Genomic DNA, 250,232 nt, shown 5'->3' with positions numbered 1-250,232 from the left:
TTACAGATAAATATATTAAAGAACTATAAACTTATATCAATCACTCATATAAGTCACATTATCACAGTAAAAACAACATAGGATTGATTTAGGCATTTGAAAGAACCAACACTACCCTGACTCCTCTCTCCCCACAATTTCTCTGCCTGAAAGTGGGCAGCACTCCCCCCCCCATACACACACTGCTTCCCTGCCACTCTAGGCCCCACTCCCAACCCCTGCACTGCCTCCCCCCTCAACTCCCCTCCTTATGCCCTTCACCTCATTCCCCTGAAGCCCCTAAATCTGCCTCCTGATCCCCTCACTTCCTCCATCCCCCTTTCACAGTGTCTCTGGCTGCTCCTCACAGTCCTTGCATTCTGTCCAGCCCCCTGAACCACAGAGTGGCAGCCATTTTGCCTCTGGGCCTGGCTTGAATCTCATTGAAAACTGTGGGAGCTGGCCTTCAGCTTTATGAAGAGCAGCCTCACTTCCACATGCAGACAGACTGTAGGGAAATGGCAGCCATCTTGGTGGCTTCGGCCTCATTGACAGTAAGAGGAAACAGTGGCCATTTGGAATAAAAGGAAATTATTGAGTTGGGAGCCTGTCATGTTTTCATCATGAGCCAGGTTAACCCAAAGCTGCAAGAAAATCACGAGTTGGCAATACGGCACTGGGGACAGAGGGGGAGAGTCTCAAAGCCACAAATAGGAGTCAGGCACCCAATTCCCACTGGCTTTTAAAGGGCACCGTACTACCCTTTCTGCCTTTGAAAGTCAGATTTATTATTTATTTGCATTGCGGTAGAGCCATGGACCAGGACCCCAATGCTCAACAAAGGCACAGCAAGAGAATCCCTTCCCCAAAGAGTTAATAATCTTCACTTCCCAATTTGTGATTTAAATTCCTCTTCCCTTCAATCACCCCACTGCCACAAAGGTGGCAAGTTGATTTTTTTTTAAATGTCATTCCTTCTTTAGGAAAATGGCCACAGACCCATAAATATTTATTTGCAGCCAATGTAATCTCTCTTCCCTTGAAATACTGTCTCCTGGCTCAGACAGTGACACTGAAGTAGGCTTGGTATTACTATGCTATCTAGAAGTGGATGCCTATCTTCAGTGTGTAGCAGTCCTGGCTAGTCTTAGACAGAAGTGGTTGCATTATAATTTAATCTATCCCTCAGTGGTTCTAGCTCTCAAGATTGCTATTATTTTACACTTCAGCGGAAGTTCACAGTGAACAAAATGAGGTTGCAATCCTCTCAGGAAAGCTGGCAAGACTCACAAATCCATCTTTGAGGAAAGAGATTTAAGTTTAGGTCCAAATAATGAGTTCTTTACCCAGGCCTTAAAATAAGCAGACTGTGTATGTGTCTGCACTAGATGCAGAAAAACCTTCCCAGAAAGACATAGTATGCTTAGATTTCTTTTACACATTCTTTTATAAATGCAACCCTTCTGCCCATCAGAGTTGGCAGCAACAGAGGACCGGGATCAGTATCTAGGGGTTTCATTTCAATAACACCATGCAAAACTGGCTCGAGCCCCCACCCAGTGACCTGGGACAATTACATATCATCCCCTAGGTGCCTCTAAGAGGCAATACTTCCCCTCTCGCAAGCACAGAGTTTGAGTGCAGCAAAAGCCTTTTAATAAAGGAGGGAAACAATGTAGCATTATGTTGGGGAAAGACCACAAACATGATTCATAACACCAACTATGAGGAAAAGACCCACCCCCAAATAAGTTTGGCAGTGTCCTTTTCCCTTCAGGGTCTTAGGTCCAGCAACCCAATAGTCACACACACACACACACCCCAGTTTCTGTCCTTGGTCAGTGTAGCCCTCCCAGAGTTCAGAAGTTCATCTGCAGAGTTTACCTCCCAGCCATGGGGTTCTGCTGTAGTCTTCACCACCAACCACGCCTCTACATCAACTGCCCTGCTATCCGCTCCACTCTCCGCACCTCTCCGCCAGCTATCCTCTCTGCTCTCGCCATCCTGCTGTTCACTCACCAACTTGTCTTCAGGCCCCCCACAGACACACTTAACAGAGCTCTCAGCAACTTCAGCTCTTTAGCAATTTCAGTGTTCATTTATTTTTAGCCTGTAATAGGGGGAGCCTCAGTACTCATTCTCCACTAGCTCAAAGTAGGGCTAATGCATAGATCTAGGTGTCAGTGATTGCAGCTCTACAGCATGTAACAAGACTCCTCATGGAGCCAAAATTAGGTCTGTTATTACATAATGGAGTCAAAGCAGCATTTTAAACCCTCAAGCAGGGACCCCATCCATATATATTTATATAGCTATATATCTTCACTGGGTTTTGGAACCCATGTCCCTTGCCTAGCGAGTGCTATTTAGTTGAGGGTGAGTCCCTCCGTCATAAAATGTCAAGTACAGTTCTACTGTCCTTGATTCACATAACCAGGATAACAATGCTTTATTACTCCTGCCCCAATAACAGAGAGTCTGGGGATCCCACAGCAGCCAAAGTGACCATTTGGGCAAGCAGTCCATCACGCTAGGCAGGGTGGGTGTGCCTATGCAAACGAGATCAGCCCCTGAAGTCCTTTTCCACAGCTCACCACCAGATTTCAGGGTAGAGCTCATTCTGACTCTGCTTACATAAACAAGAACTTCAGAAGGGAGATGTCAGCTGGGATCATTCCACTGAGTGAGTTTGGAAATGACTCTTCATTATCTAGCAACCACAACACGATACATAAAGTGTGACCTGCACAAGGCTATGAACTCATTTTAATTTTACTGCCTCCAGTTTTCATGTATGTGCTGGGAAAGCACATGTAGATCATATAACAGTAAAGTAATCAAACTGGTACAAACACCAATTGCTTTTATGTTAGGCATCTGTCTTAACCGCAAAAAGGGAGAGAAAAAACACAAGGTTTATGCACTGGACTCCAGCAGTAGTCATCCACTTGCTCTAAACTGAAGGTCATCTTGGATTAGAAGTACTTCTACTCCACATCTTCTTTATTCTGCCTGCAAATGTGTTGCAATAATATTAATAAGTATCTTGTTGCTTTTGCTACTCTTTTCCTCCTCAGTGGCCTTCAATTTATCAAAAATCCTACATGGAAGGGAGACTACAACCTGAGAATTTACCATGGATGTGCTCTAGCCGATAATCCAACCTGACAGCACAAAGCGATGGCTCATGGGCTTGATCTCTTTACTTCAGTAATAGTAACCAATCTCCATTTTAGAAAAATTGCTAATGAATTAATGATCTCTTGGCACTGCAGTTGTAAACAGAAAGGCAGTTAAGAAAACCACCTTGAGTTCTTCCCCGATAATTTGCTAGAGAATAGGATGAAAACTTCAGGAAATATGACATGGAGTGACTATTTTCCAATTATTTTTGTTCTGTCTTCAAACTTTTTTTGTATAATAGTCTCTGAATGGAAAATTTTATCAGTACTAAATAAGAATACAGCACCATAGTAAAGTGTAGGATTACTGGAAATTGGTAATAGGATGCAAACAGAGCCTTTGACCATTGGGTGATAGGTTCAATTCTGGCCAAAGTCAGCAATGAGTGAAAGATCTGAAGACTCTTTGGTGAATTCACCATAATATACATATAAAGTACTTTGGGGTTTTTTAAATTATTCTTATCCCTGGTGATGGTAGTTAAAGTTTTCTGGTAACATTTCTGAGCACACAGCAACAAAATGCTGCCAGATAAGGAAGGATGAAAGAAAGCATCTGCTAAAGGAAAGAAAAGAAAAGAAAAATGATCAGGAGGGAGAGCAGAAAGTTTAGTAATACAGAATTCAGAAAGTCATGGGGCAGGTTAAAGCTCAACCCCTCCCCCAGAAAAACAGTCCCATAACACCGAGCTATTTATTGCCCTCTGAAAGATACCCAAGTCTTGTCTACCTTCCACAAAATTGCTGTACTGGTGGTATTTAAAAGAATTCTTTTATGGCCTTATTCCATGATCATGTAGTATCAGATTTTGACTTGTGGGGCTTTTCCCCTGATCATGCATAACTCTCTCTCTGATCAGTATGGTGCAAGTATCCCACTTGATGAAGCCTTTGCATGCCCTACAGACAATTTCCAGTATTCAAGAGCTTGTTAGTTTCCCCTTTCCCACCTCCTCCCCCAACCCCAGAATGAGAGAGGCACAGGCAGGAAAAACACCAGCAGAACATTGCAGATTCAAAAAAAAATAAAAGATGTGCTTTCCATGGATACCACTTGCAAACTTTTGCCACTAGTGACTTGCTTTTTTAATGCCAGTTTGGGAAGTGACTATCACATCTGTACCCCAGGAGCAAACCAGGGACCCAGCTGTGGCTCAATCACTATTTTTTCCATAGTCCCCTGTGTTGCTCCGGGGGGTGGGGAAAGTTACCTATTGCTAGTCTATACCAGGAGTAGATTGCTTCTCCCTCTGTGTCAGCTCAGCAGTGCTACTCAGCACATTGTGGGGGAAGGTGGGGTGGAGCCAAAGCTCTGCCCCTACTAGCCCACTCATCCATTAACCCCCACAGAGTGGAAGTAGTGGCTTCTCAAAGGCCGCTCTTCACCCTTGCACTGTGACCTACAATGAAGGATTTGTGCTCCCTGTGGAACACCTGTGCAGCATTACAAGGCCCTCCATCCGTTTGTTAGTCTTTGGTGCACATCTCAAAATCTTGTGATAATTCTTTCCCAGGTAACATTAAAAACAAACATTCAGGTATTGAGAGCAGCATCTCAGCTCCTTCAGAGCAGCGTGAGAGCTGATATGATGAGCAGTTGAATGCCTCCCTTATCCATAAGACAGTTCTCTTATTCGCTGCTTGAATTACTTGTTTCCAAAATACACACGCACTCACATTCACTCATACACACAGTCACCCATGTACGCACACCCTCCCACCCCCCTTGCCCTCGTTCCATTTGTATTTTGTCACTGCTGATGATGTTGATTCGGTCTGTCATGCTTTTTTATGTAGGAACATTTCTTATCAGACGTGGGCCAGCACTTGTCAATGAGGCATCTCTTGAAAGACTCCAAGAATATCCAGTTATATTATCATTTGTGCCTGCATTAACATTTTGATTGTCGGAGCCCTCTTCACTTAGTTTTTCCATGTTGTCAAGGTTGTTGACGGGAGTTCTGGGCTGCTGGCTCATAACAAAATTACTAGTGTCCGCACCATTTCCTTCAGTGTCTACTGAAGCATTGCTGAGTGAAAAGGGTGGGAAATGAAGTTAGACCTGAGAAGAGGAGGCATTAAAGTGTGGGTCAACACTGGCAAGTGACTCGTACAAATGACATTGGGGAGTTCCCTGCCACTTTGCCTCTAGATGATTTCTATATCAAATCCGATGTGCAAGTAAAAATATTGTTTTTCTCATTACCAGCCCTGCAAACTCAGCTGGGGCTCAGAGTCCAGCTGGGTTCTTCCCTTACAATATAGCACCACCCATCAGAAAAATTCCACAGGCTACATTTCTAACTTAGACTGTAAGTTCTTTGGGTCAGGAACCATCTTTTTGTTCTGTGTTTATACTGCACCTAGCAAACTGGAGTCCTGGGGCTTTTGGGGCAGTCCCACAATATAAACAATACATTATAATAAATTAGACTCTTAGTAATGTCTGTGCAAACTCATTGACTGGTTAGATATTGGTAAGCAATCTTGCTGATGATGCACGAGAAAGAATGGAACACACTTTCCTCTCTCTGCAGCATTGGCTACGTGGTCAGATGTTGGTTGCGTGTATGTTCATTCAATGTACTGTCCCAGCTCTGCGCAGATAGCAGACCTCAATTAAACTGCCCAATAAATCCACAGACTTGGTTTTCAGCAAAGGCACCCGACCAGGTTTATTGTCAACGAATCACAGTAATAGCACCTGGCAGACTCTACAAGGATACTAAGATATATTTGCTCGTGAGAATGGATGCCGCTCAGTCAGTAGTGGGACTTTCCACTGCTCCCTAGGCTGGCCAAAGATACTCCTGAGATACATCTTTATACCCCAATACAAACAAGTTAGTAGTGCCCTTTTGCCATAGTTAGTTACTGTCCCCTGACGTCGCTAGTTATCACCCATCATTTTGTACATGTTGGTTCGATTAAAAAATCTCTGTTACGTAAAATCTCACCCTGACCTTATCTTTTAGGAGGCATCAGTGTGTTCCTGTTATCCTTGGGGAATGTTTTTATACCATTCTTGATATCGGGATGTGTTTGCATGAGCACTCTGTGACTAGCCCTGAAAGGTACCAGTACCAAAAACATATTTTTTGGTCACTACAGCAAGATGAGATTCTAAATACACAAGGTGCAAGTCTAAGCTGTCACCATTTTTATATAGTCATTTTTCAGGCTGGAACTGAACCTTATAGACACCATGGGGAAGTTATGGAAGCCCCTTTCTTTGTGCAATTCAAAGTTTGGTTGAAAAAGGTACCGCAAAACATAATGTAGGGCATAATTCTGCATTGTTAAGGGAATGATTACCAAGGCCAGCTTTGCACAAGGCCCTTGACTTGTGCATGCTCACATTATGCAGTGCACCTGTTTATGCCTAAAACCAATTGCCATTTGCATATGCAAATAGTAACTTGTACATATAGATGAGGTAACTTACATGCCCTACAACTCAATATGGGTTTATACACACAGGAGCTGATGAGCATTCAGGGTCTGCCTTCAAATTTTGCAGCAGCATTTGAGAGGGAGCCGCTGAAAATTGCGTCTTTTCAGCCTCTATGATTTCACGACAAGGTCAGCTATCGAAATAATAGACACTCATACTTACGATATAACCAAATATTTCATAGAAACTCAGAGGAGCTAACTAGTCAGTTCCACCAACCCCTCCTGTGATGTCCCAAGTTGAAGCCCTGTCTGAGACATTAGAAAGTCCCTCCAGGCAGGTTCAGAAAATGACAGCTTTGTTCCAAATATAAGTTTAAGGGTGAAATTCATTCCTGAGCAGAGGATCAGCACAGACCTATGCACCACTTAACTTCCATTAAACACTACTGAAGACTTAAGTAGTGCCTGGGGCCTGCATGGAGGGTGAATTTCACCCCTAATCATGCACAGAAACTATGGGCACAAATTTCAGAGTAGCAGCCGTGTTAGTCTGTATTCGCAAAAAGAAAAGGAGTACTTGTGGCACCTTAGAGACTAACAAATTTATTAGAGCATAAGCTTTCGTGAGCTACAGCTCACTTCATCGGATGCATTTGGTGGAAAAAACAGAGGAGAGATTTATATACACACACACAGAGAACATGAAACAATGGGTTTATCATACACACTGTAAGGAGAGTGTTCACTTAAGATAAGCCATCACCAACAGCAGGGGGGGGAAGGAGGAAAACCTTTCATGATGACAAGCAGGTAGGCTAATTCCAGCAGTTAACAAGAATATCAGAGGAACAGTGGGGGGTGGGGTGGGAGGGAGAAATACCATGGGGAAATAGTTTTACTTTGTGTAATGACTCATCCATTCCCAGTCTCTATTCAAGCCTAAATTAATTGTATCCAGTTTGCAAATTAATTCCAATTCAGCAGTCTCTCGTTGGAGTCTGTTTTTGAAGCTTTTTTGTTGAAGTATAGCCACTCTTAGGTCTGTGATCGAGTGACCAGAGAGATTGAAGTGTTCTCCAACTGGTTTTTGAATGTTATAATTCTTGACGTCTGATTTGTGTCCATTCATTCTTTTACGTAGAGACTGTCCAGTTTGGCCAATGTACATGGCAGAGGGGCATTGCTGGCACATGATGGCATATATCACATTGGTAGATGCGCAGGTGAACGAGCCTCTGATAGTGTGGCTGATGTGATTAGGCCCTATGATGGTATCCCCTGAATAGATATGTGGACAGAGTTGGCAACGGGCTTTGTTGCAAGGATAGGTTCCTGGGTTAGTGGTTCTGTTGTGTGGTGTGTGGTTGCTGGTGAGTATTTGCTTCAGATTGGGGGGCTGTCTGTAAGCAAGGACTGGTCTGTCTCCCAAGATCTGAGAGAGTGATGGCTCGTCCTTCAGGATAGGTTGTAGATCCTTGATGATGCGTTCGAGAGGTTTTAGTTGGGGGCTGAAGGTGATGGCTAGTGGCGTTCTGTTGTTTTCTTTGTTGGGCCTGTCCTGTAGTAGGTGACTTCTGGGTACTCTTCTGGCTCTGTCAATCTGTTTCTTCACTTCAGCAGGTGGGTATTGTAGTTGTAGGAATGCATGATAGAGATCTTGTAGGTGTTGGTCTCTGTCTGAGGGGTTGGAGCAAATGCGGTTATATCGTAGCGCTTGGCTGTAGACAATGGATCGAGTGGTATGATCTGGATGAAAGCTAGAGGCATGTAGGTAGGAATAGCGGTCAGTAGGTTTCCGATATAGGGTGGTGTTTATGTGACCATCGCTTATTAGCACCGTAGTGTCCAGGAAGTGGATCTCTTGTGTGGACTGGTCCAGGCTGAGGTTGATGGTGGGATGGAAATTGTTGAAATCATGGTGGAATTCCTCAAGAGCTTCTTTTCCATGGGTCCAGATGATGAAGATGTCATCAATGTAGCGCAAGTAGAGTAGGGGCATTAGGGGACGAGAGCTGAGGAAGCGTTGTTCTAAGTCAGCCATAAAAATGTTGGCATACTGTGGGGCCATGCGGGTACCCATCGCAGTGCCGCTGATTTGAAGGTATACATTGTCACCAAATGTGAAATAGTTATGGGTCAGGACAAAGTCACAAGCACTCATTTGCACATTAACTCATTAGAACAGGCCATCATGCCCATGCATCCCCATTTGGCAAACGACACATTCAATATTCTGAGAACTACACACCATGCAGTAGAGTTTTCTTATGATCTTTCAAACAACACTCACACAGAGTTAAATAATACAATTAAATAGGAAAGTGGGGAACAGGAACGAATGGGGCCAGAGAGAAAAAAAGATATATTTTCAGACGAGATTTGAAAAGCGCTAGGGAATCAATAAGGCAAAGAGAGATGACCCTGCTTTTCAGCGGTAGCCAGCCATCAGAGCTCCACAAGCCGCCTCAAAGGTTACTGTATTTACCACCAACATTTCCATCAGACACTGTCTACATCTACAGCATCGTTCGGTATTCTCCACTTTCCTGGGAATCTGTGTGACCATTTTTGTCTTAAGTGCTTTTTTTGGCATCGTTATTTCCCAAATTAAATTAACACTAAGTAGAGGAGTTCACTTCAGATAACGGACCAGTTATTTTTGCATGTCCTTGATTTCGCTGGAGGGTTCCCTCGGCTCCCACAATGTACCTGTTGCTCCAAAAAAAGAGCATTTGAATAAGCACATAAGATGCATCACGCTCTCATTGCTTCCATAGCTAAGCAATGTGCAAGTCATAAGGCCCTAGCAGTACAAATTATACACAAATTGCTCAATTTTCCTAGCTTTGGCTCTGGTGCAATAGTGTAAGGGACAAGAGCAGCTAGCCCTGCAATTTTTCAATTTGTTCGGAAACAAAAGGTGTATGGCAATAAGTTTTAGGAAGAGTGCATTGTGCCAGGAAACACCAGCCCTGTAACCAGGCACTCTCACTGATATCATATCCCTCACCCTTCTCAAAGAGGAAGGATTTTCCTATCAGAAGAATCAATCAAATCATTTATCCACACAAATTGTACAGTGAAGGTTTGGTGTAATGACATGGGAATGTGATCCCCATGTACCCAAAAACTGAGATGTCCATTGGTCACTGAAGCTAGATTAGTCACATGGTGATGACCACATAAAGCTTTATTCCCATGGGTAGTCATAGTATTGGTCATTATTGCACATTCTGATAGAGCTATTTTCCCCACGCATCCATCAGGCAGCCTGCATATTGCAAGTCTGGCATTGTGTCAGTGGGACACAGTGCTGAAGGAGAAGCCCTTGAAGCAAAGATCCAATCTGAAATCTACACGCATGGTTTCTTACAGATGCAAATGTTGACTCTTGCACAAAGACAATGGCTAGGGTTTTTTAAAAGCACACGACAGGCGGTAACACCTTCACAGTGCACACTCATGAATCCGCACAGACACACATGGAAGGTGATCTTCCCAAAAAAACAAGTGCAATGCCTGGTCAGTGGGGGGTAAATTTTCAAATGCACCTAACTGACTTAGGAGCCTAAGTCTTATTTTCAAAAATGACTGAGAACCTAAGTCTTATTGAATGGCCATTAGTGCCTAAAAGAGGGATCACCGAAGTGGAGTCTTTGGCCAAGGGGGAGTGGAAAGTCCTGCCACTCACTGAGCCACTCCATTGTCATGGGCATACATGTGCTAGTGTAACTGTAGACATTGATCCAGGGAGTCAGTGCCAAGCTTTATCGGCAATAAACCTCGCTCCACGCTTTCGCCGCTGAACTGAGTCTGTGGTCTTCTTAGGCAGTTCGACTGGAGTTGGCTGTATTGGCTACCTGGCCAGAGCCGGTGCAGCACACAGAGAGAACATACACACATGGCCAACAACTGACAGCACTTTATAGGTTAGCCACACTTTCAGCAATGGAGGGAACACAATGAATATTCCTAACTTGTTGGCAACATGTAAAGGCAGTCAAGCCATAAAGCTAACTTTTTTAAAGGTCCTTTAATCAAATTAGGTTATTACGATAGCCCCTGCAGCAAACTGTAAACTTGCCAAGTCTCCTTTATTCAAGTGTAGCCTCTCATTTAATCTTAATCTCCTTCCCAAGTGTATAAGGCTGTCTTCCTTTTTGCTTAAAGCTGATTGAGTTTGAGTTTTCATCAATATCAGTGATGCAAAATTGGCCATGGGCTTACAGAACTGCTTAGGATGCAAGAGAGCTGATAAACAATCAATTGCAAGGGGAAGGCGCTTCAGATTTCATCACTCTCCTGAAGAGGGAGGAGGAGCTGCTGTGCTTGTGTGATACTTCGGTAGGTGTTGAATCTATGCTTTTGAATAGTTTACAATATTGGCAAGTTCTAAACCAGATCTAAGACCTAACCCAATGGCCTAACAATTTGAGTGCTGCACCATCATGTAGGATGATTTTCTGTCCTGGTCTTAGACCCAGTTCCAGTCCCTACTACCTGACCCAGCAAGGATTAGGAGTTTTATAGATGGCATACTTAGCTCCTGAAGAGAGAGAGCCTTATGTCACTCAAAAGCGACTCCTACAGCAGAATGGGATGCATTGATGAGCTCAAGGATAACTGGAAGGATGATGGCCACAGCCCAAGGGCTGTGTGGGTGAGGGGAGATGTATTCCCTGGGAGTAAACAACCAACACCCAGAGGGAAACCACAGAGCTCTAGCGCAGATAAACCTGGCAATGCTGTAGAATGACTCCTCAAGGTTAACAAATCCCAGGATGCCCTCTCATCTCCACACTCCAACTAGCAACGGGTTACTTATTAAAAAATGTGTGAATTTTGTGCTGGTAAAATGTGGCAGATTGGCAGTCTAGCAAACTGAAGCCTATTGTTTGTGCACAGTACAGGTGCAAAATGGAGAGCAGCTGGGCAAGCTTCCCCAACACTGTGCCTTCAGGCTGCCTCCATCCCGCCCCAAACACCCCAGCGGTCCTGCTTCTCTCTGCAGAGGTGCTGTAGTGTTGGATGATTTGCTGACAGGCTCACCTGTTCATTGGGAACTGGACTAAGCCTCCAAATTCTCCTTGTGTTCCTCCTTTCAGCAGTTCCTTGAACCCTATTGAGAATGCCTACTATGTCCTGTCTGGTGAAGTTCAGTAGAAATCCCCTGCACTTTGAGTGCAGCATCTTATCCCACACAAATCTCTCTTTCCCCTCCAGGTTGTGTGTTGCCAGGTAATGAGAAGCAAATGCTGCTGCTCTAACTTTCTTTACAATGCAGATAGGTCCAGGCACGTGTGCCAGCTCCCCAGAATTTCACTGACTTCCTTTACTTTGCTGAGACCCGATTGGGAGGTAGGAGGAAGAATTTATTCATGTCTTTTAAAATGAAATAAAGAAGATCCCAAACCCCCAAGTTTTAAGATTTCCATTTCCAGCCAAGCCATTGAGGCCACAGGGCACCAAACTCCAGCTTCTCAAGTTCATGGTGACATGCTCTCGACTGGGTCGTGCTGGTCTTTTGGGCACCCTCCCGGGCCAGAAAGTACTGTGCCTTTTTAACTGTACTCAGACTGAAACGCTAAGAGCTAGCTAACAGTGGAGGTGCACTGAACATAATTCTCCAATTGCTCTGATGCAGAGCCTGCCAAGAAGGCTATAAGGTAAATGCCCTTCATTTCTGTTTTGTATCACAATAAGTCAGTCACAGACTAGTAAGCAATTGGCTTAGAGATATGGAGATCTAGAGGGGGGGGTCCTTCAGTTATGGCTTTAAAAAAAAATTGCTCCAAAATTACTTCCACTAGTATTCCCCTTTCTCTCTATTCTGTTATTTAAAAAAAAACAGAGAGGACTAATTTCTCCCTATCTTTCCCTTCCTCAGCACACACTCAGAGTCATCCCCTGATGCCCCACCTTTCACCAGACAGCCTTCCTTCCCAGGACTACCACCTACCATGTCCGTCCACATTCGCCTTCCTCTGAGGGAAATGTACCATCACACCAGTCACTTTGAGACCTGTCTGAAAGGTCGGAATGTAAGTATTCCACACAACACACGCTTTAATTTCTACTACACAAGGGTGCTAGGGAATTATTGCTTTTTAAGAGCATCAAACCAGCCTGCCATGTTGAAAACTTCATGATCGCCACAGTTCTGACGCTTGACTGGAGAGGTTAGTAAGGGGAATTAAACCACAATTCTGAAGCTGTCAGAACTACATACCAAGCTACCCTCGCCTCCTCCTATACAGATACTCATGCTCACCCCCTCCCAACGCAGACAGTCCAAGCTCATTCCATATTATTAAGAAACAATAAGAAGTCTCTCTCTCTTTTTTTTTTTTGTCCTAGGCAAGGAATCATCGCAGCAGCTCTGTGTTTCTTGGGCTGCTAGTGTACCATGGGGACGTATTATTCACACGGCTGCTGTTGAGAGGTTAAGTCTGCACATACTACACTGAGGTACAAGTAATTGCTCTCTCACTTTCTTCTGCCCTGCAAAGCCCTTTGTTTTTACTTATTTATTTATTTTCTGCCTGGCACAGCTGTGTGTATCTGGGGGTGGGGGGTTGCTTATGGATTTATTGGCTCATTTTTAATATCTGTGCACAAAGTTCTATAGCCCCTACCACCAGATTTTTCTTGTCACATGACTTATTGCCTTCTCCTCATTCTCTCCTGCCGTCCCACCCCCCAGCCCAACATTTCTCTCTTTGGTCATCTTCCACTTCCCCTGATTTCTTAGCCCTTTCTTAAGGAGGCAATCATGGTCTAGTTGGTACAGCAGGGGAGTAAGGGTCATAGGAGATGGGAATCTATTGACACAGATGCTGACTCACATGGTGACCTTGTACCCGTTGCTTGGCTCAGATTTTTCAGAACCATGTTCGAGTAACTGCATGCACAAAAACATGGGCACTGCACACACAAATGAACAGTTAAGGTCTAGGACTGTATTTTCAGAATGCACCTAATTTCCACATCAATTGCCACTGGAACTGCAAACAAAAAATGTCCTGTTAGTCCTTTAGCGTGTCAGTTATCTATACACTATTTACTTCAGTGCAACTACAGTCAATGAAAGCACAAATTAGGTGCACAAATGCATGTGCACACACCTATTTCTGAAAATCTGGCTCTTAACTGGCTATTTATACATGCAGTCATAATAATCATGCATGCAAGATTAGATATGCATTTCCTCCCACCCACCACTTGTAATTCTGAAAATCTGAGCCCTAATCTCTATGTAGCTGAAAATAAGGATAATGGTACTTACCCACTTTTGTGAAGCAATCTGAGTGCCTCAAAAAAAGGGACTATATTCAGGTAAAGGATTAATACTTGTTAGGTATGATAGCAACATGGTGAGGACTAGGGTAGTTGCCTGCATTGAGGGACTTCTGCCCCAGTGAAAGACTCTATTATACAGAGACCAGCTAATAGTGGTAATGGTAGCAGTGAGATGTACTAGTCTATAAGGCTCAGATTTGTAAGAGGAACTAAGGTGTCATTCCAGTCAGTGCTGCAAGGCCTAAGTGGCTTAGAATGGCCATGTCCCATTTTCAAAAGTGACTTAGGCTTCTTTTGAAAATGGGAGTTAGTAGTCTAAGTCACTTAGGCCCAGATCCTCAAAGCTATTTAGCTGCCTAACTTCTGTTGAAATAAATGAGAGTTAGGTGCGTAAATACCTAGGATCCAGACCTTAGGCCTTGCAATGCAGAGCAACTTTAAAAATCTGGGCCTTAATGCTTAACTGATCAGGAATTCTTCTTGTCATCCCTAGAAGAAAATGACAAATACAAAGTGAAATTCCCTGACCCAGTAAGGTTAGACTCGCTGTAGCTCACTGGTAACCGTACTTGTTCCTCCTAGTTTGACCATTGAAGGTGGAGATATCACAGTTTTATTTTTAGTCGAGAAGAGAGCACCACATGCTGCTCAACAACCTCCTCCACTGAATTTATTTTTGCATCTGCTCATTTCAAGGCAGCACCACTTCATTCTAAAGGCAGTCCTTTGGTCTAACTTCTAAATAACACTTAGCTAAAGAGAAATGGCACGGTTGTGATGTTTACCTTCTTACTAATCTTACAAAGCTCATAAAGGTCCTCACTGCTTCACTTTCTTCCCTAACGCTGCAGGTACAACAGAAAACAAGCTCACAGGAAGCAACTGAGATGTCAGCTAAAGCACTGCAAGTCCAACCAACTCTGCTGTACGATAAAGAGTAGAACTGAACTCCAAAGAGAAACAGCTCAGCAGCAGATGGAGTGGATTATCAATCCCCAAACTAGCACCAAAATGATACTGATCAAGTGTCAGGATAAAAGGGACAGATTCATTTGCACTTGAAAAGCTTCTATCAAGTAGAGAGAGAATGAAAGGTCCCATAACCCAGCAGAGTTGTGAAGAAGCCTATATAAAATCCTGGAATTAGCAAATCTGCTGCTTCAGCTGACTACTATGTTACACTGAAGTTTAATTATGAGGTCCCTGATTTAATTCCCATGACTTGGGACTTTGTTTCCAACACCACTTGGCTTATGGCTGTAATTAAACTTTATGGAGATGTCAGTGCATCAGGCAGGGATTTGGGCCTGTGGGAATGTTAGCCAGTGAAGTCACTGCCCCCAACAGACTGGAAGGGGAATCCCTAGTTTAGTTGAAATGAGGAGCATAACCTGAACATGGGCTTTCAATGCCCCACTGAATGGACTTTAAGTCAACGGGAGTGTTAGGAACACAATCTCTGGGATGAAGTTTTCTCACAATAGACTTGCCATCTGCGGTATCCTTAAGGGCCTGATTCTGCCAAGCTACTATACAGAGCACAGGGGAGCCTCATTCTATACCTCCCCCACCCTCCCCCAGGAACAGTCACAGTGGTGATCCATACACTCAGGGAGCCCAAGGCCTCCATGGGCTAGTGCAGCTGGCCCAGCTTGTCCCTGGCAAAGGGACAGGACCATGATGCTAAACAGATTTTGCACCCTCTTCAAGGATGGTACTGTGGCTGCTGTCCCCGGAGCTACAGCAGGAACTTATTGCATATTCTGGCCCAATGCCTACTGGAGTTCCCAGGGACACAAAACATCTGCAACTCAGACACCAGCTTCATGCCACAATCCAGCCTTAAGGCTCTAAGTACTGGGTGCCCATCTACCGAGAGCACTGCAGGTACTGAGGCCTGAAGCAGCCTATTCAGAAGGGTTAGAATATCTTCAGTCGAGCAGCACAATGCTGATCGCTCCTATTGTGATCTGTGTAGAGCACAGTGCGGGCACCCACAGTGCAGCAGCAGATAGGCCCAGTGTGATAAGGGGGCAGCTGTAGCCACCTTCCCCCCGGGAATCGCTGTGGGCCCTAAGTCAATTAACTTCCGGTGTTAGTTGCTGGAGAAGTCCTACAACAAGCTGCTTTGATTCATCTAGGAGGATAAAAGTACAAACCAATGTTGGGCCCAATGGGGATCTCATTCCCAAGGAGTTACTCCCAAGTTACACCAATGTCAACAAGAGATCGATCAGGTGCAATGGACCCATTGGACATATACATTAAGGTCCTTTACACCACTCTGGCAGCATAAAGCTGCCTTCAAGTGGGAATAGGTTGCACCCACTTTGACCTTTATGCAGTCAAAGCAAAGTAAAGGGCTTCAATGTAAATGAGAACCAGGCCCATCAAGTATGGACCAGGATCGCTCTAAACTCATTTTGTTGTATGAACCTAATTTTGACATTAAACACATATGGAGTGCCGTCTTCGGGCTTCTGGAAAGGCACTAATACCATGCTGGGTGCTACAAAGTGTGGTGCCCTCTGTTTTCTTGCATTTACATTTTATTTCCATGACTAGCTACAGACCGGATTCATTAGAAACAACTGGCATGGTTATGTATAATATGCACTTCTGCACACTGGGAATCTGAGTATGTACTCTTGCCACTTCCCCGTCATTTGTAGTCCCGGTATTCTACAGTGAGATGTCCAGCCTCCTTTGTCAGCAACGCTAATCCCCTGCAGCTGTACATAAAGCATGTAAAAGAAGACAATTTATTCAAACTTCAACAAAGAAAGCACTATTTCCCCCATGGACAACAAGTGAGTTGGCATTCAAATAAATTCTTGAAACCTTTGACTTAGAAGCTGGTTTCCTGCGACAAATGGCAAATTGTACCCCAGAAACCGCCTGTGAATGTTTAAGCTTGTCTGAAACAATATTTTCAAAAGGCAGGAGAGGGAGAGAGAAAATTCCCAGCTAGGAATCCTGTCACTACAAATATTAGCAATTCAGGAATCAGATGAAGGATTATGCACCGGCCATCATGTAGAAGGAAGATGGATTTCAAGATAATAGGAATGGCACACATTGCTTTTTCCCTTTTTTTGCTGACATACAATTTAACAGCCACTACAGAAGTTACTTCCCATTTAAAATTTCCATTTAATAACCATGAAACTCATGCTAATTCAGATTAGATTTTTGGCAAGCCCGTGAAGTTGGTATACTTCTATAGCCTCTCTTAAGCCACTATGTCCCTTTTTGGACTAAGAAAATGAGACGTGTTTAACAAATGTTGGTAAACAGGTGTTACTTATCATGTTTTTAAACACTACTGGGCACCTAGACAGACCCTGATGTGTAAAAACGTGTTCATTTGTTATGCAGTTAATTAGCATGTGCACCACTACCACATTTCCTAAACACACGCAATTTTTCCAGTCTAGGCAGGATGTATGGGATAATGTATATCTACCCGCCTATTATCACCACCTTCCAATGGAAGTCAATGAGGATCCAGGCAAGGCCATCATTTCTTATTTGACAAAGAGAGCTGTTGCCTGCCCCTGACTGCACAGGCTATAATATGACATATAATGTTCTATTTGCTGACCCATCTTACCCACCCTGCCCCACCCAAAAAATTCTGAAATTATGCCCCTGCCTGCATGGCTGCCGTTTCAGGAGTTGAGCCTAAATCCTTTCCTACCTTCCTCTCCTCCTGTCCACTACCCCAGAAATCAAGGGACCTGAGCTCTTGCAACGCTAAATATTCACACCCTCCTGTAGCCCCAGTATATGGCAAAATCATTCTATCCTCTCAGCCTCTCCAAGGTGACTAGCTAAAGGCTGGACAAAGCACACACAATATGTATGTTGAACACACTGAAGTATATATATTAACATGTCCGTATTGCCCGATACTGTGGCATGAGGTTTATTGGCTTGAGGAAACCACGTTCCCATTGGTGATTGGTGACATCCAAAGGAACAGACAAGCATTGCAGCATACCACAAAGAGTAACAAATTCAGACTGTATCAGGCAAAAGGGAGATGTAAGTTCCAGACCCACGTGCCCCCTCAAAGAGAACACCCTGCTGCTATTCCCCTCCCCACTTTTAAAACCAAGGGGGTTGTTTGCTCAAGCACCTCCCCTGATTGTGGGGGTGTCACATGCAAAGAGAGGCAAGTCTCTCAGTAGCTGGCTCTCAAAGCATCTAGCACTTTGCTGGCCAAAAGTCTAAAGCCAGCACCTGGAAACTAATGCTCATCTCAAAAGCACCAGTATAATACACTGTCTGCCTGAAGCAATAAGAGGGCAGGCACATTCAGCACCAGCTCAGGTGTTCAAGTGAATTCAAGGCACAGCCCCATTCTGGTGGGCTAGATGCAAGAGGAGAAAGATGTGTGTAATTGTAACCCAGCTGGCTGCACCTTTCTTGCTGAGTTCAGGGAGAAAGCAGTCTTGGCCATTGCTGCTAGTTAAGCAATTGCAGCTTTTTGTTAACATACACCAATAACTATAATACAATACAGTATGTGGATTTTATCATGGCAGTACACTTACCCACAAAGTTAATTTCATACTCAGTTAAACAAACAGGAAAATTCAGTACAAAATTAACTCCTGCACATTAAAATGTGCACATATCCACATATCCTATAGAACAGAAACCCAGGGCATTGCTTAATTACAGATGGAGGTGTGCAGGCTCCAGGAGTATAAATTTAGTATGCAAATCTCTACGTTTTAAGCATACAGTCAGGATACATAAGGAGCATATTAATGTTTTGTGTATCAAGCCCCGCTGTTTAAACACTCTGGCTAGACTTCCTCTGAAGGAAGGAACATGAGCTCTGATTAGTTTGGAACTCTCTGCAATAGCTGCACTTCAATTGTTTCTTTCAATAAAGTGTCGTAAGAGCAAATCTCTGACCAAATGGGAACGTTATGATACCGATCCTTTGGTTCAGTGGCAGAAAACAAACAAACATTCATGGCTCCCTTTTTACACAATATAATTCAGATGCCAAGAATTACAAATTGTTTATCTATATTCAAAAATTCCAGATCAGACACAGAAGCACAGCCTTCGGTCTTTTAAGGAAGACTGAATTCCTTAATTACTTAACAAAGGCTCAATCACATCCTTACTCTGTTTTTTTTTCAGCTGTTACCTTCAAAAACATTAATCCTGGCTACTTTCCATATTGCATGCTGCTAAAACCCCTCATTAGCAATAATTTTGCCAAAGCAGTTTCCTATCAAATTTAGAAATAGGATAGCTAGTCAATTTCTGCATCTTAACGGTGCCATAGAGGATTAATGGAAAGTGTTGTAATGTGAGCACTAGTGCCTGATAAGTGTTTGGGCTGTATCATGAGCTCCCTTTGAAGCATACATCAAAGATAGAATCTCAGAAGGGTTTTCTGTGGGATGCACATGATATCCAAGCTTCACAGAGCAAACACTTTTAGCAATTACAAGTGGAAAATGAGCGAGCAGAACACTGGAAATTTATGGGATTACTCTCACTATGCAGCATGCTCAACCCTGCAAAATCTGACTTGTTTCCACTAAGGACTGGACAGGGAGAAGGAACGCACCATCCATTATTAAAATTATCTGATAATGTGTACACATCCATGCACAGCTAGTTAGTGGAAAGCAGGACATTGATGGGGTAGTATTTAATAATATTCTTAAGGATTATTTGTTTTTCATCCAGAAAACCAACCACCTTCACTGGGATAAAAAAATCACATTTTTAATAATCATTATTAATAAAAGAAAAAAGTTGCATTCCATTAAGAGAGCAGCAGTTCAGTGTGCAGAATATTTCCCTGTCAATCTTTAAAAGCCTTCTGTCTAGGGTAAATAAACCTAGCACACAGCCGGTTCAGTGTAAGCTGTCATTGTAGCTTATGCATCAGTCGGAAAAAACCCATAACATTGGCAGATCTCTCACTGCATAAATAAAATATGCTTACCACTTGCCATCCGCTAAAAATAAATAAATAAAAATAAAGCTGCCTTTTCTAACTTTTCTTTTTCTGATCTATACTTCTTGTGTTGTAGGATAAATTCAGGTTAGGACTCCATGTTTACAGAAATCAAACTTGGCTCTAAGGGAAGGATAGAAAGTAATCAAAATAAATCCAAAAAGTTTGAGGACATCTTGAAATGTCCTACTTAGTAAAGAGGAGTCCTATTCGAAATCCTGCATCTCAACACCCCCTGTAGTTAAAGGAAATTCACATCCAGGCCCAAATATCATGGCTAGCCTACATCTGGACAGGCCAAGGTTTTTCTAGGTGACTAGTGATTCTGGGTGCCTCCATTCTGGGGTGCCCAACTTGAGACACCTTGATGGGGCCTGATTCTCAGAGCTTGGTTGTTCATCACTTGGTGAAAATCAGGCCCTTTGAGGTAGGCCCCAAGAATCATTAGTCATTTCTGAAAGTCTTCCATTGATGGCCAAACTGGACTTTGATCTCCAAACAAACATGGTGACCCTACAGTGAGTTCCATGTAGCCAGCGCCCTGTGCAAATGTTGACTTCAGTGGGGAATCTAGTAGCTGCCTGCACAAAGTTGATTGCAGAATTGTGGGCAAAGCCTAGATCTGAGCTTGGTCACTCAGACCTATCCTTGCTTACAACCCAAGCCAATTAAAGAGTTACCCGTGTGTTTATGCAGCTGTTTCTATTCTTCATTTCTTTGGCAACAGCTTTCCAGGATTCATTAATGGAGATATGTTCAGCACCAAAGCTGGATGTATTTAAGGTGACCAGATGTCCCAATTTTATAGGAACAGGACCAATATTCGGGGCTTCATCTTAAATAAGTACCTATTACCCCCCACTCCCTGTCCCGATTTTTCATACTTACTATCTGGTCACCTTAGATGCATTCAACAAACCCACACTAGTTCAGAGGCAATGACAGCATTTTAAAAATGTGGTTTTGTCAGTAAATTTAGTGTGTTAGCCTGGCAAGACACCATGGGCTAATATCAGATGTGGGTGCAATGGATGCACTCACAGAAATCAGGTTTCAGAAATGCTGACACAATCCATGTATACCTACACACATACCTCCATCAATTATGCCCCACCAATCTGCATGCGCAGTTACCCATTTTGCATATGCAAATGCCTGTGTGCACAAACAAAAGAAGTGCAAGAGGCAGGTATGGATTTTTTAGCTGCATCCATTGGGCATCTGAACCACCACCCCCCTTTGGAAATGTGGTGCACAGAAATCAGATTCTTGCCTTTGGCAGTCATTCCACTCCCTGCACCCCCATCCCCACCCTAGAGTAAGCATCCATCTAGTCACCTCAGTGCAATGCACACCTCAGTGTATCTATAACAAATCATTCCATCAATTTTCAATGAAATCCCTGGCAACTGAGAGTCTCAGACAAATGCAGTAAATTGGTTTGCCATAAATTACATTTACTATCTAAGCTGTAAATGTGTCAATACCTGCCCTTTTAACTTTAAATAATGCCAGAAACTCCCCTTTTTAGAAGCCTCCACTACTGAACATCCAGGGGAAGAATCAGAACCTCAGTAGTAAAATAAATGCGTGTGTGGAAGTTACATTTACTAAAAAATCTGATTCAGATGACGCTTTGCTGCAGCCTGCAAATCTGACTTACTATCTGCCTCAGAGACATTCTCTCCTGCATTGTGTTTCATTTCATGAAACTGAAGCCAAGCCAAAAACAGAGGCAGCTGGCTGGACTGAGGTACCTGCTGAGTAATGGATAGTGCTCTGGCTTCACAATGGAGGGAGGTGCAGATGAAATTGCTATCCTCCCATGTAAACCTCGAGTCAGATCTCCCCTGAAGGATGAGATTGCTTTCCAGTGAGGTCAAAGAGGATATCACATATTAATTGTATTATATCAGCCTTATTCTCCATTCAGTACACAGGGAACTTACACACACAGCTCCCATCAGGCTACCAGGAGGCACTCTTGTAAACCCCTTATGCAGTGGCAGACCTCCAAATGGGCGAAGTTGAGCTTAAAAATTGTGCAATAACACCGTGTAGTTGCATCATCCAGGAGACATGCTGGTGAATTTGTTTTGGGGAGGGAAGGAGGAGGCAGCAGGCAGGCTACCAACACTTCTCCTTTGTTACTGCACAGCTTGAATATTGTTGCTCATTATTTCCAGGGCTCCCCAGGGGCATGCTACATTCGCTCCTTCACTAACATAGAATTCAGCAGCTCTGTTTCTCACTGGGTCCAGCCCTCCCAGCTCGTTTTGAATCAGTTTGAATATTTGATTACATAGAAAACAACCTTTCTTGGTGTAAGGCAGGATGGGTCAATGATTACTGCACTAGCCTCGGACTTCAGAGAAGTGGGTCCTGCCACCAACTTCCCATGTGACCCTGGGAAAATCAGGGAACTGAGTCACAGATAGGCGATCTGTAAAATGGGGATAATAGCACTACCCCCCACACAGGGGTGTTGTAAGATAAATGCATTAAAGATTATGGGGTGCTCCTACACAGTGATGCGGGCCATATAAGTACCTAAAATAGAAGAGAGAATGATGTACTCCTGGAGGCATTCTGCAGCAAAAAACTAAAAATTCTGCACCAAAAAATTAAAAATTCTGCAAAATTCTCCAGATTTTAATTGTCAAAGTAACACTACATAATCACGTCAGTTTCAATTATTTTGGTAATTTATTTCAAAATACCTGTCAGCAAGTATGTTTGCAACAATACAGACACACATAAAAATTCCCCCAGGAGTAGAGAGTTAAAAAAAGCCCTATGATAAACCAGTTCCTGTTTCTCTGCCCCCTTCCCCCACCCCCAGAGCCCAGCCATGGGGCCAGACACCTGACAACCCCTTCCCTCCATAGCCCAGCTACGGTGCACCCCCCAGCCAGTACACCCAAACCCTCTCCCCCTAGAGCCCAGATGTATGGCCTCCCTGAGCCAGATATTAACACCCCCTCCCCCTCCAGAGCCCAGGGATCCAGAGGAGGAACAGTCTGATGCTTGCTCCCAGGCTTGCATGGAGTTTCCTGCATGCTGCCCTCTCCTTCCCTCAGGGCATGCTGGGAACTGCAGCTGCCAGAAACCCTCTAACTCCCCTCCTCTCCCCGGCAGTGTCTTCTATATGCGAGCTGGGCTCTGACGGGTCCAGTGGCCCTGAGTGGCGGCCCACAGCACTGCATCCCTTTCTGTGGAGGAAAGGAAATTCTGCATGCACAACGTTAATTTCCACAAAATTCTGCATTGTGCAGTGGCGCAGAATTCCCCCAGAAGTAATGAGGGTGCTAGTTCAGAAAGAAGAATCAGAGGATTGTGGATAAGCACGCACATAGCCAGCCATGAAAGTCAGCATTACCAAGGATGACCACACATCATTAACCCAGCCCCTGCACGTTGAGCCTATTCCAAAGCCCATGGAATTCAAACCAAAAAACTCCCTTTGATGTCAGGTCTTTATTTCCTATTCTAATTACAGGGAATGGTATAATAACTGTCTCCCATATACCATACACATTGTGAAGTTATTTTAATGCAATCAGGGGGCAACTGCATGCCTCGTTTGCTCATTTACTCACAATTGTGCGTGAAAAATGGTGTAGCTGAGCAATGAAGACAGACAGTGCTAGTGGTTAATTCCAGAGAATAGCCCAAATAATTATTCCTCAGGATTGCTGCTGGTCAAAAGTTTTATGGCAATGTTTTTTTCTGCCAAAAACAGGGTTTTCCACCAAAATGGACATTTTTATTTTAAAAAAATCTGTTTTCTTTGAGAGGTCAGGGTTTTGTTAAAGTAGGCATACAGGCAGAATAGGTAGCTTTCCCTCTCATGTGGTAAGAGAGTCATTAAACCCACCTTGCATGCGCTTTTCTGGCATAACATCTGGCAAGTCCAGCATATATTTCTCTAAAATGTGGGCTGCTGTGAACGCAAGGAAAAAACAGAACTACAGTAATTGATGTCAAAATTCCCTTTCTGTGACTGACCTGACGATATCAAATGAAATCACAGCATATGTCTAAGAGCAAGTCCTCACTGAGTAGCAGTCTAAAATCCTCCCTTATTTGAGCAACTGCAGGGAACAGTTTTCATTCTTTTTTGCCACACTTATTAGTTCCTTCTAATGTGTCAGTTAGGGTCTAGACATTTATCTTGCTTTCTCTCTTTATTTTCCTCTTTCTATCTCATTCTTTTTTTTTTCTCTCTCTCCCTCCCTCTCCTTTTTAGCTCTGCCTGGATCAAAGCTATCCATCAAACTCCATCTAGTTAATAATATACAATCATTTTGATTTTATGGAATTATATAAGCAAATCAGGCAGTGCAGCAAAGAGAACATCAGTTCTCCATTAGAGAGAGTGCTGCCTGTCATTAGCAATCTCCACTCCAGAAGTGACAAGCACATGCCTGTGCTGATAGCACTGTCCCAGGCCCTTGGTGACTTGAGTGGTCCCCTGTGAGCCTGGCATTGAAAGTTAGCCATACCCAGAGATGTCTTTTCCCCTGTAATTATCATCACAGGCTTGGCTACATATTCAACCTACCAAAGAAAGAGCGATGTGAGAATAACTTCAGGAGTTTGACTTGGAACAACAAAATCAAGCCCATTCAGTGTTCAGATAAAACAATCTAGGCTGAAGCCAGCTGTCAGAGGCATTCCTGGTCTGCAGCTGGATCGTTTTATCATTCTGGGTTTTTGTTTTCTCTTTCTTTCTTGTTTATCTTAACCCGCAATCAAAGCCCCCACGGATGGACACATCCTTGATAATGGAGCCCATGTTAGCATGTCTGATATTAATGATTCAGAAGTTTGAATAAGGGGTTTTAGAGGTAGAAAGATCCAGAGAGCTGAGCTCAGAGGAGGGAGCTTTAACGTCCCAAGTTCTAATCACAGCCCTGCCACTGACAGAACAATTCCGGCCTACAACTCATAGTGGAAAGAACTGGGGCTTCAACCAGCTTCCAGACTGAGAAAATGGATGCTACATAGAGGAGTGTCCTTGGGATCAGGCAAACCCTTACATGGGGTTACTTTCTATCCATTGACTATGCCAAAGACCCTCTCCTAAGAGCTCAGCTACATGCTACTTTAGATGGAGCTCCAGTGGAGCACATCTTCTCCACGGTCCCCAGGGTATACAGCTCCCCCATCCCATGTATCAGCCTTCTAGACCTGGTTCCCTTCTCCCGCTCTTACTGGAACATGTAAACCAATCCTGCTGGGGAGGGCAGGATTTGTGCTACAAGCATAGCACAGAGAATACCACTCCATTTGTTCCCAGAGATGTTCTAGGACATAAAGGAGAACTCTTGACGAGCAGACAAGCAAGGTCCGCAAACAGACTTGTGAGTAAAGATGCCTTTGCGGACATTTTATAAGGCAGATTGTATAATTTAAACAGTCTTCATTGTTCAGTTGATTCCTTGGAGCAAAAGGCGTCAATACGGACATTTAAAAGCCTGTATTTTTAACTAAATGTTTTGAATGTCCATCTCAGAACAGTTCATTCTCGTCCATGCACCAAGAACAATCCCATACTTTGAGTCCAAAATGGCTTCCGTTTCAGAGTCAGGGAAATAGCATATGTGAAGTCTCCATGAGAAAGCACAGAGGGGGTCCCTGCAGCATATTGCATCAGCTTTGCCTCATCACCCAGTGGCAGCTGCCTCTGTGGACAACTTAGATATTTTGAGGTGCAAGTCAGTGAACAATAAGTTACAACCTGTCACAGAGCAAGCTACACACACCATAGTTACATGCTTATTCCTGCACAAAAGTATAATCGCCTTAGCTCCACTTCAGTGAGCTCACCATGAGCTATCCAGTTCCAAAGGAATGGTTGGAAGATACCTAGCCACTACTGAGTTACTTACCTCTAGTTTATCCCCATGGAATTTCATCAATTCTCTCAGAGGACAAAATCTCTGGGAATCAAGACCTGGCTCCAAAGTTCTCAGCTTCAGAAATGAAACGCCAACACCCAGAGTGGAAATTGCTTTGGTTTGCAAAACTGTATATCATAGAAGTTAATGAATCTCCTCAAAGACTCAAAGCCATCTTCAATATCTCATCTGCAGAGCTTCCTGCAAGAGTGCTCCTTAGAGTCTAAGTCCAAGGAATCATCTCCAGTCTTCAAGAGGTTTCTGTATCAAAAAACACCTGCTTGACTTCACCCATTCAATAGTTCCTCCTTTTGACTCATTGTTATGAGTGCTGAGCTCTCATTATCCCTGACGATTACATTTTCCATTTTGTCAATAACCCACCCACCCCAATGCTGTGGATGAGTCAATAATTCAAGCTGGGTCTAAGTAGAAACTTCTTAGCCTGTTTTACATGACTGATCCTTCTCTGAGTTTTACCAACTTGGTCTGTTAAGGATCTTGCCTTTGCTATCTTAGTCTAGTTAGTTACTGCTTTCCTCAGAAAATTCCAAAGTATGCATATATACTTTCACAGCCTCAAGCTGTACTTCTACCTTGCACAAGCTAAATTTAATTTGAGATAATGTCCATGAAATAGAGCATTATCACAGGGTCATGATTTTTTTCTGCTGTTACATAAATGCTGAAGCAAAGCCAAGCCTTTATTTTAAGAGCAGGAGACACTGATCTTCCGACATTGCTCCATTCCAAAGACATTATTTGTGATACAGCAAATTATTGCTATAGACACAGTCATATCAGTGGCTGAATGTTGATCACAAAAGAATGGTACTTGCTCATACTTCCCTGGTGACTAACTCATTATTTTCCAGAATTCTGATTAGAATAGATGAACTGGCACTTAGAAACTAGGAAATGGCAACACTTAATATAGTGCCTTAGCCAGGATGAAATTGACTTTATTGCAGAGTGTCTACATGAGGCTCTGGACATCGTTTAGGTGTCACCCCACCCCCCACCCAGTGCAAGACTAACTTACCTAAAAGTCTTTGTTTCATGAACAAACTGGCTAGAATTTTATTTCTATAGCTTGCTAGTGACTTAATAATAAGCCATCTTGCAATCTAATTGCTTGGCTTTGTATTCCAACTTGTCAGTAGGTTGGAAGCGCTACAGAAGAGAGCAGTTTACAACTTTCAATAGAGGTAAGAGCCCTGCTTTCAGAACCTACAACTGACAAAAGAAGTTTTGTTTGATCATTAAGGGCCTGCAACCACTCAAGCTAAAGAAAAAATCTCCTATTAACTTCAGTGGGAGCAGAGACAAGCAAGATTCAAAGAGGGACTGGACATGTATATGGAGAGCAAAAATACCCAGAAAAATCAGAAGTAGTGATGAACCTCATGCTTCATGATTTAAGCCAATTTCTATTAGAAATCAGGATAAAACCTGTGTAGGGGGGTCCAATTATTCCACACTTGCTACTGGGGGATTCTTACCCCTTGCTCTGAAGCATCTGGTCCTGGCCTCTATCAAAGGCATGATACTGGACGTGCTGAACCTCAGTCTGGTCCAATGCGGCAATTCCTATGTTAATACATATCTATACAAGGCTCAGTGCTCCTGTCGTATTCATCCAATAGTTTCTTTAGCCACCTTAGAAAAAACAGTAACCCCCCCCAACTGAGCTGATCCAACCCATCAACAAACAGAGCAAGCCAGGACCTGCCTCCGCTTTTGTCTGGAGCAGATCTGCAAAATTGCTCACCACCTGACAGCAATGGGAGCTGCTGGGTGTGGATCAAAATTGAAAATCTGTCCCTGAGGGAATATAATTCTATGGGCGTGCAAATCCAGAGTGATTTGACTTTACAAATTTGACGCCATGTATACAGCAGCAGTAATTTGTTTCCAGATCTTTAATCTATTCAGTGTCTCTAAGGGATCCTAAATGGATTTAGAGATTTTTAATAAATGGGGCATTAATACTCTCTTTTTACATTTAGCAAAGTCACCATATTTCTCACTATTAATATAAATATTAATATATATTATATAATATAATATAAAATATAATATAATAAAATATATTATATAATATAATATAAAATATAATATATAAAATATAAAATATTTAACACTGTCTCCTCATGAACCAGGTTTCAAGACTCTTCTCTGAGTCAGTTCAATTCCAAAACCTGGATTAAACTTCTTGTTTTACCTGGTGCTTCAGATATAAAACAATGCTTAAGAGTTGACAGACTATCATGGGAATGTTTTTGAAACCCTAGCTAAACTTATGCATTCAATTCTTCCAGCAACAAACGCTTTCTTTAAATCAAATCAAGATAGTAGCCCTTTCCTTCCACTCTAACAAATTTTTACTTGTGACATACACACAAACATACAAGAATCAAACCATATGAACCTGGAAATAGGGTTAGTGCATGTAACCTGTAGTGATGAGTAATTTGGTAGCCAGGTGCTTACTTCAACTTCTTCCACACTAACCAGACATTGTAGTTCAAGAGTGGGTTAGATATCATGCAAGAACAGGCTTTCATGAGATTTCCCGTAGATCCCACTTCCAACCGATCTGGAAATATTATTCAAAAACCAGCTTTTCTCATTGACTGTAAATCAGGAGTTCTGGGCCTTATTCCCAGCTCTAGACTTGTGGGAGCAAGTGTTTATGTGATCACTTATTTGATAGTGTAATTGAAGACTTTACCACAATGTGTATGCACAAGGGGCCTGAATTAAGGTTGCACAGACAACTTTCATCCTGGCATTTCATAGAATCATAGAATATCAGGGTTGGAAGGGACCCCAGAAGGTCATCTAGTCCAACCCCCTGCTCAAAGCAGGACCAAGTCCCAGTTAAATCATCCTAGCCAGGGCTTTGTCAAGCCTGACCTTGAAAACCTCTAAGGAAGGAGATTCTACCACCTCCCTAGGTAACGCATTCCAGTGTTTCACCACCCTCTTAGTGAAAAAGTTTTTCCTAATATCCAATCTAAACCTCCCCCATTGCAACTTGAGACCATTACTCCTCGTTCTGTCATCTGCTAGCTTGTAATTCTTTTTGCATAGTTTTTTTTCCCATGTAATATATACACAGAGTGACAGCATGTCATAATTATGTTAGATATGCTACACATGTAAGGGGACTAATATATCAAAGAAGCCACTTTCACATTAGTTTGTATGTGCATCAATATATGATCACACATAAATTCAGTATGTAAAACAGATGCTACATAAAAAGCATTTGACATTCCATATAGTTTTGTTCCACATGAGCAGCACTGATCTCTCAAATCAAGAGCATTTCAAGGTGCAAAATGAAGCTTTTTTTTTTTGCAAATTTGCAAATTTACGAGTCTTTCGTGTCTCTTCGAGGCTTTTCTAGTGCTTTGACTTAACAAGACTGAGGTTAAGATAGGTGAGAAAGGCATTTAATTAAAAGCACACTTTATTCCTCTGACAAGTTCATGTAAGAGTGTGCCTAAACAAGAGTAATTTCAGTCCCAGATCAGTACCAAGGCATTTGCTGAAGCAAAAACACACAAGTGAGGACAGAACAATATAAATAATAGTCAGAGAGAACAAACCTATGATTGCAAGTTCAAATGTGGAGGGGAGTTTTTGTGCACAAAACTAATGCACTTGCAAACTTCACAGATTCAATTAGGGAGGAGCAGAAAGAAATTACCCAGTGCTTAAATGAATACTGCAGTCACGGACTTTGAATTTTTAAATGAACTCATTTCATCTATGCTTGCACGCCTTTCCACATTCACTATTTGTGACTATTCTAGCAGGGAATTTGCTGGCAGAAATGTTACCAAAAGCAGTGCATTTTAAGCCAATATTAGAGAATAGTCATAAAAAAGTAAATTTTAGATTCATAACTGCAAATAATCACTCTGAGTCAGCAAAAGTATTTAACCATCATGATTTGAATGGGATTACTCACGTGCTTAAAGTTAGGAAAACACTTAAGAATCTTGCAGAATATGGGGCAATAATATTAGTTACAGTAGCCCAGCAGCTCCACTGAGCTAAGCACTGTACAAACACTAACTAATGGATACTCCTTGACCGAAAGGCAATCTAATTTGAGGCAAGATGCAACAAGTATGTTTGACAAACAAAAGAGGGAATGGAGAGGAGACCATTAAAATAAGATTGAATGATTCCACAGGTTGCTATTGCACAGCTCGATGATTCTTTAAGGACATTTTTTGTTAATAAATAAAATCTGTTGTCTCCCATTGATGCACAACCAAACTGTCCCTGGAGGCAACACAGCAGAGGTGGGTCTTGAGGACAGAGCTGAAGTATTCACCCATGAAAACTGATTGTAAGAGTAACAAATGATCCAATCGGGGAGCAGAAGCATGGCATGTGACCTACATGTGTCCAAACAAAACAGCTAGAATGTAAAATACTTGCCACAAACTATTTGTCGACAATCTACAGGCCCAGATTTGCAATCTGGACTCCTTCAGCAAATTACTTCCAACAACCAATACATTTGAGAAAATCGCAGTCTGCTCACTGACCATTCATGAGCAGAGAAAAGGGCAAAACTCATCAAATGAATTATCCATGTGCCCTAGTGACTGAGCTCTAGAATTGTCTGCAGGCCATCCGCGCTATGGCTGCCATCTACTCTGGTTACAACCCAACTCTTCATCCTCAGGGGACACAGAGGATTTCCATTGCCAGAGTAAGACCTTTGCAGCTATTGAGGGAGCTTGCAGAAGTCACTGTCCTCAAGAATCCAGGGGGTGCACAGGCAGCACCCAAAATGAACACCAGCCTGCCATTGTTAATATAACAGTACAATGACTAGGGCACAAGCACTTCAGGAGAGGCAGCCTGATCCAGAAGATTGAGCAGTGGACCAGGGCTCTGGAGACCTGGGTTCTGTTCTGGTTTTGCCTCTGACCTTGTTCAGTTTGTTTCCTCCTACCCTCTCTATTTGGATTGTAAACTCTTTGGTGCTGGGACCCACTCTTATAGTATATTTGTACAGTGTCTAGCACAATAATGCCCTGAACTTAGTGGGGAGTCTCAGGTGCTACCATAGCGCAAAGAAATAGAATGGCTAACCTCCATTTTCAAATGTCATCCCAGCTTCGAAAGGGTTTGTGCAGCTCACCTCTCTCAATCGGTTCCTCTGTCTGTCAGCAGCACTCTGTGCTGACGAGGCAGTGGAACAATGTGAGTGCCCAAGTAAAGGGAGAGAGGAGACGTACCCAACATGGCTGCATTTGAACTGCCAGACACAAGTATAAGTTAAGCACCATCCCCAGATCCGCAGGAGAGACTCATTAATATTAATGAAGGTGTGATGCAGTGAGTCTTTAGCAGATTCCATTAGCACTCAAAGAGGAAGGAAACATATTCATCCCCCATGACAGGCAGTAACATATTTATGCCCTTTCTGCATTTAGCCTTACACGTTCCAGTTTCTTTAGCCACCCCAGTGTTACATTGAAATGCACATTGAAAACCATTTAAAAAAATGTTTTTTCCCCAATCCAAACAATTCACAAAACATTTTGTTCAACTTGACTCCACACATTTAGGCCAAAAAAATAAAAATCAGCAGAAAAAAATTTCTCAGCTTTATGTAGAACCCAGCTGTGGTGTCCTTTCTGGATATTACAGGACAGAGGTGGAAAGTTGCCCACTTGTTGAGAAGGGGTTTGTTAGGTGGCAAAGATACAGAAGCTACCTGTAGGATTCTAACTGCTCCCATGATTTTTAAATCAAGGACAAAAGTGAACAGATGTGTAAATTATAAAAATAGAGACAAATGAGCAGCCTTGCCTAATAATTATGGTCTTAACTTGAAAAACTTTGATTAATATTCTGATTACCAAGTGTCTGATCCAATATCCATTGACGTCAATGGAAAGACTTCCACTGACTTCAATGGGCTTTGGGTCACCCGCTTACATCCAGATTTTGAAAGTGTGCCCAGCATCCACAAGTGAATCCTGATTTTCAGAAATCCACTTAGGCTCTTAAGCAAAGTGGAGAGACTTTCAGAGTTCTCAATGGAAGCTGCTGAATGCTGAGCATTTTTGCAAGTCTGTCTGCTTCATCAAGGTACCTAAAAGGGGGCTGGACCACTTTTGAAAGTCCAGCCAGTTATTTAGGCAAAATGGGAACAGCTGGTTTTGAAAATCTGGCCCTACATGTTCAGAAAGATGGCTTTCCTTCTGTAGCTGTGAATTAATAATAGTATCTGGACAGCGAACAGCCTGATCTGTGGCTATCCAAATACTAATATCTGTGCCCGCAATTCATTTGCAGGCATCCAAAAATTGTCTGCATGGGATTTTTTTAAAGCAGACTATGCATGCCAATAGGAAGGTTGAACCTTACCGCACCTGAAAACTCACCTTTATGTCTATAATGACACACCAGGAGAATTTTTTCTCAATTGAGCATGAAATCCTGGTACTAATCATTCTAGCTGGGTTTGTCAGTTCTTGGAATGCAATAGTTTCCCTCCCCGTCCCAGACAGCCAATTCTTCCCATAAACCCAGAGACTCCTGCTGTGAAGATAGCTAAAGTCAGAAGGGCACCATGTGGCTCCTTGTTGTTGAATGAGAAGGGAGTTTATGGAGGCTTGAGTTATTGAACTCCAAGGAAACCTGCAGGGATCTGTTCCCATGAGAAGATTTTAGTGAACCGAGTATTGCAGGGCTGCCCCAACTCTCCTCTTAGCATCTCTCCAGTGACAGCCTGACTCTCACCCTTACTTTACAAGGTGGTTCATGCTTTACAGACATTTCAGTGCAGGTTCCCACTGCCCTGGAGCCCGGGAAATCTCACAGTACTAAATTAAACCCAGTAATAATTTGTAAATTGGAGACAAAAGTACAGATGTGCTGTAAAGAAAGATTCCTGCAGACAGATATTCCTGTTGGGAGACCGTAGAGATTAACATGGCTGTTGTTTTTTTACACCCTCCAGAATCCTCCTGAAACCATCCTGGCCTTTCACAGAAGGAAATTGTGGGGGCGGAGGGGAGGGAAACTAATGCACCTGAAAAGAACAGGGTTTGTATTACACAGGCTCCTCCAGCATGTGCATATGCAAGTGAAGCACAGACGTGACCAAGGGAAGCTTGGCAAATGGTCCAAAGCAAGCCAGGGGACACGTCCCAAGCTGAAGAGAAACGTGAAAGCGGAAGTCTGTACATCAGCACACAACACAGTTGCATCTGAATCTTGGCTTCTTTTTGGAGGCCTCTGCCTTTTGATTTTGTGCAGTGGCAGAGCAAGCCCCTTTTACATACACAAACTTCAGCCCATGCTGTTAGAAAGTCCCTAAGGAATGAGGAACATGGGACATTAAAAGCTTTTTTTTTTTTAACGTGCATCTCTTTGCAGAATATCCATTATCTTTGCAGTTTTTGGTGCGGAGAAGGGAGGATATGTACCACTCACTCTTGATTTAACTCCTTCTCTTCCCTTACTTTCCCTTGAAAAGAAAAATCCCAAGACTAATTTTTATTTCTTATCTATTTTATTCTTAAGTGGTTACTATAGAAACCACACACACACACAATGTAGCAGTGGCTAATGTCAGGGTAGGTGTCATTCCCTGCGTTGTATAACCCAGCTGTAATCCTGGCAAGGTTTATAAAAAGGGGTGAATTGACCAAACCCTTAGGATGGAAGGAACACCGCTATGCCTTAATGAATGATATTTGATAGAAATCATCTCCCCAACCCTACAAGAGTGACACTTACACCAGTGACTCAATCAACCCATCTGAATATCAATTTCTCACTGCAGCCTGACAAGATCCAGAGAGTCCATTGTTGGTTTTTTGGGCAACAACCATATATCTCAGAGAGCTTATATATAATGAAATACAAGCTATACAGAAGAAAGTGGCACTGAACAAATGGCTCTGCAGTGTAATATATTCAAAGAAGTTTGATTTAAATCTAGGTGAGAGGTAGGTGGAGGTCCTACAATCTGTTCAGCAGGCGTCTTGCCCTGCCAAGGGTTTAAAAGTTATTCACAACTAAATCAGATATGACACGAACCTGTGCTAAACTGCATTGGGGAAAAAAAACAACGGAGGAAGACTGCGAGATGCATCTTGTTTTATCCTCTCTGGATCTGAGAGAAGCAATTCAGGCTGCAGGAGTGAATCAAAGCTGAGCATCTTTCAGTGGGTTTTCTTGAGCTCACATTTCTCAAGCTGGCAGGAGCACATTACTAGGGCACATCTGTAATTTCCTTTATTTGGCTCTGTATTTGCTGGCATATGTACAGTCTCCCCCTGCAGTAGGAGGAAGCATATGTTTGGACTCTTTTCTGGGTCAGAGTACGCTGCTGTAGTGGGAAGATCTAACACAGGATATTTGGTGTGTCTCTTGCAAAGTTATTAGTTGGGCAAGTAAAAAAAAATCTGTCTCTAAGTAGCCTTATGCTGATTGGGTGACCTTAATTAGGCTTTAAAATGGAAAAGGCTAATAGGAAAGAATGACATGCCTGTCGGGGTGAATAAAATATATCGATCTCTAAGTAGCAAGCTGGCAACCATTCACTAGGAGGAAAATCTATGATTAAAAAGTAGCTTGGTGATAAACATAGCATAGCTCCTAATTCATTCATTTAGATCTACTTTAGTCAAACACATGTGATGTACTCAATGCAGGAGCAACTGGAGGATATTCTACAGGCATGTGTTATACAGGAGGTCAGAGGAGATGATTAATGGTCCCTAAAAGTCTGTGAGTTCACTAAGCTACCATCAGGCTGATGGAAGATCCCATGTTATCTCAAAGAGATGCCGCCATTAATCTCACAAAGATTTAGATACAGAAAAAGACTGAGGCAGCTACTGTCCCGCACATAAGGGCTGTATATATTGTTACCCAGACCCTCATCAGCCTCCAGAAATGGGACTTTATTCCTCACAAGTGCTGTCAATCCCAGAAATGCAAGACTCATTCTATAACCCCTGGTCAGGACTGAGCACCTGTCTCCAAATGAGCCGGAGGACTAGCCAGCCCATCCTGCAATGATCAATGAGCTCAGCTGGGTTGCAGCAGGAGTGCCTGACTGGCCAGCCCATCTGATCTCCTGGCCCCCCTCAGCCAACCTGCCTTTAAGCTCAGAACATCAGTAGCAGCAGCAGCAGCAGGCTGCTCAATGCTTTGGCCCCCAGTTGCTCTTGTGCTTGTCCTGCCTCAGCTCCAGCCTTCTTCCTGGTTTCTGACTCTAGCTCCCACCCTTGGCTTTGGTTTCCAGCCCGCTCAGCTCAATTCTAACCACGTAGCAGGACTGCTCGCACCCAGGCTGGACACTCATAACTATAATGTCATTGACAAGAATGCCACTGTCTGGATTCTGTGTAGTACTTATGGGGAATGGCTTTGAGACAAGATGGGTCAGCACAAGGGACAAGCATGTTCTGGGGGTGCCTGACAGTAAATAGAACAAGGTATTTAATACCTTCTCATCACTCATTCCTTTAAAAACTGATTCTCTGCACAAGAAGGAGAGGATTTATTACTCGCCTTGTTTGTTGCGGTAGCAATTGAATTCTCAGGGGCACACGTGAAAAAACAAAGGTCAGTCTGAGGAGGAGAAAATAGAAGAAGGCTGTTGTAGCATCCCTGAAGAAGGACAGCGTCTCAGATTTGAGTGAGTTAAACTATTACCAGTAACATTATGAATGGAACTGGATTTGGTTTCTCACTCAGAGATTCCCCAGACTGTCCCCATATAGCTTTCTAGCCTACTTCCTCCACCTCTGCACTTCCTGGTAGATCCTTGCCGTATCCACAAGTTAGTGGATCAACTGACACATCCATCATCTGAAAACAATTATTTCCATTTGCCTAACATTGCCATCCCCAATCATTCAAAATTCATTCAGAAGTCATGATATTGACTATAACACCATTAAAGTGGTGTTAACATAATTAAAAATAATACATTTGGAGTTCTGATTATTTACATTAGTGGAACCTTTAGCTTTCATGTTTTCAAGCCTACTTCTACAAGGGCTAGACATTTTCATTTAAAATAAAAGCTGAGGTTCTAGTGTATTCACATAACTCCAGGAGTTGGGGCTTTAAGATAAACACCAAATGTGACAAAGGTTGGCAACAGTGAACACGAGTGCCAAAAGCTAGATGTACAGACACAGGTGTTATCACTCATGTCTCCTTCAGTCATGTGAGAAATGTTGTCTCTCTCCTTTAGCAGTGAAAGCAAAACAACATTCACATACTGATGTTCATTGGGGGGGGGGCAGGGAGAGTATCATAGAATGTCCTGAACACACAAAGGGGGATTTCCATGATGACAGACTGAACAAAGGGTTATCATTGTGTATAAAAGAGATTACAAGGCCCATTTGCCAGTTCAGGGAGTACACTCAACAAGAGACTCACTAGGACATTCCCCCAGGTATCATGTAACCCACATACTATATTCTGCCAGATTTGATTCCAAAGAAAGGGCAAGAAGTCATGAACCTTAGTGACTCATTGGTGTCTCTGCATTTATGCAGAAAGCAGCAGCATTTGTGAAATATATCAAATACTGTTTAAAACAGGGGTTGCTGTATGTAGTACTGTAAATGTTTATTTACTAACCCGTTGTGCGGTACGCGCTTTGAAATCGACTGGAAGATGTTCAAACCTACATTCAGGATTTTGAATATTACAGCCCTGGGGTTTGACTTCAAGTAAAGCTCTCTGAAAAGTCCTGAAAAGACAGAACCTCTGCTCTGTGCTTCAAAAAGAGCTACGCTGAGGCACAGGAAAGAGAAGTGTATGTGATTTACCCCAGCACCCGGCACACTCACTTACTAGCAGAAATGTCACAATTAACTTTGTTTTCTGAACCTAGGATCCATCCTGTAAGATTTAATTATTTTGTTCCGTTTACCCTGAATAGCCCAGGGATTGCTATTAGGATTGCTGCTAATATAATAACACGACAGTCCCCTTTCCAGTCGGTGATAAATCCATGGCCCACAAGTGCATGCATTTGCAGAGAGTGGGGATGAAGGACTAGGGAATTTATTCTTTTGTTTTCCCATTTGAAGAAAACCTTTTTACATAGTCACAACGGAGGAGGAGACAGGCGCACTTGGCAAAGAAACCAGTAGCAAGCTGCACTTTGCTGTTTAATATTTACACTTTGCTATACAGTCAGTATTCTCGGGGTGTTTTGCAGGATCACAGTGTTCTACTGCTGTGTTCTGGAGAGAGCTCTGAGGGATGAACACCATTCAGGGAGCTGTGAGCATCCATTTCCAGGAGGTGTGGGCTTTTTAAAAAAAATCATTTGGTGCAATGTGATCCATTGCCCAGACAAACAATTTGCTCTTTGGAGGGATTTTGTGAGCCAAGGAATAACTCAGTGTGATAGGAGGTACGGACCCCACACTGGGCCTAATGAGAACGTATGGGTGCAATCAACCATACCCAGCTACACCTGCAATAGGTGTCAAGCCCCAAGGGAGGAGTTAGGCCCTGGCCAGGAAGAGCAGATCTCTGGCTCTCACACCGCTGAGAGAAGCGTGGTTAGAGCCAGGGAGCTGAGTGGGACTGGGACAGCTAGCAGATAGGGCCTCCCTGGAAGAAGGTACGTCTGCAACAAGCAGCCCAAGGCAGTTGGGAAGGAGCGGCAGGATGTGACTCCGCCCAGGATTCTGCGTGCTGATGAACAGGATTGCATGGGGGAAGATGCCTGCTGACTACCCTCCCAGGGGAAAGGAGAAATCTCTCCTGGGAAAGAAGCAGTTGGGTGGCAGAAAGTGCTACAAAGCTCTGCAGGGAGCTGATGGCCAAGGCTTAGGGTGAGTGGAGGTGATACACTGGGAGCCAGCCTGGGAAAAGGTTGAGGCAAAGGCCCAAGAGAGTGCAAGGTAGAAGGTGGTTCAGGGAGGTAGGAAGGGGTCTGTGTAGTCCTGCCTTCACTGCCTATTCAAAAGGATCCTAACCCAGAATGCAGTGGAGAGAGCCTGGGTTCCCCTACTGGCCCACCTAGGAAGATAGAGAAGAACCCGCTGTTCTCTGAAAAGGGGGAAGGACTACTGAAGCCCCTCTGATAACAGGGGTAAGGGCTAGTGAGTCTGGACTTGGACCAAAGTGACATGGACAAACTTTTGTTGGACTACAGATTTACCCCAGAATGGGCAGTACTCTCTGTGACCCAGCTGGAGCAGCTGTCAGCAGGGGGTGCAAAAGGAGAAGTGGCCAGACCCAGGCACTTGGGGGGCACACCAGGTGGGGATTCTCATGCTTACGGGCACCTCTAGCAAATACCTCCCAAGCTTCAGAGATCCACCACAGCTCAAAATGTAGGCTAGGTCCCTGCTTGCAACATGACACCCTGCACAGGTCATCAGTTGAACCCAGGACCTCTGGATGTAAAACCACCAGCCACTGCTGTGAAAGCTAAAGATCCCTGTTTCCATAGAGTCAAACCCCTACATGTGGAGTAGCCACTAGAGGAGGGCAGAAACTCCTGGTAAGAGTTACACTTCCCTTCCCCTCATTTTCAAGGCAGGGGCTCCCAGAAGTCCCCACCGATTTGCTAGCCAGCGGTCTGATCAGAGCCCTGTATTCATTCAGCTTCGTAGCCATTAAGCACCTGCCTAGAGGAAGGACCGCATATTACAGGTCTAGCGCATTGCCCTCCCAGTCACGGTGACACACCAACCCCTGACCAAAGTAGTGCAGTGGAGCTGCAGAAACAGTTTCTTTCTTAACTACTTTAATTTATTGAAATCAACTGGAAGTAAAGAGTGGAGAAGGGATGGAGCTTAAGGGGATGTGTCAAATATTACTGCATTTGTGCAAACAGCCAAGAAACAGACAATAAGGCACATTCACACTTTGAGCTGAGGGTGAAATTCCCAGCTCAAGGAGACATATGTGTGCTAGCTCTCATTGACCTATACACTAAAAATATGGGATAGCCACAGCGGCACAACAGGAACGACTGGCTAACCCGAGTTCATGAGCCTAACCCTCTGATCCTTCAGTCCCATTGACAAGACTGCTCACATGACTAATGGTACCAGACATGCTTAAATCTTTGCAGGATTGAGGCCTAAACGCCCAGTCCTATCAGCTGAGAATCTTGACGAACATTTCTAGTTGCTTTATATTTTAGCACCTGTAATGTTCATGTTTATTACACAAAACACTTTAAGTTTTATTTCTTTGATTTCAACACTAGGCAGTGGCTAATCTCTGAGGGTTTAAAGATGTTCAGACATTCCATAAACAATATTCTCGACAAGCATATCTGTCCGAATTGTTTTTAATATATTCTCTGGCTTAATCAGATTTCAGTGTCAGAATCTTACTACAATATGGAGTAAATACAGCCAAAAAACTGCATGCATTTTAGAATACATATAATCTACATATGATAAATATATGTAATAATTAAGATCCTTAAAAGCTTTTTTTAATTAAGTGAAAATATGTAATGCACAATGCAAACTGCAAATATTTTTAAATGTTTAACCCCCACTATGTTATTTTCTGCTTCCTATTCTTCTACAAGTTTCTTCCAGGCATGTTGCAGCGAGCAATGTTAGCATTAAAATGAATCTTTTTTAAACAAATACAGCCTCATATTACTTACTGTAGTTGTGAATTAATATCACTTACTCAAGATCTTGATTACATTCAATCATAATGTAATCATTTTATTTCCCAGTGGTTTAAATACATAAATAGCTGCAGCATATTTATTACATGTTTGCATTTTAATATTTTCTTTAATTAGGTGCCAGTGTATTACAGACTATAACATAATTACACAGAGGGAGGGCATGTTTTTTATAGTTAACTACACATACTTGGGATTCTTTTTTTTGCTTTAATCTTTTAAGGTGCCCCCAAATACTATGTACCTTGAAGTCTATAAATAATAGGTCTTAATAGACTTCATTAATACTCAATATTCAAACTCCGGATGAGGGTGCGGAGTCTCATTTAGGCCACATCTACGCTACAGATTTCTGCCAGCATAGCACTGCCAGTCAGTGGCGTGAATTGGTGTGATCCCTGACTGAGAGCTGTGCTAGGAAGACCCCCTACCATAGACACAATTATACTGGCAACACTGCACTTTTGCTGGTGTCAGCCCCAGCTGCTCACTATACCGGTAGGAAGTTATTCAAGATGGGGTAAATCTGTCTCGTGGCTTTTTACACTGGTCTAACTAGTTTTGCTCAAGACGGGTCTGGAATAATCTATACTGGTGAAATGCTGCTTGGTTATAGCAGGATAGCTGTAGCAGCAAAGCACCCCAGACCCTACCCACGCTATGAGGACACTAGTGGTATAGCTATGGGGCTGTAGCTAAGCTGGCATAGCCCCGTAGTGTAGACACAACCTAAGAGGAGAAAAACAGGCCAAAGGACAGAGCCCACACAGAGCTCAGGAATGTCAAGAGTGTTCTCCCTACCTTACAGCCAGGCTATAAAGGGAACAAGGAAGCAGCAACCTCTCTGATAAGCCAGTTATTTAAAATAGATATACTCGCACTGGCAGATAGACCAGCCCTGCGGCAGCACTCTACAGTCTCAGATAGGAGTCTTGCTATAATTTATTTTATACAGAGTGATTTTTCAAGGATGCAGATCTTGAATACTGTGCAGTTCTCTAGATCCTTTCCTCTCAGCTCCTCCTCCACATACAGAAGTGACATATGCGCTGTGGGTGGTACTGTTTGGTTATCCCCATTTTACAGAGTGGAAAATCAAGGCAAGAAAGCCACCAGGTCCCAGTGAGAATCTGTGTCCGATCCAGGAGGAGAACCCAGGCAGCCTCGTCCTGCGGTTCAACCACAAGTTTAGTTTCCCTCTCAGAAACACATTAATGCCAATAACGTCAGTGCGTCCAATAACAGAGAAACGTGGGTTCTAATAAAATATCAGAAAGGACAAGAGGTGCCATGCAGGGAGAACAAAACACTTGAACTTCAAGTGGTTGACAAGTATGAAGTTGGCTTGGAGCCAGCTAAGACAACCAAATCTAAACACACACACACGTAGTGAACCAGAGTGCTGTCAATCATCTAGGGCTCTTTAAAACTAACAACAAAAACTCAGCTGTAATTTACACAGTCACTCTGTTTTCTGTCTGCTGTCATGTGCCCTAACCCACAGGGATCCTGTAGAATAAAGCAGATAGAGCTGATTGTGTGGGTGATTCAGGCCCTGATCCACAAAGGTACCTCGGCACCTAAACCTGAGACTTGGGTGTTTAAAACGTGGGTTTTAGGCTTCACTCTGATCCATCAAAATTCCGTCATAGCCCGTAGGCACCTAAACTCACTCAGTGCCTACACTGTCTGCGTGAAAGTTCCCTTGGTGCCTATGTGTCGGCCCCTGGGCATGAACATTGCTGCCTCATTCTAGGCATCTGGTTGCCTATATCCTGCCTAAGCCCCAGGGTGATTCACGGATCAGGGGGAAACAGGCATTCAGCCGCATAAATCGTGTACTCAGAGTGCCTACCTGATCAGATCTCCAGCAGCCAGATTTTAAATGGGAAGATGGTGCCACCCACCTGATAACTTTTAGCCCAGTGGTTAGAGCCCTTGCCTGGAGTGTGGGAGACGCACCCTCACCACTTTCTCCAGCCATTTCTCTGTGGAGCAAGGCATGCACCTAACTCATTCCTGCAAGGAACAACTCAGGTGCCTAAGCCACCTGACTCCAGAACAGAGGTATGCGTTCATGAATTGCTAAGCAGAGAGAGGCATCTCTCTCTGGCCTGGACCTAGGTGCCTATCTCTGAGGAGACAGGACTTAGGACACACACCTCTTGCTGGCCTCTCCATTGGTTAGCTTGGCTCTCTGCTTAGCACGCTTGCTTTTGTGAATCACTTTGTACGGTATCTCTCCCCCCACCCCCATTCATTATACAGGGAGTCTAAGCACCTAACTCAACTTTGTGAATCACAGTGTTGTTCCTGTGATTTTCTAGGTGCTTGAAGGTAAGGCACCATGCCACTGAGAGTTGCAACACTGCAGTCCCTTTACAAATCCAGGCCTCAGTGCTTATCCCAGATAAAGAAAGCTGTAAGTCTGGAGGCTTCTGGCCAGTGAGAATGGTATTGTTCTAAGGTCACATATACAGTTATATTTACTCCCCAAATCCAAACAACGGGCGCAGACTTGTATCAAACAGGAGAGTGCTAATTACAGGAAAGGTACAATAAGCTTAGCAGAGCTGGTCAGCTGCAGCTCCAGTTGTAGGCATTGTCAAGCAACCTAGCCAGCATTCAAGCTCTTGGGGACTAACACCTGCTTGGATAAAAGCCCAAACCAAACCATCCCTTTCAGCCTTTAGTACACAGAGGCCTGCCTTTATACCTGGGTAATTGACACAGATGTTATCACTCATTAAATTGAGCATAGCTGGGATCTGAGTTATCAACCAGCTGATGCCCATTCTTTCTGGTGCTTCCCTATGTTATGCTAACCCAGGCAGCAAGCTGAGAGCCAAACCCACTGTCTTCCCTGGCACGAAAGGACTTAAGAAAGGTGACTAAGGTCCATAGCTCCCCATCCCAAGGAGGAATGAGGAAAGGGATGTGACATTTCTTCCATGTTATCTCCTCAGATGAGGAGGGGTTTGAACCCCACAGCTGCAACAGGTGGCCAAGCCCTGGACTCAGTAGATCCCCCAGGGGATCTATGGTCTCTTCTACAGCTGCAGCAGGTGGTCTGGCCTTCAGACTCAGTATATTGCCCATGATTTATGCAGACCTGTGGATCTGCTAGAGGCACTAGGCCAATTCCTCTGCATTGGCTGTGCGATGCTTTGCCTCTCCCTGGCCGTACAACTGCAGTTGAGCCTTTCTGTGCCTGTAGAACTGTCATAACAACAATAGAGGGAACAATTGACAATGAGTGACATATCCGATTGACTTAGCCTCTTTCCCTGCTCTCGGAATGTTGACTAGCAGCAAGTGGCTGCCTCACATTTATTTGTGGTTTTAAATAATTCAAATAGTTCTTTGTGCCAATTTTTTTCAACTCTGTGGGTTGATTGCAAATAGTTCTTCATGAGTATTCGCTGTTCCAGCTGCGCTGCTTGTTTGTGATAGGTTATGTAGCCTTGTTTCTGCTCCCTGATTAGATGAGTGCACAAACACGTCCAGTGATAGGGCCCAACATGCAGTAATTTAAAATTTTGGCTTCTGCAAAACCTCAGGCTTATAACTTGGATGTTCGCTGCGGGTGGAATTCACCCAGGTGTCTTGGGCCTGCTGCTGAATCTCTGCACAGAGATGAGTTCTGCCCATGCTGCCAACATTTGTGCTAGTAAAACTCAATGGCAGAAATGCTAAAACATATTAATCTTCCTCATGGGAGTGTTTGTCTTTGAGATGCCTGGGTAAATGGGGCTATGTAAGTGCAAACTAAGGCCCCCCGTCCTAGTAGCTGCTCAGAGTGGGCAGACCCCTGTGCAGTTCCCCACCAAAGCCATGGGGTTCTGTGTTGGCACAGGAGAAAAGAAGGGCTAAAGTAGTTAAGATAATGACTTACTTAAATGAGATATAGGGGAAAAACCTTGTCTGCTTGTCGAATGGATTTCAAGGTTATTTCTGATGCTGTAGAATGTGTAACTCTCAGATCGTCTAGAAAAAGTTCTTAACTCCAATCCCCCAAATTTAAAACAATGCAAACATTCTAAATAGTATTTGGACTTGGACATATTTTGAATTGGAGATATTGCAATGTCCAGGTTATGAGAATGAAAGTTACTCCTTGCTCACTGGGAAAGCTGCTCTTGGACTCTGGGTTTAGAGCACGTCAGCAAGCCCCCGGGGTGAAATCCTGGCACCAGTGAAGTTGATATCAAAATTCCCATTTCTGAGGATGGAGGTCAGGATTTCATTCATGGAATATTCTGCATACTCATGCTTACACAGACAGAAATGCTGCTTTTTTCTCTGCAGGCTGTTCAGGTTATGCAAAGTATTTGAAAGACTATGGGCTATGTTTGCAATGTTTCTAAAGGCTTAAGAACTCAGCACCTACATGTGGCACTAAGTTCTCAGAAGGGCTCAGCTCCCTTTTAGGCACCAAAATAAAGGCCAAGGGTGCAATCCTGGCCCCACTGAAGTCAGGGTTTCACTCCTGATTTTTCAGAAGAGCTCAGCTCTGAAAATCTTGCCCCTTAGGCCTATGTAGGAATGGGACCTCTTGTTTCTCTGTTGTGCATGTACTTCATACTACCTTCTCCCAAGAACTTCTCTCTGCTTCCACAGTAACTTCAGTGAGAGTAGCAATGGCTCAATTGGAGCTGTGCACCTGTCTATCAGGGTGAAATTTAGCCCTGTCACTTTACTTGTGCATCCTTAACTGGAAAGGATTTGCATGTGCAAAACAGTTGTAATTAGCGCCCTTGGACCTGATCACAAAGGCCTCTTTACTCCAATCTGGCAGTTCACCTACTATGCACCTACTTTAAGGCAGACTTTACACTGATACAGTGATGGAAAGAGCACTTTAAGGATGGTGTGCACTTTAAAGTTATACCAGTATAACCATATTGGTCAAGGGAGTGATTATTTTTTATTTAAAATGATATAGTTATACTAGTACAAGCCCTAGTGTGGACACAGTTATAATGATGCCAATAGCTATTCTAACAAACCCTCAGCGTAGATGCATGTTATATTGGTATAAAAGCTTCTGCTGGAAAGCTTACACCTTGAGACACATAAGTAGACTTGGCAGAGTTCAATTTTTACTTTGTTTAATTGACGGATAATATTGAATCTAAAGGTTTTTTTTATTTAAATTTTCATAGTTGCACAAAATTATGGATTTTAAGCTATTTTATCAATTTAAATTTTCACAGCTGCAGGAAATTATGGGGGAATCAGACCATGGGGGGGGAAGGGGGTCAGACAATTATTTAATGACAGGAGACATCGAGATTCGAAAAATTAAAGCTTTATAAAACAGTAACGCACAAATTGTCAGCATCATATGTCAAAATATACAAAGTAAATAGCAATAAATCAGATTAATTAGTTCTCAAGCCACATTTTTCTTACTTTTCCTCTGTGTATGTTTCAATTATTATTGATGGAAATATTTTTTCATCAGTTGGTGCATGTATGGTGAAATCAACGTTTACAGATAAAAATCTAATCTTTCCAAGCCTAGACATAAGCTACGCCAGGAAAAACACTCTTCAGCTGAGACACACTCTAGGGCTTATACAACACAAAAAACAGTTTGTACCAGCAGCTCTCAAACTTTAGCAACCCAAGGACCCCCATTTTGATTTAAAATTTTTCTCGGACCCCAAGTCTCCCACTCAGCCCCAGGCTCCAGCCACACTCCACCCTTTCCCCCAAGGCCCCACCTCTTCCTGCCCCCGCTCCATCCCTGCCCCCCCCTTTCCTGCCCCCTCCCCTAGGTGGGCCCTGTCCCTGCTCCTCCCCCTCCCTCCCAGCATCTCCCGCACACCATAGAATAGCTGTTCCATGCTGTGCAGGAGGCACTGGGAGGGAGGGGGAGGAGTTGAACAGCAGGGCTAGCTCCAGACATGACCCCCTTCCCCGCTGGAGTACCCTGGGACCCCAATTTGAGTAACGCTGGTCTATACCAAAAAGCCTTTGCTGATATAGCTATGCTGACAGTGCCCGCTAGTGGAGATGCAACTTATACTATAGAAGGCATTCTTTTGGCAGTATAGTTAAACGACCTCTGAATAACAAACTGAGTTGGCCAAAAGAGTCTTTTGTCAATATGTTGTGTCTACACTGTGGAGTTTGCAGACTCTTTGCTGACAGAGGTCTGCAAACAGAGTTTTCTAATGTAGACTTGGCCTTAGAAGGTAGTGGCATGTTCCCAAAGCAGGTCAATCAGGAGAGTTCGCTCCCCTACAAACAAGGCATGGTCAATTCCTGTCCGTGCAGGGTTGAATGAGACACAGTCAGGGTTTCCCAGACCCAACTGAAAGCAGCATCCCCGTGTCAGGCATTTAAGCTGAGGGTTCGAAAGGCACTTCCCCCACCTCTCTAAGGAAGTCTGATTCCGAATGCAACAGTTGTTCAGAACACATCCCGACCCTCTTGCAGCACCTGTAAAGCTGGCTTCAGCCTGCCATCCTTTGCAGACAGAGGGTCTGCAGCTGTGATCATTCCTGTCATCCGCCCCACACCTTACTCTCTTCTGTGATTTACTGGTCTTGGGAAAGCTGCTGCATTGCTCTCTCATGTTCATTCTCCAGAGGAGCAATAAAGCAGAGCAGAGCATTGTCATTGATATTGTAATGACCATATCCAGACAATAGGGGTGCTTCCAAGCTCCCTCTACCCATTCACCGCACCAAACATGCAAACCCAGCTGGGGACGACACTGTTCTCAGAATAAATCAGTGGTGATGAACCGGGACGAGTAATCCTGCAGTGGCACAGACATTGCCTGAAGGAGATCTATGCCACGCAATCCCACACCAAACACAGATTTAATTTGACATGCTGTGTATTGAAAGAGCAAGCTCTCATTTCTCACATATTTCCACTGTCTGCTGTAACTGTCCATAAATCACCCAGTGAATGCTATACTTAGCAGGAGAGTTGGGAACCACCCTGGCTGCATTACACAACATCCTAATAAGCAGAGTGTCACATGAAGACATCCCTGCATCAGCCCTCAGACAGAGCTAGGAGTTCATCTCCAACACCAGGGACTAGAAATTCTGCCTGGTTTTTTTGTTTTGGTTTTTTTCTCCATAAGTTGGCATGAGAGAGTGGCTTTGCAGCCCAGTTTGCATGCTGGGCACTTGATCTGCCACCTCTATTTTGAGCAGCTTTCTCTATTGCCTGGGAAGATCGGGTTTGCTGAAACAATGGAGTTTAAAATTGCTTTGCAACCCACAATAAGTGGGTTTTATTTTTATTCCTCTGTGTTTTTCTAAACACACATACGCATCAAAAGCAGATATTTCAAGAGCATGCAAATGGATATAGAGCTATCTATCTTGGGTATTTACCCTGGTATCAGAGCCATTCACAGTCTGTTCCGTATTTCTCTTCACAATACCCCCAGGTGGTAGGTAAGGGCTACTTTATAGATTAGAAACTGAGGCAGAGAGACTAAGAGACTTACCCAAAGTCACACAGGCAGCCTGTGGCAAAATAGGAAATGGAGTCCCTAAGCACTGGGCCATCCTTCCTCTCTATGGAATGGCTCCTAAACACCTCCACACTTTGAGCTCCTAAGCACAATCACATCCTTCCTTAACATCATGCTCACTTTGCTCCTTCGTCCACAATTAGCAAGATGGAGCTGCAGAGCAGGGGAAAAGACCTCAACAAGGGTCACGATACAGCAGCCTTTCCTAGAAACCACTCCCCAGGCTCCAGAGGCAACTGCTGTGTTTGGCTTCGGAACGTCACAGAGTCTGCCCTAGAAAACATGAGCCATTTGGCCCCGGCCTCCATTTCGGCAGCAATGCTGGAAATTGAATGGGGAAAAAAAGATGAGATGGGAGGAATTTATTTTCAGTTTCTGTTCATTATAGTGAGAGAGTAGGATGCTACAGAGAAGGTCTTTTTTCCTGCAAATACTTAAGCGTGTGTTTAACTTTACTGACATGACTAATCCAACAGACTTTAATGGGACTAGTCACCTGGGTAAAGTCAAACATCTGTCTATGTGTTTGCAAAATTGGGCCTACATGGTCAAACCCATCTGTTCGTTTTTATTTCTCATTTCCTTTTATTGAGGAGACATTACACCATCTCCAGTCTCCATTACAAGAACATGGCAAGAGAGTTACTGCTGGGCACTCTTCTCACTGTCCTAATGAGCCCAGTTTTACTCACAAAAGCTAAAGTTTTGCAGCAGAGAGCCCTTTGGAAAAGATGTAGCCTACACTAGCAGACGGTTGACATCGTGACCTTCAATATGGAAATGAACTAAATGAAGCATTCTAGTGTTTACTTCAACCTGCTAACATATGTTAAAGCTAAAACCGCCTTTCTACCCCACCTTAACCAACATATGATTTAAAACCCTTCCTTTCTCCACAGTGAAGACAAGGCTACACATTGAACTTTAGCCCCCATCACAGCCACATGGCTACAGTGCAACTTGGGAGAGTAATGAGAGTGTTTAACACAGCTGGACACCACAGTTCATACTGTACTGGTGTGCATGGTTAGCTAGAGAAGTGTTAAGGTGATGGCTCTCCTAGCCACACGCTTATACCTGATGGTGTTCTGACCTGAGTGCAAGAAAAACATTCAGCCAGAACCCACAATACTGAAGTTGAGCAGAAAGGACAGGGGTACGCTTTGTATTGGTTTAATGGGCCAGATTCACCCCAGTGGAATTCCACTGGGATTAATGGAATCCTACCAGGGCCAACTGAGTCCCTTTGTCCATACAACACCAACAACCACGCTGCACCGTCCTTAGGTCTTTGCCATTCAGACTGACATGAGGAAATGACCTTCCCTCAGCCCATTTTCCATTTTACAGCTCCTATGTTTGATGTTTGCATTCCAAGCAAATCAGCTGAGCTCGCTACTCCATATTCAGCCCAAAGGGTAAGCAGTGAGTGACCTCCCTTTAACTCCATGGAGTTGCACTTCATTTATAATTCGGCCCTTTGCCACATTTTATACCCCTTCTCTCAAGTTCAATTAAAAACACAACACAGAGTATCCAGGCCTAAGGCTCAGTGATTAACTGGGATAATACGTGCAGAGGGGCTGAAGCACAGCTGAAAAGCTGGTGGATTGCACGTTTATAACCACTCTTTCTCAACTGGCTTTTAAACCACCATATGCCACATAAAGAACTTCTTTGCATGTAGGGTATTAAGGAGAATGTTCCTTTGCTTTTCATATTCACAGACCAATAAAGACCTCACCCATTCACCACTCCTCTTTATTTGATAAAGTGGAAGGCAAAACCAGAAGGGGTTTTTTTCTGTTTAATCGTTTGTATTACAAGAGCACCTAGAGCCTCAACCAAGATCAAGGCCTCATTGTGCTAGGCGCTGTACACACACATAGTAAGAGACAGTCTCTTCAGCAATCCATTCTTCTGCACCCACAGAAGGTTTTAAAAAAAGGATGAAAACCACAAATCATAGGATGACGTTTTTCAAACACTTTCAGAATTGCTATATTCTACTCCCAGTAAAATTCCCATTACCGCTGACTTCAGTGGGGCAAGCGCTAGGCCGACACTGACTTGCCTTTGCAAATCCCACCTAAAAATGTCTCCCTGCTACTTCTGCATAGAAACACTGGTGGTAACCATTAGCATGCAGGGTCATGACTCACAATCATGTGTGTGACCTCCCTCTCCCTTGTGCATGACAGTGCTGGAGGATTTTATTATACTGGATTTTTTGTGATTGTATTTTCCTCCCTCATCTTACATAGCTAGAGAAGCCTGCAGTTACTGCATTAGTGTCATCTCCATGAGATCTCCCTGTTTCGGCTGGCAAGCTGCTCTCGTCCCACAGACTCCATGAACTGCTAATTAACTCTCCATTATGATTTTTAGCAAAAGTAAAGCAATGTGACACAATTCAATTAAAATGACAAAAGGAGGGTTGAGCTGACATATGTTTCCCACAGTGGGTTTTTTTTCTAGTCAAGGAGAGGATGAACCAATCTCATTAGTGTTGGTGTCAGGGATGACTAGAAACCTCTGGCTGCCCCAAATCAGGCCATTGGTATATTTTATTTCCCTGGGAGAGACTTTGTCTCTCTGGTGGAGCCTGGAGAGCCCTCTCCTTTGCTTTACAGACCCTGTCCTTGAGCCCTCTGTGTCACAGCCACAATCTTTCAGAGCCCTATCAGTGATGCTCCTTTCAAAGGCCTCAAAGATGGCTCGAGCACCATGGCCGGCTTCACCTGGAGTCTCCGTGAGGAGATGCTGCTGATTCACTCCCACCAGCTGAGCTTGCATCTGCCTTTTTTCCTGGGGGTTTCTCTGCTCTCTCAGGAAAGCCCATTTTCTCCATCATGTCACCTCCTTCCCTAGGCCCCAAACCACAATCTTTCCATTGCCCCTAAACTCTCTATTGCTGCCAGACCTCTCCCAGCATTTCATCCCTCTTCTTCCACTGCCTCCTTTCTACTGCCCCATCCACCTCCAGGTGTCCCTCTCTTCGTTCCTTCCTCTGATCCTTCCTTCTCCTCACTTCTTCCAAGAATCCTTCCCAGCACCAGCTGCCCACCAAGGGCCCAATCCAGTAACGCACTTAAGAATGTGCTTACCTTTAAATGTGTGAGTAGTTCCATTGATTTTAATGTCAGGAATGGTGAAGGGATTTTAGGGCTTGTCTACATAAGGAAGTTATACCAGAATAACTACTCCTGATTAGAATAATAGATTTTAAGGTCAGAAGGGACCATTATGATCGTCTCATCTGACCTCCTGCACAACGCAGGCCACAGAATCTCACCCACCCACTCCTGTAACAAACCTCTCACCTATGTCTGAGCTATTGAAGTCCTCAAATCGCGATTTAAAGACTTGCAGATGGAAGCAGGACCGAAGAACGCTGAGGGGATAGTGCTGGGTAAGGAAAGTAGACAGTGGAAGCATGTGACTAAGAGAACCATCTTCGGTTCTGCTTCCATCTCCCTGTGTGGATGCTTTTACTCCAGAGTAAGAGTGTGGCAGGCACACAGATGTGGGTAAGAGTTCCTCTGATGAATCCCATCTCTATTCCTGTAGCCTGAGTCAATATGGACAACTAAGAAGGCTCTGGGATTCTGATTGTGGGAATATGGGAAGATATTTCTTTTGATGGGTTATTCTGGGCTATTATGTAACAGGGTTAGCCCCAGAGGACTAGGGTTCAAAACCCACCATGTCCAGACTCAGTGGCCCAGGAGGAGAGCTCACTATCTTCCTACCTGGAGAAATTAAGACAGTGTTGACTGAAGTAGATTAAGCTAGTTGGAATTAGGCATTCTTATTCCAAAATAAGAGCATCCACACAGGCTCTTCCACTTTAAATTCACACCACAACCTTAATCCTAATTAATTTCTCAGCGTAGACAACAAGCCTTTATTTGTGCTCCCTTTCCCTCCTTCCTACGGGAGGCCTATATCTATTGATGGAGACATCCCTATCTAGAAGGGCACTATAGAAGTGCAGTATTCTCATCCCCACATATAGTGGTTCAGGTGTGTATCAGCTTCTGTTGCAGTCCAAGCACCATCCCCTAACAGGCTCAGCTGCCAGTGAATCATAGAAATAAATATATATAAAAAAAACAAATCTCCTTGCACTTGCAAAAGTCTCAGATTAAATTACCACTGTACAACATGCCAATGAGACAGGAGGTAGCTGTAGCTATAAAGAGAGGGAGCTCTGCCTTGCTAGAGACAGAGCAAGAAACACCCTACGGCGCTGTTGCTACTAGTTGTGCATCGCGTGTTGTGCAGGAAGGAATGCTGATACCATTATTTCTGGGAGCAGTGTATGATTCCCCCCGCAGCACCTGTTTAATTAAACATGTTAAGAAACTGCAGTAGGAAGTTTATTGGCTTTTTCCTTTCGATGCACTGCAGCTCATTAAAAAGTAAAGAGGGAGTGTTTGCTGGAAACACATCTTTCAAATAAGTCTTAATTTAAATAATTAAACGAGTGCCATTTATTTTTTGTGTTGTTTTTATTTTCCTACCAGCTTTCTTGTCAGTTTAGCTCAGGTTTAAGTTGATTTATGCAGGCTGTGTGCAGCGGGGTGGTAGTAGGAGGCTCTGCACAGACACAGACAAAACCAGATTTTGATTGTTCATTCTGCGCTCTCAGGCCCAGTGCCAGTGTTGCCCTATAGATGCTTTAGGTCTGTCTGTGCTGCAACAGAACACTCAGGGCAGCTGACTCAGGCTCGCAGGGCTATAAAATTGCAATGTAGATGTTCAGGCTCAGGTTGGAGCCCAGGTTCCAAGACCCTCTCGTCTCACAGGCCTGAGCCTGAACATCTACACGGCAGTTTTAAGCCCCGTAGCCTGAATTCTGCAAGCTTCAGGCAGCTGACCCAGGCCAGCTGTGGGTGTTTTATTGCAGCACAGACACACCCTTAACACCAAAGTAGCTGGTGCAATGGGATCATAGAGCAGGAATACAGCCCTGCCTCTGCTCATGAATAGCACTGGCTACTGCTGCAGGGGCATTCTGGGGTGACTCCAGCGGCCATCCGCATGGGTAAGTGACAGGTGCTCAATACCTCAGCATGGGGGTAGGGAGTTCTGTGCTACTGGACATGCTGTGCTCCAGCTGAGATGTGAACACAAGGTCCTCTTGACCAGGAAAGATCCTAGAGCACTTTCTCCATGAGCCAGAGTGTTACCCCCATTTTCCTGGTTAAATTCCACCTGCCCAGTTACGTCCAGCCTCTCTCACTCACTTCATGTTCAGCTGGATACAGGATCTCGCATCTTGTCCTGAGCTATACAGTTGGCCTGGTTCACCACAGAGGTAACCCACTGGACTGAACCTTACAAAGTTTGTATTTCAGTTTTTAAAGAGCTTTGGGATCCATTAGATAAGATAAAAAAAATTATAAGGGATATGAACTCTCATGCTTCAGGATACAAGCCAACTACTAACTCCCTGGGGTCAGGAAGAAACTTCCTCCATGGGCATACTTGTCCATTATGGAAGCTTTACACCTTCCTCTGAAGCAGCTGCTACTGTTAGAGACAAGATACTAATAGAAAGATCACTAGTCTGATGCAGAAGCTTTCCAGATGCAAGAGTAATCACTATTACTCAGGCAGAAAAATGGCAATTGAAACTTGAGAAAGGAAAAGAAGTTGGGCCAGACCTTCACAGCTCAAATGGAAACACAGTCTGGAACCCAAACATACTCCAGCAGAGTTAGGACATATTGAATGTCTATAAAACAAATAGCACCACAAGGTGATTCGAAGGAGATAGCACTGGCAAGTTAGGTTCAAAACAGCCTCCTCCTTTTCCTCAGCCCTGTTGCACCCTCCAAACCTGTAGGCAAGAAAAACCATCATATCCAGACTGACATTTCGACACAGATGCCATTATCAATTGTGCCAGTGTCAGTATGTCAAACCTGCCAGACTGTACCTTCATGATCAGAACAAATGAATCCTGCTGTCAGTATGATGGAAAATGGTGGGGTGAACTTGCATCGTTTCTTTTGGGCTTACATCATTGTTTATTCTTATTACATGGCTCTTATGTAGCATCAGAACATAAGAATGGCCATACTGGGTCAGACCAATAGTCCATCTAGCCCAGTAATTGGTCTTTTGACAGTGGCAGAGGCTTCATAGAGATGAACAGAACTGGGCAATTACTGAATGATTCAACCTGTGACATCCAGTCCCAGCTTCTAGCAGGTGGAGGTTTAGAGACAAGAGCCTGGGGGTGTGTCCCTGATCATCTTGTCTAATTGCCTTTGATGGACTTATCCTCCATGATTTATCTAAGTCTTTTTTGAGCTCAGTTACACTTTGGGCCTCCCCAAATCACACCCCTGGCAATGAGTTCCACAGTTTGACGGTGCATTGTCTGAGAAATACTTCCTTAGGCAGCAGGTTTAAAATATGTTAATTAATTAGGTCTTGTGTTATGTGACGGAGTAAATATCACTTCCCTATTCACTTTCTCCACACCACTCACGATTGTATAGACCTCTATCATATCACCCCTTAGTTGTCTCTTTTCTAAAATTAACAGTTTTAGCCTGTTAGCAGTTACTTGAACAAGGTTACTTGTAGTTTCAGGTATTTTTGTGACATACTGTATAAATATAGTCTTTTTATAAAGAGGCATTTTAGTCTTTCCAAAATAACTGTCCTTGCCCTGTGCTAAGCCGGTGGAAGTTAGATTTCCCAGAGAACCTATAGTTTTCCAAACTCAATTCCCATTTAGGAACCTAAATAAGGGCCAGATTTTCAGAAGAGCTCAACACCCAGGAGTTCCCATTGTGACACTTATTGTGGACACTGAGCCCTTCTGAAAATTCTGGTCCTGCTGTCCAGCAAATTAACACCCACTGCTGTTTAACTCACACAGAAGCACTAGGAAAGTTCACTTTAAAATACTACTGGAATTTCTCCTCTCTAATGACTTAAGTCCATAGGGACTTTCTAGGGATTTTTTCCACATTCAAAAGCACTTCTTCCTCTCAGTGGTATGAAGAATTCTACTTCTTCAAAAGAGAAAGTTATTTAAACTTAGTTACTCTCATGTAGGTGACCCACCTCTTCCATACAACCCTGGTCATGCACTTTCTTTGGCTTCCAGCGAAGATTTTGTCCATCACGCCAGATGCCCACTCATTTCTCCCCACCACGTCATATGATATCTACCTCCTCTTCACTTTGCCTTTGGTCTTCCGCCTAACGAGCTTGCTCTTCCAAGTGCCCTGGAAATCGTAGTCCTCTTTGCTCAACAGACCTCAATAAAAATGGCTGGCTGGTGTGAATTTCTCAGTTCAAAATCTTTTGCTCTTACATGAGTCAAATGATTCTTCCCAGGCAAGCTGTAGACAAAGCACTAGAGACCATTACACTGGTCTCTTCACCCATTGGCTGAGGATGTGAGCCAGGGGACTATGAGGACGTACCTAAATCCTACGACGACCTAAGCACATGAGTTTCTTTCACTCACATGAGCAGTCCCATTGACTTCAATCAGACAAGACACATAAGCAAAGCTAAGCACACACATAAGTGTTTCCAGGATCGTATTGAAGCCAATTATCCAATCGGGATCCAGACCTGAAGTCAAGATCTCCTTGGTTAAAAGATAACAAGTTTCACAAATTAGTTCCCAGCTCCAGGCATAATGGACTGTATCCTCAGCTGATGTAAATCAGTGTCTCTCCATTGAAGTCCAAGGAGGAATGGCAATTTACAGCTCATGATCTGCCTCTACAGCCACTCAGCCACATGTTGCTCTGCTTATACAGGATTCAAGCTGTTGCAGGGGAACGCCAGGCTCCAGGCCTGCTGAAAATGATTTATGGATGCAGATGACAATGCTCTTTCACTTACTGTCAATGATGTTCCTTCTCCCTCTACTACCCTCTTCTCTAAAACAGGCTATGTGATCAGCGGGCTTAATAAATCTCTCTTCCTCTGTCAGTCTTGATAAAACTGTAGCTGGTTTTTTCTATTAGCAAATTCAGTCAGGCTAATACCTTTACATTTCAAGTTGTGGGTTCCTCTTTGGATTGTGTCACATCTCCTAAGTATCTTAAAAGTAATACTTGATGATATTCTCCCCTTCAGTAAACATATTGATTACATTACAAATAAGATTACTGCTGAACATGGCCCTTTACAGAGAGCCAGACAGTGCCTTTGCCTCCTCACCGCCAGAGATGCTGGAGTTTATTTGTTAGAGAACATCTTGATTACTGTGATTTATGCTGATTCTGTTCTTCCCACCTGCAAGGGACCAGGACATAATAGACCTTGCATTTTGGGGTGATTATAAACACACCTTGGGGATATGTATATGGTAAGGAATTAAAGAGTGAGGGACCTTAATCTGGGGAATGAAATAATTCCCTAACAATGTTCTGACCCTGGGGCTATTATGAACTGGAATTCATGCATCTGTAGAGCATTAGGGCTGTAGGCATAGCAGCATTTGCAGCCAGTCAGAAAGCTCCAGTTGGATCAGAGTCCTAAAGCTCTTGTGTAATATCACAGTATTTTCTCATCTTTTTGACCTGCGTTAACACTCGTGCAGCAGGAGCTGTGCGTACTCAGAAGGTTGGCAGCCGTGTTGGAAGGGCAGGAATCCCAAGAGCAGAAGGAAGATGGAGCATTCGGGCCGCAATTCCTCTCCAGCTGTGTGTGGGGATGGGATCCTTCAGCCATGGAAGGAGGAGAGGAGTCATCTCTGCTGCATGCTCCGTTCCCCCTTGCTCTCACACGAGGGTCCCAACTCAGCAGTTGGAAGAGGGATTCCAGGGTAATTAGCTAGTCAGGCTCCTCCTGATTCTCCCCTTTACCAGCCACCTGGGTAGCAACAACGCTGTGGTAATTTGCTGTTTCATCCATGTGCTGAGGAAGCTTTGGGAGATGATTTTGGAGACAGCCATTCTAGAGGGAGCCCCTGAATGCATGACTCCTACAGGAACTGTAGGACTGGGAGGGTCTGGGAGGAATGGGCAGCAAAGCAGAGGCAACAGGAGTACATATGAATACCCTGGGTTTTCTGCAGTTCTTGGGGATCCTTGGGTAAGGAGCAGAGAGAACCCCTGATTTCATCTGTGGACCACGTTGTCCACAGACAACATTTTGATGGAATAAGTGGGCCGAAAGCATCAAGAGCATACAGCTACAGGGTCATGTTAATAACACAGCTTTCAATTAAGGAGATCTCAGCCTGCTTAGCCTCATGGCAAAGACCCTGGACAACTCATGCCAAAGTAGAATTTACTGATTAGGATACACACGAGAAAATGAATTAAAACCAAGATAAAAAAGGCATTTAAAACAGAGACCAATCGGTTTTGCAGAACATAAATCAACACAACTGTGGAGGAGATTCCAGTGAGTTGCCTCTTTCCTACATGGGTTTATTCCCACAGAGCGGAGAACAGATCTTTGTTTTCACATGAACAAGACATACAGCAAAGCCTTCAGAAAGCTGTGTGACACTCTCTCTCTCTCTCTCTCTCTCACACACACACACACACACACACACACACACAAAGTACAAACAGAAGCATTTAAACTAATTCAAAATAAACAGAGGCTGGCTGGTACTTCCCCATTAATCTAAACCTGCAAAGGAATTTGAAAACAGTCAACCAAAAGAAAAATGCAGCTTTGCTCCAAGAAGACCAAACTCCCCAAAAGTCCCCAGAGCTGCACTCAATAGCGCTGAGTCTGGAGCACGTTTGTCTTTCCTGGGTGTCTGGGTTTTGTCTGCTTTTACATTTAAAAGCCTTTATTAAAGATAGTCCAGAGATATTTGGAAGAGAAATTACATTCCATCTCTGATGGCCACAAAAGCTCCATTTGGCTCAAACCCAACCTCTGAAAAACAGTTGTAGGGGAAATTTGCATTTTCTTCTCTCCAACTCGACAGATTCAAAACTTGAAGAAATTAGATTAGTTTAAAGAAAATGGAATCAAGTGTTAAAAGGTGGAGGTTAAAATGTTGATCTTGTAAGTACCGTGCATTTTGACATTGATTTCCTTACATCTCTACATCACCAAGGGTCCCCTTTCGGTGTTTGCATCCTGTTTTGTAGATGCTTGTACTCTTGTAGTACTCTTTTATTCAGCACCCTTATCAATTTTCCTAGCTTTTAAATGGGGTTTCACTTGTAAACTCACAGACATCTGCTAAACTCAGCTACTCTAACCTGCATAAAGATTTAAATGCATAAATAAATAGTCTTTTGATCCAAGCATTCTGAAATACTTAGGGACATTCTACTTTTTATTTATTTGAAGATTTTTGCCAACTAAACTAATTCCTCCCCCCCTTCCCCTTCCTATTTTCTACTATTTAGAGCAAGGTAGATGAATAATTTACATTAGATCTTGCATAAAATAGAAAAGCTTTTTCCTTGCATGCAAATTCAAAAGGACTTTTTTTTTTTTGCCAAAAACCGATCTAGAGGGATTGTAAAATCCCAGTTTATTTCTTCATTCCCCGATACTGAATTTCATTATTTTACATTGGCTGACAGCACCATCTGCTGTCCAAAGAGGGACATGCGCTATTCTTGTCTATATAGGTGCTTATAATGCGCTCATCATTCTAATCTGAGCTGTCAGATTGACAGGAAATGCTGGTGTTTAAATTCACAGGTCTCTGTTCTGTCCTCTGATCACATCCAATCAGCACGTCTGCCAATATTGGATTCCTAAGCCATTTGGATACCAGATGTGGGTAAAACAAGCAGAGATTGAATAGGTGCCGTGTACCTCTGTTTTTCCACCTGGGAGAGAAAAGGATAATAAATAATAAAAGGTTGTATAGCACTTTTCTTCGCAGGTTCTCTAAGTGCTTCCTCAGCATTAAGTAAGCTCGCACCCGGGAGACAGGAGTGGCAAGTATTATTGTCCCCATTGCGACTGGACCGTGAGTCTGAGTGTGCTGATCTGGGCTCTGAGACTTGCTGCCAGGTTTTTCTTGTTTTTTGGTGCTGCATAGACTCCCTCAGATGTATAAAATCTGTATAAAAGGTGGTCAGTGTCACTATTCCCATTTTAAAGTGCTTTGAGAACTGCAGAGGAAACACACTATATCAGAGCTAGGTAGTATTACTGGTAAGTGACTTTGGTGTCTGTGAAAGACAATCAGTAGCCATACCTGGAGCAGGCAGCCTTTTATTTATTCAAAGAGTGGGGAGAGCAGGGGCAGTAGCATTACAGCTCATACTATCCTGCCCCTCTGCCTCATCCTTGCCCCAGAGGTGTTACCTGTGGGTGTGACTGTCAATCACTCCTTGCTGGTTCTACTGAGACTGTTCCTACATGTGCAAAATAGGATAGTATTCCCACTGGGGCTTTCTATGCTATGAACTCATGCCCTAGGGTAAATGAATAGAGGCCACAGCCAGCTCATTTCACATAGGCCACCAAACAGCTTGCATATCACTCTCATCATTCACCACCAGCCTTGGGCTAGATTTGAACCAGAGAGCTAGAGGTGAAAGTCAATATACCTATATTGAATTTCACTCCTATCCCTTTAACAGAACTTCCTGACTTTGTAAAATTTGTTTAAGGAATTACCACTCTTGATCTACACACTTTCTTGGTTAGTGAGAGATTTGAACTTATGTTACAGCCAATATTTTGCCCAGGGGGCGGGACTCTTTTTTTTTTTTTAAGCTGGTACTAAACTCTATGTATGATCTGCTATTTCAGCAATAGCTTCCTTCATGAAATGGTATTTTCCCTTTGCTTTTTCTGCAGTAGCATATTTGCTACTGCTTCCTGTTTATCACAAAGCAGCTAGGGTCAAATCTTGTTTGGCTTATCCCTGGGTGCTTTCCTGTTTACAAATCAGTAGGACTACTTGTATGAATTAATGAGTAGCATTTGATCCTTTGGAACGGAGTACATACTCCATATGGGTAATGAAAGAAGTTAATGGGAGAGAGAGCAATTAGTGCAGCTGGTTGCACCTAGTGTGTAGGCTAGACTCAATTGAAGATGAAGCCCAGTTGCGGGGAGGAGCTGGGTGTTGGGTATAAAGGGAGGAAGCCCAAATGAGAAGGCAGATACAGGGAGAAGGGAAGGATTTAGTAGTACTTTGCTGGTTGACAGAGTAGAGGAAAGGCCTAGAGCTGCTGTATTGGTTGCTATAGAGCAAGGGGGGCTGTTTTGCCCCTGCCATGTCTTAGGTCTGTATGCTCCACTGTCTTCCATTCCTCCCCTCCCACAAATGAGACAGCAGACATCAGCTACTAGCCACAGAATCATAGAAGATTAGGGTTAGAAGAGACCTCAAAAAGTCATCTAGTCTAAGCCCCTGCTCAAAGTAGGGCCAAACCCAACTAAATAATCCCAGCCTGGACTTTGTCAAACTGGGCCTTAAAAACCCCCAAGGATAGAGATTCCACTACTTCCCTAGTTAACTATTTCACTAAGAGGGTGGGTAATTCCAATGCTTCACCACCCTCCTAGTGAAATAGTTTTTTCTAATATCTAACCTAGATCTCCCCCACTGCAAGTTGAGACCATTGCTCCTTGTTCGGTCATCTGCTACCACTGAGAACAGCCAAGCTCCATCGTCTTTGGAACCCCCTTCAGGTAGTTGGAAGCTGCTATCAAATCCCCCCTCATTCTTCTCTTCTGCAGACTAAATAAGCCCAGTTCCCTCAACCTCTCCTCATAAGTCATGTGTTCCAGCCCCCTAATAATTTTCATTGCCCTCCACTGGACTATCCAATTTGTCCACATCCTTTCTGTAGTGGAGGGGGCCCCCAAAACTGGATGCAATACTCCAGATATGGCCTCACCCGTGCCGAATAGAGGGGAATAATCACTTCCCTTCATCTGCTGGCAATGCTCTTACTAATGCAGCCCAATATGCCATTAGCCTTCTTGGCAACAAGGGCACTGTTGACTCACATCTAGCTTCTTATCCACTGTAATCCCCAGGTCCTTTTCTGCAGAACTTTCATTTAGCCAGCCAGTCCCCAGCCTGCAGCAGTGCATAGGATTCTTCTATCCTAACTTGTCCTTGTTGAACCTCATCAGATTTCTTTTGGCCCAATCCTCCAAATTGTCTAGGTCACTCTGGACCCTAGCCCTACCCTCTAGCCTATCTACCTCTCCCTTCAGCTTAGTGTCATCCACGAACTTGCTGAGGGTGCAATCCATCCTAGCATCCAGATCATTAATGAAGATGTTGAATAAAACTGGCCCCAGGATCGATCCCTGGGGCACTCTTCTTGATATTGGCTGCCAACTAGACATTGAGCCGCTGATATCTACCAATTGAGCCTGACACTCTAGCCAACTTCCTATCCACTTTATAGTCCATTCATCCAATCCATAATACTTTGCTGACAAGAATACCGTGGGAGACCATATCAAAAGCTTTCCTAAAGTCAAGGTCCACTACTTTCCCCATATTCACAGAGCCAGTTATATCATAGAAGACAATCAGGTTAGTCAGGCATGACTTGTCCTTGGTGAATCTAATTTTTTTTTTTTTGGCACAGAATGCCCTCAGGAGTATTATATGCACATTACAGCCTCTTTGCCATGCCAAGGTGGTGTAAAACATCCTTAGAGTAAAAAAGAATCAGGTTGTGTGTGTGGATGACAACATGTTATTTTGAAAACCATGTTCTCCCATAAAGATAGGGGCCAAACTTCTAACCATTGTGGAGTGTTGGTCTCCTTGAAATATTGAAGGTATTTGTTCTCAGCAGCTTAGCCTACAAGCCCAGGGCAATGTTTCGGTTTGTCCTAGAAATCACACTGCTCCATGCATGCTGAAATAAATTAGAGAAAATTTACTTAAAACTAAGATTGCTCTCAGGACCTTAATTTTGCAACTGGATTGAATAGCACATAGACCAAATGCTGTGAAAATAAGTTTTACTGTCTAATTGCTCACTTCCTCCTACAGAGTACAGTGCATATAGGGGTGTCAATGAGCAGACTCAGCGCTGGAGCATCCCCTTGTCACTAGGCATGGTGTTGCAGGCACTTCTCCTCTAGCAACAAGTGCCAACAGCTGCTCCGACCCTGCAGTGGTCCACCTCTTCTTTTGACTCAGCCTCCAGCCAGGTCACATTTAGTGCCACCCCTTCCGGGGTAAATAAGAGTCCAATAAACTGAACACAAACATAACTTGACCCCATACCTGGGCTCACTCACTGCTCCACAGACTCTTTCCCCCCCCCCCATCCCAGGCTCTACAGAGTCATCCTGCCATTTTTGGGTAGAGCTATGACCCCCAGGGCTTTCTCCCTAGAGGCCTAGCTCCAAACTCAATAGTCTTTCTCCCTCTTGCATGAAAGGGTTTCTGCCTTCCCTTTTCCAGTTGACCAGAGAGTCCAGGCTCTCCCTCTCCTAGGTTCCAGAGCAGCGTTCTACCAATGCAACCACACTGCCTCCCTTAACTGAAAAACAAGATACTTACAAAAATATAGGTCTGTGCTATATTTTCAAAAGTCAGAGGGATTAGGTTGAACTCTTCCATTTAAAAGTAGTTCTGCACGTTATAACCAACTTTAATATTGAAGCTTGGCACATAGTTTCAGGAGGACCTCAGGAGCAGTTGCCTCCATCTTCACAAAAACCCATGCTTGATTGTGCTGAACATTGGGCCTTTATATATACTGGAACTTGAATAGCAAATAACCAAGTCATAGTACCTTGTACCACTCACCCCATAAAAGTAGGGCTTTACTCTCTGGGCAGATGTTTGAATATGGAAACAGTCATATTACAATCATTGTATTACTCAGTAGCTCAGCCAAGTGTTTAACTTAGGGTACGTATACACTACCCGCCGGATCAGCGGGCAGCGATCGATCCAGCAGGGATCAATTATCATGTCTAGTCTAGACGCAATAAATCAACCCCCAAGCGCTCTCCCCTCGACTCCTGTACTCCACCACCATGAGAGGTGCAGGTGGAGTTAATGGGGGAACAGCAGCAGTCGACTCACCACGGTGAAGACATCACAGAAGTCGATCTAAGTATGTTGACTTCAGCTATGTTATTCATGTAGCTGAAGTTGCGTAACTTGGATCAATCCCCTCCACCCCCCAGCGTAGAGCAGGGCTTAAACACAAACTTTCTGGATCATATTAAAAAGCCTAATAAAATGATTACTGCAAATTTTATGGACATTATCAAAGTTTCACACATCTCGTTTGAGAGGTTTGTTCATGGGACCCTTATTTTATTATACAGGTGCAAAATAAAAAAAACAGGTTGAACTCAGAGCACCTTATTATAGTCTAATTGTTTTGCTGAATTTTCATGCCAGATGAATATCAATAGTTCAGGTCCATTACAGCTACATACTGCCTTCTGTACTGCTTGGGCTAACAAAATAAAGTCAAAGTCATTTCTTTATTGCATTACAGATCTCTCTATAGCAGTTACTTGAACTCAAACTTCCCTGGTTTATTTTTTCCTACATCTCCATCACATGACACCTAGGAGACCTAAGGAGGAATTGCAAAGTATTTATTTGCATCATTCCTTTGTTAAGATTGTAGATGCCAACCATAGGGGCAAAGATGACTTCTTTATTTAGATTGTGTCTGGAATCCCTACACAGGAGGAGAAAACCTTCTAAAAAGAACTTCAACCACTTATGATCCCCAAAATATGCATATGCACTCACACATGTGCCACATACATGGGGCGATAGCTATATGCTGAATCGTGGGTCCCTGAGCTAAAGTCACATTCATTAGGCAACTCAGACAACTTTGTCTGCTTGCTTCTCCATTAATCCCTCTCAAGCAGGACTTTTCCCCTAATATTCCAAATTTCTGAGCAACTTCATACAGTTACTACTTATTTAAATAAAGTAAACATATTAAAAAACACTTCCTCACAATTCTGGAAACCCCTGCAACCCCTCTTCTTCCTACCCCACACCCCTCCCAAAAAAAAAAAAAGACTAATAACCCAACATCCTAATTAGGTAGTGTTCAGTTCTGCACTCGTGATAGGCTTAAGGTCCGATACCTTAGTTACAAGAGTTCACAGATCCCAGGGGTAGCTTTGCACTACTGGAAAGGGGAGATTGTGATGTTTATCCTGCTGGCACTTACTAGCCCTGAGAAGCCCTAAAATATTTACATTGGATGTATAGAAAAAGGATTTTTGTTATTTCAAAAGATGGTTTTAAAATTTCTTTTCAGAAGTCTGTATAAGTGGACTTATGCTACTAAGGGAGCAAAATGGATGGAGAGAGATAAAGTAACTTCTTTTCCCTCCTCAATACAATTTACATCTCTCCAGAATATTTCTACAACACTTTCTTTGCTAAATATGGCATATACAAATAAGCTACAGCATTGGTAGAGGTACATTTGTGATGACTTTCATTACTCAGATATGGATTTGCCACTTGCCACGTTGCCATGTCAAACCCCTACCAGTAAAACTTCTGGGCCAAGCCTTACTATCCCATACTGTGCTTTAAGAATTAAACATGAAAGCTGAGGTGATATCTAAAAGTTAGTTTCTTCTCCACTTACCTGCCAAGACCTGAATTCCAGCTTTTACGTTTTTCCTTGCAACTCTGAACGGCATCTAACATTTAGAAGAGGTGTTTTTATGTTTAAAGGAATGTTACAGTAATGCTTTGGCTCTAAAACCAAGTTTCAAAGCTTTTAAAAACTAATTTAAAACAAAATCGCAATGAAAACAGATGTCTGGATTTGTTTGATTTCCCACCAGTATTTGTGAAATCAGCATTCCAACACAGCACAAGAACCAAGAGGTACTGCGTTAGACAAATCCAGACACTTGCTCAGGAGAGTAAATTTACTCCTGGGAGTCATCCCATCAAGTTCAATGGCACTACACTCATGTGCAAATAGTTTCTCACAGGCTTAAGTTACTGCAGGGTTGTGTCCTAATTTGATATTAGTCAACAGTGAGTTTGGGACAAAAGCCTGCAATCCTATCTGCACTGGCAGTTCCATCCACCTGCAAGGATACCTGCTGAAATGAACAGGACTCTGCATGGGTTTGATGGCAGAACTTGGGCCTCACTAATGGAAACAAAAGGGAATGTGTGAGCAATCTTTTTGCAGTCCAATCTGAATAAAATCCAAAAAGTGAATGGACAGTATTAATAGTGAAAAATACAATAGATTTTAATGACCTACAGCATAGAAACACACAAAGAAACTGAGCTATTTAAAAAAAATTCCCTGACACTGTCCCTTTACAATTTAGCACCACATTCTCTTTTGAGATACACACATGCCTCTTATTGATGTCAAAGACAGTAGCATATGTGCATTTGAGGGCAGAGTCTGGCCCTCAGTGTGAACATAGTATTTTATGAAGAATTTTATTAAGTCAAAATAAAATGTCACTCTCTATACGAGACTTCCCTGCTACAGATATTCCACCCTTGATCTTTATACAGAATGCCTTAGGTGGACAGTGAAATTTCTGGATTCATAGCAAGGGTAGCTATATGCCTTCAAAATATTGGTTAAAGCAAGCAAGCTTAAAAGAAATAAAGTGCATCATTGGAAGGTAGCATCCCCTCACAGAGAAGGATCTTATTACTGTGCTAAGAAAAATAAATCCAGGAGGAGGAAAGATGTAAAGAGTGAAAATGCATTAGCAAATACAGATAAATTTGTTTTTAATAAAGGAGTTAATTTTCTTTCAATCCTATATAAAACAATAGCAATTAAAAACTTCATTTCTGAAAGTAAAATATTTACATATGAACAAGTAACTGTGCAAAATTTACATGAAAAAAATGGAAAGACAGGATTTCCTAAAAGACAAAATAAAAGGTGTAACAGTTGTCAGGTGTTGATAAAAAATACTGATCAGCATTCAGTTTACACGCAAGAGAGTTAAGTTCTAACATGAGAGTTCACACGAAGAAAGCCAAAGTATTTACAGTCATAAAAGTACTATCAATAGACAATTTAATACAATAACCTCTGAAAATATAAAGAACCAATTAGTATATTTGTAATAAAAAAATAGGTACAAAGAAGGGACTTTGCTCTGGACATCTTTAAAGTAGGCCCACAGCTTGCATACAGTCTTTTAGCAAAATAATTATAGTTTACATAGCCATTTTTTATGTTATGTGCCAAAAATTATGTACAATTACTGACAAAATACACCAACCATTTTTCAACACTTGATTCACACTGAGAAAAAGTCTTTTTGATGATTCCTCTCAACTTTGATTTTATTTAATCTAAGCTTTCACTTTAGCTAAAAACACAGTGCAAGTAAAATATATTTATGCTGAAAAGGTTTCTCTTTTTTTTTTCTTTTTTTTTTTTCAAACTTTACAGCTTTACAAACTATAGCAAATAAAATGCATTTTTACAGATGCTGATAAAAACATTCAGAAGTAACCCTCCTTTATGGGATTTCAGGGCCTCTAATAAGCAATAATGTGATTAAAAATTGAGGTTATGTTTCAATTAATTGTATATCCCTCTAGAATTTGAACGTTTTGGGAAAAGATAAATATTCTTAAAAATCAGTTAGCTTTGCTAACTGACTGTTTAAAAAAAAGCTAAAATGAAATGAGGTCATCTGCTGTAGACATATACCTATATAATCAATTTAGTTAAGTAAAACTGAACTAAAATGCACAATTAATGTTGAAACTGCTACAGGTATGACAAAGGGTAGCTAGTTATTTGCTAAACGATTCCATCAGTCTTTATATATGGCTTGTTTGGCAAGAAGGCCACTCAATCAAGAGATGAGTTAAGTTTAATTGTCCATTTATAGTATCCACAGGCCTTGTAAGTATCCTCACTGTTACAGAAATGTATTTCTCTTATACTGAAGAGTTTGTTTTTTTTTATAAACAAGAATAAAAAACTGTTCCATGTAAAGAGGTGGTTGTTTTTGAAACAATATCCCATTTGCTTGTTACAAAAAGGCGTAATCTGCAAATCTATAAAAATGTCCTCAGGCGTCTCTCTGTCAAAAATACCTTGATCTTTTCCATTTTACTTAAGGAATGCTTTGTATAGCAATAGTGAATGGCTTGTCTCTCGCTCATTTTCTAAACAAAATATGAGGTCCCTGAGGTTCACCCGCGTTATCCTTTGTCGCGTAAATGGTCTGGTTGTTCCAACTCCAGAGCTGCCTGGGACTGGTGTATTTGTACTGGATCCCTGGAGGTGAGAAGAAAAGCTAGAGTCAGAATGTTTAAACATCCACAGAGAATATTTGTGACAAGAACTTGTGACAGTTCTACAAACAGGTGTGATATAAAACGAGGGACTTCTCATAGGAAGTACTGTATGCTATGTCACCCAAGGTTTTCAGAACCTAAAGCAGTGGTAACTTTACTGTTTCTCTCCAGGCATCATCAGGAATAAATTAACAGGGGCACAGCTCATCCGTCTGATAGATAATTGATACAAGCCAGAGTGTTTTTACCTAAAATTGCTTTATTAGATATTGCGCACATGTGCGCACACACACACATAGTTGCAGTAGGTAAAGAGAATTTCAAAACATCTGTATTTATCTAAAGTTAGATGATTTTGAGGGATCAGCAGCCTGGCTTTAGGGGGTTCTCCTTCCATTTAACTGCTGGGGAACTTAGTTGTCAGATCCTTGACCAAAGAAAGCTTCTTCAGACTGCTCCAAAGCAAATTCTTTCATAGCTAACTTCAAACAAAGCACATAGGAGAATTTGGTGACTCCATAGGAGTCACTATAGGTTAATTCCAGCAAAACTATTCATCACTTATCAAAAATAATAAAAAAACCTTATGTATCAGACATGTCAGAGGCACCTAAGACCAACGTTGGCGACCCAAACATTCCTTCTATTCTCACAATACATTCACTTTTTATCCCATGCACCCATTCTGATAACAAAACTGCAAACATGCAGCTATTTGGCCTTGCCTCTCAGGTCCTAAGATTTTCCCAATTATGTGATGTTTGGTTTTCAGCTGGTAGCTGGCTAAACATACAAAGTTGCTGACTGCAGTACTTTCAAATTTTGGGGTACATGCAGGAATGTCAAATTTGGGGTAACAATTAGACAGGGGAGATATTTTGTTTTCAAACAGCACCATCGCTCAGTTAGCAGGCTGAAGCACCCCCATTGTTCTAGTATACAACCTGCAAAAATCTAGTTCTTTTATTGTCCACATCATCTGTTGGGAAAAGCTATTCAAATCTTGTCCCTAAACACTCTTTAGTGGATACTGGTACTGCACAGATGTAGCTCTAAAGTAGAGTTTTCAGAAGTGCCTGAGTGACTTAGGCTCCTCAGTCCCATTTTAAAAATTGACTTAGGATGAGATTCTGACCCTCACTCCAACACCTTTACACAGGGTAAAAGGACTTTTGTGGTAAAGGGTCCCTAAAGACTTGTGTCTGGCAGGGGGAGAATTCCCCCAATGCAGGGACTGTGGAAGTCTGCTGTAAAAGCTGCCTTCTGAGGTCCCCTTCACAAGCCTTGGTGAAGGCAGGGTGTGTCGGGGCAGGCCCTGGGCCCACAACTGCCATAACTTAGAAAGGCCCCTAGGGACAAGAGAACAGCCCATGATCAGGAAGGCACAAAGGTGCTTTAAAACCACCTTAGCCCACTGCTGCTGCCACCCTCCTCCCCTGAGGTGCAGCACAGAATCTCACCCATAGGACATTAATTCCTATTGACTTTCAATGGGATTTAGGCTAGAATCACCCAGGTTCTTTTGGTTTTTAGATCAACTTTTGTTGAAAGTGCACTGTCAGGTTAGCTTCAACTCTTCCCACCAAATAGCACAACCTGCTTGGTCTCCTGTGTGCAGATTAGTCAGGTGGAATTTACTTAAAACACAAAAGTGGGGAACAGAAGACAGATTTAACTCAAGAACAGTTAGTTACTTAACTTATAGCACCTGTGGTTCATCAAGATGCTGTAGTCAGTATGGCTCCCCCTGCTGGAGTGCATGCATCACAGATGCACGAGATTGGATTTTTTTATTTATTTATTTTTTTAAACACGATCCAGCAGGGCACCCATGCATCCGGTGCTAACCCTGCTCCCATGTGAGGACATAAAGAACAAAGTGACCATGACCCTCCCCCAGTTCCCTTTCAATTAGAAGCCCATGGTAGCCAAGGACTCCAAGAAGTGGGGATGGAGGGCAGGTTGTGGGATCCACACTGACTACAACATCTCAAAGAACCACAGTTACTGTAGGGTAACAGTTCGAGTATGTGTCAGTGTGGATCCCACTGAAAGTGGGTTATGAATGAGCATTATGTATGCCCTCAGGATGGTGGAAGTGAGGAGCTCCAGCTGCATCAGTTGAACTATGACTGTAGTACTGTTCTCCCAAGGTTGGCATCTGACCTACAAGCCCAAGGCATAGTATTTGACAAAAACAAACAATCAGTGGATTACTCCATGTTGCTGTCTTACAGATCTCCAATACTGGCACATTCCAGAAGCAAGGAGACAATGTTGCTGGTGCTTCCGCGGAGTGGTCTTGTACCTTTCCTACTAATCACCACCAGCCAGCTGGTAACAGTGAGATACATTGTGTTAGCCATTTTGATATCCCCAGTGAACAGATGGCTTGACCTTTAGAATGTCTGGCTACATCCTGGCAGTTTATTGCCCACAGTCTAAATGATCTGGTCCTGTTAATATAATAAAGTGAAGTCCTGGAAACATCAAGTGCATGTAGTTTTTCCTCCTGGTGTTAAGTGTGGTTTCAGGAAGAAGGCAAATAAAAACTTACCTGACTGGTTTAGATCAGGTTTCAAGACCACCTTCCAAATAAATTTTGGAGATGGTCTCAGCACTACTTTGTCCCTATGAAACGTGTTATGGTGGTGGGTTCAGCCACAAGTACCTGAAGCTCACTCACTCTCCTGCCTGAAACAATATTCAGCAGGAATCAGACATGTAGGACAGGAAGGGATCTTGAGAGGTCATTAAGTTCATCCCCCTGCACTGAGGCTGGACCAACTAAACTAGACTATCCCTGACAGGTGTTTTGTCCCACTTATTCTTTAGCAATTCCAGCCTTTTATACTGCCTTCTTCTCCCAGCTACGCAGGTGGTGAGCTAATTACCTCACAAGCTCATCAGGTTCTCTACAGGTGCAAGTGATCATTTCTGTTCTTCCAAACCTACTCAAACTACTTAACTCCCTCCTACTCTAACCACATCTGATGCCTTTAATGAGCTAAATGACCTGGGTGCTGGCTTCCAAACAGCTCTATTTGTAGATGCTAACCGCCCCGTCACACAGACTCAATTTCCCACAAGGTCCAGGCCACTTTCCCAATGGCTAATGTGGTGAAGGGGGGGAAAGAGGACCCAGGCTCACCAACTACTCCAGGTCCCAGCCCAAGGGCCCTCTACATAGCAGCAGTCTATCACATCCCTTTAACTGAACTGCATTGTGGCTACGCTTCCCTGGGCCACTTCCCCAGGGCCCCAGCACATTCTTCACCCTTACCTCAGAGCCTTGTTCTGGATGAGTCCCAGCAGCCAGCCTGGAGGTTTTTCTTGCTTCCCGGATCCCTACCAGCACCATGCTGTCGTCCAAGGTCCTGTAGCTTCCTCAGCCAGCCAGGCATACCAACCACACTCCTCCAGCTCCAGCCAGGAACTGACTGGCCCTACAGCACCTTGTATATTGGCTGCTCCCTGTGGCCTCCTTCATTGGCTGCTTCCCTGCAACCACTTTAGGCCACTTGGAGGACTTCTCTTCCTCTCTGGGACATGGTATGGCAGGACCACAGGGCCTTCCAGAGGGCCTTAAAGGGTCTAGTACACCCCATTATATGGCTCCATGAGGGATCTGTGCAGGGACCATTGTGGTTGGTCAAATATTGTCTGCTCAGGAAGTCCGTCAGATCATTGCCGACTCCTGGATAAGAAAGATCACGGGTCAATCCACTCTGATGAACCTGATACCTTCCAGACACAAAAGGCAGATGTCCCTTTGTTTGCTTATGTAGTGCCTAATTATTGTGTTGTCTGAAGATCAGCACTAACGAATTTCAAAAGACTGGCAGAAGCACCCTACGCAGGCCAGTCCAATAGCTCTAAGCTCCAGGATGTTCATATGCAACTTCACATTGTTCACTGGCACAGCTGCAGCTGGTCAGCCCAAGGTCATTTGTCTTCTTTGTGGCTGTGCTAGGAGAGGATCTCTGGTACCTGGTCTAGGGTTGCTCTCAAACTGTAATGGGGAGACATCCCTGCTCAACACTGGGGAGAAAGTGCAGTCTGGTGATGAGAAATGGTATTCCTCAAATAGATGTGCTGAGGCGTGATATCCAGCTTCAGTTGTGAGCTCGACACTGCACTGATACCATAGATGTCTCTGGAAGGGATCTTGAATGGTAGTACCTCAATCCATAATCCTTGCAGCTGCTGGTGCTTTCATCAGTGCTGATGCCTACAGTGCCAGCTTACTCACTGCCACTCCCTTGGCAGATTACTTAGCTGCCCTCATCTTAGAGAGGAAACGATGCACTCAATTAATGTTTGGCACAGTGTGTGGTCTCCATTCAGCCCTTCCTTTCGGTCTCATCCTTATACTGAGCACCAGTGCCAGATCAGATGATGATGTCAGTCCCAGAGGGGCCAATGCCAATTCTGACAGTACGTGTGGAAGTGATAGCCTGCTTCGGTATTGAGACAGCAGTGCCTGATGCTGACAGCCCTGGTACCAGTGTGATCGTCATGGATGCAGCTGGTATCAGTTTTGCCACAATTGTCCTGCCTACCTTCCTTTCATTGCTAGATCATGCAGTGGTGTGTGTCTGCTTAGAGCAGCACTCGCTGAGGATAACCCTTTGGGTTCCTTGAAACTGGGTCTAAGGTGACATCCATCAATTGATCAAGCAGGTGTAGTTTCAGCCACGTGTCCCTTGACTTGCGAGTCCCCAACGAGAAAGATTTACACACCAAGCACTTCAAGGAGGTGGTTCTCTCCCAGACAGAAAAGGCATTAGCTACATGCTTTAATGAGAGGAATGAGTCCACTGTCTGTCAGGTAGGGCTTAAATCCTGATGGTTTAGAGACTACCTTGGCAGTTGGCATGAGATGCCTTACCCCCGTCCAGGGAAGTAAACTTTTTTTTGTGTGTGTGGAAAACATCCAAATTAGTGAATAAATCCAAGAGGATGGTCAAGTAGTATTTCTTCAACCTCATTTTCTAGATTCTGTTTGAGCTAAGAAAGGTAGCAGGTTGGACACTCACCAGATACCACTTGTGGCAGTGCAATGGGAAAAGGGAAACGCAGGAGGGTTGTGGCTGCTCTGTCCCTTAAGATCTTGAATGGACACAGAGGGCTGCACTGGATGCATGTCAGGCTCCAACTGACACTGCTATTCAAAAAAAATACAATCTCACATGCATGACGCGCATGCACACCTACCCTGGGATCCATACTGACACATTCAAAGAAGATCATCAGTTTATTTTACAGACAAGTCTCCAGAGAGGAGAGAGAGGCTGTTGCACTAACTCTCTGCAAGAGAGTTTGTGTGATTAAATACTGGTTTGGCTGCAGTGGGAAAAGCATGCTTCTTAGACCTAAGACAACATGAAGACACATACAGTAATAAGAATAGGAAAAAGGGTCAAGAAGTAGTAAGGTAAAAATTAAGGACCCATTGGAGAAAACCTGGGAACGGCAGAGAAAGTGCCAATGCTACGATGTAAAGAGGCTTTAAAGGCAAAATTACATTAACTATAGAAGTAGAGAAGAAATTAGGGGGAAACGTTATGCTACAATTAAATATAATACTGAGACCAGAGTAGTCACGTGTTTAAAATGTTACAGCAAGCCACAGTAAAATGCAATACATCATTTTAAAGCTCACTGATTTACATTATGCTGACAGCATAAATATGAACAGCAAAAGCAAACAATTTTCCATAAAATGCCGTATTATTAAGAAATTTGTCAAATGAATTTAATATTACCAGTTTTATGGAAATAAAATACTGGCATTTGTGAGACTAACTAGACTGGAAAAACAGGCTGGTGCACATGGATGGATGTCAAGTGTTTCCTTGTTACAGGCTAAAAACATTCAGATATATGTGGAGAAGTGCTATAACCAGCAGATGGCATTCATAGGCCAAGAAGTCTGCTTGTGCTTTAATTTTAAAAAGGCTTTATTGTCTTGACTGTTACTGCTGCTTTATAATAATGCTTTTAAAAGACATCAAAACAACTTGCAGGTGGGATGGAAATGCACTCCACTTTTAGAAGTCTCTTTTGCTAAGAATTTTAAAAAAATGGAGAGAGCTGATTTTCATTTTAACACGTTGTTACCATTTCATTTTATTTTATTTGAAAGGCAGCAATGTTTTATTGGAATACTGCAAACAGCACATTCTGTTTAGAACATGCTCATAGGTAAATAGTCATATTTTCCTATATCACTTTAATACCAAATGACACATCACAAAGGTCTCAAGTATTTCCACTGGTGAGCTCAAACATCAGCTATACCTTTTTTTAAAAAAAAAAATGAAACTATAGGGTATGTTCTGGAGAAAAAGTAGTACAATAAAGATTAAAGAAAAATCACAGTAATTTAAAGCCATGTGAATGAGATACTGAGAAATGGACTGTAATACAATCCTCTAGACTGCAAAGCAATATATTCATGCTCAGACTACATTATTGATTAAGAAACTAATGAGTTTGAGATTAGTGTTCCCTAGCAGGTTTTATACGGTTCAGTGCCGCTCTTCCCAGTTCCATACAATTCTAATCATGAAATCAGACTTGTGCTTTTCAAGCAGGTTAACAATGTTCATTGGCTCACTAATGACAGGACTAAGGAGCCGGATTTTCAGAGGTGTTTAGGAGCCTTAAGATGCAGATAGGTACCTAGTGCAGGTTAGACACTTCTGAAGTTCTTAGTAGGTGCCTACCTGCATCTTTAGGCTCTTAAATACTTAGGACCACATTTTAAAAGGTAAGGAAAGTGACACCTGTATTACATAATATATAAAGATTAACACTGTAAAAGGTGTGGCCACAAATGTTTGAGTTGTGGCATACAAGGCATTAAGAGCATTTTTTGCGAACTTTTAATTAAATGAACTAGTCAGGTATGAAATACCTAAACCAACTGCAATCTGTATTACTGAATTCTGAACCACCACAATTACTATGTAGAGGTGACTTTACATGCAATTAAGATTCAGAATTTCTTTGACATCAAAAGCTCACATTTGCAAATCTGTGTTTAAGTAGTGACAAACCTTATTTTCCTTACACTTCTTGTAATATGCCTTAACTACAAATTGTATAAAAATGGTGACAAGTGGAACTCAATTTAAAAATGTCAAGTGAAAAACAGCAAAGGCACAGCTGTGAATCTATCACATCAAAAGCAGCTGGTTCTTAATCAGACAAAAGATTAGATTTCTAAGGGAACCTGTTTCTAATTGGTTAACCAGTAACTGATTAATCTGAGACAACTAAATTAGCCAGATTTAGTCAGAATACATCAGGCATTCCCAGTGAATGTAAAATAGATTCCATAACCTAGATGGCATTAAGAGAATAAGGTTGCACAATCAAGCATGTAGAAATAGGTAGTGCCAATATTGTAACTGCATGTCCCAGTGACTATTCCTGCATATCGTGACAATCATGCTTTAATTACATATTTCTCAGAGCACATTAATTTTTATAGTCTTAGATAAGAATGTAGCATCTTACAATTTTTACTATTGTGTTTATACTGTTATAATTGACCCACATCTCTTTACTGGCTTAGATTTTTATATAAATTCTTTTCTCCCTAATGTATTTTAATATTCCTGAACACTAATATACTTCTGTCAACATGCTAGATAGGCAACTTTTATTTATATGCTTTCATGGGTCAAAATGTCATTTACTACTATCATATTTGTTGCATAACCTATTCCATGTTATAGCATAGCATGTCATAGAATTATTACTTCAAGAGCTGAATAAAACACACAAGATGAACTATTCTGAAAGAAAAGGTCTTATTTTCATGCAAGTTATCTTACCAATAAAGAATACAGGATGCTTAATACAGAAAGTGATATATAGGAAGAACTATTTAACTGTTTCCATGCTGCTATCAGTTTTGCATGAACCATCAGTTAGAGAGCAACCTCTTTGCCATCCACAAGTCAAAAATTACAGACTAAGCCCTTAAAACTGTGCCAACTACAAGAAGTTGTAATACTTAAAAGAATTACAGAAATTGTACTTTCAACAGGAAACACTGACTATTTCCTGTTTATTAAACATTCTGCAAATGCACCAGAGCATAGAGCACACACAGTTACCAAAAATGGAGTACACTGCTAACAAAGTCAAACGTAATTCTCCCCTGCAACTTCTCCCCCCTCCCGCCCCCAAACCTAGTAACTGTGCCTGGCAGAAAATGCAATTGAACAGTTAAAGTTTTAACTAAAAAAAAAAACCCACCATTGAATCGATTATTCTTAAATGTCAGCAAAAACTAGGGTTAGTCCAAAACTGTAAAATTGGTTAGTACATGTTTAGAAACCATACCGATTTTATAGATGTTCCTGCTGCCTAATTCAGTGATGATTTCAAACTACCTTGCTTCAGCATTTTAGCATAGCAGTGGTTCCCAATGGCATTAATGCTCCAAAAGGAAGTTACTCACCTTACAGTAACTGGAGGTTCTTCAAGATGTGTTGTCCCCTATATGTACGCATGCACCCCATGCGCACACAGCTGGAGAATTTTGAAAGCAGCATCTGTTGGTCTGCACATATGTCCTGGCTCACCTCATGCCTCTGACTCAGTAGATGAAAGCGTGGGGTGGGCCAGCCACCTCTCCAGTTCCTTCTCTGCCACGAACCAGAGAAGATCCAAAACAGATGGGAAAGACAGCAGGTAGTGGAATACAAATAGGGATCGTATATCTCAAAAAACCTCCAGTTACTATAAAGGTAAATAACTTTCTCTTCAAGTTCTAGTCCCTGCATGTATTCCACTGTGGATGACTGACCAGCAGTACTCAAACAGGAGGAGGGTGTGAGGTTGTAAATGGCGGAGTACAACAAAGGACTGCCATTCCTAAAGATAAATCAGCAGAGCAGTCCTGTACCAAGGCATAGTGTCTCAATAAAGGTGTCAAAGGAGCACCATGTAGCTGCCTTGCAAATGTCAAGTAGACACCTCTAGAAACGATGCCACAGAGGTCGCTTTCACTCTTGTGGAATGAGCTCTTACCCCAAGAGGAGGTGGAAAATTAGAGAGACAGTCGATAGAGCAAAATACAGATTGCGATGCATTTTAAGATTCCTTGAGAGCATCTAGCCTGACCCTTTCCACTACAGCAACAAATAGTCTAAGAGACTTCCTGATCAGTTTTGTTCTCTGCAGGTAAAAGGCTAAGGCTTGCTGAACATTGAGGGAATGGAGCCTCCTTTCTTCTGAGGAAGAGAGAGATCTTTGAAAGAACACAAGTGTGAACTAACGGGTTTACAAACTGCTTTGTGGGTGAATTTAGAGCGTAAAAACATTATGAGACTTTATCCTTATGGAATGTAGCATAAGAAGGATCTGCCATTAACACTCCAAGCTAACCAATCCCTGTGGCTGAGGTGGCAGCTACCAGGAATGAGACCTTCATGGACAGAGACATGGAGCAAAAAGCTAATGGTTCAAAAGGAAGCTAAGTGAGGACTGAGAGAACAAGATTCAAGTCCCATTGAGGAACAGGCTTTTTTATAGGCAGAAAGGTTCTGATTAGGCCTTTCCACCATGTGAAAGTAGGTATTCCTCATGTTGAAAGCTGTAAACTACAGGTCCTTTTTCAGGGATGAAATTACAGATACCAGCGTGACCATGCAAAACTTGAGTTTGCAAATAAAAGGGCTGAGACGGCAGAGGTTGAAATGGGTCTCCAGCTACCACCCTTCTTTTTGGGTAATAGGAAGCAAGTTGAGTAAAAACTACTCCCTTAGTACTGAAGAGGAACTCACTCTATCACTCCTTGCTATAAGAGAGATTCCACTTCTTGTCTGATAATATTCTTGTGAGAGCAGACCCAAGAGGGGGTGGAAATGAGAGCTTTGGAGGGGGATGATTACTTTATCATATAGCAAAAATGGATGACATTCAACATTGGGAGTGCAATAACAATGGATGGGTGCTGAAAGAGTATTAGATTACCCCCAAAGGGTACATTGGAATCAGGAGGTGTTGGACTTAGTGGTTTGCATCTCTCAAGCGGCAATCAAAAACATTTAGCTGAGAGCTGGGATTGGGATAAGGAACCTGCTGCAGGTGGTGTGGGGAAGGAAGTCTTTTGAACCCTTTGCCTCTTATGGGTTCTCATAAGGTCTCTGATGGAAGACTGTTAAACCATTAGTTTAGGCTTGTATGATTGCTGGTGGAATTCTCTTTGGGGCAAGTGTAATATTCCTAGGGAGCAGAGGAGTGGTCCTGGAGTCCTTAAAGGTGTGTAAGGACTCATCTGTCTTCTGATTAAATAGAGGAGTCTCATTGAAGGGTAGATCAGCAGCAGTATTCTGGACCTCCCTGGGCAACCCCAAGGTATGGAGCCATGACTCCCTGAGCATTACAATGGCAGGAGCTATTGTCCTGGAAGATGCATCAGCCATATCTACTGTGATTGTACAGTCCTGGCAACCATTTTGACTTCCTCTCTGAGAGCCTGAAAATGAGCTCTGTCCTGCTGTGGTAGAATGTCAGTAAAGTACATGAATTTGGAATAGTTAAGGAACTCATACGTAGCTATAAGTGCCTCATAGTCAGCTGTCATGAACTGGAGGCTAGAACAAGAAAAGACCTTTCTTCCCAACAAGTCAAGGTGCTTGCCCTCCTTGTCAGACACGGTAGATCAGGGCAGTCTTGCCTAGATCTCTCCACTGCAGCCTGGATGACTAAAGAGTTAGGAGCAGTGAGAACAGAAATTTCATCCCCTTGGCTGGGACATAATACTGTTTTCCTGCCCTTTTGGAATAGAGTGCAGTAGCTGAGGTATGGCCAGGCCACTCTAGCTAGCTCCATGATGGCTTTGTTAACAGGGAGCGCTATTTGACTGGAGCCGGAGGACTGAAGGACTTCCAGGAGCTTGTGTTGAGGATTCTCAATCTTCTCAAGAAGAATGTGCAGCTCCCCTGCAATTCTGCAAAGTAGTTCCTGGAATTGCTTACAGTGATTTGGGTGGGGAGAGGAGGGAAATGGAGACAAAGAAGGCAATCTCATCAGTTCTGGTGGAACTGCCAGATCCAGCACGTACTCTTCTTCAGCAGAATCCAGGGCAGCTACGGCTGTCCCCTCAGAGATGAGGGAAGTTGCAGCTCCCTACCAGACCAACTCTGATGGATGGTACTGATCCCACAACCCCAGTATGGCCAAAAATATGGATCAAATGGGCAATGAGGAAATCCCCATGCTATGGGGTACCAATGGCTACGAGGCAGGTGATGAGGTGGAGGCTGGTCCCAAACTGGGCTAGGTCTTCTGACTGGGAAGGTGCGTCTTGGAGAGAATAATGGTTCATCGGGCAAGACAATCTCCCAGTGAGGTGACAACCAATTCTGGTTCCAACAGTGGTACTGGAGGGAAATCATAGCTCAAAGATGGAATGGGAGGCAAACTCTTCCCAAAGGCCAGCTCCCCTGGTGGAGTTATAGCCTCTCTCAACAGGGAGGGACCCAGTGGTGCAGGAAGCTACAGGTCTGGGCAAGCAAAGAGATCCTCAGGAAGAGTGTAGGTCTCCGTTCTTTCCAGAGTGAGAAGGGCCCTGTTCGCCTGAACCACTGGAGATGCAGTAGAGAGAGTCTGACACAGCCACTGAAGTCAAGGACAGTATCGCAAATAAAGGAGGCTCTTGGTGATCAGTCTTCACTGGTGCCCACAGATCCCAGAGTTTGCAGTGTACCGGAGGCACCGGTGCCATTGGATTGGTGTTCGGGTGTTGATGGTGCCCTAGACATGTGAGCTTTCTTGTCATGCATCTGAGACTTAGTACATCCTAAATTTCCTTGAGCTGAATTTAGAAGACTTGCTTGATTCAGACAGGGCTTAATCCAACTTCTTCAAAGTGGATCTGGGGGAAGACTTAACCTCGTGCTTGTGAGAATGCTCCTTGCTCTCCTTGTAAAACCTCACAGAGATCTGTGGGGGTAGAATCCCTCACTCCCAAGTTGGACCTTGTCGCAGGAGATGCACTCCTTACTAAGTCAAGCTGATGGGGGGGGGGGGTTAACAGTAGCCCAGCCTGGGTCTGAGTGCAGCTTCATGGCCTTTTCCATTAAGTGCTTCCTACGGCAAAGTTTCCATGCTTTCCAAGTGGGCAACAAATGGCAGATATTGCACCTTGCTGCAATGTGGGCTTCCCCAAGGCAGTACGAGCAGCACTGATAATGGTCAGTGACTGAGAAGGCTCATGGACCAGAAGCACAAATTTTGAAGCCTGGAGTTATAGGCATAGTCCGGTACCCAATGGGTACCAGGTCGGGGAGACGGACTAACTGTAAAACACAAACTATCAGATTAAAAAAACCTTTAAAACTTTAGAACTATAAACACTATTTACATACATCTAAATAGTCATAGATAAAAGGAGAAAGCTGAAGCTTTGGACACTGGGAGTTCTGACCCGGACAATACGGTGGTGAGAAGGAAACGGAGAGGTGGTCGGTCTACCCGCCCGGTTCCTTTATCTCCTCAGTCAGATGCATGAGGTGAGCCAGGGTGCATGTGTGGACCAACGTACACTGCTTTCAAAATTCTCCAGCTCCAGGCACATGGAGCATATGCATACCCACAGTGGAATACACATAGGGACTCAAAGAAGCGAGGTACATCTACACTGTAGCTAAGAGCATACTTTCCTATGTGGATAGGCAGACACACACTAGCTCTGCTACAGCTAGCACCCTGAGAGGAGCAATGTAGACAGGACTGGAATTGATGGCACCTTGGACTAGCCATCCAAATACACATCCTGGACTGCACTGGTATTTTTAGCATGATAATTCGAGCAGAGCTAACACGCCTGCCTACCTGCACCGGGAAGCACACTTCCAGCTTATGTGTAGACATACCCGAAGAGGTGAGCAGTAAAGAAAGTCTACAGTTTGGCTTCTGTTGCAGTAATGTATAGGCTTAAAGACAGTTTCCTATATGGATTAACAAGGTAACTGACTGCATTGTCTCCCCTGGTCTCTTCTCTGCATCATTGGAACATGTATCCTCCTAGAGACTGAACCTCAGACTTCACTTCTGGTTGGAATTTCATAGTAGGTTGGAATCCCCTGAAAGGGATTTGGGAAGGAGAGAGCCATAAAGTTACAGGATTTTATTTATTTATTTAACATGCACACGCCTCTTGGTAAAGAGAGAAATGACCACGCAGAAAGCAACCACCACCACCTCCTCTTGCGAGTTTGCCTCCTCCAACGTTGTGGAGGCTGAACATGGCTGGGATTGGGAGGGTAGCATGCTGCAAGGCCAGCGGTTCCAAAGTTCCCTTTCTTGGGCCTGATCCATTGTGTTCTATTATGTTCTGCTCATGGAAGCAGTGCTAACATTAGCCCTAGTCTTTGGATCAAATGAGTCTTACTGCACTCTAAAATAATTTCTGCTGCTCAGGAAGCTTTCAGAAACAAGGGAAGAAAATAATAGAAGGGAAAGACTGTTGCAGAGAACAGGGTAACAAAACCATAGCATATTTGCATACAAGAGTTATAATTATACAGTACCTCTGTCCCTGATCCAGATCCTGAAGAATCCACTTTTCTTTTCTTTCTAGGACCAATCGCAGCTAATGCAGTTAAGTTGGCATCCCTCTGTCTCATTTGTGCTAGCTCTTGTTGTTGCATCTGTGTTTTTCAGAACAAAGTTACAATTTTTTTTTCCCCCTTCTGATTTTCTGAGAATATTTAGATTGTTAAATGACATGCTCATCTGAACACATACCTCCTTGGCCTTCTGTTTCAACCTTAGCTGTTCTGGGTCTTCTTGTCTAGACCGAGACTGTATATTGGTAAAGGGTATAGGAGAAAGCAGTACATAAATTAATAAAATCGCAAAAGAAGTGGACACTAAACTATATGTAGTTTCTTGAAATTATTTTGTTGGGTTCAATGGGAGTAGAGGGTGCTCAGCACTTCTGAAAAATCAGACCACTTTGTAGATAGCTAAAAATTACTTTACATGTCTAACTTAGGGTACCCAAGTTTGGAATTTCTTCTCTTAATGCAAGTCTCTATAAGACTTTATGAATCATTACACACATGGCGCCCAGATTCTATGGATTTCTAAGGCACCCATCACAAAAGATACAGTTACTGATGATATACATTCATTCAGTATTTCACTTAGTAATCCAAAAATCATTGCTACATTCACTGTTCCAGTATTTCACTTTGATACCTGAAAAATCACTATTCTTTCATTTCTTTATTCAGAGTCAGCATCCAATTAATACAAAACAGTTCATATTTTGCATTTCACTTAAGTAGATAGGTTGCGTCCATAAAAATTCTACTTCACTGTAACCATGCATCAACAATATGCAGCAAGGAAAAAGAGCATCCCTCTTCTGGTGGAAACAAATGGCACCTTAAGTATCTGAATATTCATGTCTCTGGCTATCTGTGTAGGGGCCCCAAACTAAACAGACTAGAGCTTGTGATTTATTGCGTTTACAAACACAGATTAAATCTATGCATGCAAAAAGGAACTAGACCTTGACCTTTGTGAAATGTTACCCCCTTTGGCATACAATTGCCCACCTAATTATGAACATAGGTACCACAACTGCCCATGCAAATCAAGTAACTGCTTGAACAAATGATCAGCTAAATGGCTAACTGAACATTTGCATTAGCAGTTACTATAGTTGCCTACACAAATTGGGGAACTGCTCGGTTAAAGAAACAGAAAAAACAGGGTCTAAGTCAGCAAATCCCTTCCTCTATCCACTAACTATAAATATTCACTTTCCAATTCAAATATTGCCTCATGCAAATTTATTCTCTTGGTTTCTTCTTTTCTCAAAGCAAGTGCGGAGATTAGTCCACAATGGAGGACAAATGACTAAAAATATCGTAGGAGTCTCTTGCTCAAAGGAGTGCAAAAAAAAATAATTTTTTTTATTTATGGGAATGAAACGGGGCAGGGAGGGGGCTACATTACATGATTTACAGTGGAAAACAGAGCTCTAGCTGAAGTATGTGCTCTCCAAGCTGAGATTAGAAACAGAGTCCTCTCTTTCACTGCATGTCTTATAGAATGAAAGGCACCCTATTCTTTTCACGTCAAAAGTGACTTTGTAAATCTAAGTAAAATCGAAGCACTTGCCTTTGCTGCACGCATTAAAATTTCCCTTTCTTGTTCATCTTTTCTCTGTTTTTCTATTTGATCAAGTTGTTCAAAGAACTTGAGCTGAGTCCGAACATCACTTGCTTGCTCATATCTTTCATCATCCTGAAAATGCAGTAAAAATGCTTTTCATTACAAATCTTAAAAACAAAGCTAGTAGCTTGTCCTGTACAGTTTAAGAAGATCCCATACTTTTAAGTTCAAATGCTCACTTAGTCTTTTTCAAACACCAAGTTTATCTTTAAACCAGTCAAACCAGCTAAAACTCATTTTAAAAAAAAAAAAAAAAAAATAAGCACTCTGTACTGTTCTGTGATCTCATCAGGGTTTGACTTAAGTAATATCGCATAACTTTGGCCTTTTAAACATGTTTCATAGAGGTGTTTTTTTAAATTGCGCTCTGTGAGGCACAGCGTTCTATCGGTGCTTACATGAATCGTATACGGAATTCACAATTATCTGATAGTCTCTTATGGAGAATTACAGACTGACTGCTATCTCCACTCCCAACCCCATCGCAGCAGTGACAGATGAAGGATGTTGATGAGACCAGCAGGGGACGATCACTTGCTTGGAAGGAAGATGATGATCATTCAGCCTCCCAGCATCTTCCCACCCAGAATGCATCTGGAGCACATGCATGGGTAGGGGTAAAGGTGGGAGGGAACAAACAGGAATATTCACCTCCCTTGGCTACTCAGAGACCAACTGGAGTAAAGCAAAGTAACAGAATGGCTCCATCACAGTCCTTCCAGAGAAGGCCCACCATATTTAGTGCCCCAAGGTGCTGCCCCATCCGACTTGCCCTACAGGAAGTTGTAGATGCAAGCGCTAGGCTTCCAGGTTTGCTGGGTTTATGCCCAGACTGCTATGTGGTTTTATATTTGGAGGGAGGGGAGACAGCAATAGGAGGAGAGGAAGTAGTTTTCCCTCCTGGGCAAAATTAGAAAGGTGTCCAGTGTGATTTCCCCCCCATACTCCGCACAGCATCTTGGGGGCCTGGCTGGTTAGAATAGCAAGGATAAAGGATCATAATTTGAAAAGAAGGGGCAGAAGTTGATAAACTCAGCTATTTTTGGCACCAGTGGAGCACCAGTGGCTGGCGACACTACAGCTGCGCTGGCCAGAGTACCAAGTCAGGCCGCGGTTCTGCAACTGCGCTGCCTGGCCGCCCAGAGCGTTGCGCTGGCAGCACGCTGCGGCTGCAGGGGAGGAAGGACAGCGGGGGGTGAGCCTCCCGGGCCAGGAGCTCAGGGGCTGGGCAGAAGGGGCCCATGGGCTGGATGCGGCCCGCAGGCCGTAGATGGCCCACCGCTGCTATAGCTCCTGGAGTTAACCTGAGCATGGGACCTTGGAGATGACCGGCACAGACCCTGTTAGCCTGTGAGATGGTGGTGGTGGTGGTCAGATCTTAAATCTTGTACAGATTAGAGTACCTCATCGGCACCATAATTCCCCCTTGTGCTGGGAGGTTCTTGGGATTCAGCAGCTAGACTGAATCTCATGTCTAGATATAGAGTGAGACTCTGAGGGAAGGCTTCCTTCCTTTCCTTGTGGCCGTATGGTTTTTGGCCACTTATTCCCATGGACCCTATTAATGTGTGACAGGTGGGAATGGGGACAGTTTCCTCACATCAGCTCATTTAAAAAGTTTATAAAGTTGAAGCCTGCTGCTTTAAATCCACCCACATATATCTTGTTTGGGTCTTCATTCTCCTTTGCTGATTATCTTAAATTTATAACAACATCTTTTCATATAATAAAAGAAAGTATCACTACGTGCATACTCTAGTCCAGTTTATTTAGATTCTCATGAGGAAATCTCAACTCTGACAGGCTTCATATTATACCTCCTACTTTAAAAAAAATGATACAGAACATTCTTTTTAAATTCTATAGAAAGACTATTGCACAGAATAAGTATTTTTGATTGTTTTGAATGGGTACATTAACCAGGGTCTACACAGGGAACACTCAAACTTTATTTTTTTCTAAACTAGTCCAGGTCTAATTAAACTTTTTGTACACTAAAATATATATGATTCTTTCAAAAGGAACTGCAATAAATAACCTTTCTGTAATAAATTTCAGTCACCCAACAGAGCTTTCTATCTTGTCCACTCAAATGATCCATGGCATATGGCCAAGAGAGAACCTCAAATTCTCAAGGCAGTGTCCTCAAAAAACATGGAAGCCTAAGCAAGCTAGTTTGCAATATCACCACCCTGCAACCTTCCTCCTGACTATCCTCCATTCTGTCCCCTTTGTGTATTGGGAGCAGCCATCTTACTGCCTGTGATATCAGTTCCCACAAAAGCTGTAATAGTAAACAAGGTTGGGCACTCAAAAATAATACTACTTAGAGCTTTTGTCTAGACCCACCCTTGTTTTGGAGGTTGGAAATGCTCCTTATAAGCAGCCCCAAGTTTAAGTGAAGTCCATGATCAGATCTGAATGCATTTGCCCAGAGGTGAAAGCATAATTTGTGGAACACTATCATTTGCACAGTTAAAATTTAATTACCTTATAAGAAACATTCTTTTGTTGGGCAGTCTCCGAAACTTTCTCTACAAGGTTTTGTAACCTTTGTTGTGTTGCATGTGATACATAGCTAACTACATCAGGATGGATTTCCGTTATTCCATGTTTTTTACCTGTGGTTAAAATTGAAATGTAGTTTTTAGTAACCACTCGGTTGCAAAGACATATTTTACAATACAGCTGACTTTTGCTAACCCAACTTCACAAATTTGTAAGCAATTCACAAACAAAAAATAGAGGCTGTTATGTATTTCTCAGCCAAGATTTAACATGATGCTGTAGAGAAGGTCTCACTTTACTAAATTTTCATAAACACTGCAAAATATGCCATAGAAGATTTACCAGTATGCTATGAAGTATTAGACAAATAAAATTAATGAAGTTTTATGATGTTGTATCATTGCTCTATTTACTCACTAATTTACATAAGTAAGCAATTTATAAATTAGTGTGAATTATTCAGCTGGTCAAAATATTTTTCCAGTCCCCCCCCCCACAATATTTGTTGCTGGTTTATGATCGGCTTATAGTATAAAAAAATTCAGCAAAAGGGTTTCAATCAGATCTAGCGATATATTTATCTTGATATAAAAAACAAGCAACACTTATCCTGGAGCCAGAGTTTTAGCAACTTTTCAAACACGTGTTATTTTTTCTAACATCAAAGTTATAGCAGTTGCAAATGAATATCAGAAGATACCAATGCATAAAACTATTCTAGCATATTTAATTATTTTAAACCCATTTAGTGAAACTAGTGTTTAGAACAATTAAACTAGCAGGTGTCAACATACCTATTTCTAGTATCCTTCTTTGCAAAGATGCTGGAAGTAGGAAGGTTTCATCTTTACAGGACCTTGTTAATGTGCCCACTAACTCAGAATTTGTTGCCAATATCCGTGCACTCTCTTCTGATAGGTTGACTCCAGCCATTGATGCAACATCATTAATATCATCATCATCCCTTGGGAGGAGAAAAATCGTTACAACATATTTAGGGCATGTGTAGACATGCTGCTCAATGCAATTGTGTATAACACAAGTTCAACAACTCTGCTGCATAAGAGACTGACTTAAAAGCTCTTCAGTTGTCAATACCTATGCCCAATCAATTCTATTACCTCACAAAATAAAATTAGAATTTTAGAAGACTTCATTTTCTTGCTGCTTAATGAAGTCAAACTTAGAATTAATATATCCTTCAGAATTACTCTCTACCTATCCATCTCACCATACATGTCATGATTCCCCTAGCCTACTGCTCACAGGTACTACACATGCCAGGAAAAACTGCTGTTTCAAAGAAACTGCTGGGACACAGAAATGGGTGCTCGTAGGGAAAAATGAGGACAAGAGAAATTGATTTGTGACAGCACAATATAAATGTACATCTCCTATTGGGCAGTATGATTAGTTTTAGCTTAATTTTTTATCTGTATTAAAAAAAACTTTAAAAAGCCATTAGGAATCTAAAGTGCTCTGCAAGTTCATTAGAAACCTGAGCGCCACTGAGCTCCTGCAGCTTTGCAAAACCTTATTAATCTAAGGGGAATCTGTGTGAAGTGGTGGATGCCAAAAGCTAGTAGTGTTGATTCTGCGGTCAGAGCTTTGTGTGCGCACTCGTATTAACCATGCGCACCCTGTGACTGACAGGGCAATTTCCTGAAATATCCTGGACAAAAAACAACTTATTGAATTAAGTTAAATCTTAGTGAATTAAGTTCAATTATTTTATGAGTTCATTGTATTAAAAATGCAAATGTCTATGCAACATCTCAAGGCAGAAGACTTGACTAATGTAAACAGTTTACGGGGAAGTGTTATGAGTTTCAAAGGATTATTTACAATCACGTGAACTTTTAAAGTGGGTTTCCCAGGAAATCTCTAGGGGGTGGTATATGTAAATATAACTCCTTTGGTTAGGCAAAAACCCAGCCTTTTGAAGCTTTGTCTATGATTTTTCTATTCCCAGATCAAAAACCCAAACTGTATAAAGCAGTAACTCTCAAATCCATGGGTATGCTTATTCTGGGCCAAGGCAGTTATGAACTTGTAACCACAGAAAAACCCCTTGGTGGCGTCTGAAGGACTGATCACCTGGCAGAGCCTCTTCTGGATTTGAGGCATGATCACTGGTAAGATTAGCATGCGTGTAGTCTCTTATGGTTTTTAAAATGTTTTCTCTGTAATGCATTTGCGTTAAGAATAAAGGTGCTTGCTTAAGAAAAGCAAGTGTGGTAACTTATACCTATGGGCAACTATGCTGTTTATAGCCTCTGAGGGGGGAAAAAAACCAAAACAAGTTTCAGCAGTCTGACTTGTTTGGAAATACAGTGTAGGCAGGGAACTGTGCAACCTGGAAAAAAACCCAGTCAAGAGGGAGAGAGGCATACATCTCTGCCCAAGATAGGTATTGCTGGGGAACTTGGGTGTCCGCAGGACCATAGACTGGAGAAATACAGGTGCAGTTGGCCTGAACTGTGACACTGTAGCGACAACTTTCAAAACATGTAGAAATATGTCAAAAGTTATAGCTGTCTTTTCCCCGTGAGTACATATAAGGATACACACTACGTTTACTGAAGTAAGAACATTGCAAATGTTCAGTCAATAAAGTAAACCTGTATATTTGTCTTGATCATACAAAAACAGACTATGCAAAAATATTTTGTGTTCCCTTAAACACAGTCATTCAGCTTAGCCTTGCCCTGCCCGGCTGCTCTCACAGGTCCTCTCTTCCATCATCCTGGAGGTTTTCACGTCTTGTAGAAACCCAGATTACATTGCTTCCACAAGACAGCAACAGAATGAGGTCACTACTATGGAAAAGGCTGGCTGGCAGATGTGTTCGGCATAAAGTGGAGTGGAGGAAGCCTGAGCATTATAGACAGAAGGAGAGGAATACTTTCTATTTGCTGCCCAGACAAAGAAGATTTGAGAGAGTTGTTTTAGGTACCAGTAACTTTGGGGGGGGAGGGGGGGAATTTTTAGAAACAAACCAGCACCTAGAGGAAACCTCCTCAAATCCCTTTTTCCCCCCTCTGCAAATCTATATAGCCCTGACCCAATGCACCACTGAAGTCACTGGAAAGCCTCCCAGTGGTTTCAGCGTTCAGGCCCTGTGTACAGAAACAAGGATTTTGGTTCCTTACCTAAAAGAACCTCCCCCAGGTTCTTTCAGTTTATTCTTTTGAGCGGCAGCTGCTTGTGGTGAAACGGTGGACAGAGCTTTGTTTCCAGGTAATACTGTTGGTTTTACCACAGGTACTGCAAGAAAATAAAGTCAATATTTGTTTTCTCCACATCACTTATGGTGGAGCTTCACATTTTAATTATTTTTATGGTAGGTTCATAGTCAGCTTTGGCACAAAGCTGTTTTTAAAAATGGCAGCAGTACAAAAGTAAAAAAATAGGATTGTGACATTTTTAGTTACTCTTCTTTCCCAAACATGTTTGCTGAATTTAAAAACCCTCCCAGGAAGCGTGTCCACCCCGAGCATTAAAGCATCATGCATGAAACAGTCTAGAAGTAACAGATATTTCAGTTTAGTAACAGAATTTAAACTGATGTTCACACAAGAAACTTAATTGCCACAAGCCCTATTTATACTACAGATAATCAGAGATATCTATCCTATGGCCTGCGGGCCTTACATGGCCCACAAGAGCATTTCATAAGGCTGCAGCCTGCTTGAATATACTAACAGCAGATTCATCAGCCTTTTGTCATCACGTTTACATCATTTTAGGCTTTGTCTACACTGGCAAGTGAAAGACAAAACTTTTGTCATTCAGAAGTGTTAACACACACACACACACACACACACACCCCTGAAAGACAAAAGTTTTGTTGATGACAAGCGCCAAGAGTCTCTCCTGCCAACGAACAGCAGCTATGCTGTGCGCCTTTTAGCAACATGGTTGTAGTGGCATAGCCGTGTCAGTAAAAGCTGCATAGTGTAGACATAGCTTTAGTTTACACAAATTTGTAAATAGGTTGTTTATACATACAGTATTGTCTAATACATACAAAACAAGCTGAACGTAAAATATAAAAATCAATACAAGTGACTTTAAATCTTATTAAACTATGTAAATCTGTTTGGCTCACACAAGGCTGAGCTTAGGTTTACGTGGCCCTCCTGTGTAATAAGATTGGGCAACACTGCTAGAAAAGAGAGTCAGCTCTTTTTAAGGGGAAAAAAAAAAAGTGTATTTGTGTAAGAAAGATGGAGACTTATTGGAAACAAAGCAAACCACTAGCTATGGCAACATGAATTTACTACAGTGCCTTGTGCAAAATTAGGAACCAGGATCTTTGCTGACTTCTAGTTTTATTCTAACTAGACAGAGGCTTTAACAAGCAACAACCAAATTCTGACTTTGAATGCATTTATCTAGTGACTTCCTCTAAACTTGATAAAAGATTCACACATATCTAAGGAAAACATTTGGTTCTGAATGATTTAATGAGACATAGCAGTACTTGGCAGTGTTGCCTAGTGCAGTGTTTCTCAACCTTTTTGATACGAGCTTGCTGCCTTCCTAAACCATGTCAGGGAGATCTCAGGGACTGGTGCCAATCCATAGACCAGTCATCGAGAAACACTGGCCTAGTGGATAGGGTACTGCACCGGGACTCAGGAAACCTGGGTTCTAGTTCTAACTCTGAAACTGGCCTACTGGGTAATCTTCAAAAGGTCCTTTCACCTCTGTCTCTCTCAGTATCCCCAGCTTTAAAATCCTCCTTTGTCAAACCCTTTGAGATCTAATGATGCAAAGTGCTACATAATAGCTAAGTATTAACAGAAAAGTAAAACCTTTCAACTATATTCATTCCCAAGTAACGTATCAATCCTGTTTTAGAAGTGTATTAAGGGTCATTTTTTTAAAAAAATGATACTATTAAAGAACATCAGAGTATCGAAAATATTTTCTTACCTGTCTGAAGTTGGTTCAGTTGAATTTGTTGAGGAGCTGTAAGCATAATACGATTATGTGGTTGCCGCAATGCTACCATAGGGGTTTGTGTCAATGTTACCTGTGGAGGCCTTATCAATGCCCCTCCTTTTTGAGACTGTTGGATAACCTGCCAAAAGATTGAGAGGAGATAACGTTAAACTATTTGAGGAACAATGATACACAAGATGTTAATCAAATGGATAAACCAAATCCTTATGCCAACCTTTAGACTGGTGAATAGATGTGTTTGAGCAAAAGCAAATTATAATCAATATAATCTTAAAGTATTTATTTTTGAACCATCTTTAGATATACCCTATTTCATGGAAAATTAACAGTCCAGTTGCTGCAGGTTAAATTACTTCTCTATAGGCAAAAAAGTCAAAAATAGCCAACTTCTAAAGATATTCAGGGTCAAATGGTCAGCTAAAGTCTCTAAATCTCCATGTGCATGTTCAGATAAGGGTTAAAGTAGCTGAAAATTTGACCCTTAGATAAAAACTTGATTTTAAGACAGTTATTCATGTCTACCTTTCATCATCACCATCTCCTTCTCAAAAATAGATGGGAAAACATTTCAAGTGGTGGATTCATGAACTGAAGACAAGTTTAACAGGAAGCGTCTCTTTTTAGCCCACCTGCTAACTGCAACCTGTCAAATTGTGATTCAATGCTACCATAGATGCTAAAGGAAGTGATTTAGCATAAACGAGCTTTTTTGTCGCAACTAGAATTCTTCAGTTTTCAGCAATCCTTTACTACCAAACTGCCACAAAAAGATGGTTTATAAACTCCTTCCAGACCCAAGATCATAACTTCCATAATTCTGTGACTCTGGTTTTACCTTTGCCCCATATGTTTCTTTCTAAAGAGTTACTGAACATGTAGTCTGACTTCTTGTAAGTCAAGCAAGAAGTATTAAGGACTAAATGATGGATTTAGAATTCTCTTCAGTAGGCTCCAAATGCCTTAACAGAAAGTCAACACACCCGGTTATATGTTAATCAGGCTGAACTTATCAGCTACTAAATATTTCTTTCAAGACTGTATCCTAACACTAGTTTTTTTTTTTTTTACTGGCTTGTTACAAGCAACTCCCCTTTAGATTTTTTTACTGAAAATTCTGAATAGCAAAGACATTCTAATGTATCAAGTGAAGGTCTAACACCTGGGAACATCCAAGTCTTACTTAGTCCTACCACTAATTTGCTATTACCTTCAACAAGTCATTTAACTTCACTGTGCCTCATTTTTTTGGTGTGTAAAGCCAGTTATAATCAAGTTTACTTCCTTGTCAGTTCTGAGGATTACTTAATTTAAGAAATCTCTTTGAAAATGTGAAGTGCCAGGTGTTTAAGTCAGACCTTTCTTGAACAGTGGAAAAACCAGTTATTTAAATGGAGAGTGTATAGCAGGATCAAAGATTCTTCTCTCGCAAAACAAATCTATAGTCCACTGGATAAACTCTAGAAGTTCACCATTTTCTCGTGCAAGGAAGTTTGGACTACAGGCTAAGAGATTAAGAGGCAGATCATTAGTTGAGGGACATATTTGCTGAAAATACTGATTCTGATCAGAGTGCAATACCCTAATTTTGCAATCTGCCTCTTAGGAATCTCAGAAGTTAAGCAGTGAGAAAGCCATCTATCCATTCCAGCCTATTTTTTAAATTTTCACCAGTCTATGAAAATATTAGTAGAGTCTAAGACATCCATATGGAGTTATTTCCTATTCCCAGAACCACCCATAATCTTTCCTTTTTCCAAGTGTAGATAGTTGACACCAAGAGATGCTTTTGGTATTCAAACTAACATCTGAAAGAGGTAGTTTCCTATTTGTTAAAATGAAGTTGCTATAGCTTCCACCTTCCCAAAAAAGAGCCCACGGCACAAAAAGCAAAGTGGATTTTAAATCAGAAGGCATCACCATCAAATGAAAATTTTTGAGAATGATTGTCTATCATGGCCCTCTCCAGAGACTTTGGTTAAGTATCAAATCTACTGCCACTGAGCTACAGGATAGCTTCTAAAAATTCAATCATATATCTTAAACACTGCAAAGGCATCCCCTGTAGATAGTTTCACATTTCTATTGCTAGATGTGCTCAAGTCCTCCACAAGTATCCCGCACTGCTACATATTGGTGTGAAGACCACACAACCAATATGCACATATATTTTAGTCAACTAGTAATTGTTTCATTCTAGTAAATATGGTCAGTATCCCTTAAACAAAAGAAGAAAATTCACACTTTATGCCTAATTTTCATTATGCTTTCCCAGACTGCAGATAGGTCATAGTGAATCATAGAAATGTAGGCCTAGAAGGGCCCTTGAGAAAAGTCATTAAATCCAGTGCCCTGCACTAAGACAGGATGAATTCATTTGTCTAAGGAAATAAACAAATAATGCCTTTCTACAAAGATGCTATTAGTATTACAATTTCTGCCGCCTGCTCTCAATCCCTCAAATTCTGGATAGAAGTAGATTCTAAGCAGACATCACAATAAATATCAATACTGGCCAATACACTACTAAATATAAATGATCTATATAAATAATCTGCAAGCCCATCTGGAAAAGCAACCATAAATACAGAAAAATACTCTGCTGCCTCAAGGAGAAGGGATTCTACATCATCAGATTTTGTTTCTTCCTATTCTGCTATCACTATTATCTTTATGTACATTCCAGAAAATTGACCAAAGCAAAAGAGGAAGCATGGCCTTGTCATTAGTGTTAATGTGGACCAGGCCTGGAGACCTCCAGATTCTTGCTCTGCCACAAAGCTTCTTGTGTGACCTTGGGCAAAACATCTATCTCTCTGGCTAGTTTACACAGCCTGTGGGAGCAAGCCTCCCAGCCCAGTTTGACAGACTTGGGCTAGTGGGGCTCCTGGTAGCATCGTAAAAATAGCTATGTAGACAGCACTTTGAAGTTGCAGCTTAGAGCCCAAAACCAGAGGAAGTGCTGTCTACACACCTATTTTTAAAGCACTAACACAAGCCCCACAAGCACAGAGTCTGTCAAACCAGACAAGACACGCTCCCACGGGCTGTGTAGACTGACCCTCTGTGCCTCAGTAATACTTCCCTACATCACAGAAGTATTGCAAGGATAATATTTTAATCACTGTAACCATACTATGGTGATAAGTGCCACGTTAGTACCCAAAATAGATGTGAATGCTTTTGTATTTTCTCTGGACAATTCAAAGTTTAACATGGGCACGTGGTCAACTGGTCTATTACAATATGTTGATCAAGTCCCTTAGAATGATATCAAAATTGTGTTATAATGGACTTTTGTTAAATTGAATATTAATATTCTATCTCTGGTTAATACAAGCTACTAAATGATCTACATTCCTTTAAAAAAAAAAAGCCACAAATCATGTAACCTAGATTTAAAAAAAACAAAAAAACAAAAAAAAAAACAAAAAAAACACCCTACAATACTTCATTATTACACACGTCTAAAATCTGCATCAGTTTTTATTTAAAACAATTCTAAGAATTTACGACCTGGCTCTACATTGACTGAAAAAATTTGCTGATTTTTTATTTTTAATAATTAGGAAATGATAGAGGACTTTGATCATTGCCGTATTTAAAATAATACATTATTTCCTTCTTAGCAGTTACCTTCTTTAAATGTTCACAGAAAGGTCTCTGGCTGAGCTAAACTGTTAAGAATAGTCATTACACTTCAAAAGCCAATATATGGTGCACTTCAGTTTACGTACCAGTGGTGTAGGTTGCCCTTGTTTGCCAACCCCAACTTGCGTAGGCTGAGTTAGACTAATTACAGGCTGTTGGAGAGTACTTGTTACAGTAGCAGTAGCCTTCCCCGCAGTGCGCTGAACTGAGCTGCTCAGCATCACTGCTGTCAGCGCAGTTGTTGCTTGTGTTGTGGGCTGCTGCTGTTGACTTTGCTGAATGAAAGCTGCCGAGTCTGGGGTTAACTGTCTCAAGGCAGGTAAACTCCTCTGAAGAAAAAAAAGGAGAATGAAAGAATTTACTTTCACATAACTATGGTGAATTCTGGTTAAGTTAAAATTTTTCTGAGTACAGAAATCCTAGATCACCACGGAGCGCTAACAGGAATTATGCAGCTATTATCTAAAAAAATAAAAAAAGAATCAGTGCATTTAATCTCAAACAGTCAAAAATGTGTCTGGTTTTACAGTTAAAACATCGTATGTGACCCCCAAGGACCTCTGGACACCATCTAGCAGAAGACACGGGTACAAGGATCCCCTGGGTTCATCAAGAAAATGTCATGTAAGGTCTAATAAAAGCCAGTGTCATACTGGTCATCATAATCTTTGTAAGATGTATATATGGAGAATGTGAGAAGTTACACACTTTTTATATATCTATAACACACACACACACACACAGAAAATTATGCTCTCTAGGCACTGAAGTTAAATACTGACCATTCAACAGTAGCCTACCTTGAGACAAAATTCTCCACATAGGAAGTGGGACACATCTCCTTGGTGGACTACTGTACGTCTCACAATGAAAGTCTATTAGCATACTGAGTCAAATGCTAACAGAGAGCTTGCAGAAACTTCAGAAAGAAATTAACAGGAAGAGTAAAACACGGAGTGTGGGAAATCCTGTTTTTCAGATGAAGATCAAAGGGCTTATATAGTGTCTCTCAGGGAGCAAAAAGACACTTCCACTGGTGAAGACTGCCTGCAGGCCTGATCTGACAAAAGGGGCAATCTCAGCCATCCTGGTTGAAAATGCTGAGAAAAGGGACTTGGTATCTTGCAGAAGACAGGAGATTGTCTTGAGTTAAGTTTAGGTTATAGAAAGCGTGTTAGGATTTTGTTTTATATGTAACCATTGGTTTCCAATATTCTTTGCCATTTACATCGCTGTTCTTTGATAAGTTTATTCTTGTTTTAGCTAGTCTGTACTATTCCTTTGGGAGGAGAGGATCTGAGACTTCTGTGAGTATTCAGTGGAACAGGAGCTGAGCATGCCAAAGGGATGCTCTGAGGACTTAGAAGTCCTGGTGTGCCTAATCACTATCTGATCCAGGCCTCGCTATCTCTGTAAGGTGGAGCATGTGTTGCCAGAGGTTGGTGGAGTCCGCATGAGGAAGTCTTGTCTGTGCTCAGGGTAGGTGGTAGCAAAGTACTGCCAACCCTGGATTAACAGGGTGACTTGTCCCAGGAGCTGGTGAGCTTGGAGCTAAACCAATCTGGTTGAAGAATGGCCCCACCCAAGAGGAATGAAGTGATTCCTGTGTAAAAAGGAGCCAGGATTAAAGTAGTAATAAAGAGCAGATAGGAAAAGAGATAGACAGAAAGTGAGAGCAGGATAGGAAGCTCAGAGCAGGGAGGAAAGCGCTCGAGCAAGGAGGGAACCTGACTAGACAGGAAAGAGACTGGGAGACCCAGAGGGAAAGCAAGAAGCTTCGAGGTGGGAAGGGGCCCAGGAAAAACTGCAGCACAGCTGAAGGAAAAGGAGTACTTGTGGCACCTTAGAGACTAACAAAAGTACTCCTTTTCTTTTTGCAAATACAGACCAACACAGCTGCTACTCTGAAACAGGTAAAGAAGCAAACGTCCCTGTTCAGTACAGGGCCCTGGGCTAGAACCCAGAGTCAACGGTGGGATTGGGTTCCCCTACCAGCCCCAGTGAAAGGGGTTGCAGACTGAACCTCAGACAGGCTGAGAAACAGCCCCAGAGAGAGCAGAAGGATCTGTTTTGAGTAAGAGTGAGATTTTTTTTTTTTTTTTTTTTTTTTTTTAAGTTTGGATAGTTCTGACTTAAGAGGGTGACCCAGCCAGAGGGCTAAGTCACTGGAAGAGGAACTGCTATAGCACCAGAGCAACAGTTGCCAGGGGGCACTAGCCCAGTGAGAGAGCTGCGATACCATGCCTGGCCACAAGGGGGCATCCAGTGCTGAGTGGACTGTTACATCTCGGTATCCCCTCCTCCAGCAGTGAAGCATCACAGTATGGTAATGCTGCTCAAAGATTTTAGAATCCTAAACCACAATTTTCCATTTGCTACATAGGTCAGAGATCTCCTTATATATCAAAGGCAGGAAAAGGCAATAACAATGTTAAGTGTTTAGCTATGCAGCCTTAAGAGACAGGAAATACCAAAGTGAAGGCTGCACATGCCACCTTAACTCTGCTCCCCTTAAACATTTATATAGTCAAACATTGTTATTGTGTGCTCCTTGTCCTCCCAAGCCTCCTCTTTTTGTAGTTTTCCTTGTTGCACTTTGTGTAATTTTAGCTTGCAAGTTCCTTTGGGGCAAGTATAGTGACGTTCTACTTGTTTTGCGAAGTGCCTACCACACTTTTGAGTTCCAGAGACAATAATCATGATTACATAAGTATTTATGAAAAGTACCAGCTAGACAGCCCTGGAAAGTACATTTTCTGGTTTATCCATAAAACACAACAGCAGAGGCACCAATAGTGCAAGTTTCCCCGGTGCTTCAAGCTTGTTCCTCTGAGATCACTTCTAGGAATGAGAGAATACATCAGTCTCCATGCTATTCAATCCTTGGGTCTACCTGCCAAGGCTGCACTAGGGTGACCGGACAACAAATGTGAAAAATCAGGATGGGGGGGTAATAGGAGCCTATATAAGAAAGAGACCCAAAAATTGGGACTGTCTCTATAAAATTGGGACATCTGGTCATCCTGGGCTGCACACTAAAGTGCAAATTGCTTGAAGAGTTTTGCACCGTGGAGAGATAAATGGCTTTGATCACTGAAAAGAATAATTACGTTCCAGATGTCTCACAAAACTAACTTAGCCATTACAGTGGAACCTGTGTGGTGCGGGGGGCAGAAATCTCAGGAGACTGGGAAGCAAAACATGTATTTGTGTATTTTAAAGGATCTTTTTAAAAATCTGATCAGATATATTTAAAATATGCACACATTGTACTAGAAGAGCATCTCTCATTAAATTGATGTGCTTCTGCTCAGATAAGCACGGAAAGATAATAAAAGAATATGGGACTTATGAATTACCTTCAGGAAAGGCACAAGGTAAGGTTGAGGTGAAGAATTAAGTTCTCGGTACAGCCTGCTGGTAAAATCTTCTGCTTCAATTTTTCCATCCTATGAAACAAAACAGATATTCAAATTCACCAAATAAATGAACTTTGGACATTAAGGCCCACATCTATTTCTAAAGGTTGACTTAATTTATTAAAGATAAGTTGTCATTTCCATCATGCCTGGCTTTTTTTTTTATCTATCAAGAGTATTATGGTCATATACATTTTGTAGAATCCAATTGTGAAGTACAAGTTACACCAGTCTCAGACAATTAACCTAGACAAGATCAAAAATTCCACAGCCCTGATCGATTTAGAGAAAGTGGAAGCTGAATTGCAATATTACTTGAAAGTTTTAATATTATGAATAGATCCTAACACAACTTTCCTTTTGGTCCACAAAAAGCACATCCAGTTTTAAAATTCATAGGCTATACAATTTTGCCAGGTATTCTACAAATACTAAAAATTTCATTTTTTAATATTGGTATGTAATGTTATTGTCCAAAAATACATCTATAAATAAGAAATTATGAATGTTCATACTCAGAGCATAATAATGGGCCTTTAATTAAAGAATCCTTTTACTTGTTAATACCACCTTAGATCAGTAAAACGTTTAGAATTTAAAACACTAATTTAAATATTCACCATTCATACTGCATTCTTTTTGCATTCCACTTATCTCATATCATGACAGTAGGCTAATCAGCTGCACATTCTAGTACAGTGGTTCTCAAACTTTTTTTTTTTTTTTTTTTTTTTTTTACACACACACACACACACACACACACACACACACACACACACACGACCCCTTTCAAATAGTAAGCCTCTGAGTGCAATCCCCCCTTATAAATTAAGCACACTTTTTTATATATTTAATACCATTATAAATGGTAGATGCAAAGTGGGTTCGGGGTACAGGCTGACAGCTCACAACCCCCCATGTAATAACCTCACAACCCCAAGGGGTTCTGATCTCCAGATTGAGAACCCCTGTTCTAGTACAATGGTAGGATATTTACATTGCAAATATTACAGGAAACTGTTGGGTTTAAAAAAGTCCATTTTAATTAATAAGAAAAACCATATGCAGAATATCTACTTATCTTAGGTTTTATAAAACCCTGTTTTTCATAAAACTTAATTTTGTGAATTAAATTTAGCCAGCATCTCTTGATTTATCAGTAGTTTTAATGAGCTTTTCTTACCAACAAGTTTTGTACTAGCTCTTTCACATTAGCTGTAGTCTCTGAAGACTGTTTTCCAGAAGAAGCCAGTTTTATTAATGTGGATAGAAAATTCTTGCATTTCTTCACATTCTCCATAGTTTCCTATTGGGGAGGGAAAAGAAAGTTAGGTAAAATAAAAGGAAGGCAAGATGTGCCTCTTCAGTTGGAAGTTTACCAGACATGCTCTTTTACATGATGGTTTTAAAAAAAAAATAAGCAGCAAATATTTTATTCCTACTAAAAGGTTTGCCATATGGGAAGCACTGGTTTCAAAGTGACCTGGGGACTTCCAGGTCCTGCTGCCCTGAAATATGAAAGCACCACACAGGTGATACTCTCAAAGGCCGGGTGCTTCCAAAGTGGTCACGTAATCTAATGGTTGCTTACAAAGAAAGAACTCCTTTGGCTTATGACCTGGTTGTGGTCTGTGAGGTGCAAGGTCCTCTGCTGTAGCCCCACAACACACAGAATATTAGCTAAGATTTTACATACCAGATAGTATGAAGCGTATAATAAAATTGACAGAATGTTTGCAGGTGTGATGCAATGAAACATTTTATATTTCAATTATGAAAACATAGTAATTTACAATTGTTTGAAGTTGGTGTGCATACAAGATATTTAGGGAATGGAAGTCAAGACCACACCATGTAACCTCATGCTTAAATAGTGTATTATAATATGAGAAGCAAGTAGGTATTGATGCTCATCTCCCTATAGAACAAAGGGCATTCCAGCTTGATTCTGTCTCTTATGCCATCAATCACTGCCTATCTTGAAGATATTTAATACATATCTTGAACCAGGAAGAATTCTTGAGTTTTAATCCTATTCGGACATTAAATAAATCACAGTAAGTGATTTGTCCATGTCCCAGAGGGCAGTCAAAGTGCTTTGAAGAGTTCCATATAAATGCTACATTACCAACCATAAAGAAAAGTTGTTACAAATCAAAATTCAGCTCATTCTACATGTATCCTAAATTATATTTTTTCTGCTAAATTTCATTATTTTCTGTAAGACCAATAACTCAAGGGAACTCAGTCTTGATTTGCTCCTTACTCTAATAATGTTACATTTACTTAAGTGTATGTACACCAGGTGTATAATGAGAACAGTAGCACAGAATTTTAAAAAAAACATATGTATAGTTTGAGCTGGTAACCATGATCTTACTGTGGCAGCAGTAGAAGTTGCTGTTGCTCCTTGCACAGTTCTCTGAGTTCCAGTCTGTACAGCTGTGGCTGTACCTAATGCAGTTGTTTGTGCGGTACCACCCAGAACAATCTGAGGCTGTAGAGAATACAGACATGGGTTATCCCTTTTGGAGTGTGTGTGAAAAATCTGTCTTTTTGTACCACATAACCGAAGGAAAAGGAATAACCAAATCACAGAACTATGGAACATCCTTCACAGCTGCTATAAAAAACCAAAACTGGTAGTGATAGTATCAGCCATCTGTTGCAGTTCAAAGAAAGAACCACCAGATGGCAGAACACACTACATATTTAAAACTGAAAATACTAAAAGTTGATTAAAGAATGCATGATTTTTGATTACAGGATAAAAGAAAGTATAACACTTGAGCATGAAAATGTGCTCAAATCCCAAAGCATTATTAAGCTAGTGCTATATTTCTGCTACCTAGACATCCAAAGTTGTTTACCTGTTTCCCTCAACTGCCATTCCCCCTGAAAGGAGGATTTGGTTTTTTTAGAAGGCATAATGGGTAAAGACTTCACTCTCAGTTGTTTCTATTACCTTTTGGATGAATAGCTGGAAAGAATAATTTTCTTCATAAAGTTATACAAAACTAATTGAATATGCCTCTAAAATTAATTTAACGCATAGAAAAACGTAAGTTTTTTTGTATAATAATATTTTTAATTTGAACATTCCTTTAAAAAAAAATGGCTGTAGTGGCAGAACCCTTCAGCCGGATTCTAAAATTTAGGGAGAACATGCAGAAGAGCTCTTTCAAACAATTTAGTAGTTCCAAGCATGTTACAAAACAAACAGACAAAACAGCAAACGATGCAGAAATAAAAATGTCTTTAATTAAAGAACTAAAATTATAACTAGACCCTTCTTTCATCTATACTACTTGCCTGTTGGCTTTCAAGGTGCATTTCTAAACTACTGATGACAATCCCTTTGCATCAAGAAAATAATTGCACATTAGAACTAGTTTTTAACATTTGCATTAATAGCCCAATTATCAAAAGTTACTCTTCTGTACTATACAAGGTACCCAAGAGAAGGCATTCTAGATTTTTCAAAGCAAATGATTCATTGTGTTTTGGAAGGAGGGAAAGGAGAAGATTACCCAACTTACACCGCTGTTAGGAAAATAGAAGAACGAAGCAAAAACCATTGTGTGTTCACTCCAAAGACAATGAAGACAGTGAATTTGCTCATCCAGCACAAGAGTAGTGAAAATCAGGGAGGCACTATTGCATAAAAGAAGGCTCAAATCTGGAAAGGTCACTACAGAGTCTTCCCGCTCAGTATAGGCTAAAACTAGGTTAAAGGGGAACAAGAACTGTGCACTTGGTGCTCAGTGTAAAGAAGGGGAACATTCAAGAAAACCCTTCATTGATTCATCTGTTGTCAGGTTAAAGGGGAAAGAAAGCATGAAAAAATGAAGGTTAGGATGTAGGAATCAGATGGCATCAGTACTGCATATAACACTCCATCCCTACTTCCAGATTTTCTTGGTGGTGTGGTTAGAAAGTGTGGGTCACCCTATTAGTCAGTCTGTACTTAGGACAGAATCCCCCAAGTTGAGGAGGCACTATGAGACATCCTTGAGGCATATTGAATCCCTGTGGATATATAAAAACCAAAAGCAGAAGAGCTGGAGGCGGGAGACGATAAAGCAATGGTATGAAAAGGTTAAAGAAGAATTACAGGGGAGGAGGAAGTTTAGAATAAGAACCCTTTAAAAAGCTTAAGCAGAGACAATAATGGAACTATAGTCCTATAGTATCAAAGAGCGTTTCAAATCCAAAGAGGAAAACGCTTTTCCTTTGGAGGAAAAGCATAGGAGGTATTTTAAACAAGCAGGACTTTCAAAACGAAAGTTGACTTTGAAAAGAATGTTGCTGAGTAGCTGAAGTCTAAAATCTGACATAGTTGAAGATTATCAGACATTTTAGGGAACGGAGAAAAAAGTGTCCTATGTACTCTAAGTGCTCACCCAGAGATATTCCCAAACAGAATTTTACTCCAAGTTATTTTAGCAATTCATAGCTTCATTGTTCATATGTATTTTTCTACAAACTCACCTGCACTACAGGAGGACGCTGTAACGTTGTTGTGGGCTGTACAGTTGTCTGAGCCTGAGACACCTGCTTGATTATAGTAGTTGGTGTCACCTGCCGTGCAATTATAGGCGTTCCAGGAGCCTACAAAAGAATCCAAACTATGTTAGAGTTTGAACATAAGAATTGCAGTAGAAGACCAGAGGAATGGTTCATCTAGTCCAGTACCCTGCCTCTGATAGCAGCCAGTAGAAGATACTTCAGAGGAAGGTACAAGAAACCCCATAGTGGGCTATTTTGGAACAACCTGCCAATAGGATTTTTTTTACCCTATTTAATGTAACCATGGTGGTCTCATACATAGAAATACCTAATCCTTGAAACAAAAAAACATCATGCTAAGCTCTTGGCCTCAATGATTTATTATGGCAATGAGCTCCATGGGTTAATTATGCATGGCCTAAAAGTATTTCTTTTAATTAGTTTTAAATTTACTGCCAGTCAACTGAAGAGAATATCAGTTTCAGTAAAAAAAAAAAAAAAAACACCCACAACAACAACAGCCTACGTGTAACACATTAGGGTTGGGGCGCTGTGGTCGTGCTGTTTGGTGAAGCTTGTACAGCACTGCCTTGACCTATTATTGCCTAAAACCAGCGTTATTAGTCCCTCACTTTCCTAATGACTAAGTTCACAGACATGTTTAAGGAAAATTATTTTCCTACTTATAGAAAGCAAGCAGCTCACCGGCACTGTTGATATCTGCACTGGTGGTGCACTGGTGGGTGTGGCAGGACGAGGAGTCATGGTATTTTGGGGCTGGGATTGGGCATGTGCCTGTGCCTGCGCCTGCATTTGTGCCAAGGCTTGTTGAGGGATCATCAGTAACTGTCCATTTTCGCTACGCACAAGGACCATACCTGTGAACAAAGAAAGAGGTCAAGAAGCATTCTGCACACGCAAATGGCTACAGAACAAAAAGGGAACAGCTCTAAATATCTTTAGGAAGCCCAGCACATTTGAAATTAGCATGTACACTGGAATGTATACCCAGCTGCGAATAGTCTGGATTCACACAAAACGGGTTTATAAAGTTTTATATAAAGAAAAATTAAATATCCCAACACTTATCATAAAATCTTGATTAAAACTAAAGAATATTTCTGTAGTAAGTCTATCAAGTTATGGTACAATACTACATGCACATAATATACAATACCATAAACATTCCACATGGCTAAGAGGTTAAAACGAGTAATCCTGAAAACATCTTACTTATTCTTTTCTGACTTTAAGGTGTTCACTTTTTATGAAGTGCTCCACTTGAAAGAAAATCCTGCCATTAAACCAGATTCCCATTAGCCTGGCTTAAAAAAAAAAAGTTAACACATTTCTCTAACTTCTAAATTAATTTTCCATAACAATTTTAGCAATGAAAATGGTTATAAAATCATAATCTCTCTCAAGAGCATCTGTAACAGATGGTACTGTACTACATTACACCCCGAAAGATAAATAAAATAGAGAGGGCAATGAGGCAGTCATTCCCTGTTCAGTCACATATCCAAACACTTAACTCAACTGGATAGTTGAGGAGAACAGACTAAGTGTTTGATTTTCAGATGGTAGCTGCTGTGTTTGTTTTTGTAACCAGTGCCTGGGATATCTAACCAAAACATTTCCCCAGTGCTTATTAATTTTGTGTGCTACAGTCAGGCCAATGGGAGCTGTCAGTCCTCAGCACCTCTGACAAAGCCCAAGGAGTCAAGTTGGGGACCCAAAAATAGTGGCAAAAAACCACAACACCAGTTAACATTTCTAAAAAAAGTTTTGGCTTCAGTGAAAAATTGCACCTACGTTTATTTGCACGCGCACAAAAAAAAAAATAGAGGTGTCGTTAAGATCAGAAAAACTAAACTAAATCTTAGGCCTCGTCCAAAGTTGGGTCGACATAAGCTGCCTTACATCAACCTAACTAAGCATCTACACTAAAATGTAGCTCCCTACCAATAAATCGCCCACTACACCAACATAATAACTCTATCTCTGTGAAAGGTGTAGCCCTTAGGTTGATTTAGTTAGGTCAATCCAGTGTCCATATAGACACCGTATTGCTTACATCACGCTGCTCCCTTTCATACTGTTCTGGCTGTCAGCACCCCACAATGGCGGGGCTCAGACTGTCAGCACTTCACACCGACAGTGAAATCAGTGCAAGAGCTCCTGGTGAGGATACGCACCGCCAGTAGGAGCGTAGCGTGGACATGCGAAAACAATTTAATTACTATGGTGGCTGTACGTTGACGTAACTTAAGTCAACTTTATTTTGTAGTATAGACTCAGCCTTACGTGTCACTCAGCAAATAAGTTAGAGCATTCTAGATCTCCATCTAGAGCTGAAGATCTGTTCTAAGGCACTTTTAGAAGATGAGACTCTGAAATGGTCATGCTCTAGGCTGCTTTTCTAAACAATTCAACACATCTGTATATGGACAAAGATGTCGCACCATTTTCTTGGCATGTTTCCAATCTAGTGCTCTCAAAACTACACACACTTGTTTAATTTCACCACCAGAGGACTTCACAAGATAAAGATGACACTGAATTCAGACTGGCTTTCCCCCTATATATCCTCACACTGCAATTTAAAAAACACTGATCTCCAAGAGTTATGCAGTTACCTCTCTTTATAGAAGCAAATCAGCAAAAAAAGAATTTAAGATTGTTTTCATCAACAAGGGGCCAATTTAAATGACATCCCTCAACTAGTGTCCAGTTATGACCACTGCACACAATGAGAATTATACCACAAAGCATGAATATTTTAAGTGTATTTTTCCTGAGGAGGAAAAATTACTCGTTTTTTCAAGGAATATAATCTTGCAAATCATGGAGTTAATTGGATTTAGTTTCTACATCAGATTACAAAGAAAAACATTTTCTAGCTAATCAATTAAAAGCAGCATAAAACCTTTCACTTGTGTCATTACTTATGTTTTATCCTACTATGTTTATGCTTGCGGAGCTTAGAGACAGGGTAAAACAACTGCTAAATTTTCATGTAAGTAATATCTTATGAAGCAACATTACTTCGTACAGAAAATTTTGAATACTCAACCGGGTCAAATTCTCTGTTCACTTTTAACTGTTGTCAGAACCTCCATCGAATTTTTCCTCTCCAATCAATCACTCTTTATATGCTATACTGACCACTGCAAAAATGGACAATTTCAGAATTTTTTTGAATGAGTAGAAAATGATACAATACATACTTGTTCACATCCTCAATGAGAATTATTAGATACAATATTTATGTATAAATATAATATATAATGTGTCACTAAACAAACTGAACTTGACATTTTATTTCAGTGTGTAAATGTGAAATATTGGGCAACAAATCCATCTCACCCATTGCTTGGTCACATCTTATACTAATCAGATCTGGAAAGAAACACTGAATCAGTAGAATTGAATAAGATTATTTTCAGTTTTAATCAAACTTCTGGTATACTTTATAAACACACCAAGTGCCACGTTCAAGACAAATGCAGTATCTTGTGACAAATTAGGAAATTTAATTTTTTACCAATTGATAAGGCCAGATGAAACTACAAACCCTTCAGTGACAAAGGCCATTACATTGTATGTGCATGTGATGGACTTAGTTCTTACAATTCACAACTTTTGAACTCATCCAAAAAGATATAAAATTAAGTTAAACTGTTCCCCTCGCCCCAGAAAGAGAAACCATGAATGATGCCACCCTATAATGGATTCCACCTATATAATGCCATAACTCTTGGCACCGCCCTACTAGTGCAAAGAGGGTTTAAAACAGTCCTAAAGGGGTGGGTTGGGGATGGTCCCCCTGCATGGGGGGCTCTTCAGACAGTTCAGAGCCAACATAACCAGCTCTATCCCACTTGTTCCAGGCCCCACCTCGGTATAGGGGCCATGCTCATTGCATAGCTGGAGTGTGCTGTACTTTTATGGTCCTAGGCTGGCAGAACTGCACCTAGGACACAATACTGTTAACTAGGGCTATCAGGCAATTAAAAAAATTAAATCAATTAATCGCACTGTTAATAATAGAACACCATTTATTTAAATATTTTGGATGTTTTCTATAACACAGAATACAAAGTTTACAGTGCTCACTTTATATTTATTTTTATTACAAATATTTGAACTGTAAAATACAAGAGAAATAGTATTTTCAATTCACCTAAGTACTGTAGTGCAATCTCTGTCATGAAAGTTAAACTTACAAATGTAGAATTATGTACACAAAAACTGCATTCAAAAACAAAACAATGTGAAATATTAGAGCCTAAGTCCACTCAGTCCTACTTCTTGTTCAGCCAATCGCTCAGATAAACAAGTTTTTTTTTTTTACACTTGCAGGAGATAATGCTGCCTGCTTCTTGTTCACAATGTCACCTGAAAGCAAGAACAGGCATTCGCATAGAACCGTTGTAGCCGACATCACAAGATATTTACATGCCAGATGCGCTAAAGATTCATATGTCCCTTCATGCTTCAACCACCATTCCAGGGACATGTGTCCATGATGAGGATGGATTCTGCTTGATAACAATCCAAAGCAGTACGGACTGCTGATGTTCATCATCTGAGTTGGATGCCACTAGCAGAAGGTTGATTTTCTTTTTGATGGTTCAGGTTCTGTAGTTTCCGCAGCGGAGTGTTGCTCTTAAGACTTCTGAAAGCACGCTCCACACCTCATCCCTCAGATTTGGAAGGCACTTCAGATTCTTAAACCCTGGGTTGAGTGCTGTAGTTATCTTTAGAAATCTCACATTGGTACCTTCTTTGCATTTTGTCAAATCTGCAGTGAAAGTGTTCTTAAAACTAAGAACATGTGCCAAGTCATCATCTGAAACTACTAGATCATGAAACATGGCATAATGTGGGTAAAATAGAGCTGGAGACATACAATTCTCCCCCAAAGAGTTAAATCAGAAATTTAATTTACTCTTTTTTAAGAAGCGTAAACAGCATGTCGTCTGGAATGGTGGCTGAAGCATGAAGGGGCATATGAACATTTAGCATATCTTGTAGCCAGCATTGCAAGGTATTTGGCAAAGTTCCATTCAAACACTTTGTGTCTCTTTCTGGTGACACTGTAAATAAGAAGTGGGCAACATCATCTCTCATAAATGAGAACAAACTTAGTGATTGGCTGAACAAGAAGTAGGACTGAGTGGACTTGTAGGCTCTGAAGTTTTACATTGTTTTGTTTTTGAATGCAGTTATATAATGAAAAAATCTACGTTTGTAAACTGCATTACAGCAGGAGTTCTCAAACTGGGGGTCGGGACCCCTCAGGGGTTGCAAGGTTATTAAACAGGGGGTCGCGAGCTGTCAGCCTCCAACCCAAACTATGCTTTGCCTCCAGCATTTATAATGGTGTTAAATATATAAGCAAGTGTTTTTAAATTTATAAGGGGGGAGGGTCGCACTCAGAGGCTTGCTATGTGAAAGAGGTCATCAGTACAACAGTTTGAGAACCACTGCACTACAGTACTTGTATGAGGTGAACTGAAAAATACTATTTCGTTTATCATTTTTACAGTGCAAATATTTGTAATCAAAAATATAAAGTGAGCAGTGTACACTTTGTATTCTGTCTTGTAATTTAAATCAATATATTTGAAAATGTAGAAAAATATCCAAAAATATTTATTAAATTTCAATTGGTATTCTATTAAAACTGCAATTCATTTTTAATCACTATTTTTTTTAACAGTTAATCGCATGAATTAACTGCAATCAATCGACAGCCCTACTGTCAACCTAAGCCAGAACCATCTTAAGGCTCTTCTATTTCACACTCACAGGACTGGAGGTGGGTGAAAGAAGGGAGGGAGAAACAGACACCAAATGGAGCTGTGGTCCACCTGAAGATCAAGCCATTAAAGTATAATTCCTTGTTCTGAGAGCTAACATGCAGAACTGGAACATGCATATGCATTATATAGAATAACTATACTAGCTGCCTGAAACTTACAGTTGTGAAACATACTGCAAACAGGCAACAGAACACATACCAAGGAAGTTTGACTTCTGACATGATGAAGGCAAAAATAAATTTTAGGCACAATTTGTACAACAGGCTAGAAATTCACATTTGGCAATTAAATCCTTGAACCTGAAAAATGGAGAAGCACCACCTCTTCTATTACATTCCACCCTACCTGGCTATTGAATGCTTGATTCAACTGCAAATTCAAAGGGCTTGTTTAAGTAACAATATAAATTTTAATATAGTTTTTGTATTAGTTTAATATAGTTTATCTTTTTAAAGTAATTCAAATAACCTTACTGATCTAAAGTTAGTCTGTTGATCTAGCTGGTAGATGGTTACTCTGGAGAAAGACATACTGTGGCATTGATACAAGTTAAGCCTCCTTGTATCTGGGTTATAACAGGATTATTTATAAATTGTCCTGTTCACCTATGGTGCTATAAAATTAATAATGTTAATATTAATAAATTACAGAAACAGCCAGTGTCGACTTAAGACTAGAAAAATACTGTAAGATGAATTAGGTTGTAACCTTGCTACAACCCTATACTAAAATCTAAGTGCCTGAAATTGCTCAAATTAAAAATTGTTTGTTAGTATTTTGATAATTTATGAAGAAGATGTACAAAGACGTTTCAAAGAACGAACTTTTAGCGTGGAAATCTTAGTCACCAAATAAAGTTGATCAGTAATACAATGCTAGTATACCTGGAGTTGATATGGAGTCTAGGCTAAGAGAAAAGTGTGGGTTGGTTTCCCCCCCCCCCCCAATTGAACTAGCTTAACTCATCAAAACAGGACCCTAGTTATTATAACTTGCTAAAAATCAAGCTGAAGGTGTAAAACTGTCTACATAAGTGTAGAGTGGGGTTTTCAATCAAGTTAAACTGGCTCAGAGCAAACTTAATTGGAAAAAACACCCAACTTTTTCTAGTCTAGACAGAGCCCGTTAGTCTTAGCTACGGAAATGTCTACGCTACATCGCTGCAGCTCTGCCACTGTAGTACCATAGCATATGTGCTTTCAATCAATGGAAGGGGTTTTTCCATCAATGTAGTTAATCCATACTTCCTGTCAGAGACAACTATGTCAACAAAAGTATGCCATCTATATTTGAGGTTAAGTCGATCTAACTACAGCGCCCAGGGCGCAAAATTTTTCACACCCTGAGTGACATAGCTGTTTGGTCTAATTTTTAAGTATAGACCAGGTTTAAGAAAAACTACTTTATACGCAATCACCACAAAGGGCTAACAGCCATATGCACGTGAGAACAAAGCAGAGGTAGGGAACAACAGCATTCTGAATACACAAGGAATATAAACAAAGTCATCATCAATCCATAATGTTCAGGAACTGAGATGAACACATCCCTAAATGAATAAATTAATGGAGAAGGCCAGAGATAAGTTGGGGGGGAAAATTTGGGGGGGCAGGGAGTGAGTTGAGAAGTGACGGACTGAAGAATGACTGAATTAACTTGAGCCAATAATGGCGTGATGTCCAATTTTTACTTGCAAAGCCAAGGTGTTTCACTGTGTTCTCTTCTATAGCATGACTTGACAGCACTATATATAGAGTTGCACAATGGATGAACATTCAATGCAGTGAATCAGAGAAAGGACAGAGTTACTAGAGAGCCTCCCAGAGAAACAGTGGCAGGGGCAGTAGGGGCCTGCCACTGTGGCAATCCAGGTTGTCCTACAGAACCCTCATTTCTTCATCCTGTGACTGACCAGCCTGTGTTGGTGGCCATGATGTTTGTTTGCATCTTTTTCTCCTCTGAGCTTTTTTCATTCACGACCTTGGCTCAACATTTGCCAAAAAGCCAGGCACCTATATTGTACGACAAGCTAAACTGTACACAGTAGGTGTGTCCTTTGAAGTTGCTGTTGGAACAATTTACCTACTGCCAGTGTTGATCAGGGGCCCAATCCCAAACCCTGTCCTCGGTGCATGTGTAAAGACTGTCCTCCTATCAGAGGTAAGCCAACCTAGTCAGAGGAAGAAAAAAAAAAAAAAAATGAAAGTCTGCCTTGTAAGGAAGAAGCCTGAGGGAAGTTCAGAGGAATCTCTTCTTCTGATCACAGAGGCAGAAAAAAATCAGAAATATGATAGTGTAGCTACTGAACTAGGTACACTACTAGAGAGCACTGTCAAACAAGGTACAAGGCTAACTTGCCGCTCTGCCTACAACACTTGGAACCCAACAGTTTTCCAAGCCTGATAAAGCAGTGGATTTCCATAAAAGAGAACCCTCCCACACACACTAAGGTCAATAGGTATTTTGGACTCTCCAAGAAGGATTGAGCCTACAGTTTGTAAGGTGTTTGGGATTCTTTTCAACGAGAGACACCAAACCATTTGTAATAGTATTTATACTAATCAGATGGGCTCGATCCCACTCTGAAATCTGTAACATCAAAGAGCAAGGATGACAACTTTTTAGTATCCTGATATTAGAACAACCACCCTTATTTGCATTACTGACAAAATCAGAAAGGTCCTAGAAGAACTGCCATCACTTGGCCAGATGACTATGCACACGTTAAATAAATAAGTACAAGGGAAAGATGAAGGAAAGTGTACGTCCCTATATTTAGTAGGGGGGAAGAACTAACAACTGATGAGGTCAAGAAAGCTAAGGAGCTTAACTATTTTGCTTCAGTCTGTACTAAAAAGATTAATGGTGACCACATACTCAACACAACTAACGTTATCAAGAGGCAAGGAACTCAAGCCACAATAGGGAAAGAACAGATTAAAGAATATTTAGATAAGGTAGATGAATTCAAGTAAGAGTCGGATGAAATTAATCCTAGAATACTTAAAGAGCTATCTGAAACAATCTTGGAATGGTTAGCAGCCACCTGCAAGAACTCTTGGAGAATGGGTGAGATCCCAGAGGACTGGAGAAGGGAAAACATAGTACCTATCTTTAAAAAGGGAAATAAAGAGGACCCAAGGAATTACAGACCACTCAGCCTAATTTCAACACCTGGAAAGATACTGGAACAAATTATTACACAATAAATTTGTAAGCACCTTGAGGATCATAGGGTTATATGGGGCAGCCAGCATGAATTTGCAAAGAACAAATCATTCCATGTAAACCTAATTTCCTTCTTGACATGGTTATTGACCTAATGGAAAGTGGGAGGAAGCAGCAGCAGACATGATATCTTGAATTTTAGTAAGACCTGACAATCCCACATGACATTCTCAAACAACCTAGATGAAATTACTATGAGGTTGGTGCATTACTGATTGAAAGACCATACTCAAAAGAATAGTTAATCAATGGCTTGCTGTCAAATTGGAAGAGCATATCTAGTGGGATCCCCCATGGGTCAGTCCTGAGACTGGTACTACTCAATAATTTTGATTAATGACTGAGAATTGAGTGGAGAGTATGCTTTTAAAACTTGCAGAGAACACCAACCTGGGAGGGGTTACAAGCACTTTGGAGGACAAGATTAGAATTCAAAATGACCTTGACAAATAAGGAGAATTAGACTGAATTCAACAAAATGAAATTCAACTGGGACAAGTGAAAGTACTACACTTGGGAAGTAAAAAAATCAAATGCATAACTATAAAATGAGGAATAACTGTTCAGCAATACTTTCAATTTGTGATCCATTATAACTCCTAGATCCTCGTCACATGAATGAGCCAATAATGTTATGCAGTTGTGAAAAAGGCTAATGGCATTCTGTGGCGTATTAACAGGAGCATTGTCAGACACAGGAGATAACTCAGTACTGGTCAAGCCTGAGCTGGACCAGTGTGTCCAATTGTGGGCACCACCCTTTAGGAAAGATATAGAGAAATTGGAGAGTCCAGTGAACAGCTACAAAAATGACAGAAGTTTTAGAAAACTTGACCTATGAGAAAAGGTTAAAAAACTGTGCACATGTAGTCTTGAGAAAAAAGACTGAGGTGGGGGACCTGATAATAGTCTTCAAATATGTAAAGGGTTGTTATAAAAAGAGGACAGGGATCAATCAAAGGTAGGACAGGAGGTGATGGGCTTGATCTGCTGTAAAGGAGAGTGAAGTTAGATATTAGGAAATCTTTCTAACTATAAACAGTTAAACTCTAGAATAGGCTTCCAAGCAAGGCTGTGAAATTCCCACCATTGGAGGACTTTAAGAACGGGTTTGACAAACACCTGTCAGGGATAGCTTAGGTTTAACTTGATCCTGCCTCATTGCAGGGAGCTGGACGCATTGACCTTTGAGGTCCCTTCCAGCCCTACACTTCTATTTTAAAATGGAAGAGTACCATGACTTTTAAACATTTTAAATGAATAACTGCCTTTGATTTCTATTCACAGAGGAACAGACAGGAAAAAAAAATATATAGTTTTTAAAGCTACATCTCCAGCCATTCTAAAAAAAAAAGTCAGAAGGACAAGATAGTGTAGAGAACCCACAAAAATTTCATATTAAAAAAGAAAGTCTTGCTGTATCCATTTAACTGTATCCATTACCAAAACCTCACAAACTAAACATCTGATCACTAGACTGTTACTGGAAAAAAAAACCCACAAACAAACAAACCACCACTGAATTAGTTAAACATATAGTCTACAAATCATAATCTCCTACCATCAAACCTATCCAGCTACAACATCGGAGTAAAGCTAACAAGTACCTGGAATTAGATCAGGGTCCTGCAAAGGAGTCATATGGAATGAAGCAGTTTAATGTTAAAAATAACTATTCATACACAATACACTTAATGTGCCAGTCCTATCATTCCTTTAGGGCTATATGTCGTCTACAGAGGAGGATTCTCCTTTTAAAAAAAATTAAAACTTTTGTAGAACTTGCACTAGTCCCCTGGTTGAAATTTTGGGCAAAGGACTTCAAAGTCCTGTGTGCTTTGCTGCAAAAAAAGTATGGAGTCTTCCAAAATTTATGGGGTGCAAGAATAGTAACAAAGTTTTCATGAAGTTTTATGGGGAGGGTCTTGTCCCCACTTCACCCAGCTCCAGTCAAAATAAAGTTCATTTCTGAACTCTGAAAGTGTCTGACACCCATGCAAAGTGGCTTAAAAGGAGATTTCATCAGGTCTCAGAGGACCAAGTTAAGATTCCATTGGTTTGTTTTCTTAGTCATCTGACGAGTACTGAAAGGAGCAAAGCCTGGCTACTTCTGTAAAGAATTCATGAAATACAAGGATAAACAGCAAAGATGTCACTTAATTTGATGTGTCCAAGACTGTGCACAGGAACTTGAAAACAGCTGAAATGACTTTTCTAAACATGAAAAGAGCATGTTCTATATTTGACATGGAGGTCTACAAAATAATTTGTGTGGTGGTGGTGCAGTAGGGACTAACAAAAAAGTTACTCTGGTACTACTATTGCTGAAATCCAGGAAGGACAGAAGTCAGTTGGCTCTCATGAGTAGCCATGCTTTTGGAGCCTTTGCCTCAAGTTCTAGGGCAACAAATTGAGCTTCTGGAGGCATGGAACAAGTGGGCTTTTCCTTCAACAGAACCTTAAAAGCAGCAAGTAGCCATGGACCATAGATTGACCCAATCAGCAAGTGAGGGAACTGGGGACTATGGCCTTGTCTTCCTTGATTTTCCAAGCTACTCTTGCTGGAAGGCAAAATCCATAGAAATTTTTTTTGGGGGGTGGGGGGGAAGGGTAACTACAAGATACAATATTTGTTCTCCACATTTGGCTCTACAATAGCCTCAGGCTAGGTTACCCTGGGAAGCGTTGTAGAAGGAATCATATCTTTGATACATGAACAAACATTTTCTGGTCAAGTTCCCAATCTCCAGTTGAACGTGTCTTTTGCTTAGCCAGTCAGCTCTGTGGTTGAACTTCCTCTTGAATTGCTTGGATAAATAAGGTCTTGCTCTCTAAGAATGAATTTTCTAACTTAGCAGATCAATGAGAAGCTTTCAAGGACCCTTCAGGACCTAGTTTGCCATCACATTGGCATAAAATGGCAACTGAACTACAGTGGGCATGTTAAAAAGAAAAGGAGTACTTGTGGCACCTTAGAGACTAACAAATTTATTTGACCATAAGCTTTCGTGAGCTACAGCTCACTTCATCGGATGCATTTGGTGGAAAATACAGTGGGGAGATTTTATATATACATATACACACACACACACACACACACACACACACAGAACATGAAACAATGGGTTTTATCATGGGCATGTTGAAGTAGCTTGGGAAGAACTTGAAAAAGCTACCGAAGTCAAGGCACTCCATGTATAGCACAATGGACCAAATTTTTCAACAACCCCTAAATTATGCTGCACTATTAATCTATTGTACTGCTCAAAATACTCCCAACCCATGCAAACACACAACTGTGGCTCATAATTGAAAAAATATTCATTGTTATAAAAAAAATTTCAACAGTGGATTTCTGAGGATATGTTTTTCCATTATGCTCTCCAAACAGCCTGGCTTCTCTCCCTATCCCCCAGGGAATGAGAAAACTCATAGCTGACTTCTGCAGCTTATCTCCCCAATCCCTAAGCCTTGACCATTCAGCTATTTTCCAGGCAGCCCAGCTCCCCTTAACCTTTTTCTGCCTGATTACATAAAACGGTGCAGTGAGCATGTACTAGAATCTAACTCCCTCTCGTGGGGAAACCTGGAAAGCAAAAGGAAGCTGCAGGCTGGTCCCAGAAAGATAGTGACACCGAAAAATATATATATAAAAACAGGATACCAGGTGTCTGGCTACAGCAAAATGGAAAAAAATCCATGGCAAACTAGAGATTGACTGACAAATGAATGGGGCCATTCACACCCCTACGAACTATCGTTTCAGGTGCTATGCAAACCCAGGAAGATACAACCACATCAGTTTACACTCAGTTTAGATTTCACAACTGTGAAGGCTAGAAACACCGCTCTTTAAAAATGAAAGCTGGGATTCTGGAGCACAATTCTGTGGCATTAGGATGACTTCTGTGGCAAGTTCTATGGCCACAGAATGAAAGATTACGTAGGGCCCCAACTATAGTTCACTCATGGTCTAATTTTTGTAAATTAAATACAGACAAGTTTGGATAATGCAAAAGTAATTTCCATAAGTGTGTTTTTCTCTAATTGCTCAACATATAAAGGTAAGACTAATTTCATGCCAAAGGCTTTTTCTCACTAACCCTACACAAACAACTTCATTGCAGCCCTACAGCTTAAACTACTATATTGCTTACCAATTCAACAGGTGAATCAAGTATGAACTGCTAATGAAAATATTTTAAGAATTAATTAAAGCAAACGCCAATGTCAAAGTGCCAAAAAAATGACCACACTTGATGGTGGACTCATTTGAAAAGTCTTTCTAAGATGTGGGAGCAGTGTTGGTAGCCACCTCAAATTAAATAAAAGTAGCAAAATGTCCCAACTGCAGTCAGCTTTGAAACTATGTTAACACCTCTCTTGAAAGCTATGTTACCTGCAAAGGTGTAAACACACTTTCAAGTCTGTGTGCGAAGAGCCAAAATGCCAAACACCTTTCTGTCAAGGTATAAACAAACAGATGCAGGTTCGGTTTTAGTCTGAAATTCACAGAGCAGGTTTTTCATGGTTAACATGGCCTAGTTGTACATTACTAGCAAAGTCCAAGAAGGCAAGAACTTAGAAGGCAAACCAATATCAAGAAGTAAACCAAATTTTTCTTCAATAATTTTGATCTCAATAAACAAAGTGGATTAAATTTATCCCTGGTGTAATGCGACTAACTTCAAAAGAGTTACATGAGGGAATATGGCCCAGTGGTATATGAATCTAATTTCTTTTGAGGAAGGAAGAATTAAATTCACAAGTGGGTCACCAATTCTTTTAATATGTTAAATTGCACTTGTGGTTTTGCAAACCAGCTAGTTTTCATTCCATGCTAAAGTCTTGTCTACACTAGAGAGTCTTAGGAAAAATTTCCACTAGTGCTACTTGTTCTGTTGCAGTGGCAGGAGCCATAATGCAGAAAGATTCCTGTGACTTGTGGCACTTTTATCACTGTGCCAATTAAATATATAGCTGAACCAGTGGTGGCATCACTGCGGTTTTTTTCCTGCCTCGAGTTCCCTAGGTAGGCACAGAATTTCCTATTTTAGAGATTTACAGCACTATAGTGCTCCTGGAAGTTCAGATACAAGATAAACCAATAGGCCCTCTGCCAATTAGAAGTAAAATTAAACTGGCACATGGACATGATACAAACATATTTTTTCATAACAGCAACATTATTCAGTACCATCTTTTTCAATCAGCACTAATTTTAATAAAGGGGAAAAAAAACACCTCACCAAAAACGTAAAATCTTCTCTCCACTTCTGTAAATGTTTCTCATTCTAACAACTCATCAGTTAATAAACCGTAAAAGGTTTTTTTTTAAACCTAGATTTAACAAGGGAACAATGTGGGGTAACGAGTAACAAGACTTAGTTTTTTTCTCTTTTTTAAAGAGAAAAAGAAGTAGTTGGCATACTAGGAAGAGAGGAACAAGACAAAATACTTGAGAATGGCACATATTGCTTGGATAGGAGCTCTTTTTGGTTCCCTGTGCTAGGACCTGTGTGTGTGTCATTGTATATCTTTATTAGAAAATAACCATCATTGCACCAAATTTGAGCTCCTAGTACTTCTACAATGTGCTGTGCAACTTCTCCTTCCTCTTGGGCTTTATTTCTATCACTTCATCCTTTTTTCGAAAACACTCTACTAATCACCCTCTTTAGATTTTCCTCTCCCCTGTCACTGCGATTTGTTCCATGCTGCTCCTTATGACTGGAGCCCCCTCCCTGACCACGTCCACCATGGCCCACCCTCATTTCTTTCAAGTCCTCCCTGAAAATATATTTCCTCTAAGAGGTTTACTGATCCTAGCTTTTCTTTATGGAAATATATACACTGGATTACTAAATAGTTACTTTTCAAATGTTAAATGTTGTTGTTCAGTCATCTGCTTTTTGTTTGTGGCACCTTAGAGACTAACATGGCTGTTACTCTGAAACCTGCTTTTTGTTTATGTCCCATCACCTAGCCTTTCTTTCTACATTGATATTTAGATGATATTCCCTATGGCTGTGATTCCCAAACATTCTACTAAAGCGACCCACCAACTGCATTTTCTCTCTTTTTGCAACTCACCATTACATATGTACACCTTTCACCCCAGAACCAAAACCCTAATCCCAGCCCAGTGTAAAGGAAAGGCCCCCAGGGAGGGGTGGGGGCAGAGTGGGAGCCTACCCTGCACTCAACCTGCGGCAATGGCTCTTGTCCCATGAGGCTGGCTGCCTACTCCTGGGCATACAAGGTCATCTCTGTGTGATAGAGGAGCAGCCAGGACAAACCTGACTGGTTACACAACTCTGTGCCACAGATCTCAACGCCCAGAGTGCCCAATGGCACTGAAGCTGCTGCTGTGGAGTAAGCTTGCTCTCCAACCACTCCACCCCCATCCCCAGTCACCTTTCCAGGCCTCACCTCTGCACTGAGTCAGGAGAAGTGGATGTTTGCCTAGGGCCTAGTGATACGTTAATCCAGCCCTGCACATGGCAACCCACCTAGAACCTTCCTATGACCCACTGGTTGGTCAGGTCCCACCATTTAGGAAACACTGCACTATGGGACAAGGATAATATTTTAGCTGTCTGTACAGTACCTAGCATACTTTTAATTCTATATAATAAACTGATGCTATGTATTTAATAATTCAGCAACTCACAAGGGCATATATTAGGACAGCAATGTTTAAAAGTTATATAGACTGCTCTTACTAGAAGAATAAACTACACCTTTACCCAGATATAACATGACCCAATATAACAAGAATTTGGATATAATGCAGTAAAGCAGTGCTCTGGGGGGGCAGGGCTGCGCGCTCTGGTGGATCAGCATGTCAGGCTCCGAGACGCTGCTCTAAGCTGCTGTTAAGGGTGCCAGGCCGTGGCTGAGGGGTTGGATAAGAGGCAGAGGGTCTCGGAGGGTGTTCAGGGAACGGAGGGGGAGGGCGGATGGATGGTACGTAGGTTCTGGGGCGGGGCGGTCAGGGGATGGGAGCATTGTATAGGGCGTGGGAGTCCCAGGGAGCCTGTCAGGGGGCGGGTATGGAGTTCTGAGGGGTCAGTCGGGGGGCAGGAAGTGACTATTAATAATGGAAATGCTCGAGGCCAAAGCAAAGCACTTTCGATATAACGCAGTTTCACCTATAACTCAGTAAGATTTTTTAGCTCCCGAGGACAGCGTTGTATCTATGACTGCATATGAACTCTTCCATACAAAAAGAGTGACAGTGTTTTAAAATGATACAAACTTCTTACATAATACAAACTCAAGAGAGAGCTTGTTTTGTATTCGGTACAATGTATCACTGAAAATGTTTCTCAGCAACACTTTGTCAAGAACCAGTGCTGTAAATTTAAAAGGGAGATTGCCAGGTAGATGAGGTTCAAAATATACATTTTTGGTTCTTTATTTGAAAAAATTACTCAGTGTCACTGATACAATTTTCCACCTTTGGTTATTTCCTTGGATTTATTTGTGGTTCAGAACTACATAAAGACCCAAATCAGGATCCCAGCCTCATTGTGCTAGATACTGCAAAGAGTAAATACAGTCTCTGCCCAGAAGAACTTTATTTGAACACCTCCCTACAGTGTTAGCCTATTGCAGCGCTATGCTAATGCTAGCTTACCAGAAAGTGAAAGACCAGAAACAAAAAGTGACACTGACTTGTTTGCCCAAGATGATCAAAATCCAATAAATTAATAAAAAGGAAAGTCACCCTTTACATTCAAATGTAAATAATCTACCAGTCATCTGTAATACAGGTAAGGAGGCTGATCTTTTAAAATTATGGATTTTAACCTGACAGCATTACATAGGCAGGAACAGTCTTTACTCTATATTTGTACACTGCCTTCAGAGGGGCTGTGGGAGAGTGCAGGGATCATTCTGTACAAATCTCATTGCAAGATTGGGATCTATATGTTTCAATCCCATCTGAGTTCAAATCAATTAGTATTTTCCAGTAAAAAAAAAAAAAAAAAAAAAAAAAAAAAAAACCATTTAGCATATAGAGCTAGTCAAAGTAAGAGTTTGTATACACATGAGAAAGTTTTACCAGTTTAGCTAAGTGAGTCATTTTAAAAATATTTAGTTTAAGTTTAGTTTAAACCAGCGTGAAAGGCTGTGTGAACAGTTTATTCAATTTAAATCACACTTATTTCAGTGTAGGTTAAGTCTTAACCAAAATAAATGTCCACACAGCATCTTGCACTGATTTTGCTAAGGCCTGGTTTGCAGAGTTTTATAATCAAACTATTTAAGTGTGTGATTTAAAACAAAACAAACAAACAATAGTTAAACTGGTACAATCCCTAAGTGGATATAGTTATACCATAAAATGCATCTTACCAATAGTATAGATAATAGGTCCCGTCCCATTCCCTTACGGGAATTAGGTTTACAGTGCCCCTCACTAGGGAGGCTGTACTACTTTACTGTACTGGTATAAGAGTACAACTTTTGATATTTAGACAAGATCTAAATCAGTTTAAAAAAAAATTCAAACCCGTGTACATATCATGTAGAGCATTAGCACTAAAGGTTCAACAACAGGGGTCAAACACAGTATTCCCTCTAATTTTACACACCCATGTGCGGAATGAATTTTGTTATGTGCACCAATATGAAGGTGATGTGTAACACATCACCTTCATATTGGTGCACATAACAAAATTCATGTGGTGAGGCTGAGGCGTTCGGAGTGTGAGGGGGCTCAGGGCTGGGGCAGAAGGTTGGGGTATGCGAGGTGCATCTGGAGTGGGATGAGGGGCTTGGGGTGCAGGCTTCTCCAGTGGGGAGAAAACTCCCCTCAGCCCTCTCACACCGCAGTAACTTGGGGTTGGGGGAGAGGCACCTCTTCCCCATTACAAAAACTCCGGCGGAGCTGGGCAGGGCCAAGGGAGCTGGGCTCCTCTCCCTCAGCCACAGCAAGTCCGGGGCTAGTCCATGCTGGGGCCAGTGGGGAGAGGCACTTCTCCCCACCGCAGCAGGTCCATGCTGGGGGAGAGGCATCTCTCCCCACTGCAGCCTTGAGCGGGGCTTAATAGGCAGCTGTGTGGCCACGTAGCTTAGAGGGAACTTAGGTCAGATATTAGAATGGATTCCTAGTTTTGATTTAAGACATGCATCAGGGAAGGAAATTATTCAGAAGAAGAAGGGAGACTATTTCAACTGCATCCTCATTTCACCAATGCTCATTGAGGTCCTCATTGCACAAGTGACTTGGCACAAGGGTACCCATGTGGCCACGGGTAAACACTATTGACATCACAGAGGCTCCATCAGGGGAAGGGGTACACCTGACCATACACAGAATCTTTACAGTTGATAATATCAGGTGTTTTAGCTGACTTAAAGACTGTCAAAAGATATTTTCTCCACTACTAAAATCAGTAGTAAAAAAAGTTTTCCTATATTTATTTTCAAGTGACCAACTGTTTCTAGAATGTTACATCTTCAGTTAGTTTATATTTTGTTCTTGGAAAAGTAATTAGCATGACTGACAAATAACTTTGTAACTGAGTGTCCCAATATCAAACAATATTGATCAAATTCAGACATGGGCAAATAGAGATATGAACCCACCCAACACTGAGTTTGACCTCCGGTGACCAACACTGCCAAGAGTATTTTAAACTAACCCCTTTTCACATTAAAATATTTTTAATAAAAACTTCAAGTAGTGTAATGAGGCATTCTGGATCTTTATTTGAAATGAATTCTATATATAGCCTGTGCAACCAAAAAAAAACCTCCTTTAAAATTTTATTTACAAGCATCGAAAGCAGCACTTTTCGGTAATTAGAACTGAAGGTGATCAAAATACTCAAAAAATCAAAGCAATCTCAAGGGTATTTTGTAATAACTGATTTGTCTTATCACCATGTTGGTTGACCAATGCACATTTTTTCTGATTAATATGAAGTGCTGACTTTTACATTTTCCCTTGCCAGCTTAGCTAAAATAGAGCACTGCAGTTAAGTTGTGAACTCAAGTTGAGAGAACCATCCAAATTTTTGGTCCCCAGGCCAAAATAATTTGAGTGCCTTTGAGAAGTGGCCCACTTAGATTCATGGAAATAGAAAATGATGGTGACTCATTGAGCAAACACACTGTGTTGGACAGTTCCTGTACTAGCAGTGGTGTGCAGAACACCTCAGAAGCAGCAACTAACCCATATCCACAGCTCTTGGGCTTCTGCATAGCCCTTGAACTGAAGGGGTAAGTAATCCCCAAAACACCAAACCTCAACCAAAATTAGGCATTTAAAAAAAAAAAAAAAAAAAAAGAAACTGAATTTGTTATGAAGACTGGCATGAATACAAATTTTTGCATAACTACTCTAACCCTAAAATGGAACTGTATACAGCCCAAGATAACAAAATACTTTCAACAAGTGAGTTTTGAAGAATCACAATTATACTCCCTATAAAGCGTGGTCATGGAAAGTGTCAATTTGTATTTTACTGGACACATAAAACAATTTATTGCTCTGCCTCATCATATGCTGTTTTAAAATAAAATAAGGTTGAGAGGGTGGTTATTTATTTAAGTTCTTCTTGGGTAAAAAACTTAAGGTTATCATAAGCGAGTTGTAGCTCACGAAAGCTTATGCTCAAATAAATTTGTTAGTCTCTAAGGTGCCACAAGTACTCTTTCTTTTTTGTGAATACAGACTAACATGGCTGCTACTCTGAAACTCATAATTTTATGATATTTTATCATATTTTAACAAGTCTATAAAGTATTTTTCCCCCTTAGTCTTGAACCTGATGGATCTACATATAAAAAGACATTTCAAATCAAGCAAAATGTTCCTTTTGCCAAAAAAATAATTTGAGCAGTTTTCCCCCAACCCTTTTAAATGTAGAACAGAGGAAATCCATAATTTTCTCTTTTGGAAACAGATATCATCCAGTGATCTGAGCACAAGACTTTCAAGTTTTAATTTTGGCTTTGACATTGACATCGCCAGCCCCTGCTCCCACCCTCAGCCATGGGAAAGTCACAGTTTTTCTCCCTCAGTTTCCCCAGCTTTCAATTTGAGGTAATACACTTACTTTCCAACCACACAGGGGTTGTGAAAGGATTAACATTTGTAATATGCTTTGAAAGTGAAAAGTACTACAGTAAGCTGCTATTATCCTTGCTTGTTAGACACCTTTTAAAAAAACCCACACACAAAATATGGCCATGCTAACAGTTAGCAGGCATAACACTGGTAGGCTATAGTGTAATAGACAAAAGCTGCAAGCAGGTGGAAACATTTGGACTTGCTCACAAGTTGGTGGGAATTAGAACTGGAGATGCATTTCAATATTTAGCATTCTTCCCTCAGATACTTTGCATGTATCTTTCCACCTGAAAGTCCGCAAGTTTTCACGTCTATTCACATTCACAGAAACTTAAATATACAATTAAGCATTTCAGAGATGCCTACTTGAAAAAAAGAGAATGGACCCAAAAAGCAATGTGCTCAGCTATATCAAGTATCAGAGTTTTACAATGGAAAAAACTGTTTAGATCATTTTATTCAAAATGTTAGCTTTCCCTTTTTTCTTTCCACCGTCTTATGCTTACTACTCTAGGATGCCAATCCTGGAAAAGCATTAATAGATACATCTCTTTACTGAAGTCAGTGGGACCTTTCATCTGAGTACGATTACATGTACATAAACTGTTTGCAGGATTGGGACCAAAGTCCATCTCTGTGCCTTCATGCCAATTTTATGACTTAATTATTGTTATTTTTGGTGACAAACGTTCGGATTTTTAAATACACAGAAGACTGTTTGCCAAAAAAAAAATATATACACTACAGGTGTGCAAACTGCTTTCAATGGCTCCAATTCAGGAAAGCATCACCATTCAAGTCAATGAGACTTGAATATATACTTAAGGTGAGGCATAAAGTACTTTTCTAAATGAGACCACAATAAGGAGAGTTTGGAAAAAACAACAAAACCAAAAAACAAGAGGAGTAAGAATCCTCCTCCAGCAAGTGACAGAGCCAAAACCCATACATTTTGGTAGAATTTAAACCTCCATTTAAAACAAATTAAGTATCCAGCCTCTATGGTTGTGAAGAAAACCATCCAAATGTGAGACAAATATAAATGGATAACGATGTCCTCTTCAGTATACAGATTACATAGGTGCCAGTGGAAGCACTGGAGCTATTAGTTCTACCAAGTAGCAGCAGCATGAAATTAACATTGGTCATTTTTACTACTGCTGCTCAGAACCCCACAACAATGAAACTCTTCAAATCACGTCAGTTTCATGCTGCTATTGCTTGGGAAAGCTATGAGTGGTGGCAGCCACTGGAGTTATTCATAGTGTATGAGGACCCCAAAGAAACCCAGAAGCTAGGTGCTAGAATACAATACACTTGTGTCCCCATTTCCCACACCCAACTACTAGCAGATGCTAGGAAATACTGGGGGAGGAGTAAAGCAGTACAGACCTTCTACCATTACCATCTGATGGTTGTTCTATGACCCATATAAAAATCAATTTGTGGCACAAGTTCAGTGACTAGTGGACAACTGTGATATCCTTGTTGGCAGTCTCAGCTAGAAGTACAGAGGATTAAATGGGCACAGAGAATGATCTACCCCTCCTCCAACACCTATCGGCGATCCCTCCAGATTGGTGTGTAGGGAAGCTTTGACGGTCACTACATTTTGCTGTACTATTGTGGACAAGGAGGAAAGTCCTCAGCAATTGTCATAAGTACTAAAACTTATTCAAAAGAAAAAAAAGGGGGGGGATTCTATATTTCACTTTTGCCTAGGCTGGGGGAGGTGGGGGGAGACAGGAAAAACTCCCCAGATCTACCAGCTCTATACTGTTTTTCCACTGAATGCATCTGATGAAGTGAGCTGTTGCTCACGAAAGCTTACTCTCAAATAAATTTGTTAGCTCTAAGGTGCCATAAGTACTCCTTTTCTTTCAACTCTGTACTGTTTTAATTCAATATATACATATACTACCTTCCCCCTCCACTATGCTGCATACCTTTTAGCAGGCTTCTTAGGCTCGGTCTGCACTATAAGCTAGGGTGCGATTCCCAGCTCATCTAGACATACTCATGCTAGCTCAATGAGAGCTAGCTCAAACATAAATAGTAGCGTAGACATGGTAGAATGGGCAGCAGGAGAATGGCTTAGCTGTGCTGTGTACAAACCTGTCTGAACCCTATGAATACATACTCAGCATGGCTAAGCTGTGCCATTGCTGCTACTGCCCATGCTACCACAGCTACACTTCCACTTATTATACCAGTGCTAGCTGTCACTGAGCTACTGCGCATATGTATGTGTGAGCTGGGAACCACACCCCCTAGCTCAGTGTAGACGTAGCCTAAGACAATTCATTATAATGCCTTTTCATAAGAAAATAGCAGAACAGTATAATATATCTGTGATCAGAGAAACCTGTTTTGTTTTTTGTTAAATTCTCAAGGCTGACAGCACAGTTATGGTAAGTAGATTGGAGATTTCAGTTGTGGCTAGTTTTGAGAACCTGTTCTATACCACTGCAATTGAAAATAATGCTTTGCTAATCCAAAAACTAACTTTTTCGGGGGGAAAAATTAAATTTACAGAAGTGTGAAAATTAAAAAAAACATTTGCAGCACATGCAAATTATGACTTCTGGTCACTTTTTACTATCTCATGTATGCTGCATAGTTCTGTTCTACTTGCAAACTTCTGTTCCATCTATGAGCAACCAAGATACTTTTCTGTGTATGTTTTACTATCAATTGTCCCAGCTATTACCAGATGAGTGCATAAAAGATCTCCTCACACTATTTACTTCAGAACAATGCAAGTAGTTAAAAACCTAACATTACTTCATAAAATGCACTATGAATCAAAATAAGTCATCTTTAAATAAACTCCTTGCATATTTGACAGAATCATCCTTGCTAAAGTCAATTCAAGAGTATTTTCAGCATCTCTGCTAAAGCCAAAAAGATAGTCTTTTAGGCAATTTTTGGAATTTTATAGCACTGCTCCAAATGTTCAGGCTACAAGTTCCAAATCAGGGCTACTGGATAAAAGGCAAAGTGCAGATACACATACACACACCCCTCTCCTACCCTCCTGAGATTTTGGTAAAATAAAAATGAACCCATTATTAACCAAAATGAATGTTGATAACCCTGTTTCTTTGGGGAGGAGGAAAACAATTAAGAATGTGGCAGAACCCAACAGCACTGCAACAATTAATCTCTCTGCTTTCACATATTTCTAATTTGGCCATTTTAAATTCCATCTAGCTAAAAACTGATACAGCATACACCATTAAGGTGACACTCTAAAAGCAATATATTTTAAGAAGTGTAAATCAACTAAATTGTTTTAAAAGGTAACGGTAGGCTACCTCAAAGACACTTTTTTTTTTTTTTTTCTCCTTAAAGACAATCTTTTTGTGAAACCCCAGGTTAATAAAAACAACAAGGAGTCCAGTAGCACCTTAAAGACTTTAAGGTGCCATCGGACTCCTTGTTGTTTTTGTGGATACAGACTAACAGGGCTAACCCCGATACTTGACACCAGGTTAATAAAAATATTGACATTTTTATATTCAGTGTCATTTATGTGGAATAGTAACTGGACATGTGGGGGTGGAGACTGGAAATTAAACAACCAGTTTATTTTTGTTTGGAAAATAAATACGGAACATATGCTATACCAGTGGTAATCAGCCAGGGATATGTGCGCCCCGGGGGTACATAGAGGTCTTCCAGGGTGTACATCAACTCATCTACATATTTGCCTAGTTTTACAAAAGCCTACATAAAAAGCACTAGGGAAGTGAGTAAAAAATAAAATTTCATACAATTACTTGTTTATATTGCTGTATATCATATACACTGAAAGTACAATATTTATATTCCAATTGATTTTATAATTATATAGTGAAAAGAAGCAATTTTTCAGTCAGTGTGCTGTGACACTTAACTATTTGCTTTCAAAATCAGACACAAAAATACTAAAGTGAGGTGAAACTAGGGGGTTCGCAAATCAAATCAGACTCCTGAAAGGGGTACAGTAGTCTGGAAAGGTTGAGAGCCACTGTGCTACACAATAGGCAATTTTTTCAAAAGTGGATGCTAAATTGTTGTTACTCTGTGCACACAATTTGCACATGCAGTTTTTGTTCTCTAGTTATATCATGCATAAATTCCTCAGATTTGCATGAGCAAACTGTATTAGCATACAGCTCTCCAATTTTTACATGCAAATATTGCTTGCAGAGACTAATTTGAGGTTTTGTACATGCAAAAACTTGGATGTACCAACTTTGCTGGTGCAACTTTAGAGATGGGGAAAACTTTCTTTGAAAATCTGGTCACCATGTTGTACTTTGAAATTCAATTACTTCATTATGTTTTTGTATAGTAGCCTAGTCTCCCCTCATACATGTATGTAAACTGCATTAAAGTTTATTGCACTTATAAGTATAAATGGAGGAAGAGAGAGGGAGAAGCCTAAACATCTAGGGCTAGATTTTCTGAAGTACTCAGCATTCATAACAGAGACCAGATTTTCAAAACAGCATCCAGCAGCAGCATCTAGCAGCTCCCACTGTGCTCAATAGAAGCTGCTGAGCACTGAGCTCTTGTGAAAATGTGGCCATTTCATTTAAGTGCTTAAGTGGGAGCTGAGTTCTGTTGAAACTTTATTACTTAAAAATATAATTGCCTCACCTCTCAATAGTCTCTAATATCACAACCATTTAAAAAAAAACAAAAACACAAATCAGGGCCAGTTTTCAAGTGCAAATGTATATTTTTCTGTTTTAAAAAGGCATGCTATGTGGAGTCACAGACCAAAAATATAGTTCTTTTGAGATTTTAGATCTTTTTTAAATTTAAAGGACTTAGTCCTAAAAATTAAAGGTTAGATCCTGCAAAGCCCTACTTTGATTTCCCTGGGACCATGCATAGGAGCAACTTATGCATGCTCAAGCCCTAATGATTGGTGCCCTTGTTGATAAATGGGGCACATTTTAGTAAGTTGATAAAGTGCTTTTAAGCCACTAATATTTTTATTAGAAACTGGCTGGTCATGTCCAGTTGATATCTTCCATAATTAGTTATACTATGTAGTATTGCCATATTGCCTCTATGGAGTGATATACCTAAATTTTACTAACATCAACTGCAAACCATAAAAGCAATTTGATTAATATTGCAGCAAGAGAACATCTTAAAATCCTGGAAAGTATGACACATTTTTAGTTTAAAACATACACACACACACACACACTAAAGAGGCTCCAACTTAAAAGCAGGGATTTCAAGATTAAAATTTTGATAAATTTAAAAACAGTTTTGAAACTTCAGCATATGCATTATTCTTGCCAGGCAATATCTTTCTATGCAAGAAAAAAAATGCAGATTTTTAATATCCCAATTGTGATTTAAATATACAGAATGCTTGACAGACTTCACTGAACCATGCAGTGTCACAAACTATAAATGGAGTATTATACATATATACAGTGTACAGTAAGATATGGTTGCTGGTATCTTATGGGATAATGCATCAGTCTAAGGTTGGGTAGTAGTTTCAACAGATATCATTTTTACTACTCTAAGACCTATTGAAATGAATTGCATATGCACACCATTGATTTCATTAGGTAGTAATAATAAAATTTAATTGGCTGTTCTTTGTATAGCAAGATCACCTAGCAAAACGATCAAAAAAAAATAATAATAATCAAGGATATTTGACAGAGCATAGACCAGTTCTCAGAACAGAAGGGTTTTTTTATTCTGCCTTTAACTCACTCCCTACTGGTCTAGGGCTTGGTTCCCTGACTAAGCGTGATGTTAGTTACTACAGGAGCTGCAACCCTACACACAACAGGGTAAGGTAAGGACAGAGTAAGATTGCCTTAGTACTGAAGGTCCAATGATAAAAGATCATGAGCATCAAATCTGAAAGAATAACTCAGATTTCTAATATTATTTTAATGTATTTATGGTAAAAGAAGGCAGCTTTTCTCCTTATGCTGTACCTGCTGCTGCACTACCAAGCAATGATCCTTGTATGGGTATGGGGGGGCATGCAGGGACAGGGAAAAGAGCAGCATGCTAGATTATATGAATTACTGACAAAACTGATTTAAAGTCAAAATGCATCATGTGAAAAGGAAACAGCACGGTATATTACAATAGCATTTGTGTTGGTTTGCACCTTTGTTCACACTTGCACTTTAGTAAAAAGGAAAATCTAAACAATAGTAAGATTTCTAAAACAATTCTGCCAACATGCCTTTGTCACCTGAAAACAGGAGAAAAATCATGAAACATCCCATGCCACTGTCCAAAAAAAACAAGTGATATCTGGAATAAGAGCTTCCCCATGATTTACAACTAAATCTAGATATATTAATCATTCATCTTCCTCTCAACAACATATACAGCCACAAATTAAAAATCTCTAGTCTTTACTTACCTGGTGGTAACTGAAAGTTCTGAATATTAGTTGGATTCTGAGGTGCCTGAGGCAGACGAGGTGCTAAAACTGTAGGAGTCAAAGTTGCTCTGATACCACTTGTAGTTGCTGTTGGAGTCCTTGGCAGACTTTGTGCCACTGTACTGGCAGTGCCCTTAGCCATTCCTGTAGGGGTACCAGGAGCTGCAGGAGGTATCCCACCGGGATTGGGGGCCACACTGGAGAGCCCAGCTTGCATAGTTTGCCCAATTATCATGTTACCCCCTGTAGTACTGGGCTGGCCACTAGCAACTAGTGTCTGCTGCTGGGATACTGCATGCCCTATAGTTTTAGGAGACTCTGATTTGATGACCTGTGTGGTGGGTGCTGCCGGCACACTGGAACCTGGTTGGCTGTTCACAAGTGATGTTTGGAGGGAAACTCCAGAACCCACAGTGACTGCAGCAACAGCAGGAAAACTCCCCACGCCAATGGCTGAATTGATCACAGTATTGCTCCCGTTCTGGGTGGCTGCAGCAGCTGCAGCAACCGTGGGTCCTGCTGTGTGAATTGGTGGCCTCACCAGTGCTACAGTAGGCCCCCCACCTACAATGTTTGGTGGCGGTTGTGAAGAGATTACTGTGGGTGATGGGGATGAGGCAGAGGACACAGCAGTGCTTAGGAAAGAAGTCTGGATGACAGTGTTAGAAGCTGATGGCAAAACAGCATTAACTGTATTTCCTTTCCCCACAGATCCAGGTCCATTGTTAACTAGAGGGGCAACAGCAGGTGCAGCAGCAGGATTAGCAGTTGCAGGAGTCCCAGAGAAAGCAGCACTTCCCGAATGATGAGAGTTCATCACCACGTTACTCCCATTCAAAGTTTGCACCGTTGTGGTCCCAATTTTGCCATTCCTGGTGGATAAGGCAGTTGCCATGGTACTGATAACCACTGATTTGCCCTGACTGAGGGTCCCTGGAGCAGCAGCAGCTTCAGATCCTCCTGCAGCTGCTGCAGTGGTGGTGGTGGTGCTGGTTGTAGTGACTCCATCCAGAGCTGAACTCTGGGACCTGGTGTTATGATTAATAACGCCCCCTTGCACTCCTCCAGCTCCTGAAACAAACAACAACAACAAGGTTCAAAGGAGAGAATGTGCAGGAGGGGAAAACAAATGTAGAGGGAATGTGCTCCTCCGCCCTCCAAATCCTTCTTCACTCCCTCTCCCCAACATACACACCCCCCATACTGCCTGCAATGAGACAAGAAAAAAAGGGGCTGAAAATACAAATCCTGTTCCTCTGTGTAGAGAGATTACCCTGAGACACCTGGCAGCAGTGATATTAATTTTAGCACCCCCTTGAAACCACTAAAACAAGAGAAAAAAAGGAAGACAGACACACAATAAGATAAGATCTGGACAATGAAGGGGGTTTAAGGGGCTTCTTTTCCCCACCACTTCCTTCTCTCCCCCATTCCAGGCCTGACATATTTAACAATATCTTTTGCATTCCAGTTCCTTCAACTAGAGGGGGGAGAGGAGAAAGAAAAAAAAAAAAAGAGTGGGGAAGACATCAATAAAGAGTTCTCCCTCTACACCTTGCACACTCTACCCCCAATCCTTTCATCTCCTATAGTAGAACCTAGTAGTACCAGGCAGTTCAACTAGTACAACAACAGTGTAAAAAGTAGGGGGTGAGAGCTGTCAATCTGACAAAGAAAAAGTTGCCATAAGAGGACTTCGTCCATACCGGGGCCTGCTGTTGTGATTCTGTGCCTCAAACTCCCACAATCATAAAGAAAAATATGGGGAGAAAACAGACTTGGGCATTGAGGAAACTGCAATGTGGCCTCATGCCCTGAGACCTTCTCATCCTGCTTTAATGAGGCCTGGTATCATGATTAACACCAGCCTTAGCAGTCCAGGTCCTGAATTAAGAAGAAAGAAAGCTCCCTTCTCATGTCACAGATAACCCTTATAACGTGTGTCTCAGTAGCTAAGAGGACCCTCCTGTAAGATTCTCCTTACAGACCTGCTATTATTAAGGTCAGCATCCTCTTACATTTAAGCAACAAGAAGCAGAGAAAAGTGTGGTGGTGGGGGCGGGGGAATAGAGCCACAGAGATACTGGGCAGATCAGGATATTTGTCCCTTCCCTAAAAACAATCTCCCACCCATTCTCAAAGTGAGATCTAATATTATGATTAACATAATTCCCTTATAACCCAGCTCCTCCATCAAGGGGGCAAACATTCACAGATCAATATGGAGAAGACCTTCTAAGGAGGATGATAGGGGTTGTGCCCTGAATCTCCCCCCCCCCCCCCATACTAGGGCCTTGTATTGCCACAACACCCCCTTGAGGGAGAAAGAGGAATGAAAAGTGTTGAATTCCCCCTCTAATCTTCTGTGACAAGAGGGGCAAGGGGGAATATTCAGACAGATATGGAGGGAGGCATTTTTAGGGGTTTCTTTCCCTTGTATCTCTCCTCACTTCCTCCTATACAGGAAATGGGTGTCATGATTAATAACACCCCTTTGCACTTGAGCAACAGAGAAGGGGGAGGGGAAGAAGCACTCAGACAGAGATTGGAAGGCATTATTAAGCGGGAATCCCCCCCCCAATAAACCCCACCATCCAATGTACACCAGCAACAGGGAAGGCAGAGGAACATTCAAACAAACTGGGGGAAAGCCATCATCAAAGGGACAGTTACCCCCCACTGGCTCTCTCCCCCCCCCAACCCTTATGATTAATAGGACCCCTTTACACTCCAGCAACAAGGGAAGAAAAGGAGGGACTGATAACCCATCAGTGTCTGTATATGGCTCTATCATGGGGGGCAGTACCCCCATATGACAAGAAACACCTCATCTACACCCCAGGAGCAAGGAGGGAGGGGAAGAGGAGAACAGTCAAACATATACTAAAGGGCCTGGTGGGGGGGGGCTCTCCCCAATATGATTTATACCACCCTTGCACTCCAGGTCTTGCCACAACAACAAGGAGGAGAAGAGAGGGAAAAGGGGGGGAAAAGCAGTAAGGGAGGGGGGCAATCAGAGCTTGGGAGTGGGGGGAGGGGAGGCCCCTTTCCCAGAGAGCCCCCCCACCCCTGCCCAGGTTACCTGCTTTTGTGATCTCTGGGGCACTGAGTCCCATCTTGCTGCTGCTGCTGCTCTCTGTTTGGACATTAGCATTGCCTCCTACTACTACTCCTCCAGGGCTAGGGCTAGGGCTGCTGCTGCTGCTACTGCTGCTCACAACATGGTTCCCCAGCAGCCCCCCAGCGGCCCTGAGGGGCTCCTGCGCCTTGTGGTGCTGGTGGTGATGACCGGAGGCCGCCAGCTGGGACTCCAGGGAGCCCACCAGGTCGCTCACCACCTTCTCATCCACCTCCGTGTTCAGGAAAACCTCATCCAGCAGATCCGAGCCCGCCGCCATCTTTTTTTTGGAGGGTTCCTGTGAGCTGCTCCCTCCTCCCCCTCCTCCCGTTTCACTCCTCCCTCCCACCACCCCCCCCCACGCTGCCCTCTCACTGCGCAGGCGCACAGGCCTAGGCTCACATCACCGGCCGGAGAGGGATTCCGCTCGCTGATGATTGGCCGCCAGCCGCCTATAAAAGCCTGGGCAAATGGCTGCGAAGGCTTAGTTGGGAGTCGGGCTGCGGCGGCCCGGACGCGACGCTGCAGGAGCAGCGGGGGCAGAAGGTGGGGGGTGGCTGGCCAGGGAGGGCGGCGAGGCAAGCTCGTGCCGCGGGGGAGAGACGGGGGGCGCCCGCGGGGAGGGGACGGGGCGTGGAGAAGGCAGCTCTTTGTCCGCCTGAGCCCAAGATGGCTGCATGTTTCCCTGCTGCTCCCTGCGTCTGGCCCTTGTCGCTGGAGCGAGTCTGAAGGGCGCCCCACACCTGTGCCAGCTGCGTGTAACTGATCCACCGGGAGGGCGGGGGAGGAGACGCGGCCTTAGGCCCCACGCCCAGCCGCGGGAGGGGGCAGCGAGCAGCAGCCGGGGCGGGGGGCAAAGAGCCCCCGGAGAGGCAGCGTCGCCCAGGCGGGCGCTGAGGGGGCAGGGCGGGTGGCCGCGACCCTGCGCCCGTCTCCTCTGGGCTGGGGCAGGCGCTTTCCCGCCTGCCTCCCCTCGCGGCGGAGCGGCCCTGGGGAGAGGGCGAGCCTGGCTGCAGGCGCGGGGCTCTGCGGCGGCTCCCCGCCCCCGCCCCCGGGCTCCACAGGAAAGCAGCCCCCCCCCCCCTGTCTTTCCCCCTCGCGGATTTCAAACGCCTCCCGGGGCTACCGGAGAGCGCCGGCTCCCGGCCCCCGCTAACTGCCCCGCTGGCTGGGCCGGCTGCGCTCCCGGCTCCTGGAGCTGGGAGTGGGACGCAGCGAAGGAGGGCGCGTTAGGAAGGCGAGGGCGCCACTAATCGATGGGCACGGCCAGGTGCTGTCGCGCTTCCCTGCCAGAATTTAGGAAACTGACTCAGCAGACGGGGGGCCGCGGGGGGGGAGGGGCAGTCCCTTCAACCAGACCGGCTAGAATCAATGAGCGCCGCGAATGCGTCCATCGGGGGGGGAAGGGAGTGGGGTGCTTGGATTTAAATCCTGGAAAAAGAAACCGGGAGGTGGCTGTGCTGAAAGCTCAACAGCAAAGTGGGCGGGTTTAGTCAAATGCCTCAACTGTTTAAACATCTTAGCCACAACTTCAGCCTTTCAGAGGAAACTCTTTGAATCCGGAGCAGCTACAGTTTAACAAAGAATGCACCGTTGTGACAATCAAACTTTAACTGCTATTCCAAATTACAGCCAGAGAAATGCGTTGAACTTGAGTTCCATTTGGAACTGTACTGCGGAGGACAGTACCCATTTAGTTTATAAACCCTTCCCACGAGTGCTTGAGGAGACAGCAGTCTTTAGCCATGCTGAATAGTAGCAGATACGCTTCTTAGTGATAGTAGAAATTGCATCAGAAAATTGTGTATCATCAGAAGCAAGGAGGCTCAGCTAAGGTAAAAATGCAGCCTGTCCTTTAACAGTGATGAATTATTTACTGAACGCTACCTTCATTGTCCAGAGTAACCAATATTAAGTGCAAGATAAAATTCCTGCTATAGTGTTCAGTCACTTTTTTTTTTCTTTTTGCGAATACAGACTAACACGGCTGCTACTCTGAAACCAGTCACTTTTATGGTGCCACTCATTAAAAAGCTATACAGTAGGCAAGTTAAGGTGGTGGTAACTTGTTTAAATATTACAGATCAAGGTTTGCCTTACCTCTGTTTTGTTGTTCACTTGGAGTGGCTAAAACTTAACGTTGAAATTTTTGTTGTAGTGGGATAGGATTCAGATCCTGTGTAGGTCATTATTGTATACCAGTGCGTGGATCTTCGTGTCTTAATGTGTCACGATGGGCTGCAAAGATGGAGACATGTCAGTGACACTCAGATGTTCTCCAAGGCTTCTCTACTTCAAATAGGCTAGAGACAAAGTATTGTCTACTTATAAATCCCTCAGTTTTAGGGTATCATTACTTTCTGTATTATACAACTGCTGTTATCCATGTAGCCAGCACTTCTGCTACATGAAGTGAGTCCTTGAGCAATGTTTAGCTGTTAGGAGGCAAGAAGGAAAAAAGTACAGAAAAATCCCTTGTGTATCTTAGTCACAAATGCCCCTCCCTAAAATCAGCTGGCCAGTCTATAAAATGGTAAAGTCAGCTATCCACATTCATGTGAAGGGAAGACATTAGATAGTTAACTGTCTTACTCCAAGTACACGTTTGCAACTAATACTTGCCTTAAGAGGTACTGGATCTCTTAGGAATACATAGCTTATGGTTGTAAAGTCCTGCTTCTGGTGTTCTGCTTCCAAAATTAGTGATACAAATTTTTCCCCTGTTAATAGTTGGAGATATGCATTCATATTGTAGAACTCTATGCTGTGGTTCTTATTCTTCCCTCCCAATTAGCCCGTGTTAGAATTATAATCTTGGTCACAGAAAATTTTTTAAAAGTACTGAAATTGATTGTCTCAATCCTTCAGACATCTGAATTTATTAATCAGTGTCTAAATTCCCCTAGCCAAACATGTCAGTTAACTAGCCTTTAAAAAATGAATAATGTATCTTTCTAGCCTTGTTTTTAATGATTTGATATAAACTTGTCATCTGCCATTTCAACACCAGCTTAAAAGGAGGAGCAAAGAAATGACCTGTTTCCTCTTCATACATCTTCCAAGCTTTATTTTCTAATCCATATTGGTTGAACTAAACAGCTGTAGTATTCTAAAGACAAGTGTCATCTTAGGGCTTGTTGCTCAATTCCAGCAATAAAAACATAAGAATGGCCATATTGGGTCAGACCAAAGGTCCATCTAGCCCAGTATCCCGTCTTCCAACAATGGCCCATGCCAGGTGCCCCAGAGGAAATGAGCAGAACAGGTAATCTAGTGATCCATCCCCTATCAAAGCAAACAGGTTAGGGACACCATCCATGAACTAATCTAGTCCTTTTTTGAACCCTGTTATAGTCTTGGCCTTCACAACATCCTCTGGCAAGGAGTTCCACAGGTTGACACTGCATTGTGTGAAAAAAATACTTCCTTTTGTTTGTTTTAAACCTGCCTAATTTCATTTGTTCATGAGGAGTAAATAAAGCTTCCCTATTTACTTTCTCTGCACCAGTCATAATTTCATAGACCTCTATCAAATCCTCCCCTTTAGTCATCTCTTTTCCAAGCTGAAAAGTCCCAGTCTTATTAATCCCTCCTCCTATGGCAGCCTTTCCAGACTCCTAATAATTTTGGTTGTCCTTTTCTGTACCTTTTCCAATTCCAATATATCTTTTTTGAGATGGGGACAAGAACATTTGCACACAGCATGGATTTATATAGAGGCAATATGATATTTTCTGTCATATCTATCCCTTTCTTAATGATTCCCCACATTCTGTTTGCTCTTTTGACTGCTGCTGCACATTGAGTGGATGTTTGCAAGAGAACTATCCACAACAGAGGTGGGAAAACTATGGCTTGCGGGCCACATCCAGCCCACGGGACCCTCCTGCCCAGCCCCTGAGCGCCTGGCCCAGGAGGCTAGCCCCCGTCCCAGGAGGCTAGCCCCCGTCCCCTCCCCTGCTGTTCCCCCTCCCCCACAGCCTCAGCTAACTGTACCACGGACACAATGCTCTGGGCAGTGGGACTGCGAGCTCTTGCCAGGCAGCGCAGCTGCAGAGCTGAGGCCTGACCTGATACTTTGTGCTGCGTGGTGGCGTGGCTGGCTCCAGCTGGGCGGCACTCCAGGCAGTGCAGTAAAGGGACAGGGAGCGTTGGACAGAAGGCAGGGGAGTTCAGGGTGGTGGTCAGGGGGCGGGGGTGTGGATAGGGGTTGGGACAGACCCCATCGTTTTATATGTATAGATGGGATTATGTTTTCCAATGTGCGTTATGTGGCATTTATCAACAGCAATGCAGTGGCAGGGCAGCTCTCCTTTTAAGTGCCTCTTTTACAAGCGAATGGTACCTTCCCATGCTGCTGCCTTAGATAGGCATACCTCCATCTAGGCATTACTCACAATAAAGCTCTTTCCAATTCAGTTAATCAAAAAGGGGCAGGAATTCTTGGAGAGGTCCAAGTACATCCTAGAAGTGGGATAGTAATTAGTAGCTTACAGCAGCTGCCAGAATGGCTCCAAGGACAAAGGAAGCAGATGTAAACTGTAGCAGCCCTGATCACGTCAGGATGACAAAGGTAGCCAAAAGCCATCCTTTCTTCCCCTTTGCCCACCTGGGCTGAGTAGAGCCCCAGATTGTGGCCATAATGGAAAAAGGTGAAAATGAGCAATGGAGGGGAGAACCGGGGTAAGAGGGAAAAGCTCTAAGTAAAGGCAGAATTAAAATAGCAATAGGAACATATGGAATCACTAAATAGCAGTATTGTGGTCAGCAACCAGGAAGGAACAGATGACATCTGATTTAAGGACATTGACAGCTAGCAGGCCTCTCCATTCTTCTATTGCCAGTGTTTTTAGGGCAGTTAGACTCTAGCTTATGGTCACATGGGCCCAGATCCACAAAAGGTACATAGGTGCCTAAGTTCCTGTTTTGACTCCACAAAACTACTGTCAAACCAAGTAGGCACTTAAGTTTTCAAAGTAAAAGTGCCCTAGGCACTTGTGTGTATGTCCATAGACTGAAACACGTGTGCCTTCTTCTAAACATCTGGCTGCCTGTCTCTTCCTTAAACCCCAGAAGGATTCACGAACCCGGGGAAGATAGGAACTTGACTGTCTAACTTGCAGGCAGGGCCCAATCCAGTAGGCATGCCCAGAGGCTGCTTACCAGAGTGGATCCCATTCAAAATCTGACCATAGGAGGAGGTGCTGCTCACCAATGTTCCCTCTAATTTTTGACAGGCCGTGTGTGCAAAATATTTCTATGCAAATTTTTGTGCGCGTGGTGTTTCAGTGTGTGCGCACACGCGCACAGCTTAGAAGGAACAGTTCTGTTCACCTTAACTTTTAGCCCAGTGGTGAGAGCATTGGACCTCCTCTGGAAGAAAGGGGGAAATTGAACCTGGGTCTCAAACATACTATGCAAGTGTTCTAACTACTGGGCTAAAAGTTAAGGGGGGGGGGAAGTGCACGCGCGCGCGCACATACACACACACACAAAAGCTGTTTTATGCAAAGTAAGGCTGGCACCCAACTCCTCAAGAAACAGCTTTGGAACCTAAGCCACTTTATTCTAGCCAGCAAATTCCCATTTGTGGATTACTAAGCAGAACCAGATGCCTCCCCTGCAGTCTAGACTTAGATGCCTATCTCAGAGAGGAGCAGGGCTTAGCACATACCCCCTCTGGTCAGCATCTCCCATTCGCTAGCTTAGACAGTCGCCCACCAAATGGAATGGCTTTTGTAGATCACATTCTTAGGTGCCTGTGCACCTAAACCCAGGTTTTGTGGATTGCAGCATTCATGTGAAAGTCCCTAACAGGCACCATGATGCTCAGTATTGCAACCCCTAAATCCCTTTGTGGATCCCAACCATAGTGAATTAGAAATAAAAAAATCCAGAAATCTTCATTCTCAGAGACTTGTTTTAAACACTTGATAAGGCTCCTATCATATGGTAATAACTACCCTATTTAGGTCCATGAATGGCTATTAGGCAGGAATGGTGTCCCTAGCCCTTTTTGCCAGAAGATGGGATTGGGTGACAGGGCATGGCTCGCTTTATGATAACCTGTCTGTTCATTCCCTTTGGGGGACCAGCCATTGGCCACTGTCAGAGGACAGGATACTGGACTTGATGGACCTTTGGTCTGACCCAGTATGGCTGTTCTTATATTCTTAAGAAACAGCAATACAAAATTTCTATAGAAACCCATTTAACTTGTATATTACTCTATAAGCAATCCTACAAGCTCCTATCCTTTCACTCTCCCTGCATAGTTTGTTTTTCAGTGGAAACCATTTATTACATCATGTGTTTAGAGTATGAGCCCTTCAGTGTAGGGAACCATGCCTTCTTTAAGTTCTGTGATATGCCTACTGTTCTTTTGGATGCTGTAAAACAATAAACAGACTAAAATCAGTATCACAATGGGAATTTCCTTGTAATACATTACTCATTTTTGGTGTCTCTGCCTAAAGTCCAATATTCTACATACAGTAAGAACTACACCGTCCACCTCACAATTACAAAGGAACGGTCTTCACCTCAGTCTGCAAGGGTCAATCGTACATGTGAACCATGGAAATTGTTGATGGGAAGGACTGGAATATCAGTCCTGCATCTTTGACCAAAAGCCTTGTTTTGTGCTCACAAAAGTGTACCTTTATAATGTAATCCCCCTCTTAATTGCAGTTATAGCAATTAAGCACAGGACGATAGGTAGACTGATGCTTTTAGTATTTAAGCTTTAAATAACATAGAAAGTTCCCTTTAGACAGCCTGCAAAGATCATGGCACATAGGCGTTACCATATGAGGCTGAAGGTGTTGGAGTTGTTTAAGAGCCCTTAACCTGGGCCTAAAGCTCATTACAACAATCTTATAACACAGTGATCAGTTAGTAGAGTGAGAACATCTGAGCGTAAGATGCAATTTTCGAGTATTTCAATGGAGGGGGAGTAGTTTCTGATCATAAACATATTGATTATCTGTTAATGCCTAGTGAAAAATGACCCACATTACTCACATAATCATAGCTGTAGCATAAGTCCCCATCAATAAACGGGTGAGTTGTGGAACAACCAACCTACTACTGATGGGTTTTGTTTGTTTTACATGCACGGACACACATACACACACACACACTCCCCCAACCCACCCATTGGTGCTTCCAACATACCCAAGTTGGGTTTTAACCATTGACACATTCAGTCCATAAATGCAGTTGACAGAATCTTACCCTAATTAGATCATACTTACCCACCCGGATCAGCATAACAACTCAAACTATGCTATAAAATACACATGAGCACTAAGGGTGATATGCCAAACCCTTGGGAAAAACAAACAAACAAACAAAAAAAACACTGTTGGTTCTGATGACTAGTTACTCATTAATACCAACTGACATCTTCCAGAAAGGATTGAGCCACTCTATATATTGTGTAATTATTCTAGTAAGATATTCTATTTAAAAATTATGAGCTCTGTATACTAATATTGACATTGATTGACATCATGAAATCAGACTTTGCACTTACAATCTGATTACCTGTATCTTAAAGTACTATGAAACAAACTCATGTTTGGCCAGGGTTACACACTGAGATAGCAACAGAACTGAAAACAGAATGGGGGGGGGGGTCTCCTGCCTCAGTCCTCTATTTTGATTATTAGACTATACAGCTTCTCACTGATTGAGACATGTTGCACCTGTGATGTGTGTATTGGTTTATGGAATTCTTTAGAAGCTATATTATACTAAAGGGAATGGGTGCCAACTAAGAATTCCTGATAACCTGGCCGGAATTTACTGCTACATGTTCATGTGAAGAATTCAACCCATCAATCCAGGTAACAACATTCTCTTAAACTGGGCTAGTATAACTATTTCACAATTTATAGCAAAACAAATACTTCAATAAATACAAAGAGGACAACTCACTAGTTGCAGGCAGCACAGAAGTGGATTTTAGTTATTTAAAAAACTGTCATAGAATTAAGGTCTCCTGTTTTCAAAATAAATGTTTGCTTTACTTCAGCATGTTTGTGCTATAAAAGCCTCTGTATTTTACTAGCAACAATAGACTATGACTGTATGAGAATATTCTGTCCTATTGATTTCAGTGTCCCAGTTTTTCTTATGCTGTTCAGCTGTTACAGAATGAGGGATCTACTTTTGCAGAAATACTTCTTTTCCACCACCTTTATTCTTAACACTTTGTTCACGTCTTCATGTAAGAGAGAGGATCTAGTGACAAATTTAGGTGTGCTGTGCCAAGCAAGAGGGACATAAAGAATATAGCTCCTGTTGAAGATGATACAGCTGTACACCAATATGCCCACACGTTGGCCAACCTGAAAATCCACATGCTGATTTTTTCTGCACACAAGTCAAGTGGCATAGTCTGTGTACAAATAAGTGTACGGTGCATCCAGATCAGTTCCATGCAAACACCAAGAATATTGTTATACATATATTAGAAATACAACCCTATACTGATACATAGGAGGAAGAATTACAGGAAAAGAGTTATTTTACTTTTAATTTAGGAATAAATGCACACACTACAGATATTCCCATGAAGATCAAACAAGCAACTGTTTAATTATAAAGATATAATGTCTCTGGAGGCTCTCTCATGACCTTCAACCACATGAGCAGAGCTTGATTGGATAGCAAAATCAAATCTTTAATGGTGGTTGGGTTTCTTGTTTCTCTGTATCAGCTTATGTAAATTCAATTGGGTGTGGAATTTGTTTTACAATGTCTTTAGGCTAGTCTGGTTTTTTTTTACCCCCTTTAAAAGTAATTTGAATAAATTATCGCTCTTAACAATAAGGGATTAATAAAGAGAAATGGTTAGAGCTACATATGATCCAGGCAAGTGTGGTGAAAGCTTCTCTACGCACTGTGCTAGGTCAGACAGATTTTCCAGTCTTGCCATATTTTGTGATATTACAAATCATTCCTAACCATTGAGGTGCTAAATTTTTATTTGTGAAATAAACAGCATATGAACATACAGAAGATTCCTGGAAGTGAACTGTGCAATCCCTTTCTATTATAATCTTGCCACACCTACTCAATCCCCATTTGCCATTTAGAGACAACATTTATCTTGACACTTGCCTACTTTATTAGCTATAGAACCACTAACCCTGGGGTTCTCAAACTGGGGGTCAGGACCTCTCAGAGGGTCGTGAGGTTATTACATGGGGGGTCATGAGCTGTCAGCCTCCACCCCAAACCCCATTTTGCCTCCAACATTTATAATGGTGTTAAATATATTTAAAAGTGTTTTTAATTTAGGGGGGGGGGGGTCACACTCAGAGGCTTGCTATGTGAAAGGGGTCACCAGAACAAAAGTTTGAGAACCACTGCCTTAACCTTTAAATTACAACTGAATGTATCAGGTACAACAGATGTAGCATAATGCTATGATATAGCAAGTACATCATAATCATTCATTCACACCAGTAGAGCATACATACAAGTGATAGAAGGTTCAGTGGAACTCCAGCAATGGCATTAAAAGAACCATCCTCCATATACATTAAGGCTATTTAGATGCAGTGATACAAGATGTGATGTGGTTTAACAGAACAACCTAACTGTTTTTCTTGAAAGTATGTTTCTTCAGAAAACTCAAATTCTCTAACAAAGGCCTCTTGACTAATTGAGAAACAAAGCATGGAGGCTGTAACTATCTGCTGGAAAGAGTCCTGACAATTTAGGGAACTTTTTCAAAGGCAAAAAGGGCAGCTAGGCACCCAACTTCCCTTTACTTGTTAGGGGACATATTCAATCCATTTTACTTTGTCATATGCTTGCTCTTCAAACTGAAAATATCATGGCAGGCAATTCATTCAGAGAGCAGTCCTTTATCTTGTTGTTCCTAAAGGCCTTCAGGGATTTATAGTCCACACAAATGTCTGCGGGTCTTCTCTTTTCTAACAGCTCTTAATTTAACTCCTCACTCTGCTCTCTTATTGCTTGCCAAGGGAGGAGGTATCAAGATCTGGAGTCATCTGCAAGGGAGGGGCCTTGGAATATCACTGAAAGAAGCAGAGTGCCAGCTTGAGAAGATTCCAAGGATTCCAACTACACATTCAAACTGCCAAGAGGTTTTTTGTTTGTTTCAGAAGTCTCAACAATTCCGGAACGTAGGCTACTAGAAATGCACAACATTCTATCTGTGCCATTGAAGATGTGAGTTTAATATTGTATTTGAAAGTCCTCTATCCACAATTAATTTCTTGCTGAAGTCAAGATGTTTCATGGAAGTGATTAGAGTATTATCCAGGTAATTATGCCAGGATTTTAAAGTCCTCAAGCTCACCAAAACTGATTTCAACAATTTCAGATATTGGTGGTTGACGACAAGTTACAGTATTACACAAACTGAAAATAATTTGCCTCTGAGCTAATTCATATAATTTCTGGTAACTTTAAGTAATCAGTCTTGCCAAACTGTGATCCTTTAACCATGTTGTCTTGACTGATAAAGTCTTACAAGAAGTGAATTCATTCACCCATATGCAACTGGGTCTCACTTTATTATTGGAGGGAGTCATCCAATTTGCACTCTTTATTAGAAGGGCCAGAAAGGATCCCTATTTTCTGTTAGGATAACATTTAATCATTATGGTTACCTTGCTAAAAGTCTGAGTGTCAAGAAAATGACTGACAGCAAAAAAAGTGAACTCTAGATGGAATGTGTCACTTTTTATTACGAAGTGGTCAGTCCACAACAGAAATCCCACTCCACCCCACCCCCAAGCAGAATATTTACACCAAAAAAGAAAAAAAGCTAGAGATTCCATGAATTCTACTAAGGATTTCACTATTGGTATTGATTTTACATGGAAGGAGCTTAGTTATTAGCAACAATATGAAACCCTAGGATAAATATATTCATTACTTTTGTGCTAAAGAGCCTCCAAATACTCACACAAACTGGAACTTCCTACATGATGCCATACCAATTAAAACTATCAAAGTGGTTCAGTGCAGAAATTCAGTAATTTCCCCTTCCTATGCCCTGCACCTCCCAAAAATGTGCAATACAGAAATGTGGGAGTTGTCAAGCTAAAATGCTACATATGTTACTCTGGAAAAAACAAAAGTTACTACCTAAAACTGATAACTTTAATGATGCCGTCAACTTGCTATTGGTAGACATCCAAACTTTGATGCATCCAAATAGAAAGGTTTAAGTGGCTGCCTAGATGTCATCGGGCACCATCTTAAGCAACCTTAAGCATGCAGTTGTGTACAGCTTCTGCATGTCTCCTCCCCCAGCCTCTTCTGTGGTTCTACTCATACCCACTGCCACAAAAAAAAAAAAAAAAAAAAAAAAGTTCTCAGGACAGAATGATACAATTCCTTACCCAGCTCAATCTTAACCTTTCAACATTTCTTCCCTAAAAAGGGCAGAATATGTCCTTAAAATTTAAACGTTCAATAATTGACAAGACACTTGAACTTTGTCTATGGATGCATAGGTACAACAGAGAGGGAATTAGGGAAGTATTATCCCCATTTTACAGATGGGGAACTGAGATACAGAGGGTATGTTTACACAGCTGTCGGGAGCAAGTCTCACAGCCCATGTGGACAGACTGATGCTGGCGGGGCTCAGAGTAGTGTACAAAAATAGCTGCGGAGGCATTTGCTTTGATGTTTGGGCTCAGGCTCGGAAGTCCATGCTCCCTCCCCTAGGCTTCAGTGCCCAAACATCTATATTGCTATTTTTAAGCCTGCTACAGTAAGTCTGTCAACCCAGGCTGCAGTTCCCAGCAGCCACGTAAACATACCCAGAAAAGCTAAGTGGCACACAGTCACACAGGAAGTCTGCGGGAGAGCACAAACTCAAGGTAGGTTTCCCAAGTCCTAGGCTAGTACCTAAGCCACTGGACCAATCTCCCCCTCTAGACAAGCTTCGACCCAACATGCATGCCTACCTCCCCGCAACAGTGACTGATTTTGCCAGTTCTAGATCAGGTTCATCCTTTTATTCCATTTGCTCGCTACCATACTCCATTCCCTCCCACATATCTCCCAACCAAAAAAAAAAAAAAAAAAAGAGGAAAAAATTAGGAAAGACTGAAGGTAAAGAGTTGACTTGCTTTTCCTAGGTCAGCATCTAAGAACTTCATAACTGACAGCATTAACAATAGTTGCTGTAGACGAATACATTCATTCAACAGAACCTGATATTTTATTATTTGTATTACAGTAGTGTTTAGGAGCCTTAATCAAGATTAGGACACTTACGGAGGCATTGCACAAACATAAAATAAGAGACATTCTCTGTCCTTAAGATCTTATAATTAAATTGAGCAATAGGTGGCAGTGTATGCAGGATGGAGTCTTGCACCTGAAAATACACATTATGGCTTACTGTTGAAAGGTTCTGATGGGTATCTAATGGCCTAAAGAGCTTTTGTCAAAGCTTTCAGCATGTCTACAATCCTTAGGTCAAAATCCAGACTCCATTAGTTTTTGAGCTGGAAGAACTGGCAGATTGTGTGAGCAGGCCTTTCACTCTTTATTAGACAGTGACAGAGATGGTTAAATCACCAATCTGCTATGTTCAAGACCCAAACTATAAGCCTAGCAAAAGGTTTTATCAAGCACTATGGGCTACCACAGAATCTTTCATGGCAGCACCAGACTGATTTCACTTACCTTAAGAAGAGAAGTGGATGCAAGAGGTATTGAACCATATAGCTAAGGTAAAGAGTGTAGTATGTATCAATGTACTCAATTCTAGAAGATGCAAGCAAAGGGAGAGAAAGGTATTTGCTGATTTTCTATGCAATCAGATTGTATCTCATAATTTTATAAATTTGGAACCCCAAAAATCACTGGCAACATTATACCAATTTTCTTGAGACTGCCTTTTTTTCCTGCCTTCTCTTTATTTTAATCAATTTCATGTCATAATCATATTTATAGTGTCATAGCTCCTTCACAGAGCTGGCTCACACAATGAAAACATCATAGTGTAAGAGGGCTATTGAACAGGTGTTTTTCTGAACTTTGCAACAGTCTAAAATGTTTGTGGACTTAACCTATAGTAGTTGGAATAACAAAAACCAGAACAACTCATGCTTTCAGGCTGGCAGAATCTGATTGTTGGAGAATAATCAGTGGGCGAACTTGCAGAGTAAGGTGCTATTCATTGTGAACAGTTGCTGAATCTGGCCCCAAGTAAATTATAACAAAAACCAGGTCAGACTTTGAACACTAGGCCGATCTCTACTGAAGTTTGTGATTTAGGCATACATGTCTCCTTCATACCATCTTTCTAAGAGATCATCTCCTTTTCTGATGGAGTTTGGGGATCTTCCTATGTTTCCCTCCCCCATTTTTCATGCTTTAGCACACTACGCTTTCAAAACTCCAGAAGGAAGGACTGACCGAAATATAGAAGAAGAAACTAGCATAAGTTTAAAAAGGAGTCAAATAAATATTTTACCCCTCAAAATACATAATGGAGTACGCCATAACGCCAATTCAAAGGAGATGATACACCCAGGTGGACATTTAGATTCTTATGTTCTAAATTGTCCCTTTATAGCAGTGCTTTTCTTCATGAGGTTGCTCATGATATCCCTTTCATTATTGCAGAGTCACAACAATACCTGTACTATTAGTTCATTTTTCAGAGAGGACAGCCAATCCCTGTGTTTGTGTAAACAGTCTATGTATGTATTACAAGGTAGGAGGTAATTTGCATACAAAACTACTTTAAAAAGAAGAATACTAATGGAGGTAGCAATAAAGAATGTGTATGTATATCCCTCAGTCTTCTGTCAGAAAGTCAAGTTGGTTTTGAGACTGTAAAACTTGTTTCCCTTAATTATTGTCCACAGAGCAAAACAGACATCCAGTTCTCCTGCAATAATCAGTTCAGTGAACCAATAAGTTTATTGTTCCTTTAGTATTCCTTGAACTGAATATTCAGCAAGCGAAGTACAATTTTACTACTTGGTAGCCTGGCACAGCTGAAGTATGAACGCACAGTACCCAAAGAACAATAAAGTTAAAGTTAAAGTCAAGTCTACCATGGCATCTTACTGCAACGTGAGAATATAAAAGTCTTAATACTACAGAATACTTGCACACAATTAAAATTCATTAGTAAAACAGAGTTTGGCAAGCAGAGCAAGGCTTCCAAGACAAGTGTCTTAAGTTTTCAAAACATGTAAAAGACAAGTAAACAAAGGGGATTTTAAGCTTAGTTTGAATTACTTATTGTATTATAGAGTGTCTGAATTACCTGTGACAGCTTCACACCCCTCCTAAGTAACTTCAAATAACTTTCTAGAAAACCCTTTTGCTTATATCACTGGGACGACTGGCACAAAAACAAAACTTCTTGGAATTCATCTACTCTTGCTACTTATCCCCTATCTGTTCAGCCTAACAACTACTCTGGAAGGACCACTTTAAAGGGTTAAGGAATAAATCTCTCTCCATTCCGTGGCCTCCCTCTGAGCTTCCCAAGAATTATGCTAAATTGTGATGTGGACCACAAGTCCACTAGAAACTGAAATCACTATATACCACCATCACTCTGAAATGTTAGTTCCACAAAAACCTTGACAGGCTACATCAGCCTCCCTTCGTCATTACTTTTCTTCTGATAATACAGAGATTGTCAGTGTTTCTGAGCAGGTAAACATAAGTTGTATAGAATCAAAATTTCACCCTCTTCCTGAGGTTTGGCTATATTAAAAAATAAAATATAGTTCATCTCAAGGCTTCTTCCTATGCTCTATTTCTTCTGAGGTTTCTATCTCAAGATTACTCAACCTGCATTATATCTTCTCTTTTTGTAGAGCCACACCCACCTCTATTTTACCTGGGTGGAGTAATTACTGATGATGATGATGAGTGAGATGGAAAGAACCCAGGATACATCTGTGTGGGTGGCAATTAGGGGGAAACCCCCCCCCTTTTCCTTGTAAACTAAGGAAATTTGATATGGAAAGCAGTGAAAAAATATGAATACTAAATCTTGTATGTTATTAGAGCCACTTTTCAGGGCAGAACTGCACTTTAATGGTCATTAACCACAAAACCCTTGTCCAGCTGTAAAAGTAAAGCAAGGTATTAATAAGTGCAATAATACAAAACACTCTGAAGTACTAAAGGTCACAACTTACAAATGCACATGCAAACTATAAGGTACCACTACAACAGCCACAGCTGACAATTCAGAAAGACAGTGCAGGGATACAATTCTAATCAGAGACTGATCTAGAGTAGTCTGGCTTCTGAAAGGTAAGAATTAAATAAAATAAATCTGCCTCCTGAAACTTCACTAAAACCCTCCTGTTATTACGGTTATTGTGTTGGGGAGCTATTGCTATTCCCAGCACCTTGTAACAGAGAAACAATTTGAACCCATGTCCCATTTAGAGATGAGCTGCATTTTTTTAGTAAGTATAAAATACCCAAAAAACCCCAACACCCTGGCAGAAAAACAGTGAGAATTTATTGACATCCTCAAAGATATTTCTGAAACGTACCTTTTACAACACATCCAAGACCTATTGTAGAGAAAATCAAGCTATAGATCTTGCAGCAGGTGTTATGCATGGAAAGAATGAGCATGCCACCTCTTTCCACATAAAATGCTCTGCTCCCCCCTTGAATAAAAAGAAAGAGAATCTACTAGTGACTTGCAGGTGAGGTGAGCGAGATTAATAGCTCTGGCTCCTGCACGGAGTCTAGTGTAGAGAATTAATGCTATTCAGGTCTCTACACTGAAACATTTAACAAAAGAACTCTTTCCCTTATGTCCTTTCCTTACTCACACTTATTGTATGTACTGCTTTCTTCTAACAAGAGGAATGGGTGGCACAATCCTACTTCATCCTCTATTTAAAACTCGGTGCCAAGGAACTAGTGTTCAATGCAACTGTGACTGATCCTGCTAAAAAAATTGGTCTAATGTGGAGAGAGAAGTAGCAATATTGTTTTTGAGATCTTTGAAAGGTTTTTGAGTTTTCAGATAAAATGATAAATAAGCTTTTCAGAATTTGTACATAGGCTTCTTTTTATAGAATACTAAAGCTTTCTATTCCGTTGATGCTCCAGAGAGATTAGTATATATGTACTCACTAACATGTCTTTTTGACTTGTTCTGTGGAACCACCTATAGGGAGTGAGTTTTCATTCTCTACTCCCTAGCCTCTATACTGAGGCTTCTTGATAAGGTCACTAGTTAGCATCAAATGCAGTGTTTAAAGGGGTGAGGCATCCTATTAATCAGGTTGTAGCACCTTTGGTAAGATAGCGCATACCTCAACAACCCACTTGGCTTTTTCATTTTTGCCAGCTCCGTGACCCCTTGTGACACCCCATTTCCCCCCCCCCCCCCACAGTTTAAATGCTGGTCCCGTGTGATGATGGGTTTGTAGTCTGGACACAATCAATTTGATTTAAAGCATTAGTTATCACTATTACAAACTGTAAATATCTTAACTAAAGAGTGGAACTATTGGAAACTGGCTATAGGGCAAAGTTCATGGACTCCTGCCATCACACTTAATGCAGATCTTAAGCTCAGAAACTTTATTTACAGATTACTCTTCTGTAGTATTGCATTTCCCACAGATGAGTTCATGGCCACCCTATCTCTATTTTATCATCTTGTAACTTCTCAGCATTCAACCTTAGGTACCACATCTTTCTCACTTTCTGCCTGAAAGCTTCATGAAATCCTACCTCCATTCTATCTTCTTTTAAGTCAGCAAAGCTGTGAGAGTAGCATAGATGTACTAAGGTTTCAGAGTAGCAGCCGTGTTAGTCTGTATTTGCAAAAAGAAGAGGAGGACTTGTGGCACCTTAGAGACTAACAAATTCATTTGAGCATAAGCTTTTGTGAGCTATAGCTCTCTGTACTAAGACTCACACCAGAAGTGTTATACAGCCTAATATCATAAGAGCAAAGCAACACAAACTATGTAGCAAAACACACAATTGCAAGTTTTCCCACCTTGAACTTGGGTGCTTTAGGCCTAGACTTAGCACTCCCCACTGTTCTTGAAAGGCTATATCTGAATCCTAATTATTTCCAGCCTCAGGTTCTTTGTCTTCAGTTTGTATCACCATAACAGCAACGTTCAGCTGAGTCAGTCTTTTATATCTCATTCATTTTACCAATTAACCCACCTTCTTGAAAGGATCTCTTTAAACTAACAGCCTCCAGTCCTGTGAACAATCATTATCCAAATATCCAAAATCGTTTAGTCAATCCTGCCTCACCTGATTCAGAACAACTTCAGCATAAAAGATGCTCATGCAGCTCAGGCTGCTATATTCTTGTGTGCTTTTAACAACAGGTATGGTTCAGTATTTAGAGACTTGGGACTGAGCATCAGAATGCCTAGATTCTGTTCTTGGCTTTGCTACTGAGTTGAAGCTGGGTATATCGCTCTGTACCTCATCTCCCTGTATGCAATATAAATATAAACACTTTAGAGAGGTGTGTTAGAATGAATTATTGTAAAGCACTGTGAGATCATCTGACAAAAGGTGTCATGTATGTCCAAAAAGTTTTTTGTTAAATGAAGTAAATATATGATCTCTCCTTTCCCCATTGTATTAGGGGACCATAGTTAACTTGAAATCTCAACAGTTTCAAAGAACAAGTTATAAGTAGTTCTACTTTGAATGGTGTCTGTATATTCCTTGGCATAAGATGCACCAACAGTGCAGCCTGAACCAGTCTAGGATGTACCATTGGCATACCCTGTGAATGTGAAACGTCCATCACAAAACCCTCCAGTTACAGGTGAGTAACCTCCATTTTCAGACACTATTATTATTATTTAATATCTATAGCACCATAGCATGTAGAGGCAGCATTTGGAACTGGGACTCCATTGTGCTAGGCACTGTAGAAATACAAAGTCAGAGAAGATCACTGTATCAAAAATCAAGTCCCTCTGCCAATGTTTGTAGTTGTACAATCACATTTTCTATTTTAATAAAAGCTTTTTCTCTCATCTCCTTGGTGTGTGAAAGACTCCTATACACTGGCACCAAAACCACAAATTATACAAACTAGAAAATAAAAAATATTTTCTCTATAATCTCTGGGTTTATTTGTAATAATAGTCAGTTAAAAAATCAATGAGATTTTTTTTAAATTGTGTCCCAAAATTCCCTGACCATGTTTTCAACATTTCCGTCTCCCCTCAACATAAACTATCTTGTGGGGCAGCTGCTGTCCTATTTATAGATAATAAAATCACTCTTAGACAAGATTCCACCATCTTCATATCTATCTAAATTTATCTTATCATGTTTAATGTAGGTATTAAACTTATCACTGTTATCTCACTGCTGTACAAGCAAACTAGTCTAGAACCCATAGTTCTTTGCTGATTGTTTCTCTCAATCCCCCCTGCCCTATGAAAGAGAGGGATAGTTTCATAGTCCTTTGAGGTTTTTTTTAAAAAATGTTGTGAGAAAGCTATAGTGAAAAATTGGGCTCTTATTAGCTCGAATCTCTTATTTGCTCCTATTGTCCGAACCTGAAATTTGACTCACCCTGAATTCCTGCATAAAATCAAGCTGGAAAATGCACACAGTAAGACTTCAGTAAGCTTAGCAAAACCAGCCTCTTCTGGGCCCAATTTTGCACTGAAAAAAACTGCTAGCATGTTACATAAACCGTGGCTGTACAAATAAAATGACGAAGGTGTTGGGGCTATTTAAGGTTAGCTAGTGTACCCAGTTTGGCAGTTTTTGTTTACCATGTTTTCTTAAAAAGAAAAGGAGTACTTGTGGCACCTTAGAGACTAACAAATTTATTAGAGCATAAGCTTTCGTGAGCTACAGCTCACTTCATCGGATGCATGTTTTCTTAGTATGTCATGTATGGATAGTAATCTGGTTTAATGCTCCTATTTTTTTAATTATATTTTTGAGCTGGAGTAGGGTTTGTACAATTACAAATTGTAACTGCTGTAGATTTGTTTTTCCTTCAGAGGTGCTCAGATACTACAATGATGAGCACAGTACAAGAACCTAATAGAATTTTGGAATCCTATACTGTTGTTCTAGAGGTAAAATCTAATCCCCCCATGTCGAAGACCTACTGCCCAGTGACTGTACCGATGACTTCATTTACTGTGTTATCAGCCTATATGAAATAAAAGTTTTCACCTTCCTAAATATATTATTATTTCGAGTGGTTTGAGTACTCAGATATGACCCTGGCTCTGACACTGTGATAGCCTCTGTGGTTTGAGGCTTTTCTTTCCCTTTTTTCCATTTCTTTATTAACTTTTCTATTTCTTTCCTTTCATCTCCTTCTTCCAGTGTCATCTTCTCCCTCCACTTTCTTCCATTTACTATAATTCTCTCTGTATATCTACATTTTATTTATTCCATCTTTGCCCCCTGCATTTTTTTTAGGAAGAAAAAAAAAAGATCTTCAGTTTTATACAGACTGACAGAACATATTTTTTCTTCTCATCTTTCCTATCTCTTTTCATTCCCCTCCATCCTTCTCTTCTCTCCCTCACTCCTATACTTTTTTTATCCATTCCCTACTCCATAGCTAACTATTTAACACTGTTTCTCCATCCTTGCTCTCCTTCCCTTCAGGCATGTTCATTTCTTTCAACCCATTACTCAATTCCCCCACTATTCTACTTCTTAGGCTCACCCATCTCTTTACTCCTTTATACCCCTTTATGTTATCTGTCCCCTTTATTCCCCTCACCCACCCTAGAGAAAGTTCTTCCTCTCACTTTCAACTCCCCTCTTTCCCACCCCCTCTTGAACCACCAGCCTTTCCTGGGCCATCTCTACAATTTCTCCCAGCCACCTCCCGATAACTATGTAGCAGCACTGAGGAAATTAGGGCCTCCTTTCTCTCACCCCCATACTGCAGCACTGGAAAGACTGGCTCTGATATATGGCCTTCCTCTCTCTTCCAACTGCCACAACTGTCCCTCTATTGCTACTTCTCTACTATATAAGACCTAGGTATTATTATTACTATTATTATTTATTTATTATACTACTAACCCCACATATGACCTTCCAGTTATCATCAGCTGCCATAGTTGACCTGCCAAACTGTCTATAACGGTTACCAGTTGCCACAGATTTCCCTCCAATTGCCACAGGTTTCCTTTCAGCTTCTGCTATCACCACGGTCACCAGTTGCCATATGTTTTCCTCCAACTGTCTTCAGGTTCCACAAGTATCTCTCCAGCAGACAGTCAACAGCTGCCACTTGTGTTCCTCCAGCTGGCACTGTTACAGATCGCTTTCCAATTGACATTCTGTCAGCAATTCCCATGTCCGAACAACTCCCACTGCCACAGACTTCCTCCTAAATGCCACTGTCATCAACTACCGTATGTCCCTCCAACTGCCACTGGTTGCTTCCAGCTGCCACTAACACCAGTGGCCATAGGTGTCCTATATACTTCCACTGTCACCAACTGCCACCGGTTTCACTCCAACTGCCATTAACATCATCAGCTACCACAAGTGGTCCCTTCAACTGACACCGTCATCAACTACTATTAGGGACCCACATGGTCACCAGCTTCCACTTCCTGTCACCAAATGCCACAGAAGTCCTTTCAACTCTGCCACCAATTGCCACACTGTCACCAACTGCCACTTATATCCAACTTCCACTGTCTCCAACTGCTTTTGTCATCAGCTTCCACTGGTTGTTTTCCTACTGTCCCAAATGCCATCCTGTCAAACTCACATCTGCCTCAACTGTCCCTCCCCTGTCATCTAATGCCACTATCATGGGTTTCCCTGCAACTTCTCTTAACAGACACAAACTTCCACACAGATATATTCCGTCAACATACACTGAGAGGGAGCTTTATCCAATCTTCTGACACTTAAGGGACCAATGGCTACACTATAGATTCCCCCTGAGCGACATAACTTATGCTGCCTTAAGCGCTGGGGGAGAGCTCTCACCTGTCGGCTTAAAGCAGCTACACTAGAGAGTTTACAGCTGCGCCGATGCAGCTGCACTGCTGTAAGCACTCTAAGGTAGCCATAGCCTTAACTAAGCCTACGGGGGCATTACAAGTGCAAGCTGTCATATTTCTTTTCACTGATCTTCTATGATATTTGTCTTTTGTCAGCCAGAAGATGCAACCATGCATAATTTATGGCCATGCTATGAATGAGTTTATTATTATGCATCTCCCTTCCAGTGTGAAGTTTATGCCACTTTGTTCCATTCCTTTTTACCTTAATTATTGCCCCCACATGACAATTCCTGTTCTAACAGGGAATGGTGGTCTTTTCCTCTCTATTGCTTTAAAACAGGGAGTTTAAAACTACTGTGATCACTTTTTCTGGTACAGGATGGAACACTGGAATCACAAGTTTCCATGAAGGCTGGAATCACAATGGCAGAAGCCGTCTGGTGTGTATCTGCATGTTCGTGAGAAACAAAAGGAGGTGGATTGAAAATACTGGAGGCCCATAAGCCATCATCAAACTTCTAAAAATATGTAAGATTGGAAATGAGGACTATTAGATCAACAGTATTGTGAAGATTGGGGACACAGATTGAAAGAGGAAATACTTGTTCTCCAAACTTGGCTACATTTTCTCCACTATCTCATACAGAATAATTAGCCCTGATGCCTCTGAACTGACTTCATTATTAAATTTTCATTATTTCTGCTTGCCCTATTTTTTGAAGTTTTAACTTTTCCACAGATCTAAGTTAGATGCACCTTAAACAGGAGAGTTAAATGAATTCTCTCTTGTAGGGAAGTTTCTAATTGGTAGCTTTCAGGGATATAGGTATTTAAAATCAGCCTTGTTGTGCTTCAGTATAGTTATATCTTCTATTTAGAGCCAGGTTATGGGCATCTAATCAAAATGACAACAGAAAGGTTATTAATACCAGAAAACAATGATCAAATTTAAAAGCAACTTTTATTTTCAAGTATGTTGTGTTTTTTAATTCACATTTCATATTCAGGTTTTTTACTTTGTACATTTTAACATTTAATTACAGGGCTTCATCAGTGAAAATGTAGTGTGTGTGTGTGTGTGTGTGTGTGTGTGTGTGTGTGTGTGTGTGTGTGTGTATGTACACATGCGCACACATACATGTGTATAAATACATGTGTATTCCAGGGTCAGAAAAGAGATGTCTGTGCTCTTCATGCTCTATCAACCATAAAGCACTATGGTAAAGGGGGAGAACTGCTCTCCAAGCCACGGAGCACAGCTCTGCAGTGCTTTGGGGAAAGGGAAGAAATCTGTGCATGCTATTTAATGTGGTCCTACACATCCTCTCCCTGTTGTAGAGCTTGTGGAAGGCAGGGTCCTACATAGATCTTTGAGGGATCTGTGTACTCTATACTGTAGGTCACTCCATATTACAGGGAACTGGAGGGCACCACAGTCCCTGATGGGACAGTTCTGCCTGGTGTAGGGCTCTGGGGGAGGTCTCAGCTTTCTGAGGCATTGAAGGGAGGATGGGGGTCGCTACAGGGCCTTGGCTAGGGAGGTGAGGTCCATGCTTTATTTGTGATAGAGCCCAGGATCTCTGCCTACGGGAATCCTGAAGGACTAATCAAAGAAGTACTCCAGGGCCTTGAGGCGTCTCGGTCTTCTCATCATGGCCCTGCAGCTCTCTGGGGGAGGCTTCTGTTTTGTCTCTACTGCAGAGCTCTCGGGGCCTTGCTATGCTGTAGAACTGGAGGGGGACACTGTGGGGCCCGGGGTGGGAAGTGGAGTGGTCTGCACTCCCAGCAGCAGAGTGCACTGCTGGTATGGGGTCCACAGGGCCCAGCTACCTACAGTCCATGTTGCTATCTCTGGTGATCCGCTAGCGTGGCTTGTGGCATCCTTAATGATGCAGCTTCTGGAGCGATGGCAGAAAAGATGAGAGTTTAAATTTCCAGGAGGAAGTTTCTAGCCCTTGCAATTGTAGAGACAAGCCGGAGGGCGTGACCCAAGGTTCACCTCAAAGCTTAACCACCAGAAGGCAAACCAACAGAGCCCCACATTTATCCTCTTTAAGAATCTCATGAGCTGGGGGGCCTGACTAGCAATGGTTTTAATGCTGGTGGTGGACGGCTGAGTGAGTGGGTGGGTGGGCTTCTCACCCTGCGGCCCTGGAGCACGGGAGGAGCGCGGCGGGTCCCAAAGGGGGGGGGTGTACTCGCCTCTGGAGAGCATGCTGACGGGGGGCTCCTGCACCGCCCTACGCTTCGCCCTGTGCCAGTACCGGAGCGGGGTCCCGGCACGCGCACCCCACCCCGCGGCGCACGTGGCACGCACGGCCGGCAGCATCACGTGACTGCCGTCTGACCCGGTTTCTCCCGTCCGGTCAGCGATGGAGAGAGGCGCATGCGCGAGCTCGCACCGGCCCCTCCCCCCCCCTCCGGTCTCCCTCCGCTCTATATAAGGCGCGGACGGCGGCGGCGGGGCTCCTGACTCCGCAGTGTGTGAGGGGGCGAGGCTGGCTGGGCGGTGCAGCTACCTGAGCGGCCTCTCCCCCGCGTCTAGCCAGGGCCTACGCCACCGAGCGGAGCCTCCTGCCGCTTTCTCCTCAGCCCCTAGCCAGGCCGCGCGGCCGGCCGCGGCGGAGCCATGAGCTCGGGCACCCCCTACATCGGGAGCAAGATCAGCCTCATCTCCAAGGCGCAGATCCGCTACGAGGGCATCCTCTACACCATCGACACCGAGAACTCCACCGTGGCCCTGGCCAAAGGTGAGGGCGGCCGGGCCAGGGCATCCTCCGCACGGCGGGGGCGGCTTCTCCCCCCAGAGCAGACCGCGGGGCCGGCCCTGTGAGGGGCGGGGGCGTCGGGCCTAGGCGTCCGTCCCGCTGCTCGATGGAGAATTGGGGGGCGGTGGGACCCCGGGGGCGCCCAGAGTCGCCTCCCCCCTCGCCCACGGCAGCGATGCGGAGGCGACGTGCCCGGGCCCATTCACGGGGAGACGGCTGGGCAGGGGCCGGGAAACCTTGGCTGGCTGGCCGGCCTCGGGCGCTGGGGGCCCCGGCAGCGCCTCCCTGCCGTGGCTCCGAGGCTGCTCCCTGCCGATGTTGCCTGGAGCTCGGCCTCGGTCCGTGTTCGCTCTCCCTCCCGGGGCCTGCGAGGCTCTTTCAGCCCCCGCCCGCCTGAACAATGAGCCTGGCGAGGGAGGTGTAAACAGGCAGCAGCTGGAGCCAAGCTGCTCCGCCGGGGTGGTCTGGCGAAAGCCCCAGGGACCCCGCATCTTGTTCGGGGCTGGCTGGCTCGGACTCCAGCTCCGAAATGCCAACCTGCCCAAGCTCCAGTGCGGAGGCCGACTGGGGAGCGAAGCCTTCATTACAGCCGGGGCTGGTTCATTTCGCTGTGGACCCTTCCGTGAATCAGCGTTTGATTAATTACTTTACAGTGCCAGAGCTGCAGTGTGCGGTATAATGACAGGTTTCAGAGTAGCAGCCGTGTTAGTCTGTATTCGCAAAAAGAAAAGGAGGACTTGTGGCACCTTGGAGACTAACACATTTATTAGAGCATAAGCTTCCGTGATGCAGTGAGCTGTAGCTCAGGAAAGTTTATGCTCTAATAAGCTTGTTAGTCTCTAAGGTGCCACAAGTCCTCCTTTTCTTATAGTGAGCCTGGCTTGTAGTGCAAATGGTCCAATGCAAGAAAGTCAAATAGTCACAAGAGACCTAACTGCTGGATATACTACACCTTACTTGGAGGCTGGTGGGAATATTACAAGGTCCTTTTTGGACACTTGTTTAATTTCTCAAGCATAGTTCAGCAATTCAGCTTTTTTTTGTGAAGAAAATATGTGAAAGAGCGGCCAGTATCTGAAGTTCCACTGTTAGTCTTAAACAACCACACTTCTTTCTCTTAGAACAGAATTTTATGACTAAATTGTTGTAACAGTACAATTGTTTTTTACTGTCCTGCTTCATACACTTTCTGTTACTTGAATGATTGCATTATTCTGCAATGTTTGGATTGGGTGAGTAACCCGATAAGTGTTTGTGGAAATGGAAGGATCTTAAATTCTGTTAGATTTTTGAGTAAAATAAGGTACAAAACTTAAATCTTGATTCCTCATTTTAATATTTGTGATCAAGAATTGGACTACATTCAAACTGTATAATATTCTGGAATAGTAATCTCTTGTGCTGTGCCCTTAAATCCTATGTATACTCTTCAGTCTGTTTACCTAGGTTTTTGAGACTCCATGTTTTTCTGGTTCTCCTATTTTGCAGACTGCTTCTTCACTTACTCCTTATTTTGCTATGTCCTTGGGCATACTGATCTTGATTCTCCTAGTCTTTGGCTGTCTTATTTTCATCTACCACCTACACAAGTGACTCCCAAACTTGCTTCTGTCTAGAATCTTAGTTCCATTTGCCATCTCATAAGTCTCTCAAACCAGATTTCTTCCATGACCCTTTTCTAACCATCACCTCCACTATCCTCCTTGTATTCCCAGTCTCCTATCTCAGTGTAAGCTTTGGTTTTCTTCTTTCTTCTCTGCCTTGTATCTTTTAGTTTTGTTGCTTTCTCTATCTTCACATTTTACCCTCTCCTCATTTTCCTAATAGGGGAAAAGACTTTGCCCTTTGTCATGTCTAACTTTCCTTGCTATTACTTCTTCTCCAGTCTGTTGAAAATGTTTCTTCTAAAATCATTGAACTCCTCCTGTCTCTCAAACTTTAATCCTTCCACTAGCAATGTCTTACTGCATCAGATTCAAGGGCCTCATCTTATCATACTAGGAAGTATTCAGGGGATCTAGGCAGTCTTTCCTGGTCCACAATTCCTATGTGCTGAATTGCGGATAAAGAAAATCTAACTTGGACATTTGTAACCTACTTAAAATTAGTTTTTTGAATTTCGGATATCTGAATAATTTCAAATGAGATGTAGCTGATCAGGATTTACCTCCATATAAGCATGCATGTGTCTAACACTATGTACTTCATCACATGCTTTACAAAGCCTGAGTTAACATATTGTATGTAAGGAAGCTAGGAGAAGAGAATGGAATTCATTTGGATGCCAACAAGGCTGTCTGTCAACTAGAACAGCAGGGCTATGGCTGCTTTGCCCTTTAAGCGGGGATCCTAGCATCCATATCTATATCTATATCTATACACACACACACACAAATGCAATTTCTTTACCTATGTCCTATCTACACTGGTGATTCAGAGCCTCCTTTGTAATGAGTGGGATGCAGCAGTCTCCTCTGTAGCCTTTGTTTTCCACCTAGCATTCACTACTTCAGTGCTTAAGTGGAGTGAGTGCCTTTCACAGGACCGCGACTAGAAGAATGTCTTCATATGTATTAAATTAGTGGGGGGGAAATGCATGCTGTTTGCCTTAGAAATCTATAAGTCTTAAAGTATTTTGGATGTTGGTCACTTTTTTAATTTGGTGCACTGCCTGCAGCATATTGGCATCTGTGTTGTAACTTAATTTCTTAACTGGCAGATTCATATTCCATTGTTAAAATGCTACTTTATAAGTTTTTGAAATCAAATTTTGCTTTTGAGCGGAGACTAAGATTTCTTAAACTACAGGATTTATGTCAAAAGTGGTTTCTGATGCCTTACCACAATAATAGTGCTGCAGTCATACTTAGACACATGCCATTGTGACAGAAGTGTAGCTCATAAATAAGACATTGATTTGTTTGGAGAAGTAGAGAAGCATTTTGAACTCTTACAGAATCTCTCAAATTGCAGATAACTAGCAAATGTAGCAATGTCAATTTAAAAGACTTGCAATAACAGACTTCTGTCCAATGTCCTAGGTGTCCTATCATTTTAGAGCAGTAAGATCTCAGCAGTACAGAAATCATGTCAGCAGGAACTAACCCAGACATCTGTAGAAACTTTTGCACCCCCTTATCATTTTGGGATGTAGCCCCTCAATTTTCTCTAAAAACTGACATTTCTTTTGCAGTGTGCCTGGAAGGTCACCACATTCAGGCTATTTCAGACCAAGGGAGGAGCAAGTTAGAGTTTTGGGGCTATCACAGAACACCCTGCAAGCTGCTACCTCTCTGAGGCGATCCACCTTGGGTAGCCCCTGCTGACTGTGCATATAATAGTATGGCATGGGGAGGGAGGCAATCCCTCAGATAGACTGGTCTCGGGCCCTTTAATGTGTTTTGATGTGTAAAAGCCTAAACTCCACCTGGAGCCTGATGGGCAGCCAGTGCAGATCCCAAAGCTCTTGTACTATATACTCCCAGTGAGATGCCCCGCTTAGTAAGCAAGCTGCTGTGTTCTGCACCAGCTACAGGCCCTGGTACGTATAGCCCCATGTAGAATGCATTGCAGTAGTCTGATCTTGACATAACAAATGCATGGAAAACAGTGGCAAAGTACAAATCTGAAAGGAAGGGTTGCAGCCTTCTAGTTAGCTGCAGATGGTAAAAAGCTGCCTGGGTTACTGCATTACTCAGAATTATTGATGTTCCCTCTGGCTGCTTCCCCAGTCCATCATCACCTCTTAACGTGCATTGAGCATCAGTCAGTTTGCCCTCATCCATGCTCCAGTTTCAGCTAAACACCAGATTAGGTACAGAATTGCATGAGCAGAGTTGGACAAGACAGATGTACAGATGAGTTTCATCAGTCTATTGAAAGTTCTGCTCCCTGTTCCAAATATGGCTCCATATACACATTGAATAAGAAGGTGACAAATGGCACCCTGCAGCACTCCTCACTGCTTCTGAGGGAAGAGGAGCAGTTTCCTACAACTATCTCTTGAGAGCCATCTGAGAAAGGAAGAAAGCCACTGACAAGCAGCACTGTCTATTCTGCTAAGGTTAACTGGTGAGACAACAATTCAGGCTGTAAATCAGCTGTATCAGAGGCAGCTGATCTAATGCCTGATGGGACACCTAGTCTTCATCCATCACAAGACTCACTGTACCAGTCTAGAGCCCTATTGATCAAGGGTTAAGGTGATCAAAGGCATCTAGATAATGAATTCTCTCCACAGCTTTTCCTAAAAAAGGGAAGATGTGATGCTGGCTGATAATTAGCTAGATTGTCAGCATCAAGCTACAGTATTGTCACCACTTTGTCTAGCGTGGTCTCTGGCTTTTACATTTAGAAAAGGTGGATGACATACCATACTTTGTTAGATGCTAAACATAAACAAGAGTTCAGTGATATGCTGGGATTAAGTTGAAAACACTTGTGTTTGAGACTGTCTCTGGAAGTGGACAAGCAGTCAGTTTTTATAAGGTGTTAGATCGGATGAGATAAGAGGTCTCAGTTGCTCTTCCTGAGTATGAAAAATACAAAATCTCTAGCTTGTACTAATATTATGAAGATCCATTGTAGATAGCAAAATTTTGCTGCATAACAAGTGTCCAAATTGCATGAATAGTGCATGAGAGAAGTATAAAGTAGAATCTTGCTATTCAGCCCTTTGCTTCAGTTTTAACGTGCCCCCCCACACAATGTCCACACTACAAGCTAGAGGTGTGATTCTTTCTCCCCCCCACTTATGTGCACATGCTTGCACTAACACTCATTGAGCTAGCGTGAGTATTAATAGCATAGCTGCAGTAGCTCTGGTAATGGCAGTGGACACCGCTGAGCTGTGCCAAATATGAACCTGCCTGGAACAGGTGGGTATGTACTTGGCATGGCCAAGCTGTGCATCCTCTTCCCATGCTACTGTGGCTACACTGCTATTTATACTTGTGCTAGCTCACTGAGAACTAGCATGTGCATGAATACACAATCAGGAGAATCGCACCCCTAGCTTTTGATGTTGAAGTAGCTTAAAAGGCTTTTGCAGGCTCAGCAGTGCTGGAACAGAGAGGAGCATTAATCAGTTACTAGTGTCCTAGCCCTGTTCCAAGGATGTGCCACATAATGTAGTGCTCTGCATTGACCTGTAAGGAGAATGTGACTGACACTAGTCCTGCTCAAATACAAGCAACATCTTAGTCTGTGCTTCAAGAAACCGCAAATCTAGAAATCCATTCAGTGCAACTTTGCAGTTTAGTGATAGCTCAGTGTTCACAAAATGAAGTTCAATTGTGTTTGAGTTCTTTGCTTAAGGTGTAAGGCAGGCTGTATATGTATTAATCCTGAAATGAATGGCATTCAGCTCTGGGAGTGGAGAGAGGTGAATAATGTGCATTAACTTGTGCTTTACCTGTACCTACCACACTTTCTTGAAAAACTAAATTAAATATAAGGTCATGGTTTCAACTCTATAAAGCTTTAAATGGAGTGGGACTAGAGCTGGGTGAAATCTTTTTTTTTATGAAAAACAATTTTGGATTGACCACAAGTATTAATGAATTTGTGCTGAGTTCATCAAATAGTTTTGACCAAGTAATTAAAAAAACTTCATCTTGATAATGTCAAAACAAAATGTTTTGTTTCAGCTATACGTGACTTTTTGTGGGGGAGGCATTTTGCCAAAAGCAAAGGAAAACTAGTGTCACAAAATACTTGTAGGGTAGGAGGAGAGATTTTAACTTCTCTTCCACATTACAGGCCAGTACCCTTGCCACTGGGCTATGACAGATTCTGATATGAGGCTTTCTCAGTCTGTGTCTGCAAAAAGAAAAGGAGTACTTGTGACACCTTAGAGTAACACCTTTATTTGAGCATAAGCTTTCATAAGCTACAGCTCACATCATCAGATGCATGCCTCCGATGAAGTGAGCTGTAGCCCACAAAAGCTTATGCTCAAATTTTAGTCTCCAAGGTGCCACAAGTACTCCTTCTCTTTTTGCAGATACAGACTAACATGGCTGCTACTCTGAAACCTGTCAGTCTCCTGTGTTGCAGCTGTTCACTTTTTTTAATAAAGAAACTAGTTATTGGAGCAGGAACTAGAACTTGAATATCTCACGTTCTAGGTGAGTGCATTAACCACCAGATGAGAGTTGTCCTCACTTTTTCCCTATCCCAGTGACAGTTGTAAGAACAGCCCAGGTGAGTACCCAAACCACTGGACTAAAGGCTATAAGGGAGCTGCTGTTCCTAGGTGTTCTGTGAATCTAGTTCTCCTTTGCTTTTGTCAGATTCCCCAAATTGTGGCTGCAGGATCAAGCTGAGATGTAACTGTAGTTGGGACCTTGCTGCTTGAGATGGCTCCTCTTGTGCTATTCTGTCACAGTTGTGGTGATTGGAAGAACTCAAGCTAGATCCCCAGTTTAAGAGGAGGCTGACGGTAGAGCAGCCTTGGGTAAGGGGGCGGTGGCAGCTCACCTTAGAAACAGACTTCATCAATACAAAATAGCCCAAGTCATTGACTTTAAGAATCACCTGTTTACATAGACTACTGCTGAGGTGGGCTTTAGAAAAATCAGATGTGTGGGGGGGTCAGGAGGAGTTTGTTCTATGTGACCTGATTTATGGGGGGGGGCAGGGGTGTGTGTGTATATTTTTAAAAAAATATAGTAGGGATACTTAGAGCCTTGAGTACATGCCCTTTGCTGTGGCATAAAGCTAAACTTCACCTGAAACTATATAGTGCTGGAGAAATAAGTTGCAGTAATGGTAGAGGCTAATATCTACTACTTTCTCTCTTAAATGCTGAAGTGCGGTCATTTGGTACTGAAGACCGTCCCACAGACAGACCTGCTCCTCCAAGAGAAGAGATTTATGAATACATAATTTTCCGGGGAAGTGACATCAAAGACATTACTGTATGTGAACCTCCTAAAGCTCAACATACTCTGCCTCAGGATCCTGCCATTGTCCAAGTAAGAATTTCAGTTTTAAATGATGGTAGAAAGTTTTGAGGCAATATACTAGTAGTTCAAAGCTTGACCTAAAGTCTTCAGGTTATAAAGATGGTGTTACAAAACTGAAGGTCAGTGTAAATGTTTCCAAGAAGTTTCATAATTCAAGTGGAAACACTGGTTTTCAACCCAATACTTCCCCTCAGTCTTTGTGGCCAAAGTATTGCAGCATTGAAAACCTGGTAAGCAGTCCAGATTTTAATAGACCCAGGTGAAATCACCACAGTAAATATTTAAATATTTTCATAAATAAACTTACATTTTAAACAATCTTGTTACTTTTAGTACCTTAAAAGCACTAAATCCCCCACTGGAAGGACTGTGGGGAAACAGGAAATACAAGAGTTCAGAAACTGCTGGGTAGTCAGTAAAAATGTACTTACACTATTATCTTGTTATGCAGTCTTCACTGGGCTCTGCCTCTACATCATCCTTCCAGCCACACGTGCCTTATAGTCCATTTAGAGGTATGCAACCCTACAGCCAGCTTGCTGCCAGCTCTTTACTTAGCCAGCAATATGCAGCTTCATTAGGTTTAGGTGAGTAAAAGCTTGAAGATGTACTCTTTGAAATTGTACCCCCGTCTTTAAGGCGTGGTTTCACAATGGTTTGTGTCCTAGTGTTACTAATAACTACACTTTCTGAATTGACTGTTTGTATCCTCTGTCAGCAGTTAAAGCAAACAGCCTTATGAAATGAGGCTTCATTCTAAAAAAATCTTTAAATTAAGGGGTGGGGGTGTGTGTGTGTGTGTGTTTGAGGACAGTAAGAACAGTATGAGTCTACTAGCATCTGTTTGAAAGTATGTATATAAGCTTAAACATTTGGTTATTGACTTAATGAGGACATAGTCTCTTTCTAGTTTAAGATGCCCTGCATATACTACACTCTGGTAAAGAAAATTGTCTCCAAATGTGTAGCATCTCAATACTATTCTAGGTAACTTCTTGTATCTCTTTCCAAGTCCTCAGTGTCTCAACTACCTCGCCTTATTTGTGTACCTTTTTTGCTTTCTCCTCTCCCCTCTGTCTCTTTAGAGAAATTGGTAAGCCCTCCAACATCAGCAGCTGCTTCCAGCCCTAGCTCTTCTCCGTCTCCACAACCTGTTTCAGAGCCTGACATGTCTTCCGAGCCACATCAGCTCTCTTCCAAGGGTAACAGCAGTTTGAGGACTCTAAATATTTGGAAGAACCTGCATGGTGTTTGCAAAACATTCTGTTCTGCTTGTTAACCCTCTCAAAATGACAGTACTTATGTGTAACTATAGCAAAATGGATACATCGTTCTTAGTTCTTGCTTTGTTTACCATTTGTTAGCACTCTGGCTTACTGCTACTCTAGAAGAATTGATTGGCAGGCTGGGGAAGGAGAACAAGTACAAGATAGTGGTTAGTCTTCACAGGGACGGCTGGCTGCAGAAGATGTTTGCTTGTTGGGACATACTAATAGATATTTATTGCCAACTTACAGAATGGCATGAAGTGGACCTTCTCTTTCTGTAGAGGAAAGAATGATGCTTAGAGGCCTACAAATCTGTGGATATCTGCTATATATCTCTGGATATCCACAGATACAAATTTTGTTTCTAGGTAGGGCTATAATGATACTAAGTTGTGGGGTAACTGCTAATTAGCTAGGTCCTTAAGGCTACATGCTAGTGCCTTCTCCCATTTGTTATTGGAGAGGAATTTCTGAATGCATTCCACACTTAACATGGGCCATGAATGCAGTATTCATGCTTTACTGATCGAACCTCTTGTTTGACCATCTGGATTCATGGAAACTATCATATCTGAGTTAAGACGTGACAGTTGCTTAATCTTAAATTTTATGCACTAGATTGAATCCAGTTCAAAAGTAGGTTCAGGGGAAAACTAGGTTGAAGAGCTTTGCAGTGTTTTTAGTGCAAATGTGGGCACAATCCACATGTGTAGGTAGCTGTCATGAATCTTATAATCTACACTTAAAAAATGCTTGGGTCAAGTTGGAAAGTATGCATGTGTGTAGCTCCCCCCTCTTTTTGGCCCATCTCTATCTCTCTGAACCATATCAAAGATCCAACTAAAGTAAGCTTCAAAGTGCTGCCTGCTGATCGTAACTACTGGGAAAGCTTAATATCTGGACATACTCTAAGGGTATTTCTGGTTTCTTCTTGTGAAAGTCTTAAGTTTATACTAGATTAGTATGTGGCACAATAGAGAATCCTAGAAATAGAAGGCAGATTCAGGATGCACTAAAATAAGCAATGGCTTGGCTTGTGTACTAGTGTAATGCATTTCTTGATCTTAAACTGAACCAGTTGCATGAAGCAAATATCTCTATCCTCTCTTATGCAAAACTACCTAACATTCTGTTGATCAGATTTTATGTTCGTATAAAGAATTAAGTGTGTGATGTCTCAAAGTACCAAACATTAACTTCTTTGCAACCATAGGGAATGAGTATTTGTCTGAACACTGATTCTGACTTTCCAATATGGCTTGTTATACTTCACACCATCAAGATACATTCCTAAATGTGTCATAGTATAAAAAAAGTCTTGAAACAAAAGTCCAGGAGCTTGGTTAAGGTTGAAATGTTACCCTCTAACTCCTGTACTGTATGCTTTAATATCTAGGCAATATTGAGAGACTGGACTAGTTTCAACTTGTTTCTGGGTTTTCTTGGTTGTTTTTTAACAATACCCAACTACTTGATGTAGTGTCCTTATGGAAGGACTTCCAAATGCATGTAAATGTGACTTGTACTTGATGGACCATAACTACTAGAGCCATTAAACATTTATTTTAACAATAGATCTGACACGGATGTCATGTTAATCTGGTTCTGCTTATCAAAAAGCTGTGTACTGTAAGACCAAGCTATTGATGCAGTAAAGGTTATGCGCATTGAGACACTCAACTACTTTGAAAACGAAGCACTTTCAGGAAAAGTCTGAAGCAAGCTTCTTTTAGCTAAAAAATATACTTGCTCTGTAAAATCATACACAAACAAGAATACCTAATGAAGAGAAATGGGAATTTGTACGTTTTGGAAGCTTATTGCATATATAACGACTTCCTAATTTGATATGTATAAACTTTGTCCTTACCAATTTGCTCCTTTATAGTAGTAATTAACTTTGCATTCTTCAAGAGTGAAATTGTTGACTTGGTTTATGGCCCTGAGCTCATGGGGCAAAAGTTGTATGCCAACACTTACTCAAATGTGTAGTGACACATGCCAAACCCCCATAGCAGAATAATGGAAGTGCCTAGGAGGTTCTGCGCAGGTATTGTTAAATCTGCTCCTGAACCCCCATCTACCTCCATGATCAAAAACAATGTTGGCATATTGCTTGCATGCAGTGCTTCTAGAATGCAACTAAAAACTAGTTATTGTAATAACCCTTGTTTTTCCAGGTGCTGGCTTCCCATTGGTTCACCAAATACGCAAAAGTCCCATGGTGGAACAGGCTGTTCAGACGGGTCCAGTTGATAACATGAATCAAAAAAAGCCACCCCCAGCAAAAGTAGTTTCTGGGATCCAACGGAATGGTCGGCAGATTCCACAAAGTAGTAAGACAAATGGTATACAAGTCTTGTTTTCAAATGGGTATTTGGTAGAGCTTCCTTCAGAAAAATGTTGAAGTAATTTAGAACAGTCCTTAAGCCTGCTTGATGAGTTAATTTTCAACTTCTAAGGTAAGCAACTTTGTTCTTGTATGCTTGGGTTATAAACAGTCTTCCTTTCCCTGTTTGCTGTAGATACAGTTCAGCCACCACCTGTGCAAACTCAGGGCCAGGTGAATGATGAAAACAGAAGACCTCAAAGGAGAAGATCAGGTAGGCTAACTTGACCTTAAACATGCAAACTGCCATATAGAATTCCAATTCTCTGCTCATATAATTGAGAATAATGGTTAACATAAGATGCTTATGGGCAGCACCATGTTAATAAGTAAAATAAAGGGGGCACACTGAACAAAACACAGCCAAAAGAACATTCAGGTATGCTGAAGTAATGCTTCCTTAGCTCCAGAGGTTCTTCTACAAAAACGTTGCAGAGCCATAGAGAACATACCAGGGGAGAATTGCTCTCTGTTGCATCTCCCCTGAAACTCAGGTATACTCACGTAAACTTGCTATAAAGTGTTGTCTTTACACAGGCTACCCCTCATGCTGTGTAAGGATCTTCAAAAGGGAATTGAGGTAGCCATAACCAGCCAGACCATGTTATCACAGCTTATCTAAGTTATCTTCCTCATGTATTGTAGAAAACCATGTAACTGGTTCCAGCCTTGTGTGGGTTTCCTGAAATCTGTACATATCCCAGTGTGTGTGGATTTATGGGTGAAATTCCTTCAGATTCCATGGGAAACTTTAATTGTTTAGTTTTTTCACCACAGACTGCTTGGCATTATCTTTATAGTAGTTGAATGCAACGCTGGCAGGGAAAATTGGCTGTAGTCATCTAACTTAACAGTAAGACTAACTTTTTGGAAAACATTCTTGGATGTTAAAAGTATTGCTATAATGTGTTTCTACAGTGAAGATCAGACGTCTCTTTCAAAGAGGTGTGGCATAATCACAGGACTGGAAGCCAGAAACTCCTGAGTTCTAATCCTGGTTTTCTCTGGCCTTGACCAAGTCATTAACCTTCCTACGCGTTACCAAGTGTTTAAACTCTCCTGCTTTCAGGAAACAGGAGAACCAGAAATCGTTCTAGAGGACAAAATAGACCAGCCACAGTGAAGGAAAACACAATAAAGTTTGAAGGTGACTTTGATTTTGAAAGTGCAAATGCACAGTTCAACAGAGAGGAACTTGATAAAGAATTCAAGAAGAAACTGAACTTTAAAGGTTTGTGTCTTTAGTAAAGCCATTTACATTTGATAATTTTAAGGATGGCATATAGACAACCTCTTGCTCTGAGAAATTACATGATTGATTAAAATAGGAAGAATCTCAATCTAGTTTGAAGGAGCAAGAAAACTGATGGCTCTTCGGTACGCAGCAAGGAGGTGTGTAATTAATCTTCTATCTTCAGATGACAAAGCTGAGGCAGGGGAAGAAAAGAGTGATCCTGGAGTAGCAACTCAGAATGATGGCAATGCAGATGAAGACCTCCTTGGACCCAATTGCTATTATGATAAATCAAAGTCTTTCTTTGACAACATCTCTTCAGAACTAAAATCCAGGTAATTAGCTTTCTGAAGCTCAGCCTGTCTTATGCCCCTTAGTGCAGGCAGTATCTTAGAGATTCTATGTTAGGTGATGCCTAGCCCTTTATAGGAATGTGGATAAATGAAACTCTGCATCTTGAAAGGCTGCTTCTATTCAGTTTTGGATGATCAATAACCAGGCCTTTGAAAGGCATGTGGCCACAGAATTTGACAGCTCACTAGACACTACTAAACTTTCAAATAGTGATATCTGATCTTAGAACAAATTGCAGTCTTGGTTTGTTTTGGGGGGGGAATTCACTTGACCTAACGCTTGTTCACATCTGAGTTTAAAGCTTTTGGCATATCAGATGTGAACACAAGACATCCAGATGGTGAACTATTGGAATATCATAACTACAATATCTTTTAGACATTCTAGAAACTGTTTTAAAATATCCTTAACTTCTTTACACAATTTTTTCCGCTTAGTCTTTACCATTTGTCCTCCAAGCCTGAATCTGTTCCGTTAAGACTATGGAGTTGCTTGCTGTTCTTCCATGCACAAGTGCTGCAGTGTTTGTAGGGGAAAGTCTAAATCCAAGCTGTTCCATGCTTCCATTAGGATTTCCTAAAGATAATTCCTTAATTTAAGGATTTTATTTAAAACATTTGCTCTAAACTATCCATGTCGCTTAAATGTCTATTTAAAAAAAATTATCCTGGGTTTTAAAATATTAATCCCCTGGTCACCTATCCATTCCTGTCTCCTTACAGACAGGTGGTGGCTAGATTGTCCTAGATTGTTTCTGAAGTTCTAAACCCCCTCCTCTCCCATTACTGTATGCTGCACTTCCTTGGCTACCAGTTGCATTTTTATCCCTCTAAGTCACTAATTGCACTCTATTTTTCTTTCTATATAAATTGTGCAAAGTAATCAATGTACATCTTTCTCTCTTGCAGGGGATGGGTGGCAAGGTCTAAAGTAGAGCTCTATTGTAGAAGTCAGACCTCTAATACTTTAATCCAGGCTCTGCTGCTGAATTTGTGTGGACTTTAGGCAAATCACTTCAGCCGTTTCCTTGCAGCCTCTTTTCCCCTTATTTAGGCTGCAAGCTCCTGAGTTCAGAAACTGTTCTTGTACAGCTTGGACAACAGCCCTGATCTTGATTGATTCTAGGGACTGCTGTAATTCTGAATCTTTAAACTGAGACTTTACTTAAGTGAAGGATCTATCTGTGTCAGCACTCAAGCTCAATTTTGATGATCTCATTTGTTGAAGTGGAACTAGGAAATGTAATCCTGTCTCTGTATAGTGATATAGAGTTACCATTTTTGTGGGGAAGGAGGAATCTAGTGCTTTCTAGTTACTAAAGCTGGTCTAAAACAGTTTCTCCTTTCCTGGTTGTCATGACTGAAATTTGGTAGATCTTAATTGCTCTAAAAGTACCAATAGCATTTCAGGAAAACATGTGGAGGGTACTGCAGCACTACTGGAAACAGGACTGTTTAGTCCCTTTAAGGCACTTGTGGTTCCAGCTTCCAGTTGGAGTGAAATGGTAACTAACAAGATGACAATTGAGCTATCACTTAATATGTGACTCGAGTAAGGGTGCAGAGAAAGATTGCAGTACATCAGGCTTTCTAGAGCTCTGTAAAATGAGTTCCTCACTCCTGCCCAAGTGGTATGGACTTCCCCCAAAACGATCTTCTGAATAATGTTCATGCTTGATTCTTGTTCAGTTCCAGGCGTACAACATGGGCTGAAGAAAGGAAGCTTAATACAGAGACATTTGGCGTGTCTGGCAGGTTTCTTCGTGGACGTAGCTTTCGTGGTGGATTTCGAGGTGGAAGGGGAAGTGGAGCAGCACGGCGAAACCAAACAACTCACAGAGCTGGTACTGGAAGAGTGTAATGGAGGCAAGTTTTGTAGCAAATGCTGTGTCTAAATATCTGTTCAGTTTTTACCTTGGCTGCTAGTTTTGCAAACAGACCTAAGGTGATTCCTTATGGATGCACCTTTCATGCTTTCTTCATATCAGGTGGGATCTGGATAGAGCAGTCTTAATATCATCATCATGCCACTCATGGTTGTTCTTTGCTGGGGCTGACATTCTGACCAAGTCTGAATAAAAGTGGCTCTTGCCTTCCTCCAAGATAATGGAATGCAAATGCAATCTCGGTGTTTTGTGTTTTGGTTGAGCAAGTATAGCTTGACTAGGGGAACTAATCTCGGATTGGTGTTTCTATGGGCAGAGATGGGAAAGAGGTGGGATTGGTCTCCTTTATTTGATACCCAATACTCTCTCTTTCTCTGCAGGCTCTAAATTCCTCTGCCATGAAGTTGAAAATTATGTATATAGGATGAAAACTAACTGCTGCACCAATGTGGGATAAGAACAAGTCCTTGTTTACTGTCTGAAAGTCAATTACAGAAGTTCATGTACTACTAGTATTTTGGGCTTCAGCTTAATTTGAACCAGCATCTAAGAGCTGGAATGTTTTTGGAAGAGGGAATGTGTTCAGGATTATCTTTAGAGTCTTTTTTTATTTTTTATTTTCTGAAGTGCAGGCTAACTTAAAATATGGTGGTTCTTTCTGGGACTCTAAAAGGATGCTGTAGTTGAAACAAAGTAAAACTCCCTTTCTGTACCCTGAAGATCATGCTATTTTAACTTTCTTTAAAACAGAACCAAAGCTCACTTGAAGTAAACCAGCTAACTTGTTTGTTCTGAGCAGCCAAATGTACCCTCTGCTGCTGCTGATTGCTCATTAAGGCAGCATAACTTCAATACCATGTGGTGTCTGGAAATACAGACTTCCACTGCTGAAGGGGGTTGTGTATAGTGTGATTTGGGAATACTGGGTGGCTGCTGATCATGTGATAGTGGAAAAAGTTGTACAGTTATTTGCAAGTCCACTATTCTTTCAGGGGTACTGCATGATTCCATGCAATGGCACAAGATCAGTCACTTGGGGCTGTCTCTGAAGTCCTGTTTGGAGGAAAGAGCCCAAAGCCTCTAACTAGCCAGGCTCTATGTAGGGGAGAGTGCTATGCTGTGTATCCTCACTCATTAAAACAGTGCTAGAACAGCAAGTGATCTCCTACATGCAGTGTTAAATACTCTGTTAAATGTTTTTGCAGTAGCTTACCTGTAAACTAAGCAAGAATAAAAGTGGAGAAACATCTCAAAAGGAGCAATTTGAGGAATGGCTTATGACATATTGCCCCCCAACAGTACCAGATTGTGTAAACAGTATACACTGCAAACAGCTTTATGTACACTAGTAGGCTCTGTGATGGAACACTATAAAATGTTGCTTTCCCTAAACTAAGGAAGGGGAACCCATGTAATGAAGCTTATCGGATGGGCGTTTTTAATTTTTCTCTAACCCCCCCAAACTGTAAATAGTTGTTTTTGTTTGTTGAGGTGTGGGGAAAATTGGGGGGAGGGGTTATAAACTTGTTTGCATGAATAAGTGGGTTAAGCTTAGTTATAGGCATTTGTTCCTTTCATGATGGGGAATTTTGTTGAAAAAGCACTTTGATAACTGAACCCATTACATAGCCAGAATTTTAGTTTATGCATCAACTGAGTTACTGTAAAAGCTTGGATTTATTTTTGTTAGGACTTCATTGTTAAGAATTAGAACAGAGCTGCCCCATTGCTATGGAGTAATGTAAATTGTAATAAATAAACATGTATATGTTTAACACTTCTCCTGTTTTTGTCCCTATAAATGGTTAACAGTTGGTTGCTTGCAGGAGTGTTACTCAGTGGCTTAATGGCTGAAACCTCTGCTCTGAAATAAACCAGAGATGTAGTGTCTAATGAAGGGTGGGCTTAGTGTTAATCACAGCTAGAATTGTGTGTAACTTATTTGTATGAAACCACTCGACAGATCTGTACTTCCTCCACAACTTCATATTTCTATCCCTTCATTTTGGATGGCTGCTTCCCTTGCTTCAGTGGCAATGAAGACTTCAGCACTTCTTATCCTTGGAAAGTCGGTTTGACTACAGTTCATCTTTGATGGAGCATCTAATGGCCGAGCATCATGCATCTGAAACCATTAGAAGCAGCAGCTGAATGATCTTATTTTCTGTACTACTAGGAGGGCCAACTGGTGATAAAATATCCCTGTGTTTTAACATAGAATCTAATGGATTTCTCCTTTGCCTTTCCCTGTGAGGTTAAACTTGATAAGTGATCTCCTGAAGTGTTCAGCTATCTTGATGCAAATACCCTGAAGTGGGAGGCTCCTGCCAGATGATAAAAACTCTTGAAGAATGAAGAAATAGTTCCATAAGCCTTGTGTAAGGGGAAGAAGTATCTCATGGTCCCTGGACTTTGCTATGAATGGCCTGGAGTGGCTTATGCTAAACTTATTTCTTAGCACTAAATGCCATAGTCTCAAGAGGGAATCCACATGTCAGTTCTATTCTGATTTAAATCTTTCACCTTGTGGTTAGACTAGTGTCTTTATTATTTGACACATTTGACACACTACTGTTGTGTAATACAGCATATGGATTATTTTACTTACTAGCCAATTACTCTACACACTTAAAACAAAACCCTGTTCTGGGGCACATGCGAATGCATATCTTTTAATTGTCATGCAGCTGGCCATAGCTTCCTTGTGTTTTTTATTAGAAAGTGGGCTAGAAGACTTCAGTATTACAGCTCTAGAATTAAAACCATCTTAAAGGAGGGGAGATTCTAAGATTACTGAATTCTATTAATTGCAGCTGTCTGCCTTAAGGAGCTTAAAGTACTAATTTTACTAGATGTTTCATCCATAGGCAAAAGTGCTGGTTTTGGACAGTTTCTACTTCTATCACTTGTGTGTCTACCTTCTCCAGTCAGGCTAGCCATCATTAAGCAACACCATGCTAATAACTCCAATAGCTAATACCTACCTTCATATCATTTAAGGCACAGTCCTAGCACCAGCTTCCCCTCTTCCACAGCTAACCTATACAGAACATAATGTATCTATTTCAGGAGCATTGCTTCACTAGCTGTCCTTACCCCATTCACTGTGAGTAGTTAAACTAATGATAGTCCTACAGCAGTGTGTATATTAAAACCAAGCTTTTTTTTAATTTAAAAAAAAAAAAGATGAAGAGGGTTGGGAGTCTCTTCTAAGATGGAGGAGGATTAGAGACATGCCCAAAGCATGAGCTAGCAGCTCTATTCCTTATTAATTGTACATGGGGACACATTTTGGGGATTATCTAGACTAGTGCCACCTTCCTAGTAACTTTAGGTGCCTTAATGCCATGTTCCCATGGCTCTGAGTCCTGACTGCAGTAGCCAGCCCACAAGCATTAAGGTCTGAACCTGACTTCCAGCAGCCTAGTTATTCCTTGCAGAGTGGCCAACAGCCCTTATGGTCCCAAGTCTCCTCAGTCCTTAACTACCTGGCACTCAGACTTTTCCTCTCTAGCTCATCACCCTCAAAGCTGTGAAAACAACCCCCGGTTACCAGTTGACTTTAGTGGATACACTCCATGCAGTTTGTACACCAGAGCTCTGATTGTGGTAAAAATAAACTAAGTTTATTTAATAGAAAAATCACAGATTCAAAGATGAAATAGTAAGGAAAAGCAAATGCATGCAACTTGCACCAAAAATAAACTGTAATGTCCCATCATTTGTTTTCTCCTGTGTAGTTCCATGCATTGTTACTTGTCCAGATTTGCATAAGCACCTGGGTTGAGAAGAGCATCTCCCTGATGCAGGATGTATTTGAAATTGTAATATAAGTCATGAACATAGTATTCTATACACAAATTCATAGCTATACTCATATCTCATTAAACTATCAAGTTCAGAACATTACAAGGTTTCAGAAAAAAACTAATGGCATATTTATATACACACTACCTTTCTAAAGAACCAGTTGGGGTTCAGACCTCCTGTGAGTTGTCTAGATCTTGATGGTCAAACGTGTGGGAAGTACAAGTTTTCAACATTAAAAAAAGGTAATGAGTTAGTAAGTGAGAGAAGTAAGGACCATATGTTCTGAAAGTCTAAATTGTTGCTGAGCGTGGCAGTTTCTGATAACTTATACCAACTTCAGTCTCTGAGCTGACCAAGATGTCTACCTTGGCAGTTGATGTTAGTTCTAACTATAGCCTGAAAAAACACTGAGGGTTTAAAACCTAATTTGACATGTATTATCCTAGCATAAAAGCTTGAGGGGTTGAAGTATCCACCTGAGAAAATAAAACTTATTAGAAATCTTGCAAAACTCTTCCTGTCAGGGTGTGGTCCCAAGTTATATGTACCATAATGACCTTTGCTTACATCTATCGGAAGAAAGGGTGCCCAATACCTCCTAAGGGGATGCCTTTTGTTGAGTCAATTAATTAGGTCAGCCAATAGTTTTTAATGTCCTGACTCATATCTCAGTAACTGTACGGTGCAGTTGCATAGTGAGAAATGAATCTGTATAAATGGTTTGGAATATCACACTTTCTGACTGCAGTGCCTGACTTGTTCAGTTTTCCTAACAGGGTGCAGCAACTTGTCACGATCTGAAAGTCAAGCAGTCTTGTGCAAGGTCACTAGCTCTTGCATGGTGCAAGTAAGAGATTCTGCCATGGTACCTTAGTTAAAAATTCTCTCCCAAAACTGTAGGGCTCAGCTATGCTGGCTTTCCAGAAAGAGCCTTTCTCCCTACCCTCCTTCCACAAATCATACCGTGCAACCTTGCTTATTGCTACTCTTTGCCATATGTTACAAGTAGCTGACTCAATTGGTTGCTGTGTGGGACTTTCAGTCCTTCACTGGACAGGCATTGCATCTCACGTGCCAGGGTCAAGGCAGAGATCAGGAGAAGAGGGCATACTGGTTTAGGGGACCAAGTGTCCTAGTTTCCTTTCTAGCTTTTCCTTGCCTTGATGGTCCTTAACTTCACATGCAAGGAACCTACTTGAAAATCAGGCCTATTTCTCTAGCAGTGACCCTAAAACAGACACTCACTTGTAGGGTCTCCTTTAGGCAGATTAGGGATATTTCTCTGATTCCTACCCCACATCTGTGGTCTGTTGGATAGTAGGGCAGTGGGGACTCAGGAAGCTTGGGTTTTATTCTCAACTCTACCACAGGTCTGCTGTGTGACCTTGCACAAGTCACTTGCCCTCTTGCTGCTTCTGTTTCTCCACCCTGTTGTCTGGCTTGTCTGTTTAGACTGTTAGCTCTTCAGGAGAGAGACTCTCACATGTAGCTACAGTATCCAGCAATAGAGCTCTGATCTCAAATGGGGCCTTTAGGACTAAGGTAACACAAATAATAATCTTGGTCCATCAAAGTAGATATGGCTGTCTTGAGATGGGGGAGAAGGCACATGATGTTGCAGGCATATCTTTTTTTTTTTTTTCCCCCTGACAGTACTGGTTATTGCCATCCATCAGCCTGGGGTTTGGAAAGCATTTGCCAGAGGAAGGCACCTTTCCTGATTCTAGAGCAGAGTTAGTAAAGAAATTACGTTCCCCCCCACAGGAAAAACCTTGATTTCTTTTATTGGCTTTTTTTGTTGTTGTTTTTGGATGCTTGTCACAAAACAAATTCTAACCTGAAAAAACTGAATTTGTTTTTGTCATCAATTTGCACAAATGTCTGTTGTCAAAAAGCCATTTTGCATTGAGGAAATGTTTCAACAGACGTTTTTCAACCAGCTCCAACCATGCCAGTCTTTGCCAGAGAGCTTTTTGTTCCCCCTCAGGAGAGCTGTGTTCTCTGTCCTGGATTTGTCCAGTTAAGGTTCCCAAGAATAGGGGCCCCACCAGGAAGAAGTCTGAGAAGCTTCAAGAACATTTGGGTGCTCAGTTGGGGTATTTAGTGTAAATGAATTGGGTAGCATCCCTTTAGATACTTGTGAGGCCCACTAAAGGGCTCCCAGGAGGCTGGTTTATTGTACTTTAGAGAAATAATACTCATACTACAGAATCTAAACTTTCCTTTAGACAAATAATGGAGGCCTGAAATTAACCTTAAAAATATGAACAGTCAGTAGATGGAGTGATGTTTGAGAGTCCGCAGACAGCCTGAAATAATAGCACTCAGAAAGGTATGAGCTATCCCTATTAATTTCAAGGCATTGTTGATCGCGACAATTTAAATATCAACTATTTCACTGCTGATCAAAGCACACAACAAAAGAGCAGGACAGTCATATTACAAAAAGGTTTACCAAGGGGAGTCTTGTTTTGAACTCTCAAGTCGATGGAAATAATGTTTTAGAGTAGCAGCCGTGTTAGTCTGTATTCGCAAAAAGAAAAGGAGGACTTGTGGCACCTTAGCGACTAACAAATTTATTTGAGCATAAGCTTTCGTGAGCTACAGCTCACTTCATCGGATGCATTCAGTGGAAAATACAGTGGGGAGATTTATATACACACAGTGACATGTTTCATGTTCTCTGTGTGTGTATATAAATCTCCCCACTGTATTTTCCACTGAATGCATCCGATGAAGTGAGCTGTAGCTCACGAAAGCTTATGCTCAAATAAATTTGTTAGTCTCTAAGGTGCCACAAGTACTCCTTTTCTTTCTACTTACCTTTTAGTAACTGGAGTTTTCTGAGATGTGGTGTTTTTACACTTCCAGGGTGCATGCACCCCACATCATGGAGAGCAGAATGCTTTAGCCAGAAGTGTCTATTGGCCACAGCTGTTCCCTTGATTATCTTGAGCCTTTCCTCCCCCTGAGAGCATAAAGGAAGTGGAATGACCAACAGACCCTCAGTTCCTGCATTGCTATCAAGTCCAGGCTGTTAGAGTTGGCAACAGCCGGGAAAGGAGGATGGGTCGTGGAACACAGGGAAACAACACATCTCAAAGAACTCCAGTTACTAAAGGTAAGTGCTTGTTTACATATGTTCCACTTCTAGCGACACCCAAACAGCATGTAATAGATGGAGGAGGGAACTGCAAATCTATTTAAACAAAGACGGCAACACACGCCTCCCAAATTGGTTGTCTGAAGGAGATGCTTGAACTAAAGAGTGATGGCCAGTGAAAGTATATATACTACCACAAGTAGTGGCGGTGGTCATCCCCCCAAGAGGGCTGCCGGAGTGGCCTGTGCTCTGTTGGAATGTAACCGGACATGATCTGGGTGTTCTAAATTGACCACCTCGTAACACAGCTTTATGCAGTGTTATACCCAAGTTTATACCCAATTAGGCCATCTCAACTCAGAGAATAGCTAATGCTTGGAGCTCAGCAACAGAAATAAATAGCCTGGGGGATAGCCTGAATAGTTTTGTTCTAGTCAAATGAAATGATGGCGCTCAGAGGACATCCTCGGTATGTAATGCAGCTCCACTGTTGGATGAAAGAAGCTTTGCGGGGAAGAAACAGGCAAGTAAATGGATAGACTTTAAATGAAAACTCAGAGTACTTGCGGAAGACATTTTGAGTGTGGCTGGAGTGTAACTTTATTTCTCTGAAAAATAGTATGTGGGGATCCTGCAATGAGAGTTTGCAATTCAGACCCTGCGTGCCAATGTAATTGCAACAGGGAATAATCGTGCCCTAGACAAATGGAGTAACAAGCATGAAGTTAATGGCTCAAATGGAGGTTCCATCAGGTTGGTAAGTACCATGTTACGATTTCAAGATGAAAGGGGTTGTTTTATCAGAGGACACCCCCCGCTGTTCCTCGTTCTTGTCAACTGCTGGAAATGGCCCACCTTGATTATCACTACAAAAGGTTCCCGCCCCCCGCTGGTAATAGCTCACCTTACCTGATCGCTCTCGTTACAGTGTGTATAGTAACACCCATTGTTTCACGTTCTCTGTGTATATAAATCTCCCCACTGTATTTTCCACTGAATGCATCCGATGAAGTGAGCTGTCGTTCATGAAAGCTTATGCTCAAATAAATTTGTTAGTCTCTAAGGTGCCACAAGTCCTCCTTTTTCTTTTTGACTTGAGGATTGAATCTTTTATGGGCCATTTGTGATTCCTAGAAAAATGCATAATTAGATGGTTTGCCAGTGTGTTGTGTAGGTTTTGAAGGTGAACTTCAATTAGTGTTGTGTTTTTTGTTGTATCAGATACCCAATTTCATAGAAGTTTGTCAAGATGGGCTCCCCAACCCAATAATGACGCATCAGTTACTACTGAATTGGTGGGAAGTGCTGGGGAGAACGGAACTCCCTTGTGGATCTGATGTGGGTCTTTCTACCAGATGAAGGAATTCAAAACTTCTTGAGTGATGTGTATTCCCATATCTATCTTGTGAATAGCAGGGTGATAGACCATCTGTAACTACCCCTGAAGACAGTAAAGATGCAGTCTGGCGAACGGTGTCACCAGAATACATGAAGTCATGACACCTAAAAGACAGAGACATGTTCTTGCTGTAGTATATGGATTGCTTAGCTGTTGATTTATCAACTTTTGTATATTATCAAATCTGGTCTGTGGCAGGTATGCCTGAGTCATTGTGTAATCAGTTAGAGCCCCAATAAATTCTATCTTTTGTTTTGGAATTAAATGACATTTTCAAGTTCAGTCTCAGTCTGGAGAACAGATGCCTAGGTACTGAACACCTCTTATCACCTGTTTGGGAGACTATCCTGTCACCAACCAATTGTCAGGAGATGGGTAAACCAATACATTTCTCTTTCTGACATGTGCCGTGACCACAGCCAGACATTTAGTGAAAGTTCTCAGGGCCATTGACCCCCTGAAAGGCAGCACTCTGTACTGGTAATATGTATTGCCCACTATAGAACAAAAATATTTCTTGTGTGTTTGATGGATGGAAATGTGTATTTGTAGACTGAGAGCTGCAAAGTGATCTAGGGACGGAAGTAGGGAGGACAGGGTTATCGTTTGTAAATTAGCAAACAAAGACATTGAGAACAGATCTCTCAGGTCCAATATTGAACTGTAGCCTCCCAATTTTGGGGGACTAGAAAGTATCAATAGAACCCTTTCCCCTAATATTGGGGTGGAACCTCCTCTATAGCACCAGGAGCCAAGAGAGACTGAACTTCTTGCTGAAGGAGACTCTCTCATGAAAGAGGTCCCTGAAAAGGGATGGGAGGAAGATGGGTTGGTGTGGGACTGTTTTGGAATTGAATAAAGTAGCATTTTTGGATTATTTCCAGTACCTATCTCTTGCTGGTGATACTGCTCTATGCATCCTGGAAATAATGCAGACAGTCCCCGAACGGGGTAGGGAAAGGATAAAGATCCTCCAGCATTGATTGGTAGCTCTCGATATATACATCAAAACAACTTCTTAAAGCCAGTCTTTAAGAGCATTCAAAGCGGATGTTGATGCAGGTCTCCTCTCATGTTTGATGTTTCTAAGCCCTGGTCTACACTACTAGTTTAGGTCATATTTAGCAGTGTTAGATTGATTTAACCCTGCACCCGTCCACACAACCAAGCCTGTTTGGTCGACTTAAAGGGCTCTTAAAATTGATTTCTGTACTCCTCCCTGGCGAGGGGAGAAGCGCTAAAATCGACCTCGCTGGGTCGAATTTGGGGTAGTTTAGACGCAATTTGTCAGTATTGGCCTCCAGGAGCTATCCCAGAGTGCTCCATTGTGACTGCTCTGGACAGCACTCTCAACTCAGATGGACTGGTCAGGTAGACAGTAAAAGCCCCTGGAACTTCTGAATTTCATTTCCTGTTTGGCCAGCGTGGCAAGCTCATCAGCACAGGTGACCATGCAGAGCTCATCAGCACAGGTGACTATTGAGTCCCAGAATCGCAAAAGAGCTCCAGCATGGACCGAACGGAAGACACTGGATCTGATCGCTGTATGGGGAGAAGAATCCGTGCAGGCAGAACTCCGTTCCAAAAGATGAAATGCCAATATATATGCCAAAATCTCCAAGGGCATGATGGACAGAGGCTACAACAGGGATACACAGCAGTGCCGCGTGAAAGTTAAGAAGCCGAGGCAAGCCAAAAAACAAAGGATGCAAACAGTCGCTCTGGGTCAGAGCCCCATACATGCCGCTTCTGTGATGAGCTACATGGCATTTTAGGGGAAGCCCCTACCACTTCCCCACCACTATCCGTGGACACCTGCAAGGGGGGAGTCTCACGCTACAGGGATGAGGATTTTGTGGAGGACGAGGAGGTTGAGGATAGCACACAGCAGGCAAGCGGAGAATCCCTTCTCCCTGGCAGCCAGGAACTGTTCATCACCCTGTCCAACTGTCAAACACCTTCCCAAGATGGGCTCCCGGATCATGAAGCCAGAGAAGGCACCTCTGGTGAGTGCACCTTTGTAAATATAATACAGGGTTTAAAAGCAGACATGTTTAATGATTAATTTGCACTGAAGACTTGGGATGCATTCGCGGCCAGTATAGCTACTGGAAAAGTCTGTTGACGTGTCTGGGGATGGAGTGGAAATCCTCCAGGGACATCTCCATGAAGCTCTCCTGGAGGTACTCTGAAAGCCTTTGCAGAAGATTTCTGGGGAGGTCAGCCTTATTCCGTCCTCAATGGTAGGACACTTTTACCACGCCAAGCCAGTAGCAAGTGGTCTGGAATCATTGCAGAACAAGCATTGCAGCGAATGGGCCAAGGCTTTGGTGGCATTCAAGCAACATCCGTTTTTTATCTCTTTGTGTTAGCCTCAGGAGAGTGATATCATTCATGGTCACCTGGTTCAAATATGGAAAATTTGTTTACAGGGACATTCAGAGGTGCCCATTCCTGCTGGACTGTTTGCCTTTGGCTGTAAAGAAATCATCCCTGCTGTTAGCCACAGGTGCAGGGAGGCCCGTTCATGCTGAGCTGTTTGCGTTTGGCTGACAGGGATCTTCCCTGATGCTAGCCACATGGTTGGGGGGTGGGGGGGTGTGCAGGCAGGCGGGCGGGTAATGCGATCATCCCAGAGAATTGGGGGGGAGAGGGTTTGGGTTGTGCTGCACATTCACCCTAAAACCACAGCCCCTCCTTTTAAATGCCCAACCCAACGGGCTTTGATTGGTATGAGAAAGGAGGGTGCTACTGTTTGAAACCATTCCCACATGTTATGAAGGTTGAAGAAGCCAAAATCCTTTGCCTTACCATGGTTGCCTGCAAGCCAAGTTCTGTTGCCCAGCCGAGTGTGTGTGATGTCTCTCACCAAACCGGCAGGCACTCAATGTAAGAGGCAAAATGCGACCTTGTACCAAAAGTACATGTGCTATGTAATGTGAATTGCTTGATTCAGTGTGAAATAGTCTTCCCTTTGTTCTCTAAAATGTATCTTTTAAAATACTACTCTCTCCTTTTTTCCCTCTCGCAGCTGCAAATGTTTCTACACTCTCCCTATCATTTCTGTCCCAGAGGCTAGCGCAGATTAGAAGGTGAAAAAAACGCACTCGCGATGAAATGTTCTCAGAGCTCATGCAGTCCTCCTGCACTGAAAGAGCTCAGCAGAATGTGTGGAGGCAAACAATTGCAGAGACCAGGAAGGCGTTAAATGAACGCGATGAGAGGAGGGAGGACGCAATGCTGAGTCTAATGGGGGAGCAAACTGACATGCTCAGGCATCTGGTGGAGCTGCAGGAAAGGTAGCAGGAGCACAGACCACTGCTGCAGCCCCTGTATAACCGCCTGCCCTCCTCCCCAAGTTCCATATCCTCCTCACCCAGACGCCCAAGTACGCGGGGTGGGAGGCTACAGGCACCCAGCCACTCCACCCCAGAGGATTGCCCAAGCAACAGAAGGCTGGCATTCAATAAGTTTTGAACTGTAGTGTGGCCTTGTCCTTCCCTCCTCTACTACCCCACCTGGTGCTTCCCTCCTCACCCACCCCTCCCGGGCTACCTTGTGAGTTTTCCCCCTATTTGTGTGATGAATTAATAAAGAATGCATGATTTTGAAACAATAATGACTTTATTGCCTCTGAAAGCGGTGATCGAAGTGGGAGGTCGGATGGCTTACAGGGAAGTAAAATCAACCAAGGGGACGGGTTTTCATCAAGGAGAAACAGAACAAACAGAACTATCATACCGTAGCCTGGCCAGTCATGACACTAAAAGAAAAGGAGTACCGGTGGCACCTTAGAGACTAACAAATTTATTAGAGCATAAGCTTTCGTGAGCTACAGCTCACTTCATCGGATGCATTTGGTGGAAAAAACCTTTCCACCAAATGCATCCGATGAAGTGAGCTGTAGCTCACGAAAGCTTATGCTCTAATAAATTTGTTAGTCTCTAAGGTGCCACCGGTACTCCTTTTCTTTTTGCGAATACAGACTAACACGGCTGCTACTCTGAAACCTGTCATGACACTGGTTTTCAAAGTTTCTCTGATACGCAGGGCGCCCAGCAGTGCTCTTCTAATCGCCCTAGTGTCTGGCCGCGCGTAATTGGTCGCCAGGCGATTTGCCTCAACCTCCCACCCCGCCATAAATGTCTTCCCCCTTATTCTCACAGATATTGTGGAGCACACAGCAAGCAGCAATAACAATGGGAATACTGGTTTCGCTGAGGTCTAACCTAGTCAGTAAACTGGGCCAGCGAGCTTTTAAACGTCCAGATGCACATTCTACCACCATTCTGCACTTGCTCAGCCTATAGTTGAACAGGGTGCCTGTGTATGGCTTCATGAGCCATGGCATTAAGGGGTAGGCTGGGTCCCCAAGGATAACTATAGGCATTTCAACATCCCCAATGGTAATTTTCTGGTCTGGGAAGTAAGTTCCTTCCTGCAGCTGTTCAAACAGACCAGAGTTCCTGAAGATGCCAACGTCATGCACCTTTCCCGGCCATCCCACGTTGATGTCAGTAAAACAACCCTTGTGATCCACCAGTGCTTGCAGCACCATTGAAAAGTACCCTTTGCAGTTTATGTACTGGCTGCCAAGATGGTCCGGTCCCAAGATAGGGATATGCGTTCCGTTTATCACCCCACTACAGTTAGAGAACCCCATTGCAGCAAAGCCATCCACTATGACCTGCACGTTCCCAGGGTCACTATCCTTGATAGCAGCAGCTCAATGATTGCGTTGGCTACTTGGATCACAGCAGCCCCCACAGTAGATTTGTCCACTCCAAATTGACTCCCGACTGACCAGTAGCTGTCTGACGTTGCAAGCTTCCAGAGGGCTATCGCCATTTGCTTCTCCGCTGTGAGGGCTGCTCTCATCTTGGTATTCTTGTGCTTCAGGGCAGGGAAAGCAAGTCACAAAGTTCCATGAAAGTGCCCTTATGCAAGCGAAAGTTTCGCAGCCACTGGGAATCATCCCAGACCCGCGACACTATGCGGTCCCACCAGTCTGTGATTGTTTCCCGGGAATCAGTTCCATGGCATGAACCTGCCCCATTACCACCATGATATCCAAATTGTCAGAGCCTGCGCTTTGAGAGAAGTCTGTGTCCATGTCCTCATCACTATCGTGATCGCGCTGTCATCGCCTCCTCACCTGCTTTTGCAGGTTCTGCACATACTGCAGGATAATGCACCAGATGTTTGAATGCTCAGAACAGCAGCGGTGAGCTGAGCGGGCTCCATGCTTGTGGTGGTCAGGCGTCTGCAGGAGAGCAGAGCTGCAGCGGAAGTGGTGGATGACGATGGATGCCACAAGAATAGATATTTATACAGAAAGACGAGAGGACCTGCGAGGTGGATTCATGGCACCAGGAGAGCAGAGTTGCAGTGGAAGCGGTGGAGGATGACGACAGTTAGCAGTCCTACTGCACCGTCTGCTGACAGCAGTATGGTGTCTGCACAGAAAAAAGCCGCGAAACAATTGTCTGCCATTGCTTTCACAGAGGGAAACGCGACTGACAACATATACCCCAAACCATCCGCGACAATGTTTTTGCCCTATCAGGCATTGGGAGCTTAACCCAGAATTCCAATGGACGGCAGAGATTGCGGGAACTGTGGGATAGCTACCCACGGTGCAACGCTCCGAAAGTTGACGCTAGCCACAGTACTATGGATGCACTCCGCTGACTTAATGCGCTTAGTGTGGTCATACGCAATCAACTGTATAAAATCAATTTCTAAAACTCAACTTCTATAAAATCGCCTTAATTTCATAATATAGACATACCCTTAGAAGTTCAGCCTTGCTTCAGGATGATAAAAAGAAGTAGAGACAGGCTGTTTCAGTTGAGGTTGATATTGAGACTGCTGCTTCTTGTTTGGGGAAGTATAGATGCCTAATGCTAACTGCTAAATGTAACTGTAAATGGTAAATGTTGTCATTGAGCAGGTCTCTTTCCAGTAGATCCTGCAGGGGTTGGTTCTGGGCCCTATGCTATTTAACATTTTTATCAATGACCTGGAAGAAAACAAAAATCATCACTGATAGTTTGCAGATGAGACACAAATTGGGGGCGTGGTAAATAATGAAGAGAACAGGTCACTGATTTAGAGCGAGCCGGATTGCCTGGTAAAAAGGGTGCAAGCAAACAATGTGGTTTTTAATATGGCTAAATGAGTATGTATAAATCTAGGAACAAAGGCTGCAGGCCATACTTACATGATGGGAGACTATCCTGGGAAACAGCGACTCTGAAGGAGATTTGGTGGCTGTGGTGGATAAGCTGAATGTAAATTCCCAATGTGATGCTGGAGCCAAAAGAGCTAATGTGATCCTAGCATGCTAAAAAGGGGAATCTCGAGCTAGAGTAGAGAGGTTAGTTTGCCTCTCTATTTGGCACAAGTGTGATTACTGCTGGAATACTGTGTCTAGTTCTGGTGTCCATAATTAAAGAAGGATGTTAATAAATCGGAGAAGGGCCAGGGAAGAGCCTGAGAATGATTAAAAGATTAGAAAACCTGCTTTATGGGGATAATTAGTAGTTCCCAAACTGTGGAACAGTGGATGGGGTTGCAGCGATCCTTAGTGTATGGAGGATACCATTTTGCTCTGCAGTGTGACCTCAAATTTATGGTGAGTGCAAGATCACAATGCATGAAGGTCTCCCTTCAGCTCTACAAAATGGCGTCTTCCATGCTGTCTGGGGTCCCGGGAGAATATAATTAATTAAAATGGGGTTGTGCTGGCAAAAAGTTTGGGAACCCTAAGATAGACTCAAGGAGCGCAATTTATTCAGCTAGCTTAAGAAACAGAAGGTTAAGGGATGACTTGATTACAGTCTGTAAGTGCTTATATGCAGAGCAACTATTTAATAACGGGCTCTGGCTAGGATGATTTAGTTGGGGATTAGTCCTGCTTTGAGCAGGGGGTTGGACTAGATGACCTCCTGAGGTCCCTTCCAACCCTGATATTCTATGATTCTTCAGTCTAGCAGAGGAAGGTCTAACACGGTCCAATGGCTGGAAGTTGAAGTTAGGTATCAGTTAATCATCCTTCACTCTCTAAGATGAGGGAGTGAAAAGAGGTTAGCTGGAGCCTCTCACTGCTGATTGTCTTTCAGTGACACACAGGTATTTTTTTCATAAAATGGTCTGTATTAAAGTACATAGCCCTTTCACTTGTGCAGGCAACAGCAATCACAGGTACCCTGCAAAGGATTTTTCTTTTTTACTTTTCTTTTGAAGGAGACATTGGTGTAGAGAAGTGGGTTAAGAACCAAACAGTTTTGCTTGGGTTTCTACTGTAGCCAGATCAAGAATTTCAAGTTTGCTCTGTGCTGGTTTTCTGAACAACCTTCGGGAAACTCTTAAACCATTGTTGTTGTGAGCTGTAAGGGGTAGTTTACATTAGAAACTTGCAGATTTTAACTGTTAACTTCTTGAAACAGATGACTATTTTGCTGTAAATCCAGTTTTGGACACTGTAGCATTAAGGGGCTAGTCAATTTAGCTAAGGTCAGCAACGAACCAGCCTTAGCTAACATGAATTTAATCACTTTTTTTACTCCAAGATGAATGTTCAGTCTTGCACAAAAACAATTTAATGGGTTTCAAGTCGCATTATTTAGTGGAAGTTTGCAGACCATCCCTAACACTAATTGAATGAGTGGGGTGTTGCATCTTTAATGCAGGTTTCCTTTATCTGAAGTGTTAGTCACAGGGGTAAGATTCTCTACCTGCTCTGTTGCCTTTATGTTACTAGACTTTGCACAGGGATTGGAGATTGGCTCTGCAGCCCCTGTGGTGGGGATTCCCCCAGCAAGCAAAGATGGTTGGTGGCACCAAGGGGCGGTTGCAATATCTTGCAGCAGGAATGTCCAGCTGGTGCATAACTTCTTGAAGGCTGACTTGAAAATAAAAACAAACAGAAGTTTGTTTTTTTTTAAAAGTACATTTTAGGCCTTTGTGTCAAAGTAACAAGCCTCACTCCTCCTCCCCCCCTCCCCTTAGCAAATATTGCTGTTAAAGGTGTCCTGCAAGTTTTCATTCCATACTCCTACAAGTTGCCTACACAATGTGTTGCAGGATCGGGTAATAGGTTTTAGATAAGCTGCATTTTATGATCAATGTAAAAAGACAGTTCTCTAGTCCCTCCACCTCCATTTTTGAGGCTGCTCTCACTTGTTTTCCTTCTTTATCTAAATTGCTACTCCCTATTGCATTGTGGAGGGAGAGGAGTTTTATTTTCCATTTACTGGGCAAACAATACAAATGCTATTGTTCCTAATTCAGAACTCATTTCTTCATTTGCCATTAAAACAATGACTTCCATACCCAATTGTGTAGTGCATTGTTATGAAGTGTTTAAATTCATTTGAAAACATGCTCTATTAAGACAGAACTGAAAGTAGCTTAATAGCTCGTCTTATTTAGTGTGATGTTCCATCTTCCCATTCTTTCAAGAGTACAGATGATAGGAGTATATCAATATAGCTGTTCTCCTCTCTGAAATAAAATACCACATCACATTATATCATTTTTAAGGACACAGCTTTCAGAAGGGCAGAAGATAAAGCTGAGCTGAGCTTGTACAAGAATGGAAAAAGTGGACACTGAATGAAAAGCTGAACAGGCTCTATGAATGCTGCTGGAACTACAGTGGGAATAGACAGGAGGGAGAGTAGTAAAAGAACTAGAGGAAAATCACAGCTCCCTTTCAGAAGGAGAGGCTGGCCTTAAGTGACTGGGAATCAATCTCTGGGAAATGGGACAGTTTTATGCTTGTTGCATCATGTGCAAAAAACTTTTGCAGCTATTTAAATATAGAAAGTGCATTTATAGACTAATGATAGCCTAACAGGCAGTTAAGGATAGTAGCTTGTTTACTTCAAGTCACATTCAGATAAACAGAATTTGCATTTCTTCAAAATGAGTGTAAATCCACCATATAAGCTAGCTCTAGCACGTTACACGCTTTCACAACATTGAAGTATTATAGTGCGTGCTCTGCTGATAGAGCAGCTAAATCTATTCAGCCTAGCCCGGATTTGTTTTTATTATAGAAATGACTGTCAAATATGACTTCTAATCTAGATTACCAGGTATGAGGAACTTTTGTAAAATTAAAAAGTATTGTCAAATGAGAATGGGCCTGTCTGTTACGGCTTTATAATTATGCTATGAGATAGCAATTTAGGATTATGAGCAAGCCAGGTTGCAGGAGTGATAGTGGGAAATAATTATTGAACAAGAATATCAGTGGCAAGGTTCAAGAGAGATTATAAATAAGAATGGTGTGAATATACCTTCGTGTCCTTTAATAGATTACTAGCACTCTTTTGTAACCAGCTGCATAAGCCTAGTTTAAAATCCAAGGAACAAGTAGATTTATTTAAAATAAAAAGCTTAAAAAAAATCAGTAGGTTTATTTTATGTCTCAGAGGGGCACAGTATGTATGAATAAATGGAATGCCTACATCTCTGTACAGAATAACTCATGATTTGAATTAAAAACAAGCAGCTATGCCATTGGATTTCATTCATCATGATGTTTTCTTCTGTTTTTTCTTTTCATTCTCTTCCTTTTCTTTTTCAATTTCAGCAACATACTTCTCAATTTCTTCAGGACTTAAAATCTTAAAAAACAAACAAAAGACCATAGGTGACCCTTAAGATACCAACAGAGACTTTATTTGAATATGAAAGATCTACTTCTGATAAGAAAATTAAATCAATACTGTAATATTGTGCAGGGGCGAGGGTCTATCTGTAAGCAAACACAAAGGCAAAAGAAGCTTCCAAAACTACAAGGCACGTTGAGAGTATTTGTATTAGTTAGAAATACAATTCTGCAACTGCCCTGAAATGCAGAGCTGCTGTAGAAGTCAATGGCAATTCTACATAGAGAGCAGTAGAGAAACAAGCATTGGAGGAGTAGTGAAGGTCAACAATATTATTAAAACGACAACAGTTACCTTGAGTGGCTGATCTCTTCTCATAACGGCCAGCTCTATGTTTTTCCCACCTGACTGTACAACCTAAAGTAGCCAAAGAGTTGAAAGGTTTAGAATGAGAAATTCTATTCCATATATCAATTCTGATTAAGTCTCCTTAAGAGTCACTGATGGGAACTTTACATTTCTCTTTCCATTAGCTCAGAGCTGCATATTTCATTACAAATATTAGCACTGCAAAATAATAGCTTCTTTAGTCTAATGAACTGTACTCCACCTCAGTGCATAGATTACGTACACTTGCACCAATTAAAAGTTCCTTCAGAAATCGGAGGGACTATGAATTGTAGGGTTATTCGTTTAGTTCTAAGTGCATACAACCAAACACAAGGAATAAGCTAGAGCACATGGCTTAAGTATGTTCAGAATGAATGTGTGCCAATATCCAAAGCTTAAGTCTGATTTTTAAAAAGTTATTCTTCACAAGAAAAATGGTAGATTCTTACACAGTCCTGATAAAAATCGGTTGTTTAAGAAGTATTTTGTAGATCAATCTACAGTTCAGTATCTAGTGTCCTCAGACTATAATGGAGAATATCATTTTTGATAAATTCTAGAAGTTATTGTGAATGAACTGGATAGACTTGAGAAACAGCAGCCTACACACAGGAAACCATCAGCAGGTTGTTGAATCAGACTCACTTCAAGAAGAGCCTTGATGACAAGTTTAATGGTCAGATCATCTGTTTCAATGGCTTCATCAGTATAGTTTTTCTCCAGGAATTCACGCACAGACTTGGCTCCTCTCCCAATGGCATTAGCCTAGAATAATTGCAGGAAATGGTAGATACAAGTTTGGGGGGATTTAATACTTTTTAAAGTACACTTCATAGAGAATATACAAACAGAAAATGATGCAAATACCCAACAGACCACATATCCTGTTGTGCATATAATCACAAGACTGGATTAATAACCATTCAGAAGATTCAACAGCCTACTTGATAGTATCATTGCCACTCACCCACGTTAAAAAACAAGTGAAGCCAAGATCACTATAAAAAAGGGTTGGAAGATACTTAAACACCACCACATAAGCATGTGTGTGTTTTCAGGAGGATGGGGTAAGATTTCCAAAGTAAAGTTTTATTCTATGTGCTGCTAGCCCTACTAAATTTTGGTCACTGCTTTTAAATCTCAACTTTAATACGGGGGGAGAGGGGGGAAGGAAGGAATATGAAAATCAAGTATTTTTACATATTAAAAAAGTGGGCATAAACATGCACAGTATGTAGTTGGTGATAAATTTTGTTATTTTACCAAAGTGTGATGATTTTTGCTGACATTTTCAGGCAGAAGATAAAAAAAACCAACAACAAAACTTACAATTCCCATAGTATCACAGATGAAACACCTATTAGATATGGAGTATTCAAGCTTTTCTGTCCCTTGATCACATTTTAACAGACTTTCTGTTTCTGTCTAATGGATGTATTCTCTCCCATTCACAGTTGGGCAGACCACTTCCATCTTATTTGTAATCATCTGACATCCACAGTATTATATTTGTTGCTGTCTTAGAACATTTTTGCAGTGGACAAGCTAGCAACCATGTCAACAGACAGCTCTCCACTGGCTCTCAGACACATAGTATAAAAACTACCAAGTTCATCTCCCAGCAAGAATGATCTCCCCAGAGGATAAATTAGCTGCTGAATGACATTTCATTTAATCTTAGCCAGGAGACAGAGACAACTCACCTTCCAAGCATGGTAAGTGCCAGAAGGGTCAGTCTGATAGAGCCTGGGAGTTCCATCGAAGTCAAATCCCACAATAAGTGCAGAGATCCCAAAAGGTCTGCGGCCATTACTTTGAGTATATCGCTGATGAGAATCAAGACAGAGCTTATTTCAGAAACTTCTCTACAAAGCATATGGATTTCTAAAGTAGTAGTCATATAAAAGTTACATAAAAAGACAGTTTATCGTAAGTATTTCCTATAATTTGTTAATGGGACCTTTTCTCCCCTTGTTGTGGTTTCAAGATAATATTTGCTTGTACTGCAGGTCACCCATAAACTAAAACAGGTAAAAGGATGGTTCCAAAATAATAGCCTTTCTTACATACTTCTGAATTAACTACTACCACATTAAAAAAAAAAAAAAGATCATTGTTCTTGTTTCATGTTAAGATATTCAGAGGTATCTAGGAATGTAACTTGTGTAAATTGATTAGCAGATGTGATGGTCACAGAGAGAATGCAAAAAAGCAGCTTTACTGATCTGTATTGACATGACTTAGAAAACCCATTAAAAAACCCTCAAAAGACACGGACGTGAAGCTGAAACATGCCGATTCTTACAGAACAGTAACTTTTGTGATAAGTCCAGTAGCTGCCAAGATCCCAAGTCTCTCAGAATTTAGATACTTTGTGATGAGAAGCAGCCTACTCCACAGCTGGTGTTGCTTCACTATGTTAAAGAGCACCCACATTCCATTTCCGTCAGTATAGAGGCCCAATCCTGCTTTCTTGCCCAATTATTTTGACAGGAATTTGGGCCACAGGTAAAGTTTTTAAAATATTTGAAGTACTTGTGGCATCTTAGAAACTAACAAATTTATTTGAGCATAAGCTTTCAGTGGAATGCATCTGATGAAGTGAGCTGAAGTTCACGAAAGCTTATGCTCAAATAAATTTGTTAGTCTAAGGTGCCACAAGTACTCCTTTTCTTTTTGCAAATACAGACTAATACGGCTGCTACTCTGAAACCTAAAATATTTGACTATTTGTCAGAAATGAATAATAATTACACGTGAGATTATTCCCTTGCAGTAAAATAAAAATCTAAAATAAACTTCATAGAAAGAATGTAAACATGTTTTGCCTTTCTGATATGTAAGAGCTTACACTAAAGATGGACCATGCATAAACTGTACTCTTACTAAATAGTGGAGATCAGAGTTTAATGCATTAGGAAGAGATTAAATAAAAAATGCACCATGGAATATACTATTTGTCCATTTTGATACTGTATTTAATTTTAAATTTAATAATACAGGAATTTTTAATGTATTTTATAAAAGTGTCTTAATAATGAGGTCTCACTACAGTGTTCTGCTAGTAAATCTGGGCAAGCAGGAGAAACCAATCTGTGAATTAACGATTGCAGATCAGCATGTTTCTACTGTTAATACTTAATACGAGAATTGCAATAATGCTGACCCAATGAGCACAAATTAACTTTCTGGATTTGCCCACCTTTGGGAGAAACCAATGACAACCGTTTCTACCCTTTGCCTGAAGCTAAAGTAGTAATATCCAATGAAGAGATTCTGCTCTGTTATCCTGGGTTTTCACTAGTGTAACAGCAGAATTTGGACCAAAGTCAGGTTTTATTTACCCACTGATTCTCTGGCACCATACCATATTTTTGCAATGAATGGAGAAACAGTACAGAGAGTTGTCTAATATACCTGTTTCAGGCTTGCGATGTAACGTGTGATGTATTCCACGGTGACAGGATCCTCCACAGTAAGTCTATGGCTTTGACACTCCACACGAGCCCTATTTATAACTATTCTGGCATCCGCTGTGAGCCCTGCAATGATATGATTCACTATGTGCTCAAATGTGTATTTAGCACCAGATAGATAAAAAAGATAGACAGTCCAGCCCTAAGGGGGCTCACAATCTACATTCAGATGAGAGGGATGGGTAACAAAAAGGGGACATGGGTCACGATGACAAGATCATGTCGTTACTTAGGCTTGTCATGAAGGTACAGTAATTTTTTTGAGTAGCTAAGATGTGAAACCAAAGTTTAATTTTAATTTTTATTTTTCATGCTTGTGAATTAGAGACAAATGCTCAAACAAGTGTCCAGAAGATTTGTTAGCAAAGTATCAGTAGCCCAACTAGTAACAGTTTAGCAAAATGTCTGTTCTCAAAAAAGATTTCTGCTATATTGCTTATATACTGTACTGCCTCATAATGAGCACAGTTGACAGATCCAAATTCATCTTGTCCAGAGGTAAAGTTTGATGCTACTATTGCCATAATAGGTATAGAGGATTAAGAACTGTAAAAGTTAGTTTGCAAGTATGACAGATGTGTCTAAATCTAAAGAGGAATACCTTGGCCTACTGATTTGGATTATCTGTACTAAGTAATAATTTACAACTGTAGTGTTACTAACAATTTACATTGACAATGAAAGAATACTGACTTGTCATTACTTACGCTGCTTATTTTTCATAACTCATCTTGGACAACGAAAGTCAATTAAGTCACTTTCAAGTTCGTAGTGTTGCAAGGTTAGAGCATCAATCATTTGTAGGCAGAGCCATTCATTTAAAATGAGTCTTTTTAATTCTGATCTTTGGTTTTATAATAGCTTGTAAAATTTAACCTTGGTCAGATTCAAATGGGGAGAGTTCCTTTAATTTAGCCTGTTAATATACATTATGTCCATTTTATGGATGATCAAATAATTTTTACTTTATTTCCATTTGTTCCTCTCTCCTCAACCACAATGCACACCTCTGCCAAAGCTGGAATTAAAATACAGGAATTCCCAGTTTTCACCCTCATGTTTAATCCATTGCATCACACAAGCTCCTAACATAAGAATATTTTCCTCATTAAATGGCTGGTTCTATAGAATTACCCTTTAGGCATTCTTATTCAAAGAAAATAAGTAAACAACTAAATATAATCCCTCCTCTTCTCCCCTCCACCAGTTGTCCAAAGGAACTTGATTTTCACCATTCATAAACCCTATGCAATATAGCAATGCTCCAATAACTACCTTTTAATTCCAAAGCCTGTTCCTGGCTTACTACATGAGTATTTAATAGTTCAACTGTCAGAAACTGCATACCTGCAAAAGCCATGCAGACATTGTCATCGAGGGCACAGATCTTCCTCACAGTTCTTTCATCCTGAAGTTTTGCCATAGATTTCTTTTCCACACCAAGAACAACAATCTCTTTTCCTCGTACTCCAACCTTCAATGCATTAAAAATCAATGATAGTTAAGATACACCCAACAGACCTATGATAGGTATAGACTTCTCTTGAAATGACCACATAAGTAATAATTCCATTTGAAGCTTCAAATGCTTTGCTTCATGTTGTAGTCTACAACAAGTTGGAAATTAACTGATATAAGACAAAAAGAACAGGAGTACTTGTGGCACCTTAGAGACTAAAACTTATTTGAGCATAAGCTTTCGCGGGCTACAGCCCACTTCATCGGATACACAGACTAGAACTTATAGTAACAAAATATAGATATAGATATATATAATATGTATATGTATGTGTGTATATATATACACACATATATATACACACATATATATACACACACAGAATATGAAAAGGTGGATTAAGAGGCTAATTAATTAAGATGAGTTATCAGCAGGAGGAAAAAAAAAAAAAACTTTTGTAGTGATAGTCAACATGACCCATTTAGACAGTTGACAAGAAGGTATGAGGATACTTAACATGGGGAAATAGATTCAATATGTGTAATGACCCAGCCACTCCCAGTCTCAGATTATATAAAACAGCAGAAATTGGCCCATGTACCAGCAAGTGTGAGGCTGTATCATGAATATGCCACAGAATAATTCTCTGAGCATACATTAGTGTTTGTAATGTAGTTCTACTTTATACCTAATGTAGTTGCATCTTTATACTTAATTCCAAAATGAATTAAGAACACTGTTGCTGCCGTAACTGAGTATTTGTTATGGTAGTAAGTCAGAGCCAAATACAAGCTATTGCTCCTCAGGTCCAAAACATACTAAGATTGTTGCATAGTCCTAAGCATAAATGCAGCTCATCCTCTATGTTGCTTCCTCTATATACCAAACTCTCAGATCAACCTATGCACTCCTTCCCCCACCTCCCCTTTCCCAAAGTTAGGAAAACAGGCTTTTTTGTTAAACCCATATTCCCAATGCTTTCAGACAGGGGACTGGAAAATTTGGTTCTTTCTTAGCAGTCTGATTTATGATGTTCCGCTAGATCTTGCAACTTTACCATATTATAGATTATCGTGTAACAAGAGCTGCAGCCAAGATTACATTGGACACTTACGCATTCTCATTACTTTCTGAAATACTCCTTTGGTCTTGAAGTTTGTTATGCTCTTTCCAAAGGCAAATATTTTGGAAAGCGATCAAGATTTTCCAGCTGTTTTGTTATTGCAGAGTTAGAGATGCACAGTTTTTCAGCATGGTCTTTTGCTAAACAATAATCCACACAGTTAGAAAAACTACATTAAGTAATTAAAAACTCACTTCTGTACACCCAGTGGGACAATTCTACGCCTGAATTACTGTTGCCCTAAACTTTGTAAAGTGGCAACATTTTGCACTCACTTTGCACTGGTGTAAATAGGTATACAAGGTTCAGTGCTCTGGTGAATCAGGCCTTCCATTTTTTTTTTTTCTATTGCTGTCACCCTGAACAACTTTACACCCCCCGCCTTTTCCCCAGATACAAGGCTACCCAGCTAGTTCAATCTTGTAGAAAATAGCGTGTAGCCAAAAAGGCAAGCAGCAGTGTCAGAACTCATTCATCCACACACCATTTGCCTCAATGACTTGTAATGACTTACTGGTTTGGGGCTCAAGTTTGTAGCATTATTGCCAGATACATTGGGGCGCTTATATTTTATTGAATAGTTGTATTTAAAATAAGTTTGTCATCTGATAATTTTTTAAAGTACAGATTAACTACTTTACAGGTGTATTAGAGATAAGGGCTTTTTGGTAAAGTGCCAAACACACCTATGTCACTGTATAGGTTAGTATTATACACAAATTTGCATTTACACAGCACTTCACAATGATTGAGTGTCCATGCTGCTTGAAAATATGAAGTAGGCATTATCCCCATTTTGCAAGTGAGGAAATGGAGTCAGGGATGTTAAGTTATGTGCCCAAAGCCCCATGGCAAGTAAGCAGCACAGAAAGAAGAATTCATGAGATCATGCTTTGAAGTGTCCCCAGCCTCTGTCTGCCAGAAGCTGGGAATGGGTGACGAGGGATACTCGAGGATTACCTGTTCTGTTCATTCCCTCTGAAGCACCTGGCATTGACCACTGTCCAAAGACAGGATACTGGGCTAGATGACCTTTCGTCTGACCCAGTATGGCCATTCTTATGTTCTGGAAGATCTTTGCTCCCAACTCCCAAGAGCAATCTTCTAGTAACTTGCCATATACAATGGGCTCCTGCAGACTTTATGCTGGCAAACTCCCATTAGATGTCAGTAGTTTTATTATTATTGGAGCAAGGTTTGACCCTATGCTCTGGCGTGGAGAGATTTTACTGATGGGATAGTAGATCATTTCAATTATATTCAATTTTCTTCCCAAGATGAGGAATTTTGTTTCTATTATATTTAGAACTCCAGCATTTTTTTTTAAAGCTCTCTCCTTCAGAGAGCCACAGCCAAAGGGGCTCTGCCTAGTGGGCTTTAGTACACGGACCAGCCCACACTACACACGCTATGGCAGCGTCAGACACCCCCCCGGCATGCCAGCTCAGTCCCGCTTTCTCTAGGGGGAGACAGGGCGCTGCACAGTCTCAAAGGCCAAACGGTAGCTGGTCACCCAGCTCCCAACTGTGCCAGTGTCCTGGGGAAAGAGTTGTGGGGCGGGGGCTTCCCAAGACTATGGGATCTGATCGTGGGAGCTTCCTGTCGTGTCATACATCGCCCGCCCGGGGTGCTCCCACCACATGCAACCACTGCCAGGCGTGTTCTCCCCAGTACTGCCCCAATTCCCCCCACCCCCTTCCACCCCCATCTCTCCCTCCCTCAGCCCCCCCACTGCGCCCAGCCCCTTCCCTCAGCCCCCACATCTCTCCACAGAGGCCCCCCTACTCCAGCCCCCAGTCCCACCTCAGGCCCCCCTACACCGCCCAGCCCCCTGATCTCCCCCTCCCTCAGCCCCCCCCACTGCACCCAGCCCCCCATCTCTCCACAGAGGCCCCCCACTAGAGCCCCCAGTCCCACCTCAGGCCCCCCTACACCGCCCAGCCCCCCGATCTCCCCCTCCCTCAGCCCCCCCCACTGCACCCAGCCCCCCATCTCTCCACAGAGGCCCCCCACTAGAGCCCCCAGTCCCACCTCAGGCCCCCCTACACCGCCCAGCCCCCCGATCTCCCCCTCCCTCAGCCCCCCCACTGCGCCCAGCCCCTTCCCTCAGCCCCCCCATCTCTCAACAGAGGCCCCCCACTAGAGCCCCCAGTCCCACCTCAGGCCCCCCTACACCGCCCAGCCCCCCGATCTCCCCCTCCCTCAGCCCCCCCACTGCGCCCAGCCCCCCATCTCTCCACAGAGGCCCCCCACTAGAGCCCCCAACCCCACCTCAGGCCCCCCTACACCGCCCAGCCCCCCGATCTCCCCCTCCCTCAGCCCCCCCACTGCGCCCAGCCCCTTCCCTCAGCCCCCCCATCTCTCAACAGAGGCCCCCCACTAGAGCCCCCAGTCCCACCTCAGGCCCCCCTACACCGCCCAGCCCCCCGATCTCCCCCTCCCTCCGCCCCCCCCACTGCACCCAGCCCCCCATCTCTCCACAGAGGCCCCCCACTAGAGCCCCCAACCCCACCTCAGGCCCCCCTACACCGCCCAGCCCCCCGATCTCCCCCTCCCTCAGGCCCCCCACTACTGCCCCCAGCCCCTTCTCCGCACTACCCCTCCCTGAGGTACCCCCATCTCTCCACAGACACCCCCCCCCCGCGCTCGAGCCCTGCCCGCGGCCGCCCCTTCCACGCTCGCCCCGCGGCCCTCGGAGCGGCGGCCATTCCCCAAGGCGGCGCGGCGCGGCCCTCACTCACCGCCGTGGAGCCCTTCTTCACCGCCTCCTGCGCGTACTCCACCTGGAAGAGGTGGCCGTCCGGCGAGAAGACGGTGATGGCCCGATCGTAGCTCATGACTCCGGCCCGCTGCTTCCCCGGGGCCCGCCGAGCTGCCCAGACCGGAATCAGCCGCCTCCCTCAAAACAGCACACTCATCCCCCCGCCCTGCCGCGCGCGCCGCTTCCGGAGCCGCGCCACGCGCACCGCACGCCGAAGGCGGCCCTTGCGCCAAATGTGTAGGCGGATCTTCACCCGGACGTACGTCCTTGGCAGGAGGATCGCAGGCAGCCTGGAATGCCAGGCGTCTTAGCTACGCCGTTGGCGTACCAAGTTGCTGTCAGCCTCCCCTACGCGTTTGACGTATGCACTAGGCTTATCGTGCGGTCTGTTTCCCCCCACGCGCTTGGCGTACCCTGCTTCTTTTCCTACGCACTTGGCGCACTTGGCCGCAGTTGGCAAAGGCAGAAAGATGCTGTTCGCCTGCGACAGGAAACCCAGCAGCAGGGATGCACCATGTGCAGATCAAAGGGGAGGAGGGGAAGAGGGGGGGACAACTCGGTTGCCGTTACTCCTCCTCCCCAAATCTCAGCAACTGGCTCCCCACCTTGCTTTGGGATCAGGGCGAGGGTGGTGCATGCAGGCTCGTGGTGCAGTGCCCCTGGCTCATTGCAGGGCACAGATTGTACCATCTGCGCTGGCTCCCCTCCCCATGCACTGCGGAGAATCTTTGCACAGCAATAGCAGCCAGATAATAACAATATTATTAGAGCCTAGGAGCAATATATTATAGACACATTAAAAAACCCCACCATGTCGGTTGCCTTTGCTTCTGCTCGCCCGAGAGGCAAAGGGGAGGTCACCCAGCAAACTATCCAGAAGGTAAAAAAGCATGCTTTTATACAGACAAGAAATGTTATTTATATATCCCCTCTATGGTGCTGTGGCTGGGGAAGGAGGCTTAATTCTAAAGTGATCATGAAAACTAGTGAATTTGCAAGGGTTGGGAAGATGGACAGCTGGAGGGGGGGAGTAGGAGGAGGAGGTGGAACAAAGCAAAGGTGTTCAGATCACTGCAAAAAGAGAGAGAGAGAAGGGAAGCAGCCAGAGAAGGATCTGCAGAATAGAAAATTCGCTGCATATTATCTTTCGTGCTTGCAAAGAAAAAAAATGCCAGTGATCAATTGCAAGCAGGGATCTGCACATTTTGGACGGCATATCAGTTCTTAACAAAAAAAAAATTGTCTCAGTGAATTGACAAGTTTTTTTTTTTTTAATGGTTGCAGGATTTTAATCTTTTAAAATATGGAGGGAGGTACCGAAGTGTGGCAATAAAGATGCTCATTGCCATCTACCAAAGGTTTTTTATTAGGAATTGCAGTTGTTCATGTATAATGTTTAGCAGGCAAAGGTTTTAAAGGATTTTCTCTGTGGACTCAGCCTGGGTTTCGTCTGGAGGCCAAAGCTGAGGGTACCGAGTTTGGAAGTTATGAGGGGTATTTGTAAGAAAATAACAGAAGGGTGGGGGGGATACATACTTACCCTCACTAACCTGCCACCTGCCTGGGGTGAGATACTGGTGAGATAACTGTAAATAATGGAAGAGGTGTGGAGATGTCAATACAGAACACGTCTGTGCCCTTGGTCTGGTTTACTTAAACAGTACGTGTAATTTCTAGTTCCACTGTGTATTTTATGTCATGCTTTGCTTTGCTTTAGAAATGCTGGCTGTGCAGGAGTTTGTCTAGTCAGTGCAGTGGAACTAAGGAATAAAGGTCTAATATGGCTCATTTGTAAATTATAATGGCGAACACACTCACGCACAAAAGGTGTCAGTGCTAAGAGAATAATCAGTTGCTCATCAGCATTTCTTCCAGAGCCAAGCCATCATCTATTGTCAGTTTTATGAATTATAGGGGAATTAATCTCAATGGAGGATATGATCAAAGTACGAGAGAATTAAGGCAGGACAAACTACCTTAAAGAGAGTTAAGAGCCTGGTGTACATCTGTAAACACCAGGAGATTCAATCTGAAATTCATCCCCTTGTGTCTTAGTCTTGCTGCACATGTGATATTGGGATCACATCCACTTACTTTTAAATGCTGAAATATTTAGGCACTAGTGGTTAAGGATGGAGTTTTATCCTTAACTCTGGATGTTTGTGTATTTAAGATAGACTTTCACAATTCATTTAATGTAGTCCTTTTAAAATGACTTTTGATTAATTTCCATGAAAAAGGATAATTAAAGAATTTTCATAATTCTCTCAATTTTCAAAGCATTAATATCTTGGAACTGAAATCTATTTTGTTTCACATATACAAAATACTCCCTCTATCAGGTACACTCAATGACTTGTTACTTTAGGATTGCTTATGTATGCTGAGCTGTTGAATTGTTCATGAATATGGAGCAATTTTCTTTTTCAAAAAGCACTGAAGTTTTTGTCTGGAAACAAACACATAAATAACTCCGTGGGCTTTATAATCATAGATTAGAAGTCGGGGTCAAAACTAATTGTGGGACACTAACTTTGGGAATTCACAACAGTGTTCTCTTTAGGAGCCAAAACTGTATACCAGTTAAATAAAAAAAATTCACAAAAATGCACAATTCTTACTTGTATGTTTAAATACATAAGCAACTAATTTTCATCATACATGTTACTAACTCAATTTCAATGGCTCCTTCAAAGCCTTTACTATTCCAATACTACATTACTTACACAAAACTTTCCTTGAAGAAAGTGAGACTTCTTGAACCACTAGGACTGCAGAATTGGTGATTGTGTACCTAGCATTAGCTCATGAGCAGGGCTGGGCATTGACGTTAACCCTATATGTACTCCCATGCAGCTGAGATCAGAACCTTGTCCTTTTTTAATGTAGTAACTGTCAGAACACCAGAACTATTCCCTATTCTTTTTGCAATGAGCAAAATGGATTTAAATTTATTATCCCACCCAAAGAGCCCTTTTATTAGTGCAGCAAGCTTTTAAAGTACCACCGGAGTGCCAGTACTGGATATGAACACACATCCATAGATGAGACTTGATCTCTAAGCCTGCTTTCCTACATGTGAGTTTGCTATCAGCTGAGACATTTATTAGTGATACTTTAAAAAGGTTTTCTAGCATCCTATAAGATAAGTATTGTTTTTCAGCAAAGTTACCCATGCTGCTCTGCAGAGCTCTGTTTTCTATTTTCCACCAATTCTGCACTGGGAATTTCTGCATCATGAATGCAGAATATGAAACAAAGAGCTTCACTGTGAATCAGACAGGAGTATTTTGCTCATAAAGATTCTGTGCCAAATCCAGGTTCCCGTGTGTGCCTAAGTGCATAATAGAAAACGTAAAGGAGAAATGTGGATCATGTCTGCCATGACTCTGACTCCTCCCATCACCTTCCGGGATATAAGTAAACTCTGAAGGTCTGCCACATCAGGATACAACAGAACCTCCATTCCTCAGACCCTTCATGACAGGAGTCACAGGGATGTTGTGAACCCTAGCAGGCAGGGTATGTGATCTGCAAGTACGCCCCAGTGCCTGGTAATGACACACCCCTATGACACACCCCTTCTGTCTGCACAAATACAGAAGCAAGAGAAATATTGAGCTGTGTGTGGGGTTGCTGTTGGCTAGAAGACAGGAATATGATAATACTGCTTTTGCCAATTTTTCCATGTTTGATCCTTTGGCTGTATGTAAATTTGTCAAGAATGATTCTTTAAATAGAACACGCAGCTATATAGATGAATTAATACTAACTTTGTGTGGAAAATATTTAATGAATGTTTCACATTTCCTGATAAAGTAAATTTAAAAACACAGGCACAATCATGCAAGCACTTAATATCAATATTTACAACCATGCACATCTTTATGATTGACTTTAATGGGACTACGCACAGTAGTATAGACTATGCCTGATAAGTAAGGTGCAGATCCTCAAAGGTTTTATGGTTAATTAATTTCAATGGCAGTTAGGCGACTAAATACTTTGAGGATCTTGGTCTAAGTTGTTTGCCGGATCAGGCCCTAATTTTGTAAATACTGCTTTCTTTACTCTTTTATCTCATCATTCTTTCACTTGTAGAAAGTTCACCACAAATTATCAAGGAAATAATAAAAAATACTATAGCAGATCTTAAACTCACTAAGAAATTGGTGGAGACCAAAATAATTCTGTCTTTGAAACCATTTTACAATAAGCAAAATGTGAATTTTAGGCAGTGTAGGTTGTATGATGAAATGCTCTCTCTTGCGTTTTGCCCAGGAACACTCATTTTTTGGAAACAAATTAACCACTCTAGAACTTGCTTAAGGCATAGACTAGTCAACTGGAGCTTTTGATCTATTCTACTGCCATGCATCATCTCATTGGTGCATGGTTACTCAAAATTTTTCTCTATCTCAGAACAGAACTACTTCAAAGAGCAAAAACACATTGAGTGATGTAATTCTCCTGTGAATGCAGTTTCCATCTAGTCAGTGTTGCAGATTTCAAATTGTGCTTCTTCAAGTGCAGTATGCGTCACATGCTAGCTTCTTAATTTGCTGTACTGCAGAGCTGGATAGTCTGAAATTATTTTATGTGAACTTAATCTCTGTAAAAGTTTACTGTCTGACAATGATACGGTTCCATGGATATTTTTTAAAGGTATTTTAGAATCAGATGCAGATATTTAGTGGAGAAACTGGCTCTGCCTGGCAACAATCTATCTGGTGTTAAGGACTACAAAGTAAACCCATTGATTCTGTAGTGTTGTATACTTTAGCTAAATCCTCTAAAAATATATCTGCCTATAAATGTACTATAAAAATGCACAGCAAATGGCTCAAGAAAGATATGGATGTAGCTGTATTATGGCCAAACTCCTCTAAAATCCAGCACATAACTTTTAATTAGAACAGAACCATCTGATGACTTGTTGCCCATTTACAACAACTATTGTCAGACTTATAACTACTTTACTAGCATGTAAGATTTTTTAACAGCCTCCACAGTGGAGAGCTATAAAGGCTGTATTATTGGCCCTATCAAAGCTTTTTTACTCAGGTTCAGAATTTTGAAATAAAGGAGATGAATTTATTTGATTAAAATGGTTATTAACCCACTCTTTGCCGTGATGATGGGCAGGACTCATGTTTCCAATAAATGGAAAAGGAAAGATCCATATTTCAGAATAGATCCTTTAAAAATTGTACATAACTGGTAGGGGAATTACACAGTTTTCCTGATGTTGTTGTAGAAGGATCAATTTGGGAAACATTGTGTGAATTGTGTTCCTGAAGGAGAAATACTTGGAGAAAATACATAGCTCAACTCCGACATATGTTATAAGGCTATTAAAAAAGCATGCATATGAACCAATGAATTTGAGATGCATGGCAAAGGGAGCTCATATAACTCTTGGTCCCAATATTAAACAAAGGTTCTCATGGCTATTCCATAAGTATTGTATCTTGCAGACCACTTGTGTACAAATAGGTTGCTCATTGTAGAAGAAGTTACTTCACGTGCTGCACTGCATTGCAGCAGGCCTGCTCCATGGCCTATGGAACATGCAAAGGCATTTTGGAGATGGGTTGGAATGAGGTGTGAGACCATACAGAGATACTCTGAAAGCTGCCTAGACTTGTACCCTGGCTGATGTGCAGTTTTTTGGGAATCTAGCAGTTATGTTTCTTCTAGACCAGGAGTAGCTGCTCTTAGGTGGTTACTTTTGAAAGGGCTCTGAAGTGAATGTTTTCATGTATATATGTTTCATATCCCAGATCAAGGGAATTGCATATTCAGATAAAAGGATCTCCCCTAATTTATTAAACTGGGGCCTCCTGAGCTAATTGTGACAGATTGCACAGTTTGCAGCTGCAGGCTATAAGGATCAGATGGGGATCAGTCAATGGGTCTACTTGGTTTAAAAGCCACAGGGTGCCCCATGGCCCAATTACACAGCCCTTTGTGAAGTATCTATTTGGTGATCCTTTGTGGCTTAAAGAACAGTGAGGCACACGGCAAACACCTTGGGAGTTTTCTGTGCCTGCAGACTTGTTAGCCTGTCCCCATCATCTATGAAACATAGATTTATATGCAAATACAAGGAGGTTTAGGTTTTATAACTGTCATATCTGTCAGGTTTCATTTCTTGCATTTTGTAATTGTTACTAAATGCAAGAAAGGAAACTTCCCAAATTCAACAAAAAATGTAAAATTTAAATATGCACTTGTGACACTCCCATATAGGATTCTGGAGCTCAGATATGGAGCTGGTGATTTGCACTAAATACAGTACATGCTGGGGGGGTTCAATGCTCCCTTTACCCATAGAGTCCAGACTCCTCCCATTGTATCTACATATCTGCCTTTTTCCATATCTTATAGAAGGATCCAAAGTAGCCTCAGGGATTGCTACTGTTCAAGAATCTTTCTGGCAAACTGTAGCAATATGTCTTAGTGGGCTCACATGGATGTACAAGCTATGTTCTGCTCATCTTTAGGAGACAACAGAAATGCATTCATAAGGCCATTGTCCTGGAATGCAAAAGGGACATGGCATAAAAAGGTTAATGTTGAAATTTATTTATATTCATGTGTGTATTTTTAAATCAAACATCCAACATATTTTATACTGTAAGCTTTTGGGGCAGGGACTGTTTACTATATCTTTGTACAGTACCTAGCACAATAGGGACCTCACCTGTTTGAGCCCTTAGTTCCACCACAATATTAATGTTAAGTAATAATAATCACTCCCTAAAATACAGAAATAGTATTGACATATTTATTCTTTACAGTATTAACTACCAATGAGATGTAAGCCTACAGTACAACTTTTGTGAGCTGTAATTTTATGGAAACATGTTTTAAGTAGTATAAGATGTATCATCTTTCATTTCTGATTTTTCCTCCATTTAAAATGAACTCAAATTGTAAAATTTGGTGGGTTGTGTTTAGTAAACCTTTCATAAAAATTGTACTCTGAAACCAGAGCAATGCACTGAGTATTTTAATAAGGAAGTTTTGTATCTTTTTGGTCATATTTTTCTGTTCTGTTATTCCTGTTCAGGCATAAGATATAATAGTTACAGACTAAGATTAACACAAAATGGACCCCCCTCTCAGGAGTTTATTTTATAGTAATGTTCAAGAAATAAATTTGACTTTGGGGAGTAGTTGGAAGTTTTGATTCCATATTAATATTCCTGTTCCAGTCTAGGAACTTCATAAATACCTGGAGGCAACAAACATGCACAAAGAACCATCAAGCTAAGAACGAGTGAGAGTGGAATATCACAGAAGGAAGAAACATATAGCAGAACTTGGTGTGTTTTTAGTCTTATTGCATAGTAACAAGTATTTTGATCATTTTTTTTTATCCAGATGCTAGATGAAAATCACCACTTAATACAGTGTATTATGGACTATCAGAGCAAAGGCAAAACAGCAGAATGTACTCAGTGAGTATTATTTACTTTGGAATATTTTGGATATTATTCCTGTTCTTACAACAAAGTGCAAGAAGAATACTCTGAATAGTGTTGCACAACTGCCACTGGCAAGACTACATGGAGTGCTAATTTTCTAAGATTTACCATGTGTCAACAAGTATAAATTATTCTTGGGACACTGTATTTTTTTTATCTTGGATATTCTGAGCAATGTAGTTGTGCAAAATATCAGGAGCAATAATATATCAAAGCAAAGGAAAATTTGTGCAGAAATCAAGACAGTAATGGTGTTGGTGATAAGAGGTAAAGAACACCTTCTGAAAATAAGCAAGAATGTTGAATATTTCATCAGTTTTCAAAGGAAAATTTTAAAACTGACTATAGTTCGTGACTTGCACATCACTATCCTCAGTGGAAGAGCAATACTGGGAATGAGGAAGGATCATGGCAGTTTTGATTTTTAAAAAACATGAAGAATAACTTGAAATTTATATATTGACCTGATCCTGAATTATTTTGCATGCAGAATTCCCTTTGAAATCAAGTGTGGATCAACTGCAGGACTGGCCCCATAGGCTATATCTGAAGTAGGAGAAGTGAATTGTGGGAAATTTTGAGTTCTGCCTGGAAAAGACAGTATTTTCTTTTAGGACCCAATCCTGCACTCATGATGCAGGCAAAACTCATAGGATTGGGCTATTATTGAATGATACCACGTTTATGCTGTTTTTAAAAACATGCCCAACTAGTATGTGAGAAGAGTCTTTACCATATGAAAATGAAAGCTAGGATCTGTTTTGCCCTTAAAGGGTATATTCCTCTTATGAGGCATATACAGGTAACTCCCGTTATGCATGTACAGTCAGGGGAGACATAACATAAGAATATCATAAGACTGTAGGTCTGTATATAATTCTGTAAGTTCTGATGTTCATAAAGAAAATGACAGGTTTCAGAGTAGCAGCCGTGTTAGTCTGTATTCGCAAAAAGAAAAGGAGTACTTGTGGCACCTTAGAGACTAACAAATTTATTAGAGCATAAGCTTTCGTGAGCTACAGCTCACTTCATCGGAGGCATCCGATGAAGTGAGCTGTAGCTCACGAAAGCTTATGCTCTAATAAATTTGTTAGTCTCTAAGGTGCCACAAGTACTCCTTTTCTTATAAAGAAAATGATTAGTCTTTAAAATATTTTCAACACATCGCTTATAAAAATAATTATAAGGAAGTGTGAATTTAGGATTATGGCAAAATAAAGGAGATAAATATTAGAAGGTAGGTAATTATTTTATAGAATGCACAAAGTTGATAATATAGTTTTATCAGAAGGGGATTTAAGTTTTAGAGATCAAGGATTTTGGTGATCTATGCCAAAATAAAATGAATAAAGGCTTGTTAGTTTCCATCACTACTTATTGTTCTTAATCATGAAAGCAATGCACTTTTACTGTAAACATGGATTAGATTTCAGTAGGAACAGGCCAAACCTGCCCAATGAGGGGTCAAGTTGAGGGAGGGCAGGCTGTTATTCTTTCAAAGAAAGAAAGCTGTTATTCTTTCAAAAAGGAAAGTGTGTATACAGAGAGAGAGAGAGGCATTTGCCTTGTTATATGCTAATGATTCAAGACTTCATCACAGTAGATCTGAATCCTTTTCTGTAGGGAGATGGGTATTTACTTCCTGCACTGGTATTTACTCACAAAAGATCCTGAACATTAAAAAATAACTCAAAGCCTTAAGAGTTCAGGTACCTTCTCTGCACCATGCTTCTCTCCTCCTTTCCATCACTTTCATTCTTGTCACTGTTCTGGATTCATTTTGCTACCTCATTTTCCCCCACTGCCCACCAAAAGAAAAGTCATACAGTAAAAGAAGAAAAGGAGTACTTGTGGCACCTTAGAGACTAACAAATTTATTTGAGCATAAGCTTTCGTGAGCTACAGCTCACTTCATCGGATGCATTCGGTGAAGTGAGCTGTAGCTCACGAAAGCTTATGCTCAAATAAATTTGTTAGTCTCTAAGGTGCCACTAGTACTCCTTTTCTTTTTGCGAATACAGACTAACACGGCTGCTACTCTGAAACCTGACAGTAAAAGAAGTTACCTTTTGCTTTTTTGATGCCTCTCCAGCTTCCACAAGTTTGAATTTCCTCCTGGGTCAATGGCACAGTTTTTAATGTTTTGTTTCTAGGTTCTCTCCTGCTTCTCATCATCTTTTCAAAGTTCACTGATGACTGGAAGGAAACATGAATGTTTCAGATGGTTTTAGTGGATGGCAATAAGCATGCGAGTTAAAGCACTCTTGAAAGGGTGTTGTTCTCCTGAGCTTGCTTGCAGGGCAAAAAGGTTGTTTTCTGGAGCTCCAGAATTTATACTCTTTAGGACTGTGCTGACATAAAGTGACTAGTTGTTACAGCAGGGGACAAGAAATCAAGACTCTAGGCTCAATATCTGTCTCTGCCACTCGTTCAGTGGGTTTTCAAACAAGTATGTATGCAGGGTTGTAGTAGTCATGCTGGTCCCAAGGTATTAGAGAGGCAAGGTGGGCAAGGTAATATATTTTATTGAGACCCCAAGAAAAGCTCTTTGTAAGCTCGAAAGCTTGTCTCTCTCACCAACTTTACTTGCTGAATTTACCCATTTGTAAAATAGTTGCTGAGTATTTTGAGACTTTCTGAAAAGAGACAGGACAGAAATGGTCGTTATTATTATTTATTAAGATGGGAAGAGAGTGGGCTAATTTACATTTACCGATGATTTATAGATAGCAGAGAGGCGCCAAGGCTGCAATGAATTCATGAAATGGGATATGTTGGTATTGCAAAGTCTTCCCAAAGTAAGCTCTATTCCTTATCTTTTAGATACCAACAAATCTTGCACAGAAACCTGGTTTACCTGGCAACAATAGCAGACTCTAACCAGAATATGCAGTCCCTGCTTCCTGCAGTAAGTACCAATACTAACATCAAACGCAATGTTAACTATACCAAGGAGACAATGATTTGAATATTGATTGGTGACAAAAAGCTGTTACTAGTTAGCCATTTTTAATAAACCTTTTTAGGAAACAAATACTGAAAAAAAAGTTCTGGATTTCAACGGACAGTAATAGAAAAACTACTCTATGCATGTTTTTATTGATTTTTAAATATTTATCGGGACTTTTTTTTTTAATCCTGCCACCTGCAGAGCCAGATGCCTAAATTACCATGAATCCAACTGTACAGGGTTCAACAGGATCTATTAAAAAATCTCTAAATAACCAAAAATAGCTTTTCTGTATTTTAAAATGTCACTAGTGTATGGTGCTAATATCTCAGGACCTTCTTAGGGTTTAACCAAGTGCTGTGTGTGCCACTGGAAACTTCCCTTTCTCATGGTACAAGGCTGCCATTTCTAGTCCTGAAAGGTACATTGGTCCTTAAATCTGCCACCAGTTCATGATTAAATATTGCATAATGTTTCTTCATAAACTATCAGCCTGTTTTTTTGGTGATACGCCTACTATGAAGGTCTGGTCCTGCACCACCGAAGTCCATAGCAGCTTTGTTATTGACTTCAGTGACAGAATCATGCAAAATGCCTATGCCAGATTGACAGCTGTGATCTAAAGATATGGGGTTTGTTTCTGCAGTACTCTTGCAGGATAAACTCCCACTGACTTCAAAGGCATTTTTGCCTGCATAGGAACTGAAGGATTGAGACCATAGACCATATTTTCTTAGATTTTGCTGCCAGAAGGGGCCACTCTGATCATGTAGGCCCTCTGCATAACACGGGCCATAGGATTTCCTTGAGTTAATTCCTGTTTGAACTAGAGAACATCTTTTAGAAAAACATCCAATCTTGATTTAAAAATTTCCAATGATGGAAAATCCATAACCCTTGGTAAATTGTTCCAGTGGCTAATAAGGAATACTTACGTGAATAAAGGTTTGCAGGATCAGGCCCCAAATCTGTAAGATTAAAATCTGGAAGCACATTTTCAGATGAGTCAGTTTGTGTTCATAATAAGGTTAGTTTCAGGGTTATTATTTTTCTAATTAAAACCTAACCAAAAATCTGCTTCCCCTTCTTGTTGTTTGCAGCCACCAACGCAAAACATGAATTTGGGCCCAGGAGGAATGACTCAGAATGCATCCAACCAATCTCTCCATTCACAGAGCAATCTCAGTGATGCAATTGGGACAGGCCTTCCTCCTTCCTCACTCATGCAGAGTCAGATTAGCAATGGTGAGCTCTGTTCCTCTTTGTGCTTCTTTATGGTTGCCCAGCAACAAAATCATTAATGCAGAATATACTTAGAAGAGGTCTTTTACAGCTCTGTAACTCACCTTTCAGCCACATGGGACTTTCAGGCACGTGCCGAAATATTCACAAAATGGCTACAGTTTATACTGCTGCTTGGATTCTGCAAGTGCTTCAGTCCACTTAGTAGATTTACGTAGGGGAAATAAATGTGAAACAAAATATTTTAAAACGTGCAATGAAAATCACCAATAAAAAGATACTTCAAAATTAAATAGCATAATAGTTTTACTAATAAACATACATTGAGTTGTATGTTGCAACCCTTTTGCACTCATGCAAGCAGCCCCATAAAGGTCAATGGGATGGATAGGGTGAGCAGGGATGGTTTCCATGAGTAAAAACTGCAAGATCAGTTCCTCATACTTCAGAGTTCTTCTAAGATAAGTACCCTTTCAAAAATAAAATGCAGTTACATTAGTCTTCCTTTTTTTAGAGTAGCCTTTAAAATGTTGTATAATATAACCAAATAGCTTACATAGAACATTTAATGGAAAACTGTAAATTTAAAAAACACACTTCTGTATGAATTTTTTATACCTGTGTTGTTGCAAGAGCACCATAAATGAATGTAACTGAAAGAAAAGAGATTTTTTTTTCTATTTTTTTCTATATTTGACATTTGATGTATGGTCAGTTTCACTATCCCACTTCATAATCATTTAGTCAGTTTTCTCCCTTTGCTTTGGTCTTTCACAAAGTGTTAGAGAGGAAAAACAAGTTTTTAACATAGGAAAACGTGATTGTTCCACAAACATTGGCCCGAGGACTATGGGGCAGATGTATGTCATGAAATTACTTAACTATTTTTTTGTTCAAGTTACTAGTGTCTCTGTAAATTAATGGATGAGAATCCTACTTAGAATAGTTTTGCATTTTAAAGAATTGGACCTTTAAAGTTTATTCTAGGCATTCCTATTGCAGTGTTCTTCCTACCTGGTACTCAGTAATAACAGAAATCAGTCAGCAAGGATTGTTCTGTGCACTAAGAAGCTACATCAGAGGTTGGCAAACTTTGGCAGCGGGCTGAGCTGTGCTGACAGCCAGGACGCTGGCTGGCAGATGGAACCCCAGCTCAGCCCACTGCCGGTTTGAGGTTCCGTCTGCCACCCGCACTGCCAGTCTGGGGTCCCGGGTGACAGCCCTGCTCATCCCGCTGCCGGCCTAGATGGACGGAACCCCGGGCTGGCAGCGGGCTGCGCAGGGCTGGCAGACGGAACCCCAGACTGACAGTGCGGGCGGCAGACGGAACCCCTAGCTGGCAGTGGGCTGAGCGGGGCCAGCAGCTGGGACCCTGGCTGGCAGGGGCCGGCAGACAGAACCCCAGACCAGCAGCTTGGGCGGTAGACGGAATCCCAGACTGGCGACACACTGAGCCACTCAGCCCGCTGCCGGTCTGGGGTTCTGTCTGCCGGCCCCTGCCAGGTGGGGTCCTGGCCGCCGGCCCGTTCAGCCCACTGCCGGCCCAGGGTTCCATCCATCCAGGCTGGCAGCAGGCTGAGTGGGACAGGTGACCGGGACCCCACCAGGCAGCAGAGTGCCACTAAAAATCAGCTCGTGTGCTGCCTTTGGCACACGTGCCGCAGGTTGCCGACCCCTGAGCTACATTTTCATTATTGTTGTTGTTTTTTTCCATACATTTGTGTGTGTGTGACAGCCCTGGAGACTGAAGTCCTCTATTTATCCACAGAACAGGTAATAGCAAGGGCAGCAGCAGTATAAGTCCCCTGACCTAAGGGGAGGACTTAAAGGGGACTTCAGGAGGTGAGAATGTAGTTCAGTCTCAATGCCCAGTCAATCCTTGGTCTCTGCTGAGAATGTCAGCAAAGCAGCTGATTAATGCCAGTTGATATTGTGATGAGAACACCAGTCCACTGAGAACTAGACTAAGACTGACACATTAATTTCACACAGGCCGCTGAACAACCATTGGATGATAGTAACTTTTGCAAACTGTACACAAATGTACATGCAATTCTGAAAATGAAGCTCTAGTACTTGTGAAAGTGTTTGAGTGGCAGCAATACAGAACTGAAGTTCTCTGTTTACTTAGCATCACAGGTACAGCACAGGGGGCAGCAATACAAGCTTCTGCACACTGACCCTCCATTATCCTCAGGTCTTAGAAGGATCCCTTCTAGAAGTGAGAAGGTAGTTCAGTTCCCAACATCTATTCAATCCTTAACATCTCTCATAAGACAGCTAGCAATGCCAAGTGTGATGGTGATTTTGGTGATGGGACAACCGTCTACCAGGAAGTGGACAGAAACTACCTCTAGCATTTCAGATAGGCCACCTAGTACACCAATTGGAAGTCAGTTATTTCTCAGGCCTTGAATGTACAGAGAAAACCACCAAACTTAAACAACCAGTCTACAAGTTCTGCTTGTGCAGTTTGTAAAGTCTGTCAGCCATACCACTCGTGGTCAATCGCAGTATTGCTAATCCCATTCCTTAAAAAATCCTGACTCCGACTCCAAAAATCACATGGTTGGTTTATAAAAATCGCAAGATTTAAAAAAAAAAGTTAGGTGCTTATTTTTTTGTTGCCTTCAGTTTTTCAAGCTTCAAGTACATTTAGGTCATGTTTTAAAGTTGTTATCTGCAACAATGAGTGCCAGAAACATACTGTTTTTTAAATGAAAGCTGAGATTCTCATGTAATAACATAAATCTGGGATCTTGGGCTTTAAGAATACCAACAAATATTGCAAGAGTTATCAACACTGTAGTTAATTGAGCCTGCAGTCTTTGTAAGATCCATCAGCAGAAGGACTCTCACTCAGACAGATTACAAACGCCATTCTTCATTCAAATTCCATGTTGTCTTCTGTTTCACTGAAGAACAAGTATCAGCTTTATAAGACGTAATAATTGTAGGATCAGACTTCAGCAGTCATAAATTGGAATAGCTCCACTTACTTCAACAGAACTATACCAGTTTACTCTTGCTGAGAATCTGGTCCATAGTTTCTCTATAAGTGGGGAAATAAAACAATCTACAGCAATTTTTGTCATTTCAATATTTGTAAATACTTTAAGAATACCTACGGAAAACTGGTATTCAAAAAACTTTAAGATGCTGTTCAGGCTATAAATAAAATTAATATCAATTAAAGCAAAATAACATGAAAACATTTTCTTATTTGGAGATCCTGCATGTGTCTCCATCTAAATGGTCTTGCAACAATATGAAAAAGTGCACAGTAAATATGACTAAGTTTGCAAAAAGTTGCTAAAAGAATTTAGAGCAATACTGCATATGAAAGAAGAACCTGGTCTTGCATAATTGAAGTTAGTTATCCAATAACAGTAAGAGCTAAGATAATTAAATATATGATAATTTAAGTAGGACAGTGCTTACAGCCCCCAGTACAACCAAAGCATATTGATAGCTATTCTTATTGACTGTTGGCTTTTATTAGTACCACAGATAATTGACCACAACTTACAGCTATGTGTATGAAAAAACAAGGTCAGCTTTATCAACTGAGTGACCCTGAACAAGAGTGAGGCTCCATGCTGCTGGAGAGTTGAATGAAATTATGAGTTTCTTTCCTGTATCGTGCAACTGCAAGGGAAAACTGGGAGTTTCTACCCCTCTCACCATCATGAGAGGAGATCAGGAATTCGTAAATTGCCAAGTCAGGAAAGAACTGTGGGATCATCCCCCAAAAGCGTGGGTGCCAGGAAATCACTTTGTGTTGTTTATGCTTAAGAACAGGCTTGGTAATACAAAGCTCTACATTTTTGGTTGTTCACTGAAGAAAACTTGCATTTAGTATATAGGTTGGCTCAGAGGCCCCTATGAAACCTTGTTATCCTTATTTAGGGCCCAATCCAAAACCCACTGAAGTCAGTCGGAGTCTCTGTGTTGACTTCAGTGAGCTTTGGATTGGGCTTTTACAGACCTCTATAAAAGCAAAATCAGCCAAGCAAGCACATAGTGTCCCAGTCACAGTTAGCAATATACTATAAGTATGAATCCCAAAGGTTGAACTCCTAGTGCAGGGATCAAGTCAGCAAATGAACTGGGAAGGGAAGGATGATGGTCACGGTAGTAGGGGTTAGCATGGTGTTTTGGAGAATTTTCCCTCTGAAACTATTGGGTATCTTCAGTCAAGCTCAGGGAAGACAGAAGAAAGAGGATGTGATAGCTGCAGAGGCAGTGCAGAGGCAGGACGAGTGCCCTCATCCCCCTCTTTCCTTTTTACTCTAATTAGGTTTGGTGGGGCTCCCTTTCTCCTTATATAGCGGGCTTACTGAGGGACCTCTTCCTCCATTTCCTCTCTTCCCTTCCCCTTTATGGGGCCTTGTGATACCTCACCACCCTCCCTCCCCATCCAGCTAGCTCCTCTCTCCCACTGCCCATCTGGTGTCAGGGTCCCTGAGTATGTTCTGTCTTTTTAAATCCTAGCAGAGGAGAAAGTCTGTTGGTACTGCTGCTGGGCACAGAGCAGTTGTGTTTGATGCAACAGCAGCATAGAGGAGCTGTCAGTCTCTGTTGGGTTCTCCCAACACCACCTGTTACAAGAGAGGGGTAGCTGATAACCCTCAGGGGAAGCAGGGGTTGAACCTAGTCAGGGAACACCTGAGCTATTGAAGGGCTTGGATACTCCCAGAGTTCTTGATTCAGTTTAGAGGCTGAAGCTGCAGCTGGCATTTGCCAGTCATACTATTAGATTTGCCTCTGTCTTAGGAAAAGCTGGCAGAGCCTTCTAGTCGGAGAGCCTTCACTTCTGAAATTTGTTCCTGCTTGTAGTTCAGCAAAGCCAAGTTTGGTAGTCTTTAGGGACAAGGTTCTAGCTTTATAACAGACAGTATGTGGTATGTTTGGCTGTTTGTAACTCACAGGGGTTTTAATGTTGGGGATTGCGGGGGCGGTATTATTTTTTTTATTTTATGGCCCTTGGTATATAAAATATTTTATATTTTTATTTTTTTTACCCCCTCCTAGGTACCATAACAAGAATCCAGGTAAGGCACTACATTTTTTTATACTCGACGTAAGTTGCCAATAACAGCATCACTCTTCTTGTTGTGATCTATTAGGTCCTAATCATGTGTCTATGCAGCAGTCAGGTCAGAATACGATGCCCACAACCTCTCTGAGTATGACCGTGAGCAGCCACGGAACTGGGCCTGGTTATAGCCATACAGTGCCTGCATCTCAGAACGTGCCAATGCAAGGCCAGGGGTCAATAGGCAATTACGTCTCTCGAACAAATATCAGCATGCAGTCTAACCCAGGTAAGGTTCCCTTCCCTTTCCTTTCCTTTTGGGATTGAAAGGACTTTTCAGTGGCCTCAAAGATGCACAACATGTGAAAATGTGCTGTAAATACTTTCTGTAACTCTGTTCTTGCACGGGAGCAAAGATGCAGAAGAGGTGGTTTTAAACTACCTTTGTGTTCAGTATTTTCTGGACTCAGAATAAGTCAGAATAGCCTCAGCATCACTCTGACTTCCATTCTATTTCTCATGGTCCTCAGCGTGTGGTGGAAGGAATGAATATCCAGAGTGCAGCACTCTGGTCATACTCTGACATATCCCTGATATGTTCTGAGCTGTCAGAGGGGCTGTCATAGAATAGTTATGCCAGCTAAAGAAGCTGCCATGCTGGTGATATTCCTCAGAGGATATTTCCATTCCCATTATAGGCCTTTCACATTGCTGGAGTGGCACAGAGGGGCCAGAGGGCAATGGAGAATCTGTCCCTGTCTCTTAAAAATGTTCACCACTGGGTAATGAATAGCATATCAGATATTAAAGAATTCTTTCAAGGAAGTAATGTGAAATTCAGAAAAAAAATACTGTAACTTCAACTTCAACTTCAATTCTGTAGTCATCAGGCCTATAAATAAGGTAGAAGAGGAAAGAGGAAGTTGGTTAAAAAAAATGGAGCTGAAGATAAGGGTGCAAGTGAAGAAGAACCAATATTTCAGTTTCCTCATACAGGGCCCTTTTCTGTAATCATGTTGCAGAAATGATTTCTGTTATTTATTGAGACCAGATGTATTTTAAAATATCTGACAGAAATATAATGGTATGAATTGATTATGTTATCAGCATATGGGTTCAGATTAGAATGTAGAAAAGTTAAATATACACACTGGGAAAAAGGAAACAATTTCTGTCTTTTTTTTCCTGTCCCCCTCGTGAAGGATTCACTGAATGATGATCTAAATGCAACTTGAAAAGCCTAAATTGGCTGACAATTTTAGTTATTTTAAAAAAAGAGTAGGAAAAGAATTGTGATATCCCTTTAGAAAACAATTTTATCTATGTTCTTTGTAGTCTCCATGATGCACCAGCAAGCGGCAACATCCCACTACAACTCGGCACAAGGAGGGAGCCAGCATTACCAAGGACAGTCCTCAATTGCCATGATGAGTCAGAGCAATCAAGGCAACAGCATGATGGGTCAGCGACCCATGGGCCCTTACAGACCTTCTCAGCAAGGTAAAGTGCATTATTCAGTTCCAGAAAGGTGGCTACCCCACCATTCCTGCTGTCACAGACAAATATACCACAGAAGCCATAATGATTTGGGAATGAGGGACCCCCAGTGAAAGTTGATAAGACAGGAAATGCCAAACAGGATGAAAGGTGCAGGTAGAATGTCAATAAGGTTTTGCTCTAGTTTTATTTTCATAGCTTTCCATTTCTAAAGTTCAGAAATGACTGAGCCTATGGGGCATCATCTGTCTGTATAAAGAAAAAGACCAAGAGTCTGATCCAAAAACCATTAAAGTCAATGAAATTCTTTCAGTTTACTGCAGTGGGCTTTGAATCAGGCCATTAGTTCCAATGTGGTACTGGTCTTAATAAGGAAGAGGTCTCTGCAAATGAGATTTCGGTTATAAATATAGATTTATATAATATAAAGGTGATGGAAGGAACTGTAGGAATATGGGCCTACATTGGACCTAAGTAAATTATGATTTTGAGTTTGAATGTTAGCATGAACAAAAAGCTCAAAGAATAAAAACATGAGAAATAATTGTTTGGGTTAAATTTGTAGTGACCCTAGAAATACCAGCATTATCTTATTTAAGGCTTGGGAAACAGGGAAAGCATGGTTAATTGCAAATCACGTGCAAGGTATAGTCCTGTGACTCCCTCTTCTGTCTTTGCGTAAGGTCCGATAACCGGCAATGACATTACTTGTTTGTTATAGTGTATAAAAAGCAAGGTTCTTTAGTAGTTTTTGTCAGAGCTTTCCTTAACCTCAGGTGTCACGCCAGGATAGGAAGGTACCTCCTGGGCCTGCACCTGTTGTAAGTGTTTTGTAGTGTTGCTAGGGTATAGAATATTAGGGAGTGTATGCTTATATTGATATTTTAGATGTAACCAATACCAAGTGGCCTTTGGATTAACGTTTGTGTGGAAACTGAGTCATGATAAGCCTTAATAAAATTATTAGAAAAATTATTTCCAATAGGCATCAAAGGATAATTGCACCACTGTCAATCTTGACTGAAAACATCTTGGAAAACCATTATATAAAGTGAAGAAACTGCTAGGCCAATTCTGATGTAAAGTGAATTTAAATTATGAAATTTTGGTTTATTTTCTAATTGGATACTCATAGACATTTAATGCTAACTATATTATTAAGCACAGGATTCCTTTGGGTTTTATGCTATTGGGCAACTTGGGCGAGTAGATTAATTTTGTAGGGTTTTTCATGCCCTCTTATGGCAGCTATGCAATTCTAGTATTAAACTATACTTTCATTCTCAGATTTAGCAAAAGCAGTTTTCCTTTCCAATGAGAAAAAACATCTTTGAAACAGTTATGAACATGTAAAACTCAAGTGATTTCTCCCAGAAGAAAACACTATTCACCTCAAGAATATCTAAATAATGATGAATGAATGATCCCTTTGGATTCATGGGCTACTTAAAACACTCTCTCTTTCTCTCTCTTTCCTTTTGGTTTACAGGTTCCTCTCAGCAGTATATGGGGCAGGAGGAGTATTACAGTGAACAGTACAGCCATGGACAAGGTTCATCAGAGCCCATGAACCAGCAATATTATCCAGATGGTAATTTTGCTGAGTAATAGTAACGCTAATATTGATTCAGCAGAGCTTGATGTGGTACTGAATTGTACAACTGCCATATCCAAGAGTTAAAACATTGGAAACCAAATCACCTATAAGATTTATTTCCAACCTGAAATGCCAGCAACTCCTGTTCCCAATACATACGATTCTGTGTACACACGTGCATTGTAGCACCATTACCAGCTGCATCCTGAAAAGAGCAGAAAGCCTACAGGAGAATCTCTGGGATAGGGTATACACTCAGTTTAGCGAGGAGTGCTGCTTCTGACTTGGCAAATGCATTGTCATTTCACCAGCAAGCTATCTACCTCAGATTTGCCCAATTGAGCTCTTTCTTTCTCTTGTCCTAATCTGTGAAGCTATGTGATTTTAAACTCTGTATGTGTGTGTGTGTGTAATTATTTAATTATGTATAAAACATAATAGGTACTCTCTACATTGTGTGTAATACACACACACACACAATTATATAATACATGTGCCAAAACAAACTATGGATCAGATGAACCTTTTTGATTAACCTTGTCCATTTTGTCTCTTTCTTATTGTCTGATTGCAGGTCATGGTGATTATGCATATCAGCAGTCATCCTATACCGAGCAGAGCTATGACAGGTCATTTGAGGACTCCACACAACATTACTATGAAGGAGGTGAGATGATATATTTGCAATCTATGCAAACAAAAGCTCTAAGCTACATAAAGTACCAAGTATACTTAGGAAAAATATGAAAGCTGTTTTATAGCATTTCTGCAGAATTAAAACACTGCTCAGCTGCTAGACTAAAATATTTTCCTAAATTGAACGTTATTCAGACGTGTCTATAAAATAGAATTTAGTTATGTATAGCAACTTTTATATTACATATATCTCAAAACACTATGCACAACATTAGATAATGTTAGTGACTGTGAAGGTTAATGGTTAATAGCTCATACATAAGCCTTGTGTGCACTAGTAAACAACCCATCGCTGACAACAGAACATGTGTAGCTCAACTAGATGCAGTTATAGTGTTAGATATTAGAAACTTTTTTATGTGTGAGGAAATATTAGCGATAATACCACAATTATTTCTTTTCTTAAAAAACATACTGTATGATGTTTTCATTTAACTTTAAATTGAGATATAAGTGGCTCTTAATATATTAACCATTAAGGTCAGAGATCATTGTGGGGGAAATAAACTGAGGTGCTAGAGTTAATGGCTTAAGATTAGGGAACAAATAGTCGCTATAGATGGAAAGTAACAGGTTTCAGAGTAGCAGCTGTGTTAGTCTGTATTTGCAAAAAAGAAAAGGAGTACTTGTGGCACCTTAGAGACTAACAAATTTATTTGAGCATAAGCTTTCGTGAGCTACAGCTCACTTCATTGGATGCATTCGATGAAGTGAGCTGTAGCTCACGAAAGCTTATGCTCAAATAAATTTGTTAGTCTCTAAGGTGCCACAAGTACTCCTTTTCTTTTTTATAGATGGAAACTTTTTCAAATTGAGGGAGGGCATATTGGTCTTTAAGTATTGTGAAAAGCCAGCTGGCCAAAAGCTCAAATGAATGGGGTTTCACACCTGTAACTGAGATCACATGATGGCCCAGTATTTCTTAATTTTCAGACAGCACTAAAATTGGAAGCAGAGCAGATAATGAGGAGCAATAGAAGTAAATATAAAGAAGACCCAACAGCTTATATAATTGGGACTACTGAGATGAGTAAAGGCTGTGGAATGAGGCCTGTTGTTCCTACAAAGTTAACTGGAAGCACTTGAGTTATTACTATTTAATGTATAATTAAATATTCAAATTTAAAATTAGAAAAAGGGAAAAAATACAAAAACTGGCATAGGCTATCAGACTGTTACAAGGTCTTATATTCTCTCTCCTCATTTCCTCCTCCTGTTCTCTTATTTCATTTCCCCCATCCTGACTTATTCCCTTTTTACAGGTCAAGGAAGGTCTTCTCCCTTGAATAACTAATATTTTTTGTTTCATTATGTTTCAAAACAGCAAGTAAACAAATATGTATCAGTTATTCTGGGGAGAAGAGCCTTGCTGGCCAACAGGGAACAAAGAGGGAGGATAAGGAGGAGAGAAATGGTTGTGAGTGAAATGAGTCAAAGGATTTTAACATTAAAAAGAAACCTTACAATTTCATCTTCACCACTATGACACTCACATTTCCTTTGCTTTTTAATATGCTTTTTCTTTCATATAAATGTTGGAGTTAGTCTGTTTAAGATGAAGAGATGGTAGCAGATACTTTTGTTGCAGGCAAATTTTTTAGCACAGGAATCACCTGGAGCAAAGGGATTATAGCAGTTAGAGTAGAAAGATTTGTGTATTCACAGTACAGTTATTGAGAAATTATCATACAGGGAAAGATTTTCAATTAGGCACCTAACTTCCATTGAAAGTTAGTGGGAGTCAAGCACTTAAGTGCCTTTGAGAATCTGTATCACTGTGATTTTGCAAATCAAGCATGAGAAAAACCTGAGTATCACACATCAGTAGTGCTACAGCCTCCTGCACTCTGATTGGCTGAGAAAATTTAAGGTCAGTATAATGAAGTTTATTTTCCTCCTTGATAATAGTGACACTATATTAGTCATTCAGCAAGATTCAATATATTTATTCCAGAAAGGAATGGTAGAATTTTCAGCCAATTTAATGACCCCATTGCCTGAACACTTTGGGGAGCTTAATCACTAGAAACACTTAAATTAAATTACTATGACATCTCATCTGAGGAAACCAACTTTTATGTAGAGACTTTGTTAATTTTTGTTGTTCAAAAATTTGCAAACTGGATTTCCCTTTAAATGTTTTAATAGTTCCAATAAAAAACTGCTGGGTTCCATAACAATGAAATGCCTTATTTTCCTTGGAAATATGAATAAAGGATATTATTATTTATGAACTGAAAGCAAATACAGTGGGAGGGCTTCTTGGGACACCAGCTGTTGTGTCCTGGCACTCTTGTTATCTAGACTCTCTTCGTTTACCTTTGGGACAGTTTTTAATTAGAAAAAGCTATCCATTTCGGGGTAGGCTGGTTATTTGCATGTTCAGTGATATAGATAATAAACAACTCCTTATATCCCATCTGCCCCTACTGTGAGCTCCACAAAAATGGAATTTATGCAGATCTAGGATTCAACAAATTCCAAATTAAAGCCAATGCATTTTGCATGTTTTTGAAAAACAAAATCTTATTCTAAAGAGTAAAACAAATTTAAAATATAATCTATTTGTAGAGCTGTGTTGAAAGTTATGAATATAATTAAATATCTGAATGAAAATAGTAACTACTCTAAGTCATTTCAGGAGGACTCTGTAAAGGTATCTGAAATGAGTTTTCTAAAATATCATTTTAGTTTTTAACCCACTACTCTGTTTTACGATAACCTGTGGAAGTTTGAAAATGAAATGTTTCCTTACTGATTTTCCTTTATTATTAGACTAGTTGCATAGTATAGTATTGCTCATTATGGATCAAGTTCAGCCATAAAATTCTAATATATAACTGCTATTGAAGCATATAGGAATTAGTGTGCATTATAGGGTAGCATTTAGTCCTATGAATGCTGGGTGACTGAATTTATTTTTTTAAAAAGAAAGCATATTTGCTTTAAAACAAAATCATACAGGGCCAAATCATGACTTCTGATATATACATCATGTAAACCCCATTGGCCAAATAAAACTGCTGAGCTTTATAGTTCTCCCAACCTTCTCTGTCCATCCTAAGACTGTAGTAACTGTGTTTATTTAGAATAGGGCTGCTCCAGTGGTGAAAAGTGGGAGCAACAGAGGGATCATATCCCTAAAATTTACATATGTGAGCGTGAGGGGTTGTTGGGGATTCTTCAGTTCAGTGAGTCTTAGTTCCACTCCTTAGCTAACAGACCCATTTTGGAGCTGTGAGCCAGATGTCTTCATAAGAATGACCATACTGGGTCAGACCAAAGTTCTATCTAGCCCAGTATCGTGCCTCCCAACAGCGGCCAATGCTAGGTGCCCCAGAGGGAATGAACAGAACAGGTAATCATCAAGTGATCCATCCCCTGTCACCCTTTCCCAGCTTCTGGCAAACAGAGGCTAGGGATACCATCCCTGTCCATCCTGGCTAAACCACTGATGGACCTATCCTCCATGAACTTATCTAGTTCTTTTTAGAACCTGTTATAATCTTGGCCTTCACAACATCTTCTGCCAAGAAGTTCCACAGGTTGACTGTACATTGTGTGAAAAAATGCTTCCTTTGTTTGTTTTAAATCTGCTGCTTATTAATTTCATTTGGTGACCCCTAGTTCTTGTGTTATGAGAAGGAGTAAATAACACTTCCTTACTTTCTCCACACCAGTCATGATTTTATAGACCGCTATCATATCCCCCCTTAGTTGTCTCTTTTCCAAGATGAAAAGTTCCAGTTTTATTAATCTCTCCTCGTATGGCAGCCATTCCATACCCATAATCAGCCATGTGACCCATTGGATTATCCACAAATGATTGCCAGTCATTTAGCCAAGGAGAGTCTTTCTCCCCTTTCCTTGCTGTGTCTAATTGCCATGTGTTGCATTTGGGCTGGGTGGAATCATAAGATTCATCCCAGGGAAGGGTAGGATCTTTCTTTTCAGAATCTATATCATTGTTAACATCTGCCTGCACAGTAGGCAGGTCACACAGCTCTGGTGGGCTGTGTGTTGTGGAGACTTAGGGTATGTGTACCCTGCAATGTAAGCCCAGGGTTTGAACTCAGACTCAAACCTTACCCTCCTTCCATCTACACGCAAACCACAGTAATCCAGAGCTTGGACCCAGGACTCCACGGGGATGGAGGGTCCGACCCTGAGTCAAGCCAGGACCCAGGGTTCAAGCCTATTGCTTTGCAGTGTATAAGCAGCCCCACTGGACTCATGCTCAGGTAGTCCACCAAAAGTATCCCACTGACCTACTTTCTTTGTTCTTTGGACAGTCAAGTTTGCTGCAGTCAAGTTTTCCCACACATCACTATGAACAAACGGCTAAAGCAGCCACATTTTGGGAGGGCACTAGGAAGTCTGCAATACGGATGGTTGCATTCGGGCCTGCATAATACAATGTAGACAATAGACCCCATGTTTGGCCCCAGGGTTCAACAATGAGTTACAAATTAGTGTAGACGCTCAAATGAGTGTACATTAAACCCATGATCTTCTCATTCGAATTCTACTAACCCTGGGCTTACATTGCAGTGTGGGTCAGGGTTTTCCTGTGGAGAATTGGTTGGTGAAGCCCCTGTAACTTAAAAATAAAAAAGGCAGGTCAAATTTTGGGCCACACAACTTTTACAGTGTCGCTTTTAAATTAATTATAAATTCCAAAATTAGCCTTTGTATAATGAATAATTCTGTATAGGACTTCCTTTTGAGGAACAAGTAACTGCCTCTGGCAACTCTACAATGTCCAGCATATTTTGAGTTAATTATATTATGAGAGTTGGAATTCACCTGTGCATGATTTATTATCACCTGCCGCCTATTGACAGCACTCAGGAAAGGATAGAAAAGGCTGCAAAACAGAAAGTAAATTCAGCATGTTATTACTAGGTGAATTAGACACATTCATCTCCAAAAGAAAACAGTGAGAAAAACAGAGTGGCAAAAAAACCCATAAAATATACTTTAAACTGAAGTCAATTAATCTTCCAACATTCCAAGCTACAACAATTTTAATGTATGTATTAAAATAAAATAAAATAAAATAAAATAAACCTGGTAACCAGTGTCAGAATTCAACACAGTACTGAAGGTAAGTGATCCCTGCAATCTAAAATACATATCATTTCTGAAAATCTGTCTTACAAAAACACATATGAAGATAGAACATGAAGTAAATTTCTTTATTATTTTAAGTGATGGAAGTTTCACCATTGTGCACTAATTAATTCAAACCAGAGTGGTTTTGCCTTAACTTTTATTATGTTTTATTTTCCTTAAAAGTCAACATGCCTGATTCTTGTTTGCCTCACACCTTGTGTAGTTCTTTATACCTGTATGAAATGGCTGATAAATGCTACTATTCTGATTGGGTAACATTTTACACCGACTTTACATCAGTGTAATGACTATACCAGCTGTGAAGGAGTGAAGAATCAGGTCCAACGTTTTGGTCACACAGAACGTTCATGTGGTAATGTTTCCTTTTCAACCCACTTGCTTTTTGTAGATTACCACAAACTAGAGGAAAACCAAAATATCAACTTAATGGAAAATAAAACTTAGTGAATTAAGAATAAACCTTTGCAGTTCAAATAGGCTGGTGTATATTGGGGAAATTTTGATCACCCAGAAATTTAAAAGTCAGTTTTCTTAAAGAATGCTAGATAAGAGTATCCAAATAAATACATGAATATGACTGTGTACAAACTGTAGGATGTAAATTTGAATAGATAGGGATGGCCAAACTTACTGACCAGAGCTGCATACTACAGTCTTCAGAAATTTGAGAGCCAGGGCATGCCTGCCGGAGCTTCAGACTGCAGCCCTTCAGTGGGGTGGTGGGGCTGGGACTTCTGCCATGTGGGGTCTGGGGGTCTTGGAGCTTCAGCCTCGCCGGGCTTGCCTGCCGGAGCTTGGGACTTCAGCCCCATTCCTGCTGAAGCCCCGAGCCCTGGCAGGTGCCTCCCGTGGGGCTGAAACCCCTAGACCCCTGCTCTCTGCTGGGCAGAAGCTCCTAGCCCCATCACCCCATCCAAGGGCTGAAGCCCCAAGCTACCCCAATCAGTCTGGTAAGCAGAGAATGGGGGGGACATGGGGGGCTCCGAAACCTGCATTTTAACTGTAAAAGAGCTGCATGAGGCTCACAAGCCGCGGTTTGGCCACCCCTGGAATAGACTTTACTTGGTCTTTATGTGTTATCATAGGAAAAATACATAATTAGGTGTGTATATTTTTCTTAATTTATAATGTGTTGGAAACAAAGTTATTGTGCTCTTTTAAAATGTATATTTTATTTTAAAATTTTTGATTAAAAGAGAGCTGATGTTTAAAATGTAAGAGGAAAAGGGAGCAACGGGGGGGGGGAGAAGGGAGAACATGCATGTAGATTTCTTAAAGAAAACTTTTTTCATACACCAAACAAAAACACAGCCTCTTCAAATATACTAAAAATAACCAGAGGAATAATCTCCTCTTCACTGATTGGTGGAAGTCTCTTTTTTAAAGGAATACCCTTTTCAGGGTTCATATCAAGGAACCTCATTCAGTATTTTCAGTGTGATCAACAGCTATATTGGGACAGCTGCTGAGTCTGTACATAAACTATATCAATCTTCCCCTTTCTAGGAAATTCCCAGTATAGCCAGCCGCAGGCAGGATACCAACAGGGAGCTGCGCAACAGCAAACATATTCACAGCAACAGTACCCAAATCAGCAAAGCTATCCAGGACAACAACCTGGATATGGTGAGGAAGTCTTCTTTAGCATGTCTTGTGTTTGCAATCCCTGGTATAAATTTGTCCATTCTGTACCTAGGAACAAACAGATAAATTGTCTATCTCCCTTTGTAGCTCAAGGCACCAGCTTTAACTTATAACAACTTGTAACAAATGAAATTTTGGGGCCATTCTACTCACAAAATGATGATGCTCTCCACTACCAGGTAGAGAATCCAGGCTTGATAGTTGGTCATGGTCTCTCTACTCAGATTAGGGTACTATAGAAGCAGCACTTTCGGTCCCTCAAAGGAAGAGAGCATTTCATATTGCTGATCAGCAAGTAATGGTGTTCATGGTCTCCAAGAACAATGGTCTGGACATGCTCAGCCACAGGATGGTGGCCACATCACAGGGCTTTGAGACTGGCATATAAAACAATAAATAATAGAAATATCCTTAGGATTTGAGAACGGATGTGAATGACCACTTGTGGGGAAAAGAAGCTTTGATTTGCCTGACTGGCATTTACAAGGTACATTACTGCAGAGTATTGCTGACCCTGGCAGCATTATAGGTATAAGAAGTATCTTTTTAATCATCTGTATCCTAGTAAAATAAAAGGCAAACTATAAAAAATTGTTAAAACTACTAGACTGACTTTAACTTAAGCACTTCAGTCCTCAGAAATTTTGCCCTTATTTTCTAGTTTTTACCTAGCTTTTTTCAATGGTTTGGGGCACCAGTTGCTGGCAATCTTCTGTGCTGTGACCCAGGAGTAGAAATGCATTTCATTCAATTTGTACAAACTTATTTATAAACTATGTGACTAAAATGAAAACGAGGAATGTAATCTGAACCTAGGTCCATCAAAACAGGGACTCAGGATTTAGGGATGGTCCAAGTACTATCCTCCAGAACAAGGATTGCTAGTGCACATACCTGCTTTACTCCAAATTTGAAAACTTGACCTTGTTGATATCGCCAGTCCGAGGCATCACAGTTCTGAGGTTGCTCTGGATTCCACGTCTGCCCTTGAGATTATTTGTAGCTATGCAATTGTACCAACCTTGAATGTCTATTCTTCTATATAGCAATAAAACCTAGATTTATGATCACTATATTAAAATATTTTAATTTGGCTGTGCAATATTGGTAAACATTTTTGACCAGCAAAACCGGACAAGTATTATAGGTTTAAATTATAGGCCCAAAATTTGGTTAACAATGTTAAAAACCAGTGGGGAACAACCTTCTAAATATTTTCCCCAAAAATATCCACCAGTACCTCAGAAAAAAATTTAAAAGAACTCCATTTGCAGTTTAAACACAGAATCTACAGACATAAATTTAAAAAAAATTCAGTATCCACATGCAGTTGTCACCGGACTTGCATGTATTACTGAAGTATCTGCATATCCATCAGACCAGTTAAGTATGTAGCTGGTCATTTGTGCTCACAATAGCATTCACATGTTGGGCATGAAGTTGCCTGTGCATTTTCTGAAAATAAAGACTACTGTATTTCGGGCTTTTCTGACACAGAGCCTGGCAGTGTTACAGAAACTAATCTTATTCCCAAACTGATGCAGGTATACATTTAAAAATAAATAAATAAATAAAAGGTAGAACTATGTTGACTTCTGCATCAGCAAAAACAATAATAATACTCAGCATTTAAATCAGTATTTAGTCTTCATACTACTTCTGTCAGGGTAAATATCACTAATTTACAGATGGGGAAACAGTTTAAGTGACTTGCTCACAATGATGAAGGGAGTCAGTGTCAAGACCAGGATCAGACATGTGCTTAGACCACTAGACAATGCATGTCTTCAACAAAAAAGGGAGAATGCAGCATTCATGAAATGGAAAAGACAACCAAAACTGACAGGAAAAAGTCAGTGTTATTACAGTATTAAAACCAATGAAGTAAATAAAAAAATATAAAATTTTTGGCATATCTTTTAAATAATGAAATTATCTACAGTAGAACCTCAGAGTTACTAACACCTCGGGAATGGAGGTTTCAGAGTAGCAGCCGTGTTAGTCTGTATTCGCAAAAAGAAAAGGAGTACTTGTGGCACCTTAGAGACTAACAAATTTATTTGAGCATAAGCTTTCGTGAGCTACAGCTCACTTCATCGGATGCGATGAAGTGAGCTGTAGCTCACGAAAGCTTATGCTCAAATAAATTTGTTAGTCTCTAAGGTGCCACAAGTACTCCTTTTCTTTTCGGGAATGGAGGTGTTTGTAACTCTAAACAAAATGTTATGGTTGTTCTTTCAAAAGTTCTTACAACTGAACATTGACTTAATAGACTGAAATTTTACTATGCAGAAGTAAAATGCTACTTTCTCTTTATTTTTTAGTATTTTACTTTTAACACAGTCCTGTATTTGCGCTTTTTTTTTTTTTTTGGTCTCTGCTGCTGCCTGATTGCATACTTCCAGTTCCACTGAGGTGTGTGGTTGACTGGTCAGTTTGTAACTCTGGTGTTCATAACTCTAAGGTTCTACTGTAATGGTTTAATGAAGATAACGTGTAGGGATCCAACTCATAATAAAATAAATATTTGCACTACCGTCAATTTTTCCATTGGGGAAATTTCAAAAAGCTATATAACTGCTACTGAATTCAGCCTTTAGATCTCTGGAAGGTAGATATTGTCATTAATTTAAAGATATTGAAACCAACTCACAGAGTGAGTTACCCTAGGAAGTCAGTGGCAGAGCAGGAATAAAACCTAAATCTCCTGTCTCAGTGCTGTTAACTACAAACCCCCCCCTCCCCCGGGTAAATCAAACTTTGGTCATAGGTTTCACTATTTTAATCACAGAATCATAGAAATGTAAGGCTGGAAGGGACCTTGAGAAGTCATCAAGTCCAGCCCCTTTGCACTGAGGATGGACCAAGTAATCCTAGACCACCCTGACAGGTGTTTGTTTAACCTGTTCTTATTCCACAACCTCCCTTGGCAGCCTATTCCAGAGTTTAACTACCCTTACAGTTTGTAAGGTTTCCCTAATATCTAATCTTAATCTCCTTTGCTGCAGATTAAGCCCATTACTTCTTGTCCTACCTCCACTGGACATAGAGAACAATTGGTCACTGTCCCCTTTATATCACCCTCATCATCTTTGAAGACTTATCAGGTCCTTCCTCAGTCTTCTTTTCTCAAGACTGAACATGTCTAGTTTTTTTTAATCTTTCCTCATAGGTTCTGTAAACCTTTTAGCATTTCTGTCCTCTGGACTCTCTCCAGTTTCTCCACATATTTCCAAAAGTGTGGTGTCCTGAAATTGACATCCTGCTCCAGCTGCGGCCTCACCAGTGCCAAATAAAGCAGGACAGTTACCTCCTGTGTCTTACATATAATACTCTTGTTGATACACCCCAAAATATTAACCTTTTTCTCTATTGCATAATGTTGATTCATAATCAGTTTGTGATCCACTATAATCCCAAAATCATTTTCAGTAGTACTACTATATAGATAGTTATTCCCCACTGTGTAGTCATGCAATTGATTTTTCCTTCCTCCGTGTAGTACTTTGCACTTAACCATTATTGAATATAATCTTGTTGATTACAGACCAATTCTCTAATTTGTCAAGATCCTTTTGAATTCTAATTCTGTCCTCTAAAGTGCTTGCTACACCTCCCCTGTTAGTGTCATCTGCAAATTTTATCAGCATACACTCCACTCCATTATCCAAGTCATTAATGAAAATATTAAATAGAACTGGACCCAGGACTGACCCCATGGTATCCCACTAGATACGTCCTCTCAGTTTGACAACAAACCATTGATAACTATTCTCTGAGTAGTCTTTCAACAGTTGTGTACTCACCTTAGAGAAATTTCATCTAGACATTTCCCTAGTTTGCTTATGAGAATGTCATGTGGGACCAGGGGTAAAAGTAAAATGGAGCTCTTACTGGGGCCTTGGGTGGAAGGGGCAGGGCTGGGGTCAAAATCTCCCAGCAGGCCCACCTGTGCTGCTTGGCCTGTGCCGCTTAGGGCTCCAGCAGTGATTTAAACCCATCTGCGTTGCTGCCTCACTGCCCCTTTTGCGACCCCCCATCGGCAGCCCTACGAGGTCGTTGCTGCCCCTTTTGTGCCCCCGAATTGGCAGCCGTGCTGGTAGCGACCCGGCAGGACCGCTGATGGGGGGGCGCAAAAGGGGCAGCGATGTCAAAGTGCTATTGCGGCAGCGTTTTAAACAGGGTCCTTAAAGCGCTGCCACAGCAGCGCTTTCAAGTCAGCGGAATGGGCCAGTACTGGTGGCTACTTTTTACCGGTACACGGTACCGGCCTGTACCGCCTTATTTTCACCCCTGTGTGGGACTGAGTTACAGCCTTTTTAAATCAAGATATATCGCATCTATTGTTTCCATCCACTAGGCTAGTAACCTTCTCAAAAAAAAGAAATTAGGTTGGTTTGGCATGATTTGTTCTTGATAAATCCATGCTGCCTATTCCTTCTAACTCTGTGATTCTCTAAGAGCTTACAAACTGATAATAATTTAATAATTTGTTTAATAATTTGTTCCAGTATATTTCCAGGTATCAAAGTTAGACTGACTGCTCTATAACTCCCTGTGTCTTCTTTACTCCCATTTTTAAAGATAGGTAGTATGTTTGCTCTTCGCCAGCCCTCTGGGAGGTCACCTGTCTTCCATGAGATCTCGAAGATAATTGTGACAGTTCTGAGATTGCTTCAACTAGTTCTTTAAATATCCTGGGATGAATTTCATCAGGTCCTACTTATTTGAATAAATTAAACTTATCTAAATATTCTTTAACCTGTTCTTTCTCTATTTTGACTTGCATTCCTTCCATCTTGTTGTTAACATTAATTGTGTTGAGTATCTGATCACCATTAATCAATCTTTTTAGTGGGGCAAGCAAAATAGGTATTAAACACCTCAGCCTTCTTGATGTGATCAGTTATTATCTCTCCTTCCCTGCTAAGTAGAGGGCCTAAACTTTCCTTCCTTCCTTTTTCTCTTGCTCCTAATGTATTTAAAGAACCTCTTCTTATTGCCTTTTATGTCCCTTTTAAGGCATGACTCATTTTGTGCCTTAGCCTTTCTGATTTTGTTCCTACCTGCTTGTACTACCCTTTTGTACTGAGCAATTCATCTATGTTTCCACTTTTTATAGGATTCCTTTTTGATTTTAGGTAATTAAAGAGCTTCTGATAGAGCCATACTGGCCTCTTACTGTTCTTCCTATCTTTCCTTTGCAGGTCCTGCACAAGGAGCCTCTTCACAGTATTCCAGCTACCAACAGGGACAGGGGCAGCAATATGGAAGTTACAGAGCTTCTCAGACAGGACCATCTGCCCAACAACAGAGGCCTTATGGCTATGAGCAGGTAAATTATTTTAGCGTCTGCCATAAAGGGTCTGGATGAGCCTTTTTTTCAGGAAGTCCTGCCTTGGAAGAACTCAGCTTTTTCTTGCACACAGGAAAAGCTATGAGGTTGAAGACCCAAATCCATTGTCATAGTAGGGAATCCAATGTGAGTGTACTGACAGTGCATTATTGGGCCCATTCAGTTTTGTAAACCAAAAGATAGTAATTTGATTCAGCCCCCGAGTGCATGACACAGAAATGATATTATCTTCTAATGTGTCGTATTTTGTAATTTTTAACAGGGTCAATATGGAAACTACCAGCAATAAAGTGAGAAGCTCCTGTATCTGATTCATTTCAATAGTATATCCATCTTTTGAACTGGATGTACTGGCAGTTTTGATTAATTGTAATATGTTGGTTACCCCTTAGCACAAAGCAGCGTCTCTATGTGAACAGTGTTCATTTCATGCTGGATATGAAGCAGTGCACTACTGGTAACAAGACAATGCTTTAATGGTTTGATATATTTGGTGCTGTGTATAGTATGTATGTTGATACAATGCAGAGGTTTTTTTCCCCCATTCTTGATGTTTCTAAATAGCTTAGGGGTCATTTGATCAGAGTTTTTATGTGCCCAGATCTGGGAAACAGCTAGGATATTCTGCAATCCAGCTAAATACAAAGATCACTCAGTCACATCTCTGCCTATGCAGTTATTTTAATGTAGGTTATGAACCTATATTTAACTGGATACTTTACAATTTACCTGTTGTATATGCCAGCCTCTGAAATCCATGGCTCTCAATTGTACTACTTTACAGCATGGAGATGGGTGCGTTCTTTATGTTGAATCAATTTCCACACTATAAGACAAAAATAAAAACAACTGAAGTAATATTTCATTTGCTGAGGACATTATGCTCAGCAAATTTATATAGCTAATTACCCATGTCTTCTAATGTAATATCTGCACAATTCCACATTTTTGTAGTAAAAGGTGCAGAGAGATTATCAAAACCTGTTTTCAAGGAAATATGAATATCCAGAAGCACCTTTTTTAGATCCATGAAAGTAAGTATGGTATATGCCATGGGTAAAAGAAATAAAAGAGAACTCTGGGAATGAATCTGTAAGTCTACTAGAAATCAGTATTGCTTCATATCATGTTTAGCTGATAAACATGTGACCACATTTCATTCTTAAATATGCTACTCCAAATTTTATCACAACTTATAAATATTCAAGCCAAATTTCCCAGATAGCCGGTTGTTTGCTCTTAAATTTCTGTTTCTTCCATTGCCCTACTCGTTCAGATTTTCTAGCAAGCATTATAACCGTAAATAACATCAGGTTATCAAATTGACTTTTTCTGCAGTTATTCATCGCTTTTGCTTTTCTCTAGTAGCTTGATAGAAGTAATTTAGAATTGGTGTAAAAAATCCATCTTTGTTTCAAAGGAAAAGTCAGTAATTCAGCTTTAACTATGAACACTCATTATGCATATGGAAAGGTGATTGTTAATGGGATTCAACCATTAAAGGAAAAGCTATAGAGGGAGAATGAGAAATATAGGGACAGTGGTACTTAAAAGCCAAAATGAACAATAAAAGTAAAAAGTAGTTTATATTCAGTTTTACATTTTTTTAAAAATGGGATTTTTACTGCTGAATAAAATTATCTTTGACTAAAGGGTTAAAATGGCTAAAATTTATTTAATATACATTTTTTTTTAAAAGTGAAATAATACCTTAAGGTTAACTGGAACTTTCAGAGTCTAGAGTTAAATATACCCTCTATGAGTTTTCTCCTTTTGAGGTTTTTATTGGATTATATTTTGAGTTGTGGAATTTTTATATTCTGAAAACTAACACCACCCAGGAAAATTTAGACATCATGGTTCAGGTTTGGATTTGTTTTTCCTGAAAAGGAAAATCTTAATACTTGATAACTAAATAATTTATTATTAAATGTTGTTCAAGCTCTGCCCTTGCAGCATTAACACTTCTAATTGCTGATCAGTGAAATGGAGTTAGCATTTTTATTCATTCTTCATTTCTCTTTTCCTTCCTGCTGGTGTTTTCATACAACTGAGTACTTATAAATATCAAATAAGGCACAGAAAAGAAGTATGAGGGGTTTTTTTAATCTATGTTAATGTTACAGGTAGCCAGGAGAATGCAATATTGTTCCTTGCCAGCTTGGAAATATGCCTTTTATGTGGTTTTTGAAAGTGCTAATATAATCCTTTTGAGAGAATATGGACAACATTTAAAAAAAATTAAACAGCAACATTACTTCTATCTGAAATGTCTTACATTAAGAATTTCTTGAATGTTGTGTATATACTGTATTTGAAAGAGCACTTTGGAAATAGTTTGTACATTTATTTCCTAATTTATACATGATTTTTGGTGTTAATATTTCTAATTGTTAATAACGAAATGTTTATTTAATGTGTTGTCCATTTTTATGTATTAATGTGGAAACAAAAAGTGATGCCAGCATTTTGACTTTTTTCATTAATTGTATCATTTTCTGTTTTGTAATACAGAATGCTTGAAACTGGTTTAGGTTAAAATGAACTGATTGCAAAACCTATTGATGGTACTTTTCCTATGATGCAAAGACTTTTTTAAAAGGACCAGTGTAATAACAATGGGAGATTCAGTTTTTATTGCAGACTTTTTGGAAACAATGCCTCATCACACTTCCTCCCTGATAGTCTGTCATACTTCAGGTAAAGCTCACTGCATGTGAAAACACTTACTAGTTTTCAGTTCTAAATCAGCGGTTCTCAAACTTTTGGACTCGTGACCCCTTTCACATAGCAAGCCTCTGTGTGCAACCCCCCCCATATCAATTAAAAACACTTTTATTTATATATATATATATATATATATATATATAAACACCCTTATAAATGTTGGAGGCAAAGCAGGTTTGGGGTGGAGGCTGACAGCTCACAACCCCCCATGTAATAATCTCATGACCCCTTGCAGGGTCCCGACCCCCAGTTCGAGAACCCCAGTTCTAAATCTTGTTCAATCTGCAAAGATCAAGCATTATACTTTTATGCTGAACTAATCTCTGGAGGATACACTGTAACTTTATGTTGCAGATTAGTCCCTTGTCACAGGTAAAACTCGCGATATTAATGGAAGCAGGCTCAGGCCCAAAAGATGGAGATGAAAGCTCTGATATTGCAAAGATTTATGCTTAACTTTATGCACTGCAAGTACATCTAGTGACTTCGATGGCAGTCCTTCCCAGGGGTAAGTCTGCACAGCACCAAAAGGTTAATTCTCACCCCTGGGTAGACAAATGTGCTAGCTCTACTCTACCACGGCTGCTGCTCTGAAATCTAGATAGCAGGGTAGCCATGGCAGCTGCTCAGGCTAGTGTCCAAGTACGTAGCGGCGGGAGGGGGAGGCAAGATTGGATCCAGGTGGCTAGTTCCAGCCACCCTGGCCCTACAGCTGTTTTTAGGTACACTACCTTATGGGGAGCTAGCATGCATCTGATGTGGTGGGAAGCATCATCCCAGCTGCTGTGTCACCAGACCCCAGGAGCGAAGTTAAGCCCCTCTTGGCCAGGCCAGGCCCAGCCCGGGCTCGATTTCAAGAGCCTGTGATAAGGTAACACGTGAGGAAACACTGACGATTTCAGGGCCCCCAGCCAAAGCCCTAGGTCGTTTCTAAAGCAGAAGCAGCCTCTGAGCAGCAGGGATTTTGTGCGGCGCGCGGGGGCATCTCCACACACAGACCACGCCAGCCCGCCGCAGGACTCTCTCTTCTTGGGTCTGGGTCCCAGCCGCCCGGGCCTGGGTACGCTGCGTCCCCCTCCCCACGGCTGGGGCCAGAGCCCGAGCTCCGTGGGCAAGGCAGGGATTGGGTGACTCGAGGCCATCTCCTGAGCTAGTTCTTAGCCCAGCCCCAGGCTCCTGCGTGCTTGTAGCCTCGCTGGCGGGGGAGGGGGCGCTCAGCCGGCTGAAAGCCGGGAGGGGAGGGGATAGCGCGGCTCGAGCCCGAATGGAACCGTTAGGCGAGGCCCGCATTTGAGCGCGCTCCTTTTCCCGCGCTTTCCTTCCCTACCGGAGAGGAAGGGGAGAGCACTGCGCGTGCGCCAATCGGAAGGGCGAGGACGTAATGTGGGTGAGGTCGTGACCTCTGCGTCTAAGTGAACGTGGTACGAGTGGGCGGGTCCGCCACGGGAAAGTTCCTCGCGGTTGGTGGGTACTATGGGGGTTCGGATTTGGGGAAGAGAGACGGGAGCGGGGGCTGGCTGTGAGGCCGGGGGTCGGGGGCGTCGGGGCTGGCTGTGAGGCGGGGGGGCGCCGGGGGCGGGGCTGGCTGTGAGGGGGGGGCGCCGGGGCTGGCTGTGAGGCGGGGGGGCGCCGGGGGCGGGGCTGGCTGTGAGGGGGGGGCGCCGGGGCTGGCTGTGAGGCCGGGGGTCGGGGGCGCCGGGGCTGGCTGTGAGGCCGGAGGGCGCCGGGGGCGGGGCTGGCTGTGAGGGGGGGGCGCCGGGGCTGGCTGTGAGGCCGGGGGTCGGGGGCGCCGGGGCTGGCTGTGAGGCCGGAGGGCGCCGGGGGCGGGGCTGGCTGTGAGGGGGGGGCGCCGGGGCTGGCTGTGAGGCCGGGGGCGGGGCTGGCTGTGAGGGGGGGGCGCCGGGGCTGGCTGTGAGGCCGGGGTGCGCCGGGGGCGGGGCTGGCTGTGAGGCCGGAGGGCGCCGGGGGCGGGGCTGGCTGTGAGGGGGGGGCGCCGGGGCTGGCTGTGAGGCCGGGGGTCGGGGGCGCCGGGGCTGGCTGTGAGGCCGGAGGGCGCCGGGGGCGGGGCTGGCTGTGAGGGGGGGGCGCCGGGGCTGGCTGTGAGGCCGGGGGGCGCCGGGGGCGGGGCTGGCTGTGAGGCCGGGGGGCGCCGGGGGCGGGGCTGGCTGTGGGGGGGGGGGCGCCGGGGCTGGCTGTGAGGCCGGGGGGCGCCGGGGGTGGGGCTGGCTGTGAGGCGGGGGGCGCCGGGGGCGGGGCTGGCTGCGGGGGCGGGGCGCTGGGGGCGGGGGGGGGCGCGCAAGGGCTCTCTGCTGCTGAGTAAATAGAGGTTCTGTATCTTATATATAGTCCATGCTTCTGAACAGCCCTGTAGTAATGAATGCATGTGCACAGGCAAGAGTGAAGGGAAATCAGTTTGGGGAGGTATATGTGCTTGGTGTCTTACTCTCAGAAGGCTATTACAGAGATTGAGCAAGAACATATTTGTGAAATATTGGTCAATCCCTGGACCTTGGGTTTCTAACCCATTATGTGTTTCATGATGTAAACTGATTTTTTTTTTTGTTCTTTTGATTTGTATGTGAAACTGTTGTTTCTAGAGCCACAAACGAGAATTTTAGTTAGTGGTTTTCCTTTGTCTATAATTTTCACTTTCTAGGTGGATATGCTGGGATCTAAAATCTTGTCATCAAGAGCATGGGCTTTGTTGCATGGCTTACGGCAATGGAGACCTGTATATTCACCGCGTATACAGATTTGCTTATTGCAGCAGCATGTTAAGAGCTGGCAGAGGATTCTTTCCACAAGCTGTGCAAAGTGTGCAAAAAATCAACGGCTGAAACAAAAAAGAGCAATATCAGAAAAGAAGCTGGTAAAGTCTAAACTAAAATTCAGATAGGCTAACCTACAATACGTTCAAAGAACTTGCTGTATGCTAAATGAACACACCACTCCCAGAGATGAGTGTTTTGTGTATTCCCCACTTACCCATTGGCATTCTAAGGAAATATTTTTATGAAATATAATTAATTTTGAATAGTGGGGGGAAAATATTTGTAAATAAGTATTTCATGTAATAAAAATCTCAGTTCAGTGAACGTTATTCATGATTACTTCAATGGTAGTAGTAACTATAGAAGTTGCTTCTCTGTAGAACAGTGGTTCTCAATCAGGGGTACGTGTAGAGGTCTTCCGGGGGTACATCAACTCATCTAGATATTTGCCTAGTTTTACAACAGGCTACATAAAAAGCACTAGTGAAGTCAGTCCAAACTAAAATTTCATACAATGACTTCTTTATACTATATATTCTATACACTGAAATGTAAGTACAATATTTATATTCCAATTGATTTATTTTATAATTATATGGTAAAAATGAGAACCTAAGCAATTTTTCAGTAATAGTGTGCTCTGACACTTGTATTTTTGTCTGATTTTGTAAGCAAGTAGTTTTTAAATTAGGTGAAACTTGGGGCTACTCAAGACAAATCAAACTCCTGAAAGGGGTACAGTAGTCTGGAAAGGTTGAGAGCCACTGCTGTAGAGGTTTTAATGATCATAATTCTCTTTTGGGTTGGAAAAATGACAGAACAATAAATGTTTGTTTTTTAGACAGTTGCCATTTTAAAGTTCAAGTAGTGTTTTTTTTTTTTTTTTTTTTTTTAAGAACTTACGCAGCTTGCAAATTGCCTAGATTTAATGGCTGGTTAATCATAGGCTTTTCTCCTTTTTGTTTCAGTGCTTCCTTCTGTTCTATATTTCAGCTTCAGGGAAATTAATTCATTTTTTATAATCAATAAATGAATCTAGTTAATTTTAAAACAGCAGTTTGCAATTTTGCCATTTGGTGGTGCTAACTACACTTTAAAAAGGAGGCTTTTTAGCAACTGTCACATTTTTATGATAGAACCTCAGTGTTACAAAAACCTTGACAATGGAGATTGTTTGTAACTCTGAACAAAACATTTTGGTTGTTTCAAAAGTTTACAACTGAACACTGACTTAATAGAGCTTTGAAACTTTATTGTGCAGAAGAAAAATGCTGCTTTTAATGATCTTAATTTAAATGAAACAAGCCAGAAATAGTTTCCTTGTCAAATCTTTTTTTAAACTTTCCTTTATTTTTATTAGTTTGTTTGCTTTATTTATTTATTGTATCTGCTCCTGCCGCCTTATAGCATACTTCTAGTTCCAAATGAGGTATGTGGTTGATCTATCAGTTCATAACTCTGGTGTTCGTAATGCTGAGGTTTTACTATACTAGTGACTGTGCAAAAGCAATTTTGGTTATTCAATAATTGGATTTTTCTCAGGTGCTTGTGTGTCACTTTACTAGTAACAGAATTTTTCACCACTCAAGCTATTTTAATATTTTAAAAAATATCCACCATTCTCCACCTGGTTGTAAAATCCTTTGGCATGTCTTGTATTCCCATTTATAAGTAAATTTTTCTCTACATCTTGACACACAAGAAAATACGTATATACATGCCAATACTTTTATAGCACTTTTCATCTGAGGATCTCAGAAAATTTTCCAAAGGTCAATGGATAAGTATTGTTATCTTTATTGTACATAGAGAAGATAAAATGACTTGCCCAATGTAATGCAGTAAATCAGTGGGAGAACGGGCCAGAATTTAACCACTGGACCACTGCCTATGGGAAGTATTTAGTGTTCCCTAACCTGCCCCATTCCCAAGAAAGACCTTTCCTTAAATTCTTGATGTGTTGGACCATCGGATTATTCTATCTTTATTAAATGAAGATTGAAGTTTACATGAAGAATGGCATAATTGGAGTAGGGAGTAGGGAACTGATACCAGAAAATAGCCCTGCCCTTCATCCGTCATGCAAACTTTAGCTCATGTATAAGGACCAAATCTACTCATTTCTGAAATGTTTGAATGCCTCATTCCTTCCATTTTATGCTCATGAGTATAACAAAAGTGCTAGATGGTACTATTTTTATTGCAATAGTACACAGAACTTCCAAGTCAGGATTGCGCTAAGTACTGTGCAATCATACAAGAAAGATGCGGTCTCTTCAGAGAGTCTCTTCTGTAACTTGAGGTTCAATATTTCAGATAAGCAGCAAGGAGTTTAGCTTCTTATTATTGCAGAAGTCTAATGCCAAATATTGAGGTTCAGTCTCCATTAGTTTGGAGTGAATGATAGCTTGTGCCAGAGAACAGTTTCATCTTTACAATATTATTACAGCTTGCTATTTTTATATCTTAGTGCTGCTGAGACCCATGTATCTTCCTTGTATCATCCATAGTTCACTGCATTTTTTTTTTTTTTTTTTTTGGACACCATGCACAAAATGCCTTCAGTTTTTCCCACTCTGTTTGAAAAGTTCTTACAAATTCCAGGGTCTCAGATCAGATGCTGGAAACTCTCTGAATTTAGTCAGCATGGAGCATACAGACTTTTAAATATGCTTAGACTGGCCTTTTTAAAATTTTCCATGTACTGCCAACTACCTAAGTCACTGAGTTTCCTCGCTTCTTTCAGTAGAAGAGTTCTGTGTAAGCTTCAGAGCTTGTCTCTTTCATCCTCAGAAGTTGGTCCAGATATTACCTCACCCATTTTTTCTTTTTTTTTTCAGTAGATGTTCATTATCATTAGAATAGTTTCCTAATGTACATAATTAGGGAGGATGATTTTTCAGTATCTTCTCTCTGGAATTTTTTGCCAGTGGAAACTCAAAGATGTATGTTAGATGTTTTTGTTTTAAGGGTCTCTTAACATGTGTGATCCTGTGTACGTTCTTCAAGATAATTGCTGTGTTAATGGGCTTTCTTTGGTTGATGTCAGAACTGTAGCTATGCTATAGATTTTGATTTTTCAAATGGAAATTGGAATTCCTGACGTTTAAAGATAGCTACATTTTGTAGAAACCTTCAGCTTGTTGAAACAGAGGTCTGATGATGTTTCACTAAACTGTGGAGAAATCATATGAAACTATCTCTCCATTGCAGACCCGATATTTTGTAGATCATCGAAGAGTGTGTGTGATTGGAGGCCACGGAGGTCAGGGTATTAACTCTTTTTACAGTGAGCCTAGAAAAGAGTTTGGAGGTCCTGATGGTGGAAACGGAGGAGATGGGGGCCATGTTATTTTGAAAGGTAAAAGTTGCATATCCTTTTTGTCTTGTACATCATAGATTAAGGGATGGAATGTTAAATATTGTCCCTTTGTTTAAAGGTATTTTTGATGTCTTTCCACAAACTGAGTTTGAGTGATAGAATTGATAAATATATACGCCAGGGAAATGTTTTTCTTTTTCTTCACTCCATCTGTTCTTTGCAGTATTTCCAAACAGCCACTGCAAAGGGGATGTGAATGACACTGATATTCTTACATGATCTAGCTAGAAAATATTTCAAGTCAAACCTATTTGAAAATCGAATACCTTTTTAATATCTCATAACATATGCTTCAGAAAATGCTAAAGTACTCTGTCGTCTTCCCACACTGACAAAGATTGCCCTTGAAGCAGGGAATAAAGCCAACATTTATTCTTTATAGAACTAAACACACACATTCCAGGTGTGCTTCTTTGACCTTGCTTTTAGTAATAAAAATGCATGGCACTGCAAACTTAAAATGCTACAAAAATGTAAGCTAGATAAATACTAAAAAAAAATCTAAGGTAACCTCTTGGGAGGGGAAAAAAAGAACAAATATGACAGATGCTAGTCATGTGTCTAAATGCACTTCTGGAAGACTCTCGGGTACTACAATATGAATGAGAGTGGTGTCAGAATCCGAGAAAAATAAAATACACACTTAAAAATGGATATATGTATGACCTTTAAAACAGATTTGAGACTACTAATTGGCTTAATATCTCTGGAACACACGAAGCAGAGAATTTTCCTAGATTGATTTAAATCAGTGATTTTAAACTTGTTTTGCATTTGTACTTTGTAGTTATTTTCCTAAAGAAAGATTGATTCTCATTGGCTGGTAAACATTAAACATATTGATTTGTAACTAAATATAGTCTTGACACTAAATTTGGTGGTAGTTTTTGCTAACCATCAGGATATACTATATCTATACACATTTATTTAAGCCATTATATAGTTTAACATACATTTATCAAGATTAATTTTTAACACTTTTTATGATAAAAAATGGAAAATGACATTTCTTATTTATTAGATGATTCCTTTTTTATTCATGATTTGTATCAAGTTGCATTTGGATGGAAATTAGAACTCATTTAAAAATGCCCAAAAACAGTATTTGAACATTTGTTTTTGATTAGTTAAATAAAACTACCTGAAATGTGCTGGACACACAAGGAAAAAAGTAAGTTAATCAAAACAGGTTTTGCATTCAAAACTAATTGATTTATTTAAAAAAGGAAGTATCTGGAATTAGTGAATTGAACTAGTTGTTTTTGGTTACCATGTCTTTCAAGATTTTAGAAGTAGTAGATTATATCCTCTCTCACCTCGTTTTTATTCATAGATTGAAAGAGGACAACAAACCTTCCTGCTTAATTTCCAATCTCTTAACTTTGAATGAAATAGTCATTGAATTTAACTAGCTGAATAAATAACAAGAAAGAAAATATTCTCTTTACACCTGTGGAAGAGGCTGCTGCTGTCAAAACCTGGTTTAGCACTTCAACAAACTCTGATTTCAAGTACTTAGCCAGTAACTCTTACAAGTCCAGTGGTTTGACTTTCTTCAAAACTTTGGTAGCAAACAAATTGCTTGAATATTTTTTTATTTAATTTAAATGATTTTAATAGAGTGTAAGATTAGCCCTTAATATCGGTTGTCATAATTTTAAAATAGGTTTATTTTTTTTTAAATGAATTAAATAAAAAATCCAATTTTTTAGTTTAAAAAGAAAGTCAATCTTTATCCACTTTGTTCTCCATTTCTGTTATGGAAAATCAAAGAGTGAAAGTTTTCTCAGAGGTTTTTTACAGTGGTTAATGTTTGATGTTTTGGGAAGACTGGGACTCGTGTTTTGCTCTGAAATTAAGTTATTTCCAAAAGCACTAAATCTGCTCATCAGGATACCTGTTTTTTAGTTTAGTTTGTCTCTTACTTTGTTGGTTGGAGTTACTTGCATCTTTCAAGGGGAGAAGAGACTTCTAACTTTCTGGTTTTGGGTCAGCAATTCTATATGGAATTTGTCTTGGCTTTAGGTAACTTTATTTTGAGTTGGTTGGGTCCACTTTTAAAACTGTGAATTAAGTTCAGAATAGTTTAATGAAATTTGGGGAAAAGAGATCCCTTGGGACCAACAGAAATGTGGAATCATTGTCACAATACCCCAAAAAATGTCATCTTACTGACTTTAACAACTAGAGAGGAGTTGTACTACTCTCTGTTGTAGCAGAAGGGGGGTGTGTGTGTGTGTGTGACACTGTCCAGGATGAAGAAGCAGTTGATGCAAAGTTTAGAAGAACAGGCACGATTAAGGCCCAAGAGATACTGTGTAGATCAGATAGTCTCACTAACAATCATCTTAGAAGAATGAATAGAATGGCAAGCTCTCCCCTTATCAGTTTTGGATTTTTGTCAAAAGGCGTTTGATAGGCGGGGGGGGGGCATACATTGCAGAATATTCCTCAGTCCTATGGAATCCTAGCTAAAGTTGTCAACATCATCAAAGCGTGGATAGCTATGCAAAATTCTCTGTAAGGTTGAACAGTCAGACAACAGTCTCGTTCATCATGGCATGAAACAGGGCTGCATTTTATCACCTCTCTTGTTTGGCATAGCCATAGACTGGATAAAGAAGAAGTGTATTAGCAACACAAACACTGATATAGCATGGGTAGATGGCAAATGTCTAGAAGACTTAGACTTTGCTGATGATATTTCGCTACTGAGCGAAACGCATGAAAAGTTACAAAGGTAGACAACCTGGCAAAAATAGCAGGCCACCAGGGTTCAAAATTAATTCTGCTAAAACTTCATTGAAACCCAGAAGTCAAATAGTAACATCACATTAGAAGGCAAAAACCATCAAGAAAGTAGAATAGTTCACCTACCTAGGCAGCATCATATTGTCCAGTAGAATTCAAAAGAAGGAAGTGACCTCAAGGACAGGAAAGGCCTCCACAGCATTTACCAACCTCGACAATATATAGAAATCTAAGATCTAGAACACCAGAAGAAAACTGAGAATTTTCAATTAAAATGTAATTTCAGTGCTAACATGGCTCCAAGAGCTGAAGATCTCACATTTTCTATCAAACATTAAATGGAAAACATGACATCTTTAAAAATAAGTGCCTATGAAAGATTCTGGGCATTGGTTGGAAAGACTTCATCCCCAGCAAAGAGATCTGAGAAATCCATAATCAGCTGCTCGTTTCCACCAGTATCAGAAGGAAGTGTTTGGATATTTTGGGGACATGTACTCTGGATGCCAGCACAGACTCCACCATGAAGCTGTCATGTGGATACCAACTGAGTTGAGGAAATGTGTGCCCAAGAGAAACCTTAAGAAGAATCCTTGGCAGGGAGGGCAGAACAATTGATGTCAGCACCATAAAGCAGATGGAAGCAGCGAGAAATGACGGAGGGAAATGGAAGAAACTGGTTTCCATCATGTGCACCAACATTGGAACTGGAAGGATGTAGAATAAATCAAATATTAAGTCTTTGAGGTTCCCTTCTGGTGCTCGTAAAGAATCCTTTTTTAAAAGTTTGATATTTAAGCTTCTCAAAAATATTTATTAGCAATTTTAAAATAAAACTTCTTTTTAGTGTTTAGTCACATTACAATACTTCCTTTCATCCTTACACTTATATGGGATCTTGCATTCCAAAGCATCTCAGAGTTTTACAAACTACATTGACAACAGTCACTTCATCCATCACAGATATGCCTCCACTTCTGTTGTGAAATACAACTTTCTTTTTTTTTTTTCTTTTTTTTTAGAACTCATCAACACTACACAACATAAAACAGGCAGTGAGGAATGCCAAATCCCATTGAGGCTGGGCTGTAGGAAGACTACAATGAGAGAGAATGTAATTTTGCAAATTTGGAATTTGGCCAACATAAATACTGTGCTTTCTAATGACCGCAAGTAATCAGGATCTGATTTTAGTACTCCTCCAAAAGGCAACAATTCTAATTACACATTCTGCGGTAGTATCATACTGAGTTAGTGATTCATCACTACTGATTACGAAGGGAGTCGCCTCTACTGGATAATAATAGTTAGCACCTGTATAGTGCCAGCACTACTTTGGAGAGTGGTTTGGATGTTTCTTGAAAGTTTTCCTGTCATCTACAGTGCAAGTCTGATCTAGGATAGCTTGTGAGATTATTATTAGTTGTAGTACAATAGCATACAGAGACTCCATTGTAATGGTTCCTGTACAAACAGAATAAGAGACCGCTTGATAAGATCGTGATTTAAAAAAAAAAAAGTCCAGACTGTTTGTGAAACATTTAAAAACACAGTAACTTGTCAGAATGAAGAAATTTTAAAATCAAATTTTAAATTAATTTTTAATCCTCGCATTGCTAACTCAGTGACTAGCAATGGATTGATTACTGTGAAATGTTCTTAATTGGTTAAGAAATTTGTTTTGTAGTGGGTTTACAGAGCTTTGGATGGGCAACTTCCATTGTTTCTATACTTAAGCATATAAATAAAACGGTAGAGTTTTACTTTAATAGAATTGACACCATATACCTCCCCTGGACTCTCACACTAGCTTATGGAATGCTTCTGTCTGTGGTACATGGAAAGGATAAAGGGGTCAAAAGATGATTCTACTGTATTTCTTTTAACATAAGAATGTTTTTAAAGTGTGTGTTTTGCTTTATAGCTGACCAGCAAATCAAATCACTGGCTTCAGTCCTCCCATTGTATCGAGGCTTTCATGGAGAAAGAGGGAGAAGCAAAAACTGTTATGGAGCCAATGGTGGATACATGTATATTAAAGTAAGATACTGTTGCTGACTACTTTGAAAGTTTTATATGAGAATTCAGGCCTCAGTCCTGCAAAAGCTTACCTGTGTGAGTATCTTTATGCATGTGTGTAGTCCTAGTGGGACTAGTCAAAGTGAGTGTTCATAGCATCTGGGCTAGTTCACACATAGGCATGACCAAACCATTTTGTTCTCATTGTTCATACACCAGAACCTCTTTGAAAGAGCATGCTGCATCTGGCTAAAACAAATAGTCACCAGCCTTTGCTTCTAGAATTCATATAGGCAATGCAGTCAAACATACAACTTGTTAAATTAGAGCAGTATTTTTCCCAGGCTAGTTCTGCTACCTGGGACATGTCCATTTTGATGCCGATCACTACTATGCTTTCCAAACTCATGACTATATTTTCTAGCATTGTTGTTCGTTCTTTCCGTTTGTCTGCAGATCCCATGTGAGAACAGGTTTCACACTTTATTGTATGCTTTATTAGCACAAATGAAGGGAGGCTTCCCTCGCTTCTAAGCCTTGTCTTCAGTAGAAAGAAAGATGTATTTTTAACATGTTAGCTAGGGTTTACGTTGACCAACTAATATATTTATATCTACAACTTGCCTTGTCTCCACTAAGATTTTTAATACACTAGCTAACGCACACTAAAAAGTGCCATTTTTTGCCTACTGTAGATACAGCCCTAAGCTTTATACCTTTATTTAGTGTTATCCGTAAAGTCAATCTTTAGAGTCTGCTTTGGAGCTGTGTCAACTGTTGGGGCGTGTCTTTATGTATTGATAAATTTGTGGTAATGCCCAAAGTCAGGTAGGCACTTCTCAAGTAGAGAGGAAAACAAAACCCAGACAAATCACACACATACACCTCTACATGCACATCCTAGCAAGGTGGTAATAGTAATGCATCACATTGGTTCAGTTTTTTATTAACAAACAAAAACAAATTCCCCGTCTGCTTATGTCTGTTGCTGCTTCCTTATTTTTTAGTTTGTTTTAAAATATAAATCATTCTTACCTTGCTTTTTAGCTACCCAGTATGATCCCTAATCTGCTTATGTCCTGTTGGTATCCTGAATTGGTTCACAACCAGTTTGTGAAACCTGGGATTGGGAACACAAAAAAGCACACCAAAAAAAAATAGTATGGTACCATTAAAGTTCTTAATGTCCAACAGTGGTATTTGGGTCGAGAGTGAGAGTGCTTATTTGGCCTCTCCTGCTAGATCTGGGTCCTAATGACATTCTTCATACTTTCACCTAGCTGGGAGATGGAGGGTTGTGGTGTTGGCTAGACCCTGAAAACATCCCCAGCTGCCGGGAACAGCTGAACAGTACTGTTAAGTATTTGAACTTTCATAGTTTTGTTTTTGGTTAGGACTTTCTCTCTTTTCAAGGTTCCTGTGGGCACTGTAGTTAAGGAGGATTGCAAAATTGTGGCTGATCTTGCTCAGCATGGCAAAGAATATGTTGCTGCTTATGGAGGAACTGGAGGGAAGGGTAACCGGTTCTTTCTGTCCAATGAGAATCGAGCACCAATGACAGCCACTCTAGGAGAATCAGGTCAGGAAAGAGTCCTCCATTTGGAGCTCAAGACTATGGCACATGCAGGGCTGGTGGGTATTGCCTATTCTGTTTTATTAACCTTTGGTATACACTTTCAGGATGTCACTTGACTAGCTGACAAAAGAATGTTGCTTTATTATATTTTGTTGTTTTCTCAGCAAGTTTGTGTGGGAAATGAATGACAATGATTACTTAGTAGAGGAGTATCCTGAGTGATTTGCCCTTCTGTCACTTTTTTTGCTACTGCTTTATATACAACTTGATGCCATATCTCTTTGGTAAAAGGCTTCATGCTAAATCAACAGGCAACAAGGTACAGGCTTCAATAATTGCAATAATAAAACGTATTGTCTCATAAATGTCTCTTTAGAATACGTCTTGACATCACAGAGGGCTTGAATGCATACAGGCAGCAAAGTTATCATCAGGGATCAAACCCCCGATCTTTGGCACTTAGGGGCTTCTGCCACTGAAGGAGAATTTTTGGATGCTGCTTTTAAAGTAATTGGACAAGCTGTTTCTGGGAGACATGATGACATGCACTGAGACAGCATGTTACACCTAGACGTCATCAAGGAACACTTATGGCTCTTAAATAACGCTCCCTTTTAACAAAAACATAATCATCCTTCAGTCTCTTTACTTTGCATTGTTATGGGTATTAAATGTTTAACTTTATTAGCTTTTTGTATAGGTTTCAGATATGTAAATTTTGCCTTAGCATTTAAGTTTAAATGGTATGCTAATGCTAAGTCAATTTATTGTTTAATCTGATTTCATTTTTAAATCCATGCAATTTTTTGATCTCTCTGATGGAGCTGTTGAACAAACCCTTATTTTACAACAGTATGTAAAGGGCATGAATCTTACAACATTTGTCTGGCACAGAAGAGCTTTGTAAAGAAAAAGAAATGAACTAGCATGGCTGGTTCAATAAACTTAGCCGTATTTTAGCTTGTGGAATCTACGCTGGGTCTTAAATTGGCAGCACTAAATCCAGCATTTTGAGTCCTAGCCTTGCCCATAGAAGCCAATGGGGATTTTGCCACTGACTTTAATGGGAGCGTTATCGGGGCTTAAAATTGACAAGGTGAATCCATGAGTTTCCAGATCTCTACCATACTTATTATGGCAGTTGTTCAGAATGATTATCCCAAGCAGTCTGGAAAATCGGATTCAGTTTCTTGTAAGTGCTGTTGACTCTGTGCGCATATTTGTCTGTATCAGACAGGATATCCTATAACTGTTCTAAGGCCGTTCCTCCCAGAAAGCATAGACTTCCTAGGAAAGTGTTTCAAGATGTAGGCTTTAGGAGTCAGGGGGAACTAGACTCTGAGAGAGACTGCAGTAGAAGAATAAAGAGAAAAATGTTAGGTTATCCACAGAGCATATTGTGGTTCTGTTACCTTAGTCCAAATGAGATGATTGGTGATAGTTACTCCTAGTAGTCAGATGTATGATAGATCCGCCACCATTCATGGCATGGAAAAAATGACAAGCCTTATGTCAGAATCAAGTAGATTTTATAATGTATGGTCGCTATTTTTTTTTTTTTTTTGAATTTGAAAATAAATACATAGCCTACAAGTGGTTGACCAACCAGAGATGGGTTTTTTAAAGTAATAAATACAGATTATGAGTATGACTTGTTCAGGCTTGTATGGAAACCGTGTATATGTTAATGATGTAATGAAAAATTAAAAATAAATTTAAAAATAGAGAAAAAAGTGTGCCCAGGTATCCTTAGACATGAGCATGCAAAACTGATGCATTTGGTACAAATGGCTGTACAGCTCTCTGAGTTATGACAACTACTAAAGAACTATTGATCTGTATTTGCAAGTAAACACTCTCTTTATTTTGGTTAATCTGGAATTGTGGCCTGGTTGAATATTTGTGTTCCAGGTAGGATTCCCCAATGCTGGGAAGTCATCACTTTTGCGAGCAATCTCCAATGCAAAGCCTGCAGTGGCTCCCTACCCATTCACAACCTTAAATCCACATGTAGGCATTGTTCACTACCAAGACTATGAACAAGTGGCAGGTATGTATTATGAGATTTTGTTTATATAATAATTACTACTTTAGTTGTGACATCTGATTGTCTCCCTTTATGTCCCTGCTTGAGACAGTAAAAATAAAACTGTAAAAATGACTCTTTAGGAGCTTACTAGTTCTAGGGAACTACAAACCTGATGTAAACATGAAATAGGTTTTAAACCTCGTATTGTTTTTCATGTATGTACTCTTGACCTCAGACTTCTGAGCTGAATTTAGTGTGTCTGGTGAAATTACTTGATTTTTTTTTAGGGCTGCAGGAGACAGAGAAATTCATACAATGCCTTCTTAGAGACTACATTGAAAGGGAGCTATATAAATACCTAGACCGACAGACAGACAAATAGAACCCCTTAAGTTAAAAACATTGCGTTCACATTCAGTTCTCTCTCGTTTATAGTTGCTGATGTTCCTGGTATAATAAGAGGAGCTCATCTAAACAGGGGCCTTGGATTGGCCTTTCTGAGGCACATAGAACACTGTCGCTTTATCTTATTTGTGGTGGATCTGTCTGTGTCTGAGCCATGGATTCAGCTCCAAGACTTAAAATATGAACTGGAGCAGTATAAAGAAGGCTTGTCAAAGAGACCTCATGCTGTCATTGGAAATAAGATTGATCTTCCTCAGTCAAAGGCTAACTTACTACTTCTTAAGGAGCGAATGGAGCAGAGTGTCATCCCGCTATCTGCTTTGACAGGAGATAATCTGGAGGAATTATTGTTGCACCTAAGAGTTTTGTATGATGCCTATGTAAATACTGAAACATCACGTAGACAAAATCCTGTCAAATGGTAGGAACCAGAGCTCCCATGAACCCTAGGCTGAATGGAGGAGGAAAACAACATTTATTGCAGGATGTTCAACCTGTGGAATTTTTTGCCAGAGGATGTTGTGAAGGCCAAGAATATAACAGTTCAAAAAGAACTAGATAAATTCATGGAGGATCGGTCCATCAATGACTATTAGCTAGAATAGGTAGGGATGACGGTTCTAGCCTGTGTTTGCCAGAAACTGGGACTGGGAGACGGGGGATGGATCACTTGATTACTTGTTCTGTTCATTCCCTCTGGGGCACCTGGCATTGGCCACTGTCGGAAGACAAGATACTGGGCTAAATGGAGCTTTGGTCTGACTCTGTACAGCTGTTATGTTCTTATGATGTATGTGTGGGAGAAGCATGGGGCAGAGGACACAACACACTGTAAATTTGTTCCCAATTACTGCACCAAACAAATCAAACTATAAGCATCTTCTATTTTTGCGGCCATTAAATTTTGTTGGAAAAAGTTTGTGAGACTTGTAGTGGTGATGTGCATAACAAATTGACCTGTAATGGAGAAACTTGCATACAAATTCTGGTTTACAGTAGGTTATACTAGACATTGAGTTTTTGGCCCCGGAGTGATATCTAGTCTTTTTAAAGTGATCATGGGTTGCACAGATATGGGAGCTATATCTGCCTGATGGTTGTAATAAAGTAGGCTAGGGCTATATTCTCACAGACAGGAAATGTTCTCATTCCACCTGTTTTCTTTTGTGGACAATGTTCCTGTTAGTTTGCCTTTCATTAAGTCATTTCTTCCTCAGAAGTTGTCTCTTGTGCATATTCTTTGCCCAGGAATATTTTTGTATGCATGTGAGACTATTAATATTGCTGCCTTGATGGTTGAAGATCCAGAATTTGTACCCGATTATCATTTATTGAGCCTCAAGAGGAGAAACGAAAGTTGCTGTAATGATACTATCCTTTCATGTTCATCATAGGTAGAATGATGCCCTTTAATCTCAACGGCGAAGCAGTTCCCCCATATGGACTGTTTGTATAAGTTGCCTTTTATGAGCAGACTCTGCTGTTCCTCTATAAAGCCAACACGGGGAGACCACTTGTTGATCTCTTTCCACAGAGAATTCTAATATGCTATAGGCATACTGAGAATAAGACACACATGAGAAGTCAGCTAGGCCATCATTCTTGGTTCAGCATTTATTTCTAAGGATGATGTAATATAAAAAGAATCAGATTAATTTTTACTTCCAGGCCAATAATCTGAAGTTGCAAACACCCTATATTTTTTTTAATGATAGCAAGAAAATACAGTGAGAACCATCAGAGCTTGCAGACATTCCATCTTATAATAGACAGTTTCACTTTTCAAGAAATTAAAAGGACAGGTCTAAAGGATAGTTAGAGGATGTTTTTATAATATATTTTATTAGACCAAATGGAAACATTTATTCCCTGAAATAGTATTGGTTTTTAACTAAGCTTATTTAGCTGGCAGTGCAGATTTCATGCTGTTAAATTTAAACCTTAAAAATATCCTCATCAGACATCACCTCTCCTCTAATTGCACTAGTGAGAGTTACTGGAAAGATAAAAATCAGCTGCAGTGCTCCTTTTTAATAACTTCCCTCTGTTATAGGGAGGATGACAATTCTCTGAACCTCAACTGATTTGCACACAAATTTTGCCTAATTTGTATATTCCCAAGCATGGCTAACATTCATGAGGAGCACATCCTTACGAGAGTGGCTCATTCAGCACAGTCAACCTCGTCATTTATGGACTGGCTTCCTCCCATTACTATTTCTACACTGCTGAGCCAGTCACCTGTCACTTGGGGGAAAATGTCATATCAAAATACAGAATCAACAGCTGTGTTTTTGTTTTTACAAATTTTTTTTTTTTAATTAAGGAAAGCCCCAAACCTTCCTGTGTATCAGCTTTGAAGAATAATCAAGGCAAATCTCAGAGATGTAGCCTCCCTTGTAGATTGAATACCACCCAGATCGATCTCTAGCTATGCCCATAAGACAGTCTGGCTGGGTGTTTACTGATGTCCATCACTGCTGGTCTTTTTGTGCCACTGAAGTTCTTGGCAGCCATGTGGTTGCTCACCAAGGAATATCAGTGCATGGTCTAAACACTTTTTGTAATTCGTTGGTCTTCTCTCCTAATAAGTCTGGACCAAAGCTAACAAATCCAAACTGGTGCTGATGATGGAGGCAGTTGCTGGGTTCAGTTACACATATTCTCATTGCTGATCTTGTCTTGCTACTTAATATGGAGCAGATTTGAATCAAGTCCCTAGTTACTCGAGTGCAAAAATCTATGTATATAATGTGAAAGGAGCTATGCCCCTTATTATTCATCAGGAGCAATTACAGAATCCTAGGACTTGAAGGGACCTTGAGAGGTCATTTAGTCCAGTCCTCTGTACTCATTGCAGGACTAAGTATTACCTAGACTGTCCCTTACAGGTGTTTGTCTAACCTGCTTTTAAACATCTCCAATGATGGAGATACCACAACCTCTTTGGGTCATTTATTCCAGTGCTTAACCATCCTGATAGTTAAAAAGTTTTTCCTAATGTCTGACCTAAACTGCCCTTGCTGCAATTTAAAGCCATTGTCCTATTCTCAGAAGTTAGGGAGAACAATTTTTCTCCCTTGTAACAGACTTTAATGTACTTGAAAACTGTTATGTCACTTCTCAGTCTTTTCTTCTTCAGACTGAAAAAACTGGGTTTATTCAATCTTCCCTCAGAGATCATGTCTTCTGTTATCTTTCATTCTGAGAAACAGTGAAGTCTGTTTAGCTCACTGCTTGTTTTCCTATATATAAAATAGGGAGAACATTTAATTACCTACCTCACCTGCATGTTGAGGATTATTAATGTCTATACAGTGACCCAAGCACATAGAACCTATATGTATGCTAAATATGATTACAGACCCAGGTGTCTTTGTGCAAGTAAGAAAACAGACCAAACAAAGGTAAGTGAAAAATGTATTCTCTTATGAGAAAGAGGTGGGCCATGTTTCCAAATAACCGTACGCTTTGTTTCTCACTTCCTGCATCTTTCATGACCAACTGCCTTAGCATCAGTCTAAATGTGGGGAGCAGCTGTATGGCACTACCTCGCTCAGCTGGATGCAGACCCACTTCAGGCTTTGCTGGTAGGGTTCTTCTGGAGAAAGGAAGGGATGGGGATTAATGGTAAGAACCAGTATGCTAATATTACTTTAGACCAGGGATTCTCACAACAGTGTTTTTGGTGGCCTCAGAGTGCGGCCACCAACTCTTGCTGGTGGCTGCTCTGACAATTTTTCGTAAAATACTTAACTTTAGGAAAAACGAATAAATATGCACATACACATTTCCATATCATTTATGCAGGATTTTTTTTTGCAGACTCGATAATAAAACTAATGTACAGTAGTCGGTCTCTCTTTACTGAACCTAAACAGACTAGAAACATGAATAAAGTGCTTTGCACATTCTAATTTTTTTTCTTGTTATATCTTTTGCTTTTTTTTTAGACTTCTTAGTTACTAAGTCTCCTCTGAAAAGTGATATTAAGAAACATACAAATATCACTTTTCACAGCAGACTTATTCAGCCCTGGCAAGCCTGGGGATAAATTAAGCCCTGGATGGGGAGGTGGATATGGAGTCAGCAGGGGACAGGAGCATTGGGGGAGGCAGTGTGGGCCTGGTGTCACGTGACGGGGGGGGGGGTGACCTTGGGGCCAGAGCCCACCATCATATGTCTGGGATATGAAGCCTGAAGCCCCATGGCTGGAGCCTGCTACCTGCCATCCCAAGGCTGGAGCCTGACCCCACCAGCCTTGGGAAGGTGGGGAACTCGCTGGTTATCTGTTCCTCCAGCATTGTGTCTCCAGAGATGGGCAGGGCCCAACCATTGCTGGTGGCCGTGGGGGAGGGGGCTGCTGCTTTGCTGACCTCCTCTTTCCCCACCCCCCCAAATCACTGCCCAGTAGGGCTGTGGCTGCAAGAAAAGTCACTTGTGGCTGCATATGGCCATGGTGCTGCATTTGAGAAACGTTGCTTTAGACACTGTCAAGTCCAAATCTGTCATTTTAAAGCCCCTTGTCACTGCTGCTGTGCAAACTAAGTATTCTGATTTTGGCTGACCAGCATTCTAAACTGCCTCATATCAAAACAGGAACTGCCATGCCTCCCTTTCTGTTGCCATTGTATTGTACAAATCATACCACTTAGCAGTGCTTCGTGTGCTCTGCAAACTCTTTTTAGGGGCTTTAAAGTGCAATATATCTTGTGAACCACAGTTGTAATTTAAGGCCTAAGAAATCTGGAAAAAAAAAAAAAAGTGGGTTAATTGT

At 41.4% G+C, this 250,232-nt stretch overlaps 5 protein-coding genes and 2 long non-coding RNA genes across 20 annotated transcripts; 4 read left to right on the top strand and 3 right to left on the bottom strand.

Annotated features, from left to right (window-relative positions):
* Positions 1-64,617: 64,617 nt before the first annotated feature.
* On the bottom strand, positions 64,618-131,440 carry TAF4 (TATA-box binding protein associated factor 4). 3 transcript variants are annotated; one of them, XM_038370173.2, is made up of 16 exons: positions 130,099-131,440; positions 126,996-128,087; positions 101,147-101,319; positions 100,424-100,543; positions 98,313-98,429; positions 97,116-97,238; positions 95,873-95,962; positions 92,600-92,842; positions 88,836-88,983; positions 87,047-87,161; positions 84,689-84,858; positions 83,877-84,007; positions 81,333-81,458; positions 79,947-80,003; positions 79,730-79,849; positions 64,618-66,150 (listed from the first exon to the last, which is right to left on the bottom strand). In XM_038370173.2, the coding sequence occupies exons 1-16, from the start codon at positions 130,412-130,414 to the stop codon at positions 65,983-65,985; spliced, it is 3,309 nt and encodes a 1,102-aa protein (XP_038226101.1). In that variant the 5' UTR covers positions 130,415-131,440; the 3' UTR covers positions 64,618-65,982. The 3 variants fall into 3 exon arrangements, 2 of the variants coding, with proteins under 2 accessions (XP_038226101.1, XP_038226102.1); XM_038370174.2 differs by lacking the exon at positions 98,313-98,429 and having other exon boundaries at positions 130,099-130,452; XR_005288700.1 differs by lacking the exons at positions 64,618-66,150; positions 79,730-79,849; positions 79,947-80,003 and having other exon boundaries at positions 83,877-84,005; positions 84,686-84,858; positions 130,099-130,448.
* A 13,898-nt stretch (positions 131,441-145,338) lies between these two features.
* Positions 145,339-151,848, top strand: LOC119842258. Of its 3 annotated transcripts, none has more exons than XR_005288701.1 (3): positions 145,339-145,428; positions 147,761-147,946; positions 151,515-151,848. It is a non-coding gene; the product is annotated as an uncharacterized LOC119842258 (long non-coding RNA). The 3 variants fall into 3 exon arrangements; XR_005288703.1 differs by lacking the exon at positions 145,339-145,428 and adding an exon at positions 145,817-145,835; XR_005288702.1 differs by lacking the exon at positions 145,339-145,428 and adding an exon at positions 147,375-147,494.
* A 1,664-nt stretch (positions 151,849-153,512) lies between these two features.
* Positions 153,513-184,908, top strand: LSM14B (LSM family member 14B). 7 transcript variants are annotated; one of them, XM_043496063.1, is made up of 11 exons: positions 153,563-153,886; positions 160,718-160,881; positions 161,324-161,459; positions 161,958-162,074; positions 164,321-164,488; positions 164,666-164,743; positions 165,599-165,760; positions 165,948-166,098; positions 167,806-167,982; positions 168,383-168,406; positions 169,985-173,854. In XM_043496063.1, exons 1-9 carry the CDS (start codon positions 153,766-153,768, stop codon positions 167,975-167,977), a joined length of 1,269 nt encoding a protein of 422 aa, XP_043351998.1. In that variant the 5' UTR covers positions 153,563-153,765; the 3' UTR covers positions 167,978-167,982; positions 168,383-168,406; positions 169,985-173,854. The 7 variants fall into 7 exon arrangements, with proteins under 7 accessions (XP_038226069.1, XP_038226070.1, XP_038226072.1 ...); XM_038370141.2 differs by lacking the exon at positions 169,985-173,854 and having other exon boundaries at positions 153,513-153,886; positions 168,383-169,777; XM_038370142.2 differs by lacking the exon at positions 169,985-173,854 and having other exon boundaries at positions 153,562-153,886; positions 164,321-164,476; positions 168,383-169,777.
* Positions 184,909-185,722: 814 nt separating this feature from the next.
* On the bottom strand, positions 185,723-195,378 carry PSMA7 (proteasome 20S subunit alpha 7). The gene is made up of 7 exons (XM_038370236.2): positions 195,127-195,378; positions 191,151-191,277; positions 189,745-189,869; positions 188,031-188,153; positions 186,973-187,092; positions 186,292-186,354; positions 185,723-185,952 (listed from the first exon to the last, which is right to left on the bottom strand). Exons 1-7 carry the CDS (start codon positions 195,220-195,222, stop codon positions 185,860-185,862), a joined length of 747 nt encoding a protein of 248 aa, XP_038226164.1. The 5' UTR covers positions 195,223-195,378; the 3' UTR covers positions 185,723-185,859.
* A 258-nt stretch (positions 195,379-195,636) lies between these two features.
* SS18L1 (SS18L1 subunit of BAF chromatin remodeling complex) lies at positions 195,637-230,537 on the top strand. The gene is made up of 11 exons (XM_038370530.2): positions 195,637-196,026; positions 202,536-202,612; positions 205,463-205,547; positions 206,690-206,834; positions 211,961-212,158; positions 213,205-213,369; positions 214,856-214,957; positions 215,538-215,630; positions 222,302-222,421; positions 227,647-227,774; positions 228,058-230,537. Exons 1-11 carry the CDS (start codon positions 195,958-195,960, stop codon positions 228,082-228,084), a joined length of 1,209 nt encoding a protein of 402 aa, XP_038226458.1. The 5' UTR covers positions 195,637-195,957; the 3' UTR covers positions 228,085-230,537.
* On the bottom strand, positions 199,315-231,796 carry LOC119842419. The gene is made up of 9 exons (XR_006275471.1): positions 231,254-231,796; positions 228,525-228,621; positions 222,413-222,487; positions 220,466-220,526; positions 217,124-217,272; positions 207,154-207,301; positions 206,936-207,031; positions 204,706-205,275; positions 199,315-203,028 (listed from the first exon to the last, which is right to left on the bottom strand). It is a non-coding gene; the product is annotated as an uncharacterized LOC119842419 (long non-coding RNA).
* A 74-nt stretch (positions 231,797-231,870) lies between these two features.
* MTG2 (mitochondrial ribosome associated GTPase 2) lies at positions 231,871-246,374 on the top strand. Of its 4 annotated transcripts, none has more exons than XM_038369897.2 (7): positions 231,871-231,986; positions 233,179-233,391; positions 236,507-236,654; positions 241,351-241,466; positions 242,859-243,077; positions 244,933-245,071; positions 245,486-246,374. In XM_038369897.2, the coding sequence occupies exons 2-7, from the start codon at positions 233,185-233,187 to the stop codon at positions 245,878-245,880; spliced, it is 1,224 nt and encodes a 407-aa protein (XP_038225825.1). In that variant the 5' UTR covers positions 231,871-231,986; positions 233,179-233,184; the 3' UTR covers positions 245,881-246,374. The 4 variants fall into 4 exon arrangements, with proteins under 4 accessions (XP_038225825.1, XP_043352003.1, XP_043352002.1 ...); XM_043496067.1 differs by lacking the exon at positions 231,871-231,986 and adding an exon at positions 232,005-232,041; XM_043496066.1 differs by lacking the exon at positions 231,871-231,986 and adding an exon at positions 232,855-233,063.
* Positions 246,375-250,232: the final 3,858 nt, after the last annotated feature.

The sequence above is a fragment of the Dermochelys coriacea genome, chromosome 13 (assembly GCF_009764565.3).
Source record: "Dermochelys coriacea isolate rDerCor1 chromosome 13, rDerCor1.pri.v4, whole genome shotgun sequence".
NCBI lineage: Eukaryota > Metazoa > Chordata > Testudines > Dermochelyidae > Dermochelys > Dermochelys coriacea.
Note: the sequence above shows the minus strand (reverse complement) of the source record. Positions and strands in the feature narration are given on the sequence as shown.

Excerpts from the sequence above, each read along its gene's own strand:
- TAF4 (XM_038370173.2), bottom strand. The coding sequence starts at position 130,414 with ATGGCGGCGGGCTCGGATCTGCTGGATGAGGTTTTCCTGAACACGGAG. Across the intron at positions 88,984-92,599 it reads AAGGGCAACCTACACCACTG|GTTATCCAACAGTCTCAAAA; the intron begins GTACGTAAACTG and ends ATCTTTTGGCAG. Across the intron at positions 87,162-88,835 it reads ACTGAACCAACTTCAGACAG|TACCTGTGGTAAAACCAACA; the intron begins GTAAGAAAATAT and ends ATTTTCTTGCAG.
- LSM14B (XM_043496062.1), top strand. The coding sequence starts at position 153,766 with ATGAGCTCGGGCACCCCCTACATCGGGAGCAAGATCAGCCTCATCTCC. Across the intron at positions 160,882-161,323 it reads AGGATCCTGCCATTGTCCAA|TCTTCACTGGGCTCTGCCTC; the intron begins GTAAGAATTTCA and ends CTTGTTATGCAG. Across the intron at positions 166,099-167,805 it reads TCTTCAGAACTAAAATCCAG|TTCCAGGCGTACAACATGGG; the intron begins GTAATTAGCTTT and ends ATTCTTGTTCAG.
- PSMA7 (XM_038370236.2), bottom strand. The coding sequence starts at position 195,222 with ATGAGCTACGATCGGGCCATCACCGTCTTCTCGCCGGACGGCCACCTC. Across the intron at positions 186,355-186,972 it reads TCATCAAGGCTCTTCTTGAA|GTTGTACAGTCAGGTGGGAA; the intron begins GTGAGTCTGATT and ends TGGCTACTTTAG. Across the intron at positions 185,953-186,291 it reads GAAGAGATCAGCCACTCAAG|ATTTTAAGTCCTGAAGAAAT; the intron begins GTAACTGTTGTC and ends TTGTTTTTTAAG.
- SS18L1 (XM_038370530.2), top strand. The coding sequence starts at position 195,958 with ATGTCGGTTGCCTTTGCTTCTGCTCGCCCGAGAGGCAAAGGGGAGGTC. Across the intron at positions 205,548-206,689 it reads TGCAGTCCCTGCTTCCTGCA|CCACCAACGCAAAACATGAA; the intron begins GTAAGTACCAAT and ends TGTTGTTTGCAG. Across the intron at positions 214,958-215,537 it reads CCAGCAATATTATCCAGATG|GTCATGGTGATTATGCATAT; the intron begins GTAATTTTGCTG and ends GTCTGATTGCAG.
- MTG2 (XM_038369897.2), top strand. The coding sequence starts at position 233,185 with ATGCTGGGATCTAAAATCTTGTCATCAAGAGCATGGGCTTTGTTGCAT. Across the intron at positions 233,392-236,506 it reads CAATATCAGAAAAGAAGCTG|ACCCGATATTTTGTAGATCA; the intron begins GTAAAGTCTAAA and ends TCTCCATTGCAG. Across the intron at positions 245,072-245,485 it reads AGACTATGAACAAGTGGCAG|TTGCTGATGTTCCTGGTATA; the intron begins GTATGTATTATG and ends TCTCGTTTATAG.